Source organism: Cupressus sempervirens, chromosome 1 (assembly GCF_028749045.1).
Source record: "Cupressus sempervirens isolate cs-2001-9-10 chromosome 1, ASM2874904v1, whole genome shotgun sequence".
NCBI classification, from domain to species: domain Eukaryota; kingdom Viridiplantae; phylum Streptophyta; class Pinopsida; order Cupressales; family Cupressaceae; genus Cupressus; species Cupressus sempervirens.
In genome coordinates, this window is record NC_143118.1 from 718,083,374 (window position 1) to 718,371,731 (window position 288,358).

The 288,358-nt window shown below is 35.8% G+C and overlaps 1 protein-coding gene across 7 annotated transcripts; it reads left to right on the top strand.

Moving 5' to 3' along the window:
- Positions 1 to 22,096: 22,096 nt before the first annotated feature.
- Positions 22,097 to 210,620, top strand: LOC149579962 (uncharacterized). Of its 7 annotated transcripts, XR_016352935.1 has the most exons (15): positions 22,097 to 22,712; positions 45,382 to 45,458; positions 69,846 to 73,304; positions 73,422 to 73,965; positions 77,319 to 77,427; positions 77,568 to 77,680; positions 77,779 to 77,966; positions 78,068 to 78,554; positions 78,670 to 79,150; positions 79,554 to 79,616; positions 79,802 to 79,916; positions 80,095 to 80,143; positions 118,272 to 118,337; positions 190,883 to 191,056; positions 210,116 to 210,620. XR_016352935.1 is itself a non-coding variant. In XM_089788001.1 (12 exons), the coding sequence occupies exons 1-11, from the start codon at positions 22,578 to 22,580 to the stop codon at positions 79,873 to 79,875; spliced, it is 5,730 nt and encodes a 1,909-aa protein (XP_089644127.1). In that variant the 5' UTR covers positions 22,097 to 22,577; the 3' UTR covers positions 79,876 to 79,916; positions 80,048 to 80,488. The 7 variants fall into 7 exon arrangements, 2 of the variants coding, with proteins under 2 accessions (XP_089644127.1, XP_089644148.1); XR_016352932.1 differs by lacking the exon at positions 190,883 to 191,056 and having other exon boundaries at positions 80,048 to 80,143; positions 210,116 to 210,451; XR_016352936.1 differs by lacking the exon at positions 190,883 to 191,056 and having other exon boundaries at positions 210,116 to 210,316.
- The last annotated feature ends 77,738 nt before the right edge of the window (positions 210,621 to 288,358 follow it).

The window sequence follows — 288,358 nt, forward strand, 5'->3', positions numbered from 1 at the left end:
AAAGCCCTTATTGTTACTCTCTAGCAATTGTAACAGTTAGTATAAATCCTATGGACTTAGGTTGGTTTAATAGCCATGTTGTAAATCCTTTAACAGGGTGACATTCCAAGTGAATGTTCCAAAGTCCTTTGACCAGGCCCATTCCTAACAGTGTGGTGAAATCCTCTAACAAGGTCACATTTAACATGTGTTGTAAGCATTTAACAAGGTAGGCCTTTAATAGGGCATCACTTCAGAAGAGTGAAAATTGAGTAGCATGTTATTAGTGGTTTTTCCCAAATTGAGTTTCCACGTAAATCACTGTGTCATGTGTTGATCTTACATGTTTTGTTCCTGCATGTTGATTTGTTGTAACTTGCTAAGATGGTTGTTTTAAGCTTGGATGCATGAATAGTTTAATGGGCTCACTATAATTAGTAAAAAAGTATTATTAGGGAATTTAGACCTTGGATAACTGATTCAACCCCCCCCCCCCCCCCCCCTCAGTTATTCTAAAACATTTCCAACAATTGGTATCAAAGCTTTGCTGTTGATTCAGTTTAAAGGAACTAGAAGCAAAAAAGATCAAAATGCCTAAGAGAGAAGTTCCCAAGCTCAATAAAGACAACTTTGTTGAATGGAAAAGTTTGATGAAGCTACATCTTGGATCCATAGGTGATTATGCCCAAAATTCAATTGTTACTGAGCATGTTGATCCAACTAGTACTCTTACTATAGAAGATTTGAAGAACAAACAGGAACACAATCAAACAATGCTGGAGATTGCTTATGCACTCAACTACGCTAAATTCGATGATATCAAAGGATGTAACACTGCATTCAAGATGTGGAAAGCCCTATCCGACATTTATGGAGGAGATCAGAATGTCCAAAGAGCAAAAAGAGAAAGCCTCAAGGGAAAGTTTGATGACATGAAAATTGAGGAAAGTGAGAATGTTCCTTAGTATGCCTCTAGAATAAAGGAAGTGGTAAGTTCAATAAGATGTTTGAATGGTCAATTAGATGATAATATTGTTAATAGTAAGTTCTTAAGAACCTTGCTCCCTATCTATCCTATTAGAGTATTAACTATACAAGAGCTAAGATGTGTACCAGGAAACAATCTAAGTTTTGAAGGTATAGTGGGTAGACTTACTGCATTTGAGTTATCTAACTTTGACAACTACGGACTTGAGAATATTGAATCTGCTTTCAAGGCCAAGTTATCATTGAAAGATACTAAACAGGTGAAATCAAAGAAGGGAAGAAAGATGAAATATGTATCCAGTGACAGTAGCACTGGTGAGGAAGATGTGGAACAATTGGAAGCATTACTGGCTAGAAGATTTCATAGAGGCAAAGGAAAATTCAAGAGTAAGCTGCCTATCATTTGTGTCAATTACAATGAAGTGGGACATATTGCTACAAGGTGTACACAGAAAAAGGATTACAAGGAAGGCAACAAGAACAAAAATAGAAGAGAAGATGATAAGAGAGATTACAAAGACAAAGGCAAGAAGTGTTGTATTGCTGAAGAGGATTCTGATGATAATGATGATGAAGTTTTTTTATGTGGCCATAAAGGACCAGTCTAATGAAGAAGAGCCTATAGCATTGGTAACATGTATGAGCAAGAATGACAAATGGCTCATAGACAGTGGGTGCTCACATCACATGACATGAGACAAAAGTAAGTTTGTTAACTTTACTCAGTATGATGGAAATAGTGTTAGATTTGGAAATGATGCTTCATGTCAAATCAAAGGAAAAGGCTCCATTAAGCTTACAGAGCAAATTTCATGTGATAATGCATACTATGTTGAAGGACTAAACTATAATTTGCCAAGTGTCTCACAGTTAGGCAATGTAGGGTGCAAAGTAGAATTTGGAAACAAAATTGCAAAAATCTATGATATTGATAGTAAATTGATAGGAAAAGGAGATCAAACAAGAAGTAATCTATTTTATCTTGATATGGAAAATGCTTCTTGTTTTGTTGCAAAATTTGATGATGTGTGGTTATGGCATAGAAGGCTATGCCATGTCAACTTTGATAATCTAGTCAATATCAACAAAATGAAGAAAGTCAGATTTTTACCTAAACTAAAGAAGCCTGACAACATCATGTGCAAACAATGTCAACTAGGAAAGATGACCAAGTCAAGTTTCAAGAGTAAACACTATACATCTAAAGAAGTACTTGAGTTAGTCTATACTGATTTATGTGGTCAAATAGAAGTACAAAGCTACAAAGGAGATAAATATATAATGTTGTTTGTTGATGACTATTCCAAGATGATGATTGTTATGTTCTTAAAGCAAAAATCTGATGCTTTTCAAATGTTTAAGTGGTATGTGGCTAGAGTTGAAAAGGAAACAAGAAAGAGTTTGAAATGCCTGAGATCAGACAGATGTGGAGAATTCACATCAAATGAATTTGAGATATTTTGCAATGACAAAGGAATCAAGAGACAAACATTAGCTCCTAAAACTCCCCCACAGAATGGAATTGCTGAGAGAAGAAATAGATCTGTGATTGACTGTGCTAGAACATTGATAATGGAAAAGATTGTTGCTCTGAAATATTGGAGAGAAGTTGTAAGTGTAGCTTTTCACACACTGAACCGAGTACAAGTCAAGAAAGGTACAAATGCAACACCTTTTGAATTATGGTATGGTCACTCACCCAATGTAAAACATTTCAAAGTATTTGGTTGCAAATGCTTTATCCTTAAAGATACTAGAAATGGAAAATTTGATGCAAAAAGTGATGAAAGCATATTCCTTGGTTACTCCACTAGAAGCAAAGCATATAAGTGTTTAAATACTAACACTAACAAAATTGTGGAAAGTGCAAATGTAAACTTTGATGAGCATACAAGAGTCCAAGTTGAAGAACCAAAGAGATTAGATGAATACAGAACCTTTGTGTATTCTTATGAAGGAATGCCTGTTGACGAAGATGATATCAATCAAATTGGGATTCAAAAGCAAATTTCAGTTTTAGCCGAGTCACAACCAGTGAATGTTGAGCTGCATTCAGAAGTTGAGTTGTAGAATAAAGAAAATGCACATTCTGACTCTGAAATCAGTACACATGAAAGAGATGTAGAACTACCTAACAACGATGTGCATAGTGACCCTAAATGTGAAAGGTCAAACATGGAAACAAGGACAGAACCAAGATTATCCAAATATGTGAAGAGACATCACCCTGCTAAATAGATAATTGGTGACAAAGATGCAAGACCAATGATAAGGAATAGACTAAGAAATGAATCATGTCTGTTAAGCAAATTTGAACCTAAGACAATGTATGATGCATTACAAGATGGTGGCTAGTGTAAAGCTATGGAAGAAGAGATTGATCAAATAAAGAAGAACAAAACTTGGAGTTTAGTTCCCAGACCAATTGACAAGAATGTGATTGGCACCAAGTGGGTATTCAGAAACAAGTTAGATGAGAATAGTGAGATTACTAGAAACAAAGCCAGACTAGTATGTAAGGGTTATGCTCAAGAAGAAGGATTAGACTATGGGGAAACATTTGCCCCTGTTGCTAGAATGGAAGGAGTAAGAACTTTACTTGCATATGCTACATATAAAGGTTTCAAAGTCTATCAAATGGATGTAAAGTCTGCTTTTCTGAATGGTATATTTGAAGAGGAAGTCTATATTGAACAACCAGAGGGATTTGTTGATGAGAACAATAGGGATATGGTTTGTAAACTACATAAAGCACTCTATGGTTTGAAACAAGCACCTAGAGCATGGTATGATAGACTTCACAAATATCTTGTCAAGATAGGATTTGAGAAAACAGTTCACAACATCAATCTGTATATCAAGGAAGAGAAAGGTAAAGATGTTTTGATATCTAAGATCTTTGTTGATGATATAATATTTGGAGGAAAAGATGCTCTATGCAAAGATTTTGTTGATCAGATGAAACATGAATTTGAGATGTCAATGTTTGTCGAGATCAAATTTTTTGTTGGATTGCAAGTACATCAATTAAAACATGGTATATTTGTAACCCAATCAAAATATATCAAGGAAATACTCAAAACATTTGGTTTAGATGAATCAAAACCAATGAGTACACCAATGGCGATAGGACATAAGTTATCTAAGAATGATGTTTCAGCTAAAGTAAACCAGACAGTGTACAGATCCATTATTGGAAAGCTACAATATGTTGTACACAGTAGACCAGATATTGCTTTATCTATTGGAATAGTGGCAAGAGTTTTTGCAAACCCAAGAGAAAATCATCTTATGGCTGCCAAGAGAATAATGAGGTATCTAAAAGGTACAAATGATTTTGGTTTGTACTACAAGAGGACTGAAAATTTTGATCTGAAGGCCTACACTGATGCAGAGTGGGGAGGTAACATAGATGATAGAAAAAGCACCAAAGGAGGAGCACTTTTCTTAGGAAAAAGATTAGTCACTTGGACTCATAAAAAGCAAATTTGTACATCACAGTCCACAACAGAAGCTGAGTATGTTGCTGCTACTATAAATTGTACCAATATTGTGTGGATCAAGCATCTGTTGAAAGGAATAAAGGAAGAAATAACTAAACCTGTGATACTTTATTGTGATAACACAAGTGCTATCAACATATCAAAGAACCCTATGATGCATGCCAAAACAAAGCATATTGCAATCAAGTATCACTATGTAAGAGAATTGGTGGAAGACAAGCAAGTGAAGATGAAATATATCAATACAAAAGAACAAACTACTGACATCTTCACAAAACCATTACCTAAAGATGCATTTGAATATCTTAAAGGTAAGTTAGGGGTGATACCCCTAACCAAGGCTGCTTAAGTAACAGCAAGACTGCCCTACATCAAATGAGTTGATTGTTCAGATAATATAAGTTGATGCAGAGGGTACTTACTTTAGGTTTAGCCTGAAGTAATCAAAGTACTAACATTCTAAACAAGTCACAAGCAAGGTGGCAGAGGGAGATATTGGAAGTTCTTGTAAATGCTACACTTGCATGATAAGATGCTGAAATAATGTGTCTTTGGCATTGTTGGCAAAGAGGGAGAAATAGTAGAAACTGATCAAATCTAGAAAAGAGGGAGAAATAGCGAGAAATAGAAGAAATTGATCAAATCTAGAAAAGAGGGAGAAATAGCTACAATTGGTCAAATCCCTAAAATAGAGAAATAGTAGAAACTAATCAGATCATGAAGTGAAAAGGACAGGAGATATGAAAGGGAGGAGCAGAAGCAAAGAAAAAAATTAAGATGAAAAATCTCAGAAGGAGCAGCTCAGGAGATTCAATAAAAAGATAGATCATAAGGAATAAGATCAGAGGGAGATACAAAAGTCAACAAGTTTTCTTTTTGGCATTTGACTTACTGTTTTAGCCTAGTTAGAATTTTGTTAACTTGGTTGATCAATCAGTTTTGGTTTGGTTGATCAGTTTGGTTTGCCATCAATGCCAAAGAGGGAGATTGTTGTAATCTGATTGAAAAAGATCATTGTATGAAAGATATTGTTGCTACAGAATGTGTTCAATCATTATTTTGTCACTGATGTCAAACCTGCTATTTTCTAGAATGGCAATTGCTTATAAGATCCAAACACTATCACTTAGTTGATTGATGAAGAATCAATAAGATGTAACAAAAGAACCTAAGGGAAAGGTTGAGTTGTGGTTTTGTAATGAAGTGCAAAGATTAGTTAAGACAATGATAAAGTGATGTATTGACAATCTACTTGAAGATGAAGAGATTGGCTACACTTAGAAACTGTAGAAGAAGAAGTCGTAATATGACTGTCTGCAAAGCTTGATTAAATTCATTAGAGGGAGCTGAGCAAGCTAGTTCAAGCCGAGAAAATTTTCAATAGGAGCCGAGTGAAGATCAAGTGCCAAGTGAAGATCAAGTGTCGAGTGAAGATCAAGTGCTGAGTAAAGATCAAGTGCCGAGTTATGTTCATGTGTTGAGCATTAGAAAGTCAATAAGTGTTGAGCTGCTACATTATTTGAGAAGTCAAAGATTCACCAGATCTAAGCCGACATGGTTATTATCTAGAATTTTGTAAACTAGATAGAAGATAAGAATGATGAGCTGGTGGCATAGAACTCTATGTAAAACGTTTTTGGGCGAATACAACTAGATTCTATATGAAGTTTCTAGATAAAATTGAGATATGGGAAAGATACATTCTATCCTACCTAATCTATTGAAACCCTAAAGTTGGAGAGGGAGAATCGAGTGGGAAAATTATTCCAAATTTCTATTTAAGGAGTCAAGGAGACGAAGCTTGAGAGGGTTTGGTCAAGTATGAAAGCATGAAGTGCTGAAGAAGGTGCTAAGGAGGAAGAGAGCACAGAAACTCTGTTTCAATAGGTGACCATAGAGATGATTGCATTTGTATGATGAGCAAGAAGACTCAAGGAGACAAAGCTTGAGAGGAAGACAAGCTGTCAGAGCCGTAGTGATTGCCAAGCAAAAGATTGAACTGAAGTATGATTTGAAATCTACAAGATATGTTGTGATTTATATCAGATCAAAAGCCCTTATTGTTACTATCTAGCAATTGTAACAGTTAGTATAAATCGTATGGACTTAGGTTGGTTTAATAGCCATGTTGTAAATCCTTTAACAGGGTGACATTCCAAGTGAATGTTCCAAAGTCCTTTGACTAGGCCCATTCCTAATAGTGTGGTGAAATCCTCTAACAAGGTCACATTTAACAGTGTGTTGTAAGCCTTTAACACGACATCACTTCAGAAGAGTGAAAATTGAGTAGCATGTGACTGGTGGTTTTTCCCAAATTGGGTTTCCACCTAAATCATTGTGCCATGTGTTGATCTTGCATGTTTTATTCCTGCATGTTGATTTGTTGTAACTTGCTAAGATGGTTGTTTTAATCTTGGATGCATGAATAGTTTAATGGGCTCACTATAATTAGTGAAAAAGTATTATTAGGGCATTTAGACCTTGCTTTGACCAAAGCTCAACATCTAAAAAAAATACAACTATGACTCCCAAAAGTTTAAGTCTTCATTGTTTATTAAGAAATCTAAAAGCAACAATACATAATAAAGAAAAGTGTTCAACAAACATGGCCAATGATCAACACATTCATACTAACAATATGCAAAAGAAGCCAAAAAGATGGTCAAAATCGAGGACAAGATCCGTATTTCGCAAATCATGGACATGTAAGTGTACTAAACAATTTAAATGAGAAGCCTATTACATAATATCTATATGAAATCACTGATACACCTACTCAAGCATGCACCATATGTGAAATGTAATGCTTCCAAAAAGACATCTACAAAATCAACAATGCATTTGCTTATGCCTTCTCTTTGCTCTCTACTGAAACAAATAAAAAAAAAATTATGACGGGCCAGTTGATTTGCAAGAAATGTATACATGTCATTATGCTTGGAAAAGTTCCTGTCTTTGCTACACCATGGAACATAAGATGCAATTAAAGAATAAATATTGTCCATAGATTGACTAGCCTTGAAGAAATGCTTGTGTCATTGTGTATTGCTTTTGCACAAATTAGGCAAATGGGATAAAAAAGAGCATAATATTGATTGAATGGTACAATAATCAATGTCCTAGTTGACTTTGATAGAGTGCAACAAGCATTGCCTAGACACATAGATGAGACACAAACAATTGCAGTCAAAATAAAATGTAAGCTATAGTATGAAAATGCATATGCTCAAGGAAATGTAAGACCTACCCATTTAATGAATGTATTAACAATATTGTCAAAAACATCATTGTATATGAAAGAAAAAAATTCAATAAATAAGGATTGGGAAGCTCTTTTTACAATGAAACAACAACAAATTTGCACAAACAGTGACACAGACACAGACATAGCTATGTATGATGTTATATCTAATCATGAGCAAGAGCCTATAACCAAATCACTTATACATTGGTACAATGAATCACATCCAATCAAAGATCTTGATACAATGATAATTGAAATTGCACCTTCAAAAAGTTTTAAACCACTAGGTATTTTTCAAGACACTTATTGTGAAGAAATAAATTTTCCAACACTTTTTTATGGATTTACACAACAAAAAAAAAACAAAATATTTTACCTAACCAAAAATAGTGAAGTGGGAGATCATGCATAGAGAAAATGACTTTTCAACACATATAATAAATATTTCTTTCAAAGCTATAAAGACAATTATCCATCAAATATCCTCACTGGCATGGGTTTGTATAAGAAAAGATGAATTGAAAGGTGATAAATTATGTGCAAAGGACGTTCACAACATTACCAACCTAGAAAAAATATTGAAGTCCCTAATAGGATACAAATCACTAAAAAGTATATGAACATCTCCAGATTACTTAAAAAATACAAGAAAAAATACTTTTGCAATGATATGACAACTAGGGCCTCCAACTTTTTTGTAACACTAATAAGTGTTGAGCATTTGTGGGAGCTACTATGTAAATCATTGCAGCATATATCAAACACACAACAACATAGAGAAAATGAATCTTTAGAAGATAGAGACTTGGACTTTGAAACTAGGAAAAATCCAATACTTTGTAGTCATTATTTCAATCATAAATACATTTAGAAAAATGATTGTAAAAAGCGAAGAATTTTTTGGCAAAGTCTGCGACTATTTATTTATTACAAAATTCCAAAAGCAAGGAAATGAACATGTACACTTCATGCTATGGATAAATGATGCACTTTTATTTGGACAATGCAAAAACATTGACATTGAAGACTTTATTGATAAATACATCTCATTTGACTCTACATTATTAGATGAAAATCTTGTCAAAATGCAAACACACCACCATACAAAGGCATACAAAAAATACAAAACATCTAGTTGTCGATTTAGCTTTCCATTGCCTCCCATGAGAAAAACAACAATATTAGAATCTTTATTAAATGTTGATCCTACGATGAAGGATAAAGCTATTTTTATTTTCAAACAATTATAAAATAAACACTATATAAAGGATGTTACATTTGACGAATTCCTACATGAATTCCATCTTGAAGAGGCAAACTACATTGACATGTTGCAAGCAACATTGACATGAAGAGTTGTATTGCTAAAATGGAAGCCAACTGATATATGGATAAATGCATTTGCTAGAAAAGTGTCAACATTATGGTTTGCAAATACAAACACACAATTTATATTAGATGGGTATGTCACTGCATCGTATTGTAGTTCATACATGACAAAACAAGATTGAACATTAACACTTGCATTTTGCCAAATACAAAAATAATGTACTTATTCTTACAATGAAAAGATTCACTTCATATGCAAACTAGAAAATATATTGCTAAACTATCAACAAATGTCTAGTCGACAATTAGTTCATATTGCACTTTCATTGCCCTTACACAAGAGCTCAAGAAAAACAATTTTCATCAACACTTCACCACCAAAAAATAGAATTCTCATGTTTAAAAGTCCAAAGCTTTTGGCAAAAGAAAAATATGATTCCGAGAACATCATGTATGCCTCTGTAGAAGATAAGTACATACAATGGTCAAAAGATTTAGATAGACTATCATTAGCTAAATATACAACTTTTTACACAAGCAACCCATCGAAGACTGAAAAAAGAGAAAAGTCATATATCATACATTATGTAAGATACAATCAACACATTGATCATGAGAATTATTGTAGAGAAAAACTTATGCTTTATGTCCCTTTCAAAAACAATGAAAAATCATTGTTACTAGGCCATCAAACATGGAGTGCGACATTTGGTGAAAAAAAAACATATAAAGAAAAAATGTTTACCTCAGAAGTACATAACAGATGGGGTGACATTGACCTTTTTGCAAGAGAAACCATCAATGATAACAACCCAATAATTGACCTTGAAAATGAACATGCACAAACCACCAAACAAAATGAAACTGAGAAATATGACATCATAACTGACATTAAACATGCAAACAACAAAAAATACATGCATACTACTACCTTCTCACTATTCAATGAAAAAACACATCCATTCTTGCTTACAAATGACAAATATTTCAGTTTACAAAGACAATTGAATGAAGAACAACAATCAATAGTAAAACATGTTTTGATGACAAAGAGACTTGCACTAGACAAACCACTATATTTGTTCTTGACGAGAGGTTTTGGCATAGGAAAAACCTTCATAGCAAAGGTTCTCTTTCAAGCAATGATTCAAATCTATAATAAACTACTAGATAGTGACCCATTCAAGCCTAAAGGTATTATTGTTTCCTCCATAGGGAAAGCTGCTTATAGTGCAAGTGGCATCACTGCACTATTTTCCACCTCCCATGTACCTTTTCAAAGATGTTACCTTTGGACTCGAACACACTTGACAATCTAATCAAGAAATTAGATAAGCTCCAAGTATTGTTCATTGATGAAGTCTCCCTAATTGGTTCTAGAATGATATACAATATTGACAAAAGGCTTCACCAAATCAAACACATACCAACATGATTGTTTGGAAATGTTAACATCATATTTTGTGGTGACTTTTACCAAGCACAACATGTGTGTGATAACTGGATATTTGAAGAGCCAACAATTACTGGTGACAAAATACCATCCACATTTTGGCTTGAAAATGTACTATTCTTTGAATTACATACTGTCGTCAGACAAACAAATCAACATTTCATATCTATTCTAAACCATACAAGAATTGGAAAATAAAATGATCAAGACCTTTCAACTTTGAACATGACATGCTACAAGATTCCTACTAACAATCCAAAATTTCCATACTTGTTCCACATAAATTCAGTTGTTGATGAACACAACAAAAGAATGTTAAAGTTCTTACTTACTCAACTTTATGTCTTTGAAGCTATTGATCAAAAAGACTTTCAAACGGAAAATAACCACTACCAAGTTGATAAATCATTGCTACCTACTATACTTTACTTAAAGCTAGGAATTTTAGTTGAGCTAATTGCTGGCAACCTAGATACACATGATGGACTAGTCAATGGTGCTGACATAATCCTTCAAATGCATATGACTAAACATGAAGATATTATTTGGATTCAATTTAACGACTCTGAAATTGATATCTCACGTTTTTAAAACAATGCAAAGATTTTACATAAGTTTACTTCTTCCTTCTTGGACACCAATAATGAAAATAACTATAAGAGTAAAAACATCTACAAAAATTGTTACTCGAAACAATTCCCTATTCTAGTAGCATCTGCATGCACTATACATAGAGTGTCAGGCTTAACAATGAATATACTTACTTTTGATCCTAGCAAAGTCTATCAGCATGGCCTAACCTACAGTGCTTTGTCTCATGTAATAAATATTGAAACATTGTATTTGTTACACAAACTACAACATCAAAACTTTAAAGTATCACACAAAGTGGAAAATGAAATGCATCATCTACAAAATCTCACACAATAAAAACTTCAATATAGTCTCTCCCTTATACCAATCGATCATATCATTGTATGCTCTTTGAATACTCGAAGCTTTGCATTGCATGCACGAGAAATTATCCATGACCATGACTTGCTAAAAGGAACTATTCTTTGCTTTCAAGAAACTAGAAACAAGACACATGAACACCTCCACTTGCTTGATGGAATCTATAATTGCTATTCTTTTGTAGCTATTCATGGCCTATTGACTTGTTTTACCAAAACCACCACTATCTTAAATACCAACATTTTTTCAACAAAATTTATAGAATCCTTAACAATTGATATTTTGCATATGACTAATAAAATACAAATCACAAATGTTTACATTACACTAGGTACACCCATTAATGACACATTCAATCTTATAGAAAACATTTTTACGAACTTACCACTAAATTACAAAGTCATAATCACTGGAGACTTCAACATTGACATGTTGCAATTCATAAAAAAATAAGAAATGTTTGCTGCACTTACGCAACAATACAACTTGTCTTTACTTACTGACAAGCCAACAACATATGCAAGTACTTTAATTGATCAATTATGGATTTACAATATCAATCAACAATCTACAAAATTCATTGTCCTAGATACATATTGGTAAGACCGTTTTGCAATATCTTTATGCCTCCACTTCTAACTTGGAAAACATCCATCTGTTTTACTCATAACAACCCAACATGCTTAATCATTTCATAATGTTGTACAAAATTGTTATCTAGAGACAATTTATTGAAAACATATTAGATGCATACATATTTTTATCTACATTCCTCAGGTATTTTTACATGCATAATTCATTTCAGTTTGATAAAATGAATTAAATCATTAATTCATGTACTGACAACTATTTAAGCATAACAATATACCAATTATATTGTTGATAATGGAGGCTTCAAAAAAGAAAATGTTGAATACAAATACCTTAGCCAACAAACTGTCAACTGCAACAAAAAGGTACTGACATAATTCTTTTCCAATTACATATTTTACCGCACTTACGTATGATTTTTACAATATTCACTTCCTTTGCTTACTTTTTTTCAACAAATTGCATAGATCTCTATTCACATTGTCAAATGAACAAGAAAACCCTCTGGATGACAACAACTGCAGTGGTAGACAACTAGAAAGAAGGTAAGGATTATTATAGAGTTCTTAAATTCTTGACACAAGTTTATATATTAATGCATTATATAAAATAAATAATCCCATCTTGTTACAGGCTGAAGATCGAAGAAAAAAAGATATCCACTGTTATGGACATCTATACACTACAATCTGCAAGATGTTTTGAAGGTGATGTCCTTGTGACTTATGGTCCTTCCTATGCAAAAAATCCAACAAGCCCAACAAAAGTACCAATAGTACATGTTGACCTCATGGACAACGAAGACCAAATGACAATAACAACAAGCAATTACCAATCAGTTGATTGATAAGTTTATCACCCACCTTTTGCCTAGAGCAAGTGTTTGTATAAACGGTTTTGCGCTAAAACAAAAAACATAGTGTGAAGGAGGTGATGTTGATTATTGCCTTCAATTCAATACACAAACATCAATTGAACCAATAGATCGAGTCTGCAAGCAACAAAAACTTATGCCTGACACAATAATAAGTAAACTTATAGACTCACAAACTAACTACTCAATTGGTACATTAGGCATTTTAGTTATGGCACACAATCATATGCCAAAAGAGTATCAACTAAATGTAAAAGATGGAAACTCTACATCAGACACAACAATTATAAGCAATGCAACTGATTCATCAAATAATTAATTATGTTTTTTGTTATATTACAATTCCTTTCTACACAAACTAGCAAAATTCTTACATTTGCAGGTTACAGTTCCTGAATTCCATGCTTATGCTTATGAAAAAGTATAAGAAATTGTTACATCCACCCAAACACCATTCCTCCTATCGAAGAATGTTTTATGAAGTGGACTAAAAGGAACAAATAACATTAAAACAACACAATCCACTTTCATTGACACTCTCAATGATGCATCCACAAGAATTGCTTTATAGAAAATTATCTCCTCAAATACACAGGTAAGAAACAAAACCATGTCATCTTTCAAAGACAATTACAATTACATTAAAAGTAAATAGTGAAATTGACACTTAAATTTTGATTCAAATTTTAGGTCACTAGCAATTGAAAACCAAAAAATTCATACTTACCACTGTATCAGTTGTTCTGCACCCAATGTAAATAGGAATCATCATTGCCACCATCCTCAACAACCAAAAATGCCCATTGCATTGTATGTGACAAAATTATAACCTTTGCTTATGACCATTCTTTGCAATGCGTGATACAAAATGAAGATGGCATTGTCGACTGCACCATGCATGGATAATTCCTTCATCAACACTTACCATAACTTACAAAAATACCATTTAAAAACTACAAAAAAAAACATGTCAATAGTTTTATACATGTTGCGAACATTTCAAATTAAAGGTAGTTTTAAAATTGCAATGAACAACAATATCACTTTCATTCTACCAGAAGATGACTATGTAAGATTAAAATATCTTCTCTTTTTTATCTTGTCTTCTTTGTTACTTACGATTTTACAAAATTTTGACTTTACAAAATTGTATTTGAACTAATTTCATTAACACAATCATTTTTTGCAAATTGTAGTTTAATTGAGTATTGCAAATTTGGATGCAATCAACTTTTCTCATTTTTGTACATAATAGTTTATTTTTCTTTTTAAAAAATACACTTGAAACTTTTATAGTCAAGTCTAAATTGTTTCAATCAATTTTGTAATGATTCATATGTTGAAGACAATACAACTCTATTGCATAGAAGAACATTATGCCAAATTTGTAATGGTACAAATTATATAAATTTTGTATTTTGCAAATAATTATACTTTCAATATCCTCGTACATAGTACAACAATAATGCTAACAAATTTCAAAAGTATCTTGTTTGTACATAGTCTCTATATATATAACCATCATATTCAGATTTTTTTTTTTGTTATTCTTTACTTTATGTTAATAAAGACAATCAATGCCTTTATCACCTATGCTTCACTTCAGTTTTCAAAGTCCTAAGATATTGAACTCAAATCTATTTAGGTTTTTCAACAAAACTTCAACAAAGGTATTTGAAATTTTGGGAAATGGAACTCATAACATATTGAGTTTGTGCAATAACTAGTTCTTTCCATCTCTACACTAGGCATCTACTTTTTCCATTTTTTTACAGTGGTTGCAACTACCAATTACTTTATTTAATATTTTAACCCAGTTAAGTGCCATTGGAATTATGTGCCCACAATTATCACATTTCCAGCTGGTCTCACATTTTTATTCCTCTTTGCATTGGCTACTTAAACCCAACCATTCAAATAATAAATTGCATCCAAATCTGTTTAAATCTTGTAGATCTTGTTGAAATACATTTGATTTTCTTCAATCTATAGCTGCAAAGTTGGTTCTCTTCACTGTGTAGCTGCAAGATTGGTATTAGTCATTTAGGGTAGTTGATTTCTTCACCAAAGATATCATTGGTGAATACCAATTTATACTTTGTCTCATTCTTGTTTCTTCAAGTTACAAAGAATGAGTTATTACAATCAGAATGAGGCCCCTGTTGGAGCTCCTCCTCCACAAGTTATTCCTCATTCTCACTTCCTACGACTTTTGTAATGTTCAATCTTTTCCATTGTTATTTGTATTTTTTGAAACATTCTATTTATCATATAACATTATTTCTTTTGATTGATTGGAAAACAATCTTATCAATTTTATAAAAAATTTCCCTCTTTTCAAATGTAAACAGGGTATCGATAGGTTTATCCTCCATTGCCACAAGCTTATCCTTCGCCTAGGTATCCTCAGGAAGGTTTATATGCTCCTTAGGGAGGATCCCCTTTAGAGAAAAAATCTAGAGGTGATGGAAATGATGTTTAATTTTCTGCTTTGTTCTCTTGGGCTAAATGGGTTTATCTTTTTTATATCTAACTTTTAATTCAAAACCTTGAGGAATTCAATCTCATTCTTTTAAGTGGGTACTTTCAATCCATCCTTATCCGAAAATCCACAATTTAAAATTTGTGACAAATAGATCATTAAAGGAATGATTAGATTGAGAAATGCCTTGTTCTTTTTGTATTTCATGTAGATCTAACAAATCATTTTCTCTATTTTCTTTTGATGCAACTTTGTTGCCCTCTGTTGTTATGTGTTGGAAGAATGCTACTTTTGAGTTGGAACACAAATTTGGCAACATGGAATGATTATTAGTGTTTAAACTTGGATCACTCAGCCCAAATCCATTGTTTTCATAGATTTGCTTTTGGCTCTTTTGTAACCATGTTCATTTTATTCTATTGAATTTACTTCAGTTGGTCTCTAACTCTCTAATGGAGTATGAATGTAATATATTTTTTAATAAATGAAAATCAAATTGAAGACATTTTTTGTCAGTAGTAAATTTTGATATGGATGCCATACCTACTTTGCACGTTTTGGATTGATGGTAGATCTAAATTGATTTTTATGATAAAGATTTTGATGGAAATAGATCAACATACACATATCATAAAGATCTGTAACTGTGATCTAAAAATTTCTAGCAAGTGTCATATAGGGATCACTCTTGAAAACTTAGCAATGTGTTTGTTTTTGGTGCTACTAAATTCGGCAAAACTAAACTATTAGTTAACTTGGGAAAGATGAAAGATGCAGTTTTTTTTTTTGTTTTGTTTTGTTTTGTTTTTTAATTAATTGTTATTGTTATTGTTAGTGAGAGCTCTCTATAGTTTAAACATAACATATTAATGATTAATTCCAAAGAGGAGGGGAAAACAAGTGCATATTGTGAAGCATTTGCTATACTCATGCCATTGATTTAAGGTGAGATTTTTATCATTCTCTCTCTTCACCACACTAGGGTAGACTAGGGGCCTCTACAGGTGATGCTACTCAGATTCTACACTACAAATAACTTAATTGTTTAGATAAGATCATTTTGATCCAACTCTACCTGTTTGTTGCAGACACTATGAAACTTCTTAAGTTTATTTCTTTATATACTACAATGAAACAGGGCGTTTGGCTTACAGTTAAAAGAAACTGAAATAAATATGCAGAGCAATCAATTGCTGATTACTGACAAACCCCCTCATTTGGCTAAAATGACTACAAGGGTTGAGACGTGTGCTAATCGTTTTTGATGACATAGATAATATAGTGCAAGTAAAAAATGTGTTATTTTTGAATTGGAAATGGTAGTATGATTTTGGAGACATCCACCAGTGTTTCTTTATCAATTCTAATATAGAATTATGCAATATCAAAGTATCTTCTTTTATATTAGCTGCATAGATTGTCTATCTCTGATCAAGGGGTATGCTCGATGGCCCACAAAGGGTCATATGGAGATTTTTATATGCCATGCATGGTATAGAGATGGGGTCTAGGTAGGTAGAGGGGGGCAAATTAGGGCTCCCTAAGGAAACTACATGGCTACCAACAACTATATTCAGCTATAAATCAAATTTACATAATATTGATTAGATTGTATAGTGGACAAAAGCTAAACAAATTGATAGCTTGATAAAAGGGGGCATACTTTCATCCATATGAAGTGAATGGGGTAAACATTTTACCTTAAATACCTGGAATGGCTATTGATAGCCAAGCTTATTTTTATTGACCTCATTTCCATTCAATCATCATCAAACAGTTGATCTACATCTGTGTTTGCATGTCCCTTACTAGAAAATTCATCTAACAAATTTGTATCTTCTCTTGGAAAATAATAATTTTGGATGCCTAACTTCTTGAATTGAGACAATAGCACCTAGTATTCTAACCAAGCTACAAAGGAATATGCTCTTCTTCTCATGAAAAAATGATAGAAATGTTTCTAATTCATCAAGCCTTTTCACAGGTCTATGTACAAGCACTATCTAAAAGCATAAATCATACTAATTGATAATTAGATGAATATATAGGATATTGCTTGAATTAATTTACTGAGAATCAAATCGAACATTCTTACCATAGTTCACACGAGCTTGAGAATCCACCAACGCTAATACTATAGCATTATGGAGCACACCTCTCTCCTACTATAGAAGCCAAGATTTCCAAATTTTGGCAAATTGTGGGTCTTCTAGTGCATGCAACTCTTCTTCTTCAGGAATTCACTTTGCACAAAAGACTCTACACATATACATGATTCACAACATATTAATGATATATGTATCTATTATGTATGCCTGTTCTCAAATTATTTCTCTACAAATTCTAATGTATTTTGTGCTCAGATCTGCTTGTAGAGATCTGCACTTTTATTGCAAGACAATTATTATTTTTCTTCTTAAGGTTAGTTTGGCTAGTTGAAAGTTTAGCAACAGTGTTAAAGAGTTTCATGTCAATTGGTTCTAACCTTTTTCTAGCTTTAATTGAGTGTTGAGATGAAAGTTCTAAACACCAAATCTTGCTGACTGCTTTTAAATTGAATAGAAAAACACTTTATTCAGTGAGAAACAATTTTATGGTTTACAAAGTTGTTTGCAGATGTAGTGTTGTTTGTACTAATTCTACAATCTCAACATTGACTTTGATAAATTCATTTATTGTCATTCGTAGTGGATGCTCTATGTTGATTGAGTTTGAAAATCTCTACTTTTACTCTTGGACAACTATCAATATTATGTTCCAAATCTCCCATTTGGGCACAAGCAACTAGGGTAGACTTTGATTCTATAGATGGTAGTTGCATTTGCTTAAAATTTTGTGAGACTTTTGAGAAGTGGATTTTTTGGATATTTTGCAGGACATGACAACATTCCAGGTCACATCTCTTTCAGAAATACTATTAAATAGTTCATTGCAACTAATATATGAAACACACACATACTTCATTTTGTATAGATGTTAAACTAATAAAAGATAAGAATATTGTTAGCGATGTTGGTTGGGGATGTATTCTTTCAAGTGGGCAGATGCTAGTAGCTCAGGTGTGTTTCAGTTATGTCTGAAATACATTGCTCTTCAATTTTTAAAGCTCGATCACACAACTAGTTAAGGCTATGGAATTGATGACTTTCGCTGCATTTGAGAAATTTCAAAGCATTGCAAACTCTGTAACATTATAGATATTTCTGTTTTATTTTGAAGTTGATAGTTTTTGAAAGTTTTTTTAATATATTTACAAGGCTTGAAAAAAAATTGTTATGACATTTTAGAGATAAAAGTTGCCGTTTGGTCTCTAAGTTGGCTCCAAAAATTGGCCCAACTTGTTTGGACATGAATCAACAATGCTCACTTCCCTTTGTTTTCAAATTTATCAATTTGTGTGGGGGCAATGAGGATGGCAATGCAATCTACTGTAAATTATGAAAATATTTCATGGTTATGATTTCAATGCTTAGTACTTTATTCTTGATGATTTTCACAAATTAATTTTCTAATTGTGTGCTTTCTATTCCAAATTTCTTATGGAAAAAAATGTTGTAGTTGTCACTATAGATTTTCCTTCTAACAATTGACTTAGTGATTAACAATTAAAAGTGTACTTCTAAACTAAGAATTTAAGAGATTTAAAATTGCTTTATTTCTAGCTATTCAAATGAATTCTTAAAATGTTTTCCCCTTATTCAAATCAACTAAAATAGTTCTCATGTTTACAACCTTGAGAAATATTATGAGATTACAACATATGATAATTATCTAATGTAGAACCACTCTTCAAAATATGGGTTAAATTTTTTACAACATTAACAATAATAACTTGTATGTAAATATTGAGTTCATACCAACAACAAAACATCATTACCACCAGTCACTAAAGGCAGGGACTAATGACTCATTGCTCTCCTTAACTTTGTTGGCACCTAAGGGAAATAAAAATAGCTATAGATATAGATCACTGAAGTATGAAATTAGAGTAACATTAAAGTAATTTAGTTACCAACCTACATTCTAGTGGCTACACATTTCAAATTTTCTTTTCTTCATTTTTTATTATAAATTCAATAAAATTAAAAAAATGATAACTAAAAGTTTCATAAATATGTCATATGTAATAATGGATATTTTTGAATGACTATTCACTTCTGTTAATTATTTTTTAACTATGGGGAGTTTTGAACAAAACTATTGCCAGTTATTGTAGTACATGGTTAATTGGATGTCTTTAAGTAGATATCATATCACACTTTCAAATAACCACTTTTTAAACCCTTGGACATATAACAAATTCAAGCTAAAGAAATAACTATAAGCAATTAAGAGAATATTGCTGATGGTAGGCAGGCAACTATTCTGGATTTTACCCCTAAAAAATAGATGTGAAAATCATTACTTGGTATATTAGGGGGCTGAATAGTATTCATAATCTGGATATTATTAGGATTTTGTTAGATAACAAAAGCCTAAGTTTCTCTTGCTTCAAGAATAAGCGTTGGAGAAAGAATGTTTCTAAGGAAGTTGTGACTAGAAGAACAAATTTGATTAGCAATCCTAGGTGATTTTCCTGGTCTAGGAGGCTTCTTTGGTTGCCTCGCTTTCCAGTCTGTTTTTCCAGGTTCCAGTGTCCTTGCTGGTTTGTCTTTCTGAACACTTCTGTTGGTTTCAGGTCCTTGCTTGACCTGGTTTAATTGTACTGCTGGTTTCAGGTCCGTCTAAAACCTAGTAGAGCTTCATGGCATATCTTTCTTTTTGATGTAAAGGGTTTTGGGGCCCCTTCAAAACCTGCTTTTACCTTAATCTAAAACTATGAGCAATTAAGTTGCAAACAAATACGAGAAAATTAAATTGTCAATATACAATTTCCTATTTAAGGTAATGGGTGTTTGAAGTTGACTATAATGACTGCTGAAATGCTTCCCCTATAACATCATAAAACAACTCTCAATCACATCTCCTAAAAATGGTGAACACAATGAATAAGATATATCAAATAATGTTTATTTTTATGAACCAACATAATACTTACTAGGTTTGAGCTATTAAAGTATGATGAGTTATTTGAGGGCACTATTTAACAAGAATATATTCATACCAACAACTGGACAAATTCAAGAAGGTCATGTGCACCTACCTTCTCCTAACTACAATAAATTTCAATTAAAAATTATAGACTAATTTGATGGTTCAAGATGGCTATATGATTAGATAAGAGTGATATTGAATAACCTAGCCTCCAAGATTCATAAAATTCATAAAAAAGAATACAATCTTCAGTCTACGCATGACATATTACAATTATAACTACAAAATACAAATTTTGGTAAATGTAATTATACTAAATTGGAACAAAATTTAATATTATTTTCTTCTATCTACAGGAACTTAATGGTTCATATGTTGACCATTTTGTACTTCTTACCAAAGCTTAAATAGAACACTAATTGCATGACTCAAAAATTCAAAGTTTTTTTGACAATCAATTTACTGATACAATGAACTTAGGATGTTTCTATGTTAATAAATATTCACTATTACTTAATACAATGAACATTTTTACAACGAGCACTTGCACGTTAAAAAAAACATTTACTTCTTCATGAATTAGTTCAAATCAATGGCTTACTATTTCATTATCAAACCAAGAGACAATGACTCTAGCTCCAACAGAGCCCTTGTTAAAAAATTTCACAGAAATATTTATAAGTGAGTTTGGACTTTCTATATGACTTTGAAGTGATTTCATTACATCTTGTCTTCCAAATATATTATTTCGATTTTGGAAGTCATCATTACGATGTTTATGTTTAAATACACACAGTGGCTCCAATAGTCATCTGAGTGTCATACAAATGCACTAGTTAACCTATTTGAATCTAGCATGACAAATATCGAAAAATATAGCTCAAAAATTACCATAGATTTGAATGTGTTTGATTTCCCTCTTCCCATGATTTTTCCAAAAACATATTGTAGCACTATAACTTTAATTCATTTAAATTAGATTCGACTATATACAAGACTTATAATACATGTTTTAGATCATTATTTTCATTTTAAATTTTTTTATCTAAAACTTTAATTAGATTCTCCAATCAAACACCTATCAGCACGCCCCTTGCACATCCTATAGATAGGAGTGCTAGTAAATATTAAAGAAAGAGGCATTGAATACAAATAAAATTTTTAAAAATGGAATTGAATGATTATTCCAAATAAAAAATCTTATAACCGCTATGGATCCCTCCTTTAAAGGACGACAGATAATTTCTATATTTTTGCATTTTTAACAACTCTTATCAAAGGTTTTAATAAACCTTATAGATTTGGCAAACGAGAAAATAAGGTGTTAGAAATAAGGGAACCGACCTAGTAGCCGCCCTGGCTAACTTCATGCACCTACAGTTCCTAATTCGTATGTCAAAATTTGCCGTTTTTTTTGATGAACCTCTTTAGGTGAGTGAAGAGCTTAAAGCTAACATTTTGGCTTTCGTGCATTTATGAAGCTCTTTGTACAAGGTGGAATAAAAGTGTTATTTTAAAACATTTCTTCAATACCCGCCACTAAAATCCCCTAATAGCTGTTATGGTACTTTTTGTAGAAATGGACCAATCAGCAACCAAGAAAACTTAAAATGAAAAAACAAGGAACGACTATTAGTATTCATGGTGATTTGTTTTCGCATTCTTTAGACGGCAACTCGCTCGTTTCCCTATCCGAAGTGAAAAGTCCACAGCGCTGATGGGCTTGAGAGCAACCATTGCCACTTTGAACTAGCAACACACGATAATAAATAAATGTTGACCATTCCAGCCTGTATATTTTCCGGTCCGAGAAGGAAGAAAAAGAGTAAATTCTGAGCTAGCTCAACCGGATCCAGCATTTCATAGTCTGCATTTTAACTCCCATGAATCGATCGCGGGACCTACGTAAAACAACAAAAATACCAAATTCTCGCAATTTCGCACCGTAATTTAAACTGTTCGCCATAAACTACGCGGCAGCGTAGGTCTGAGAATTCTCACTGTGCGGCAGTTTTGCATGGGTGTTCAAAGCTATGAACATTTTCTGGGGTTTAGCAGGGCGGGGGCTTTTGTAAAGTCTGGAGTTTCAATTGTGTCACTATACCGGGGTTTGTCATAATCTTTTGTGTTAGGGTTTTGTTGGGGTTATGGCACCCAGCCGCAAGCGAGGGGGAGGCGGCGGCGGCGGTGGCGTTGGAAAATTAGCTGCTGCGCGGCGCGAGTGGAAGATTGGAGATCTTGTACTCGCTAAAATTAAGGGATTTCCTGCATGGCCTGCCCAGGTACATTCTTTTAATTTTTAAAACCTTTCAAGTGAGTTTACGACTTTAAGTTTTATCATCGATTGATTTTGAAGAGCTGGGTACGAGTTTTCTCGAACTGAATTGGCGTCATTTTTCCAAGATTTTTAACTATGATGAGGTTTAGTTGGGAAAATGCTTTTGCACCTATGGGCTTGCATTTTAACATTTTAATGTTCTAGGTACAGAGCTCGATATGTTGACTAATTTTTGGCATAGAACCTGGATTTATATTTTTCGCTGAAAGAGCTAGGTGCTATTATTGTCGGCAATAACTGGCTATTCCATACACGTTTGCGAGATTTCGTGCTTCTTGCGGGCTTATGCAGCTATTGATTTTTTCACCTTGTGTTTGGCTTAAATCTGTAGCTATTGTTTTTTTACCTTGTGTTTGCTTAAATGTTTTCTTTACTAGAAGTTGGTCAACCAAAGTAACCACAACAGGCCGAATTTCAAATCTTTTCGTGGTGTTACACGGTAAATATTCGTTGGAACTTTGTTTTACTCAAATATTTTCTGTATTAGAGCTTGGTCTATAATTGTAGACAATAATTAGCCAATTCTGTGGATTCTTTTCAAGAAATAGAGCATCTTCCGGTCTTTCTACCAGTAAATGTATTCGCCCAGTATTTTGCTTACGGATGCCACTTCGATGCTTCCTTGACAATATTTTGAGGGATATTAATTTGCCAATTCTGTTTGTTCTTTCCTAAAGTTTAGAGAATTCGTAAAGTTTACTGCAAAACTTTATAAGCTATCAGATGCCGACCTCTGTTGTCGTCATAATTTATACACAACCTTCTCATGGTTTTTTTGTATATGGCTAAAAAGTGTTTTGTAGATGCTAAATGATTCGTATAAATGTGCAAATTTCTGCCGTGCATTTCATTGCTCCCATTAATGAAATGAGTAGGATTACTGACTGTAAACACTCTGGGTTTCATAGTGTGTTGTTTTCAAGATACAGAGCAGATCATGCAGGGTTGTTTTCTTAATAAGTTTATATTGCAAATCCTTTAATTGCTTGCCATTGACAATAAGATCTGTGTGGTGCTGTCTATTTGATATGCGCATATTTGAGAATTCTTTTCACAATTAACAGTCAATCTCAATTTTTTCCTTTGAAGTTTATTATGACCTGGATATTTTCCATGAAAAGCTTCGTAACATTATTCCAACCAGCAATAGTATTTGTTTTGTGTTAGTGCCTTTCTGTAGAAAATGTTTCTGTGCAGTGCAGTTTTGCCCCATTAGAGCTTTGGAGTAAAACTCTAGATAAGAAGTGGCCAGTGTTGTGTGTTGTTTTGAAGAGTTGGTGCCTTCTGAATGGTTTATGTGACTAAATTGTATTTTACCATGAGCTTCAATTTGATTGTCTTTTGTGTTAATCTTTTTACGAGTTTTAAGGGTTTTTTCAGTAACTATATTCTATTCTATGCTTTGTTCAGAGATGGGATTTCATTGTCTCATCTGCTAGCGGCAGAGCTCAGTAGTATTATTGTAGACAATAATTGAGTCACCCTAAAGGTTTCTTAAGAAATGTTCCTGTGTTACTGTTAATGCTGCTTAAGGACAGCTAATACCTGTAGAAAACAATAATTGGTCCTTACTGTGTATAGTTCTAAGCTTGAGAGACACCATTGGGTTTAAATTTCATTGTAGTAAAAGCTGGGAAAAATGTGCAGGTACTTGTCACCCTTCACCTTTCCCATGCCATTTAGAACCATTTTGCTTGGGTTGTTCAATAAATTGTTTAACACTAGTCAAAACCAAGTGAAACTGGGTTAAACCATCAGAAACTGGCAAAAAAAGGGAAAAAATTGAAAAACACACATGTAACACATGCTTTATTGAAACACTGCCACAATTTAAAACTGGCTGAAAAGAACTTGAAGCCTGAATGGTTCTAGTCTTTACTTATTTGTTACTACTACTGAAGTATGCTCTAAAATAGACTGATTGTGAATTGAAAACTCTGAAACAAATGTTAGCAACTTTAGATTATTAATATATTATCGGATCAGTCAACAATCGATGTATAGTTCCAGAATATTGTTCAGCATAGTGCTCTATGAATTACAAAACCAGGGAATGATTCTCTCACAATAATCTGACCTCACATGAATGTTTTTCAGATATTGATAGACATTAAGTGACCAGGAATATGGTGGATTACAGCTGCTGATGGGTTTGATATTGATTGTGTGCCTTAGAGGGGCGCCATTCATCCTTATGCTTATCTCTCCTTGTCGTGACCAGCCTTAGATGAGAAATGCGAGCAGATGACTGTAGATTGCTGTGGACAAATCCTACGCGCTGATGATGTGCTTAGTGACTTTTGTTTATAACACAGTCTGCCCAGGCTTTCCTTGGATTGATTGTGTTCCCATTTTTGTGAATATGCAATCCTCCAATCTTTATTTCTTCAATCCTGCAGGTAGTGGAGAGATTTATTTGGCGAGGTATGGGTTTTATCCTAGGAGAGAGACTAGGATTCCGGAATTCAATTGGAAAGAAGTAGAACCAACACCCCCTTCACAGAATAACTTGCATCATCTCCCATCTTTTCTTTCAAACTAAAGAGATGCTCTTGGTAAACAGGTAATATTACAAGATACTCCACTATCAATCAGCCATGTATCACTGTTTGTAGGAACATTAGAGAGTGCAGAAACAAATAAGAATCATTCAAAATTTCACTAGAGTCTTTGAGGAGAAGAGCTCTCAACTTTTGCAGCAGCTACCTGAGGCTTTGATATTGAGGTACAATCTTTAGCGAAGTGTCCAAATATTTCACATTTAAAGCATTGAATCTTAGAGAAGTTCTTTTTTTGGAATCAGAGGCTGACTCAAAATTCTTCTCTCTGAACAGTTTGAAATTACCTTTTTTCCCTTTTCCTTTTGAAGTGCAGGCTTGCGATTTTTACGTCCTTTAAGTCTGTATTCTTCCTGAATGCAAATAGCTTTCAGTCTATCAAATTTTGGGAGATGATTTCTCCAACTGACACCTTGAATGAATGATTCCCAAGAGTGGGGAACTCCATTCATGGCAAGCATGACCAAATCTTTATCTGCAAATGATTCTCCAATTGCACTAAGCTGATCTTTTAATTCAGTAATCTTCATAAAGTATGAAACTACGGATTCCCCTATAGCCATTTTAACATGCAGAAGTTGACGTTTCAGGGCTAGAGCCCTGCTGTTGTTATTGAATTCATATAGGTCCTTCTGAGTTTTAAACATCTCTCATGCTGAACTCAACTTTGAAATTATAGGAACCAGATGATCCTTATCCGAAACAATCAGAATTTCCTTAGCCATGATCTTGTTCTTTTTCCATTGAACTTTCTCAGCATCCTTAGAGTGTTCATCTGTATCAGAATTCATATAGTCAAGAAGGTTGTTCTCATCAAGTCCAATCAAAATTCTAGGAAGAGAATTTTGAAGAACCATCTAATATATCGTCAACTTTCAAACCGTTCACCACGTTGAAAGCTGCAAACAACTAACTGAAAATCGAGGAAATAGAAAAGCAGTATAACAATACTCCTGGTTCTGGATTGTTTCCTTAGACCTGCTCTGCTACCATGTTAAATTTTGTAACCATAGGTATATAATTGCAGTAAAATTGAAATGCAATAATTCAAAACAAATGAATAACATAAGAAGTTATCCTGGAAAAATCCTCCTCACTGAGGGAAACAACCCAACCCACCAAAGTTAGATCCTTTATTAGAATCACAAAACTGATTTCAATATCTATGTCTTCTTTTGAAGTCTTCTAAATTAAAATGACTACACAATGATCCAAGATGAAAAATGCAACAAAGTGTCAGTCTATAAATTTACAATACCTAACTAGGAAAGGCACTCAAATAGAATATGTGAATATGCAACTCATATGTTGAGCATTATACACATATCCGAGAAGATAGAATATAATAATATCTCTTTCAGAACTGAGTTACACCAACTAGCAAAACCAGAGAACCATCAATGATTTACGAATATCACCCAGCAGAGATATCCGGCGATCATACATGAACAGTATTTCAGAAGATGCACGATAATAGTAATAATACTCATGCGATTACCATCAGGATTTTCCTCTAATTGCCACCCAGTACAAAGACCATCTTCCAATCCTAAAATTCCAACTCATGAGAGATGACATGACCGTGAGTTGAAGTGATGCTATCAATTCATTGGACTGCTGCTACAGATATTCACCACTCAACAATAATATAAAACAAATACACTCATAAAGAGTGTCGAACGATAACGCACTAACACCTGTTGCCATCAAGAGCACAACCGGGAACACTGGGAATTAAAAATGACTCAATAGGAATCTGTAAACAAATGAGAGACAACAGAGAACCTCTTTGGATGATTCCAAGTCATCAAGAGGATACACATGGAAACACTGAATAAGCACTAACATAGTCAAAGAGATACTTCCACCACGAAAGAACAAAGGAACCAAAACATGGAATGAAGAGCTACAACAGAATAGAAAATGAGCTGCATTAGAGGTAAAACATCTCTATTGCTGCTACAGAATTCATCACAATTCATTCTCACTACTACCATCCTCACTGCTGCTCATTTTGATTTTCTTTGAGATTGAACAATGAATATGAGGGTTCTGGTAGGGAAGAATTCGCTCTGCTAGGGTTTTCTTTCTTCATGCGAACTTTCAGTTTTTTGCGTACAACCCTTCGCTTGCACTTCCCTTCTGTCGGCACTTGTCATACCGCATTTATTGCGGGAGCTTTAGGTTAGGATATAATGGCTCCGGCCAGCGGTGAACCAATTGTTTCTGGTATTCACGCTGCTGCTTCGGACTGCCATGGCGCCGCCACCGAACAAATGCCCGCGCAAGTTTGTCCCGAAGGTCTTCCACGAGGTAATCCTGATATTGTCCTTCCTTTGCAAGAATTTGATGCTGCATGTGACTGGTTAGAACAACATACTTTGATAGGGTATTTTGTTGGTAGGACTCCCCCTGAAGCTATGCTTAGAGAATGGGTCAACAAAAGCTGGACTCCTCATGGAGTCCGCCTTGACGTTGTGCAAAACCTTACTAAAGGTTTTTTTTTATTTCGCTTTGCGAACCCGTCGCAAGCAGACGCGGTTTTTACCAACGGCCCTTGGTCTGTGTGTTCCTCTCTGCTTGTTTTTCAGAAATGGTCCCGAGACTTCTCTGTCTCGGATGATAAAAAGCTTAGGGTTCCTGTTTGGGTCGAATTCCCAGGTCTACCCTTGCCCTGCTAGCCTTTTATTGAGTCTATTGCCCAAGCCTTTGGCAAAGTTGTTACCAAGGAGCCAGAGAAATTTTTTAATGCTCGCCCTCAGCGGCGTGTTTGCATTGAAGTTGATCTTTCTAAAGATCTCAAAGATTCTGTGGAAATCCAGATTGGCGCTCAAACCTTCTCACAGAAGGTGCTTTACTTGAACCTACCTAACACCTGTTATAGGTGCCAGTCTGCGGAACACAAGATCAGAGATTGCCCTTTGGCTACGCCTACGGTCAAACCCCAGCCTAAAGCGAAGCCTGTCAAATAGGTCGAAGGAAAAAAAGAAGAATGGGTTACTGTTGGGCGCAAGGGCAAGCCTGCCTTGAATCCTTTGGCCCCCAAGCCATCCTATGCGGCAGTTACCGCGATTCCTCTTGTTTCCACCGAAGTGTCAGCGCCTGCTAGCGTGGAGACGCCAGCGGCTTCCATTACACTTGTTTCGGTTTTGCAGGTTTCAAACCCTGCTGGTTCGCAGGGGATTAAGGCGGTCGCTAGGGCCTCGTCCTTGGTTGGGGCTCGTTCTCCTCTTGCAGTCTCTTCCATAGTACCACCAGCAACAAGGCGTTCTTGCAGTCCTCCTGGATGTGCGGAGATATTAGGGGTAAAACGGCACACTGTAAGTTCAGAGGATTTCCCGTCTAACTTCCACCCGGTTTTACTCCTCTCTGGAGGACGAGGATGGTATGGAAGAGTTCTCATGAACTTCCTCTCTTGGAATGTTCGAGGTCTTATAGACCTCCCCAGAAAGTACTATGTTCGGGATACCCGTCATAGACTTGGGAATTTAGATTTTCTTTGCTTGCAAGAAGTTAAGATTTCTGGTTTCATGCTTTCTGCTGTATGCCGCGTCATTTGGCAGGATAGCGTCATGTTTTCTTCTCAGCATGAAGTTGGCCGAGGTGGTGTAGTTACTCTCCTGTCACCTCGCTTTCATTCTGCTATTATCTCGCACGGTTCTGACCCCACTCACCGTATTATTTGGCTTTTGCTTTCCATTAACAATCATTCTTTTGGAGTCATTAGTGTTTATGCTTCCAATGATGCTGTGGAAAGGGCACAAATGTGGGTTTGGCTTGCTGACAACTTGCCGCCAGCTACTTGGGTCCTGTGTGGGGACTTCAATATGGTTGAAGTGGCCTCTGACAAAGATGGCATTTTGCCTTTCCGTTGGATAGCTGGGGAAAGAGAAGCCTGGTTTTACATGCGTCATAAATTGGGCCTTTTTGATCCCAATACTAGCCGCCGTCATGATAGTGGGGCCTTGCACACTTGGTCCAATTTTTGAGCCGGTCCTGACCGCATATTGAAACGTCTTGATCGTGCTATGATCTCGGCACAATCTTTTTTTCCTTTTCTGAAGATCGTGATCTACCTGTCATTCCCCTGACAGATGTGACGTTATCAGACCACTATCCCATTTATTTTGGCATTTTTTGGCAAACAGCTGTCCCCAAAGTGGCCAAGTCTCAATTCTTCCTCAACATGTCTGTGTGCTGTTGCATGCTTCCACCATCTCCCACATACAACGTGTCTGGAATTTAGAACCACGTCCACATTCCCATCGAGGTTGGATTCAATGGTGGAATGACGCCATTACCAGAACGGCTCGATTTTTGCGCATCTACGGGCGTCAGCTGGCAATTTTTAGAAAACGGTCTTATGAAGCCAACACCCTTGCCCTCAAAAAAGCCTCTGAAGCTCTCACCTTCAACCCCTTTGATGTGGATCTTCAAATTTAGCTTGCCAAGCTTCACCATGAAAAACAAATTGCTGATAACTATGCTGCCCGAGGAGCTCAAATCAAAGCCCGTCTCCACTGGTTGGAGGTTGGCGACAAAGCCTCGAAGGAGTTCTTCCAGGCTCTCCGAGCCCGTCATACCAATGTTGGGATTAAAAAGATAAAACAGGGAACTGATGTTCTTTTCAGTTTGCCTGACATCTTGCAAGCTTTTGTTCTTCACTATGAGAAGGTCTTTGCTTCGCAGGGCCATTCGGTTGCTCAGGAGGAGGCTCTCAAAAAGTGTATTACTGTTACTCCAAACCGCCTCGCGGTTGAGCAACGCGCTTTCTGTGAGCAACTTCTTTCCCTCCGAGACCTTAAAGAGGCAGTTTACTCCATGGCGGATGACAAATCCCCTGGGTGTGATGGATTTCCTTGTGAGTTTTACAAACATCTTTGGGAGCAAATTGGTCTTGATCTGCACAAAGTCTATCTTGAAGCATACCATTCTAAAAGCTTAGGAGTGATCATAAATAAAGGCAATATTAAATTCATACCTAAAGCTGGTGATCCTGAGGACATCTGCAACTGGAGGCCCATCACCCTCCTGAATGTGTCTTATAAGATCATTGCTAAGGCGCTCTCTTTCAAAATCCGCCATATGCTTCCGCTAACTGTGCGGCCTGAACAAACTGGCTTCATCAAATCCAAGTATATTCTTGACAACATCATTGCTCTCTGGGAAGGTATGGAATGGGCTCGTAAGTCCAAGCAGCAGGCTATCTTTTTAAAGATAGATTTTGCTAAAGCCTATGATCGCATTGAATGGCCTTTCATTTTGGCTATGCTTCAGGCTCTGGGTTTTGGTCCCAATTTTCTTCAGTCCGTGGAGATGCTCTTTGGTGACGCTAATGCTTGCATCACCATCAATAATTCACAATCTAAAGCTTTTGGACTTTTTCGTTCCATCAGACAAGGTTGTTCGCTAGCTCCAGCGCTTTATGTCCTTGTTGCTGAAGGTTTTGTTTATTTACTTGCTCACTCTGTGTCTTCAGGACTAGTTCGTGGCATTTCCTTGCCTGATTCTTCCTCCCAGTTAGTCAATGGGCATTTTGCTGATGATTCTTTTCTTACTCTTCTTGAAGATGAAGAAAACATCAAAAATGCTTTAATTTGTTTGGACACTTTTTGTCAAGCCTCTGGCTCTGCCATTCAATGGCATAAAACGCTCTGCTACCGACAGTCTTTTTTGCCAGCTCCACCTTGGTTCAGACAATTCCAATGGAAATGGGTTACTCATGGAGAAATCTTCCGCTTTCTTGGCATTCCCTTTGCTTTCCAGGCTTCCCCTGTGGAACTTTGGAATGCTGTGCTTACAAAGATTAACAAAAAGCTTGATTATTGGATCACTAAGCCACTTTCTCTTGCTGGTAAATTCCAGATTTGTTCTAAGATTTTGGCTGCGACCCATATGTATTATTCTTCTTGTTGGGCTCCCTCCAAAGCTTCCTATCTCAAATTAGAACGTTTGCTCAGAGATTTTCTTTGGGCCTCTGGTTTTGACCATCATGGTTTTCACAGAGTTGCTTGGGATTTCTGTTGTGTCCCAAGGGAATCTGGGGGTCTCGGCCTGCTTTGCACTCGGAAGCAGGGCCTTGCCCTCTGTGCTAAATGGATTATCAGAGCTATTTCTAGAGATGAAGCCTGAAAAATTCTTGTTAGGCATTGCATCTCTTCAGGCTTCCTTGCTAACAGACCGGCGTGGAAGGGGATTGGTTTTCAGACCCTTTTCACTATGCGTGAACTAGTGGTCATACAAGGCTCTTTTGTTATTAAGAGCATTTGGAAAGCCTGGGAAGCTGTTAAACCTTGGCTTCGTTGGGCTGGTGATGAGTTTCGCAATGGGCTGTCCTTAAATCAACAGAACATTTGGTGGTCTCCCCTGTTTGCCTTCCAAGGTACTCCTCTTGCCAAGACTCAAGGTGCCAGTGCTCTGCGTTTCTTTAAACGTGGCATCCGCACTACCAAGGACATTTTTTCAAGAGTCACCATGAATTTTAGGTCATGGGAGGATATGCAAGTTCAATACCGCCTTGTTCGTGCCGATCGCCAAACTTATGACCTTTTGTTGTCTTCCATCCCTGTGCACTTACTTCATAAAGTGGGGATTCAGTCTGTTCGTCCTTGGTGGTATGATTGGAAGTGGTTTCTTGCCACTCCATTTACCAATTATAAGCCCAATATGGGATACAGATGGCTTTCGCCCCACCTTCTGATGGTGGACACGCTTAATGAACGGTGGCATTTGCATTCTTCGCTTTCTCAATGGAGAAAACGGTTCGACACCATTTGGAGTGCCATTACAGAACCTAAGATTGCACACTTTGCTTGGTGCCTTGCCTTCCAAGGTCTTCCCCTGGGGCCTCGGCTCAAGCACATTGGGGTTCCTGATCCCAGATGCCCCTTCTGTGGCCAACCTGAGTCCTTTTTGCATATTTTTTGGTTTTGCAAGCGTGCTCAGAATTATTGGCACTAGATTCATGATTTTTTCAAGCCTTTTAGGCCTGAACCTTTTTCATGGCACATGATCCTGCTGGGTGATTCCCCCAGATTTCCTCAGAAGTTCTCCCAGATTTGGCATACTTTCAGGATGGAAATTTTGATTTCTCTATGGAAAGATAGGAATGCAGTTTTATTCACTCACAGTTTTTTGGATGTTAACATTGCAATGTACACTAAGGCATGCATTTGTAACAATGTCATTATGCAGATACAGGTGCAAACTAATAAAGTTGCCCTGGAGGTTGCACACTTACAGGAATTGTTAAATCATTGGGGCAATGCTCCTTGCACCATTACCAGAGTGCCTCCGGATGCCTCCTCGTCTCGTGGTCGCCGTTCTCGACGCCAGTCTTCTGGCTACCATTCACACACGCTGCGCTCCTAGGGTCCCCGCCACCACTCTCCTAGTGGTGGTCATGGTAGTTGGAGGCGCTGCTCCGCTTCCCCACCACGTGGTGGTTCTGGCTGGTCCCCGACTCCCCCCCTGGGGCGGGCTTCTGGCCGGTCTTCGACTCCTCCCCTTGGACGGGTGCACTCTGGCAAGTTTCCTCGGCTGGCCTTGGCAATTTCTCCTCCGCGGCCAAACAAGAAGGATGCGGAGATTGCGACTACCCCAGACCCTGCTGATGCTGCTGACGGCTGGACTGTTCCCAGTCCGCCTCACAATCCCACTGATGCGTGGGGATTTCCTGATAAAGATGTTCCTCCTCCCTCTGTTGGTACTGCCTTGGCAGCGTAAAAGTGTTTTTTTTTGATGAATAGTTTTTAGTTTCTGGCTGAGGCCATGTTGTTTATTCCGGCTTCGGCCGTTTGATCTCATTCACGGGGTGATCCTATATCCCCCGGCCCCTTTTTTGTGAATTGTAATCTTAGTAAATTTTATTAATTGAAAAGGACTATTCATCAAAAAAAAAAAAAACAATGAATACTGAAACAATTAAAAAAATTGAAAAAATCAATATTTTTAACCTTGACCCTTTGGGAAAAAGGAAAAAGAAAAGAATGAAAGGATGTAACTTACCTCTTATGAGTGTTAAGTAAGAGATTTGTCCATTCCTCCTATCACTTGCTGTTACTTCTCTTCTATCAATGGCTTCTTTAAACTGTCTTTGTTATTGCTATACTTTTTGCTATGAGAGAAATACAATGTTTGAGTTAAAAATAAAACAAAATGCATTAGAGCAAATTTGGGAGGAGGGGCCCACATAAGAATAACAACATTTCAGAAGAATTTTAAATTTTTTAAAGTGGTTGGTGCACATTTTTGTCAGGGGTGGTTGTTTGTCTTGGGGACAATTGAGGGACAACTTAGGTGTGCTTGGCCCCTCCCTTGGCTAGGAATTTTTTTTTTAACATATGTTTGCGGGATGTTTCCTTCAATTTTTAAAAAAATGGGGATATGGTGGGGTCGTCCTGTAGTTGTACCCTCGTCCCAAAATTTTTTTGGTATGGGGACAGGGGCTCTAGGCAAGGGATACATCCTTGGGTAACGAATATTTCATAATGATAAGGTTTCCTTTAAAGCTTTCATCCAACCTACCGTCCCATTATACAGGGGAGAATGTGCATACAAGGGATGCAAGTAGTAGAAGGTGCTATTCAAATAGAGCAATTCTGAATGGGGTTGTGAGGCTGAATGACGAGTGTCATTCCATGCTTTTGGGCTTGATGGATAGGCTTTAGTCACTTTCTATGCTCTCCCATGGTGCTCCATAATGTGGATGGACTCTAGGGAAAAGTCTTAATGGAATTCTACATATACATTATGTAAATTGTAATGATTGTTAGAATTCCTTTTTATAACATTGTGGGATTGTATGTTTTCATCTTTCATAGTGGTAACTCATTTGGTTGCAGACACTAAATCAAGATATAAAGTAGAACATTCCTAAATAGAATTAGTAACTTATTTTGGAAATCTAAGGCAAATTAGGTTAAAGTCCCAATAAGGGGCATTACAATTCATATTAGAGCAATAATCATGCCAACATGTGGGACACATTTTCTTTAACTGCCCTCTAAGTAGGATTAACTAGTCAGCCTTTTCTTTTAGTAGGACAAAAATAAAATCAAATAGGCTATGCATTTCGATATGTATGTGCCTATCTACTTCTTATCTAATATAAGCATGCCTACAGCCCACTCCATGCATATTTTATATGCATGCCCTTCACATTTATTCCTTGCATTTGCTTCATGACTAATGCACTTCAACATGGTTACTTTATGACATTGTATATAAATAAATTGACATTAGACATAACCATTTCCCACTCTCTACGATCTTACCTTGCAACAAATTTATTGTCATATACATTTTAATTAATACATAGTTAATTGTTCATCTATGGCTACTATATTTTTTGTAGAGGAGAGCTTGGTAAATGTCGGGCAAAACACCAATATCGGCAATGTTTATGCTGCCCAAAATTTTCCCTAGCATTATTGCACATTACCTTTCTCCCAAGGTTCATCAAATTTTCGGCCTCAACTTAAAATTTAGGAAGCTCATGATTTTGTTTTTTGGATTTGTGAAATTCCAATCTATATTTGTATGAAAAAGGCAATTTTCTTGACATATGGTTGTGGAGGGCAAAATTTATTCCGCTAACAGCTAGGGCATGACAAAGTTTTGAAGATGTGGTGGATGACAAATTGAATCAATTTTCATGAGAAACAGTTGTGAGAAAGAAAGGGTTTTTGTGATGGACCGAGCCACCTTAAATATTTTACTTGGTGCAACAACAAAAACTTGAGGATATCATTTTTAGTTCGATTCTTTTTATCTTGTTTTTCAAATTTTTAAATATTTATAAGATATTAAACAATGATGTTAGAATAATGTATTGATAAAAAAAACATTATTTTATTTATTTTAAACACACACACCCACACACACATATATATTAAAAGGAGGGGTAAACACTTTGATGCAGAGCTATGAACCGGTGAGGCCACAAATTGGGGACCTCATCCCCTATGAGATTTGAACCTTGATGGACAACAACACAACTACTTAATCATCACAACATGCCAGTATTGGCTAATATTTAATATATTTAAGTTTACTATATAGTATTAATTTTTTTGTTCTTATTAATCATCCACTTTTCAAATATTAAGTAATTTATTATTCCTTGTTTTATATTTCTAGCAGTAATTCTTTTAAAGGTAAAAAATAAAACTTGCTATTTAATAAAATCTTTTATTTTATATTTTATATTTGAAGGTAAATATAAAAATAAAATATGGTATTTTTTTGATCGTTAATATTTCGCTTTTGACTGGAGCTACGAACCAGTGCGACCACAATTTTGGGGGACCTCATCACCGAATCCAACACCTAAGACTTGCGAGCACGAAAGCTCAGCAAGGACGCCAAGCCCGAGGGGCACAACCAACACGATTGACGTGCATTTGACACGGTGTCCGCGAGCACTCATAGCCCAATGATGATCTTGAGAGTTGACCAACATTATCTCTATCTCCATCGGTGTTTGGCCTAAACACCATAATCTCCATTGTTAGTATGCCATATACATGCACCTATCCACCACCACACACGACAACCAAGATGGGTCCAACCAGTAGTAACATTGTTTTAGGTCAAGCAAGGATTTGAACCTTGGTTGCACCATTAACAGTGCAACCTCAACAACACTACACCACAAGGCAATCCCCATAAAATATAATATTTTTTAAGTTTAAAAAGATAACATATTTTTATGATCATGTCAATTCTATTTAGCAATTGTTTATTATTTTGACAGTGTTTTAGATATATTATATTAATTTATTTCAAATTAAATTTATATAAGATTAATTTAATTTCATTTTTGCTGGAATTTTTTCCCCTTTCCAAACTTCACGTTTTTTATTAGTTTTGAACTTGAACTTGATTTCGGACCTTGTGACTTAGCAAATAGATTTATTATGAAATAAATAAGTTTTGCCCCAAAATTTGTCCCAAGCAAATTGTTGGTGAGGTATTTTTTTCAGCACATAAAATACGAAATAATTAGTGTAACACAAGCACATGTCACTACCCCTAAACCTTCGTTACTTTGGGATTGGAGCATTTACAAGATGGGGGGAATGAGGCTTGGGCATCCTCCCACCATTCTGCCACACTTGGCTGTTGGGATGGCTCAAAGTCCTGGGAATGGCGTGGGGATTCCCATGTGTCCCTCAACCATCTTGGGAATGTCTGTGTCCCTCATTAGCGGAGCCCATAAAAGTGAACTATTTTTTTTTGGATGTTTTTAAATTGTGTTCAAACATGTCAATTTGGGGAGAGACATGCTTCAAAAATGAAGAATCCAAAGGTCATCGAAGAGGGAAAATATGCTTGGACCCCACAAGGGGTGCCCCTTGAACCCACTAGCGGTTGTTGCTCCTAGACCCTCGCTTTCAAATTTAAAATTAAAAGAAGAAATTGATGAGGAATGCACGTCAAATCAAGTTGATATCATTATACCCACTTCAGTGAGTTCCAACTATGTGGAGTTTTTCTTAAGGGACTTTTGCCATCTGTACTTGTTTTGATGTCATGCTACTCATTGTAATCATCTTTATGATATTAGATATAATAGAAATCTTCTATTTGCCGATTTGACCATTTAATTTATTATTCTAATTTCTAATTGTAATTAGTAACTTAATATTTGATGTTCAAAACTTCAATGTTCAAGTATTTAGTATATGGAATCAGCAATTTTGCTATTCTATTTCTTACTGTTATACATCTTTTGATAACTAGCATTTCACGTACTATTTGTATGGTATATAGTATATACAGCACTGGCCCCTTGCCAGAGCGCCCTGCCACAGTCCCCTGGTGTCCCCAAATTGAAGCCCTTTTCCCCTTGTACGACCTGTCCTGCTGTCCTCTTGTCTTCCTGTCCCCCAGGGCCTGTGCTACACTGGAAATAATTCATTTTACAAACAAGTGTCATTTATCACAAAATATGAAAAGTGCATTCAAGAGTCCACTGATGTTAATTGTGCTTGATTCTGTGGGCGATTCCAAACAATACTTGATTCTGGCATGATTCATACCTAGAAATGCAGCTATACCTAGTCGATTTGGTAAGGTATCAAATTGGACTCCAATATAATAAAAGTTAAAAAAATAGCTGGAAACTGATCTGGGTGGTTGGGATTATTCAATAAATGGAACAACTACAATGGTGCATGTTTATTTCCAGCATTGGATTGTCCTTCACATATGCAACAAGCTCATGCCGCTGGGCATGCATCTCATCTTCTGAAAACTGATTGGTAATCTGGCTGTTGGAAATGGTAAAGAGTTTCTATGACTTGTGTACCATGCTTCCATATGTCATAGTTGCATTGGTATAGATGCTTTGCAGAGGTGGCTATGTCAACTTTGAAGTTATCAAAGTCGGCAGTTGTTTTCTGACATTGGGAGTCAAGAACAGAATCCTTCTCATTATCTCCACTTTTTGAAAACACAGATTTAATTTGAACATTTTTTTTGTTTGAGATGCACAATTTCTTTACTCAAAAGCAAACTTTCTGTAGCATCTTGAGATGCGTTAAAATTATCTATATTGACACTTTTGGGACCAATGGGGAAGTTTTTTTAAAAAATGATTTTTGATTTGGTAGTCCATGCAGCGTGGGTGGGGTAGTTCGATGAAAGACTGTCTAAACCTGGCAGCCCACTATGCCAAATGATCCCACAAGTGAGTTGGAGCAATGTTCTATTTGCATCAGCTCTTTCTTAAAAACTTGTAAACATGCTGGAAGAATGAGATAAATATTGACATGCTTGGAGTTTATTCTTAATGATTGTTCTGTTAGATAGCTGGGGTGGGGGCGTGAATCAGTCATCCCTAGGTCCTTTCATGCACTCATTACTTCCATAACAATTCACAATACTTTCAACAACTTAAATTTATCAGCAAATTGATTCGGTATAAGGATTAAACTATTCAACCGACCCACAACAGTAAATAACAGTTTGTAACAGTTTTCACATACAAACATGAAATAACATGTAAAGCATTCATGCACACATTAACACCATTATTTTTAACGCAGAAACCCAATATGGGTAAAAACCACCTAGGACTTGTCACTCAAAAATAATTCACTCTTTTTAAGTGAGTTCGGTTAAGAGCCAACCTTGTTAAAGGTTGCATACACATTTGCTAGATGTGACCTTGTTAGGGGATTCTCACCAAAGATCATTTAGACCTTATCACCCTTCAATGAGTGGCCTATCTAAAGGACTTTGAAACAACCTTGACCATAGAAAGATAGATCCTTTATTTAGTTTTTCCAATTTGTCTTTACAGAAATATCAAATATCTGCTCATAATGATGTTTTCGACATTGCATGACCACTCAGTGATCAATATCAAAATAGCCAACAGAGTATTGCCACTAAGAAGTCATGATACACAAATATGCTACTCCCAGAATATGACTCTACTGCTCATACACAGAGCATAGAAATAGCATGATCTAGCTGCTCATACACAGAAAAGAATTGGCACGATATACAAAGAAAAGAATTGGCACGATACAATGTTCTCCATAACTTCAGAATTGCCTACTCTTCATATACATCACCATAACACCCAGGATGAAAGAATGCATACCATATTTCCAGTTATTGCCAATAAACTGTTGTGAGATTTTCACATCATTGCCCCAAAATTTTGGGGAAACCCTTTTTTTGATTGTCCTGGCAATAATTTTTTGAAGTTGTCCAAAAATTTCCGATTTTAGAAAATTTTATGCCTTGGACGCCTTCGGGTCAAGAGGGAGAAGGTTAGATTTGTTTTTCACCTGGCTTTAACTTGGTTTTTTGGAACTGGTAATTTTATCCTTAGGCCGAACAAATTTCAAAGAACAACATTTGGCAAGATAAATTACAAAAATTTGGACTTAGACGGTTTTATTTTGAAAATTGGATGTAGTTATAGGATTTTTAGCATTTTCAAAATGATTTTTTTAAAGATTTATTGGATTCAGAATTTTTTTTTTTTTTGATGTAAAAATTGATTTTGTAAATGGTGAAATTGAATTAGAAAAATCGATTTTAGATTTTAGAGAAATGATTTATTTTTATTAAAAAATTAAAATTGCATTGAAAAATTGATTTTGGATTAAATTGCAAAAATTGGCATTAAATAGGTTAAGTTTGCTTTGAAGATTTTAAAATCTTTTAAGAGATTGGTAAATTAAAATTGTAAAAATCGATTTTGGCTTGCCAAATCTGATTCTAAATGATATTTTAATTACTAAAACGTTATTAAATGAAAATGTTTAGCATCTCCAAGGCTTTATTAATTTTATTTTTGCAATCTTCTTAACCGACAATTAAAAATGCAAAATTCACTATGGCAAATTAATTTTTTTGCTTGCAATTTAATCTGGGCCAGAATTGTGCACTAATTAAATTTTCTCTCTCCTAGGGCTAGTTGGCCAGCTAGGAGGAGTGTGTAGAGTTGGGTATAAGAAGACTTCTCCCCTTTCCCATTTCTCAGTCCACCACAAGCAGGTCTCTTCTACTTGGCGCTTTTCTTAGGCAGCTTTCTACTTAGCAAATTTTGGGAGCAGATTTGTGTGCTTGAAGCAGATTTCAAGGCCTTGGCGATTTTTTTAGGGGCAGAATTTCCTTTTGTTTGGCAATTTTTTTTTTGGAAGAGTAGCTCTAGTTGGCGATTTTTCCCTTGAAAATAATTTTCAGACTTGGTGACTTCTTTTTGGGAGTAGACTTGGCATTACTTTGGCCTGATTTCTTTCTCACAAAGAAGCTACAATTTCAATCTAGGCAATTTGGGGCAGATCTGATTTTCCTTGCCCTAGGCGATTTCTTCTTGAAATCTGATTTCCTCTAGAGGCTGCAATTCTTTTTCCTAGGAGTTGGACAATTTTTGTTGGTGAAGAAGTACATGATCAAGGACTTGATTTTTGGCACATGCATGGGCATTTTCAGGAGGACAAATTTCTGATTTCTTCAGCTAGGGCATCATTATTTGCAAAAGACTTGAAATTCTTAGGTTTGATCCGAACTTCAAAGAAGACTTGGCTATTGGTAAAGGTGAATTCAATTCGTTCTAGAGTTGAAAGGTGGTCCTTAAGTGGATTTCGCTCCTTGTTCTTGTCTGGTTTTGTTTCTCTTGGTTTTCTTGCATTCATCACTTCATCATCCCATCTATAGGTTGAAGATTGGAGAGATAAGTGTAGAATCCATGATAGGACACTTGGTGAGGCAGAAATAAGCTAGACCACCCTAGGAATGAAGTTGGAAGATATAAGTGTAGTCCATCCTAAGGCAATAAAGAGGCAGAAATAAGTGGTAGTCCCACCCCTAGGTTGAAGATTGAAGATTGATAAGTGTAGTGATAGGACTTGGAGAGGCAGAAATAAGTTAGAATCCATCGGTAGAAAGAAGGTTGGAAATCGATAAGGGTAGTGCATATCATTTAGAACAAAGGGGCAGAAATAAGTGTTTAGGATGGTAGATGTTAGTGCAAACAAGAACTCTAAGGGAACAAATACTAATAAAGACAAGGACATGATACCCAAAACCACCTTCTAAAAAATGAGGCGAATTACCGATACCAATATCGAAACAGTAAAGATGATACAATTGGGAGACAAACGATGGATCAGGCTGCCAAGTTCCATCAGGATAATCAAGATACCTACTTCACTCTCCTAAAACAGAACCGGGTACATGAAGGTAGGCGTCAAGGTTCACCCGATTAGACTCCAAATTATAGTATAGCGACCTCATTCTGTTGCTCAACCGAGTCATGGGCGTCTCACAAGGTATGCAATTTGAGAATTGGATGTATTACTTTATTGATGAAATTGCAAATGGAAAGGGGAAATTTGATTGGGCTAGAATTATAAGTGAAAATCTAGAATTACAACTTAGGGCAGTGCAAAACTAGATGCAATTCCACATGGGGTCCTAGCCCTTGTATTTGATTGGAAGCCGAGAAAGGTTGAAGTGCGACCTTTGGTGAAGAATGAAATCGAGTGAAGGGCAAATTTGATTGAAGATTGAGATTCAAGAAGCCTCACAATTTCAAGAAAGAGCAGATTACTAGAAGAGATTTGAAAATATTTGAGGCTGGGCAAGGCTTGGCTATTCGTGCAAGCTAGCTTGGTTGGATTCGAATGGGAAGGTTAAGGCAAGGATAATGGGTGAGGTTAAGTTCGATTTCAAGGTAGTGGCCAAAGTGGCCAAGAGCAAGGCTCTCAAGTTGCAAAGAAGTTCACATCTAGGGAAGCCATTGAGGCCAAGGCAAGATTACCCCAAGTGCATGAAGGCCTCGTCCTTTCAGGGTTAGGACATCAAGTACGAGCAAGTTTGAGTGGTGATGAGAAAGTTTCTAAGGACAAGCTCAAGCATCCAAGGCTTCACCTTATCTCAAGGATTGAATAAATTTATAAGATAAGGTTGATGAGGTGGCACTTTCATGTGCATGCAATCAAAACATGCCAAGTGTCCTATGTTTTTATTGGTTGACAAATTAATGTAATTCTCTCATTGGCCCACAAAGTTGGTGCCCTCATGTGATTGGTTGAATAATGTTAACCCTAATTTTTGTAAGATATAATATCGGCCCTTGATTTTGCCTCTTAATCTCGACCATTCATTGTAATTTGGAGCCTCTATATAAGGCCATTTTGTTCTCATTTCTGAGAGAGTTATGTTGGAGGATTGTTGCCAAAATACTATCAAAATTGTTCTTTATTCATTGTTGTGGCTTTGGTGTATTGCATGGTTCTTCTCATCTCTCAAATTAAAGTAGGATTTCATTTCATGTTGTTAGAGTAGAAGTAGATGGCTAATTGTATGGTGATGTTAGTGAATGTTTGATAGGGACCTATAATACTAGGCCACTAGCAACCTAGCGGCTTGTTAGGAAGCCTTGTGTGGTAATCTAGTCCAATTGCTCGTAAGTTCTACTTGCATATCATCTTTCCGCTTGTACTTCAAGTTGGGTTGGAAGATAGGTGTCAGTGTGAAAATCCTAAGAGTATCCCTAAGAATCATTGCACCAATGGAGGTAGCGCCACTGGCAAGCTTTCATTTGGTTAGATCCCCGTCCATTTCCTAATTTCTCCATCCATAGGAGTAGTGGTAGAGCAATAAGCATTTAGTGGTGGGAGTAGTTGAAAGTGAAAGTGATCAAGGAGAAAAGAAGAAGTCAAGCAAGCGACGTACCACCAAGTTATCTTTGAATGAATAATGTAAGCCCGCCTACGTGATCACCAGCAAATCAAATCGGTATATTGAGTTACTATCTACAGGTGTAAGGAACATTGGAGTTTTGCTTATGTCCGCATGAGTATTAACTTTTTAAGAGAGGAATTGAAGATTTGATATTCTATATCAAGTGTTCGATTGCTATATGTTATGTAGTGGTACAAAACTGACATCAACATACACATAAGAGATGACACACGGATTATACAAAGATATCCGTTACATAGACAAATGCTCTCACAAATAAATGAAGCAACACATGCAAAACATTCGAGCTGATGAACAAGAAATGAAGCAACAAAGGAGTAAAACCGATGGTTTCATCAAAGTCTTACAAATAAATGAAGCAACACATAGAAAACATTCAAGCTGATGAAGAAAAAATGAAGCAATGAAGGAGTAAAACCGATGGTTTCATCAAAGAGAAATAATAATTAGAATGCTGTGATGCCAAACATGGTAATCAATGGCACACTACACAACAAAATGGCATATTTTGATGCCAAATCATCATAGCAACATGAGTCACAATTCCAACTCATCCAGATCCTGATTTGCAAAGGAATATGAAGGCACAAACATAACTGATTATAAACATAGGCTATTCTGCTTCTTAAGGAATGAGAGATATTTCACACAGCTATTAAAACATTAGCATGTACTCCAGGTACATGCAACAGTCTCCAATATACTCGTAACACATAATAGAGAAATCGCAAGGACTAAATAACATCCAAAGAAGTCTGGAAGGAATCTGTAGCTAGCCATTTTGCACATGTAGAAGCCGACTGCATGCCTTTTGCAAGTTGCAGTATCCCTCTGAGTATGCATTTTTAAGGGAACTTGTACAGATAAACCAACCAAAGCTAAGAAAGTTGGTTGTGCATTAAACGTATCTTACCATTGTTTATGGTGACAGAATTGGCTGTAGACACAGCTACTCCTGCATCAGTAGTGTTCAAGGGGGCTCAGAACTAGCAGATTTTGTTTTTATAGAAGCTTTAGATTATATAAATGCCCACAATGGAGATGCAGATACACACAAAAAGAGTAATTGAAGGGATGATTTATTGACAAAGAGGAGATCTCACCACCTGTTTAAAATCTATAGAAACACAGGAAAGCTGATAACTGGGCTGAATGACAGATGAGCAAAAGTAAAGAAGTACAGAGAGGAAATCCCAGAACCATATTAATCAGACCGAAACTCAGGAAGGAAGATAGTCAACCTGAAATATAGGTGGATGAATAAAAACAAACAGAATTTGACTGACATAAACTTCATACCTTTCTTTTTTCTTTGGTCTATGTAGGTTTGTTATCCCTGATGAGAAACCAGTGCAGAAAATGTATATCTGGTGGGGAAATGCCATCTCCAAATGATTCCTGATGGATAAATAGATATATATAAAAGTTTTAAGCTGCAAGGGTAATTAAAGGCAATGTTTTTTATATCTTTTTTCTGTTCCATTTCAGGTTTTAAATGTCTAGGGCTCTTTTCTATGGGATAAAAGCAACTGTTTACAAAAGCAGGGCAATGTGCATTTTGCTTTTGGTAGTGAGTCAGAAGTAATTAATTACTGATGGTATATAGAAATGCCATGGGATAAAAATTTCAAAGACAAAATAAAGAGTCTTAAATGTTCACAATGAACAGTTAAGGAGCTGTTACACAATATCCTTATTTCTATTACCAACATGATTTAACAGGAAGCTTGATCTAATCCTGAAGTTGGCAACATGATTTATCTGCTCTTCCATTCCCAAATTACATCAACAGGGGTGACCGCTCTGTTATCATCCCAATTAACATATTGCAATTTCTAAACAAGGCAAGTAATTTTACAAATGAACTGAGTTGCTTTAGAGACCTCCATACTCTTGTTTGGGGGAAGCAAGGTGGTTAAAATCTGAGAATTCATTTCTATGCTCATATTTGAGAGATTATGAATACAAGATCAGAGGTAACATCAATGCTTCTTTTGACTCAAAAGCCTGAAGATGGTTCTATTTCAACACCTAAATCTTGGCTGCAGGCCATTCATGTTTTGATAAATTTCTGTAGTCGGAAAATGACAATGATGGGCATAAAGAACCTGGATGCTGTAATGAATAATTTACTGGATTAGATGGTAAGGAAACTTTAGCTAGTAAAGGCTGGTCATATTATAGAATCTACAGTAATATTGGCCAATATTTATACGAGAATTCTCTGAGGCATAAGATAATTTAAAGGGGTTTGATTGTTTGGAAGATGTACTATTCACAGGGTTATTAGTTATTATTAAGTAATTTATTTCTTTGTATTAGGACAACCACCAATATTTTTTGTGCTATGTATCCAGGAAGAGGAACAAAGTGCTTTGGTGAGATAAGATATAATTTTACATAGGAAGTTAGATTGTATGAGGAATTAATTTAAATAGTACCAAATTTAGAAAGTAATATGATATATTTGTGGTGCTATTAACTGGTTTTTAAATATTTTTCATCTGCTGTATGATTGGAAATCGATGTTTGCTTGTGTATGAAGTGGGCTTTCACTTCTTATATTTACTCAAGTACTTTGAATTTGTTTGTGATACATTTGCTTTTTCAGATTAAGAACTGACATTTCTCACATGCTGGAATTCTGTCATTGATATTTAGCATTGATTCACAACATATATAATTAGAGGGAATTAGTATTTTATACTATTTAATTGTTTTCATGTTTGTTTCACTGTGGTTGAATTAATGTTTGGATGGATTTGTTTCTTCAATTTTTCACTTCAGTATGTTCTGATGAAAGGTTAGTGTGCACTGCAGATAAGTAAACCTGAGAAGTGGGGCCACTCACATGACCCAAGAAAAGTATTTGTCTACTTCTTTGGCACAGATCAGATGTAAGTATCTGGGAAAAATATGCTTAATGTTTCTACACCCCCCTTATTATCTAGAATGTTGGCTTTGAATGCCATTGACCCAAGAAAAGTTCGTCTACCTTTTAGAAAAATGAACTGGCTTAAAGTGTCCATTTCTTTTTAGCTATGCACAGGGTGGCTATAATTAATGTTAGCAGAATCACTGTATTGTTATTCATTGCAGAATAATGCCCTTTTCAAAAACATTAGGATATGAACTGTTGTTATACAATTAACTTTGATTAAACATGTTAAAGAATATATGGCAAGAGGAGTTCTTTAAAGCCAAAACTTTGAGATTGTGTCTATGCTATATTTTATAAGTTCACTAACACTTGCTGCTGCTGCTGCTGCTCTCTCTCTCTTTCACCCTCTCTCTCTCTCTCTGACGATTTTTTAAAAAAATTTGTCCTTCAAATGTTGGTAAGTTTGAGCTTGCTTCATCATATGCAAGTTTCATATACTTTTCTAATTTTTGGAGTTTATTGTACTTTTCATTGCGACCGACTGCCTAACAGCCCCAAATCTTTTGCATTTCTTCCAATACACAAAACATACCACAAAATGCAATATAGTATCCCGTACATTTATGCCAAAATTTCAACCATGATCAGGCACCTTAGGGCTTCACAGAAGTTGCTCAGCTTAGCAGCTAGACTGAATAGTGACATCTTCTTTCCACAATATGAACTGGACTCTTTCCAGAATATCTTCAAAATGGAACTGTGAAAAGTAGGTACATGATTATAAATAGCTTGTAGAATTTTGTAAATTTATTCTTCAAATGTTGGTAAATTTTAAAAATTTGAGCTTGCTCTATCATATGCAAGTTTCATATGCTTTTCTGATTTTGAAGTTTAGTGTACTTTTCATTGCAACTGACTAATTGAAAGCCCCAAATCTTTTGCAATCCTTCCAATACATGAAACATACCACAAATCCCAATATAGTGTCCTTTACATTTATCTTTACATTTGTGCCAACATTTCAACCTTGATCCAGGCACCTTACGGCTTCACATAAGTTTCCCAGCTTAGCAGTTAGATGAATAGTGACATCATCTTTCCACAATATGAACTGGACTCTATTCAGAATATTTTGAAACTCGAACTGTTAAGCCTGGAGTAGCACAGATGAAGAAAAGGGAAGCTCAGAACAGCAGGGGATGCAACAATAGCAGGAGGAACTGTTTGAGGACTGAGTTTTTAGAAGGTTTTAACTTTGCATGCAAGAATTAACCCATGTAGAAATGTAGAACTATCTGTTGTGAGGTTTTCACACCGCCTCCCCATTGCAAAAGGGGACTACCTCTTTTTTGCTTTAGTGGTTGGTTTGTGGTCTTAGGGAATCTAGATAGCTACAACTTTCAAGTCTTTAGGCCTTAGTAGATTGTTGAGCTTGAAGTCAAGTGGGGCTTGGGATTGGATAAGGAAGTAGGAAGCCAGTAATAGGTGTAAAGCAAGGGTTTTGAGAGGATGAAAAGAGACTCAGTATGGCATCAAACTTTGGAAGATGCCCATGAAAGTGTGCATTCCGCCCTCTTTTGGGAATTCAATGTTAAACACCCTCTCATTTCCACGCCTCCAATCAAGCCTTCAAGGTGTAACATGATGAAGAAAGAATGTAGAATGGGAAAATTCACAAGTTTTCCCAAAAAAGGGTGGATTCGTCCCTCTCGGGAAATAATTCCCAACATGTTGAAAATTCGGCTCCCACTTTTTAGCAAAATCTTTGGTGTCAACCCAAATTTGTTGAAGGCTTGGCAAACATCTGGAGAAGAAATGGCCAAACACAGTCTAGTTTGTTAGAGGAAAGGATATTTGCAAATGTAATAACATTGCCATTATTTTTATGTGTTCCAAGTTCAGATTTGAATGTATCTAAATATGAGTAGAGAAGACATGTCTCATGAAGAGACATGTCTCTATGGTAATTTATTAGTTAATAACCAATTAGACAATAATATATATGTGTGTGTATGTATATATTAAGTTTGTCTAATTAATGATTAACCAATAACCATGAAAGGATTATCTCTAGGTCAATTCAATCTGATTGAAGCTGCAACATTAACACTTCCTCTTAGCTAGGGAGGATTATTATCGAACACATTATGCTCTCAAGCATATAGAGAGATATCATCTCAATATAATATTTTTAGAATGATATATTTAATAATATCAACATATATGTTAATTTCTTAAACCTAGTATCTAGGTAAATAGATCAGATCTAGATTTACACTAGTAGATTTATTTAACGAAATAAAACAGCGGAAAACTTAGACAAATAAAACACATTCATACACAGTTCATATGCACTTCCATTAGTTATCATTCAAAATAACTTTAGAACTTACAAGAGCTCCCAGTACATGGGAAAATGGCTATGAAACAAGTAACACACAAAACAGCAAACTTGGAATATACCTGGTATTGCTACATTCTTGTTTGCTTTTAATTGTTGTAAACTTTCTTCTTTCCGCCCTGTTGAAAATCAGAAATCTCTTCTTTGACTCTCTCTCTCTCTCTCTCTCAATGTCCTCCTTGAGAAAGATTATTGAATTCTATTTAACCCTTAGCTTCCTTTTATAATAGCAGTTGGGAAAAGTAGAGTCATACTTGAAGTCTACTTCCATAAAGTAGAGTTCTAATTGGAGTATACTTCTATAAAGTAGAGACCTACTTGAAGTATACTTCCATAAAGTACAGTCCTATTTGAAGTCAAATTCCATAGAGTAGAGTCCTACTTGAATTCTTCTTCTTAGGTGACTACTTTAATTAGTTAGGTGGATAAAGTAGAGTTCTCCATGAACTCTACTTCCTCAAAGTAGAGTCCTAGTTGAACTCTACTTCTAACTTACCTTTAGAGCTACAATGATTAACAATATATTCATCAAAATAGATGTTATTTTTTGATATCATATGAAGTATGATTCAACAAGGAATATCAACCATATGATATTCATCATACTTATAATCTCTTGGTATGTGCATTGGCATCAAGTTCATGATGCCTACCAAGAGAATATGTTATATCCTAGAAGGATATGTGCTATATGATCTCCGACATACTCTAGGACAACAACTGAATGTATTCAATTAGATAACAATCATGATCTCAAGGACATCAACTTAATGTAGTTCATTATGACAAGTATCATAATCTTCGACACATTTTGGGACAACAACTTAATGTAGTTTATCATGATACATTTGTTATCATGATTTCCAACACATTACAAGGCAACAACTTAATGTAATCCATCATGATAACAGGTCAAGCCATTGTTATGATCATCACCTTCCAATAATGACCTCACAAATACATTAATGAAAGATAGTCACCTTTCCATCACATAATCCACATATGCAAAATAGTAACTCTCATGACATCCACCATGAACCAAGTTAGAGGGTGGATCCATAGCTGCTCCTAGAGGGTGCAACAAGGACTTTCATCTAAAACTTCTTTCTCACAAAGAAGAATGTATTACAAGGAATTTCACCTTGAACTTCTCCCTCTCAATCTGTTGACTTTTTCTATTCAAGGTTGCTTTTGATGGAATGCTAGTCTCCCTTTGAATTTGACACTTTATCAAAGGCTACCTTGTACAAGGAGTTTAGAAGGTACCTTTGATAATAATATAGAAGGATACTCATAATTTGAATCATTAGGGATATTTGCTCGAAGAGCTGCACTTTATCTAGCCCAATCATCAGATGACGAATGAATTCTAGGTCATAGCTTCTTTGGAGCTACTATCATAAGATTGAGTCTGCACCATATTTGGTAGCATGTGTAAACTACCAACCTTCTTTTTTTGCATGAACATCGTCAGACATAAAGGAAAAAGATCAAGGCAAATAACTCTTATATCGTGTTTAGAATTACAAATAGGAGAGAGACTACAATGACTAGATAAATGTAAAAGATGATAATATTTATCTGTACATGAGGGTCCATAGACATTTGAGAATGGAACATCTCCTTTCTAAAGATGGTTCAAGTGGGAATGAAACATTGTTTATTACTCCCCCCCCCCCATAATGTGAAATTCCCACTTCTACATAGTGAACAATTTTGCATCAAATTTTAAGTATGGCAAACTTCTTTTCTACGGTATCTTTCAATACCTTAGAAGTTTCCAAAAAGTTTATTCTACTTTTCAATAATTTTTCTTGTAGAAATTTATTTTATTTCAAATGGGAACATCCACCTCCAAATTATTTTCTTCTATATTTATTCTAAACTTAGAATAATTAATTTCATTTTTCCACAATCTTTTAATTATATCTTTTCCTCTTCTAGACAAAAAATAAGTATTTTTCGTTTCATATTTCTTATGTACTTTTAGCTCCTCTATTATTTCATAATATTTCTTTAGAGAACCATTTTCCCACATTAAAACAACTTCCATATTGTCTTTACTTCTTAATGCAATCCATTGCTTTTTGACCCCATTTATGGAAAGTGGAAAATTTATCTCCGATCTCCTTTGTCTTTAATGAGATCCATTATTCTTCAATCTTGCGTAACTAAGAAAAATACCCATTGGTAAAGCATTAGTTGTTCGATAGCCATTTTCTTCGGTACAACATTAACTTAGAGTAGCTATTCTTTTATAAATTTATTCCAAAATACTCTTATAGCCAAAATATGCTATCTCTTTTTGATTATCAGATGTAATTTCGTGGACTTCAAAGATGATAGTTTTGTACCCATTGTAATAGATATCACATCAAGAATTAATTCAGAAATATTGTGCCCCTCGAGGTTATAATGATTATATGGCAACTAGTCCATAAATTTAATAGATCGAAACCTTTAGCAATGCGTCGATGGCAATATGAATCATATCTCAAACACATATTTTCCAAGTACATATCACATGTCATTCCCTTACCATTTTCCAATGAATGCATAACAAGATCCACTAGACAAATGTCTCCACTCAAATAAATATTTCTTGGAATACTTATCTTTGCTTTTTCTCAACATCCAAAATAGCATGTTTTCGTTATATTCTAAGGCACCATTTATGCAGGGGTATTCCTAATGGCGCGTGAATCTTCATGAATTGTCTACTGCCTGAAGACCCTTCTTGTTCATCCGCTTATATAAACTGGTGCCCAATTGTATTTGAATCCAATGCCACTCTCCATGTAGGATGAACTCCTTGCCTTTTTCTGCTATACATATGCATGAACAGTTGTTGCCAAAATAACAATACATTCAATTGAGTATTAATGTTATGTGACTAAAAGGCCATTGTTTGCAACCTGAGGTCTTCAAAAAGTTTGATGGGCCAACATAGATCCACTGGAATGAATTAATAACATCAGTGGCAATACAAAGTGTTTCCAAACTGACTCTAAGCTCTGTATTTCTCAGCCACACTTACTAATGTAACTCCCAACAATTAAGGTCATTTGTTCAATCATTTCATACCAGTCGTATTTGTTGTTTTAGGATGCTTGTATATTTTCAGCAAATGTGAACTCTGCTAATAGAGGAATGATGTAATATTTCGGTGCTTTTATATTACAGGAGTTGCCTACAACCACGTTCACAATCAAAACTACCCGTTAGAGAACTCTGAAGAAGTCACTGGTCAATTGTACGTATAGATGACAAAACCTGATAGCAAACTCCATATAGAAGAGGCCTAGCCTGATATTGGGGATAAACATGTTTGATAGATATAGGGCGTAGTTGATAGTAAAAGTTACACCACTGTGCTTTTCCTTTTCGTGTATCGTCTTCTAGTTTTAGAAAGGACAAAATAGAATCTCTATGGCACTCAGAAATGATAAATAATTGTTGATATATTGGAAGTTTCCACATAGCGACTACCTTCGTGCCATATGCTGAAGCTTTGACTTTGATACTACTAGTGTTTGGGGATTATGTAATAAGCTAAACTTAAATCTTATAATCAAAATGCTGAATGTATAGCTGAGAGGAATTTTGTCAAACAGTTCTCAGATAACCTGGATATGCTCTGATACCACTGGAATAACACTTCTTAACTTGGCAAGGAAAAAATCAGAATGTGACTAAAGGAATTTTGTCAAACAGTATGCATTCATCCCAAACTAGAAAGTCATACTTTCTTAGTACCACATGCTAACAGAAAGAGATACTAGATATTTACGCAATGGTTATGTTAATATTCTGATAATGTTAAGGCTGTTTGGACACTGCTTATTCAATGACAGAATACGGTGAAGGAAAAACAATACACTTCAGATATTAGAGTCAACGTTTTGTAGAAAAGGGAGAGTTTGCATTAATGCACCTTCAATATACTTCGATGGTCTTGTGTCTTTTGTTGATGCCTAACAACGTTATGAAGTAATGAAGATGGGCGGCTTACTATATGATCACACACTGCTGAGAACTCCAATGTACAATGACTACTGGCCTGCCGTATTACTCTGCCGGTTATTGTATGTAGCAAAACCGTGGCATATAAATTGTACTGAAAATGTCTTCTCACCAACCTGTCTGCCTGCCAACCCGAGTCTGGTTTTGTTGTAACACTTGCACTGCCGTCTACCTTAGTTGGACTGTTGTAACGTTCAGACCAATCTTATAACCTCCCACGCAAACACCATCCGTGAATCCCCTTGCCACAGGCTGGAGGCTTCTTGTTATCGCTGATAATTAGGAAACTTAGTCTCACGTTAGAATTTGATATGACAATCCCGTGGCTGGTATAACCTGCGACTAAATTTCCATCCAACTTGTCCCCACCTGGCAATGACTAAGCTTCAAATAATCCGAACTTAGAAATTATGCAGCTAGTTATTCGTACTTCCAGGAACTGAGATGATTTACATCAAATCCTCCATTCAAACCATCCATAAAATGAAGTGATCAAAAGAGAAGCTGGGGTTACATCCAACGTCTCACATTTGCTTCAAGGGTTTTCGTCCTCAAAGCGACCAGTCACATGTAAGCAACTAGAAATGCCAATATGCTGAGTTCATAAATTTCTTGTGTGTGAACCCCAATCCAAGGTCCCCTCTTCTATAACCTCAAAGTGAGGGAAAAACATTGAAATAAGGGTGTGGGATAAAACAACATTTTCGTTCTGTAGTCACTAAAGTCACTTTATAAGGTAAATGACTTTATAACATAAAGTAACTTTATCTACACACTTTAATATAATAACTGGAGTACTTAAGAATTTTTTTTCCAACGTGACTAGTAGGCATCCTGATAGTTAATGTTGTTAATCTATCCAGAGGTGTAGATAGATTAACGGTTAACCTGGCACCATAACACTAGTGTAGAGAAGGGGACATGGTAGTCTTCCCTTTTCGAGATTGCTTGCCCTCAAGCAATCTCAATGCTGGGTGCTGCAGAATAGACTCACCTTCCTAGGTGGTGTTCTCATATGGTAAGTCTTTCCAATGAACTAGATATTCTTTGATAGTCCTATTACATAGCTTCCTTTCCCTGGTTTCAATCACCTCTTCTAGCACCAAAATAAGTTTACCCACCTCATCAAGCGGGGGCAAACTCTCTGAAGGCACAATCTGTTGGCCAATGACCTTCTTAAGGCATGAGACATGAAATACGTTGTGGATTCGACTGTCTCCTGGCAAATCCAACTCATAAGCAACCTCTCCCACCCTCTTGGTGATGCAGTAAGGTTCGTAAAATCTGGGCATAAGTTTCTTTGATCCACTTTTCTTCAAGGAGATTTGTCTATATGGTTGTAGATGAAGAAAAACCGTGTCACCCAGCTCAAAACTCCGCTTAGTATGATGACGATCAACATATAACTTCATCTGGTTCTGTGCTTGCTGAATATTATCCCTGAGAGCTTTGAGGATGTCCTGCTAATCCAAAATCCAATATTTGGCTAATGGCGCCCTGTTGTCCTGTAAGGCTAAATCAATAAAAGAGAGAGGCTCGTAACCATAAAGGACGCGAAAAGGAGTCATCCGAATAGACATATGATAAGTGGAGTTATAGCAATACTCCCCCAAATATAGCCACTTAACCCATGCTCTCTGCTGACCTGCAATGTAATTCAGTATTTCAGTGTGACCATCTGTTTGTGGGTGATAGCTAGTGTTGGGAGTTAACTCTGTACCTATCAATCTAAGTCTGCTGGTGATAGCTAGTGCTGGGAGTTAACTCTGTACCTATCAATCTAAAAATTTCTTGCCAAAAGGTGCTGAGAAACCTACTGCCCCTATCACTCACAATAGTCCTGGGTAATCCATGGAGATGAAAAACCTCTCGAAAGAACAACTCAGCTTCTTGAGAGGCTAACCAATCCGCGGCAGTTGTGAAGAAGTGTGCGAACTTAGTCTGTCTACCACCACAAAAATGCAATCTCTGCCCTGGACCCTAGGCAGCCTTGTGATAAAATCCATGGAGATACTCTCCCACTGTTGAGCTGGAATAGGGAGAGGCTGAAGTAAACCTGTAAGAAAGCCCTGTTCAGACTTGTTCTACTGACAAGTCTGGCACTCTCTAACATGCTGCAATATATCGTCCTTTACCCCCTTCCAAGAGAATCTCTCCCTAATTTGCCTCTAGGTTTTGAAAAAACTTGGGTGCCCTAGTGATGGTGCATCGTGTAGAGTGTGCATAGTCTCCCCTTTTAGTTTAGATTCGGGTACTATGTAGATTCTATTTTTGTAATATATAACATCATTCATTACCTTGTACCGCTCATCCTGAAGTATACCATCCATAATTTGACATGCGTGAGCATTTTTAGAGTACTCCACTAATAGCTAGGACCTCCAATCTGTCGAAATCTCAGAAATGGTGTAGCACTCTAGCACTGGGGGTCTTTAGGAAAGAGCATCAACAACTATATTATTTTTCCCCTTGACATACTCAATTTCAAAATTATAAGCTTTGGGTCTTGCTGGCCCATTTCTGCCGTCTTTCATTCAATTCCTTCTGTTCTAGGAAGTAGCGTAAGTTGTTATGATCGGTCTTCACTGTAAATTTACTTCCCACCAAGTATTGCCTAAATTTGGCTAAGGCATGCATTATGGCTAGCATCTCCTTATCATAAGTAGAATATAGTAATTCGCTGCCCCCAAGTTTCCTTCTCTCAAAAGCTATGGGATGACGATCCTGCATCAATACTGCCCCAATTCCGCTTCCCGAAGCATCATACTCCAAAACAAAGGGTCTAGAAAAATCAGGAAGTGCAAGCATTGGACATGTACTCATCATCTATTTCAGTTTATCAAAGGCTGCCTTTGAATCCTCTGTCCACCTAAATGCCCCTTTCCGTGTCAGATCGGTAAGGGTTGTTGCTACCTGGAAAAAACCTTTGGCGAATCGTTGATAATAGGAACAAAGACCAAGGAAACCCCACAACTCGGATACATCTCTTGTTGGTGGCCAACCTAGGATTGCCTGTATCTTTTCCTGATGCACCTTAACCCCCTCGACGCCAATCACATGACCTAAGTAGAGAATCTCGGTTAACCCAAATTCGCACTTAGACTCTTTTGCGAATAAAAAATGTTCCTCCATGAGACTAAGGATCTCATCCAAGTGGTGCAAATGTTCTTCCCAAGTCTTGGTAAAGATTAATATGTCATCAAAGAAAACCAACACACTTTTCCTTAGCTGTTTTTTGAAAATATGGTTCATGCATGACTAGAAAGTGGCTGGTGCGTTAGTGAGCCCAAATGGCATCACCAAGAACTCGTAGTGTCTATAGTGGCATTTGAAAGTTGTCTTATGCACATCCTCCTTTTGGACTCGTATTTGGTGGTATCTTGATTGAAGATCTATCTTTGAGAAATAAACAGCCCCATGAAGCTCATCCATTAACTCATCAATGCGGGGAATCAGATACTTGTTTTTAATGGTCCTCTTGTTTAGGGCATGGTAATCTATACACATCCGAAGGTTGTCGTCCTTAACCAACACCATTGAAGAGGCGAACGGGCTAGAACTGGGTCTAATATGTTCCATATCTAGAAGTTCCTTGATTGTCTTCTTTATTTCCTCCTTGTAGTGCTTGGGGTGACGATAAGGATTGGTAATGACGGGTTTGGCACCCTCCTCTAGCTCAATGATATGCGCAAACTCTCTATCTGGTGGAATTCTCGGAGGTATATCCACAAACACCCTCCTGTGCTTGTCTAGGACTGTCTGAATGTCACAATGGTACTTCTGTCCTGTATCTTGTGTCTCCTTGGAAGAGATGTAGCATTGTGTCGCCCATTTTATATCATCATGCCTCAAAATGGCTTCCATCTTGTGAGCTGTTATCAATCTGGGCCCACTATCTGTTATGGCCTTTAGGATTACTAATTGATCACCCTGTGAGAATTCCAACTACATGGTCTCATGATCAAAAGTGTACCTGCGGAGAGTCCTCAACCATTGTCTCCCCAAAATGGCATCCAACTCATCCAAATCAACAACATAGAAATTAGTCTCTAAAAGATAATCGTCAAACTGTATCTGAAAGTTGGCTACTTTCTCTGTGCATCTCAAAACCTCATTGCTAGCTACCTTCACCTCAAACTCGGGTATGTCAACTGTTTGCAAACCTCTCTTAGATACCATCTGTGTGCTAATGAAATTATGGGATGCTCCTGCATCCAAAATACATACAATGCCTTGTCCCCTAACCACACCCTTCACTCTGAAAGGATGACATGTTGGATCACTAGAAAGAGTGGCTATAATAGGAGCCTGTTCTGTAGTGACCTTTTTGTCTTTAAGGGGCTGCTCCTCGAGTTCTTCCTCCTCTCTGTCCTCAACATCATCATCTTCTTGTTGCTCTCCCTCATCCTCGGGAAGAACTTCAACATAGTGAATCTTGCCTTTACCAAGGCATCTGTGATTGGGGGTCCAAGGTTCCCTATAGGTGAAGTACAATTTCTTCCTCTTGAGTTCATTATGAGTCTCAAAATCCAATCTGGGCGGATTTGGCTTTTGCTGGCTTTTGTTTCCTTGACTCAATGTAGACCCTCTATAGGGTTTCTTTAGAGGCTGTAATAGTGATGAAGGTGAATCCAAATCATGAACAATCTTAATCGCGTCATCCAGGGTGTTTGGTTTAAGTACTTTAATCAAACCCCTAAATTTGTCCTGTAACCCCTCTGTGAATAACATCACCTTGCGCTGTTTCGACATATTTGGCACCATAACTGATATACACTGAAACTCATCAATGAACTTATCCAAAGACCCACTCTGACGTAACTGAGCCAAATCCCTGTAATAGACTTCAATATCTTTTCTGTCGAAGCGAGTAATCAGCTTGGAGCTAAAAATCTCATATGAAGTTATGAGACCGTGATCCTGGGTGACTAATCTACGATGCCACCAATCATACGCAGCTCCCTCAAGGTGCATTGTTGCAAATCTGATGGCTTTTGCTTCAGCCATAGGTTTAAGTGTCAAATAGGTATCAAGCTTGTGAATCCAAGCTCTAGCTGATGTCTAACCGTTGCCATTGAAGGTGGGGAGAGTTAATTTGTTCATAGCATGTTTTAGGTCCCTGTTAGGTGCCCTTGGTCTCCGATCTTGTTGTTGTCTATCAGTGCCTCTTTTCTGATTTAAATACTAGACAAAGGTCAGATTTTGTTTAATTGGGTCTACAAACAAATCCCACTCATCAAACATTGCCATAACATTGTCCAGTAATAAATTTGGAGTTGTTGATGGTACTGCTTCTTCTTCTACATTAAAAATTGGCATTAAGGGCTTGTTAGTGTTATGTGTGGGAGCTCTAGTTGCTCGGGGAGATCCAACTATACTACCACCTCCACTATGATGGCTTGAAGCTCTTCTATGGACCGGAGCCAACTGCTGCATAGTCCCTGCTAGTTGTTGAAGAGCATTGGCAATGTTGTTTTGTCCATCTCTGATAGCCCGCAATGTTTCTCTTACTTCACGTTCTTGTTCTGTCTCATTATGTGCCATTTGAACGTTGTTTTCCGGTTCAGCCTATCCCAAATGATCAACCTGTTGAGTAATATCAGCTTGCTCATCTGTTCCAAATGTTATTTCCTCATCCACTATAAAACTATCTTCAATATCAATATGATCTGAAGAATCTGCTTGTTCCGGCTTTAGGTAACTGAATTTATGTTGTCTTTTACTCATTCCTGGCTGTCATTTTGGATAAAATTTGGTGTTCAAAAAATTCTGTTATTTCCCACAAGATGCCAGGTCTTGTGGCTTTGATACCACTATAATAATCTGAACTTAAATCTTATAATCAAAATGTTGAATGTATAGCTGAGAGGAATTTTGTCAAACAGTTCTTAGACAACTTGGATATGCTCTGATACCATTGGAATAACGCATCTTAACTTGGCAAGGAAAAAATCAGAATGTGACTAAAGGAATTTCGTCAAACAGTATGCATTCATCCCAAACTAGAAAGTCATATTTTCTCAGTACCACATGCTAACAGAAAGAGATACCAAATATTTACACAATGGTTATGCTAATAATTTGATAATGTTAAGGCTGTTTGGACATTGCTTATTCAATGACAGAATACGTTGAAGGAAAGAAGGAAAAACAATACACTTCAGATATTAGAGTCAACGTTTTGTAGAAAAGGGAGAGTTTGCATTAATGCACCTTCAATATACTTCGATGGTCTTGTGTCTTGTGTTGACGCTTGGCAATGTTATGAAGTAATGAAGATGGGCAGCTCACTATACGACCACACACAATTGAGAACTCCAACGTACGATAACTACTGGCGTACCGTATTACTTTGCCGGTTATTGTATATAGCAAAACCGTGGCATATAAATTGTACTCAAAACGTCTTCTCACCAACTCGTCTGCCTGCCAACACGAGTAGTTTGGTTCTGTTGTAACACTCTCGCAATGTCGGCTACCTCCGTTGGACTATTGTAACATTCAGGCCGACCTTGCAACCTCCCACGCAAACACCATTCGTGAATCCCCTAGCTACCAGCTGGAGGCTTCTTGTTATCGCTAATAACTAGGAAACTTAGTCTCATGTTAGAATTTGATATGACAATCCCGTGGCTGGTATAACCTGCGACTAAACTTCCATCCAACTTGTCCCCACCTAGCAATGACTAAGCTTCAAATAATCTGAGCTTAGAAATTATACAACTAGTTATTCGTACTTACTTCTAGGAACTGAGATGATTTACATCAAATCCTCCATTCAATCTATCTATAAAATGAAGTGATCAAAAGAGAAGCTAGGGCTACGTCCAACATCTCACATTTGCTTCAAGGGTTTTCGTCCTCAAAGCGACCAGTCACATGTAAGCAACTAGAAATGCCAATATGCTGAGTTCATAAATTTCTTGTGTGTGAATCCCAATGCAAGGTCCCCTCTTTTATAACCTCAAAGTGAGGGAAAAACATTGAAATAAGGGATGCAGGATAAAACAACTTTTTCGTCTAGTAGTCACTTAAGTCACTTTATAGGGTAAATGACTTTATAACATAAAGTAACTTTATCCACACACTTTAATATAATAACTAGAGTACTTAAGAAAAAATTTTCTGACATGACTTGTAGGCATCCTGATAGTTAATGCCGTTAATCTATCCGAATGTGGAGATAGATTAACTTGGCGCCGTAACACTAGTGCGGAGAAGGGGACATGACAGATTAGTATGATACGGGTCAATGTATCATTGCTCAAATATATATTCAGGGATTTATGCGCTAAAATCTCCGTAAACTTGTTTCACTACAATTTCAAAAGCTATTCTTACATTTGCAGTTTGGCTTTAATACCATGTTGGGGGAAAGGATCTCTGCAAATGTAATAACATTGCCATTATTTCTGTGTGTTCCAAGTGTAGATTTGAATGTATCTAACTATGAGTAGAGGAGACATGTCTCTATGGTAATTTATTAGTTAATAGCCAATTAGACAATAGTATAAACATATATGAAAGTTTGTCTAATTAATGGTTAACCAATAACCATGAAATGATTATCTCTAGGTCAATTCAATCTAATTGAAGCTACAACATTGACATATTTTTACTAGAAAATGATGATGTTTTGAGAAAATTCCCTCTACAACATTGACGTAGTTTTACTAGATAAGGATGATGTTTTGAGAAAATTCCCAAATGTTGGGGAATCCGATCTTCTGTGGGAATTAATTTCCAACTTTACCTAATCTCTGCTCCCTCTCTAAATAAATAATTCCCATAAAATGATGGAATCAGCTCCTCTTTGGGAAAAGAATTTCCATAAACAGTGATTTTCTGCCATGAAATTTTACTAAGAAGGCATAAATCATCATCAGAATCGGATAAGGATGTGTGGAGTTTGTTTGAGATTTGGTCAAGGGGTGATTAGTTGTGAGCAAGTCAACATACATTCCCAAGAAAGAATGGCTTCCCCTCCTCCTTGGGAAATAATTGCCAACTTAATCTCATTTCTGCCCTTTGAACAAACCGAGTTTCCTAACAGCTAACTCATTGCTCATTGCTATGCAAGATTTGGAGGGAGATGAAATTTGTTTAAAATTTGATCAAGAAGGAGCTGCGAGTTTGAATTTTAGCACATGAAGTTATTTGCAAAGAGAGGGTGGATTTCATCCTCTCCTTCAAATTTTGTTCACATAGATCTTGAATTCCATCCCAGCATTTGGGCAGCAATCGCGTATTGAGTTTGAAACTGTAGAAAAAAAAATGTCGGTGAAGGTGTAAATGAATTTAATTTAATTAAATTCTCATTGGATAAGAGGTGAGCTCGGTCTCCTAAAACATCAAGCTTGTTCATATCCCAAATCAGATATAAAAGGAGGCTCTAAATAATTTTATTTGCACCACAAATTAAAGCAAGTTGCTAAATTAGCTCTGCCATTTACTTGCAAATTGCATCCTTGTTCAACAGCGAGTTACATCTAATTCTGGTCGCCTATATAAGGAAATTCAATTCCAGTCATCCTCACACAATTGAAAAATTATTTGCCTCTGCTATGTGCAGCAATATCTTTCCAATGCAACATCAAACTAACATCAATCGGGCAGATAAACATAAAGATAAGTTTGGATGAATTTGGTCAAGACGCCCTTAAAATCTGAGATGCAAGGAGTAGTGAGATAAAAAACTAGAACTTGACCAAATGGAAAGACTTAATCATTTCAGATTTTGAAGTTACAAGATTATGCTTCAAAGCCGATACCATTGAATGATTTTTTTTGTGAAAAATTTGAAGTCTATTTCAAGTTTTCTTATATCTTCTTGGACTGAAGGAATTTTTTCTTATTTTCCAAAGTTGATTTTGAAGAAAGAGAAGCTTGAAGGGATGGAGATAATGGCAAGGTGGTGATTGAAGCCTCAAAACTTCAAATGGGGAGAATACTTAAATGAGAAGAATCCAAAAGCAAGTTGCCAAAGACAAATTTAAGATGAAAACCAATTGACAAATCCAAGATGCAAGATCAAATTGGCAGGATAAGTCCAATCACATGAACATTTTCAAATGCATTCATGTCCAAATCAAGTTGTGATACAGTTCAATTTTGCAAATTCAAAATAAATCATGAGGGTAACTTTCAAAGGATGGAGGAGATTGAAGAAGATGGAGAAAACTTGAGAGATGAAACAATTCAGGAATATGAGCCATCAAATTTATCCTAAAGGAGTTACTAGTTTTAGAAGAGTTAATCAAAGTTACCTTCTAATGAGTGAGCAAGAAATATTTGCAATTTTAATAGATATATTCCTGAAAACAGGATCCATTGTACATGTCCTTTAATGGATCTACAAGATCAGGTTGATGAGGTGGCACCTAGCTATCTTCTCCAATCAAAAAAATTGGCAAGTACAATCGGTCAAATCATGCCAAGTGTCCAATTTTCTCATTGGCTGTCAAATACTTCACAACTTTTGTATTGGCCCATGAATTGGTGCCTCATGTAATTAATTGGTTATAAATTTGGAAACCCTAATTAAACCAAGGCCTTCATTGTATTTGCATATCTATAGAAGACCAAGGCTTTCTCATTTATAAATTCATTAGATTAGATTAGAGAAATTAGAGAGCTAGAAGATTAGTTTAGGTTAGCAAAGGGAGAGACTTGATCAAATTGTTTGTATAATGCTTATCAAAGTAACGGATAGTTCATTTTTGGTTCATCATGGTGAATTACTTAATATAACTTTGTGGTGTTGCATGGTTTCCTTAATTTTCTACTCGGAGTAGATTTCTTCTCATGTTGAAGTAGTTTAGTGGAATGGAAGTAATTGTGGATGTTTGCTTGCTTGACTCGAGCAAATCTGAGCCATTAGCCTCTTGCTATTATAGGATTGCCTTATGTGGTTAGCCGATGATTGAAAGCACTTAATTCAAATTGATTTCTAATTTTTGGTTTGCATCCATTTGATGGGATTAAAGAGGAGATATTGATTTGACAACCATTCGGGTGTTCTTAGAAGCTTGCACTAGGTGGGTGTAGTCGTTGATTAAGTTGCATCAAGTAGAGTTCAAGTCAATCCATGATTCCTTGCATTCATAGTTAGAAGTAGAAGTAATTTTAGAGGTAGAAGTAATTTTTAGTTTAAGTTGAAGTGGAAGCTGGAAAGCCAAAGCTATATTTCCATTGCACATTGTGAAGCTAAACCTTTAGAAGTGCAAGCAATTGATATCCATTGAATGAATAGTGTAATTCCCCTAAGTGATTACCAACATATCATATTATTTCATTGAGCAAGTATCCACAACTAATGGAACCTTGAAGTCATTTCACGATCTTACTTTGTAAGCTTAGCATGAAAGATGGCCTTATAGCAAGAGAGGATTGAATATTTGATGTTTCACTCCAAAATATTGAGTGTTTGATTATGCATGTTGTACTGGATACAATTAGTAGATGAGAATTCTACTGAAAATTAGTAGAAGAGATTTAGTTAAACAATAGAACTAATAGATGAGAATTCTACTTGAAATTTACATTGCAAGACCTTCCCAACAATATATGATAGTGCTAAAATTAGGAAAATAAGCAGATAAAGCATATTGCACATAAAAGCCTGAGTAGAAAAACTGGCATGGTCATGTCCGAGAGGGTAAGTGGAAATTACCAAATGAATATAAACCATTTTCATAACTAGTTCAACAATAGCTCCTCCCTTGACATGTTTTACACATTTTCCCTTGACATGTTTTACACATTCCTTAGAAAATGCAGAATTGCACTTCATGTTTTCTCAGAATAAAAAATCAGCCACAATTTTGCCATCTATACACATTTCACCATTTCCATGATATTGTTAGCATGAATGCTAATGATACTACTTTGGGGGAGTATTCTAAGCATTGGAGAGTATTGACATGTTGTATTCATGACTGTGTTTGTCATTGATGTCAACATAGCATGGTTTTTGTAAAGACTGGTTGAGTAGCAGACAAAGATCTTAATGGTACGAACAATGGTTTGTTTGTCTGGTGATGTGCAATTATGGACATGTTTGACATAGTGTCTTGATGACGTAGTCAAGTGTTCAAAGTCTAAGTCGAAGATGTACATAAGTTGTACCTAATTTACAAAGAGTAGTTCAGAGATAGAGTATTGGGAATACAGTTCGTGATGTTTGTTCACCACATTACATGTGAGATGTAGTTCGCCACATTACATTTGAGATGTAGTAAGAAGATGTGCAATCAGATAGTGACAGAGGACAGTCTATTGATGACATCAGGGAGTGCGCAAGCCGTAGTGTCGCACGTGTGAAGTTTTGTATTAGACTGTTAGTCGACAGTACTATTGTAATTGTAGTTAATTAATTGTCTTATTATAATTAATTGGGAAAGCCTCAAGGCTGACTCAAGGAATTATTATGAAGATATGGTATAAAGGAAAGATGTTTTCCTTGTTTGTAATGTGAGTATGAGTGTTGTGATTGTTGTCTGAAGTGCGAAGTGTGAAAAGGAGCAGAGTGCTTATTGAATGCATGTAAGTGATCTAATGGATTATTGGATGCGAGATTTGTGATCTAGTTACAAGATCAAAAGGAGTAGAGGTCCGGTTGATAGGATAGAAGAAGAGGAAGGAAGTACATTTCATTTCTATTATTCTGCAAGGAATATTAAAGAGATCATTTGGATAGTGGGTTCATTGGTCTTGCCCCTAAAGCTGTTTGGGTAGTAGGTACAACTGTCTTCCACAACTCCTGACAAGGTTGGAATCTCCTAACAAGGATTCAAAGTCTCCTAATAGGGACTCATATGTACTGAATGAATTCATAGACTCCTAACAGGGTCCATCCTCTAACAAGGAATATTTATATTAGTACATCATCTTGTGGGTACCATCCCCACCAGGGTTTTCGCTTTGATCAAGGGTTTCCCTAGTTAACATATCTGGTGTTATTGTGTATGAGTATCTTGTTGTGGTTTCAGTTTATATTGCTCATATGGTTAAGTTTGTTTAAGGTTGATATTGTGATAATAGTTGGATAACTGATTCACCCTTTCTTCTCAGTTATATCAGTGGACTATATATTCTAACAGATATAATACAACATCATAACAAAATTTATTTCTGCATCATTTAATGTATATGACTGGTTGTCGCTTGAACATTTGGGGGAGGTCATAGATGTTCCTTAGCTGTCTCCTCCAGTCTCCTTAGCTGTCCTTGAAATTCGCAAATGTGGACATGTCTCCAAGGTTCCTTGTAAAATGTCCATTTTAGAAGCCACCAATTGCTTTATGCTTCTGTAATGAGCTGCTCGTCCTAACTTTGAGGTAGGTATGGGTATGGTGTTTGTAACTTACTTTAAAATATTACAATTTGTATTTGTAATTGCTAATAAATAAAATATTTAGTTTTTAAATACTTCATAATTTGCAGGTCCTTTAAGTCTCACAAATTCATAATTTAGTGCTTATCAAATGTGTGCATGATGAAAATTACAATATTGCTCTTGAAAATTACAATGATAATTTTCTTTTGAAAATTATTATTTGGTTAAATATTGATTTGCCTATTTGGAGTCGGGTTAGAGATTCGGGTTTGAAATTCATTACAATTTTTTTGGGTTGGGTTTGAATTCACCTTGGGTTTGTATGTACAAATAAGTGCATACACCACTATGCTAATATTAAAGCAACATTGGAAAATACAACACCATATATATTAACATTTTAGTTGAAATGACATAACAAAATGCCAAAATACACCACCATATCAATTTTTGAAGTAAAGAATAATAATGTCAACATTAACAGTCTACCACCACTAATAGAAAGTCATCAAACATATCATCATTATTTGGCTGTGGCAAATTAGAAGCACAAATAGTGCCACTCGCATCGGTACTAGCAATGTCAACCTTAGAAGCAACCTAAATATCTCTAGGTAGCTTGTTATCATCATCATCAACTGCAAGTGCATGAAGGCAAACAATCAAAATTTCCAACTCACTCTCTTTTGTTCAACATTCCAAGGATTTGCCTCCTCTTTTTTTATGTATTCTTTGTGTGTTATGATCCTCATGTTTTAATGCACAATGACCAAGTCTTCCACCTTTTTGGAATGTAGTCTATTGCGTTTTATTGAATGAATGGAGTATGTGTTCAAGTTCTTCTTGAATGATGATGAATTAGCAACATATCAAGATTTTGAATTTTGAAAATATAGTGTTTAGAGTTTTGAATAAAACAATTTAAAATACAGATTCAATATTCATAGACAAAAATTTAGAAATTAGAATCTTAAGAGTTAAGAACGAACTTGCTTAAAATTTTGATGGCAATGGGTTGTAGGTTCTTGTACATTTCTCCATGGCAATACCAGCATTATTGAGCATCAACAGTGCTCTTGTCTCGAAGAGCCTCATGATCACAATCATCAGTGCTAGGGCTCACCCTGGCCTTGGACCTTATCCTTCGGTGCTGGACTTTCTCCAGCCGAGGAAGGACCTTTATTCTTCCTTTGTGGGTCCTTTGCTTTCTTGTTTGTTTCTTTTTTGGTCACCATTTGGTGTTCCTGCTGTTGTCTGTTGCCTTTGTTGTATGCTTTCAGTCTCTTAGACCCTTTTGTGGTCTCTTGTTGGACATTGATAATTTTATCTTATCTTATCTCTCTTACAATTGTGTATTCATAGGTAATCCATTGGTGAAAAGTACTACAGCTGTATTTTGCTACAATGGGTAAACCTTCTTAGTTGCAAAAAGCTGCTGTGAATGCCTTTGCCTTTTTGGAAAAATAAATTGACTTTTTTTTGAACCAAAAGATTTAAAAAGGGTACATGTCCCTGATTTCTATAGAGTACATGTACGGCAATGAGAAAGAGGATGTGGAGCTGGAAATAAAGACACATCCTTGTGTATCTTTACTGATAAAATGATTCATAAATTCAAAGTTTTTTAATGAAGACTTCCTTTCAGAATTGATAATCATTTCTAGGGATGTATGTGTTCTTGAAACTTGATCTTGGATATTATTTAATTTGATGTTAATTAGTCCCAATGTCTCATTATGCTGTGTATCTTAGTGTTTTGAAGCTTTTGAAAACAGAGTAATTGATTAACAAATGAGACAAATAAATAGAGTTCTACAAATGCTAAAAATAATGTGAACTAAAAAGCAGATTGTCAAAATACGGAAGTCTAAAAATACTAAATTATGAAAACTAAAAATAGTCCTAAATGGCTATTAGCCAAGGTTGTAGAATAATAAGCTAAATATAGCAAGAACCTAGGATACTAAAAATATTCTAATGCCCTCTCTTAATGGTTATTCTATCAACTACCCTACGGATGACTGTATATGTTGTGTGTTCGTAATTTCTTCAAAATAATCTGCTGCTGCCGAGGCCCTTCTGAGATCTGCAGAATATCAATGACCCAGATTAGCCAAAATAAAACAGAGAAGGATGCCACATTCTTCAAAATGGTTTGCAAGTAGAGACAAGGGCTTGCCACTGACTCTGCCATGGAGATGAGTCTGCCACTAGCCTCCTAGAATTTGCAAGACCTCTGACCAAAAATCATTTAGAAAATGTCTGATGTTGGATAACAAAACTATCCTTGTATGCAGAGACACATACTGAGAACAACTGACACAATTTTAAGGAAAATTCAGCAAACCTCCAAACTGTTGCATATGAGCAAGATTCTCCAAAACGGAATGCAAGATAACATGATTTGAAGTTTAGAAAGCATCTTTTTGAAAAAAAGGTAAATACCCTAAACCAAAAATCCTTGACATAATATCCCACATGAATTTCGTGAATTACAATCTCAAAATCAATTAAAACCAAATATGACTTTTGAGGTGAAAAATTAATCAAAATTAAAGGGATAGCTGGTACAAAATCCAGGAAAAGGATTAGGGAATAGAAAAACCTCGTTTTTGAGGGAAATATTGGTAAAAAGTTAAAACACAGCAGGATTTTTTGAAGGGAAAAATGTTTAAAATCCCAACATAAATTTTGGAAGAGAAAAAATAATGAAAGTCCATTAGAAATTTTTTAAGTGAAAAAATTATGAAAACCCATCATAAATTTTGCGACAGACAATTATGAAAACCCATTAGAGAAACCATCATGTGGCTAAAAATGAGATTTTGCAACTCACAAACAACACATGCAAGCAACATGCAATGCACAAAGAGCACATGCAAGCAATATGCAAGTACATGCGACCCTAAAAAATGAGAGACTTTTGTTTAAACCAGGAAATCATGTGATCACAACCATTGACCAAGTTCATGATTTTCAGCCGAAATCTTCGAAGATGAACCATTTAATTTTATATTGAAATGCCTCCAATAATTTTTTGTTTAAAAAAAACAAAATAACAAATTTCTGAAAAAAAAGTTCAGATCGAAAGAGGCTCGAATTTATCTCATCGCCAAAAGTCATGAAATCCTATCGATACCATTAACTTTTTGAAAAAATGGAATAATTGTATTAGCAAATGCTAAAAATGATGAGAACTAAAAAGCGAGTTATCTAAATAAAGACAATGTCTGAAAATAGACCAAATTAAGAGAACAAAAAAAAGCCTAAATGGCCATTAACTAAGGTTCTAAAATAATGAACTAAATATAGCAAGAACTTAGGATTTTAAAAATATTCTAATATATTTGACATGTTGAAGGTACACAAGGTAATGCTTCAATGGTTAGGAATTTTTTGAGTGTGACAATAGATATAGACGTGTCTATGAATGCTAATAATGACAAAGATAGTCTTTACCTAGGAATCTAGGACACATTTGTATGAATGCTAATATTGACAAAGTTAGTATTTACTTAGGATATTTTTCCATTATGAATGTAGACATCATGCTTTGATTAGTGTATTTGTCTTCTATGCAGTTCTCTTTTGGTTTTTGGTGTGCTTCTTGTTTTGAAGCTATAAAGTCTTGCACAATAAAATAAATGAAAACAACCTGATGACATTAGTAATGAATCTAGATTAGGAAGGGAACACTGTAATAAAAAATGTGCATAAGCTAGTCATCAAAGCAGTTTGAATTCAAAGCTGCACCAAATTTAGTTGCTTGATTTTGTGTACTGCATATTTATTAACATTTATTGCTTTTTTGAAAAGGGGCCATTTATAAATTATTACATTATAAATGTTGGTAGCCAGTTAAATCACGAATGCAATGCTTAGTCACAGGGTTTGCTGAATTTCCGGCTTTAGTTTCGAAACTCGGCAAACCCATTAAAAACGATTTTTTTTTGCTGAAGTTCGGCTTAAAATTCGTATGACAGCAGTTTGGTCATCGTTTTTCAGAAATATTTGGGGTTTCAGCTTCTGGTGGTTGCAGCCTGTCGTCTTTGCTCTGAAATTATTTGCCGTGGCTGTAGCCAAGTCTATACGGTGTTTGGTGGCAAAAGAACAATAAGAATTTTAATTTCTTTATCAATAGTAAAACATTTTAGTATATATTTTATTTATGTTTTTTTATTAGTAAAATGTTTATATATTATTATTTAATTATTTATTTATTATTACATTTCTTTTTTGAATATATATATATATTTGAAATAATAAGGTGAATTTTATGTCAATTTTTTTGGTTTTTTTGGACCTTGACAAGCTTCATGGTTGTTTAATTCAAACTCAATCTCGAACCTTGTGACTTAGATGCAATATAGAGACTTTACAACATTTGATACTTGATGATTTTTCCACAATCTACATAGTATATTTATTCTTCAGCATGAGCAAAGCGGTGCTAATCGAAGGGGATTTAAACGCTTATCTGTCTTTTCTGGTGCATGGTTGATTGATTCTGATGCATAATATTCAATAGAATATCAAATAAGGAAGACAGAAACCACTTGTAGGAAATGTAATTTTTTTTATTGAAAATGAAGCAGCATGGAACTGTTTGCATCTCTCGAGCCTTGGACATGATTGAATTCATATATATATTATATTGGTTATAACTTATGAATGAAGTTGTTAACAAAACAGTTCTAAGCCATGACACAGACATTTCTTTAGATTATCTTTTTCTGGGTTCAAATCTCATGCTTATGCTTATTAAGTGTTATCAATCACTAAATTCAGAAATAATAGCCTATATAAAGGGATAAATTCATGAATGACCATCTTGTCTATATGGTGTGGATAGCAGAAGATGCTTTGGATAATGTGTAGATTAGTCAGAAAGTTTCCTAGTCCTTGGAAGTACCTAATGTTGGCGATTTGTGAACTGCTTAATGTACAGTATCACTAGCTTGAGTAATAGTAACTCGTACGAAGGGATAGTTACATGAAGCATTACCTTGAGTCAAAGAGTTCGACTTGAAAATTATGCAGTTGAATCCTGATAACTTATCACGATTTCACTTGCTGTGGTAGACTATCCCCTACTTATCAATCATTATCTTTATTAGAAAGTGAATCATAGAGAATGCTATTATCAATTATGTCTAAAATAGTCAGAAGAAATGAGGTCCTTAGAGATGGTGAATGTTTGTTCTTCTGGAACTGCTTAATGTACATAGTTTGATCCTTTGGTATGCTAAATCTTCTCGAGTCTGTTGTTGGCAAAGTCTAAACACAGCCGACGGGATTAGTTAGTATCCGAAAGGTTGCATGATGGTTGAGTCACCCCTTCGGGATATATATGTATATCATCTTTGAACTATGAAGGATCATCATTGTACTCGTGATTGTATACTCTGCTTATATGAATAAAGTACTATCTTGTTCTGTGTCATATTCTAGTCTTGTAATATCTGTAAAGCTTGTTTGTGATGGGGAGCAATGGATATTATCTGATGTGTAGACCAGTAGTATAAGCTAAGAAACAGTTGCTGTTTGATTTATCTGTTACTGCCGTGGTGTTAATAATATTTCATGTGTAGTTTGTTTAATATAAAGTTCTGAGGGCAGATATAATTTTCATTTGTTTTCAGTGGGTTTTGCAGTGCTGATGCAATCCAGCCATTTACCCAGGAGACGAAAAAACAGCTATCCTCAAAGTGTCAGGGAAAAGGTTCAGACTTTGGACGTGCAGTGGAACAAATAGTTAATGTCTATGAGAAACAAAAGGTTGGGAAGCAAGAAGTGCGAAATAGTGACCAAGAAGTTAAGATCAATGGCCGAAAAGGTTCTATCAGAAAATCAAAAGGGAAGAAAAATGATCAGAGTCAAGCATCAACACATGATGTTCCTGTTGTAATTCCTAACGTTGAAGATGATTGCATTATCCAGACAAATCAAGCAATTCTTATGGATGATAAAGGTCTTAAAAATGAGAATGAAGGTTTGGAAAATGTGGGAGGGCTTTCTGAAGAAGGAACTGTAAGAACAGCTAGTAGTGACCAGAGGGAGGAAAAATGGCCATTAAAATGTTATTTGAAGAAACAGGTAAAAGTTGTGTGTGAGGATTTCGATCATCAGGAAGAGATGGCAGCAATAAAAAGTCCTCATTCTGAGCCTCTAGGATCAATGCCAAAGCTAGAAAACCCTAAGGATGGTAACAACAGTGCAGGGTTGACAGAAGTCAAGCAATATGTTGGGAGAAAAAGGAGGTGTGACAAAAGATCATCTCTGGAGGTTGAAGACAAGGGTGCTGTAATTTCAGCAGCTCCTGATTTAAAGGTATGCAAAAGTGAAGCTGATGTCAATGAGAAGGTTTATAGAAAAGGTGGCACACAGAAACAAGGGGAATCCTTGCCAGAAAATGATGTGTCCAAAGATTCAAACTCATTAGATGACAGCCGAACAGAAGATTTAGAAGTCCTCAGCAGCCAGAAAGTAGAAGTATCAAATATTGTTGAGGATTGTTTGTTGTTGCAAAATGAAAAAAGTGTTGCTTGCCCGTTTGAGGATGACAAAAATAGGGTGATCTTAGATGAAAGCTTGCAGTGCAACCCTGTTCTAAGGAAGAAAAGGAAGCACCTTAAGAAGAGTGACTTGGGAACATCCGGTCTGACCTGGAAATTTTTAGATATGGAAGACAAAATTGTTTCGACAGATATTCAGATTCATAGTAGTTTAGCAAAACCTTCTGATAATGAGGTTGATGGTAACAGAAGTAGGCATAGGGTTGATGCAGATGAACATCTGCCATTGGTAAAAAGGTTAAGAGCTCGTATGGGTAAGGAATCTAGTAAATCAGAAGAAAATATTATAGAAGATGCGATGGCAAAATCAGAGGAAAGTATGAAGGAAGAGGGGCCAATAAGGCCTGTGGAGAGCACTGCAAATCAAAACGCTCAACAGGATGCAACTACAACAGATGATTTTCAATGCAAATCTAGTCTTCCAGTGCCTTTAAATCCTGCCTATATTGAGAAAACGTCTGCATACTCTCAGGCTTCTACAATCTCACTACAAAAAGATATTTGTTTACCACATAAAGCTGATAAGTATCGTTTGAGGGGAGCTTTAGGAGATGATGAAACTGCATTGCCACCTTCTAAAAGACTTCATCGTGCTTTGAAGGCAATGTCTGCATGTGCTGCTGAAGCTGGTATTAGTTCTGATGAGATAGATATGGGAAATGGGGAAATATGTGATGAGGGAAAATCCAGTTGCATCAGTGCAGAGAATGACAAGGGTGATGTTTTAGAGATGGAAAATAATGTCAAAGGAGTTGAGGCATCCATATCAAAAGATCAAATGCAGGAGACTAATAGTTCTGATATGTGTGTTGAATCTTTCAATTTGGTTTCTGGGGTATCTTCAGAACTTGCTTTTTATGCGGCAGACAATGCAGGGAATTCAATGGAGACAGATCCAAGATCTATTGTGCATAGTAATGAAAAGAAAATGGACAACCAAAATGAGAGAGTAATCTGCACTGGTAGTGCTGAAGAGTCAGATAGTCCACCGAAAACTGAACCAAAGCAACATGGAAAGTCATTTCTACTTCCCCTAAAAAAACACGATTCTTTGAAATTTTTCTTAGAGTGTTCTAGTCAGACAGAAAAGGCTTGTCATGTTATGGACACAGATATAATGTCTCATAATCATGACAGTCAAAATAAAAATACTGGTCAGGAAAACATCAAGCCATGTGCTAAAGATACTGAAGGATTGGCTTCTTCTTCTCAAAATCAACAACAATTAAATGAAAATGGTAAGTGCATATTTGTTCCCCTCAAGAAAAATGAAGCTTCAAGTATTGCATTAGAATGCTTTGATGAGGAAGAAAAGGTGGGAGATATTAGAGATACAGAAGTGAGTCTTTCTTTGTGTGATGAACAAGAGAAAATGGATATGTCTTCAAAGCAGGAAGAAGAGATGGTGGTGAATATTAGAGATCTAAATAGGAATTCACCAACAGTTGATGACCCAAAAAAAAATAATGATTGTTCAGATTGTTCTAAAGAGAAGTGTGGGAAATTTACAGATGCAGACGTTAATCCAAATATAAATATAGAGCAAAGGAAAGTAAATGAATGGAGTAATCAAAATTTACTTTTGAAGTTTGGCAAACAGTCGGTTGATAGCTCAAAGAGAATTGTTGAGTCACAGCAACATGGAATGCCTCGACTAGTGCTCAGTGGGCAACATGAGGGCTTGAAGTTCAGTTCAGAATGCCACAGATCCAGAGATGAGAATTCAGCCATTTCTGCAGATGTAAATCTTAAGTCTCCCGTGCTTGACAATACAAAGAGGACTGTTGAATCAACAGGTCATGCTGACAAGAGCCAGGTATCTGTTATTATGTCTCAGAAAAGTGACGAATTCAAGCAAGATACGAAGTTTGTGTCAATGCTTCCTAGCAAGCATATAGGCCTTAAGGTTCCTGAAGACCATCGTTACCCAGAAAAATCAAATCTGGATAGTGCAATCAATGCAGATTTGAAGTCCTATGTGCATGGGAGTTATAAGAGAACAGGTAATCATGAGGATGTGATATCTGCCAAGGGAGTGGGAGAAGCAGTTATTTCCTCTCACAAAACTGATGATTCAAAGAAGCATGACAATCCAATGCAAGCTTCTCTTAAGAACACAATTTTAGGGCAAGGTTTTAGCAGTCATTCATCTCCTGCTAAAGTCATTAAGGCTCTAGAACATGTAAAGGCTGAAGGTGATCAATTGGAACACAAGTCTATGCCAATCAAAGCTAAAAGATCTAATGTAACCCTACAAAAGAAAGATCCTATAGTTGTGTCCAAGAAGGATGAGGGGCATTTTGTAGAAAAAATGAACCAAGAGCATCATCCAAAGCTTTCTGCAGTCAACATGCTAGAGAAGGTGTCTGTTTCCCATATGAAATCTGGAAGTGATGCTTCAACTCCAAGATCAAAAGGGACGTCAAAATATAATGCAAATATGAATGACACTCCTATGGTTACTAGGTTGGATAGTGCTACATGTTCAAAGATACATTCAGATGAAGGCAACAGAATTAGGGAAGCGTAAGTATTAGTCCGATCAACTATTTATTTATTTTTTTGTATATTTTACGTCAACAGAAAGTATTTGTTCATAGTTCCACTCATATTAATCTTGTTTTCTTATGCTCTCATTGTTAGTTATGAAGCAGCAAAAGAAGTAAAGCTCAAAATATCATCACAACATTCAGGGTTTGCTGCATCTTCTACATCGATGAAGTTACTGATTGCAGCTGCTCAAGCTAAACAACAGGCACGCTCTGCTGCTATGCATTCTATAACATCCATGGAATTTAACAAGTATGCACCTCCATTAGTTCTTAGCCCTTCTCCAGTTGAGAGGGGAAGTTCACATCATCGCAGTTCACCTTCACAGCCAATTTTCTCTGGGAACTCGGTAGATGATGATACACATGATGTGTTGTTTCATGCTGAATCTAGAAGTCCTGAAACAAATACGCATCAATGGCCTCCAATGCATTTAGCAGACCGTGAAATGAGTGAAGAACGCAAATCCAGTTCAGGAAGAAAATCTGTTAGTGGGATGCTTAATATTGATGCAGAAGCTGCCATTGCAAGGGATTCTTTTGAAGGGATGCTTGAAACACTTTCAAGGGGAAAGGACAGTATTGGAAGAGCGACAAGACTTGCCATTGAGTGTGCAAAATATGGCCTTGCAGGCGAGGTAAACATGATTTTTTTTTTTCAGTGGTCAATAGCACTTGATTTCTGATGTAAAGGCAATATAAATCCAAGACCAAATTCATCCTGCAATTATTTTCTATTGGTGTCGATTGTTATTCAATGTGCGGGTTGCTTACTTTTATGTAGTTTCATTCTTCATCACTTTCATGTTCTTAGTTTGTCGGTTAAATAATAAGTATCATAATCCTGTTCATTCTCATTATGATATTCACAAATCACAATACTACTTACCAACTCAAATGAAGCTTTATCATGGGAACAGTGAAACAACTTCATGGAGTAGAAGTGAGGGAAGAAGAGATCAATGATCGGTCTAATACTGAGGGATTGATAGGAGTTACTACTGAATGCCCATATTATGATTTGAGTTACTTGAATAGTGTGTGCAAGAATACATGTGATTCAGACTGCAGGGATTAACTCTAGGAAATTAGTGCTGATTGGTACAGTTTGTCAAATGTATGTTCGTATTTAGTTGATTTCAGTTGGAAGTTTACATACCACATTTATATGGCATACCAAAAATGGCAATCATCTGATTTTCTTTTTTATTTTAAGGTATGTTTGAAAAATATGGCCAGCTGAATCTGACAGCCAATAGACAAGACCCTTCTTGAGTTTTAGTTGCAAAAATTTGAGTTATAATTCAGTTTTTTATTTTAGTATGCAATATGATGGTTTCTTATACAAATGCATAAAGCTATGCTGCTACAGTCAAAGTGCATTCTGTTTCTTAAAGAACCCTTTCAATTGTGCTTGAGCAAAGTTTAAGAAAGCCATTAAGAAATACTGTCACAGTCCAAATGCAATATGCTTGGCAAAGAACACTACTAATCATCCATGGAAAAGCCTTATTGATGTGCAGTGTCATGTTGTTGGAGACATGGTTGAGGACAACATGGTATTGTTGGGGAAGGCTGATACTTTGGGAATCATTGTTGAATTACTCTCAAAATCTAATTTGTGCTCAAAAGTTTTCTTAGTTCAGGCAATCAACGGCCATAACTTTCTTATTGACCGATTGTATTTATCTTGTCCCCCTATAAGCAATGTATTCAAAAGTGGGAATTTTGTTGCATATGTAGTGTATTGCTGCATGTTTATTGCACCATTTTGTACACGTTTTATTGCTATACCATTGGTGCGCCTACAATATTGACACATGGATTAGTGTTATGTGCAAGAGTGAAATATCTTCTCATAGTATTGTCAATGGTTGAGTTATCATAGTTAGTGAATGCTACTTTTGAGCTCTCTTTTCCTTGAAAAGTCTTCAACTGTAAATGTAGTTGTTATATTGTAAATAGTAGAATATCATTATATTGTTTAATGGTATTTAAGACCTCTTTAGCATTACTTCTCCTGCATATCGAAAGGACAGATTTGTGATCATACAAATGAACACAGATATAAAAGACACCTGCACTGTGAGATAAAATATCTCCCTATTCACTTGCCCTAACATTTGGAAAAGAACAGCAATTTGTTTGGCAACAGACTTGCTCAGTAATCACAAAAACTTGGCCAGCAAAAAATGCGACTCACCACAGGTGCGTCAGGATTCAAAATGCTTCACATGGCTTCTGCGGCATTTCCCTTTGTCTGCGACTGGAAATAAGCTTGCAATTGCTGGTCACTGTAAATGCTGAATGCCCTCCTGGACATCCACATGATTTGTACTATAACTGGTAAAAATGTAACTTGTTAAAATCATGACTGCTAGAAAAGCATTAGTATGTATTTGTAATTTGTGATCATACAGCACTATTGTGTGTATGGGAACTTGTGGTTTTTGGGCAGATGATACTGCAATAGATCAATTCTCAACTTATGTTTATGAAGCTGTCCACAGGCCATGTTATTGTTATTCTGATGCATTTCCCACCAGAAAGGGAAAAGAGAAGGTAGAGTTTTATAGGGAATTTCCACTGTTAAGACATCTCCTTTCTTAACTGTAATAGTCCTCTTGGATCTATGCAAATAGAAAGTTATTGCTTCAACTAGCAGTCCAAAAAGCTTCATTGGACATCTGGCTAATAGTTTGACTAATGAATCATTTCGAGCTTAATGTGACAATGATTTTGGCTGGTAACGACCGTGGACTTGGCATACACTACTGATTATCAACATGTTGACAAAAAGTTTATACGTTGGAAGGCTACAAAAAATGGCGAGATTTTTTTTTTACAATATCACAATTTTGTAAAGTTTTAACTTTTAAGAATGAAGAGCTTACGAAATCACTTTTCAATTCTTTTGATGTGATAATGTTATTATAAACAGACTGCAGTATTTCATGTTGCTTTAAAGTCACTTTCTGATGTCAAACTGCAGCACTTTGGGCTAATATTATGCTTTTATGGTTAAATTTGCAATACTTGGCAATGCATTGTAAAGAGAGTTTCTGATGCATAAGAAGTTAATAAAATTTGTAGCAAATAAGTAACATGTTAATGTCTCAAGATATCTGGATTGTTTTGGCTAACAAAGAAAGACTGTCACTCTTGTAGGCAATAAAAATGGTGTGGTTTGAGGAACTTTTATTTTGGATTTTGCTGGTCAGGTCCAAATAATCTGTTGTATTCGGACAAACTTTTCAATAGCTCTTCAAGGGTACCAGTAATATGCTGGAGATCTATAAAATCGAATTTTTGGAATGGCCCTATCATACTTTTAGAATGCTCAGCAGACACAATTTTGACTTATTGTCACCGACTGGGCAAAACCTTGTCAAAAAGTGGGCAAATTAAGAAGTGCTCAGAGACATTAAAAAAGTACGAAAAATTAACATATCTGATTTTTTTTTCAAAATCCTTTTATAATAAGAGCTCTAAGGAAAATGATCCGTGTATGAGAGTACAAAGGGTGTGGAGGATTTAAAAAGGAAAGAAACTCATGCTTCATCTTTTCCAGAAGTAAGTTCGAATGACATGAGGGCAAACATTCTTTTTTGATCTGGTGATAATTGGTTATTTTTGTTTTCTTTTTGAAGCTTCTGACTTTTTATTGCTCTGCTTTGGTTTAGATAGAGTGTTGTTAAAGAGAAAAATAGAAAAGAATAATATCACATTTTCCAGCAATATCATCTTTTTAGAGTTGTTTTTTAATTTTTAATTTTTTTAATGAGTAATATGACATACCCTTGAATTTGGAAACTTAAACATCGAGTGTTAACATATAAAAAAGGAATGAACAGAATCATCATCATACTTTTACGCCAACAATCAATTTTCATGTTCAATCTTTCTGTTCCATGTAATGCTTAAACATTCTTTTTGTCATTTGACTTACTAACAATAAGTTTACTTGCTCATGATTTTAATTTTGTTGCAGGTTGTGGACATTATTGTTCACAAGTTGGAACATGAGCCAAGTTTATATAAACGAGTAGACCTGTTCTTTCTGGTTGATTCTATCACGCAATGTTCGCGTGGGCACAGAGGTACTTTCATAGATATACTGACTAGAGTTTTGTGTTGATACCATTCTTATTTTCATTTAAATTCAATTTGATTCTTTCTCTGTGAAATAGAAAACTCTGTTCAATCTCTCTAAGATCATTTGAATTCTTTTTGTTTGAAGGTGTTGCTGGAGATATGTATAGATCTGCTGTCCAATCTGCACTCCCACGAATGTTAAGTGTTGCTGCCCCCCCAGGAAATGTAGCACGTGAAAATCGACGTCAATGTTTAAAGGTTAGTTGCATCAGCATACAGGGATCAGCCACCAATTAGATTTGCAGTTTGAACTTTGTATTAAATTATTATTCATCACTATAATCTGTACTCATCAGGTATTGAGGATTTGGCTTGAGCGCAAAATTCTTCCTGAGCCTGTTATAAGGAGGCACATTAGTGAAATTGAGTCTCTAGTTGATGATAGGACAGCTATTGCTTTACCTAGACGTATGCCTCGAGCAGAGCGGGCCCTTGATGATCCAGCTAGAGAAATGGAAGGCTTGCTTGATAATGAGTATGGCAGGTGAGGAGATTATTCGTTTTTTCAGATTGTTTTCAAATCAAAACTTTTAATTTTCAGTAATAGTTCTGAATTTCTAACTGCTCCTTTCTCTTTTCTAACAGTAATGTGAGTTTTCAACTTCCTGGGTTCCTTATGTCCCAAATGTACGAAGATGAAGAAGATTCATTTGCAAGTGATGGGCTGAAAATTGAAGATAGTTCTTCTTTAGGGAATTCTGAAACAATACTGGAACCAACCAACAACTCACCTTGTATCCTAGAAAGGCATCGGCACATTCTTGAGGATGTTGAAGGGGAGCTTGAAATGGAAGATGTATCACCATCCTCTGAATATGATGGAATTTCTTTTAAGAATGGTACAATTGGAGCAGACTCAAGAGCAGTGAGCTCTGGCAGTTCTGCAATGCTGAATGGGGTCAGCCAGGATCCACCATTATCACTGGTTCCTCCACTACCAGAGGATATGCCCCCATCTCCTCCACCTTTGCCTGATTCACCACCTCCTCCTTCACCACCTCCACCTCCACCTCCTCTCTCTCCACCCTTTGTCTCACAGCCTGTATTGTCTATGCCATATTTATCTTATAATGTGAGTCCCTTTATTGGTTGTGACATTTTATAATTTATTGCAGATACTTAAGCTCATCATTCAGAAATGCTTTTATTGGTAAAATTTAAATAACATGAGACTTGTATGCTAGCAGGAAGTCCAAGGTCAAAGTTTACCAGAAACAGTACATCAACGTCAACAAGGGATCAACCATGCAGGAGATTTAGATTCAATTTCATACAAAATTCCAGCATATCTTATGCCCTGCACAAGTGCAGCTCCTTGTAATTCTTCAGCTACATATGGAATTTTACAGAGTAATGCAGCTGGGATTACTAATTCTGCACCTATTTCCCAACAAATACATGGCAGTAATATGTCTTTTCCTCAGCATTCATACCGTCCACTTCCACCTGCTTTTGTGCCTTCCAGCCAATTCTCATTTGTAGGGGCAGAAGGTCAGCACCATTTGCAACAAACTTGGCAATTTTCATCCTTATCATCTGCTCCGGATGTTAAACAGTCACTACAAGACGAAAATGGAAGGTGTATATATAGTAACATAGGTAGCATGCAACCAGAGGAACAACATTCTTCACAAGCAAGAAATGAGAACATGTTGACCTTATGCACAGGTTTGGCAAGGACACCATATTTTTTAGTATCTCTATTGGTTTTTGGCAATTTCACTCAGAATGATTGCAACATGCTTCCAATAGAAATGCACATGATTTCATAGGGCATATATTTTTTGTGGAAAAAACCAAGTTTAAAAAGAAGCTAATATTCAGATTTTTCATGTAACTAGATGTGTTTTTATATATATAAGAATTCTGTGTGACATGACCGAGACTCATTACAACAGATTTCCATTTGGAATGACATGTGATCATTAGAAAATCTGTACATTTCTAAGCATATATTCTTTCTGACAAGAACTGAAGTCTGAAATAGTTAATATTTGGAATTATTATTTGTGTATTTAATTATTGAATACGAGAGTTAAATCAGCGATGCTTTTGTCTTCAACGGGAACAGATAAACCTTTGCAAATGGCAGGACAGATACCAGTGCCAGGAGCTTCTAGGAGTTCACTAGCAGGTCTCTATTCTTGGAAAGGCAATGAGTCAAAGTTGTATCTGGGTTGTAGATGTCTTTGTTTTTCTAGTTCATGTTTCATGCAAATTAAATGGTTTAAATATATTCATACAACTTTCTTGCAATTCATTTTGTGTGATTGTGTAGTAGAATTGCACAGCTAACTTGGCATTATAAAATCATGACAGTAACTAGTTTGGTAACATCGACCTTACCATGCAAGTCTGCAATCCCGACACAAAATTGTTGGAGGTCCAACTGAGATCCATTTCGTAATTAGAGGAGAGATCAGAATCAAAGAAGGTATCTTGTCATATTCCTGTGGTTTGCTTCAAGAATTTTTTTTTCCATCTTGTTTTATAGTCTTACATTATGATACATGTTCCATCAGTGAGCTCAGAAATATATTGATGTTTTCCTCTCTTAATATATAGGTTGGAGCATGTGAACCATGCTTATGATATTTTTTTTCTTGAAAAAGGCTCAAAGGAACGTGAAATGCTGTGGAGCAAGCTGAAGAATGACTGCAAGTAAGTTATTAAGGAGCTGGACACAGTTGGTGGAGAGAAAGAGATTGTTGTTAACTGTACATATTGTACTTTTTGCTGTATCTGCATTTGCAGATTCTCAAAACACATGATTTGTCTGTGAGACATTATGACTTACTGGAAGAATCTACATGATTGGATCATTGGTTACAGCAGGCTTTTGTTGTGTCCTGATAATTGTAATTTTTTCTATTGAATTGCCATAAACAGGGCATAATGTCCAGAGGCTTTGAGAATGGGTGCTGTATACAATTATTTTGTTCTTCAAAATTTGCTGTAATCCTAACGGGATGAATGAATGTACTTTGTAACATTACCCAAGTTCTATATTTGCCTTAAAATTACATTTACAGTCTTAGAATGTCCTTTGAATTTCTAATGTATGAGGTACGTGGATGCCATGATCCATCTGTCCTTCCAAACTAAGTTTCCATGTTGGAGAGCAGTATTTCCTTGGCTTCAGTTCCCTTCATATGATTCTCAAAATTTTGAATTACGAATTTCATATGATTATATCCTTTTTTGTTCATTGAATTTAAATTTTCACTGAATATTTTGGCAATATTTTTGTGACAATATTTTTGGTGAAGTGCATATGGTGTAATTCACTTGAGATGCATTTTAACATTTTGTAAACACACACTTGTATGCAGTTCTTGTCTTACAGAGGCATATCTATCCCCACTTCTGTTGGTTAAATTTATGGTATCATGTTGAAGCTTATTTTAATTGAACATTATTCTTGGAGGGGAACTAGAGGCATATCTAACCCCACTTCTGTTAGTCAAATTTATGGTATCATGTTAAAGGTTATTTTAATTGAACATTATTCTTGGAGGGGAACTGGATTCTGTGAAGGTTTTGAACAATCATTATTCTAATGGAATGGTTCTTAGTTGTTTTCCTCTTTGTAAGCCACAACCTTCTTTCTACATCATTTTCTTTAATAGTGCATACAAAATTGTTTACTAGTACCGTCATTGGTTTGTTGTTAATCTCTTTTGTTTAGTTGGCTTGTTTAACAGCAGAGTATGTTGATAATGAGGTTTTAAAACTTTTTTGGGACTAGGCTTCTTATGGTCCTCAAGTTCCTCTACCTGTCATCTTACTATTATCTGTCAGTGTGCAGGTTATGCTTCTGACATGCAGTATGTAAATTATAGACACATATATATTGATCTGTGAGGAGCAAACTACACTGTTTTCAAACAGATGACAAGTGGATGGAGGAGCAGTTTTGGGAATGGGGGAGAAAGGACTCTGGATCAAAATTTGGCGATGGTGGCTGTTGACACAAACATAAATGGAAACTCACAAAATATTTATGAAAGCTTAATTACATCCAACACTCCCCTCCTGCAGTGCTTCCTCCACTCTCTACTAACCATAAACTGTCCGTGACATAGAAATTAGAAAATATTCGATCACTAACCAAATAAACATCTCTTCTTTCAGTTAAGGATTACTATTTGTACATGCCATCATCTTGTCTCTCTGTTCAGAGCTTTTACACATTTCAAAGTTGTTGTCATGACAGAGAAACTTTGTTCATTGTGGGAACTCCCTCCCATCCTGAGGAATATCAAGGGAAGCCCAGAGCTGGTCATTTCTTGGCCATCACAGGGATTTGAGGGAGTACCCCAAACATCCTTTGCAGGTGCTGGAGTGTTGTATGATCCTATTTGCAAGTCCAGGGGATTTCCCTGTTCTGAAACAACTCTGCTTTGGGGGCAATGGGTCCCTGTAAAATGTTGAAAAAACATATTGTAAAAAATGTTGGGAAGATGATCGCTCCGTAATGGAATAACAAGAACTACACCGTTATGATACCAACAAAAACAGAAAAAATTAAAATAAGGAAAGGTTGATAAAATCAAGGTTACTGATTATTGTGATTTGTGGAGTCCTACACAATTTGGAGATGAAGTTGGATTTTCTTCTTATGTTCAGACATTTGACTTGCAAAACTTATGGTCATCTATCAGGCCTTCCAAAAATAGTGGAAAGATTTTGAATGGTACTGAGAATTCTGGAGCATTTTATTTTTATAGGTTGAGCATCTCCTCTCAAATCATTTTGTTTTGCATTATCAGGTCTTGAATTTTTCCTCTAAAATAAATATTGGTTGCATTTATACTTAGGACGGGCTTTTTGGTTATTATAGATTGCTGTTAATCACTCTTTTACTTTTTTTCTATTTTTAAATGCAACCCAATTGTATTTCAGTTTTGAATGACATGAAATGTTACAATTCTCTCATATACCGTGGTAGCAAGTCTCTAGGAATCTCAGCAGTGTTGTAATTTTTTTTATGTTACTAATGCGACAAGCAGTTTTGAATGATATTTGCTTATTTATGTATCTGTGTTAGGTATGTTGTTGTTTGGGATCCTTCCGTGTCCTCCATGTTTAGTTGTTTAGAATATGTCACTCAGACAATTTTTTGTTTTTTTTTCATTTTGTTGTGTTCAATGGTGGGTTTATAATGTAAGATGACCCATATTGTTTATTTTACAATTTTAAATTTGTTGCAATTTTCCTTCTGAGGTAAGATAGTATTATTCCTAAGAGGGACACTTCCTAGTCCGATGTTATGCATTATGTTTTGATAAGAGAACATATCAACCAGTCTGTGTGCCAGTACCAACCATATTTTAAATCAACTGTCCTTCTGATTAAAAATTTCATTAATATATTGTCGGAGTTTTTATGTAGGTTTTGTTTGTTGTTTTTTCAGTTGTGTTGTCCAAGATGTCAAAGCCCATAGTCACAGACACAACATGAATGCTAAAATGATCAACAGCCATAATCATTGTGGACAACCATTGGGGTGTCACTGACACTGCTAGGCTTGAGCTTTTACGTCTCAATTCCTGGGTCTGTTTTAAAAGGGGTCAGCTGATCTCCCTAAACCTGTGCTGTTTACGAGGATAAATTCAAATAAGCAATCCTCACATTTTTCATGCCATTTGTTTGAGATGCCCAATTTTGTATTGACAATGATCCAAGTTCTTGCCCTATATATGTACAACAGTATCAAGTTTAAGGATGAGTTCTCAAATTTCTCCTGTAAAAACTCAGAACATTTTAGCTAAAACCCAAAGGGTTGTTTAACTGCATGATCAGGGAACAAAATGTTTGGATTCAAGACTTTCTTTGCAAGCTTGACCTCATAGATTGTGATGTGTTTAATAATGCCTCTATAACTCCCACTTTGATTGTAGGGACCTGTGTATCTTTGTCACCAGAACTAAGAGGCTTTCGCCCACATATTGATTGAAGCCATGATCAAGGACATGGAGTACTGGAGAAATTCATTCTTGGTATGCAGCTTTGGAAGTCCATAGGTGAAGAACTTTGAGGCAAAAAATAGAATAGGGAGCCAAGGTAATGACCGAAAGGTTAGTATTTTAATTAGGTAATATTCCTTTAATCCAAATTGTTCTTCATAAAAGATTCATGATATCAAGGTTGTGCATGCAGTAGTCATTTGTGATGATTTATTGCAACTTCAAAACCTACTATTTTCATTCATTCTTCCTAGAATACTATGCAAGGCACCAGGCAAGACAATGCACAGACCCAGCACTAAAGTGATTTCATCTTCTGAGCTGTATGAAGTCTCAACAAAGTTCCATTATATCATAATCACACTACAGAGGGAACCTCTGTTACCACAGAAGATTCTACCTGCCCCGGTTTTCCCTGGGCTTTCATTGGTTTCCTAGTCCATTTCGGAGAGCAGTCTACCTTGTAGAGGCTAACACCACTCTAAAATTGTTGGCTGTATTGAACACCTATAGTTGGGGTGGCCATGTGTCTTCTTTCAGTCTGTCCATAGCCCCCTATGCCACGTGGCCTCCAAATTTGAAATGTAGCATTCTTTCAAGCTATTATGATCCATGGCGTTTCAGGGACAGGGACAGGGGGACTGCAGGGGGTGTTGTGTTTCCTGGATGATTTTTAGTGGGTCATTTTTTATGGGAAGAGAGAGAGAGAGATGTCAATAACTGATAACAGCAATACTAGTATGTAAATAAATCGCGAGAGCAGTGGTATTTTAGCATAATAAATTTCAATAGAGCATTATAAAGACAGTCTCAAACATAAAAGTCCATGGTCTATTAATGTCCAAAACTTTCAAACACATCTCTAGAAGTTGTAAACATCAACATAAAACAGTCTATGAAACTAAGCCTCATTTTGGCTATCAATATCCAAAGATTTGGAACCATTTGAGTCACTATCCCCCTCTGGCAGAAGTGGATCATCTAATGGTAGCCGCTATGATTAGTGCCAAATAGTTAACATTTTCAAAGCAAACAAAGTACAATCATACAAAGAAATGAAATAGTACATCTTTTAAATTTCCAAACTCAAGCTTGAAACATTTCAAGCATGGTATCGAGACTCAAGACTTGTTAATCTAAGTTGTCATTGATGTCAAGAAATTTTACAGTGTAGTTCTGTGTGTTTTGTAGTTTGTAGACAAAGGCAAGGGTTACTTTGCCCACGTACAGAATGTATTTGGACTTGGATATGTACAGAACATATTTGGACTGGGTATTTACAAAATACATATGTTGAACTTAATTTATTTGTATGCAGTGATGATGATGTTTGAACTTGATGCAGGGATGACTATCTTGTTACTTGTATTCAATCTGAGACAGCGGTCTTTGATTATTCCCAGCGATGATGTCACAAGTTTGCGGGCAGAGTCATGGTTGATTTTTTAATTTCAAAGAATACTGAAATTTGATTACAACCTTTCAAACTGTGTATCGGTTGTGGGAAGATATGTTTTGGTTGAGAGATAATAACAAGCTGCACCCTTATTACTCTAAGAGATAAAAAGCTTGGCACCTACTTAATGTGTAACTGATGCTTACAGTTATTGACAGGTGTATGACAGTGGAAACTTCCCAACCAATTCTAACTTCTTAGTCACTGAAATACTTCTTCCTTATGTTAATGATAAAGGGATGTCTATATCAATTGAAAAAGGTGTGTGATTGAATGTGGAGAATTATAAATATTTTTCTGAGATGTTTGATGACATGAATAGGTGTGTGAGAGTTTGCTATGAAGATTGAATGTTGAATATTATGAATACTATATACAGTCAAGGCAACACAAGTTCTGAGGTAGACCTATGCTGTTACTGGTAATAATTCTTATTAAGATTCAGATCAGGTATAACAGTGCAGTGATCTTTCTTTTGAGTCTGCTCTAAAGCTGTGTAAACAAGTTTTCAGAGCTGGGTAATAGAAGTTTATAATAGTGAAGTATTCAATTTACACTTGCAGATTTCTATTGATTAAACATATTCAATTTGAAGAGATTTTATTGCAGATCATTATCGTTAAGAGGATTAAAACTTTACAAGATATCTGAAGTCTGTTTATTTTCAGATTGTAGTTGCTTATTTACATATTCCAAATGTTGTAAAGTGAAAAACTTAAGAGATTGAAACTAGTTGGTGTTGAGGTTGTTAACTGGGGCTTTCAAAGAGTTGGTGCTCAAATAAGGAATTTGGTGATTCCTTGGGGTTGGTTTCCTAAAACTTTGTAAAAATGAGGCTGGATTAAGACACAAGATCTTAGCAGTGTTTCTGTGGTTTTCCCCATAATGGGTTCCCACATATCTTTTGTGCATTGGCTACATTGTGTGGTTGTGTTTGATTTCAGTTTCAATTCCTTTTAGTTTTCAGATTGATGTTTGATAAACTTTATCAAAAGATCAAATTGATTAAGGACCAAAAGATTATATCTTCTGCTGATTCACCCCCCTTAGAAGAATTGTGTTTTACAAGACTTGGCATGACTCAGAAAATTAAATAGATGCAACTTTTAATGTGGTATTTCATTAACTATATTTGATTCTCATACATTTGAAATTAAAATAGCTGGTCTGATTCTCATACATTTGAAATTTAATATATTGTTTTGATTCTCATATGGAGGTATAGAAGCAAACAAAACTATATGAAATTTCAACCCATGCCTAGTAATACTTTAGCAATATGTGCAGTCATCACCCAAATGGCTGGGTATGTTTCTTGGTATTTTGGAGGGTTGAGCAGATATTGTGGACAGCAAGGGGGTGTCCTCTAAGCATCGCCCTGTCCTGAAATGGCTAGGGGATAGAAATGCCGGGTTTTGGGGCGGGGGATGCATGCCCATGTAATGAAGCTATTTTTATGATGTGAAGGTTTATCTCTTTTATCAATGTCAGAATCTTCCTCCATTGGAGAAAAAAATAATTTGTATTGAGTATATTACCAGATATCACTTCAACTCACTGAAATTCTGTTCTTGTGGAAAATGAATGTATTCTTTTTTATTTCTCATTACAATGGGGCTGCTGAGTTTTAGTTGCGGCACACTTATACTGGTAGCATCTATACGAATTGAAAAGCTTCTGGATGAAAACAATGCTAAGCTTTTTCCGTAAAATATGCTTAAATAAATATAGTCCAGAAGCTTTCAAATTCACTATTATGGATCATGGAAGTATATTTGATCTTTAAGCATGGACTAGCCTTAGTAAATTAATCAGCTGCTGTTAGTCTACTGATTAGATGCTGTCTTTTCTGCTGGTTGTTCATCTTATTTTGTTCTTCTTCAAGAGTATTATAATGTCCCCTTTTTCTGGGATATTAGAAACTGATAGGCCAATCCAATATATGACCTTTGAGGACTTAATACAGAATTATTAAGTCAATTTTAATCAAAGGAGACTGAATAAGAGATGAGTTGGCAAAGAGGGACAGGGACAAGAATACAGAAGGTGAAGAGTCACAAGTTGGGTCTTTAAAAAGGTGGAGGAGAAGCTCATTTCTTTATGCTTGGATTATTGTTTTGTTTTGGAGAACTCGAGTTTCTCTTGTAGAAACATTGGGAGAGTTTACGTCTTCCATTTCAGACCTGTGGACGCAAACCTTCAGGCCATTGTTGGTGGATTGGATGTAGCCCCGGTCCATCATTGCAATGGGTTCCAGACAGAGTTCACGTTGGGTTTTACAGGTTCTAACATGTTTCCAATTTGACTATTACTGTTATGTTTATGATTGGGTGTTGATAACTAGTTATTGTATTGCTGATTTATCGATTTATTTGCTGGTTTATATTATTGGTTTGGTTTGCATGAGTTATCTATTGGTGTTTAAATCTGTTTGTGAGAAAAATTAGAAGAATATTCATTAGGGATATTACAGTGGTATCAGAGCTGGTTTTCCTACCAGCATGTGAAGTTAGAATAGAGACAAATTTTTATAAGGATTTATTAGAAACATTTTAAGTTGAGAGGAAATATTTGGAGTTTACGAGATTGAATTCTAGACATACATTTGTTGGGGTCCGTCTACTCGGAATACTGGAGAACCATTACAAATGGAGATTTGGTAAATGGTTTTTGGATTGAATTTTACCAAGCCTTAATGATTGTGGAAAATAATAGATTTATATTGTGGTGATATACCAAATCAAGACCACAATCAAGAAATAATTCTTTGAAAACAAGTTTTTTTATTGTTGGGGATTTGTGTGCTGTCATCAAGCTTGAAGGGATAGAATTTTAGTGAAGTTGATTATTGCCAGATGTCTAGGATCCATCAATAATATGTAGGTAGAGAGTATCAAAAACCAATAATAGCATGAACCATCTCCAAATTATCATATTCAGCCGACTTAGCAAAATGGGCTAACAGTGACGGTTATGACAGAAAGAAACTAGAAATAGCCATCGTAGAATCTTGGAGTGACTTGAATGAGTTTTCGAAACATTAGAAACCAAGACTGAACTTCCTTTAGATTGTGGATGAGCAACTACATGTCTTTTTCTTTGCGCGAGCAGTTCTAGGCGGGTGTTTCAATTTTCTGTCAACCACAATCATTCCTTGAGTAGACATGCTTGCCATTACCTTGCAATGGTGTATGGTGTCGCGATAGAATTTTTTGGCGGGGTTTCCATTGTGCTCATTATTTAAGTGTTTAGCCTTCATCGCAATGCATATACCAGAAGAAGATTACCTTGGATTTATCATGAAATTCAATTGACGGTTTGAAAGGTCCATAGAATTGTAACCAGCCACGTTCTCACCGTTGCACCAAAAGATCAACTTGCTAATGCTTGATACAACCACTAGACTTATAGAACACAGGAGGTGGTTAAACCATGTCATGAATCCCATAGGGGAAGGTTGGCGGTTAGTCCAACAATTCCCCCCTCAGCGTTACCCAAGGAGATTCGAACCTGTGATCAAGCTCTAATACCACTTGTTATAGGCTAGAGTTGCCGTTGCACCAAAAGATCGACCTGTTAATGCTCGATACAACCACTAGACTTATAGAACACAGGAGGTGGTTAAACCATGTTAGGCTAGAGTTGCCGTTGCACCAAAAGATCGACCTGTTAATGCTCGATACAACCACTAGACTTATAGAACACAGGAGGTTGTTAAACCATGTTATGAATCTTGAAGGGGAAGGCAGGTGGTTAGTCCAACAATGCTTCATTTTGGCTAAGAGGTTACATATTCCTTTTGAGAAGATTGGTGAAAGGATCTCTTAGTGTTTGTCAAGTTGCATTTCTTTCAAAACATATATCTCTATCGTGAGCCTATGAAATGAGCCCTATTGATGTCGTGATTGTTCTAGGTAACGCTAAGAATAAGCTTAAGAGATTTCGCAGCAAGGGAGCTTTTGATGTGTGTGTCCACCTAGAGTCACGCTAAGGAATTTTGACCCGTGCAAACAATTGTTATTGCCTGAAGATGATAGAGGAATCGAGAGTGGTAATGAGGAGGTCGTCAGTAAAGCGGAGTGACAAGTCTTGCAGTTACGAATGCAGAAATTGTAGACGTTTTGCAACATTGAATTTGACAAAGATGCTTTATAAAAAAATTGTAACCAAAGCTGTACAAGTGTCATAACGAGAAGTTTTGGGTGCAGTGTTGTGAGAGTTCCATTTCTATTATGGATTTTGCTCTTCTAAGACATTATTTCCATGAATGTTAGTCCTTTGTCATGAGAAAGAAAAATACAGTTTGCCATGAATGATACTGGACTGCTTGTTGTTGAGAATAAGTTCTGGAACGTTCAAACATGTTCTCATTTGTGGAGCTTTGAAGATGTGATTTGGAGAAACAAGGTGTTTGGACAATACAATTTATTTCACATTGGCATGATTGCTATGGGTGAAGCTTACTATCGTGTGTAGATATATGTGGAGTTTTCAGAAAATGTGTAGTCTCTTGGTTAAAGTGCAAGAGAAGAAAGCAAATTACAATTTATGTGGACTATAGAGGCATAGAGGATATTGGCGGACTATAGATGAGGGCAAAAATATGTGTGAGCCCCTCCTATTAGCTAAAGTTGTCGAAGCAATACTATACACAATATAATGCACAAAAAAAAAGAAGAATGGGTGTATTGCAGGCTATATTTAGGTGAGGGAAATAAAATTGTAATGTAGCATCATTTGTTGGACTTCTCAGCGGGAGCATTATAGATTGGTTCATGATCTGCTCCAAAATTGTCATTACTAACACAATAGTCCATTAGAGATACAATTGGGAAATTGGACAACACCTTACAAATTTATTTAATAAGACTTGTTCGTTCCATTAGATGGAATATCAAGCATGGAAAATCAAACGTTCTACAAGAGATGCAGAGACGTTGATGGAATGGTTGAAGCTTGTGTTATTGTTCGTCACCATAACAAATATGAAGAGAGGAAGTGAACTTTGACGACACCTTATTATTTGTAATTTTCCACCGCAAGGCTCATTAGTCGAAGATTCTAGAAGAGGCTTAGTTGATAGCTCTAAGCAAGTCAATGGTTGTGGGGCATTCATGAGCAGCCATTCAATCAGTACAGAGAAGAAGTGAAGTCTATGTTCAGGCCATAAAGGCATTGAGTAACTGTTCTATAGGTGCAATTGGGTGACGTGGTTTGGAGCATTTACAACATTCCTTTTCTATCTTGCAAGGTATTTGACTATGCTTACAATCTTCTAAAATTTTGAGCACTTCAGATTTGGTGATAATAAAACTAGCTAAAAAGCATGGAAGATCTGAAAAGTAGTGTTTTTTTGAAGGAATTTAACAATACATTCAATGGCCCTCAACTAAGAAACTTGCAGAAAGAAAAACAATTGGGTTGGTTGTACGTACTTGGGTTCCAACTAGAACACACAGAATCCTCAAATGATGTTCTCACCAAATTGGAAGAGATAGAAACATATTTGATCAATGTAGAGCAGGCAAATTGTAGGCTCGTGAATTGGGCTTTACAATCTTCAATGGTTACCTTGGTCCAACCCAAGTTTATGGAACATCCACATAAAGATGTGAGGCTTGTAGTTCCCTATCTCAATGAGATTATGCAAATAACATCTCCTACAACAGCCTACAATGATGTGGTGTTGGAGAAAGTTTTGCAACTGATAGTGAAGAACTTGGAGGAATTACATGATGACAAAGACCTTGCTTTTGACAAGAGGGTTCGAATTTTGGATATTATGATAGAGATGAGACTATTTTATATTATGATTGACTTTGAATGCAATGATTTAATTCTTCAGATGATAGAATGCTTCTTGTTCAAAATTAGGAGCTACTATTCAGGAAGTATAAAGACATGCATGCACACTATTATATCTTCAATTCTTGATGTAGATGTTGAAATTTGCAAGAGGTTGCAGTCAACCTTGTTAGCTTTTTGGAGGAGGGAATATGGATATTGCAAAGGCTTGTTTAAGTTGATGATCTCATTTGCAACCTTCGAGCTCGTGGACGAAGTAATTAAGCATACAATTGACATATTTCAAGATCGCATGATGGATAGTGAGTTGATCTCCATGGGTTTACAAGTTAAAGGAACCTCTATGAAGCAAGAACAAAATTTGCTTGACATGTGAGGACACTAGTACACCCAACCATGTTTGTGGGAATTGTAATAATGAAGAGGAGGCTAAACAAATTCAGACCAGCACTAGGAAAAATGTAGATAAGATGATTTCAGCTGTCGATAAGGAATATACAAGTTTCTACACTGGTGATTTGGAGGTTAGCCTTGACAAACATGTTGATGAGGTCGGTTGTACTTGAAGTATTAGCATGTTGGAGTCTTTTTATGATGAGCCTTTGCGTGAAAATGATAACATAGCAACACTTTTGCCTTTGCATGCAATCAAAGAAACAAGGAAATTGAGGCCTATGATTATATTTTTGAGAGGTGTGATGAACCATGCGTTCTTATACGCATGATATTAGGTTCGAGGAACAGTCCAAGATGATACTACAAGACAATGAGTTGTATCAACATGACAATAATGAGATGCATGCTTTAAAAAATCAGGTAAAGGTTAGTGAAGACATGGTTGTGTCATCTTTGGTATGTTATGAGAGCACTCACAGGATGGTTGAGGATGTCCATGGGAAGTCTCAAAAGGGAGTGGAAGGAGATTTGCTTGTTGTTGGTTTCGAGGTAGTCAAAACAACTCTTGAATCTATGAAATTAGATTATTTATGTTTGCTTTCCAACAGGGATTATATTCTTAAGGTTGCTGGAATATATGTTGATCAGTTGAGTAAAGGAAAGACTGAGATTATGGAGCTCAATAGGGAGCTTAAGTATGGTCATGAGGCATTGGATGATGCACAACTTGCTCTTCATGAAGTAGAAAATCAGGTTAGGGTCACAAATTAGACTAGGGAGCATGAGAGGAAAAAGAGAGTTTTTACAAGAAGTAATTAATGAACTTGATAGCATTTAGCTGACTTATGACTTGGATAGTTTTCCCAAAAGCCCAAGTACCAAAATTTCAGATCTCATTCAGCGTGTAGACAACCCCTTGTTTCAAGTAGATGCTGATTGGACTTCCGATAATCCCCATTTTGAGATAAATGAGGAAGTTCTTAGAATTTTGGATCTAGACACAGTTCCTAGCGGTGAATCTTGTTCACAGGATTGGTGCGGTGAATTGACTATGGTCGCTCATCCTTTGATCAGCCCATATATGGTTCTAGATTCCAACCTATATATGAGTTGGATGGATTTCATACAGCAGCCACTGAATAGATCTTGGTGGAGGATTGATGAGAGTTATGTTTTGATCATAGGGGATTGTTTTTCAGCTTCATTCTTACTCATAGCACCTATGTACTTAAGGGTTCTCCAGATTGATAACGACAGTATGGTATTTTATGTGCCCACAGTGTTGATTTCAGCTATTGAGCAGCTTGTTTCTTACATCAATAGTTTAGGTTGTGTCATCACCATCTACTGTGATATACAGAGCTCCTTGATACATTTCTATTTCATCATATCTAATAGTCATGACAATAGGGCTTGGGATCCTAGCATTAGCACATTTGATGTATTGTTATTATGGGAAGTCAGTGAATGGCTTTGCAGTCCGCAGTCCTTCGTTCATATCACAGTAGCGCAACAGATTGTCAGAGCATTGTTCATGAGGTTGATATGGGACCTAGGTATTGTGATCGCATGCTTGCAGTTGTTTGAGGGCAAACAATCTTGAGGGGGGAGGACTGTAATGTCCCCTTTTTCAGGGACATTAGAAATTGATAGGCCAATCCAATTTATGACCTTTGAGGACTTAATACAGAATTATTAAGTCAATTTTAATTAAAGGGGAATAAATAAGAGATGAGTTGGAATGAGAGACAGGGACAAGAATACAAAAGGTGAAGAGTCACAGGTTGGGTCTTTAAAAAGGCGGAGGAGAAGCTCATTTCTTTATGCTTGGATTATTGCTTTGTTTTGGAGAACTTGAGTTTCTCTTGGAGAAACATTGGGAGAGTTTACATCTTCCATTTCAGACCTGAGGACGCAAACCTTCAGGCCATTGTTGGTGGATTGGACATAGCCCCGGTTCATCATTGCAGCGGATTCTAGATAGAGTTCACATTGGGTTTTACAGGTTCTAATATGTTCCAATCTGACTATTATTGCTGTGTTTATGATTGGGTGTTGATATCTAGTTATTGTATTGCTGATGTATAATGCAATAACATTGGAGGCATTTTAATGAGCATTTATTGATTTATTTGCTGGTTTATATTACTGGTTTGTTTGCATGAGTTATCTATTGGTGTTGAAATCTGTTTGTGAGAAAAATTAGAAAAATATTCATTAGTGATATTACAAGTATGTTCTTTTGTTGCCAGTCAGAATTTCAATTCTACCTCTGAGGACAAGAAACATTCTTACATTTAAAGCAAGTCCTCAATCTGCTGAGTTGTGTTTCATGGCTTGTTTGTTTTTAGTGGACTTCCTTGGTTCATAAATGCTGGAACAAGTTTTTACTTGTTTCCCAAGCTGGTGATGGTACTAATGTCAATTTTATTGTAACTAATAAGCAGTTACAATAAAGTTTTCTTATTTCATGATTTTTCTCATTCTCCCATGTCACTCTCTATCCTTTTCGACTCACTTCTTCTTATTGGACTCTGTACCTATCAAAGTTGTTGGCATTCTTCTATATCATTCTCTATCCTCTTCAAATTGCCTTGTCTTTCCATGCTATGCTACTTCCTACGCACCATGTGTTACTACTGTTATCATCAACTAGATTATTTATGACATATATACACGTTAAGAATGTGTGACCAAGATTTCTGATATCATGTGGTTCAGCAATCTCATGTCAAGTTTAAATGCTTGTATATGAACTACATGTCAACTGCATTAGTGCTTTGTCTTCCACATCCACACACCTCTGAGTCTGTCTACAAATGTTAACCTCACGATTCTTAGTTTAGCGATGAATGCATATGATTTATAGATTTATTTTGAGCTGGCAGAATTAATGTTATCCAGAGAGTCGATTGTTTCATTCTTGAAAAAATGGAAAAGAAAGATGGGTTCCTTTCTTGAACATGGCTAAAAGTAGTAAACATGACCATGTACTATTATGCAAACCTGTGTTTTCAAGTATTCCTGTCGTGCCATACTTGTTTATATGTGCCCCCTTTGTTTGTGATGTCTCTAGCTAATTCCTTGCCATAATTGCCTTGTCTTTCCATGCTATGCTACTTCCTACGCACCATGTGTTACTACTGTTATCATCAACTAGATTATTTATGACATATATACATGTTAAGAATGTGTGACCAAGATTTCTGATATCATGTGGTTCAGCAATCTCATGTCAAGTTTAAATGCTTGTATATGAACTACATGTCAACTGCATTAGTGCTTTGTCTTCCACATCCACACACCTCTGAGTCTGTCTACAAATGTTAACCTCACGATTCTTAGTTTAGCGATGAATGCATATGATTTATAGATTTATTTTGAGCTGGCAGAATTAATGTTATCCAGAGAGTCGATTGTTTCATTCTTGAAAAAATGGAAAAGAAAGATGGGTTCCTTTCTTGAACATGGCTAAAAGTAGTAAACATGACCATGTACTATTATGCAAACCTGTGTTTTCAAGTATTCCTGTCGTGCCATACTTGTTTATATGTGCCCCCTTTGTTTGTGATGTCTCTAGCTAATTCCTTGCCATAATTGCAATTGAATCACTTGTTGGCTCTCAAAATTGCAGCTCCAATCTTTCAGAAAAGACTCTCATTACCAGTGCAAGGGAAGCAAAACCACATTGACAGAGAGGCTGGGTTAATCAACAAAGAATGGACAGCTTTGGGCCAATAGATAAAGGGGGTAAATCCTTTTTTATTTTAGGCTCTACTGAACCTAGGTGGGTAATCCTTAGATCCCATTGAACAAAACAACTAAAGAGAACTACTAACAAAAGGTCCCGACAACCACACAGAATAATAATGGATCTACACTATACTAGTTGCACACGAATGAGCTTATTGACTTCTAGAGTGAAACAAGCTTGTGCAACTGAAAATATAGCAAGAACACTTCTCCATTTATGTATCCTCATAATGTTAACAATGCACATGTGCATCTTGTATCCAAGGTACAGAATTCTTTGAATGCATTTCCAATGTGATTTCTAAGAGACGAGGCAAGGTTTTTTCTGAGTTTGAGCACATTGCAGCTCTGAAGTTCACAAAAAGTCCAACAAAAGATGAATTTTGAATGATTCAAGGGTTACATAGGAGGAAGGGATTATATAGGATGAAGGGAGACCATTGCAGACTGGTGCATTTATCCATTAAGCAATTGAAAGATACTTGTCTCAACACCTAGATAACTGTATGAATAAACTGAAAACTAGGTATACATATTGACATTCAAAATCTGGGCTTTTGTATCAGCAAATGAAGACCTATTAGTAGCCAGAAATATTTGTGGGTGAGTAATCACTGAATAATGAATGACCAAGCAAGAGAAATCTGCATGACATGTTCAAATGAGAAATCCAAATACACTTTAGAGTAATTTTACAATCTCTGCACAGGCTAACTAATCAGCATATCTTCAACTTAACACGTTTAAGTCCAGATGACATCGGATGCCATCTCTTCAACTTGTCCAATAAACTATGGAGACACTCATAACACAACAGAGTTTCTGTTAAGGAAATTCAAATCGTTATAGAGAAAAATCAGTATTCTTATATATCAGATTTGGATGACTTATATATTATATATCAGATTTGGATGACTTATATATATATATATATATATATATATATATATATATATATATATATATATTACTTCAGAGACTGAATATATATGTAATGACTGAATTTGTGTGAACTGTATTGAAGTTGATATAACTTGAATCAGGTGACTGCTGGTAATCGAAATGCCTTGATATTGATGTTTCTCACACAGCAGTCACCGAAGGCATTCATTATATATATGATGTAAAGTCAAGCCCACGGAGGGCCATGACTCTCTGTGGCATATTACCATGTTTACCAATATTAATTCGATTCATATTTATATATATGTATTTTGTGAAGATCAATATATATATATATAGTCTGAACCTTCAATCCAAATGAGACTATAATCTTAACAGTTTCTGTATTTTGCAACAACTAACAAAAATGAAGATACAAAAGATAGTGTGACGAATCCTTTTGAACTACCCAACCACTTAAGGTTGGGTAGTTCAACCAGTTTCTGTATTTTGCAACAACTAACAAAAATGAAGATACAAAAGATAGTGTGACGAATCCTTTTGAACCTTCAATCCAAATGAGACTATAATCTTAACAGTTTCTGTATTTTGCAACAACTAACAAAAATGAAGATAAAAAAGATAGTGTGACGAATCCTTTTGAACTACCCAACCACTTAAGGTTGAAATATGTTGCATTAAAATTCACTAGTCAATCTCAGGCATGCAAAATCTGTGACATACAGTTTAGGTCAACATTAAATCTGTCATAGTTCTCATGCTACTGCAGGCTTAAGATTTACTATTGCAAGGATGAAGAAATCAGCCTTGGATCTGCTTTAAGTTACTTAGGACCAAGGACAATCTTCTATGTAATGCAGTGACAGCTAATATTCAAATTCAATGGTCTACAACATCATGGGAGTATAGTGCCAACTAGTTTCTGATGGGGGAAAAGGTTTCAGGAATCGGGCAATCAAGGGCCTAAATTTGGGGACAGCAACAGGATGAAAAGGGAGTGGTGGTTTTGGTCTTGGTGGAGGCTGCTGATCAATTGAGGTCAATTGAAATCTTGAAAGCAAATTCTGCCAATATAACATCTGTATATGTGCCTCATGAAAGGAAAACTAGTATTCTCAAATTTAAAGGTTGCAGTCACTATGTAATGGCACATACCATATAGTCGGTGACCCGTTGAAGTCTTTGGTGGAGGTGGTGGTGTTGTGGGCACATGTTTCCCCAGTCCCAAATCCAAGAAACCAGCGGACATGATTTTTAGGGGAGACATGTCCTCGTGTAGCAGTGCTGATGTGATGCATGCATATAATGCAAATGGATTTCGACTGTAGATAGAAAATTTTGTGAATACTTGCTGAGTTGTTATGTGTGGATTTTTCAGTCGGGTAAGTACTCTCAAGTTTAATTAGCGAGTCTTTGTACACAAGTTGCAAGGAACAAATTGCTGGATTTAAGACGAAAACTTAATGGTTTTCATGGGATTCCATTGCTAAAATTCACGATATGGGATTGTAGTGTAGGTTTAAAATGTGTATTTTATAAGGATTTATTCTTTGAAGTTTAAAGCCATCCATTCATCCCTCCAATAAAACTAGGCCTTTGCTGAATTTTTGTCAAGCAAAAAACTTTGGGCTTGTTGAGTATAAATCAAGTATGAGTCTGCAAAATATGATTTCAATCCATGCCTAGTCATACTTAGCAATATGTGCAGTCATCACCGAAAAGAGTTGTAATGCATAGTGTAGAATTTTCAATTTTGTCTGTGCACATAGCTCAATAATACTTGAAACATTGTTTATATCCTTATAGATTAAGATGTTGCTATATCCTTATAGATTAAGATGTTGCCAAGGAGTTGAGAAGGGTGCTTTTGAAAGTATTAAAAATTGAGGGAATGATTGCACACTAATAAAGACATCTAAAAATAGATTAAATTAAGACAATTAAGAAATAAGCCTAAATGACCATTAATTAAGATTCTAGAACACTAGCTAAAAATAGAAAGAGCTTGGGAGACTAATTATATTGGAGCTAGCAAGTCATATTCTTTCTATTATTGGTTTTAATTCTAAATTTAGGGCACTTAGGGCATAGTCTAAATGGCAACAACAAAGCCATTCAACACTAATAAAAACTATGGAATGAGAGAAGCCCACCAAGTGTTAACATGACAATTATAGACTCAACTACCTATGTGTACCACTACATCGAAATGAGAACGTTAGATGCTTGCTAGGTAGATGATGAAATTTACTTGGACAATAAAGCCTCAAGGTGAAGAAGTAGGAGTGTGGTAGAAGCTTGATATAACTGCAATTTGCAAATATGGGAAGGGGTGGAAAGTCTATGGGGAAAATGCATAACGCAATAGTGGGGGTAGAATGCAGTTGATCAATTTTGTAAAAGGTTCAATAAAGGTTACCAAAGACAGGAGGAACCACACAGAATACAATTTACAATAGTTGTGAAATTATGCATAAGGTTTGAGATTGAGTAGTGCAAGGAGGGTCAATGTTAAAAATGGAAATGGGACAGGCAAATGTATAGGGAGGAGGAAAGCCTCCAAAGAAAACATGATGGTGTTGTGGTAAAATATTGCAAAGTTTTCAATATTGCACAAAGGCTCTAGATCTCTGCAAAGAAAATAAGCCAGGTAGCTATTGCATGAAGCTTGAGAAAAATTCAATGCGAAGTGGGAGGTGGAGTGTATACGATCTGCAAAAATATTTTATGTGGAGGGGTTGAAACTACAGACTGTAATGGAGGTATACTTCATTGGCATTCCTGCACCAACAATAAAAAAGATTTGCTTTGTGTTAATTATTTTTTTGTGGACAAGCTTTTGCAAGCATGGCATTCAAGTACACTTTACACACTTAAAAACACACTAAAGGTTGAATTGTAAACTTGAGAAGTTCAATTATTTAACATTTTAAAAATTTTGGACAAAATTATTTCAAATGTTTTTTATAGTGTTTTATATGCTTTATTTCAAATTCCTCAATGTCCCTATTTCGGTCAACATTGCCCTAGGCACTTGGAAAAAGGAGTGGAGTGGAGTAGAAATTGGTAATTTTTGGGAGGAGTTACAGAGGAATCTCTTAGTTACTGATTCAGATGCAGATTTTGAAGCGGATTCCAGAAGTGGATACGGGATGCAGGGAGTTTTTGTTGGATGTGGATGCGGAAGGAAACGTGTGTGTGTGTGTGTGTGTGTGTGTGTGTATGCAAAGAAATGCAAAAAATATTCAAAAAGAAATCATTTGATAGTATGACTATGAATCTATGATACTTAAAAAAATTATTTTCTCTCACATTCGAGGCTTCTCCATAATATTTTGTTTTGTTTTTTAATGGTTGGGTGTGAATTTGATATGTGGTTTATATGAATTCAACCGAATGGTTCATTTTTCTTGAAAATCTATGGTCATCACACACAAAGTTGTGTTTAGTTTTTATATGTACATCCTCTTGTTTTTGCATGCTTTATTGTATGAAGTTTTGTTGAGAAAAAAGGGTATGCTCAATATGCTTAATTGGGTTTGTTTTTCCTTAAGCTGGTAAGAGATGGGAAAAGCTGAAAATTCTCCTTTATTATCATTTCTTCTGTCCGCGATCCTATTTATAAGTGGATGTAATCTAGTAATGTTTGATCTTTCTAGTGGTCATGTACCTGGCATGATACTATTTTGCGTATTAATTTTTTAATGTTGTTTTTGCCTTTTCTGGCCACTGGGCCCATGGGTGCTCTTGGATGCGAAGCCCTGTGGATGCTGGCCAGAAGCCAACCACAGGCTCCCATATGCGTTTGGAAGCCAGTTGCAGGTTCTCGGGAGCCTGCGACTGCAAGACCGGCTTCCAAACGCATCCGGGAGCTTGCTGCTGGCTTCCGGCCAGCATTCGCAGGGCTTCTGGACACATCCGGCATCCGTTCGCATAAGATGTGGAAGCCTGGGCTAGTCCACACGAATCGATATCCTAGAGGAATCTTGTTGGCCACTTGCAAGACGGGCTACTTGGAGAATTCTGACACCATAATCATGAGTAAAAAGGAAAATGCCAGATTTTGAAACATATTCAAGTTCGAGGAAAGAGGATTGAAAAAGATGGTTGGAAGTGGAAAAGTTGCGGAAGATGAATGGAAGAGTGTGAGTGCAATACCTTGGTTCCTAGATGGAGAGATTTTAGACTTTTTTTTTTCGATTTTAGATGTGAAAAGTTAATTTTTATTGTTCTTGGATCATATTCGTTAGGAATGACTTGTAGCCAATGATTGAATGTGGGGAGTTTATTAGAATTTCAATTAAGTAGTTTCCAACAAGTTTGCTTGCAAGTTTTTTTTCCACCTTAATCCTTTTATGTATTAAACCTGTCCTAAGTATATTTTCAAGGTTGAGAGATTGCTTCTCTGCAACTATTGTCACCCATTAAGTGTCCTCAATTGTTTTTGTACCAAATAAGTATTATAGTTGAAGGTTTCATTGGGTTGTATTGAAATGGGATATATGTTTAGAGTTTGTTGCTTGGATATGAATGAGATGAAGTTGTTTGCGTTAATGTGTGAAGAATGTTGAGAGGAACTTTGAGACAGATGGAAGTGTAGCCTTGGCAATTTCATTGTTCATTAAGAGGCCCTAGGGGAATTTGTTGCAGGTGAGAGGAGATCCCTGTAAGTGCAAGTGGTTGGCTAAGTCACAAGGTTTGAATAAGAATTCAAGTTAAGTAGTCATAAAATTCGGATGAAATGAGGCAAGATTAAAAATTCAGAAAAAAAATCGGATTAAATTGGCCTTGTATATTTATAATAATTTTTGAATATGAGTAAAACTGCCAATAAATGATCAAAATAGTTAACATATAACTTATTAAATATAACATTTTAATTTTTTTACTATATCAGAATTTTTAAATAATTAGATTTTGATTTATAAATTTAATAAAATGAATTTATAAATAAAACTACGAAATATAAATAAGAAACATAAACTATAGGGAAAAATGTGAACTATAATCTGACTTTTAGTTTAAATTTTTTCGAAGTATATTAATAAATAAAAACTACAGTATAAATAGAAAATATCAATTAAAGTATTAAGTAAAAACTAGATTATAAACTACACTTTTGGACTATATCAAAAGTTTTAAACACCCCTAAAAATAAAGCATACACGAATGGGAGAAAAGAAATTAAAATGCAGGCCTCTACAAAACAATATGGTAGCAGCAGCAAGAGAAGGGATGCTTGAAGTCTTCACTCAATGGAGCAGGGTCATGGGCCTCAATCCGCATTAGCTAGTCGCTAATATGCCCAGCCGCAGTTTCCACTGATATAATTTTTTTCAAACCCAAAATACTTTTTTGCGGATTGAGTTGGAAGTGTGCATTCACAGGCCAGAGAGCCACATTTTATAAAATGAGTGCCAAAAAACACTAAAATTTATCTGAAACCCTAAAAAAGCGCTCTTAAAATTTCTATTTTAAACAAAAATGTGAAATATTATTTTGTACGAATAATATGTCAAATTTCAACGAATTTGAAATAAATATTTGACATTCGGCAAAATTTGAATTTCATAGATGAAATTCGCTGAATGTTGTGACTTAGATGGTTGGTGAAGTGAGAGGTTGTTGCAAGGAAAACTTGTAACTATAGAGGGACTTGTGAGTCTTTTAAAGATGTCTTTGATGAAGAGGATGCAGGGTCATCAGAAGACCTTTGAGAATTATATTTTGCGAAAATGGCAAGATGAGGTTTGAAAATTTATTAAAGAATTAAAAAAGATGAGACTAGTTGGATGTGATAGATATGGAGCAGAGCAAAGAAATTGAAGTGTGTAAAAGAAATGTTAAATTGGTATGATGGTCAATGAAAGGTGTAATACTGAAGGGATACGAGAAGATGAATTATTACAACCCTATGATGGGAAGCAAAAACATGTAGGAGTATGCCACACAATTGTATTTGAAAGAAAGCAAGAAAAGAAGGAAAACACGAAGAAAGACTAGAGAGGATAAAATAGTCACAGCGGATCATAAAATTAATGGTAATTGTAAAGATTTTGTTTATCTAAAGATGTTTGTAGGTGAGATGTTGAAAAGGAGGATTTAATAGTGGCAAAAGAGGTATAATTTAATGATATTCTACATAGAAGAGAAACAGATGAAATTGTTGAATGACATGCAGTGAATACCATGCATATAGCATTGAAGAAGAGATCCTAAAGTAAAGGATGAAGGATAGAATGTTGTTAGGAAATAGCTTATGGCTTGGTGTAGCAACATAGAAACAAGAGATTACCCAGGTAATGAATCTTTTTTTTGAGATACGTGAAAGTGAATTTGATGTTAAAAATAAAATTACATTTGTGGATGTGGAAATAGATGTAAACAATAGTATTTCTGGTGAAGTTGCGAAGGTGATAGATAAGATAAGATATTAGTGTCCAACAAGAGACCAACAAAAGGTCCAAGGAACTGGAAGATACAATAGTATAACATAATAACCAGCAGGAGCACCAAATGAGAAGAGCGAACAAGAAAGCAAAGGAAGTGAACAACAACATACAAGAGAAGGATTAAATATCCTTTCTCAATAAAAAGAAATCCAACACTGAAGGATAGGGCCTAGGGAAACCAAGGGCTCGGGCTTGTCTTTGGGTACTGCCGGATATAGGGTGTCGTTTTTTAGTGAAACCACGACGAGGCCTAACAAATCTAGTATGGCCGGAGATTGGTGTAGCTAGCGGCCGATTCATGCCCTTGGAGGTGGACATGGGTGAGAAAAAAGCGGTGATGAGCAGATCCAAGTCTTGGCTTTGAGGGAACATAAGCTATAGAGTCTGGTAGCGGAGTTGCAAAATCTCTTGGAGGTAAAGCGCTAAACACCGCTGGTTGGAGTAACTGGAAAAGGTCAAAAGGGATCTACAGTCTCTAAATAAACAGTGGAACCTTTCTTTGATCTCATAGTATATGGGGCCCCAGAAGATGGAATGGATCTCTGTATTAGTCTTTGACAAGGTACAAAGGTAGCAAATCTGGTCGTCTCTGGTTAAATGGTGATCTGTTTGGCACCAAAGCCGGTGAGAGTCGACTCTAAAAGACCCTAGAGAGATATGGATGGCATGACTCTAGTGGTTGCTCAAGTAGTAGGGACGAACAATAACCTTGTCACAGATCTCCAGAAAGTGCTCAGAATAGAAGGTCATTCATGGGCCTAGACCCCTAAGAGGGTTAATCCAGGTCGTGGTGATGTACAGTCTAAATATATCGAGTCTGACATGCCCATTCAAGTCCTGTTGTGAAGGGAGGAGATGGGTCGGGGTGTCCAGAGAGAATTGGTAAAGCGGGAGACAATCAATATCAATCTTGATCGAGCTCAAAAGGGTAGTGGCTTGGGTATACAATCAATGAGCCTTGGTCGACAAATCAGAGCTGGCAATATCAACGAAGGAGCAATATGTGAGGTAGGAGCATTTGTGGCAACCATTGATGGAGTCTACAAAGGCCTTGAGGCAGTGAAGGAACCAAATCAAATCAAAGATGACACCAAGTCCAAAAGGGTGAGCGTCGAACTTATTAGCTAAAATGGTGCTATGCGGGGTATACCAGTGACATCTGATAACTTGACGGAGAAGGGTTTGAACCTGCTCGACCGAAGCCCAATTTGAATCCATAAGAGAGCCCCCCCAAACCATAGAGCCATATAAAATTGTCGGTCTGACCAATAAGTCCAAGAGAGATAACTTGGACTCAGTGTCCTGAAAGTGATGCCAGAAGCACTGTCTCTCTGGAAGGGCAAGGGAACCGATCTCCTTAGCAACCTTGGGAAGGTGAACGGGCCTCATATTGAAGTGGGGACTAGAGAACTTGACTATGAGAAGTGTATGAAGAAAAAATCTCAATTGCTTGACACTGGAAGCTTAAGTGAAGGTGTGAGGCCTTCAGATAGTTGAAGACCATAACTGGAGTCTTGCTCAGGTTCACAACGAGTTGCCACTGGTCATAGTAGGAGGCCAACACATCAATGAGCCTTTGGAGCCCCTTAGGAGAGGAGGCTAAAGGAACCACATCATCAACATAGAGAGGAATGGAGATCAAAACCTAGTGTAAGTAGCAACCATCACCAGGGAGTGAAGCCTCCCTAAGAAAGGACTCGAGCTCGTCAATGTAGATACTGAATAGGGTGGGGGAGAAGGGCAACCCTCCTTCACCCCAATGGTGCTCTAAATTGGATCGGAAAAGCCCTCTGGAGTCTTGAATCTGCCCACTAGAGTCATAAATTTTCATAATTGCTGTCAAAAGAATATCTGAAATGCTAATGTCTTTGAGCCTCTGGAAAAGGGCCCCCTGAGGAACAAAGTCAAAGGCCTTACAAAAGACTATGAAACAACAATAAACTTTTGTAGTGTGATGTCGAGCTTCCTCAATGATAGGCCACAGTGCCAAAATGTGATCCATGGTCTAAAGTCTATACGAAACCAAGCCTGTCCTCTAGCACGACACTGTCTACTATGAAGCTGTCCCAAAAGAATGGTATTCAGGATTGTGGCATAAAGCTTGGCAAAGGTATGCCCAATCATAATGGCCCTATAGTTGCGGTCCGAAACCAACCTGGACTTATAGATTAGATAAATCACGTCTTGACCATGAATTAGGGAATCCAGTGCAAACCACTATGTTGAAGAGTACCGAAAGAAAGGAGCTTGGGATCAGGATGCCGAGCTTAAAAAGCAGTGCTTGAAATCCCTCTTCATCGACAACTCTACTGCATCTCATGAATCTAATGGCCTCACGAATAGTGGAGGGAGAGAAAAGATGGCAGTGGGGGAGGGGGGTAGGGTGGACAGGCAACTAGCCAGGAATATTGTAGAGAGTGGAGATAGGGGACACTAGATTGTGCCAGTAAAGGGTGGAGGGTGGGGGAGGTTGGTGGGGGAATAGGGTACGCCAGAAGGTTTTTGGGACACGAGCGAGCACGTCACAGAGGGATCTACATTACGAAGCCACAGACGACCGCTTCTTGTAATGAAGAAGAGGATGGTAGACACACATAGGGAGTGGTGGAGAGACCTACAGTCGTCATACCATTGGTTCATGGGGCCAGATTTTTGGCTAGTGGGGTTGAGGGGGGAGGGAGAAGTGCGATGGGGGATGGAGAGGAGGGTGGACTCTCAAATACAAGTAGATAGAAGGTCAAACAAGGATGAAGCGTGGGAGGAATCCGAAAAGTGATGAGGGGGCAAGAAGCTGTTTGAGGTGGAGGGTGAAGAGCTAGTAGTCGCACTCCAAGAAGTGGGAAGTGGTATGGGGCCCAGAGAGTATGGGCAAGGGATGGAGCGGGGAGGGTGAGGGCGGGATGAAGGGGAAGATAACATGATTGAGGATGGAATGGTCGGCCAAAGGGGGGCGGATGATGTAGAAGCGACAACTTGAGGGGATAAAGGAGGCCGATGCTAGAGCATAGTCAACAACACTTGCACCACAACGCTGGGGCCAACAAGTGAAGAGCTCAAAACCTAGGAAGCAGGGGAGGCTGTTGAGGATCAACAAATTAGAAGACTTGCAGAGCTGGATGAGATGACAACCATAGCATGAAAGAGGTCCAAGGCTATCTTGAGAGTGGTGTTGAAAACCCAAATTGGCAGGATCGGTCTCCCAAGTACAGGTTGAGTCTAAAGTGCTATCATGGAGAGGGGTTTGAAGATCTCTAGTCTGTGCATTGAAGTCACCCAGAATGATGATGTCACCCAAACTTGGAAGCTTGGAGATGCACTTGTACAAATCAGAGAAGGGGTTGCCATCAACCAAACTATGAATGACATAAGGAGAAGTGGCCGGTGGAAAATAACATACAACTATAAAGATGTCCCTAAGACGGTGACCAGTATGGCTGATTTGAATCCACATAAATCTAGGTGAGGTGTTAGAGTGAACCACAGATGTAGCACTGATGAGGTTGTCTTTGACCAAACAACCCACATCACCAGAGTTGCGGACACTACCCGAAGAACAAACGTCCTCTCTGCAAACAAATAGCCATTGATAACCAAAAAAATTTGGGAGAGGGTAGATTGTGTAAAGTTTAATAGATCTTTATTGGTGGAGACTAAGCAACTATATTTTCTGTCTTGATATTTTAATTCTGGAGATCTTTAAGTTCTTTATGTGATTGCTTGACTTCTTATGTGTACTTTAATATATATTCAGTATATTTATTGAAGTAGTATTCTGATATAATTTGAGATCGATATGCCAGTGTTATTGATATGATTTGCAGATAGGAATTGGAACAAGTATAGATATGTTGAAACATAACCATGTAGGGGCATACCCTACGTGGTCATGCCTCAACATATATATATAATTACACCTATTCATAATTTATCTTAATTAATCATAACTCACCCGATCGCTAATCGATGATGATGAGATAAGTCTTAAAATCAATAACCAAGTGGTGTGAAGGACACTTGATGGAGACTCCTGATATTATCAATCGATACGAGCAAGATGACTCCCAATAAGAATCAATGTGTAGAACATTGACACCCGATTGCTTATCGGTGGAGAAGTAAATCATCTCAGACATAATCTTCAATAAGAATGATCAATGCCTTTTATCACGTGTGAGAGTGACGAATCAAGACTCTCGAAACTGGTATTTTGTATTGTAAATCTAATGACAGATTTGTGTATATATATATATATATATATATATATATATATAAAATGTTAATTACTAAGATTAAACAACAAATGTTTCAATACACTAAATGCTAACATTCTTAACACTCCGTCTTTAGTAATGAGGGTTTGAAACAATTATATATAGAAGTTTAAATACCACTCAATTGTGGCTTAACAATTATCATGTCGAGCAAAATCCGGCCTGAAGAACCATAACAATAGTTCTCATGGTGTCCGGCAAAATTTGGCCCGAAGAACCATGATGGTTATCAATGTGTCTGGCAAAATCCAGCTCGAAGAAAAATGATAACACTTTCCTTCAACACTTTTGGTGTCAGAAGGTCGGTGAACTATTGATAAGATCGTCACCTTACAATAGTGACCTTAAACACATATGAAAGATTGTCACCTTTCATTTTACAAGTTTGCAATCAATCTCATTTTCAATATTCATGAATATATATAAATTTGCAAATGTATTTACAATTATGTCATACCAAGTTTACCATTGAAGTACTCTATTTTCATCCTTGCAAGCGGCTTGGTGAAAATATCAGCATTTTGATCATTAGTGCTGATGTAGATGAGTTTGATCACATTCTTGTCAACCATGTCTTTGATATAATGGTATGGAGTTTCGATGTGCTTTGAGTGATTGTGAAACACTAGATTAGCGGAAAACTTGATGCAGCTCTGGTTATCACAATGAATCACTGTGGGATCTAATTTCTTTCCAAATAATCCAAATAATAGCTTTCTTAGCCATATTGCTTCGTGTGCTCGCATTGAAGCTGCCATGTATTCAGCATCTGTAGAGCTCAAGGCAACTGTAGTTTGTTTTCTATTGAACCATGATATCATCGCTGACCCAAGACTGAAGCAACATCCTATTGTACTCTTGCAGTTTATGGAACAACTAGCCCAATAAGAATCAACATAACCTTCAAGTTTGATTTCAACATTTTTGTACTTTAATCCAAGACCAATAGTGCCACGTAGATATCTCAAGATATGTTTTGCAGCCATTAAATGGATCTTCTTTGATTCACACATAAAGTGACTTAAGACATTTGTGGCATAGTAGGTATCAGGCCTAGTATTTACCAAATACATGAGTGATCCAATGATTTGTCTATAGAGGGTAGGATCAATAGATTCTGAATGTACTGCTTCTCCTTTTAGTTTGTGTAAATTGTTTCCATAGGAGTTGCAAGTGGTTTGCTGTCCATTATTCTAAATCTAGTCAAGATGTCTTGAGTGTATTTTCCTTGATTTAGAAAGATATGATCTTTCTTTTCACATATTTCTAGACCCAAAAAATAGTTGTAGCAGGCCTAGATCCTTCATCTCAAATTCATATAGAAGATCTTGTTTGTATCTTTCAATTAGGTGATCATTTCCTGTAATCAGTAGATAATCAATATATAAAACATGTATTAACATATCATCATTAGAGATTTTGAAATATATGTTAGGATCAGCTTTGTTCTTTGAGTATCCTAATTTGGTGAGATAGTTATCTATCCTTTCATACCAAGCTCAAGGTGTTTGTTTGAGGCCATAAAGAGCTTTCTTGAGTTTACACGCATAGATTCTTATCTTTTATAACAAAAACTTCAGGTTGTTCAATATATACTTCTTCATTAATGACCCCATTTAGGAATGTGGTCTTGACATCCATTTGATGTATCTTCCATCCTTTGGCTGTTGCAATCGTAATAACTATTCTTAATTAAGTGTATCGAGCAATAGGGGCAAAAGTTTCTTCATAGTCAATACCTGCCTTCTGAGAAAAAGCAAAGTCTCGATCAGAAAACTTTGCTTTATGTTTTTCAATACTGCCATCAGAAGCATATTTGATTTTATATAACCACTTTGAAGAAACAATTGATTTGGCTTTAGGTCTAGGTACAATATCCCAAACATCATTTTGCGGTATGGATTGATATTCTTCAACCATAGAATCTTTCGAAGTTTGATAAGTTAGGGCTTCTTCAATAGTTGATGGTTCAGATTTAGTAAGCTCAGTTACTAACACAGTATAACAAGATTTGTTTATGGTTTTCTTACTTTCCCTAGAAATTTCATCGAGCTCGACATTATTTTCTTCAATCATTTTTCTTGCCCATAATGGTCTTTTCTTGATGTTGAGGATGTTTCTATCTTCTGTATTTGGTAATAATTCATTCTTTTCTAATATGTTCTCCCTCTAAATTTCAGTTTGTAGATTTTCATCTAAGTTTGTAATGGGCTCATCTTCTGTATTTGTTGATAGTTTTAACGCAGTATTTTCCTCGAATATGACATCTTTGCTTATTTCAATTGACTTTTGTCTAGGTACATAGACTCTATACCCTTCAGAGTTTTCACTGTACCCAACAAATATCCCTTTCTTGACAAATGGTTCTAACTTAGTTGGTTTTTCTTTAGTTATGTGAATATAAACAGGGCAGCAAAAAATTCTAAGATGACTTAAGTCAAGTTTAGTTTCTTGAAGACTTCTTTAGGTGTTGTGTTTTCTAGTATTGAGTGTGGGCATCTGTTTTGTGTTTACCGCATAGATTAATTAAGAGATGCACATAGATAATGAACATGAACAGCAATAATAGTACTCCTTATTTGCATATGCCAATAGATTACATCCCTAGCATAAGATAAGATGCGATAAGATAAGATAGGATAAGATGATTTACAATGTACCCAAACAGGTTATAAATACTTTCCACCGAACCTTCCCGAAGGGGTTCGTCGGCTACAAAACAATCCTAATCTACTTGTCGGCTACAAAATCTTTACTGACGACAACACCCTGTCGGCTACAGTTTTTACCGACGACATCATCCCCCCTAAAAGAAAAAGTCGTCTCCGGACGACAATTACAAAATACAATTACAATATATCCAGGACAAATTAACAAAACATAATACACTAACTGGTCTCCAAAATGTGTTGCATCTGTAGCCTTTATGAACACAATATTGTCTCCTTAATCAAGCTGACCTTGATAGCCACCCGTGCCGCTTTCTCTGCTTCCAACTATTGGGTACCTTGAGTCAAGCGTCACTGAACTGCGTTCAATTGGATGATCAACTCCTCCCAAGCTCTCTATGCATCCACCAAGATAGCCTCACGTCTAACACCCACTGCAAGTGTCTCTGGTACATAGACACTCCATGCTTGCAGCAGCTCCAAGTCCCATGAACTGGTCATACTTCCCATGATTGATTAACTGCAACGACTGGGGGTCTAGGGGGCAGCGCCCCTCGCCGTCAAGACCAAATTAACACTGCAAAACCCACACAACACTGCATGAAACACACTGTTTCTGCAATTTCTTCTAATCCCACACTCTTTCTAGCAATTGCTGATATTTCCCCTTCCCTTTGGCATTGTGCATTACTCATTCCAAACTGCTTCAATCTTTTGTTTTTTTTTTTTTTTTTTAATATTAAGAATCTCCTGCTTCCTGAAAAGTACGAATCCTTCCTCCTGGTACATACGCAACCCAGTTACATGCTGCTCACGGGTTGTAAGGCACACGAACTGTGAATGCCGTTAATGCCAACTCCAAACCAGAATCCTCCGAGGCTAATATGGTGTTAACTACTCTAGTGAATAAAGTAATTCCTACGTTAAGAAAAATTATCCATTGCCTGCATCAATGCAAATCTAAATGATTTGTCTCTGCAAGGTTGAAAACTCGGCTCAACTGAAATTAGGGTCATTCTTCCATTTGGCTGCTCTCGATTCGCGCTCTTCCTGGTTAAAAACAAACCCCATATGTTTAGATGTTGGGTTTTCTACCTCCCCCGCGTGGTTAAGGCATTGGGCGGAATGGTATATACTCCACGTGAAGGTAATCTTTGGCAAGAAGGTGACGCCCGCTAAAGACGAGCAAGGCACCTTGTGGAAGACGATACACCACGCGCGGAAAAGCTTAGGGAGAACTAGCAAAGGCGCCCAGAGCAGAGAAAAAGCCTGTGGAAATCATAGCTGTGATTGGCGGATGAGGCTCTAATGACTGCACTAACACCTTCTGATAAATCAAAGTGTTTGAACAACATCTGCAAGTGAACCAAAAAAAAAAAAAAAAAATTCCGGTGAAGGTAAGGTAAGTCCGTGGAAAAATTAGAGAAGACGTGCGGGATAATAAAGAACATGCGCGAGAGAAAAAAAAGGCACGCAAAATTTGATGAAGTCCGCGGAGTGTGACAAACCACCGTGGGACCTAAATAGTCCACGGAAATAAGGGCATCCACGGGGCTGAGTAGCACAAGGGAATCTGTCTGCGGCTCACAGCAACATTGCCTGCGGATAGGTGTTCGTGGGACACTTTGCCCGTGGGGTGAGTCTGCGGGCAGGCTTCTGTCCCAATTTTTTTTTCTTTTTTTTCCTTTTTTTTTTTTTTTTTGTTTTTACCATTTTTTTTTTCAAATAAAAAAATACAACTCAATTTTCCCTCCACACTTCGCCATTCCACGACGATGAGGGAGTCAAAAGATACATAACAACGCCACCTGATGAACTAAGGAGCCATCCGCAGATAGAGAAGTAAGTGTGCAAGAAATAAAGGAAATTGCGGAAGAACGAACACCACCAGGGGTGGAAGAATATGCCATCGAGGAAGAATGAAGACAACTTGCAATCACAATGCACCTTGTAGAAGAATTCGTGGAAGACAGGAAAAAGCCGCACTATGCCATGGTTAAAAAAATGAAGTCACCAATGAACAAGATGAGCTCGCGAACACCAAGATGCAATCCGCTGAAAATAGAAAGCCATCCGCACAACAAAAGTCCGTGGGAGATAAAGGCAGGCCACGGGGAACAAAAGACTTCTTGCGGAGACACAGTCCGTGAAAAAGGTGTCCCTGGAACAGTCTGCGGGATCCCTGTCCAGGTAGACTCCGCTCACTCTTCGATCATCCTCTGGTTTCTTCTCTACTTTTCCATCAACCTTCGTTGTCTTCGGCTGTCCTTCTCCCTGTGTGATTTTCTTTACTTCTCCCTCATCCTCTGTGATTTTCTTCATATGTCCTTTCACTGTGGTTTTCTTCTTTACTTTCGGTGGTATTTTCTTCCCTTCTCCATCTTCCTCTCTGATTTTCTTCACTTCTCCTTTTACTTTGTTCGCTCGCTTTCTTTTCTTACTCTTTTATGCTTGCCCTCGGTTTCTTCATTCTCAATTTTTTTCTCCACCATTTCATTGATCTTCATTTTCTCCGAGAGCTCTTGCTTTGTCACTGTTTTCACAGTAACCTCGATCTCCTTTGATTCATTCTGTGGCAGTTCCACTTTTTTCGAAGTTGACTCATCGACCTCGTCTCCCAAATTTATGGTTTGTAGTGTGGCTTCATTATACTTGATTGTTTCCCCCTCACTAAATGTATGGGCAGGTGTGACATCCGACGGGGCATCCCCCTCTATCTCGGTGAATTCTCTTGGAAATTTATCTTCCCTCGGACCTTCCTCAATTGTTAGTACGTTGCAGCTCTGGAAAAGTTCGTAGTCCTCTATTTGCTAGTGGTAGAGACCATTGACCGAATCCAAATCGTCATCTGTTGATCCCCCTTCCAACCGCAGGACTCCCTCCTGATTCGGTTCCATACGCTGCCTCCCTTCATTTTCCTCTTCAAAAGCTGATGACAAAGCTTCTTCTCCCACCATCGGAGTGTGCAAATCAATGACAAATCGCCGGCCTTTACTTTCTAGTGACAAGGTGTTCTTGTTCCAGTCATGTCTGACTCTGGTTTGAATAAGCCATCCGCGGCCAAGGATGGCGTCGTATCCTTTTCTCTTCAATGGGATCATGATAGTCCAGTAGGAACGACTGTGTGCCAATTGTTACCGGCTGTGCCATCAGAACGCCCATAGGTTTAATGTGGTGCTGATTTGCTGTGAGCAACTGAAATGTAGGGGGCCACAACGTTGGCTGCCCTGGCTTTTTCCAGGTCTCCTCCGATAAGACATTTACGCTGGACCCTCCGTCGACTATTGTGTCTGTGAGAACATGTCCGAGGATCCCCATCTCGACGATCGCCGGATGCAGTCCGGATGTGAGGGCTAGCAACATTGGATCTTCTCCGCCTGCAGCAATTTCCTTCCCTCTTCCTGGTTCTCTCGGTACCTTAGGAACTGGCACAATATTTGTAAGAGCAGATTGGAGCTGAGGCATCGTAAGAAGCAAATCATTTATCTTAATCGGTACCTTCGTTTGTAAAATCTGTCGCACGATGTTTTGTTCTGCGACATTCCTTGCCGAAGTGTCGGTGGTGTCCTTCAACTGGGATGTTTTTGCCTGTGATGCCCTTTCAATCTCCGCCTGCACTTCCCCAAATTTCCTCTTTTCTTCTACTGGCTCTGGGTACTCTTTTGCTTGCCTCCGCGTAATTGCCAAAACCTCTTCTTCATCCGTCTTGACAATGATCAAGTTTACTCCAGATTTTGAACACTTGGCATCATCATGGTCGTCGGGTCCGCACCATTTGCATAATAGTTTCAGTGTATTTGCCGTTGTACAATCCCGCGCAAAATGACCCCACAAATTACATGCTTGGCATTGAACAATTGGTCGTCCGTTTGCATCATACTGGATTCGACTTCGGTTGCTATTGTTATTGTTATTGTTGTTTTGCCCTCTGCTATTATTCCTGTACCCACCCGAAGTGGCACCATCAATGTTTGCATTTCCGTTCCCTCTTGACGTGGAAGTTGCCTGTGCTAGAAACACCTGTTGAGGTCCTCTGGTTTTCATGTTGAAGGGACATTCCTTTGTGGAATGTCCCATGATCTGACAAATATCGCAGAACTGGTTTTTTGGACAGGAGCCCTTTGTGTGACCTTCGGCGTTACATTCCGTGCACCATAATTCGCTTCCCTTTGTTTCTTTTTGCATGTTCTTGAATTCCTTCATCATCTGGATCATGTCCTTCTGGAGGGCTCGGACCTTTTTGCTATTGTTTTCCTCATCGCTACTTTCTTCTTCCGAGGACGCATCATCGTCTGACTCAGAGGAGCTACTTTTCTTTTTCTTCTTTTTCGTCTTTTGCTCACTCTCCAAGTTCAGTGCTCGGTTGTACGCTTTAGTGTATGATGATGGTGGCACGATCTTCATTTTCTTTCGCAATTTCGGTTTGTAGGCCTTCAATGAACCACCTCTTCTGTAATCCATCAGCTAGCTTATTCTCCATTTTGTTGATCAAATCCTTCAACTTCCTCGCATAGACTCGGACTATTTCATTTTTTCCTTGTCTTGTATTGTATATTTCTGCTACAATTTCGTTGTCGTTGCGGAGTAGTTGAAATTCTGCCGTAAACTCCTTAAGGTCATCCCAAGTGGTTAGGTTATGGGGATCTGCATAGGCAAACCAGTCGATTGCAACACCCCATAGGGTTGCCAGAAACTATTGGACCCATTCGTTTGTATCCATTATGCCATTTGCTCTCCAAATCGTTTCACATGTTTTACAGTGTCGGATCGGATCGGCCGTACCATCACCATCAAATTTTGGCAACTTTTCTTTTGCACCTGCCATCACTACTGGATTTTGTACACGGGTGTTGTTCGGTCCTGCAACACTGGCGCTGTTCACTCCCACAATGTGGCTTTGCACTCCCACACTGACGATTTGCAATCCTAGACCGGCGGACTATTCCCCCACACCGGTGGTCTGTACTCCCACACCAGCGGATTGTTCTCCCACACTGGCGGACTGTTCTCCCACACCGGCGGTCTGCACTCCCACATCGGCGGACTGCACTCCCACACTGGCAGATTGTTCTCTCACACCGACGGTTTTCTCTCCGACACCGGCGGTCTGCTCCCCCACACTAGCAGTCTCAATAGTTGCGAACCTTGGTGAAAAAGGATCTTCTGAAGTTGTCCCTTTTGGAAGTGTATCTCGGACGAAGAGTTCACTCCACGCTCTTGCTCCCTTGGCACTCCGAGCTGTGCGAGTCGATTATCTTCCGTCTGGATTCTCTTCCCTTGGCGAATACAAATTCAAAAACTCCTTCCTTGCTTCTTCCACCAACTCCACCCGCTGTCGAGTCTCCTGCAACAATTCTTCCGTGCTTCTATCCATCGGCAATCTTCTGAAACCTCCTTCTGCGTTCGGCTTGCTGTGCTAGAATTAAATTTTCTTGCGCAATACGGATTCCATCTTTTCCCTTGACCTTATTTCGATCCTTGTTAAGCTGATTTGGCATTAATCTTCATTCCTCCCACCTTCCAGGTTCATGGGGCTGTTGTCAATCAGGATTGCACCTATAGCAAGATGTAAAATCTAGCTATCCTGCTGAAACAATGGAAACTCTCTTGGGTGGTGGGTTGTCCTAAAACGAGAGAAGAATCTCCGGAAGCTAGGCCAGTTCCTAAATTGTGATCACCTAATCCTAAATTGTACTCGAGATAAGGGTAAGAAATGAACGAACGAATAATGAAAAACTAATCCAAATGAGGTGATACACCAATGGTTTTGAATGTAACTTTGACCACTTCAGCACGAACTATGAAAGACAATTGATTCACAATACTCAGACAAACACGTAATCACAAAAGTGTTTCTATGTAAGGACTGGGATCTCCTGCTTTGAAAGGGATACCTAATTTTCACCAATTTTCTGCAAGAAAACAATAATCACAAACATAGACCTGCAATCACATGTATCACGATTCAAGTATGCAACTAGGAACGTAACTAAAATGAAGGCGAACACAACATTAAAGTAAGAAATTCACAAAATTGCACAAGAATCTATGAGGAGGAGCCGCTGAATCTCTATAATCAATGTTGGAAAAATAATCTCTGCTACAAATGCCCTTACAATCAACTCAAAATCTGCAATGTGCCAAAAATCTGAATCCGAAAGGTCCCTCATAATGAGGTGAAAGTACAATATATAGAGAAATAACCCTAACTCGGATTCCAAAATCATGCCTCAGAAAAATCACCAAAAAATGATGAAAACAATGAAGGAGCCTCTGAAAACTGCACTCAACCACCTGCCCAACTGATGGATAACTCAAAACTGCCTCCAGCTCTCCAAAATCATGCACAAAAAGATCAAACTCGGATGCATTAAGTAACCCACAAAAATAGCATGTGAAACTGCTCGTAATTAAACAATATATGCATAAAATAAGCCCTCAATCTAGATTGCATGCATAACTGATCATCACTGCTCCATGAATTGCTAAAAATATCATCAAATAACTCACAAATCTGCATGTGGAACTGGAACTAAAACTTGGCCTTAATGAGTACACCTTGTTAACTGAATGTCCCCCTTTTTCCAAAAATAACTTTCCCATTTTCTCTCCTTGCATTTAGGCAAAAAATGCAAACTCAACTTAATCCCCTTTTATGTAATTAATAAAATTAAAGGCCTTATAATGATAGCCATTTGATTTATTAATTTTACAATTATAATTTTTTTTTTCTTATATTTAATATATTAACGTGTTTCATATTATTTTTTATTTATAACACATTAGTATACTAAATCTATGAAAAAGGGAGGAATATAAGTTTTATATATTAATTTTATATATATTAAATGATTTCAAGGTATATAAATCATTTAATATACATAAGATCAATATTTCCTTTATATTTTATAACATTCATATTAAATCACATGCACACACACACACATCAATATTTCCTTTTATATTTTATATCATTCATATTAAATCCCATGCACGCGCACACACACACACACACACACACATTTTTAAGAATTTAAACATTATGCGCATGGAACTTAATATTAGTGAGACTCATGCATTCTTAAAAGCATGGACTTGAAATGCAATTCTAATTTTGCAAAGGGCAACAAAAATATGAAATACATTAAGGCATGGTAAAAGGCATTTTTGTCTTTGTTTGCTCTCACGCATCAAGGAAGAGATGAAGGTTTTCAGAAACCCTAGCCGCAGCTATGGGGTTTTCTTGCTGCAATTTTCTTCCTTCTGCTGGGTCGTTTTTGCTGTTCCTTCAAATGACGACGTCTTTCTTGATGAAGAGTATGAGCCTTCTTCCCTTCGTGGCTTCATTCTTGATGTTGAACACGATTTTTTCTTGTTTTTTTTTAATGTAAAAAGGCTCCATTCTTGTGAGCTATGGCTGCGGGTTTCTTACATCTATATGAGCTTTACCTTGGACTCATTTGCTGAGCGCTATATATGCGCGAATGGCTTCGTTATATTGTTGTGAGCTCAGATCCGAGCTTTAGATGCTATCCTTTCCTTTCAATGGGCTCGATTCGGCTCTTCCAAGGCTATGAGCAGCATGGGTTAAGCTTTTCTTGAGCTTCTAGCTTTGATTCATAAATCTGGGCACTACTTCCTCAATATTTGCAAAGGGTTTCTTATTCAAGCGCTGGCTGTGAGTATGTAACAAACTTCCCATAATTTGTTTATGCATTTGATAACCCATAAAATAATGCCATTAAATCTGTATATGAAACTGGTAATAGAAATCATACTGCTGTTGTCTTTCTTCATCTGATGTATAACCATAAACTACTGCTGAATCTGATGACAAATACTGGGTTTTATTTCTTTTGAACAAGGGTCTTATTTTCTTCTTAATACTGTAATAAATGACAAACAGAACTTCTTTGTTGATAGATGCCTTCCATGATTTGTATGTAAGATATGTAAGATCATATAACCTCTTTTCATAAATATAGGAAACAAAGATGCTGAATGTTATGAGTGCTGAATGTTTATCAGTTAAGAGAAATTCTGAACTTATCCATTTGCTGAATCTGAATGGCACACTCCATGTTACGTATTCATCCTTGCTAATGGTTTTAACTATATATTCTCCATCACATTGTTTATTTGCTGACTGTAATATTCATTTGGTAATAGTAGCCGTTACCTTTGTCTTTCTTCCTTCTTGATATAAATATGACTAGCTGTTGGTTAGCTGAGATGTCACTGTTTTCCTGTCGTGGATGGTTATAGAAATAGTAAAAATAAAAGAGTTTCTCCTTTATGTTCAGCATTCTATCTATGATCCTGATATTTGACCCATAGCCATTTTCTTGCTATCCTGTTCATCATGTTTTAGCCTTTGTATGCTGATACACATTCCAGCATGTAGCATTTGTTTCACTTTATCACCACGTATGTCTTGAAAGTTGTAATGGCTGATAAGGTTCCTGTTATGCTGCAACTAAAAATCTTTTTCAATTACTATTGTTGCTGATACACATTCCAGCATACTATTTCGTTCTTTCATAGATTAGAGCATCATTTGATGAACATGAAGCACATGAATAAGAACAATCATGGATCCTTGCATCTGTCTTACTTTTATATGCTGAAATATATTTGCAAAAATACTTGAAGTTCCTTTAGCTTCAGACTTGAAACTTTACACATCCTCCATGATTTGACCGGAAGGTCCCATACCTGAAACTTATGTATGCCCCCTCAACAATCTCCTCTCGTCCTTTGCCTTTGCCGCTACATGATTCAACCAAAAGGTTCCACGCTTGCAGTGTATGCGTGTCCCTTCAATGATCTCCTCAAATCTTTGGTCTTCGCTCGAACAAACTCAGCCAAAAGGCTTCATGCATGTAACTTACGCATGATCCTTCTATAGCCTCAAGTCTTCATACCTGTATCTGCACATGGAACAAACTCGTTAGTAAAACATGTTTTATCTTCTTCAGATTGTTCTTGCCTTCTTGCCTTTTAGCATAGTTATTTGGATAACCATGCTGTATAAACAGTAGAGTATAGATGATAGGAAAGTTCTCCATTGCTCAGTTCATATGAATTGACCCATTTCTTTATTCATTTTTTGCAGGTTCACTCCCAGATGGAGATGTGGGATCAGCCCTTCAGCGTTCAGCACAACAACCTTTCCATTCAGGCAATGGATGCCTTTCCTTTTATCTCCTTTTCAGTACTTTTCTGTTTGTACAATGTGTTTAATTCAGATATTTATGTTAGGAGTTGAGAGCACTAGTAATATCTGAATGCATTATATTCAAGTACTGTGTAAACATGAACACTTTGTAAAATATTTTTGAATACTTGAATAAAAAGTATTATTTTTGGTACTTGTATCCTGAAAAAGTGATCAATTCTCTTCTTTATGATTCCTGTACTTTGCTTAATGCATTCTTTTCATTCTATACTGTATATTCTCAGCAGCTAAACACACTTAGTCGGTAGATAGAACATATTTAGTTTAGCGTAAAACATTACAATTTAAGAGGCATGTTAAATTGGTAACAGGGGCAACAGCACCAAATGTTTACTGCATAGATTAATTAAGAGATGCACACAGATAATGAACATGAACAACAATAATAGTACTCCTTATTCGCATATGCCAACAGACATCCCCAGCATAAGATAAGATCCGATAAGATAAGATAGGATAAGATGATTTACAATGTACCCAGATGGGGTATAAATACTTTTTGCCGAACCTTCTTGAAGGGGTCCGTCGGCTACAAAACAATCTTAATCTACTTGTTGGCTACAAAATCTTTACTGACGACAACACCCTATCAACTACAGTTTTTATCGACGACATTTTGAATTTATACAACAGTATTGGTGGCTTCTGCCCAAAATGAGAAGTGTAGGTTTTGATCATGAAGCATGGCCTTTGCTGCTTCAACAATGGTTTTATTTTTCCTTCTGCTACCCCATTCTATTGAGGATTATAAGGAATTGTATACTCCCTCTTAATCCCAATAGAGGTACAAAAAACTTTGAAATTTTTAGAAGTATATTCTCCCCCATTGTTAGATCTTAGGGTTTTAATTCTTTTTGACGTTTGATTTTTCACATTTCTTTGAGTTCTTTAAATTTTGACAAAACCTTATTTGATTCTTTGGCTTCTAGAAAATAAATCCAAGTTTTCCTAGAGTAATCATCAATGAATATTATGTAGTAAGAGTAACCTCCTAGAGAGAGTGTTGGCATAGGCCCACATAAGTCAGAGTGAACTAGTTCCAGAGCTGGTTTAGACTTGTCTTCACTAGGAGGAAAAGGTCTTTTAATGTTCCTTCCTAGAACACATCCTTTACAGGTGCCTATATGTTTTTAATTTAGGCTAGGTGTTCTAGTGGTGATTTTCTCTACATTTGGAAGTGAACTAAATCCAATATGTCCGAGTCTTCTATGCCATACTACATTAGAATTTGTCACTTCGTGGTTAAGAGTTTTCTTTTGAATGTTGCATAGTTTATATAGGGTCCCATCTCTAGTCCCTATGGTGTTAACATATTTTAGATTTGAGTTTTTAGGCCAGTATAAAACTTTGTCTTCATTGAAGGTGACTTGAAACCCTTCATCAACTAGTCTAGAAATTGATATTAGATTTCTTTTTATGCCTGGTACAAAGAGAACATCTTTTAATTTTAGTGTGACTCCAAGTCTTAGTTGTATAGAGGAGGTCCCAATTCTTTTAACTGGATAGGTGGAGTTGTCTCCAATGGTGACTCCTTTAGTGAGATAATTTCCAAAAGTTTCGAACTTATCTCTGAATCCTGTAATATGTCGGGAAGCACCTCTATCTATTATCCACATATTTTCATTTGAATTCATCTCACTTGATAAGGCCGAGTAGAATAATAGATTTTCGTCTTTCTGTGTTTCGGCTAAGGAAGCTAAGATTTTTTCCCTTTCTGGTCAATTTCTAAAAGTATGTCCGAATTTTTCACACTTATAACATTTAACTTTGGATAAGTCATTTCTTTTGTAATTATTATGCTCTTTTCTTTTGTCATATTTCTTTCCTTTGAATTTCCTTTTTTTTCCTTTGTTGTTAGAGATTGAGAAGAGAGCTTGATTTTCTCCCTCTTGATTTGAGATGGTCCCTCTAGAGATTAGTCTTGATTCTTCTTATGTGCAATCATTCTTTAGTTGATCAAAAATTGGTATTGAAGGTCTGTTGACGACTTGGATGAATGCTTCCCAAGATAAGGGCAATCCTCTGTGCTATTATTGATAGTTCTTGGTCTTCTACTTTGCTTCCAATAGAAGATAGATGATTTTTAATTTCAGAAATCTTTCCAAAGTAGGATGACATTGTTTCACCTTTATTCATTTTAGTATTCATTAGTTGATTTTTTAATGTAATCAATCTACTTGAGTTGTTGATTACAAATGTATCCTAATTGTCTTGAATACTTCAAATACCTTTTTTAGATTTGAGATGGATGGAAGAATATGATCTTTTACTAAATCCACAATGATTTTTCTGGCTTTATTATTTTGTCTTTTCCAAGTGGCTTTTTCTACCTCATTTTCAAATATAGAAATATTTGATTTAGTAAAAGATTCTAGTTCTAATTCTTCAAGAATTGTAGTAATCCGAATTTTCCAAGAATTTTTTTTTTGGTTCCTTGAAGTCTATCATCTACTTTGACATTATTTGACATATTGTCACTTTTGATTTAAGATTTAAATTTGAGAGTCTCTCTACCAATTTGGCTCTGATACCATGTAAAGTTTAATAGATCTTTATTGGTGGAGACTAAGCAACTATATTTTCAGTCTTAATATTTTAATTTTGGAGATCTTTGAGTTGTTTATGTGATTGCTTGCTTTCTTCTTATGTGTACTTAAATATACATTCAATATATTCATTGAAGTAGTATTCTGATATAAATTGAGACAAGTATATATATATATATATATATATATATATAGAAACATAACCATGTACGGTCATGATCCTGTGGTCATGCCTCAACATAAAAAAATATATATATAAAATTGTACTTGTTCATAATTTATCATATAATTAAGCGTAACTCACTCAATTGCTAATCGGTGATGATGAGAAAAGTCTTAAAACCAATAACCAAGCGGTGTGAAGGACACTCAATGGAGACTCCCGATATTATCAATCGATATTAGCAAGATGACACCCGATTGCTTACTGGTGGAGAAGTAAATCATCTCAAACGTAATCTTCAATAAGAACGATCGATGCCTTTTATCATGTGTTAGGGTGACGAATCAAGACTCTCGAAACTAGTATTCTATAGTGTAAATCTAATGACAGATTTGTGTATATTGTAAAGTTTCTTACTAGATTTTAATTTATTTGTAGACTAATGCACAGTGGTGTAGCAGGTATGATCACTAATGCTAATGGACTGAATTGCTTCTAGTATTTGTAGAAGTTAGTGTAGTAATAACAGAGATAAAACAATATTATTGAACTCAAAATTTCCTTCGATCCTTTGAAGTGCTTGCATTAATAGATTTCGATGCCTTGTTCACTTCGGGCAGATTGGATATATATCAAGTGGAAGGGGTGTGGGGATGAATGGCCATGTCTCTGAATGGAGACATGGACATTCATTCTCACATCCATTCAGAGGTAACTAATCTTCACGATTTATTACTGACTTAACGAAAGTAATTAAAGGTATTATCAATGATAAAATATGTAGCCTGATATAAAGGATAGATCAATCATGATCTAAATATCAAAGGAATCAAAAGTAGTTACGATCATGCCTTAATGATCTCTGAAAATATGTGTCATCGGTTTCAAACTGTGAATGATTGCAAACAACACGTACGTATACATATATGTATAATAGTGTGTGCATCATACTATATTACATATATACATACGTATATGCTGATCATAATAATGTCAGACCGAATCTACATGCATTAACACTCCCTCTTAGCTAGGGAAGACAAAGTGCATATATATAAGTTCTCCTTATTTGAAAAGTAATATCCTCAAGATATATTTAAGAAAATCAAATCTCACGATATTCTTTCCAGTTATGGTGTGTACATAGATATCAAGTCACATGATATCCACCATAAAAGATCATGGTATATCCATAGATATTAAGTCACATAATATCCACCATGAGTTTGAATATATTGATCTTCAACATATATCAAGTCACATCATATTCATCAACATGCTCTTTTAACTATCATGATTTTTCCATGAATATCAAGTCACACGATATTCATCATGATAGTAATCTAATAATTATAAAGTCGTCACCTTATCTTATTAAGATCAACATTTCATTATAAAAGATTGCCACCTTTAAATAATGAACATAGGGTAGGCCCATGAGTCATAGACTCACACATACGACAAAAGAGTTTACACTTTAAACATCTTTATTAAAATAATACAAATTTACAAAGTTGAGACTCAATCTCATAAACTTATATTTCAACCAAGCCAAGTTTCTTTCTGAAATGATCAACCTTCACTTTAGGAAGAGTCTTGGTGAGAATATCAGCTGTTTGATCACCTGTATTAATCTATTCTAACTGAATAGCTCTTTTTTTCACCATGTCTCTTACAGTGGTAAGGAATTTCTATATGCTTGGATCTGTCATGAAATACCGGATTCACAGATAACTTGATACAACTTTGGTTATCACAGTGAATAGTGGTAGGTTTCATAGGCTCACAAAAGAAAGCAATTTTCGAAGCCACACTGCTTTTCTAGCTCCCATTGCTGCTGTAATATACTTTGCCTCAGTAGAACTCTGAGCAACTGAAGCTTGCTTTCTGCAAATCCAAGAAATCATAGCCGATCCTAAGCTAAAACAGCATCCTGATGTGCTTTTCCGGTCTTTTACACTTTTTGCCCAATCAAAATTAGTATATCCATGTAACTCCAAGTTGGTATTCTCATATTTAAGTTCATACCCAATAGTACCTTGGAGATACCTTAATATATGCTTCAAAGCAACCAGATGAATCTCATGAGGTTCACACATGAACTGACTTAATGCATTCACATCATAATAGATATTAGGTCGAGTATTTACAAGATACATTAGGGACTCAATTATCTGTCTGTATAAAGTGGGGTCAACTAGCCTGGATTCAACACTTGCTTCCTTTAGCTTGTGTAAGTTGGTTTCCATAGGTGTAGACATAGGTCGATAGTCCCACATTCCAAAACTTTTCAAAATATTAATAGTACTTCTATTGATGTAGAAAGATAATCCTAGACTTTTGACGTACTTCCAAACCAAGAAAGTAATGAAGAATTCCTAAGTGCTTTATTTCAAATTCAAAAGCCAAATCTTTCTTACACTAATTAATGCGATGTTCTACCCCTGTAATCAGAAGGTCATCAACATAAAGAATTAGAATTAACATATCACCTTTAGTTACTTTAAAGTAGAGATTTGGACCAGCCACATTCTTGGTGAATCCAAGAGGTAAAAGGTATTTGTCAATCCTTTCATACCAGGCTCGGGAAGCCTATCTGAGTCCATATAGAGCCCTCATCAATTTACATCCATAAGAAGCAGCATCATGAGTCACAAATCCTTCTGGTTGTTCCAAGTATATTTCTTCCTCAATTTTTCCATTAAGAAAAGCAGTTTTTACATCCATTTGATGGATTTTCCAACCTTTGGCTGCTGCAATGGCTATTACAACTCTAACTGAGGTATACTTGGCAATTGGTGCAAAAGTCTCTTCAAAGTCGATTCCTTCCTTTTGAGAAAACCCTCTAGCCGCAAAACGAGCTTTATGTTTTTCAATGCTGCCATATGCAACATACTTAACTTTGAAGAGCTATTTTGAAGACACAACAAACTTTCCCTTAGGTCTAGAAATTACATCTCAAACATCATTTTTTAGTATCGATTGATACTCTTCCACCATTGCATCTTTCCAAGCTTGATGTTTAAGTGCTTTTGAAGTACTTGAAGGTTCAGGGTTTGGACTCTCACACATGAAAGCGTTGTATGTCAATTTTCTAGGTCTCTTGCTTTCTTGAAAAGTCCCTGAAGGTGCTACAAATCCATCTCCTTCCTGTATAATTTTCCTTGCCCAAAGTGGCCTTTTAGAATGATCAAGAAGGATCTTGCTTTCATTTGAAGTCTCTTCAGGGTACTCCCTCTGAATCTTAGGAGCAAGAGCCTCTTCTTGGGATACATCAATTGTATCTAGTTCATTAGAAGTTTTGGCTCTTCTGAAGGCAATGTTTTCTTCAAAAATGACATCTCTGCTTAGTTCTATTTGTTTCTGTCTAGGTATGTAGACTCTGTATCTTTTTACTATTTCACTAAAACCAATAAGAATTCCTTTTCTTTGAGAAGGTTATAACTTTATCCTTTTCTCCTTAGATACATGGACATACACAGGACATCCAAATATCCTTAAGGGACTAATGTCAGGTTTCTTTCCTGAAAATGCTTCTTCAGGGGTCTTATTGTCCAAGTATGAGTGAGGACATCTATTCTGAATATAGACTATTGTATTAGATGCTTCAACCTAGAATGACATACTCAAGTTTTGATAAAAAATCATAGCCCTAGCAACTTCTACAATAGCTCTGTTTTTCCTTTTAGCAACCTCATTTTGTTGAGGATTGTAGGGGACTCTGAACTCCCTCTTAATCCCAACAAGTTTGCAAAATTCTTTAAATATTTTAGAAGTGTACTCTTTCCCATTATCTGTCCTCAGAGCTTTAATTTTCTTTCCTAAGGAGTTTTTAGTGATTTTTTTGAGTTCTTTAAACTTAGAAAGAATCTCTTCAGATTCTTTGCACTTAAGGAAGTATATCCATGTCTTTCTTGAAAAATCATCAACATATATCACATAGTATAGGAACCCTCCTATAGATGGTAAAGACACGGGTCCACATAGATCAAAGTGCACTAGTTCCAACACATCTTTAGTTTTGCTCAAACTATGAGGGAATGACTTTTTAATATTTTTCCCTTAGACACAACCTTTGTAGGATTCATTGTGAATAAGGCTTAATTTGGGCATTCCAGTTACTAACTTCTCCATGGATGTTAGGGCACCAAAGTTGATATGACCTAATCTTCTATGCCATATTTCATTTGAAACTGAAGTCTCATGCATAAGTGCAAAGTTTGTCTTAGTGCATAGCTCATATAAGAGTCTTTGTCGTACTCCTATTGTTAGAGCCTTCTTTAAGGTTTAATTCTTAGGCCAAGCTAGTACCTTACCTTCCACAAATGCAATTCTATAACCATCATCTTCCACTGTAGATATTGATATTAAATTCCTTTTAATACTTGGTACATAAAGAACTCCAAAAAGCTCAATAGAATTTCCAAATTTCAATTTGATGATGCAGATCCTGATTCCTTTTACGGAATGTGCAGAATCTTCACCAGTTGTAACTTCTTCATCCGTTTCTATTTTCATGCTTTCTAGGTTATCCTAATATCTAGTGATGTTCTTGAAGATCCGTTGTCATCTATCCAAGTGTTAGTTTTGGTTGAAATTTCATTGGACAATGTTGAATAGAAGACATATTTCTCAGATTCATGTCCTTCATTTGATTTTTCAGATTTGGCAAATGATGCTTGAGGTTTAGATCGATCGGGACAATTTATTGCATAATGTCCATATAGATCACATCTGAAACATTGAACTTTGGACAAGTCTTTCTTCTATTTAGACTGTCCTTTTCCATGAAAGTTTCTTTTCCTCCTGTTGTTGTTCTTCTTTCCCTTCTTATGAGAGTTTGTGATAAGAACTTGAACATCTTCATCTAAGGTTTTGTGTTTTCCCTTAATCATTAATCTCGATTCTTCTTGAAGACAATCAGATCTTAGTCGATCTAGTTTTGGGATTTTAGATCTAGCACTTATACCTTGAACAAAAGATTTCCAAGAATTTGGAAGTCCTCCTAACGCTGTTAGGGATAATTCTTGGTTGTCAATCTCATAATTGACTGCAAATAATTGATCTCTCAAATTTGTGATTCTCATGAAGAAGGCATTTATAGTTTCCCCTTTATTCATGATGATATTATTCATTTGTCTTTTAAGAGCAAGTATTCAGCTAGTGTTATTTGTTATGAATGCATTTTCAAGAGCTTGAAACATGCCATATGTTGTTGAATGTTTTGCTATAAGAGGCACATTGTGATCTCTAACACCATCCACCATTATCTTCGTGGCCTTCTCATTATTCTGGATCCATAATGTTTTCTTTGGATCATCTTAAGGTTCTTCCTTATCTTCTCTTATAAAAGATTCCAATTTGTTTTCTTTTAATAACACCATTATACAAAGTTTCCAGGATTCGAAGTTATTAGCACTTGCAAGGTGGTGTTGAAATCTTAATGTGTTTGTCATCTTGAAGAGAAAAGATACAATGCAATTTAATGTGAAATTTGATCTCTTAAACTTAATGAGATCTCTCTTTAACAAGGCTCTGATACCATGTAAAGTTTCTTACCAGATTTTAATTTATTGGCAGATTGATGCATAGTGGTGTTGCAGGTATGATCACTAATGCCAATGAATAACAAAGATAAAACAATATTATTGAACTTAGAATTTTCTTCGATCCTTTGAAGTGCTTGCATTAATAGATTTTGATGCCTTGTTTACTTCGGGCAGATTGGATATATATCAAGTGAAAGGGGTGTGGGGATGAATGGCCATGTCTCTGAATGGAGACATGGACATTCATTCTCACATCCATTTGGAGGTAACTAATCCTCATGATTTGTTACTGACTTAACCAAAGTAATTAAAGATATTATCAATGATTAAATCTGCGGCCCAATATAAAGGATAGATTGATCATGATCTAAATATCAAAGGAATCAAAAGTAGTTTCGATCATGCCTTAGTGATCTCTGAAAATATATGTGTCATCGGTTTCAAACTGTGAATGATTACAAACAACACGTACGTATGCATATATGTATAACAATGTGTGCATCATATTGTTGTACATATATACATATGTATATACTGATCATAGTAATGTCAGACCGATGCTACATGCATTAACATATATATATATATATATATATATATATATATATATATATATATATATATATATATAATGTTAACTACTAAGATTAAACAGCAGATGTTTCAATATACTAAATGCTAACATTTTTAATAGATTGGACTCTCATGAGTCTCCCCAACAACCAAAATATCCGTAGAACCAACCGCATTGGAAAATAGACCAGGTAATGATCAAAGAGTGCCATTACCATTCCAGCAGTTGATATGAAGAGAACTAGAGGAGGCTTCTTTTCCATGCAACTACTGGTGAGACCGTCATTTGGCTAGTGGAGCCAGTCTCTGTTCCCATATGTTAGGAGGGTAATCTTGAATAATAGCTCTGAGGTTTTGAATCACTGCGCATTTCCCGACTTGTCTCGTCTTCGCCACCAATCCCCTAGAATGTCTCAACTCAGCAGCCTGTGCTCTAGTAAGGTCCTCATCCAAAAAGATCTTTGAGGGAAGAGGGAATATCTTCCTCTTCGATCTAAGAGCCCGTAACTTGTCAGAAAGTGAGAGGAATCGTAGAAAAAGGGTACCATCTAGTCCCACCCAACACTATCGTAGAGTGATATCTGAGATGCCTAGCTGGTCTAGTAGAAAGGTCTTGGTGAAGAACAATAGAGTTTTAGCAGAGAATGATGAGGTAAAATCTGATTTTTGCAAGCTTTTTGATAATATTTATTCTCATGCAAATGATTTGGCTGTAATGTGATTATATGAAGTGATTGGAAGAGATGTTTCAGCTGTATGGAAAGAGGAAATTTTCTGAGGTAATTGCCAAATTTACAAATTTTGTCAATATTAATTTTGATACTAATTTTTATGTGGATGAAATGACAGTAGAATGTAGGAAAGAAGAGTTTAACTGCAGCTATAAGGTGCTATGCATGTCAATTTGATGGCATGAAGGGACTGACAATCGAAGTTGTAATAGAAATAGAGGAAGAAATTGACAATATAAAAAGTTGTACAAATAAACTTCAGACAAGAAACAAGATATTACACAGCGAATAGATCATTTTTTTGAGATATATAGAAGTGATTTTGATGTTAAGGATAATATTAGAGTCTTGAATGTGGAAAAAAATGTTATGCATAGTTTTTTCAATAGAAGATAATGGTGAATTTGCAAAGGTAAAGAACAATAAAGTTGCAGCAGAGAATGATGAGGTAGAATTTGATTTTTGCAAAATTTATGATAATGTTTATTCACATGCAAATGGTTTGGCTGTAAAAGGATTTTATGAAAAGATTAGAAATGTTTCACAAATATGCAAAAAGGAAATTTCTGAGGTCATCGTGAAATTTTCAAATTTTCTTAGTACGGATATTGAGACTGATTTTTGTGTGGATGAGAGAAGAGGAGGTTATCTACACCAGTAAGGTGCTACAAGTTGAAGTTTAGCAAGGTTGACTGGCAACTAAAAATGCAAGGAAAGAGGAAACCATAAATTTGAACTTCCATTTATTTGCTAGTATTGATTTGTATGCAGATGTTGAAGTTGAAGAAGTAGAGAGGGAAGATGAACCCTGGTGGTTTCCATATTATAGTGAGTTGAGTTTTATGAGAGGGAGAAAAGGGGGAGAAATGAAAGAAGAGACAGAAGAATTCAGAGCAGAGTGAAGAAGAACATAGAGAAGAAAGACTGATGAAAGGGAAGCGTATGATTTTCAAATGTTTGCGAGTTTATTAGACATTTCTTCTTACTTGGGGTGTTTGATGTAGGACTATCCAAGTTCATTGTCAATCCTGCATCAAAATGTCATGTCCCCAAAACAGAGTTGCAGCCCTCATAAATGATAATAGTGATTTCCCAAGTAATGAAAGCCGACCTAGGTTGAAACGAGGTTAAGGGATTTCTAGAGAGGAAGATAAATAAATAAATAATAATACCTTTATTACAGACCCCTATCAAGGTGGCATTTACATTAAATCAAATAATTAGTTTGTGGGTCTGACCCCACTGAGGCACCACTTCTATAATTTTTTATATGGCTGAGCCATTCCTTGATTAGCACCACCCTTGGGAAATTGGATAAATTAAACTAGCTTCATAGGGCTGATCCTTGTCAAGGAAGGAGATAAATATGATAAGAGGGTCCAAGAGACTGCCAAAAACAAAATAAGAAAAGCCAACCAACAACGGAAACACCAAACGGTGTCTGAGGAAAAGCAAAACCAACAACAAACAAAAGAGAACCAAAGGCAACCTTTAACCACCAGTTAGGCATACCTCACAGGAGAGAAGAAGTCCAAGATTGTAGGATGCAACCAAGGCTAAGAACCCTTGGAAATGGAGAGTTGTTGTAGCAAGTAACTCTTGCGAGGTCTCATAGATTTGCTGCACCGAGGGGTGGGAGACCAAGCGCGAGCCAAAGAGACCATCTAGAAGGAGGTAATGAGTTGATTTGCAGTTTGGCTTGAAGGAGATTGAATTTGGGGAGTGTGGTCCTAAAGCCATATTCTTGAAGGTAAAGGGCCAAACAACGCCAATCAATATACTCGAAGGAGGAGAGAGATCTACACCATTTAAAAAGGTAGTAGAACCTCCTTCTGATCTCATAGTAATGGGGCAACAAAAGATATAGTGCGTCTCTGTCTTGGGCTCCCCCATTTCAGAAAGCTAACAAATCCAATCCTCCTTGTTAATTTGATGATTGATTTGAATGCAAAACTGGTGAGAGTGCACCTTGAAAGACCTTAAGGAGATAAAGAGTGTGTGTGCCCAACGTTGGGAAAGGTAAGAAGGCCACACAATAACCCCATCCTGTAAGTCAAGAAACTGCTTTGCATAGAAGGCCATCCTCGGTTGTATCCCCCCAAGGGTTCGACCCAAGCCATATATATATACTGCTTGTCAATGTCCATCCTAACATTTCCATTCAACTCCCAACGAGAAGGGAGGAGATGAGCAGACATATCTAAGGAATTCTGGAAAAGGAGGAAGGGTGTTCATCTTGATCCCCGCCAACCTCAAAAGAACAAACACTTGAGCAAATCAACACCGGGCCCAACTAGTGGAGTTGACATTTGCAATAGCCTTTGAGGAGTGATAGGCCAAGTAAGAGTATCTACTTATATTTGTCCTTTGAGTACCGAAGACGATGGAGGAACTAGACTAGGTGGAGAGAAATAATGAAAAATGCCATTAGATCTAGGAAAATATACGCAAATAAACCTCAAGAACAAGTTCACGGACAATAGGAATGACAATAAATTAGATAGTGGTTCCATTTCTAGAAGAAGTCATGAATAAAATGAACAACGATTAAGTTATGCTAACAACAAATACACTAACTGTGATTAGGGCACTCAAATGCAACAATGAGCTTGGATTATAAAAAGACATGGGTAGGTATCTATAGAAGTCAATAAATGAAGTGAGTTTCAAGAAGAGTTCCATGACTTGCCACAAGTTGTGTGGGTAGTCTAGGTCACCTAGCCGAGCAAACCTTGCTGAGTTTTTGTGGCTTGACTCAACTCATGGAATGTGATATATAATCTCATATATATATGATTATAAAAGTTAATAATTTCAAGGGGTTTTTTTTTCCATTTTTCTGATTCATTGCCAAGTCGTAGCCGAGTTACAGCCAAGTCATGAGTTGAGACGATTGAGCTGAGTCTGAGTCTAGGAATTCTGGTTTCAAGTATACACAGTGACTAAGTCAGATCAAAGAAATAGAATGCTAAAGCACTCAATCTAACAAGTGTTTGCAGACCCAAGAATATACATATTGAACAAGTTATATACTTATCAAATGTTGTGGTTTGAACTATAATTTATAGTGATATGACTTCGCTGATTTGGTATTGGTCTTTCAATTAATAGGAAGTAGGGATGTATGCAGATTTTCTATTGCTTCCAATGTATGTATTATTAATAATGAAGTAGGAATGCATGGTTGTGAAGAAGATTACTTCAAAACCTACAATCAATATGCCAGGCCAACCCATTATGGAGGGAGATGGTAGGTACAAGGAATGCAAGCAGCACATGGGTCCATTCCAATAGAGAACCCCTAGTGGGATTGGGAGGCCGAATGACAGGTGTCATGCTGTAATGTCCCCATTTTCTTAATAGAATTTAAAAATAATCTAATTAGATTAATAAAATTTAAAATACTACAATATAAATTAATAATTATAATATAATATAATATTAGGTCATACATTTTAAAATTAAATAATACTAATTATAAATAATAAATATTAATTTATCATGTGAATAAACTAACGATTATAAGCAGGACATAAAGAAATCTAATAATATTATTTTGGACTCACCAAAGAGAGACTACTATTTCTAAGTTAAACTAATATGTCGAATATAAAACGCCAACACAATAATGGTGGCTAATATGTATCTGGTTCAATAGACATGTAATAAGTACTGAATAAGCACTTAACCAATCAAGGATCGGATATAATTATTAATGTTAACAGTATATATCATGAACAAATGAATAAGGTGACAAGGGCAGATATTGATCTATGGAAGATTTATCAAATGAGAAATATTACTCTCCTCAAAGCATCACTAAGAAAAAGAATATTGATAGAAATAATTGCAATATCAATATTTTCAGAAATATGGACTTCTGAATGTAGAAATACAAGAGGCGGTGAACAATTATAGTAATCATTAGAAGATGTAATAAGCATGGACCAACATAGGAAATGCATTACTGTTTTTCTCCAAAATATAGACAGGAAAAGTGTAGTCAATCTTAATTGATTATATATATAAATAATAGGATGATTAGTAGAAGGGATGTAACTCTTAAAAGGTGCGAACAAATCCTATGATAAAGACTATGTAAGGAAATATAAACTACATGTTGAAGGGGAGTCTAGGAGGATCAGGAAAAAATCACAGGCATCACAATAGGAGGGAATTACAATAAACAAGCTAAAGAATCAATACTGTAAACTGGAGAAAGGTCTTCTGCATATAGAACCCAGTGAACAGAACGATAAGACAAAGCAAGAATAATAAAGAATTGGCCCTGAGGAAAGGGAGTTGTATCATCTACGCAGACACTAAATATTTCAGCAAATGCACAGATAAATAACTGTCAACGAATAAAAGCCAGAGACAATCAGGGAATATTTCAAGAAGGAAGACTTAGTCAACACCCAAGTAAAGAAGGTCATAAAGACAATCAAAGGTTTTAGACAGTGATCATTAAAATTAATATACCAATCAGACATAGCAGGCCATTAGAGATTGGATCCAAATATTGATCCAGCAATAGAGAAGAACCCCCATATATAATAGCGTATAAGTCTTACTTCATAATAAATTCTGAATCTATCATACCCAGTATTATCATTGAGCTTGGGCTGTGGCAAAGATATTTATACTTGCATCCATATTTGAAACATTCCCCGTATAAGAATATTATAACCACTCTTATCATATTGATATTGTATTAGATCTTCTGCTAATATCATTATTAATGTATTTAATTGAATCCAACTTAGATCAGATTGAAGACCAATTGAATAGTCATCACTACAACTTGGACATGAATATTTTAACGAACTGATATGTATCTTGGTATATGTCCTATTTAAACAAAACACCATTTGTATCAGATTAAAAGGGAGTTGGTTATATTCTAAATCACAATAATATATTTACAAGACCCTGACCAATCTCTTAAGGAGGCATTACAACATCATCAAAACTTTGAAAATTGATAGCTATCCTATATAGTTCCAATAAGAGACATTACGCTTGAGGCGTCTTGTATGATCTCCCATGATGCTTCATAATATGGATGGGTAGTCGGGAAAAGCCTTACGGGAATCCCACTTGAATAGTCATCACTACAACTTGGACATGAATATTTTAACAAACTGATATATATCTTGGTATATGTCCTATTTAAACAAAACACTATTCATATCAGATTAAAAGGGAGTTGGTTATATTCTAAATCACAATAATATATTTACAAGACCCTGACCAATCTCTTAAGGAGGCATTACAACAGTATCAAAACTTTGAAAATTGATAGCTATTCTATATAGTTCCAATAAGGGACATTATGCTTGAGGCGCCTTGTATGATCTCCCATGATGCTTCAAAATATGGATGGGTAGTCAGGAAAAGCCTTAAGGGAATCCCACTTGTACATTATGTAAACTATGATGTTTATAACTTTAGGATGATATGCTTATGCATCTCTCTTAAAGTTAACTAACTTGACTGCAGGCACTAAATTGAGATAAAAAGTTGACAATTTGCATTGCTCAATATAGTCCATACTCATGCCTAATTTGGGATTCTAGGGCAAGCTAGAGTAAGTCCCAATAGGGGATGGTACACAAAAAAGAGGATTTTGTTTGTGGCATCTTTGCAAGTTTGGCATCCAAATGCACATAGCAAACTTTTGGCACGTTGAAGATTGAATTTTAAACTTGAACTGTAATGGTTTAAATATTTTGTAAGACATTTTTATAAATGTTGCTTTTAAAAAGTTTCACCGTTAGGGGAGGTAATAGTTAATGGTTCATTTAATGCTTCATGTGATCCATTTTGAAGTCCTCAATGCCAATATTTTGAGCCATCCTCGACATCTCTGTTTTGAGCCATTCATTGTCCCAGTTATGCAGGGGCATCAGGAGTCTCATCACAAGCATTGTTGTTTTGGATGTGTTTGGATGTAATAAGGTCATTTAAGACCATTTGAGAATATTTTGAGACAAGATATAAAATGTTGCAAAGCTTGTCATGTAAAAATAGTCAATGTTGTCATTAGTGTTAACAAAGGAGTTCCTTGCAAGATTGAAAGTTGGAAGTGTTTGTAATATGAGAAATGTGCAAAATCACTCAAATTCGGGGGATGGAGAGGGCTAGAGATTGTGAAGAACAAGAAACCCTTGTTTTCGTGTATTATCTTCTGAATTCTTCTCATGCAGGCAAGTGTTATTTTGATTTTGACAGATTGTCTCTTTCATGTAAAGATCTGAAACTGTTTTTATAAGTTAGTGACAGTATTATCCTTTCATTTGCAATTGGTCTCATTAATTCTCATTGAGATTTGTAAAAGTTATGGCATTTTTGTCTTAGGTTGTCTTCAATGACTGTTTTTTCCTGTAACAGTCCGAAAGAAACACATGGTATGGATTGGTACGTTGCAATAATTCTCTGGAACCAATGGGAAAAAAAATGGAGAAATGAGTCTAGTTTCATTTCCTTTTGTTCAATCCAAATTCATCAAGTTTTGAATGAGTTATGACATTTTTGGTTAGAGCAGTACCGTGATAAAACTAGGGTTTCCAGTAAGCATTAAGAAAACTATATCTTTGTATTTTGCCATCCAAAAGGCTCCAACTTGGTGAGAGTCTTCTTTACATTACTGCAAAAGGTTCCTACAAAGGAATTTGCATTATTTGATCATTTGGGAAAGATATATGGAGGTTTTTGTGTGTCTTTTCATAGTAAATATTGTCATAACCCTTGGTGAAATGAGGGCTTGACAAAATAATGCATTGTTGAGTTGTCTGATGTAATGATCATTTGTTTGCCATCAATATCCATTGTGATCAGGCCAATATTGTATGTTTTTGGTGAATTTGTATAACACATATCTATGGGCCAAAGTAGTAATGAGTCTAAGTGGTGTAAAATGGAATGCACCTTGAGTGCATATATCTAGAAGTTGTATTTTCATTGATGTTAGTCCTTTTTCTGTATCACCCAGGTCCTTGGGAGTTGAAGGAGTGGAGTAGAATAGAGATTGACAATTTTTGGGAGGAATTACAAAGGTATCTTGCTGCCCACTTGCAAGTGGGGTTACTTGGAGAATTGCAACACTCAGAAGTGGGGAAAAATGAAAATGATAGATGGAACACATGAAATGCCTAGGAAAGATGATTGAAAAAGATGGGTTGAAAGTGGAAAAGTTGAGGAAGATGAATACAAGAATGTGGAGGGAGTACCTTGACAAGTTGGCATCTAGACAGAGAAAGTCTAGATTAGACAGTGTTTGATTTCAGATTTGAGAAGTTGATTTTACTGTTCTTCGATTAGATTTTTAAGGAATGGCCTGTTTTCCTAAGACAATTGCAAAGCTTGAGAAAGTCAGTTTTGATTATTCCTGCAGCTAGTTGCTGAATGTGGGAATTCGTTTTGAGTTTCAATTAAGTGTTTTCTTGTAAGTTTGCCTGTAAGAAATTGTTTCTAAATGTAGTTTTAATTATTCTGTGTTATATCTCATTAAGAATATTTCAGGGTTGGGAAATTGCTTGGCTGCTGCAACATTTGACACTCATTGAGGGTCCACAGTTGTTGATCTGCTTCACAAAATTGACTGCATATTGACTTAAAAACCCTCAAACATGAATATTATCAACATTTAGGTACCTGTACAATCCAACATTTGGAGGGGCACACAAAAGTTCAAAACAAAGCACGAATATTACCAATATGTCCATTGAAGGAAATATCTAAACATTTCTTACTAATGGGCAAAAGAGGACTAGGAGCTATAAGGAAGACAAGACCAAGCTTTTTTGGGCAGGTGCTAACACCATTGACATGCCATTTCTTTACTACTCACATTAAACTTATTGGAGATACAAATTCAATCTAAAAAGTAGCTAAAATTGGAAATTTAAATAGTGGCAGTTTGATTGGAACCCCATGTTTTAGCTACTTACTTTGTTGGCCTCTCCAACATTTGAATTTTGTTTGGTTTTCCTTGTACTTCTTTTCATGGATATTTTTTAGCTACTTACCATGGTGGACGCTGTCTGAAAGGATGGAGATGGAGTCTGGCAAGCCCAGGAACTTTGCCACAAAACATGTGGAGGATAGTAACCTGTTCTTGAAGCTCTGTTCAACGTAATATGAAATTTGAATGCTGAATAGGGGTATAAGCTGCGCCTTCTCTCTGCGAACCCAAGAATTTTTCTGCTTCACCCTTCAGGTCTGCATTGAAAGCAGACTTAGGGAGGAAAAATTATGGAAGCTACAACTGACTGGACACATCTGGAAGATAATATGGGAACATTGGTTACGGAAATTCTATTATTAATGACCCCTGGAGCAATGGTCTGCTTGCTTGCCTACTAATCCTGATGAACACAGGTACGGTGGGTATTATTTAGATATTTAGACATGTAGATATTTTAGATATTTAGACTTTTAGGAAAATTTCTAGTTTTAGTTAGTTTTAAAATTATATGGAAACTTTCCTGTTGTCAGCCTTTTAAAAAGTTTCCATTTCTTTTGAGTTATTCCCTATATAAGGAGACTTTGTCTCCTAATTGTAATTAATCTTTTATGAATATACATTTTTGTAAACAATAATGTCACTTTAAATAAATTTATAAAGTAATGAACGCACCACATGTCCTAGTGAGAAGTTTTTTTTTACAAAGAGGGACATTGAGGGATATTAATACATGAATAAAAAGCAAGATCACCGAGAGACGGGGAGACTTGGAGGTCTTCGGTACTGGTACTGGTACGACAATTTTTCAAAAATAGGAGATGGGGGTACTGGGAGACGGCAATTTTTTTTAATAGTTTAAAGAGTAATACTAAATACAAAATTTGAAAATAGTAATATTGTAAAACTAAAAGACTAAAGTAAATAATAATAGTAATGTCACATTAATATAGAGTCAAATATTTTAAAACTCACATAATCACAATATTGTATCTCATTGGTCTTAATTTTTGCATTTAAAAAATTAAAATGAGGACTAAAATATATAAAATTATTTATTATTATATTTTACATTTATATTTTATTAGGAGACATCGGGGATATTTCACTTTTTGGATTAGGAGATTGGGAGACTTCAGGAGAGTGTCATGAAGTCTCCAACCTTTTTTGAGGCCTTTGGAGACGCGAAAAGTCTTTGAGATGCGACTTTTAGGGGGGGAGACAGGTCTCCCTGTAACCATGATAAAAATTGAATTATTAAATTTATCATGAGCCCAATTTCCATCAACCATCTTGAGGAGACATTTGTTAAGATTGTAGCTTCAGTCGGATTGAATTGACTCGAAGATAATTCTTTTATGGTTATTGGGAAATCATCATTTAGACAAATATATCTACTTATAAATTATATTATATATAATGTAATGTCCTCTTTTTCCGAGTCTTAGCTAACAACTAGCATAACATCGAGATACAAATACTACTTCACATTTATGAGAAGGTAGTTACAATAGTTATGTTCATGTGAAAGAGATTAACGGTTACAATCCATTTAATTGAAATATCATAACTAACAATTGAAGGCATCATCAATAAATATAGAATAGAGGATTTAAGTTTTTCATACTCTAAATTCCAAAACCGGAATCCGCCTAGGGCAACATCTGCAAAACCTAGGTTAGTCCACATATACCACTTAGGGCATAAATAGTAAATGATCAATACCATTTAGGGCATCAAATACCATTGTATCAAAATGACCAGTACTGTTTAGGGTATCAAATACCAGCGCATCATCCCTTTTCCTATTGCTAATTATGGCAATAACATATAGTTAAAAGATACATTCATTTTTCATTATTCACATAAAAGAAGGATAGTTATAACATCCATCAAGTAGGCCTATCTCAAACATACAGATATATTTCATGTTCAATTTGGAAGATCAATTGATCTAACTGTTTACCAATTACATTGAAGAGGAAAAGCTGATTTAATTGAAGGGAATAACTGTTTCAATGATATTAATCAATCTAATATATTTTCAACTTGTAATTTCAAATATCATAAGAGTAAAATACCCATTACTAGAAGATATTGAATGCAGATTGTATCTTTGTCTTGTGCAAGCCTTAGCATTTGGTGGAGAGGAGAAGCATTGTCAGGGGCTTAACCTCCCATCCGTAGACCCTTAAAATATCCCCACACAATCTTAATTGAAAAAGGCCCTCCCTACTCGGAAATAGAGACAGAACACCCTATCTAGCCACTGAGCATCCTAGTACTTAGAGTATCAACCCACCTGCTCGACTAGACAACAAGATCTAAACAATGGACCGCCATGAGCTGACTCAGTATATACAGCTTTATCATTTAGTTACTTCCTTTTCTGACATCCGTTTGTTCTTGCAGGGATACTTCTCTCCACCCATTTATGCTTGACTCTTCTAGTCTTGGGTGTATCCTGGGAGATTCTGAGCCACGTATAATGTAAATGTCATTTTATCAATTCAGGTTTATTTCATTTGATCTGTTCTTATCTCAGGGGTATATGATCCATACCGCTGTATAAGTCAGATCGATGTCTCATGTTATACATTGGTGCCTGCTTCAGATATTCATGCACAGAATATGCCATTACAAGTGTAATCGTTGAACATTCATAGTGATGACAAACTATTTCATTACAATTGCGGGTCTGTATTATTGTTACCACCTGATAAACATGGTAACAAGAGAGATTTGGAAGTTTCTATTACTTAAACAACATTCTATAGCCTTTATTTATGACCATTGTTGCTTAATTCATGATCAAGGATTAACAATGATACTACAACAATTCATTTACGTCACTGATTTCAACATTTGACTCAAACATGAATAGAGAATATATGGCAATAAAATATGAGCAATGGTTGCATGGCCTGCAGTTGGTTTGATGCTCTGCCTATTGTGGGTCGAGAACTATGAGCTCCAATGCGGTGAACGCAATCTGGAAACTGATGGCAACTGTGTTGATTTAATTTGCAGCTTTTGATGTTCACTCTATGATGCAGAGGTTTGTGATACACTAACAATAGAAGTTGCAATCAGCTTGAGGCTGTGAGAGAGTTCTTGCTAAAAATATAATGCCAGGAACAATTGTGAGGAGAGAAAAAGAATGCCTCCCAGGCAGTGGAGAGAGTAATAAATAAATTACCCGCACATTATTTCAGTTACAAGACGAGGGTAGTGGTGAGAGTTACAATGCAAGCAAGAAGTCATCGGCACAAATATTGTAATTAACCCTGGTCGGTTATGTCCTTGTCAACTTCAAATTTTCTCACTATTTAAAAGTCTGAAATTCCATCAAACACTTGGCAACCAAAATTAAATACCACAGCAAAGAATCTGCCCATCTCTCTTGCCTAAACTGGATGTTTGAATAACCAACTTTATGTTTGTTTTGTCTTTCCAATTATCTTGTAATTCTGTGTATGTTGAATATATCTGTTGTTTGTAATTTTTTAGAGAAATATGTTTACATCTAATGCTGGTAATAACAGATAATGCAACTTCAACAATAATATTGGATGCCAAATTCAGAATCTTCCTTGCATTTGAAAAACAGAATAATTCTTAAGCATTCAAATATCAACAATGTTTATTAAAAACCTGGTAATGTCCATCAAACCATGACTTGTAGCAGAATTTTCAGACTTTCCTTGGTAATGCAGTTCTCTATCAATAACTTCTGCTCCCAAACACTTAAATCGCAGTTCCAGGGATTAATTCACAGGGCTTTCTGGGCAGATCATAGGGCAGTAAGTAGGTCGCAGGCCTTGTTTTTGCAGACGGAGGCCCTAAACTTGCAGGGGCAGGTCCTGTAAATAAAATGCAGGCTCTGAGAAATCAGACACACCACTGGGAATGGGCGCCACAGTCACAAATATGGTCTCTGGTGTCAATAAATTCAGGAAATGCTGCCCTTGTGTATTTTGGCAGCCTGCAATGATCTCTCCAAGCACTGAATATGCCGTCCCTAAAATTCAGAAACCCTGGCGTCTAAGACAGTTGATGGAATTGTTAATTTGGTGAGAAATAGCAACGCCCAGCAATATTAACAATTACCCTTAGTACTGTAGAGTGTATTCCCCAGACTTGTCAGAATATTGGTAATTAAAATCCAACCAAGAAGGATCTCCAGCAGCAGATGAATTACCCAAATTTTCCCAGCAATATTAACAATTACCCTTAGTACTGTAGATTGTATTCCCCAGACTTGTCAGAATATTGGTAATTAAAATCCAACCAAGAAGGATCTCCAGCAGCAGATGAATTACCCAAAATTTCCAGAACAATTCTTCCAAGTAACAGTAATAGCAGTAATGGAAGAGTAACAATTAATTTTTTCAATATTAATTTCTTAACGCCAATACATCTCAGCCACAGTTTGTACAGTTCGGGAGAGCACCTATATTCAGAATAAAAACAATTCAGGGCGACCACTTTACCTCATCAGTGGTGGAAATCCTCAGCCTTCAAACCCTTATACCTCAGCAAGGGGATGAAAATTCAGAACTTCAAGAATGTCACAAAGACAATAAGCAAAAAATGATAATCAAATAATCGGATGATTATCCCTTCACAATGAGCCCATATTTATAATCTCCAAGAACCGCTTTTTTCCCAAATGAAACTCCACTTAAGAAGCTTCACCAACTCAACATTAATTAGAAGCTTCCAATTCCTTGCACTTTTGTATTTAATCTTGATTTGACTTATAACTAATTAAATAACTGGCCCCGTCGAATGATGACTCGATCCTCAACTTAAGTGATATTATAAAGTTTAATTATAACTTTATAATAAGCCATTTAATGATTTAATAATAATTTGGCCACTAAAAATATAATAACTCCCAAAATACTTATCATTTAAATATGTCTGAAATAGGATTTACACCTATTATTTCTTCATGTGAATGAATGCAGTTTCCAAAAATAGAAAGGGTCCATCTCAATCAACACCCGACTTACCACAAATAGTAAGTACACAAAACTAAGCCCAAACAATGTCCAATCTATGTCAAACGAAGACCAATGTGTAACTTACTGAATTGTGGAGAAGATAAGACCCTCCCAAGCCAAGCCACTACTTTAGAAGACCCTCTATCCACAATAATTAGCCTAGGAGTATCACAATAATAGGTTAATCTCTCAAACTCTGATGTTGGCAAAAATAGGGACATTACAAATTTTTAAAATGGCTGTCTCAAATTATAAGGCCTAATGGAAAATAATATAGAAATATGAAAGGTAGCCACACATGAAGTAATATTAAACCATAGTGGTGAAAGAAATAATAATGTGTCTCAAATTATAAGGCCTAATGGAAAATAATATAGAAATATGAAAGGTAGCCACACATGAAGTAATATTAAACCATAGTGGTGAAAGAAATAATAATGTTGTTTTAGTATATAACATCATGGTATTTATAGATACCTATATATGTATGTATGTATATGCATGTACATGTGTAAATCCCAACCGTATATTTTTTACGTATACGCCAAATATCAAGTATGCATATACATCCTTATATATATAAATGGTTTACTTATGTACACATATACATGTATAGATATTTAGGTATCATGATGTTGATATGATAAGAACACCAAGAGGCTCCAATTAAAACACAATTACAAAGGTACAAACTTGTTCAAATTTCAATTCATGCTTAGTGATTTCTTTTATTATTAAATGATATATAATTTAACAGGTTAGCTCATGGTTGTCCAACATACACTCTTGCTTGCCTAGCCATTTACTCTTAGCCATGGTGGTTCAGGGCTTGTACCTATTTGCTCAGTGATGGTGGTGCCCCCCCATGCACAATTCTTTTTTGGTAATGCTTCCCCCTTTCGACGTGCTCCTGCAAGGAAATTCTCTACAATTATATCATATTCCTCAATATAATAACAATTTACCATAACAAATTATTCATAAACCATCATAACGACTAACCACCATTCCATTTCCATGATGAATAACCAACTTTCCAAGATTTCAAGATAACAATATAATAGCATCATAACGATTAATTAACATGTCATCCAACCATCTTACCATTTCACATGATCATAATTAATTTTACCTGTCAACTGACTTCACATGAAACCTCAACGACTATATGAAAATTTTAAAATTAAGTGAAAAATTGGGATGTACATATATTATACTATATACAATATATATAGATATGGTTATATACATATTGTTAATATATTATCTAATGATGATTAACCATAGAGACATGTCTCCTCTCCTCTCATATTTATAAGTCAAATCTGCAATTTGGATCACACCAATAATAATGGCAGTGTTATTACATTTGCAAAAAACGGTCCATGTTACTCAACATGGTATCAGAGCCAAACTGCAAGTGTACTAGGAATGAAAGCCAAAATTTCCTTTTATCTTAACATGGTATCCGAATAGAGCCTCCTTGACTTTTGTGAGGTTTTAGAATTATTATGATCTTTATTTGAGTTGAGGGACAAAATCTTTAAAATGGCCCACAAATTTTGCTTATTCATTTCCTTGAGATTTGGAGGATCTTTATGCACAGAGATTAATAGAAGAGATTGACCTCAAAAACTAATTGCAAACTACTAGAGAAAGCATTGATTTCACCTTTGGGAGCAATGGCAAAAATATTTCTTGCAGAGGTGCATGCCATTGAAGTAAATGAAGGCATACATATGGAGTAAGATAATAGATGTATGATTATTAATAAAGAAATGTGGATAAAAGTCAAATTAATGGGTATACAGCCCAAATAAGGATAACAAGAAGTGATGCATTGTTGCCTTGTCAGAGAATCGATGTAAAAGGAATAGTCTTCTTTCACATTGACACCATCGATATTCTAAAGCTAAGAATTCCATCCATCAACATGGAGTTCATCAGTCATCCCCATCATTTACCAATTGGTATTGCAGTGTACATAAGCACAACAAGATTACATATATGTAAAGAATCTATGGTCTCAAAGACAACTACTGGGAATGATTGTCTCCAAAGAATCTAGCATTATTGTATGGATTCAATTATAACATTATATCTCTTAGACGTCAATTATAACATTCAAGGGCTGGATTCAAGATCACTGACAAAATCACCTGATGGAATCATCCACCGTTTCCTTGTTCATATGGCTTGTTTGGCATATGAATCATTTACTTGAGGTACACAGAAAAGATGAAGAATGTAAGATGAATTGGAGGTAAGGCATCGATAGAGAGCAAGAGGAACATGTAAATCCAAATTACTTTTTGAGATTTGAGAACAAAATCCCATATACATGTGAATTTGATGGGCATCATTTCTACGACAATAATAGAGGAAACAATTCTAAAAGGAAGAATTAAATATTGTTTCTAGAATGTCCTAATGACTGCAGTAATACATAATATAAACTAACGAAAAAAGGCATTAAACTATAATTTGCCAGCGAAGGGATGACCAAAGATATATGTAAAGGATCAAAACCATGCTGATTCAAACCCCACACTTGACATAGTAGATATTTCAGAATGAGATATAATCATATTATGAGACATCAGTAACAGACAAATAGGGGCATATCTATATTATGTGGCATACTGGAAGAAACAAATTATGTTGGTCGGCAGATGGATTATCTTAAGTTTGGAAAATGAAGACTATTGGTCATCATGACCAAGAGATACAGTACCTTGACGCGACAATGGGATGTCCATGCTATCAGAAATAAACATTTGGTGCCATTACAAGTATCATGTTATATCGTAGACATCAAGAAAATTAATTTCCCAGAAGGGAACATTACAATATTATTATATACATAATGTGCGGAGCTTCAAAGTATTATCCTCGATAGTTGCAGCTAGATGGTGTGAATGTATCCAAAATTGTATTATGGGAATGTGATGCAATGAGGGCATGTCTAGATTTAGATGTACCAAATGCTTTAAAGACACTAGAATTTTTCTTATCATCAGTAGCAGCTTCAGTGCCCAAAAAGATTAGACTCATTTGACAGACTATCTTCAGCTATAGAATATGTAGTGGCTGAAGGAGCTTTCGAGTTTCACACATTTATTAAATCTTAATGTGCTCAAACTTGGAGAATGTGATAGAAGGGACTCACTGGTTCTCACATGTTGATGGTTATTGGAGGAAGTTTATTTCTTTAAACTAATATCTTTAGAGAAGTTTTCGAACCTCTTAGACTGAGGAAGTTAAAGAGGTTAAGTTTATATGATTACTGGAGTGTTCGAGATTGTCCACATGTTAGTGGTTGCATTCAATTACAAGATTTTCAAAATTGTCTAGAGTGTTCTAAATGCCAAACCTTCTTGAACTTAAACGAGGAAAGCTGAAGAAAATATTGGTGAAAAGCTATGACCATGGATTGAAGACCTATATTTCTCTCATTGTTCACTATGAGTGATACAAGAGAAACTAGTTATGACAAAAGTCATGCTAAAATCTATTTGAACGACAAGATCAAAGAAGATTGGGACCATAAACATTGGGTCCGTTAACAAGTACAACTCTTTGTTATGAGACATTAGTTCCCTAATAGTTATCAAGTTATGTCCCCATTGATGAAGAAATATCAGTAAAGTGTGAATATGAAAGAAAAGTACTTAAGGATTGTTGATCATGCTTTTACAACTATGCAACTGACATGACTTAAGCACGATATATCCTTAACTTAATATCATGAGTTCTTCTAGGGCCATGCCATTTAATGGTATTGGTGATCTCATTTCTATTTGAATTGTGACAACTTATACTTCATTCATTCAATGATGGTAATACGAGGATAGCAACGATCGTGTCTACACAAATATACACCGAGATCATAGAAAAATTATAAGCTCACTCCCAAAGTAAATTGGAAGAAATGGTTCAACTATATGAAATGGAATGAGTGGGATTTTCACATTGTGGAAGGTGTGAATAATTACTTTAATCCAATGTTTCATTCCCATTGAAGGCATTTTCTAATTTGATACATATGAACTTTCATTGGAGAAATTAATATCAAGGATGTTGATGTACAGATAAGTATTTATTATTCTTAAGTATGACATTTATCTACTCATTATAGTCTCTCTCTTATTTGTAATTTTATACATACTAGAAGAGTTATTGGCCTTGATCTTTTCCTTTATGTCTAAGGATGTTCTTGTAAGAAAAGAAGGTTGGTACTTTACCAAATATTGTGTAGACTCAATCTTATGGCAGCAGCTTTATAGAAATTGTGATCTACAATTCATTAGTCATCTACAAGGATTATTCTTGATGATTGAGATTATGAGTAATCTTCCATCAAGAGGGAGTCTGACACTTCTTCAAAGGCAATGTGGGAGTTCAAAATATTGATATTTAGAGGGAGTCTAAAAATACATGTGTGTGACTGCATGATTTTGATGGGCCTACCCTTGTGTACATCATGAGGAAATAATGACTTATCACTAGAAAGTCAAAAGATTGATATCAAATTCAGAGGGAGTTCGACAAGCATCCTTGTGCGAAGAGAGCTTCTAATGTAGTAACTAGAGGACTTGACTTCCTAGGATCATTGTTAAAAGGGAGAATTTTGAGGTGCGATCCCTTGTTAATAATCTCTTCTCTATAAGGGAGAAGTTCGAATTGGATGTTTTTGTAATGTACTCTCCTTTGTGAGAAAGAAGTCTGAGGTGAAAACCCTTGTTTCACCCTTTAGGAGCAGCTGTGGTGTGTCTGAAGAGCACACGATTATACTGAGAGGGGGGGGTGAATCAGTATAATAAGGATTTGACCAATTTAAAACTTTAATCCAAACAATTAACTTCAAATGCTGAAATGAACAATTATGCACATGAACACAGTAACACAAGATTTATGTGGAAACCCAATGCGGTAGAAAACCACGACAAAATAATTGCTTTCTATAAACTTTGTTCTTTTACAATGGTTTTTAGGCTCCAACCTACTAGAGGCTACGACCTTTATGTTTATGATCATTGACTCATTGGAAACTTCAACTCCCATGCTTCACAGGCTTCGACCTATTGGAAGCAGCGACTCCCTTTGCTTGTCTTTGTGAGTACCAACCTACTGCACACAAACTATTTTTTGACCTTGATAATTTTACTTGCTCAACTGATGATGGGCAATTAAATCATTGCCTTTTATTCCTCTCTTTATGCCTTTTCTTTAAGACTACATATATATTCTTCTATGTCTGCATATACATTTCATATTTGCCCCAGTCTGCATGGCATTACTTGCACACATAACATACTTCTTTCATCTCATACATCCAATATATATATCAAACGAATAATATAATATATATATTCTGCACTTTTTACTCAACTCGTATATACTTCATCCTCACTTCTATTTGCAACAAATATACACATTAGATTTAAAAATCTGAATATATATATATATATATATATATATATATATATATATATATATATATATATATATATATATATATATATATATATCCTTCTTATCTGTTCACTTCCTCCAGTATCCTTGAGGCCATTAGATCTATGAAATGTAATAGAGCTACGGATGAGGATGGTTTCCAGGAAAAACTTTTCAAGCTTGGTGCTTCTGTTCTTAGTTCATATCTTCCTACACTCTTCAATAGAGTGGTTTGCATCGGGTTTCCTGAGATCCGGTCATGGCACGTGATTTATCCTATTCATAAGTTTGGATTGACTTCAGACCCCAGTAATTATAGGACTATCATGATTGGGCATACATTTGCCAAACTTTATGCCACGGCTCTGAATACCATGTTATCTAGAGAGATGGATAGGAAAGATTGTAGAGCTATAGGACAGGCTGGTTTTCGGGCTGACTATCAGACTATGGATCATATCTTCACGATGAGGGCTATTATTGAGGAGGCTAGGCATTGCTTTGAGAAAGTCTACTGTTGTTTTGTTGATTTTCGTAAGGCTTTTGATTCTGTCCCTAGGATGGCCTTATTTCAGAGACTTAGGGAGATTGGGATCTCAAATATGTTATTGACTGCTATTATGAGACTGTATGAGAAGGTGACTGGTAGACTCAGGACTCCTCCCATCTCCTCCCATCTTGGCAGATGTTGAATGAGTATGTTAGACAGGATATTTATAGGCAGTATATTATCACTACTTGGTGTAACCCTCCTGGTGGATTACGCCCTAAGATGGCATTTTATGTAGAGCATTTTCTTGAGATTCAAAATAGTATTATTGTGCATCCTGGGTATCTCTATCGGCGTTGGTGTCATGCTCTTCGATTCTTCTTGGGCTCCTTCAGAGTTGGTTCTCATCATCTTTGGGTCCGGACTGATCACCATTTGGATAGAGAGGATTGTGTTTGTAGACTGTGTACGTTGGCTCAGGTTGAGACAGAGATTGATTTCTTATTTCGTTGCCCTATCTACTAGGAGATTAGGGGGAGATGCTATTATCTTTTCAGAGATTGTTTCTCTCTCTTCGAGTTCTTTAGCTATGAGGATCAGTGGTGTCTTGCTCTTTATCTTTGGGAGGCTACCTAGCTTCGTGAGCATACGCTTCAGTCAGCCACATCTCAGAACCACACCTCAGATCAGCTCATCACTGCCTTTTTCTCCCCCTTATCTTAGTCATAGGGCGTGAAAAGGCCTTCTAGCATTACTCCTTCCAGATTGGTCAGACATTGCACCAGTCTTTCTAGACAGCGACACTCCTTTAGCAAATCTTAGCGACGATCCATCACGTTGTATCATCCACGGTTATATTCTTTTGTGACTGATTACTTTGTACCTAGGAAGGATTCTTAGACCTTACCTGGTGTTTGGTCCTGTTTCTTCTCTTTTTGTTTCTTTTCTGTCATCGTTTGGTGATCCTGTTGCTGTTAGCTCTTCTGTTTGTATGCTTAGTCCCATAAACCTCTTTGGTTTTTTGTTGGACATTAATATTATTATCTTATCTTTGATCTGCTAGACTCTTCAACAGCCGACTTCATACTCTTCTCCATACACTTCTTTTATTTAAATAATATATTTCTCTTTTATATATCCTATTCATATATTGGTGTCTTTTCAAAACATCATTTCCTATAAGTCACATCTCCTCAAACTTGTTAACACCGCTTCACTACTAGTTTTAGTCTCATATTTTAATCACACCTCTTTTAATTATAATTATACTTTAAGTTGGCTAATCAATATTGGTCTTGTAATACCGTAATCCTTTATCTTCAATTGCAAACTCTCTATGAAATTTTTGCTATCACTATTATTCTTGCCATGGACTTTTCAAAACACAGAAAATATTTTGTCTATTTGGCAACTGTCAAGTTATTGCTATTACATATTAATATTTTTAAATAGTGTTATCGAGCATCTTCATTTATGCCTTCTAGATCAAAACTATTGCCCTGTCTTCAAAAATATTGTCGCCGATGGCTGTAAGTTGGACTGACGACATCTTTTAGGATGTTCAAACTGTGTTGTTCATGCTGCATATCCTTGTTATATTCATTGTGACTTCCAACACCATCATATGTATTATGACCACTGTCTTTGTCTTGAGGCTGACATGTTTCCGTTTAACACAGACGTGTGCTTAATGCTTTTCCACACTTTGCTTATTAGATGTCGATTAATTAACACGGTGTATAGTTTAGTTGCTATGTATATACTGCCACTTTTCCATCCACCCGTAATAATAATCCCGATGGCTGATGTTATGTTTACTATTTAAAACATTCAAATCACTCAATGATTTCCATTTGTCATCGTCAGTCTCATATTACCTTCAGCCCTGCATATGATGTCAAAAAATTGTTTTATTTATTGGACCTTCAAAAATGTTATCGTTGGCTCATGAACTTGCTTTATCAATCGCTGAGAGATATCTTTTATTTTATTATCAATCTTTCTAATATATTTATATAGTTACTGTTGAATACTGATTGCAGCTTCATTGAATATTGTATTTCAGACCATTTACTTTGCAGTTTGTATCATGATTCATTTCTGCCTGGCTCCTTCCAATTTGCTAACTCATCTCAAAGTTCCTATGACTAGGCAGGTTTCTCATATGCATACACTTGTTTGTCCCTAGTGCTCAATCTTCTTTATTGCTGCTATCAGGTTTTGATGAAGTGTCTTTTTATCATTTCTCTGCAATATGTTCATGACATTACCTTCAATGTTTATTGGTCCTGGTATAAGTTCCATTTCTCTGCTCGTTAACATCTGGTCACAGTATAACCCTTTCTATTAGTTATTTTCTTCTAAAGTTTGGATTATTGAATGTATTATTATGGTGCACTTTTTGTTCCACATCATTATTTTATTGCTGCTTAACTTCTGTGCATATTCTCATACAAAATGTTGACTTTTTCATTTGGACCCTTATGTAGTTGTGTACGTTTCCATCAGAAAGACCATGCTTTACTTTATATTAAACACCTTGAGTACATGCATTTGATGGAGCCGTTGTATTATTAACATTGTCTTGATAAATATTGCTTAGTCATCAAGTATATATTTTCTGCCATATAAACTGCTGTCTATTGTGACTTTTCAAATTCTAATTCAAATTATCACTGTGTTAAGTTTGATGGTTCTATTGTGCACCATACTGAGTTTCAGCCATTAAATTTTATATTATCCACATAAGCTTCATTCTCAACTGTTGTTGCATTCATTGCATATTTGTTAATATAAGCCTTTATAAATTTAGATAAACTTCTCTTTATTCTTCTTGGCCCTTATATTGGCAACATCTTTATTATACAGACCTTCAATTATAAACTTACATGTTTGTCTCCAACTTTGATGATGCTTGGAATTAGTTTGCCAATCTTGTATGTTTGTTCAGGCTTATGAGCTCCTTTGACATGAATGACATTTCTTTCATCAGGGCTCGCCCTCTTACTTGGTTCATGGTGGATATCATGTGAGTTACTACATGATGCTGTTGTGTTATATGTCATGAAAGGTGACGATCTTTCATTTGATATATGTGTGAGGTCGCTATTGTAAGGTGACGATCTTAGCAATAGCTTGACCATGTTATCATGATAGATTTCATTGAGTTGTCTTGGAATGTGCCAGTAATCATGTTAATAAAATGTATTGCGATCGACTAAATTAAATTGCTGTCCTGGAATGAGTCGGAAATCATGATACCGTTGTTTTTGTGCTATATTCTTGATCCGTTCTCATGATAGACTACATTAAATTGCTGTCCTGGACTGCGCCATAAGTCGTGACAATAAGTAAATCATGATGAACTTGGATTGAGCCGGAAATCATGAGATCAAGATTGACTATTTGATCAACTATGTTCATTTCCCAGAATGTGCTAGAAATAAGATAGTATATATTCTTAAAGGGATATATTTGTGGATAAGCATTTTTGATGCAAACTTGAATATGAGATTATTGAGATTAAGAAATTGATCATATCCTCCCTCGCTAAGAGGGAGTGTTAAAATAATAGCTTCGGTTGGATCTGATATCAATATATGGAACATACATATATGTATGTATATGTATATACATGCATATGTAAATACATATACATACATTATGTATATGTTTGATTTACTTCACATATTGATATCTCATGCTATTTGATACTTTATGATCATGCCGTAACAGGGCTGTATATATTAATATATATACTGTGATAGTTCCTCTCATGCATCAAGCATCCATTCATGACATTAATAATACTATATTTGTTGTGTTCTTGTTTTGATATTAGATAGACTACATTTAGTTGTTGTCCCAGAGTGCTGAAGATCAGATAACGCACATCTTATTAAGATATAACGTATTCTTTTGGTAGGCATCAAGGATTTTGTCATGTTTCCATTTTGGCTGACATCGTTTAGCGTGTCGGATCAGTCTATCACAGGCTCTTGTAGATTGGTGGTGATGTGGAGAGAGTTGACCAGCGACTATTTGGCAGTATTTTGCCCTTACAGTTGATTAGTGATTTGGGCCTACGTTTGTTATAAGTAAAGTTACTTTATTCGGGCCTAGTTTTATAATTTGGTGTTGAGATGCACTTTTTATTATAAAGTAATATTTTATAAAAGTGCACTTTATTTCATAAGAATATTTGGATGCTTCTAGAATGTTTAAGTGACTTCTAGAGAAAGCTACTAAAAAGTGAATAAATAGATCCTATGGGTCTTGCATTTGATCATCCAGTTGTTTATCTCTTATCTTGACATCAGATTGTGATTCAGTTACATAGTCTATTGTGGAGCCAAGTTGGTCTTTAGATAGTCAATTGATTTTTGGGAACGGAGACTCCTAAGGATTTTGCATAACTGAGGAGGTGAAATATCCTTTGAAGGGTTGCACATTTGGAGGTGATACTTAAGTCACTTCAGCTAGGGCATCATTGGGCCTAAGGCCATTTTTAACACTTTTGCATTTCAGGAGGCATTTTTAGCAGGGCCGAAATTATAGGAGGCTATTTTTAGCAGGTCCGAAATTATAGGAAGCCATTTTTAGCAGATCCGAAATTTTAGGAGGCTTCTTTTAGCAAACTCGAAATTATAGGAGGGCATTTTTTGAGGACTATTCATTTGCAGTCATGGATTGATTGCAGGACATCTTTAGAAGGCTTAATTTGTGGTGGAGGAAAGATTTATAGCCGCTAGTTCGTTTTTGCTGCAAGTCTGATCCAATTTTTAGAATTTCATGATAGGGCTTTGGAACCACATTTTTGCTCATATCTTCCTCATTACTCAGCATATCATTCTGGGTATTTTTGCATCGGATTTCTATCGTCGAGGAGATAAAGATAGCTGCATTTTGGAGTTCCAAAATGCCATGATTTATTTTTAAAGAATTTTTCAAAACTCCTAGACATTTTCGAAAATTTGCAAGGAAGTACATTTTCAGGTTTGGGGTGACTTTGGCTTGGGTGTTGGCATCTTCAGCATTGGTAAAAATTATTACAGCCATCTACAATCAAGTTCCTTTGGATATTTCATGCATTTTTCTTATCATTTAGATGCATATTAGAAGGTATGGCTGTAGGTGAAAGTTTGTATCAGATTTAAGCATTATTCTTGCAGATGTAAGCCAAGAGTCTTGGCCATTTCATACTAGCATTGTAGTTGACATTATATGTGCAATAAAGGAGACATAAGTCGCTGGTTTGATATAGTTGTAATTGAATATGTATTAATCATTTATGATCAACTTATTTGTTTGCATGCCAATTGTTTGACAAAATGTCAATTGGTTGTAGGTTTTCTTTTTGGCATAAATAATGTTATAATTTTGCATACCAAGTGTTTGTATTAATGCCACTTGACTATAAGTGCATTAATGCCATCATAGGTTGCATCCAAAGTGTTTTTCATAATTACTATTTGCTGTAGCTGCATATTGCAAGTAGTTTTAGTCACATATATGCATTGAATATTGTCAAAATAAGTTGCACATTCATGTTAGGTCATTGTTTAGTCAATTTTGAGTCTTCGTGCAAAAATTCTCATTGATGCTAATTGAAGAAAAGAGTTATTAAAGCAAACTGAAATGCTATATCAGTCATATGACCCTTGCATGTAAGTTGTTTGATGAAATTCCTTGAGCCTCCAATCAGCATTTTGAGGTCAGATTTGAGCAGGGTCACTTCAAATTTGATGCTAGTGCACATACCAAAAGAATATAAGTATGATGAATATCATATGATTGATAATTCTTGTTGAATCATACTTCGGATTATATTGAAAGATAACATCTAAGTTGATGGATATATTTTTATTGAGATGATATCTCTCCATATGCTTGAGAGCATTATGTGTTCTATAATAAGCCCCCTTAGCTAAGAGGGAGTGTTAAGATTGTAGCTTCAGTCGAAATGAATTGACTTGAAGATAATTCTTTTATGGTTATTGGGAAATCATCATTTAAACAAATATATTTACTTATATATTATATTATATATATATTATTGTTAATATATTATCTAATGATGATTAACCATAAAGACATGTCTCTTCACGATACATGTCTTCTCTCATATTTATAAGTCAAATTTGCAATTTGGAACACACCAATAATAATGGCAGTGTTATTACATTTGCAAAAAACGATCTATGGTACAGAATAATATTATTAACTAATACTTGGATAAATAAACTTTATGAAAATAAGAAAGTGCAACCCTAAAATTGAATTAGGGTTTGAGACAATAAAAGAACATTGGAGGTAGCCATTTGATCATCCATTCATTCATTTTTATAGCTAAGAATTGAATTTGAGCTTTGAGGAGGAGTTTGAGCAGCAAATTGAAGCTTCAGAGAATTAAAGCTCTTGAAGATTTGAAGGTTGGACAGAACCTCAACTTAATATAGGAGTGAATTCTCATAGAATTCATCACATTTAGAAAATAAATCGTATTGGATTGCTATAGGGACATAGCTTGGTGAATCTATGCCCGAAATCGCAACCTATTTGAAGCCTCCAGATTTACAAAATATAAGTTCTTTGACTTTTGTTTTTATCATTACATTTTACAAGAAAAATGATGTGGGATTGCTACAAGGCTTTGGATTTTTAGAAATCATTTGTTGAATATCATGATAATGACTCCTGTTTTTGAAGGTAATGATCACTTGTTGGTTTGCATGTTGTCTTTTCTTAACGCCTTTGATTGGATTCATAGTCTATAATCTATCTCATTTCTCCTCTCTTCTTTTGCATTGACTTCTTGATGATGGATCACGTAGTATGATCTGAAATGTTGATGATAAAAATTGTTTACACAAGCAAATCCATTAAATAGAATAATAATGCCTATGTAGCCAAGCAAAGCTAGAGGACATATTCCAAGCAATGAGGAAGTCACCAAAGAATTGGGAAGATCCCTTTAGCTAAGAGAACAAAATGAGACACAAAGATAATTGAAAAGGATTTGCCGAAGTGGAAAATGAAGGGCTATTGAGGGAAATCCTAAGTTTGCTGAGAGGGAAAAGTGGGAGTGTAAGTCAAAAGTAGTAATCAAGAGGATAGGAATAACTTCATTGATGATGAGTAGATGAAGAGCAAGTGGGTAGAACTTCCAAGACCCCTACCACTATCGGATAGAATACAAAGACCTTGTCAATAAAAAATGCAAATTTTTTGCATAGTTAATATTGGATGAAGATGAAAACCTTGAGATCTAGTTGATGGAGATACGAACAAGTAATGTACATTACATAGAACAACTGTCAATATTAGACGAATTGATAATTTAGAAATTGAGTTGAAGAAACTTGGGAGAAGAGAGTCCAAAAACAAAGAAGAAAGGTAACCGGAATGCAGGGATGCTAAGGGTACATGTAGGGAACTTGGGTGTGGATGAGACTACAAGTGAAACATCAGAATGTTGAGAGAAAAATACTCTAATCAGGTCCAAGGCAACATACCAATTTGAACAGATGGTCGCTTTCCTTGCAAGCCCACATATTGATAGTATAAAACACTCCCAAGTTCACACAAAATGGATCTGGGGACTCCATAAAGGATTCCACAATGTGCTAAACTATTAGGATAACAAGTAGTAAGGAGGACAAGTATTAATGGTTGAGAGCATTTCCCTCAACATTGTGGGGAATAGGCATTGATTTGTTCATAGAGTTGATATGTTATTTTATGTCGATGCTTATGATTGTGTAATGCCTCCTTTTCAGATCACCATGGTTTGTGTTTTGAATTAACCTATCAATGACCCTCCTAGGCTAAGTCAATTTGTTAGAAGGTCTCAATTGCAAGAACCATTGGTCAACTCCCATTTTAGAGTACAAGAGAGTTTAGGATTGCTCTTTGTTTGGTTAAGTTTGGCAAACTTGCTATTCATAGTTTCTTTTCTATTTAAGGAATGTCAGAATTTCTATCTTCAGTTGGGTGCTTGAACATGATGGTGGTAGTGTTGAGATTTGACACCATTGATGGGAGCAATTATTCAGGGACTTACTATCTATAGTAAGTTCAGTTGAGGAGTTATTATATCTGGTAGGGCACTTGGACTTATGGTCTACTTAGTGATTGACTCATTTCAAAGGACAAGAGTGTTCAAGATTGCTCTTCATTTGATTAAGTTTGGCACACTTACCATGTACAGTAAGTGTCTATTTCAAGAAAGTCAAGATTTCTATCTTTAGTAGGGTGTTTGAATAAGATGTTGGCAATGTTGAGATCTGGCACCATTGATAAGAGCAATTATTCAGCAACTTACTATCAATAGTTTGTTAAGTTGAAGAGTTACTATATTTGATAGGGCACCTAGACTCATAGTGTACTTAGTAGTTGTGTAATGTCCTCACTAGTGAGGACAATATTTCCTACAATACTGTAATGTCCCCTCTTTAGTTCGACATGGCATTGATCATGGATTTGCCTATTCCAGATTCTCGTAGGCAAATGGTGTGGAAAGAGAGTCAATTCTGCGGATCAGATAGTCATATCTTGCTCTTGAAGAAGTGTTAAGAGGTTATATTTTATCATTATGTGATATTGGGGCCCACATGTTATAATTTTAATTTGAGTTGCACTTTTTATTTTATAAAATTACTTTATTATAAAAAAGTGCATTATAATGAGAAATTATAAAGGATGTTTCTAGAAGTTCTAGCAACTTCTTAGAAAAGTGAATAAATAGAGGGCTGGGCCTCTCATTTGGACATGCTTGGATTGGAGAACTCTTCTACTTCTTCATTGTGAAGACATTTGTGGACTTTGGATCTGCAAATTATTCGATCTTTGGGAACGAATCACTCCCTTGGATTGGCGACTTTGAGGGTGTGAAATATCACCTGAATTGTTGCATAATTGGAGTTGGTGTTCAGCCATCTCATTGGAGCTTATTGAGAATTCGTTGTTAGGGTTTGTTTTTGGTTGGAATAAGGATTTCAGATTTGCCCTATCATTGGAGAAGCATTTGACAAGAGTTTGAAGACAGAATAAGTGCATTTTCAGAATTGGCAAAGCAGGGTTCGGAACCACATAATTGCTCATATCTCCTCAACCCCTTGGAGTTATTTTTTATGGTTTTACAGGGTTGCTACCTAACCCTAGGCGCCCATTTTCCTTGCATTTGGGGGTCCCAAAACCCTACTATTTTTTTTATTTCAGCAGCCGTACAGGTACAGCCTGGTACGGCCCTGCTAGTTTGGGCAGCAGCAGCAAATTAAGGACAGTTTGGGGGTGCGGTTGGAGGTCTTCATCAACGATCTGCAGCAAAACGTGGTGTCCTCCCATAGTTCTTCAAACCAGGTTCTTGCATTCTGAAATATATGTCAATTTTGGGTAAATTTGCTGTCATACAGACATTGTAATAATCAGTCCAGAATTGGTAATAAAATAATTTCAGAATTTATTGCATTGTAATTGAAATATAGTTCAATGGCTTTATATATATTGTAATTCTGTGATTATATTCTGAAAGTATCAAATCTGAAATTACCATATTCTGAATATTGTTACTGTTACACGCCAAGTGTTTGACAAAATTCCTAAGTTCAGTTTGAGGTTTTTTGTGGCCTTTATAGAGAGGGTCATTACAAATACCAACGTTAGAACTTATACAATAATCAAATATATTTTACTATTCTACCCTCTATCCTAACCCAACCTTAAAGGCGTCTCTAGATTGGGTTTCCTAACCCTTAGTTATTCAACCATCTTTTCTAGAGTGCACCCCTTAAGGCTCACATATGCATATGTTGACACCATCAAAATATTCTTACCATTATATTTCCTCAAACATATTGGTCAGATGGAGATAAAATTTCTCACATACCAACATTATAGAGGCCATATCCTTTTAGGTAGTGTTTGACCATATGGGCATTTCACTCATCTCTGATACCAACACTATATGCCCATCTCTATTATGTCAGCGAAATGGGTAGTTATACCCATCTCTGATATTGGCACTGAGATTTTTTGATCTACTTCATCGTGCCAGTGAAATGGGAGGTTATGCTCGTCTCTGATACTACCACTACATAAATTATGATCAAATCTTCTCCCCATAAGACTTTTCATTGATCAAGTAACCTTTAATGAACAGTAAGATTATTTATTAGTCTAAAAAGGGACTATCTTGATCTTAAACCATTAACCATTAAGTCATGTGTGTTATCCATTTTGAATTCCACCTTTACATAAATCATCCACAAGTATGATTCATTAATATAAATAAATTAATAAACACAATTAAACAAACATAATCCATAGACATACCTTTCTTACCTTCCTCTTTGCTTGGTTCATGTGGCTCTATTCTTAGTCGGCCCTTAAATGAATTATTCCTTCTAGATTATCTCAACTCTATATTTACTTTCTAAAATTCTTCTTTTTCTAATTATAAGGAAAGGATAAAATGTACTTTTTTTTGTTTCTTTTTTTCCAAGAGTCACAACCTTTCGTAATACAAATCCTTTGAAAAGTCACAACACTTCATGGTTATAATCCTTTTGAAAAGTCACAACACTTCATAACTGAAATCATTTGGAAAAGTCTTTATACTTTATAATCACAATATTTTTGAAGAGTCACAACTATTCATAACTATGACCCTTTCGAAGGTTCATATCCTTTCAATATCATTGATACTTTTTTAGAAAGTCACTTCCTTATTTTCTTTATATTACTTTCCTCTTCCATTTTTCCTTTTTGAACTCCTATCTTCTCCTCTTATTTTTCCCTCTCTCTAAAATAAACTCTCCTCCCTCTTATATCTTAATTTTAAGGAGTCATGTCTATTTGTTAAACATCTCTTGACTTTTCATTAGATTTAGTTTATTTATATTATTCCATGTTATATTATTTACTTACTTGTTTATGTTTATTATTATTTGTTATTAAATTCTATTTAGAAAGTTAACATGCTTTCTACAACATTGTCTCTTGTATTTAATTTTATTTCTTTATTTATTTATTTTTTGATCGGTAAGCAGCCGAAGCCTAGATTAATTATTGTTATTTGTTGTAATTAATTATTTTTATGTGTTAAGGGAATTCGAACCCAAGACCTCCCACATGAGAGGCTCACAAGTTACCATTGTGTTGTAGGCTCTTGCCTAATTTTATTTCTTTATTTACTCATTGAAATTTTATTATTAGTTAAAATATCATACTAAATATTATTTCATTGATAATACAGATTAAATAATAATAATTTCTTATATTTATATTTTAGTATTAGTTTTAATATAACTTTATTATCATTATTTATTTAATAACAATGTATTATCTAATTATTATTAAAATTCTATCTTAAAATGGGGATATGACAAGCTGAGTCATTCGTCAACTGGCTTAGTGAAATGACTTTATTGAGTGCATTGGTATTATTTATCATTAATAAAGTCACTTTATTAATGATAAAGTCCTTATAAAGTTATATTATGGAGCAACTGACTTTAAAAGTGCAATAAATGGTTATATTATTAAAGGAGGCCAATAATTTAATGTTACTCTTTACCTGTTGTTCTATAATGATCTTAAGCCATCCCTCATTGATAGAAAATGTTGAATAAAGACTTCCATGGTTCAATAATCACCTCATCCAAGAACATAGTTATCATCACCATCTACTTAATTTCTTTTATATTTCATTTACCCTTGTCATTGTTGATATCAAGAGTCGTTGTTGCTAGTCACTACTTACCAAGGCTTGAAGTGTATGTTCCATAAACTTTTCATTAAACATATGTGTCAACCAACATCATGAATAATTCAATGTGTATAGCAGCCATTGCTTTTATTTCATGCCATCAATTTGTTTTGAAAACTTTGCCAATTTGGGGACCTTTCTATGACTCGCTATGACTCACTTCCTTATCAAAAGAGTATGAATCATTTTCTCATTATGTTGCACCCTCAAAACTATGATTGGTGTAGCTTCTCATACATCTTGAAATAGCTTGCCATTGTAATTGCAAATGTTGAGGTTCAGGGATCAACGGAGTATAGTGTCCACGCCCAATGAGTCTCAAGAAGGATGAATCTATGTAGAAGAAGAGTCTTGGATTCACAAAAGATGATGATCAATGCTTTAGTTACTTCAGAATTATCATGGACTTAGATCTCTCTCTCTCTCTCATTTGTCAATCATCTTTTACTCCCCATTTATTATTGACCCCTATGCATTGGACACCTCCAATGAAGCATTAATGTACACCATCCACATTGCAGGTCACCTCATCGATTCACAAGGTCAAACCCCACGCGGGTCATCCTCACAGAGATTTCATTGTGGAACTATGAATGATCTACCTAGTGTATTGGCAGACCAAGGTAGTCTATCCCTAACTCGACTTGCATGCCACACTCCTATCACAGATCTACACACGAGCATCGACTGTCGATAGGTCTCAACTTGATTTTTGCAAGAGCTTGAGTTATGATCAGATTAGAGAGCAACGCGGGTACCTCCATCATTGGTAGAGCATCACACAGATCCAATGCACTCAAACTTCATTCAGGATCAACCTACATTTTGGCATTAACGTTGAGTTTTCGACATCTGATCTAAGAAACATCGACGACTTTAGATCTTTGCACATTCTAAACTACAGAGCGAATCACGTGATCTGGCAAGTTTATAAACACCAATGACAACTCTGCCACCATGGAACTTCGTCATTTCAATAGAATTTGGCTTTGTGCATATTTAATGTGTTGACTCCAAATGTTTAGGGCTCATAATAGCATTGTGGACAATTTCACGATTTCCATACAATCATTTTTCTTAAAGCCTTATTTGCTCCATATATTGTGAGATGTGAGTTGGGACAATATTATATTATCAAGCCTTTGTTGTCTTTTAAATAAATCGTTCTTTGATAGAAACTACTTCCAATAATCATCCATGGAATTGTCTCAAAATATCCTACATGTCTTTAATCACACTTTGTAATTTTGATCTTTGAAAATGGTTATCACTGCAAGGACTTCCATCAGAGCATTTTCTATGTTAGCTCCATTCTTTCATTGCCATTAAATTGTGACTTAAATTATATTGTGTTTAGATAGTTCATGCGATCCTTTTCTCTTTATATGGAATTTATGAGACGTGCCATTCTACAATAGTCAAACTATGTAGCATATATCACATATCATGGTTTAACCAAATCACCTTGAACTTCCTCTTACTAATTGCTACATCAGAGTATCCCATCTTATGTTTCCATCGCTTTTATATGGTCAATCGTGTGAGACCAGGGTAGATTAGTCTTTATATCATGGACAAGATATATTCTTTGAAACCTCCTTTGTTTTCTTGCTAATGACTATAACATCATCATAGATTGTCTTCATCTCGCACAGAATAGGGTGTAAGGGCTTTCACAAATCTGTATATGTTTTTAGACATTCTCCACAAGATTATGCTTTTTGTTCTTTGGCCAATCATTAGGAAATATGAATTGCATGACAACTCATATCACTATTTATTGGTCAATCTGAAGAACTGCTTGAAATATCATGAATACAGATTTCTGATCTCTACTATCAAATTTCTCTCCCAAGATTGAAACGTGCTTTGATACCATGTTAGTGAAATAGGATCTGTAACTTGTCATAGCACTTGTGGATATATATGTGTTTTCCAAGTTACTATATGAATGAATATATATGGGATATAAAGAGGCATGTCTTTTGAAGAGACATGTCTCTTTAATATATTAACTTACATTAGTTATAGATATAACATAATTAATATACCCTCAATATATAATGATTATATATATATATATATATATATATATATATCACTCTTAATATAAGTTAATTATTCCATATATAATATTTGTCATATATTATATATCTCATATATATAATATAATTTATCCGACAGAATTATAACATTAAAAATGTAGGACACTTTCATCAGATTGTACCTTGTTGACTTCAGTCATGAATAATAGTAGTTATTGTTTACTTCAATCCTTCCTAATTCAAGGAGTTCATTTTATGAAGGTATTTGTTGTAAACTCGGGTAATATTCTCTTAATGATGGTTTTGGATAACAAACTTCCATATGTTTTAGTTTATCTTTTAGGGACTCTTCGAGCTGGAACAATGAAATATTCCCCATATCTTCATGATTGTGACAATGTAGTACAATGGAGGCATAATAAATCTTTGTGGTCCAGTGATAATGGTCTTGTTGAACTCTTGCAAAGGATTGCTTTCCTTTTGGCAACAGTATTGGAGGATTTTGCATTTGTTACGACTTTGTGTAATTTTGACAAGGTATATTGAGGATTTGAGTTGTAGGAAAAATCTCAGACCTAGTATTGTTGTAGGCTTTCCGATCAGCATACACATGATCTCAGTTCTTGGACCACAATTGAGTTGGATGTGTTAAAGATGTAGTTTCAGTCAAGTTGAAACATATATTAAATCAAATTAAAATGGTATATACATTAAATATATGTATATATATGCTTGCATATATATATATATATATAGATATTCAAATTGGATAATCAAATTATAATATGATTTACTATATTAATGTCTGTCACAGCAGATTGATTTGCATCTTGTTCATATCGTGGATGCATCTGATTTTATATTAGCACCAATCAGGCTTTGATTGAGCCTTTGTAATATTCTTATTGAGGCTTTATGTGATCAGGGCCACTACCATATTATGAGCCGTCTCTAACTAATGATCGTGGATAATTATCAGTCATGTCCATGTAGGGACATGACCCTACATGGCACAAGGCATGTAAAGTCATGTCCCTACGTGGGCATGACTACTCCCTTTCATATATATGGACTATCATGTTGCTGTAGAGAACATATCTATTAATGGCATATTACAATCTACAGAAACAGTATTATATTCTGTATCACAAGCGAATCGTTATGTCTTGAAGTTATACTTTGTCTTAAATCTCAATAATACCTTAAGTTCAACTAATATATTCTGAGTAGTAGTAATATCATTATCAGTTACAATAACAACAGATCAGTGTAAAGGTTAAAGGCTATAATCACAGGTCAGCACATACAAGTTTGAATCCATTATACCAACAGTTGATAAATTAGAATTGGAATTATTTATTATCAAACTATATCTGTGACCCTCAATTCCTTTATTGTACCAGAGCCTAAATGATAGAGTTTAAACAAGTTTTTGAAATTTCCACTCAAATTTCAGACTTAAAACAAAAATATATTCTAAATTGCAACCATGGTGAACGGTGTTAGACTTGACGACAAACTCGAAGGTGCATCAAACTTTGTATAATGGAGAATTCAAATAATGATCATTTTTTGAGAACTTGAATTGGAATCGTATGTGGAAGAAAACAAAACCATGCTTGACAATGAACTGGATAAAACAATATGGAAAAGGCAGAACAATAAAGCCTTGGAAATTATTATAGATGCTGTAAAGGATCATGTTCTTCCAACTATATGAAAATTAAAAATCCCCTATGACATGTTCATGACTATTCAAAACACATATGAAATCAATAATACAAGCATATTGCTTACTTTGAAGCAACTACTTCTTTATATCAAAATGAATAAAGGAGAAACAATTACATCATATTTTACAAGAATTTCAGAATTTAAAGATCAACTTTCAACTATTGGAAATAATGTAGATGACAAGGAATTATCCTTGATAGCCGTTAAAGGGTTACCAACTTTTTGGGAATCCTTTATTCAAGGGATCAGTGCATGAACTGAACTTCCAAAATTTGATTAGCTTAAGAATGACTGCACTTAAGAAGAATCAAGATTAATTACAAGAGGGAGTAGTCCAAATAAAGAGGGAGAATTACAGGCCCTACATGCAAACAGAAACAATAAATGAAAGAAAAGACATTTCAAATGAAAAAGGGTGAAGAATAATCGAACCTAGAAGAAGAGAGATATGTCTAAAATAGAATGCTACAAGTGTGATAAATTTGGACACACTCAGATGTACTGCTTGGAAAGAAAGAAAACTCATGCCTCTATAGTTGAAGTCAAGGAAGCTGAAAATTCACTATTCTTTATAGCCTTACCAAGTGAACTGAACACTAACAAGGATACTTGGATAATTGATAGTTGGGTGTGATGACCCTAGCTATCAAAGTCACTTAAAGAACCAATGCTTAAACTGAGATAATTCATAAATCAACCTGTCTTGTAATCTAAAACAGCCTTATGAATAAATAGTGTACTATAAAGTTTATCAGACTGGGCATACAACTGTTAAATAATTAAGAGAATGATGTCGCAATCAATTCACCAAATGGACATTAGCAGTACCAACAGTTTTCAGTAAAATTTATTTGAGTACAGATCTGTGGCTAAACTGATGGTAATAACAATTCCCTAATAGTGACTAAATTTCCTTGGCTTTGAAATAATTAAAAACAACATTAGGAACCTGAGATGCTGCTGATGGATTCGGTCTGCCCTTTACTTCCGCATGGGTTTTTGTCAAGATGAACTCATATTGCCTGAGCGGAGTTGCCACGAATCAGGGTTATTTTCTTGATCTCAACCTGGCTACCGCTGTATCATATGCGATTTGTTAAATATACTTCGACTCCTTTCAAGTGGCGCCCGAAATTACCTCATTCGAATTTCACAATGTGTGTACTCGCTGAGACAAATGTTATTACTGATGTGTGTGGCCGTGACTGCAAAGATGTATAACCCGTGTGCAATGCCGGTAGAGATAACTTCAGAATTCGTGAGTCTTAACTCCTCCGCCATCTACACCTTGGACATCCGCTGCGACTGGATCCTCAGTCGAAGTCGGAAAGGGTCCTTGCTAGCCCGACCAAACAAATCGCCCGATTTTCTGATGAAATCGTGTGACAATCCGTCCTAGCCCTAGCCCAAGCCCAAATTTCTCATGCTAAATCTCTGAACCCGATAACTCGAATTTGCTTGCTTGTGTAAGAGTCACTGCTTGGAGTCACCCTTCCGTTGGCAAAATTTAAACCGACTGTTTTGAGGTGTGAATCCAATTGGGGACTGATACTAAACAATTTCCCTCTTGATGCAAGAAACTCCAACTTGGCCTTAGGCCACAAATTGTCGCCCTGATGAAATGACTATAACGTCACCTCCAATTTGCAATAATTCGGATGATATTCCACACCCTCAAAATTGCTTACCTAAGGGAGTTTTTGTTCCCAAAGATAAATTGAGAATTTGCAGACCAAATGACTACAAATTGCTCCAACTGAAATAGAAGTAGAATCCTCAAAACCGCTCGTCTCCAAATGGGTGCCCCTTGCCCTCTATTTATTTACTTTTTGAGAAGTCGCTGGAAGCTTCCAGAACAACTTATTATAATAATTTATTATAATGTATTTTATTATTAATTAACTTTATAAAATTAAATAAATAACTTTATAAAGTTAAAGTACAATCTCAGTTCGACATTAAAACAAGTAGGCCCCACTTACTGGATAATAACCTTCTGAGAGCAAGAATGTAATCATCTGTCAACAGAATGACTCTCTCTCCAAAATCATTTGCCTACGAGAGTCAATGATAGGCAAATCCCTGGTAAAAGTTATGTCATTAGAAAGGGGACATGACAGTCCGCCCTTCTTGAAATTGCTTGTCCTCAAGCAATCTCAAAGCTGGATGCTGCAAAACTGTTTCATTTTCCCAAGTGGCATCTTCAACTGGTAGATCTTTCCATTTAACCAAATATTCTCTGATTACCCTTCTGCGGAGCTGTTTTTCCCTACTTTCCAAAATGAATTCCGGCACTAAGATCAATTTCCCTTCATCATCCAAAGGAGGTAATACTGTAGAAGGTACCACATTCTGTCCCAGTGCCTTCTTGAGGCGCGACACATGGAACACATTATACACTTTACTATTTGCTGGAAGCTCAAGCTCATAAGCCAATTCCCCTATTCGTCTGGTGATCTTGAAAGGCCCATAATATCTAGGCTTAAGCTTTTCTGACCCACTTCTTTTAAGAGTAGATTGCCGAAAGGGCTGAAGCATGAGGTAATCCATGTCACCAACCTCAAAGCTTCTCTCAGTTCTCTTCTGATCTGCATACTGCTTATATTGATTCTGTGCCTGAGCAATGTTATCCCGAAGGGTGCTAATAATGTCTTTACTCTCTTGAATCAAATCCTTGGCACGTGGAACCCGGACATCCCCCATCAGCAAATCAATAAAGCTCGGTGCATCATACCCATATAATGCTCGGAAAGGTGTCATCTGAATTGACATGTGAAAAGTGGTATTGTAACAATATTCACACAAATAAATCCATCTTACCCATGCCTTCTGCTGATCAGCCACGTAGTTCCTCAAGTAGCCTTCCACCCACTTGTTTACTATCTCCGTCTGTCCATCAGTTTGCAGGTGATAACTAGTACTGGGTGTGAGCTCAGTGCCGCATAATCGGAACACCTCCTTCCAAAAATGACTCAAGAATCTACTATCCCTGTCACTGACAATACTATGGGGTATCCCATGTAACCTGAAAAATTCTCTGAAGAAAACTTCAGCTACCTGTACTGCTGTATAAGTAGTGGTGATGGGAAAGAAGTGAGCATATTTCATTAGTTTGTCCACCACCACATAAATGCAATCGCGTCCCTGAGCCTTGGGCAACCTTGTAATGAAATCCATGGATATGCATTCCCACTTTTGATTTGGGATGGGAAGTGGCTGTAGGAGTCCTGCTGGGAAGATGTGCTCTTGTTTATTCTGTTGACAAACCAGACACTGACGAACATACTGCAATACATCCTTCTTGAGTCCTTTCCATGTAAACCGTTCCCGCACCTGTCTATATGTTTTAAAGTACCCGGGATGACCAGCTATGGGTGAATCATGAAGAGTCCGCATAATAGACCGTTTCACCTTCGATCCTGGGACTAAAAAGATCTTGCTCTTGTAAATGATCAAGTCATCCACAAGTGAATACCTGGTATCAACAATTGTTCCATCAACTATCCCAGAAGCCCAAGAGTCTCTAGCATACTCTGCAACAATCAAATGCTTCCAATCCTCAGAGATCTCAATCATCGCACTAAGATGCGGCCTGCGTGACAAGGCGTTTTCTACCACATTCTGAGTGCCCTTAACATATGATATATCAAAGCCGTATGCTTGTAGCTTACTCACCCATTTCTGTTGTCTATCATTGAGATCTCTCTGCCCAAGGAAATGTCTCAAACTGTTGTGGTCAGTTTTTATACAAAACTTACCACCTACTAAATACTGCTTGAACTTAGCTAATGCATGCATGATAGCTAACATCTCCTTGTCGTAAATGCTGAATGTTCTCTCTGGCCCATGGAGTTTCCTGCTCATATGCAATAGGGTGTTTGTCCTGCATCAAAACAACCCCAATACCATCTCTTGAGGCATCACACTGAAGTTCAAATGGCTTCGAGAAATCGAGCAATGCTAATACCGGGCATGAAGTCATGATCTCCTTAAATTTGTCAAAACAAGCCTGTGCCTTTGCTGTCCAAACAAAAGCTCCCTTTTTGAGCAAATCTGTCATAGGAGCTGCATGTCGCGAATATCCACAAACAAATCTGCGATAGAAGCCACATAAACGAAGGAATCCTCTCAGCTGGGTCAGGTTCTCAGGAATAGGCCACTCCACAATAGCACGAATCTTATCAGGATCCATCCGTATTCCTTCTCTGCTGATAATATGACCTAAGTATAATAACTCGGTCATACCCAAATCACATTTGGACTCTTTGGCATACAAAGACTCCGCCTGCAAGGTCTTCAATACTGTCTCTAAATGCTCCATATGCTCATGCCATGTCCGACTGTATACCAAGATATCATCAAAGAAAACCAACACAAATTTCCTCAGCTGATGATGGAAGACCTTATTCATGGTGGACTGGAAAGTAGCTGGTGCATTGGTCAACCCGAATGGCATCACTACAAACTCAAAGTGTCCACAATGACATCTGAAGGCAGTCTTCTCTATGTCCTGTTCTCTGACTCTAATCTGGTGGTAACCGAATCTCAGGTCTATCTTACTAAAGTAGCATGCCCCATGTAGTTCATCTATCAACTCATCAATTCGTGGAATAGGATATCTATTCTTAATAGTCTTCTTATTCAGCATTCTGTAATCAATGCACATCCGAAGAGAACCATCTTTCTTTTTTACCAAAACTACTGAAGAAGCAAAAGGAGACTTACTAGGTCTAATGTGTCCCATTGCGAGAAGCTCCTTGATGGTTTTTTCTATTTCATCTTTGAGCCTCTTTGGATGCCTGTATGGAGTGATCATAACTGGTTTAGCACCCTCTTCTAATTCGATGATGTGCTCAATCCCTCTATCAGGTGGTGTACCAGGTGGAATATCGCTGAATACCTTACTATACTTTTCCCTCAATATCTGGATGTCTGGATGATATTCTGTCTTTTGTTGTTCCTCCTTTGTAGGCATGAGAGTACACACGGCTGCCCATTCAATATCGTTATGCCTCACCAATCTTTCCAATCTTCTAAGAGAAATAGTTCGGATATCACTATTCTTGATAGCTCTCAACACATGCTGCTTCCCATCTACCTCAAACTTGATCTCCATGTCCTTGAGACAGAAAGTGACTTCGCCCAATAAACGTAACCATGCCATACCCAAAACGATATCCAAGTCGCCCATATTGACCACATGGTAATCTGCTTTAAACTCATAATTATTCAGACGTAAAGGCATGTCTCTGACCATTCTATTGCACTTAAGAGTGTATCCATCGGCAACTTGTACTCGGAGACCCTCAAACTCCTCTGTCTTGATTTCGCGGCGCTCAACCAGGCGTGCATCAATGAAGTTGTGTGTGGCACCTGTATCAACCAAAGTGATCACCTTCTGTCCTGCTAGAACACCACGTAACCTAAAAGATCCCTCCTGCTGAATACTAGACAAACGCCCTTGCTGTAAATTTAACTCAATTTCTTTCTTTTGTTCTGAATTTCCTGTTTCTCCTTCAGGTTCTGAACTACTGTGATCATCCTCATTTGTCGTACTGTCAGAATCTGATCCTTCGTAATATGCCCACATAATTCTATTGGCTTTTCCCTTAGGTCTCAAAGGACAATCATGGTCCTTGTCATATGGACCTTTGCAATAAAAGCATAATTTCTTCCTGCGCAAGTCGTTTAATGCTTCTGCATCCAGGGGTGTAGTAGATTTTCTTTTGGTATCAATACTCTTCCCTTAATTCTTATCAAACTTCTTATTGTCTCTGAAAGAAGTAGTACTCTTGGCAGTGAACTTGCTAGAAGGTGCTGTAAGCTCCATACTCCGTGCTTTCCTCATAGCTTCCTGCAGTGTTGGTGGGTCAAATGCCTTAATCCACCCCTTGAGGGGTTCAGACAACCCTTCTGTAAATAATATAACCAATCGTCTCTCAGAGACGTCTTGTACCATAACTGACAACCTCTGGAATTCACTGATATAAACCTCCAAATTGCCTGATTGTCTCAACTGTGCGAGGTCGCGGAAATAAATCTCTGGATCCTTCTTATCAAAACGCTCAACCAATCTATCCATAAAGTCTTGGTAGGATGTCACTTGATTGTGCTGCAAAGTAACCATCCCATGTGACCACCAATCATGGGCTGCGCCTTCCAAATGCAAGGTGGTGTACCTGATGGCATCTATCTCAAACATAGGTCTTAATGCTAGCAAGGTATCCAACTTATGAACCCAAGCCTGTGCTGTCATCTGACCACTACCATCGAAAGATGGTAAAGTGAGTTTGCTAACAGCTCGCTGCAACTCACTTTCATGGCCTCCTCTAGACCTCCTATTCTGACGGTTGCTCCTCAAGTACTCTCTCCTTCGGTTCAAATAGCAATCAAAATTCAATAGTTCACGCACATGTGGGGGTAATGCCTGCCATTCTGCAGTAGTAGTTCTGAGATCATCCTGAAAATCATCTGGCAAATCGTCTTCTCCTATCTCCCGAGCCTCCTCCCTTAGGAAAGTAGGACGAGTAGGCCTATTTGCTGTCCATGATCTGCGCCTAGGAGCACCCTGTGAGCTTGCCACACTTCTATTATCATGATCAGGTGTACCTCTACCTTGTTCCTGAATCTTGGGCTGAACAACTCTCTCCATTATGGTAGTCAAAGCTTGTAGTGACTGAGCTATTTCTTGCTGTCCGGTAGTCATGATTCTGTAAAACTCTTTGGTTTCATTGTCATCAACTCTGGGAAATCTAGGGGGACTCTGTGACTGTCTCTCACCCATATCTCTGCTCTTAAATATTGTTCTCCTGCGAATATAATATCTGGAATATGGTTGCATAAAATATTCTACCCAACATGATGGCAGGAATACTGCTCTGATACCACTGTGATGACCCTAACTATCAAAGTCACTTAAAGAACCAATGCTTAAACTGAGATAATTCATAAATCAACCTGTCTTGTAATCTAAAACAGCCTTATGAATAAATAGTGTACTATAAAGTTTATCAGACTGGGCATACAACTGTTAAATAATTAAGAGAATGATGTCGCAGTCAATTCACCAAATGGACATTAGCAGTACCAACAGTTTTCAGTAAAATTTATTTGAGTACAGATCTGTGGCTAAACTGATGGTAATAACAAGTCCCTAATAGTGACTAAATTTCCTTGGCTTTGAAATAATTAAAAACAACATCAGGAACCTGAGATGCTGCTGATGGATTCAGTCCGCCCTTTACTTCCGCATGGGTTTTTGTCAAGATGAACTCATATTGCCTGAGCGGAGTTGCCACAAATCAGGGTTATTTTCTTGATCTCAACCTGGCTACCGCTGTATCATATGCGATTTGTTAAATATACTTCGACTCCTTTCAAGTGGCGCCCGAAATTACCTCATTCGAATTTCACAATGTGTGTACTCGCTGAGACAAATGTTATTACTGATGTGCGTGGCTGTGACTGCGAAGATGTATAACCCGTGTGCAATGCCGGTAGAGATAACTTCAGAATTCGTGAGTCTTAACTCCTCCACCGTCTACACCTTGGACATCCGCCGCGACTGGATCCTCAGTCGGAGTCGAAAAGGGTCCCTGCCAGCCCGACCAAACAAATTGCCCGATTTTCTGATGAAATCGTGTGACAATCCGTCCTAGCCCTGGCCCGAATTTCTCATGCTAAATCTCTGAACCCGATAACTCGAATTTGCTTGCTTGTGTAAGAGTCGCTGCTTGGAGTCACCCTTCCATTGGCAAAATTTAAACCGACTGTTTTGAGGTGTGAATCCAATTCGGGACTAATACTAAACAATTTCCCTCTTGATGCAAGAAACTCCAACTTGGCCTTAGGCCACAGATTGTCGCCCTGATGAAATGACTGTAATGTCACCTCCAATTTGCAATAATTCAGATGATATTCCACACCCTCAAAATTGCTTACCTAAGGGAGTTTTCGTTCCCAAAGATAAATTGAGAATTTGCAGACCAAATGACTACAAATTGCTCCAACTGAAATAGAAGTAGAATCCTCAAAAATCGTTCGTCTCCAAATGGGTGCCCCCTGCCCTCTATTTATTTACTTTTTGAGAAGTCGTTGGAAGCTTCCAGAACAACTTATTATAATGTATTTTATTATTAATTAACTTTATAAAATTAAATAAATAACTTTATAAAGTTAAAGTACAATCTCAGTTCGACATTAAAAACAAGTAGGCCCCACTTACTGGATAATAACCTTCTGAGAGCAAGAATGTAATCATCTGTCAACATAATGACTCTCTCTCCAAAATCATTTGCCTACGAGAGTCAATGATAGGCAAATCCCCGATAAAAGTTATGTCACTAGAAAGGGGACATGACATTGAGCATCTCGACACATAACTAGATTCTGAGACTAGTTCAAAACTTTTGAAGGACACTCAACTGAAGAAGTCACAATAGGGGATAACTCCACCTATCCAGTGAAAGGAATTGGGACATGTTCAATACAATTGAAAATCATAGTTACCTTGCAACTACAAGATATACTATTTGTATCTGGCATCAAGAGGAATTTGGTCTCCATTTCTGGCCTAGTAGACCAAAGATATCGTGTCACCTTTCAAGAAGATAAAGTTCTGTTTTAGCCTAAGAATTCTAACATCAAGAATGCAATCTCTATAGGATTTAAAGATGGAAGTTTATATAAACTTTGTAATGCTTCTCAAAACTAAGCATTAAATCATGAAGTTTCCAAAAATAAAAAATTGACACAAAAGGTTAGGATACCTCCATTTTTGTGCCCTACCTTCTATAGAAAAAATTGTGACATGCTTACTAACCTAAAATTTGAACATATTGGAATCTATAAGTATGTGCCTTAGGAAAGAACTCACATAGTGAACATAAATAAAAAATTGCACTTGGACTTATTCATATTGATTTGTGTGGCCCAACGTCAATACCCTCATTAGGGGGATTCTTGGATTACATAATTTTTGTTGATGACTACTCCAAAAAAACTTGGATTTATTTTTTAAAGCTTAAAGAATCAAATGAAATATTATTGAATTGTAAAAAGTTTAAAGCATTAGTTGAAAATCAAATTAGAAAGAAAATTAGAACTCTAAGATCAGACAATGGGGGTGAATACATTTATGAAAACTTTAAATATTTTTGCACTTCTGTTGGGATTAAGATGGAGTATACAGTACCTTATAATCCGCAACAAAATGGAGTGTCAGAAAGGAAAAACAGAACTATTATTGAAGCCGTAAAAACTATGATGCATGATCAAAATCTTCACACAACTTTCTAGGTTGAAGCGTCAAATGCAACAATATACATTGAAAATAGATGCCATCATTCAATCTTTAGAGAATATAACGCCTGAAGAATATAGGAAACAAACTAGACCTGTGTCACTTAAGAATATTTGGTTGTCTTGTATATATTCATGTTCCTAAAGAAAAGAGTTCCAAACTAGAACCTTCAAGGAATCAAGGCATAGTTGTTGGCTATAGTGAGTCCTCTAAAGCCTACAAAGTATATATTCCAAGACAAAACTATTGAAATCAGTGAACATGTTAAATTCGTATAAAATTTCTAAAAATATTGCAGAATCAAATTATGAATGAACTACAAAATCAGATGAAAACCCCCATGTAATCCTGAAAATGCTGAAATCTTAAACCGTAGGAAAATACTGCTATGGGAAAGGAAGATGATTGAAGAAAATAATGCAGCCCCTGAAGAAATCTTTAGAGAAAGTAAGAAAAAAAGAAGTCATTCATGCTATGTTGCACTTATAAGTGAACTCACCAAATAAGAACCATCAAATGTTAAGAAACTTTAACATCCCAAGTTTGGAAAGATGGAAGTATTGAGAAACATAAGGCTAAATTTGTTGCTAGAGGGTTTTCTCAGAAGGCCGGAATAACATTTTCTCTTTTTGCACGATATACCTCTGTAAGAACCATATTTGCCATTGCAACATATGAAGGATGGAAGATACATCAAATGGACATAAAAATTCACATTGTTAAATGGTGTTATTGATGAAGTATATCTAGAACAACCGAAAGGTTTTGTCATCTATGATAAGATCTCCCATGTGTGTAAATTAAAGAAAGCTCTTTATGGCCCTAAACAAGCCCCTAGGGCATGGTACAAAAGGATAGACAATCACCTTACCAAACTAGGGTACTCCAAAAATGAAGTAGATTCAAATATATAATTAAAAGTATTAGATGGTAACATGTTAATTCTTGTGCTCTATGTTGATGATTTACTAATAGCAAGGGAACATCATCTCATTACAAAATGGAAATAGGACCTTGCGCCCGAATTTGAGATGAAAGATCTGGCTTGCCTGCACTATTTTTGGGACTAGAAGTATGACAAAAAGAGAACTATATTTTCTTAAATCAAGGAAAATATACTATTGATGCACTGCAAACCATTATCTACACCGATGGAGACAAATTTTCACAAGCTTAGAAGTGATGCATCTGAATTTGAATCTATAGATCCTACATACTACAGACAGATAATTGGATCATTAATGTATTTGGTGAACACTCGTCCAAACATCTTTTATGCAACAAATGCATTGAGTTAATTCATGTGTGAACCTAATAAAATTCACCTCATGGATGCCAAACACATCTTGAGATACTTGCGTGGAACTATTGGATTCGGTCTAAAGTATGACAATGTTGAAATACGACTTCATTCAGATTCCGTTTGGGCCGATAGTTCTGTTGATCATAAAAGCACCGCAAGATGTTGTTTCAGCCTAGGATTTGCAATGATATCTTGGTTCAGCAGAAAGGAATCCATAGTTGCACAGAGTTCTACTAAAGCAGAATACATAGCAGCCTCTATGAGAGCTTGAGAAGTAGTTTGGTTCAGAAAGTTATTGGTTGGATTATTTGGGAAGTCTCTAAACCCTATAGTCATACATTGTGACAATTAGAGTTGCATAAAGCTATTAGTAAATCCATTTTTTCACAATAGGTCAAAGTACATTGAGATTCCCTATCACTACATCAGGGATATGGAGGATAGAAATGTCATCAACTAGGTATACATCAGCACTGATGAGCAAATTGCAGATATATTTACCAAAACTCTTTCAAAACTAAAAGTGGAGCACTTTAGAGGTAAACTTGGAATGATTAAAATGTGATTGTAATTTCTGAGATTGGGTCTCAATTATGTTTGGATTTAATATATATTCATTTATATTTTAAATGTTAAAAGAGTTAGTATTTTTGCATATGTGGATTATGTCATGTAAGGTGACAATTTTTCATTGATTTATTTGTGAGGTCGCCATTGTAAGGTGATGATCTTAACAATAGTTTGACATATTATCATGATGGACTACATTAAGTTGTTGTTTTGGAATGTGCCGGAAATCATGATAATGAATGTATCATGATAGACTACATTAAGTTGTGCCGAAATGTGTTGGAGATCATGACACCTTGATTACTTGTTATCTGGTAGACTACATTAAGTTGCTGTCCTAGAGTGTGTCGGAAATCAGATAACCCATATCCTTCTAGGATATAATATATTCTCTTGGTAGGCATCACAAACTTGATGTCAATGCTGATGAGATAATCGTAATGATTCAATCCTCCCTCGCTAAGAGGGAATGTTAAAGATGTAGCTTCAGTCAAATTGAAACATATAGTAAATCAAATCAAAATGGTATATATATTAAATATATGTATATGTATGCTTGCATATATATATATATATATTCAAATTGGACAGTCAAATCATAATATGATTTACTATATTAATGTCTGTCATGGCAGATTGATTTGCATCTTGTTCATATCGTGGATGCGTTTGATTTTATATTAGCACCAATTAGGCTTTGATCGAGCCTTTGTAATATTCTTATTAGGCCTTTATGTGATCAGGGCCACTACCATATTATGAGCCGTCTCCTAACTAATGATCATGGATAATGAACAGTCATGTCCACGTAGGGACATGACCCTACATGGCACAAGGCACGTAGAGTCATGTCCCTATGTGGGCATGACTACTCCCTTTCATATATATTGACTATTGTGTTGCTGTAGAGAACATATCTATTAACGGCATATTACTATCTACAACAACAATATTCTATTCTCTATCACAAGCGAATCATCCTGTCTTGAAATTATATTTTGTATTAAATCTCAATAATACCTTAATTTCAACTAATATATTTTGAGTAATAGTAATATCATTTATCAGTTACAATAACAATAGACCAGTGTAAAGGTTAAATGATATAATCATAGGTATGCACATACAAATTTGAATCCATTATACTAACAGTTGATAAATTAGAATTGGAATTATTTATCATCACACTCTATTTCTGATCCTCAATTCCTTTACATGATGATTTATCTAGACCAATGTTGTTCTTTATGGTTGTGGTTGGTTGTTAGAAATGATTTGATTATAGGAGACAATTCTTCAATTATTTCCATATTCACATCTATGTTTTTAGTAGGTTTTCAAATTGATTGTCACTGGTCTTACATTTTCATGCTGGTTGTGGAGACATCTTTTCATGAGAAAATGTTCTTTGAACCTTTGCAAGCTATAGGGTAGTTGGTTGTGAGTGTACTTCCAAACACAGTTTATTTATTTGTTGCTTCCACTTTAGAAAGTAGTGGTTACTATAGATACCACAGTTTATTTATTTGTTGCTTCCACTTTAGAAAGTAGTGGTTACTATAGATACCACATGAAGATGGTATGCATTCTTTCAAATGATGTCCCATTGATTGTAGTAGTTTAGGTGTGTTGGTGTGTTCAAAAACCTTCCTTTGACACTTGGAGGTTAACGGTTAATGTTATGATTACAAGTGGGAACCACAGCGGCATTCCTTGGTTGGTAGATTATAGAATTGTGACAATGTTGATTTGCTTTAGTTTTGAGATGTCATGAAGGAATATCTTGAATTAGGTTGTTTATGGCAGCGCAAGTAGTTGTTTTTCAGTTGCCCAAGGTCGTGATTGGCAATGGGATTGTTGATACGATCTTTTCTAAGCTTCCTTCACAGTTTATATCTCGTGGGAATGATTTCAGCTCTCTCACGGAGTTCAAGTTTGGTTTTGAGGATGTTCTTTTTTTGGGGTTACAAGAGAAGAGAGAGAGTGCACCTTGAGTATGATGGTTTATTAGTTATGATCACAGTAGAATAGTGTTGGCGTGGTGGTTATGTTCCGAGTTTGTTTTGGAAATTTGAGATCACCTTGATTAGCTGCTCAATAGATGATAGGAATGTGATAACCTATGTTGACATTCACTCCTATGGGTTTTTAAGTTTGGTTGTTTGAGGAGCATCTTCCTAAGGAGATGGCTGAGTTTATGTAGTGCTTAATTGCTCTTGTTGTTGGAGATTGGTGAGATGTCTTTGGTTTGGGCACCTTGCAGGAAACTGTTTGTAGTAGATGGTGTTGCAGTTTCCCTAGGTTGACTTTGGACCTTGGGATTATTCTTGGTTTTAGTATGGATCAAGTAGGTGATTCTAGATTGCATTGGCATTGCTTGAAGACAAGCAATATTTGGGAAGGGCAGATTGTAATGTCCCCTTTTTAGCACAAGTTGTACGAGTTTCTCATTAACCTATGTCTCTATGGTCCCATAGGATAACCAAGACATTTAAGGGACTTTGAGTGTAACAAACAGTTTTTCATAACAAAAACAAAGATAGTTTATAAAGAGATTTTCCCAACATTCATTGAATAGATAACTGAATTCCTTTTCATATGACATTAACTGTTTTAACTATCAACGATTAACTGAAATAACTATGCTCAACTGAGATAACCATATCGATGATCAACTGAAGAACCTATATTAATGATTAATTAAAAATAACTGTAACTATAATCAACTGAAATAACTAGATTAACGATTAACTAAAAATAACTGGATCCATGATCAATTGAAATAACTAGATTAAGAATTTGTAATAACCCCAACAGGTTATAACTTCTTCAAACACCAAAAATCTTTATACTTCAGTGGTTTGACATTTCGTCAAACACTTTGCAAGCAAGCTCTGATACCACTGTAATAACCCCGCTCAAATCTGACCTTAAAATGCTGATTGAAGGCTCGAAGAATTTGTCAAACACTTTGCATACAAGGGATCATATGACTGATATAACTTTTTAGATTGCTGCAATGACTCTTGTTTCAATTTGCCTCAAAGAGAATGCTTACAAAAAAGACTCCAGATTGTCTAAACAATGACCTAACATGAATGTGCAACTAATTTTGACAATATCCAATACAAATATGTGATTGAACTACTTGCAATATGCAGCTACAGCAACTAGTAATTATGACAAATACTTTGGATGCAACCTAAGATGGCATTAATGCACTTACAACCAAGTGTCATTAATATAAACACTTAGCATGCAAAATTATAATATTAATAATGCCAAAAAGAGCACTTACAGCCAATTGATATTTTGTCAAACACTTGAAATGCAAACTAATAAGCTGATCATCAACTCTAGGTTTGCAATATAGATAGTCTAAAAATTACAACGCTCTTTCAATTGCAAAATCCTAGCCTTCCTTTGATACCAATAATGCCAAATGGCAAACAAAGACAAGTATAATGTGAAATAGTGAAGTGCTAAAGCTATATTTTGTATTCAGCTGAAAACTTACATTTCTCAGAAAATATGCCAAATGAGAAGTGAAGACCCTGATTGTAGATGGTTGTAAATAATTTTGTTCAATGCTGCCCCTTCTGCTTTGCTTTTTTTGATTTGCTTTATCTACTTGCTTTTGCCGGATTTGCTTTTTTCGTTTGCTTTTTCGAACTGCCTTTTCGGATTGCTTTTTTCGGAGCTGCTTTTTCGGATTACTTTTTCGGTTCTGCTTTTTCGGCCTGCTTTTTCGGATCGTTTTTTCGGTTCTGCTTTAAAATGACTTCTTATAATTTCAAACCTGCTAGAAATGACCTCCAATAAATTCGGCCCTGCTAAAAATGCCTTTTGAAATGCTGAAATGTTGAAAATTGCCTTAGGCCCAATGATGCCCTAGCTGAAGTGACTGAAGTATCACTTCCAAATGTGCAACCTGCTTTTTCGGATTGCTTTTTCGGTTCTGCTTTAAAATGGCTTCCTATAATTTCAGACCTGCTACAAATGACCTCCAATAATTTCGGCCCTGCTAAAAATGCCTTTTGAAATGTTGAAATGCTGAAAATGGCCTTAGGCCCAATGATGCCCTAGCTGAAGTGACTGAAGTATCACCTCCAAATGTGCAACCCTTCAGAAGATATTTCACTTCCTCAATTATGCTAATCCAAGGGAGTTTTCGTTCCCAAAGATCAACTGACTATCTGAAACCACTTGGTTCCACAATAGACTATGTGACTGAATCACAATTTGATGTCAAAAGAGAAATAAACAATTGGATGATTAGAATGAAGCCCGGGGTGCTTATTTATTCTTTTTTCTCCACTTTCTCCAGAAGCTTCTAGAACATTATTTTATTTTATCTATTAAGTGACTTTATAAAATATTTTATAATTCAAGTCACTTTACTAAATTAATTAAATATAAAGTTAACTTTTAATATTTATTTATTTGATAACTTCATAAATAATTAACTTAATACCACTTATTTATGTAACTAAAATAATTAATTAGTCATCCTCATAAAATATTCATTATTTTGGATAATCTAATTAATTAAATTAATTAAATCAAATTGCCTCCAAAATGGGGACATGACAGAATTAACTAAAAATAACTGTATTTAACAATAACTATAATAGCGATTAGCTATCCTTTTATGCATATAAATAAAGTAAATGCATAACATGAAAAAGAAAGAACATACGAGAAGTATCTGGTGGGTCTTTGGTTGGTTGTGCAAGCCTCAGCTTTCGGTAAGAGAAGCATTGACTTAGGCTTAACCTCCCAACCTTAGACCATACTTGTCCCCACACAGTCTATTAAATTAGAAAGGCCCTCCCTACCTCAGTATCGGGCTTAGGATATTCTTAGTCCAGCCACCTGAGCATTCTAGTGTTTAGAATGTCCGCACAATTATGGACAGACATGTTTGCATAACTGACACCACTGACATCAAGTTATCAACAGATGACAAACATGCCTTTAAACTATCTTGGCCAAGGTTTTTTGATGGGTTCAACGACCCGGTCAACACCGCTCGACAATAGTAAACATTATTAGGGACGAGCATGAGCTGTTAAGTATGGTTATTTAATTTATTTAATCATATTTGATTCCACTTCCTTGTTCTTGCAGATTTCATCTCACCTCTTCACCTTTACATGGCTATACAACCGATGAGTCCTAAGTGTTCAGATTCTTAGAGCAATCGGCTTTGTTCTATTAATTCATGACAATTAGATGCTTCCAGCATTTCACATTCTATGATTTTGAGAGATTATATTCTTAAGACTTGCAGAAATAAAATCATTGGATTCTAATTTACAAAGGCAAAATAAAATAAAATTTAATTTATGATTCCATGTCTTGGATACTTTGCTATGATTTATAGTAACAACTTCTTAAGGTTATTCAAGTATGAATGAGTATATTCTGCAATTTACTACTATGGAAATTGAAATGCATTAATAGTTGTAAAAGGGTTTATAGCAATAATTGGAGAATGATCAACCATATGACATGGTATAAATTTTGGAAATGCCTGAGTCTTGCTAGACACTTGAGTTTCAACTCTTCTTCAAATTGATTATGTTACAATTTTGGTGGGTGGCCTTCATTAGCACCTCGGGGTTTTGGTGTAATGGTTCTTACCATGTGGTATTAGAGCCTCTACCCAGGTTCGAGTCTTAGAGCGGGTGGCAATACCGACATTGTAGTGTTTGTCTGTGGCTCATACGGCCAAGGGAGGGCCCATTATATGGGTGCACATCCAGCCCAGAGTTGGACTGCGGAGCGTGGTGTAATGTCCCCATTTCCAAAATCAATTTTAATAATAGAGCTAATATAAGGAATAAATAAATAAATAAAATATAATATAATTGCACTTGATAAAGTTAAATAAATAATAATATCACATTTATAAGATTAAATTTAATAAATAACATTAATAAAATAATAAAAGTATTATATAGCATAACTTAATATTATTAAATATATTATTTTTATCAGATTGATATGGTATAATATTATATCAATAAAATAGTATAATGTATCTAACTCTGTTGATGAAATAACGTAGATAAATTCTTTAATAAATATATTAAAGAGATTAGTAACATATAATATAAATAAAATAGAAAATTGATAACATATAATTTATATGGATTGATATAATCATAGAGTTTTAAATATGATTAATATGATGATAAAAGAATATATTATAATAATTTAGTGTTACCAATAAATAAGATATTAGTTAACCAAATTAAATAAAATTAATTATATTCTATAGTTGATAAACAACTATTATAGGTAGAATATAATAAATAAATAATCAAATATATTGAATCATATATTCCAAGGTATAAATATTTTAATTTGAATATATAAAATACATGTATCAAGTAGGATAATATGAAATAACAAATACATATTTAATAAGCTAAAGTCACCACACAGGGTTAGTCATGACTCTTCCCAAATATATATAAGGAAGCTCACTTTTAGCCATTGGGGGGGGAAAAAAAGATATTAGGAGGATAAGAATCAATACTAGGGAAACCATGGAAGGATTGGGAAGATACAAAAGAGAAGAATATATTAAGGGAAATATGCAGCCTTTATCGTCACTCGTCACCTTTACATCAAGATGCATGAAGTGAAATATAAATTAAATTTAAAAATCACAACCCTAAACCTAAAAATTTACTCGGCACATGAAGGTGCCGAGTGTCAGTTTTGCTCGACACTTGAAGTTGCCGAATCACAGATTGCTCGGCACACAAAGAAAAATGCAGTAGGTGCCGAGTTAGCTTGACACTCAAAGAAAATGTTTGGCAATAATGGATGCCGAGTAAGCTCGGCTCCAACTGAGAAAAATTTATAACTTAGAAAATTTTTAACGTGAATGCTTTCACCATTAAAACCAGAGAGCCAAGCTTTAACCTTTCAAACAAGTTTCTCAAAAAACAATAAATAGAAGAGGAAGAACAATAGATTCAAGTATGCTTGCTTGCTTTTCTATTCAACTGAGATTTAAACTATTATAAAATCTGGGAGCATTCGGCTTCAACCAGAAAATCCTAAAAATTCAAACTGATGAAACTTCAACCTTTAAACTTTAAACTTGCAGCTCTAATGGCTGCATACAATAGCACCTAGAGCAATCACTACTTCACAGGTCGAACCACACAATAAACTACAAACTTACAAAATGACCAGAGAAGAAACACGTGCATTTGCAGGCACGAAATGAACTTCCTTCTGTCTCTGCACTCAGATGCTTGGATCTGCTGATCACTTCTCTCTTCTTCCTCCTCTGCAACTTCTTATCTACTCTTCCTCTAACTTGTCTCTGTTTGGTCGAATGAATCTGAGACATTCCTTTTGTTTTTCTACCACAAAATTTCCCCCTCTTTTCCAAATTTGAAAACTCACCTACCCGTATTAATTTTTTTGGCTGTTCTGCAATTCGTCAGGGGTGGTAGGTGGGCATTTGGCTCTAGGGGCAAGACAACCACCACATTAAATTCCAACACTCTCTCTTTGTCCCGAGCCAAACAAAACAAGGATCGTTGCTGATCCACATCAACTACACCAAGACACTCTCTTAGATGTACAAAAGTTCCAATGCCTAATGGCTTTGTGAAAATGTCTGCTAGCTGCTGCTTAGAGTTACAAAATTCCATCTTGATATCCCCATTCTCCACCAACTCTCTAATGAAGTGATATCTGATCTCAATATGCTTGCTTTTACCATGAAAGACTGGATTCTTGGACAATGCAATTGATGAGATGTTGTCACAATAAATTGTGGTTCCATCCTCTTGCCTTTCATTCAAATCTATCAAGATCCTCCTTAGCCAAATTGCTTGACATGCTGCTGCATTTGTTGCTATGTATTTAGCCTCTGCTATAGATTGAGCAACAATAGGTTGCTTTTTGGACGCCCATGAAATTGCACCCAATCCCATATGAAACATGTATCCGGAAGTGCTCTTTCTATCATCTAAACTTCTAGTCCAATCACTATCTGTATAACCAACCAACTTGAAATCATCATTTGCAGTATACAAAATCCCAAATCCCTTGGTACCTTTCACATACCTTAGGATCCTTTTTCCCGCTTGCCAATGAGAATCCTTTGGTGTTTCCATAAATCTGGAAATCAAACTTATTGCATGCATTAGGTCTGGCCGAGTTGCAGTCAAATACATTAAACTTCCAACCATACTCTTGTATAGTGTTGGATCCACTCTCTTGCTAGAGTCTTCCTTGCTCAACTTCAGACCTATTGCTGTTGGTGTGGGGGTTGGCTTACTGTTTTGCATTTTAAATCTCTCCAAGATCTGCCCTGCATACTTTTCTTGAGAGATGAAGATGCCGTTATGACCTAGATCTGTCATCTCAAATTCATTTTTCATGGCCTCTTTGAACTCACCAATTAGAGTTTTGTCATTAACAGTAAAAATCAAATCATCTACATAGAAGACAACAATCAACACATTTTTATTTGTTGCCTTGATGTAGAGAGTAGGCTCACCATTGCTTTTGCTAAAGCCATTGCTCATCAAACATGAGTCAATCCTACTGTACCATGCCTTTGGAGCTTGCTTGAGCCCATAAAGAGCTCTCTTCAGTCTATATACTTTGTTCTCTTCACCTGCAACTTCATAACCAGGTGGCTACTCCACATATACTTCTTCTTTCAATACACCATTTAGGAAGGCAGACTTCACATCCATTTGGAATACCTTCCACTTATGCTGAGCTGCAATTGCTATGATAGCACGCACAGTTTTCATTTTTGCAACAGGGACATATGTCTCATCATAGTCTCTTCTATACTCCTGTTTGTAGTCCTTGACTACCAGCCTTGCCTTATGCCTATCAATCTTGCCTTCAGCATTGCATTTGGTCTTATAGACCCATTTCACCCCAATCACTTGTTTCTTGGGAGGCAATTCAGTTAGCTCCCATGTCTCATTTCTTTCTATAGCATCTATTTCCTCATCCATGGCATTACACCATTTCTTCTCCTTAATAGCTTCTTCAAAATATACTAGATCAGTATGAGAAAATAATGCAAAATTAACACTCTCATCATAAACTTCATACCTTTCATCTTGGTATATCTCCCTAAGACTCTTGGTCTTTCTTGGTAATAGGGAGGAGAGTGTGGCATCAGAATCTTTACCGCTGCTGCTTTGCCGACTGGTTCGGTCTTCACTGGTACTCGGCACTGACACTCAGTCATGCCTAGAGGAGCTTGGCAAGAACTGAAGCTGCTTTCCTTTTCTTCTATCTGTTCCTTCTTGCTGTTCATCAGCATCCTCTTCATTCATAATTGGCACTTTACTTGAAGTTCTCGGTGACTCATCAGTTGGACCATACTAAGACTGATTTTCAAAAAATTCCACATCTCTTGAAAGAGTCATCTTGTTGTTCAATGGGTCATACAATCTGTATGCCTTTGATTCTGAGCTGTACCCTGTGAAGATGCACTTCACACCTTTGTCATCCAATTTCTGCCTTTGCTCTTTAGGGACGTGTGCATATGCAACACATCCAAACACCCTTAGGTGTTCAACTGTCCATCTTCCTCGTGACCATGCTTCCATTGGAATTTTATCACAGACTGCCTTTGTAGGACACCTATTAATTAGGTAAACTGTTGTTGCCACAGCCTTTCCCCAAAATTCAGTTGGGAGACCTTTCTCTTTCATCATGCTTCTTGCCATTTCAACAATGGTCCTATTCTTTCTTTCAGCCACTCCATTCTGCTATGGTGTATAGCTGGCTATGAGTACTTTCTTTATGCCATGTTTCCTGCAAAAGTTTACAAAGGAATTGGAGGTATACTCCCCTCCTCTATCGGATCTGAGGACCTTCATATAATGTCCACATTCTCTTTTAGCCTGGGCTTTAAATTCTACAAATTTATCAAATTTATCAAATGCTTCAAATTTATTCTTTAAGAAATACACCCATGTCCTACAACTGAAATCATCTATGAATGTCATAAAATAAGTGCTCCCCCCAATGGAAGTAACTTGCGTAGGACCAACTAGGTCAGTATGCACTAACTCTAATGGATATCTAGCCCTCCTAGAATTTCCAGAATTAAAGCGAAGCTTATGTTGCTTACCCAAAATACAAGCCTCACACTTGTCACATGAATTTCCTATACATGGCAAACCTTCTACCATTCTTTTATTTGACAATAAATTTAAATCAGCATAGCCAAGATGACCATACTTGAGGTGCTATAGTCGTGAGGGGTCTTCAATCACACTCCTTAGAGCTGATTGTGTGGGAGGTGCAACACTAACTTGAGATGAGAAACATGTCTCTATCTTCAAGAGAAACATTCTGTTCTTTGTCATTTGAATTGCTGCAAGTAAATTTTTGCTCTCATCCTTTTCTTGGATGACACACCTGTCATTCTCCATCAACACTTTGTATCCATTTTGAATGCGCTGACCAATGCTCATCAAATTGTGCTTCATACCAAGGGCGAAATACACATTTTGTATTTCCTTCTTCTCACCTTTCTTGGTGCAGACCATAATTGATCCTTTGCCCACTACTGGTAGGGTTCCATTGTTACCAATTTTAATCTTAGATTTGAAACTCTTGTCAATGAATGAAAACAAGGTTTCATTACCACTCATGTGGTTGCTACATCCACTGTCGAGGTACCAAACCTCAGGGTTTCTTTCTTCACCAACATTACACATGATGAAGGCAGTAACATTGTTTCCACTTCTCATGTTCACATCAGCCGCATTTGCTTGTCCTGATTGATCATTTTGCTTCTTCCAGCATTCACTTGCATAATGCCCATATTTATGACAGTAGTAGCATTTTACAGTATTCTTATTTGAGTTGTAGTTTTTTTTACCTCCTCTTGAAGTATTTTGTGAGCTACTTGCTCCATCTGCTCTTCCTGAGTTTTCTGCTGCAGCATTTCTTTGTCTTCCATTTCCTCGGCCTCTACCTCTAGAGTTTTTGCTTGAGCCATTTCTTCCTCTCCCCCTTCCTCTTGGATTTGATTGAGCTTTGAATGCTTGCTCTTGGGAAGAAGAAGATGTAGATCTATTGATCCTATGCTCATGGGTTTGAAGCTATGTTCTCCCAAGTTTCCGGTACGGGGACGGCAGGGGACGGCGGGATGGCAAATTTTTTTGGCAATTTTGGGGATGGGGGGGACGGCTATATATATATAGGGAAATTTTAAAATATATATTGAAATTTGCAAATATACATGTTATTCATATGAGCATGTCATTTAAACATTATAGAACTATAAAATACAACATTTGAATGCCATCTAGGAAATAATATCCGGTTTTAGTACCCAATTGTCAAAATGCATATCAATATCAATGAATACTGAACAATAAACATTAACAATTGTCAATATCATAATGTCATAATAACAAATATGATAAATCTGAAAATCAAAATCAAAATATGCCCAAAGCTATAGGCCCAAAGGGTAGAGGGCTGCCATAAAGTCATAAGTATCAATGTATCATAATCATGTTCATGTTCAATATTAAAAAAAAAAATAGAAAAATGAAGCAGCCTGCTGCTCCTATTTTGCCTCTACTGCTTTTTAGGGCATTTGGAGGGGTGGGGACAACTTGGCCGACCAAGTTGGAGGCTTTAAAAAAAAAATTTATGTTAAACTTTTTAAATTTTATGCAAACAAAAAAGGGGGAAGGCCATAAGTACTTGGTACAGAAAGGGGATGTCCATACGTCCCCTTTCCGTACATCCCCTTTCCATACCGGGTACTTCTGGCAGTCTCCCTTTTTCCCCTCAGCCGTCCCCAGGTTTTCGAGACATCCCTTGCATTTCTTCACTTTTTGGGGATGGTTGGGGGACGTCCCATACCCGTCCCCCCGTCCTCGGGACATCCCGTCTCCAAAATGTCGGGTTTTAGGCCAGGTACGCATCCTCGGGGAACATAGGTTTGAAGAGTACCCATCAACTCATCCATTATCAAAACAGTGAGGTCTTTTGCCTCTGCTATGGTCATAACCAAATTGTCATATTTATGAGGTAAGCTCCTCAATATATTTTCCACTATCCTCTGCTCTTGATAGTCTTCTCCATTTGATTTTAGTTGATTAATCACATTGGAGGTCCTTGAACTAAAATCTGCAGCTGATTCATTTTCTTTCATCTGAAGGTTCTCAAACTCCCTTATTATATTCTGTAGCTTTACAGTACAGACTTTATCAGTCCTCTTGAAGTTTGTCTCAAGAATATCCCAAGCTTCCTTTGCATAATTTGCTGCTGCAATCTTTGGGAATACTATCTCTGTCATTGCTGCTTCAATAAGACTTAATGCCTTTGCATCTTTCCTCCTTGACTCTTTCAAATGAGTCTTTTGTGCATTTGTAAGGGCAACATATTGACTTGGATCAGTCACATCATTGAATCCATTAACCACAAACTCCTATAAATCATTTGCAACCATTATGGTCTTCATCTTCTTTGCCCATGTATCATAGTTTTGCCCATTGAATGGTGGTGGCTGTTGCGATATCTTTTTTGTATCTACTACCATGTCAAATATCCCAAGAAAACAAATGCCCTAACTCACTGTGGATGTGGGGCCTCAAAGCTCTGATACCATGTGAGAAATATAAATTAAATTTAAAACTCACAACCCTAAACCTAAAAATCTGCTCGGCACATGAAGGTGTCGAGTGCCAGTTTTGCTCGGCACTTGAAGGTGCTGAGTCATAGATTGCTTGACACACAAAGAAAAATGCAGTAGGTGCCGAGTTAGCTCGACATCAAAGAAAATGGTCGGCAACAATGGATGCTGAGTAAGCTCGGCTCCAACTGAGAAAAAATTATAACTTAGAAAAATTCTAACGCGAATGCTTTCACCATTAAAACTAGAGAGCCAAGCTTTAACCTTTCAAACAAGTTTCTCAAAAAACAATGAATAGAAGAGGAAGAACAATAGATTCAAGTATGCCTACTTGCTTTTCTATTCAACTGAGATTTAAACTATTACACAATCTGGGAGCATTCGGCTTCAACCAGAAAATCCTAAAAATTCAAACTGATGAAACTTCAATCTTTAAACTTTAAACTTACAGCTCTAATGGCTGTATACAATAGCACCTGGAGCAATCATTGCTTCACAGGTCAAACCACACAATAAACTACGAACTTACAGAATGACCAAAGAAGAAACACATGCATCTGCAGGCACGAAATGAACTTCCTTTTGTCTCTGCACTCTGACGACTGGATCTGTTGATCACTTGTCTCTTCTTCCTTCTCTGCAACTTCTTACTGCTCTTTCTCTAACTTCTCTCTATTTGGTCGAATGAATCTGAGACATTCTTTTTGTTTTTCTACAACACAAAATTTCTCCCTTTTCTAAATTTGAAAACTCACCTACCCGTATTAATTTTTCTAGCTATTCTACAATCCGTTAGGGGTGGTAGGTGGGCGTTTGGCTCTAGGGGCAAGACAACCACCACATTAAATTCCAATAGCATTCACATGGTGGACATTCAGCGAACAATATAGATAGCTGGCACGTTCAGTTAGTTCTGTCATTCCTTACAACAAAGGCATGGAAAAAGCTCGATATGTAGAGAAGACAACCTGCGATAAATATTGGACAAGAAAAGGAGGAACCATCCAGTTTAGACGTCAGATATATGAGAACCCACCTAGAGCATCCATTAGAGGTGGGGCGGAATGGAAGATTCACATACACAGAATCAGAAGAAGAGTCTAGTAAGCCATAAAATATTGGAGGGAGGGCATACAGAAGAGATAGTAATTCTAAAGCACCTATATCGTCGACAACAGGAAGTAATAGGTAGGGAACAGGGATAAGATGGAGTAGATTGTATAACAAGAGTTAACGAGAATCAGATCTTAGTCAGAGAACTATTTCTATAAAAAATATATATCTAGTGATACTCTCTATGGGCGATTTTGAGGATAAGGAATTCACAACAGAATTGAATGGATAAGCACATGAGACAGAACCGGAACAATCATCTAGAAGCTTATAAACATTATGAAGTAGCAATTAATATCACCTTAGGAAAAGGAGATTACTAGTCAGCGAAGATTCTGGAACAATCAAAAGAGTTATAATAAACACTTAGCATTCTATAAATAAATTTCTATGGATTTATGTATACAACAGGGATGATACCATATCTCTATATTGGGATCTCAGAACACGGACATGATATATCTGATATAAATCTGTACCAGCAACAAGATGATGTTGGGAGCAATAGAGTCATATGATCAAATCATTATCGTGGGGTTGGGGACAAGCATAATCCAATATCTCTGAGAACAGGGCCAACTTTTTAGTATAACCCGTTATTTACTGGAGGCTGAGTTTATTTGATGTGATTGAATATACAGAATAGAGATGGCAACATACAGGACAATCCATGAATGTAAAGTCAAGGGGAAAAGAATTCAGTAATAATAAACTCTAGAAGCCTCACAAGTAACATGACTAGTTTTCCAGTAATTAATTCTTATGAACTGCACTATAACCAAGAAGGATAGATCAGTCAGGGATTATCTATTAAGTGATTACATAGAGAATATTTATGTTCATATAACATTCCAAAGTAGAAGAGAAGACGAAGATCGTCCTTGTCAATTGAATTGGAAACAAGCAGAAATAAACAATGTTTTTAAAAGCTATGAGGATTAGAAATACGGAAAGGTTATAATATTAGTAGCCAGACCTATACAAATCAAGTACTATGAGCCAGCTAATTGTTGCATCAAGGTGTTTTTTTTGTCAATAAAGAATTTAAATGGGAAGAAGTATCTTGTAATTGAAACTCGGGAAAAAATGTCCTTATATTTCAAGCTAATTATGGAAGGGGCATTACACGTGGGGGGATGTTATGATCCTAGTGGGCGGCTTTCACTAGCACCTCGGGGTTTTGGTGCAATGGTTCGTACCAGATTACTTGGTGTAACGGCAGTATGTAAATGCAACCTCAACTTCAGCAAGGAAGAACAATATACGACAGCCTGTAACAAGATTGGCAACGCTATAATCTATAGAGATCTTGGTTGGAGTTTGCAGAGAATCGAATGGTGAGTGAAGCCGAAACTATGAGCAAAGGAAAGACAGAAATAATGGAGAAGTCAGAAATGATAAAGGGAGCCAATCTTGAGAAAGGTAGTCGGGTGCTTGGAAAAAGATATCCGCCTCTCATTCATGACTTCTATTAAAAGGGAAAAATATGACTCCTTGGCTTCTGTAACATAAAGAATATCTTGGCTCTTTGAATGCCAATTAAAAATGCCAAGTGTTAAATCGGTTTTTTTAAAAAGAAAAAGAAAAATAAAGGTTGGAAGAAGATTTGAAGAAAAAATATTATGGTTTATATTTATCTATTTATATGTAGATATATTGGAGATGTGGTATCATTTTATTATAAAAAAATAATATTATGGTCACTTCATTTTTATAACTGTGTACGTACATAGGTATATATTATAATAATATGGTGAAAGATCATTTAAAAATCTTTTGAAGTATGTGTTATATTTTAATTAAATTATTTTATATTTCTTAAATTATTTATTTAATAGCTCATGTAGGTCCTTCAATTGTATTTTGAAGTTCAAGTTGCTAGGTCCTAGCCAAGGCAATTTAAGATCATACCTGTCAATCCTGATGACTGGACTAAGCTAATATCCCATTCTATTGATCTGATTTAGCAATGCTTCCCCCCTTCATCTTCTCCTACAATCACCCGTGAAACACTTCCGCCATAATAACAAGTTCCTAATTTTCATATAAACATTTAAAAGACTTTAATTATTAACCATAATTCCAAAATCAAGCAATTGCTAAACATCATATAACAAGCAATGGTTAACGACCATCTTTATTAACAATTAATACATCGGATATAAATAACTACCTACTTCACATGATTATGAAAGAAAAAACCCATTAAAGCCAACGGCTATGAGCAAATTTAAAATTAGGTCAAAATTTGGGATGTAACATTGAGGCCATTTGGCTTAGGTAGTTTCAGTTGCAAGACGATCCGAGGTGGCTGTATACAGTTTTGGGCATACTTACTATTTATTATAAGTCATTATGAGCGTGTTAGGCTTCCAGTTTCAATGGCATTGTCGATGGGAATTGGAAATATCAACATAATTTATGTATCATTGATATAATTTATTGTGTCAATAAAGTTATTTATTTAAGTTAAATTTAATAATTTAACATTATTAATGCACAGTCTATATTTTGTGGGAAATACTTCATTAAATAGCCCCCTTTATTCTATAATACATTGGAAGCATAAATAAAAGTTAGTGGAGACTTAGATGAAGGAAAATCATGTTTTATGGCATGAAAATATTAAAGAAAAAGCAATCGTGATAAAATATGGGCCAAAAAAGCAACTGTGAGAAAATAGGGATGGAAAAGCCAACACCCTGAAATTATAGGAAATGCCAAAAAGTGATCTGTTTATCCCACGTCAAAATGAGTGAAAAAACTCTTCGAAAACACTAGTGGAGACTTAAGAGAAGGAAAATCATGTTATATGACATGAAAATATTAAAGAATAAGAAATCGTGATAAAATAGGGGCCAGAAAAGCAACTGTGAGAAAATAGGACGGAAAAGGCAACACCCCAAAATTATAGGAAATGCCAAAAAGGTGATATGGTTATCCCACATTGTCAAGATGAGTGAAAAAGCTCTTCCAGAACACTATAAAAGAGATGGAAATGTCCTCATTCAGCAGGCTTGGATACTAACGAAATTGGCAAATTTGTGGAGATTTCTCTCTAAGGCTGGGAGGACACAAACCTTCTATGCTATCAATCTTGACACCATTGGAAGACATGGTCTTGAGATCCCTTTTCAGAGCTCAAGGTAAGTCTGAAGTCTATTTGTGTTGCCAGGCAGATTTGTATTCGGAGAATATTATGTATCTGTGAAAAAGTTCCAGATTTCCGGGATTCCGATTTCTTGCTGCTGTTGACAATATTATCAAGGAGATTGAATTAATTTTGAGTGTTGTTAATGTTCTTCAAACTTTACATTACCTCCTTGATGGCTGTATTAGGCAATGTGTTTCAGAAGCTGCAATTTTATCTTTTGCTAGCTGTGTTGATTCTATACTAGGTTACAGTTCTTTCTGAGTTGTGTCTTAGACTTTCCAGGGCCATGTGTTAATTTTTATGGACTGGGTAGGCGTGTGGAAGACAGCCCATGATGTACTTATTCACTGCAGGCAACTGTCTTCATTCTGGAAGTAGTAATCTGCATACAAGAGGATTCAAAGATACGTATATGCAGTTAGGACATTGAGATTGCATTGCTGTAAGAACTGGGACAGAACGTGGGTGGCGGGGTGATTAATTTCAGCTGTCGAACAAGAAGATCAGATTATTAATGTTGTAGCCAGGTCTGTTTTTAACTCTGTCATGATTTGTAATGAATTACTTGAGCAATAAATCTGATGTATTTATGATTGATAATATTGTAGTTGTAATTACATTAAATTCATTATCGTATGCAAAGATTTAGTATTTTGGTTGATTAAACAAATGGAAATCTGAAAGCTACTGATAAATAGCTCTTACATTGCATTGAGAAACCAAACAAGCAACAGTTATCCATTTGCGTGCAAAGTGTTTGTGTCAAAATTCCTACGAGCACAAAAGGACAATTTTTTTTAACAAAACAAGGCAGCCTATTATAGAAGGGGTGTGTAACGTCCCCTTTTAAGGCATTTTCTTTTCTACAAGTTAGCCTAGACTTTGTTCCTTATAGGCTAACATGGTGATTAGGGAACCCTTTTGAAGATATTCCATGACTCTTCAATTGACCTTTTGATGCTTATTTCAGCACTTTCCATCTTAGTGCATTGGTTTATTTCTTAGTTACCGATGCAGATGTGGGAATTCTTAGTGTAGTTTTTTATTTTTTAGTAGGTTATTTATTTTTCCCTATATTGCTAGGTTTTTCCTACACTTTTAATAATCTCGCTTAGGTTAATAAAGCATGTATTATTAAGTGAATGGTTGCGAGGTGTCACCTTCCTACATGTGAGCATCCATTAGCTATCTTGGGAAGATGCTTTGCTATCTTTAGTCCGATAGATGGTTGTTCCTCATTGGTCAGTGTTGCCACCTCCTCCCTCTTCTTAGTCTATATAAGCATGCTACCTGGCTTGTATTTGCATCTCTTGTTTTTGTATCCTCTTAATGCTATTTTGCTTCTAGCATTTGCATTCCTCTCTTGAAGACTAACTCTGTGTTGCTATTTTGATTTTGTATAATTTGCATTCATAGTTTAGATACCTATTCTTTGCACTAGTTTTCTGGGTTATTAATCTTTTCAGATTCTAACATGGTATCAGAGCCATTCTATGTGCAAGAATAGATTTTAGTTTCTTTATTTAAGAGATTGGGGGTGGGCGGGGGGGTGGGGGGCGGGGTGGTGGCTAATAAATCTTATTGTAGGTTTTTGAAAAACCCATTATGCTCTTCTCTCGCATCTTCAGATGATCTTGAGAATCAGAAAAGTTTGACAAAAATGTTTTAAATTTTTGGGGTTTACATGTGTTTTATGAAATCTGGGTGATTGCAACATTTCTAGTTATACTGGCAACATTTCTGGTTGTTCCAACGCATCGAGGAGGCTTGATAAAGTCATAATTTGGCTTTTATTTCACCGAGATTGGAGATCCTCATACAAGTTGTGAAACTGGGGTTTCAATCTCAAATTTGACGACCAACTTGCATATTTGGTGTTTTCAATCAATATTGTAGGTTCCAACATGCCATTGATTGACTTAGTTAGTTGATTGAACCTTTTTATGACGTCTTTTGGTTGCTGGGGTCATTTTATGGTTTTTGGGGCCTTTTTTGTTGTTAAAGGCGTCTAGTTTACACTAAAACTACATTTTCTGTACATTAGCAAGAAAAACGCTTTTTGGGTTTTGTTCGCAGCCCCGAAAAACCATCTGGCTATCTTTTAGTTTTTGCATGCAATCTGTATATATTGCAGAATCGAGCACGGAAAGCTACAGCTGTACCGCTCTCCGTTGGCAGTTGCAAATTTGAATGTAGTTTTGAAATGCCTTGTTCTTGCTCATACGGACTCCAATTTTGACGATTCTTGTTATGATCTTGGCTATTTTTTTGTGCTCTATCCACTAGTGCAGTCGTTTTTTGATTTTTATGCATAAATTTTTCAGAAATTGCAAATTCTCGGGCGTGACTTTGCATAGTTCTCGTTTTGGAAGCTTCAGAGGATCATAACTTTCTCATACAACCTCGTATCGAGGTGATTCTTTTTTTGAAAGTGCATGATTTTTTGAGTAGATCGCAGTGGTGCTATTTGTTTCCTTGAGTATTGTGCCCAAGTTTCACTTTCAGCATATGCTCTTAGTGAGGGTTTTTGTAATGCATTGAAATCAAGACCACTTAGTATTTCTTGCTAGTGGTAGTTGTAAATGCACTAAAATAAAGTGCCAAATCATATTTCTTTGCAGGGTTCTTTGATTGAGTAAAAAGGGGAGGAAGGCATTGTCGTGGCTAGGTTCTCTTCTTTTTAGCATTTCTTCATCATGGATCAAACAAATATGCCCATCCTAACTCCATACAATTACTTTGAGTGGAAATCACGCATGACAATTCACTTAAAGAAAGCTGAATTAAATAGGATAACTATGAGACTTGAAACTGAATTTGATAAAGATGAAGATAAGCCTAAATGGTTTAACAAATGTGATGAGGCATATGGAACATTGTGTTTGTCTGTTTCTCCTGACTTGCTATTTCACATTGAGTCTTTGGATACACCAAATGAAATGTGGACAGAGCTAGAAACACAATTTGACACACAAGATTCAGTGAGGGGTCATATGTTGGAAAATGAACTAATTAGTTTAAGTCCAGGCAATTTCAACACAATCCAAGATTTCTTCACCAAATTAAATTCACTAAGGCTGTAGTTAAAACAATGTGGAATTGAAAAGAAAGATGAACAACTGATTCTTAGTATTCTCTCTAAGCTAAGTTCAAAATATTCTGTGTTTGTCTCTACCTTCTATGCTACTAAGGGTGCACTTGGTGCTCAATTTAGCATGCCATCTTTGGATGATTTTGCTGTCAATTTCATTCGAGAACAAGACAAGCTAATTTAGATGGGCACTCTTAAGTCCTCTAAGTCACATGCCTTGGCTGCCAACCAAGGCACAAAAGAAAAAAAAGGACAAAGTAGTAACAACAATAGTAAGGATGAGAAACAAAATAATTGCGAAAAAAAGAAGGATCAGATACCGGTTGCTTCAAAAGCAACTATTGATACCCCATCTTCCAAGGGCGATAAACCTAAGAAAGAAAAGGTCAAATATGCCTATTGTAAAAGACCCAGGCATGATGAACATAAATGTTTGAAGAAACAAATTGATCACTTGACATACATTCTTGAGAAGAATAATATCAGTGTTCATGAGTCTATCAAACAAAGTTCTACTGAAGGGTCTAACAAGGCAAAAGAAAATAGCAAGGGGAAAGGAAAGGGCAAGGCCCTTGTTGCAGTTGCTTCCTCACCATCCGCTTGGGTTCTTGATTCGGGTGCTTTGCACTACATGGCTTCATCTAAGGAAGAACTTGCATCCTTGGAATTGTGTACTATGCCTTATATTTTGATGGGTGATGACACTCCTGTTGAGGTGTGTGGGAGAGGGTCTGTTGATGTGGGGGATAGCACATTCCATGATGTTCTTTGTGTACCCTCATTATCAACTAATTTCCTATTAGTATACTAGATCACTCACACAGGTTCAGGCAAGCGGGTTGAGTTCATTCCTGATTCAGTGGAGATACATGAGTTGCACAGTGATTCTACAGTGGCAGTTGGGAGAGCAGATCATCAGTCACGACTCTATCTATTTTCTCACTTTGTTCCTAATCCTCCTTCGACTGTTTTGCTCACTCACTCTAATGATGGGAGCAAATTATGGCATGAGTGGTTTGGCCATCTTAACTTCCGCTATTTGCATCAGCTCAACCAACAAAGCATGGTCACAGTGTTGCCTTCAGTTCAATTCTCAGGTGGTGTTTGCCAAGGTTGCATTCTTAGTAAGCATCCTAAGGAAAAGTTTGACAAAAGTAAGGCATGGAGAGCTTCACAGATACTAGAGTTAGTTCACAGTGATTTGGCTGGTCCATTTCAGCATCCTTCTTTCAGTAGGGCTCGATATGTCCTCACATTCATTGATGACTTTTCTCGATATACTTGGGTGTACTTTCTCAAATAGAAGTTAGAGGTATTTGATCATTTTTAGGACTTCAAAATTTTTGTAGAAAAGCAATCTGGGAAAGCCATCAAAGTTTTGCACACAGACAATGGTGGTGAGTATATCAACCATCGGTTTGAAAGATTTTGCACTTCAGAGGGGATTGATTTACAACATTCAGTTCCATACAATCCTTAGCAGGACGGTATTGCAAAATGGAAGAATAGATCTTTGAAGGAAATGACAAACTGTATGATTCACTCTAGATCTCTTGCACCACAGTATTGGGTAGAGGCCATTAACTGTGCTTGTTATATCCAGAACCGTGTTCCTCACTGAGCCTTGAAGGGAGTTACTCCTTTTGAAGCTTGGAGCGGTTGGAAACCATCAGTTAAGCACTTTCGAGTTTTTGGCTCTCCTGCATGGGCCCACATTCCTGTAGAGAAATGCAAGGCCTTGGATCTGCACAATAGACCTTGCATATTTGTAGGTTATCTTGATGGTGTGAAGGGTTATTGGTTGCTCCACCCTACTACACATGAGTTGTTCATTGAGAGGAGTGTTCAGTTTGAGGAGGGATCTTCAAGCTCACTTTCTATCACTTCTCCAACTCCTACTTTGACATTGGAGTCACTTGGAATACATGACGGATCTTTTGATGAGTCAGATTCACCTGAACAGTCTTCTACCTACACTTCCGATGTAGAGAGTGATTTAGAGAACTCACCTCCTTCCTCTCTTAGTCATCATTCAGAGGTTAATGATTCCCCTCCAGATTCTCCATCTTCCGGTCCACTTTGGGCTAGACAAACCTTGTAGTCTGCAGGTGATTGGGTTGGAGATCCATCAAACACTAGGTAGACTCGTTCACAATTCCAGGATGCTCCACATGTCTTCATTGCTATTGCCTCAGATCCATAGTCCTTTCATGAGGCTTCTGGTATTTCTGAGTGGGATACAACTATGCAGGAAGAGTATAGTTCCTTGATGAGGAATCACACTTGGGATCTTGTCCCTCTTCCTAAGGGAAGAAAACTTGTTCGATGTAAGTGGATCTATCGGACAAAATTTGCAATAGATGGGTCAGTTGACAAACACAAGGCTTGCTTGGTCGCCAAACGATTCTTCTAGGTTCCTGGGATTGACTACTCTGAGACTTTTGCGCCAGTTGCCCGAATGAATTCCATTCGACTTGTTCTTGCCATTGCTATAGCTAATCATTGGGAAGTACATCAGATGGATGTGAAGAGTGCTTTTCTTCACGGTGACCTTCATGAGGAGATCTACATGGAGCAACCATAGGGTTTCCTTTAGGATTCTTCACTTGTGTGCCATCTTTTGGAGTCTCTTTATGGCCTCAAACAGGCTCCTTGGGCCTGGTATGCCAAGATGGACTCCTTCCTTGTATCAGTTGGGTTCACTTGATACCATTTTGATCCTAATGTCTACATTCTGCAACAGGGTGATCACCTCTATTTTTGGTTTTGTATGTTGATGACTTGTTGATCACAAGAAGTTCTTCACCCACCATTATGGCTGTCAAAGTGGCCCTTCAGGACAATTTTTTGATGACTGACTTGGGCTTGTTGCATTACTTTCTTGGAATTGAGATCTTTTAGTCTCCTTCCGAGATCACCATCATACAGTCCAAGTATGCTCTAGATTTACTCTCAAAGTTTCATATGGCTGACTGTAAGCCTGCTCCAACTCCCTTCCTTTCTGGAGTCAAACTTGAGGCTCAATGTTCTTCTCCACTTGTTGATGGTACTTTGTACCACCAACTTGTTGGGAGTCTCATTTATCTGACTCATAGGAGACCTGACATCTCATATGTTGTAGGCATGGTCTCTCGATTCATGCAGGAGCCTCATGAGCTGCACTGGAAAGAAGCCAAGCGGATCCTTCACTACATTCAGGGTTCTCACAGTTGTGGGATTCACTATGCAGGAGGTATTGAGCTTGATTTGGTGGGCTACACAGATTCAAATTAGGCGGATGATTCTTAGGATTACAAGTCTACTTCAGGTTATAGCTTCTTACTTGGTTCAGGTCCTATTTGTTGGTCGAGCAAAAGGCAGTCTGCTATTGCTCTATCTTCTATTGAGGCTAAGTATCGAGGGGCTGTAAATGTCGCCACTAAGGCCATTTGGCTTCAACATCTTCTCACTGAGTTTGGTATCTAGATTAGACGACCATCGGTCATATTTTGTGACAACCATAGTGCCATTTAGATCTCACAGAATCCGGTTCATCATCAGCGGACCAAACACATAGAGGTCCACATGCCCATATCTGGGAGCTCATCCATGGTCACATCATCGACCTTCGCTATTGTCCGACTTCCGAGCAGGTTGCTGATATCTTCACCAAACCCTTCACTGAGAGCAAGTTCTTTCATTTGCGAGCTTTGCTGGGGGTGCGATATGCTTCATCTTTTGGAGGGGCCTCTTCCTCTCACTCGGAGTCCTGACTTTTTTGGGGGGTCTCTTTTCTCTCTCTTTTGGGGGAATTTTATGTACATGGGTACCTCATCAAGCTTGACTTGTTGGGACCCATTTCTACATCCACCTAAGCTTCGCTTATGGGGGGGGGTAATTAGTGTAGTTTTTAATTTCCTAGTAGGTTATTTATTTTTCCCTATATTGCTAGGTTTTTTCTATACTTTTAATAATCTCGCTTAGGTTAATAAAGCATGTTTTATTAGTTGAATGGTTGCGAGGTGTCACCTTCCTACATTTGAGCATCCATTAGCTATTTTGAGAAGATACTTTGCTATCTTTAGTCCGATAGATGGTTGCTCCTCATTGGTCGGTGTTGCCACCTCCTCCCTCTTCCTAGCCTATATAAGCATGCTAACTGGCTTGTATTTGCATCCTCTTAATGCTACTTTGCTTCTAACATTTGCATTGCTCTCTTGGAGGCTAACTTTGTGTTGCTATTTTGATTTTGTATCATTTGCATTCATAGTTTAGATATCTATTCTTTGCACTAGTTTTTTGGGTTATTAATCTTTTCAAATTCTAACAGGAAGTGCTTGCAGGAATGTGTGAAATGATTTTCAGGGGGTGGGGATGCATATATATATATATTTCCAAAAAAATGTATATATGTATATAGCTATATTATGCATATGCAAAGAAATGAAGAAATATACAAAATTAAAATATTGATAGCTTGTAACTTCACCAATACATATTCAAATATTCAATAAGATTATAAAACATATCATGTACGTATATGTTCATGATTCCAATGCAAATCAGAAAATCATCACAATTACAAAATCAAAATATAGTTCATTCAATGTTTATTAATCCAAATCCAAATCATATGTATTCGCAAAAAAAATCTTCATCTCCAACTCCTCCAACTATTGCAAGTTCAAAATCAGTCGAACCAAAAACAGTTCCACTTGCGCTAGATACACCATGTGTCATGGACTCATGATGTTATCAACATCATCATCCATGATTGTAATAAGATCTTGAATTGTTGTATCCAAGTTTGCACTCTCGGGTTCTACATCTCAAAGCTTGGCTGTCCCTTTCTTGTAGTGATCCTCCTTACATGACAAAAGACAAAAGTTGGTATGAATGTAAACTAAGTTATCTTTTTTAGAGCCTAACCAGTTATGCTTCATTGAGTGGAGAAGAGTATGTAATCTAATTTTGTTCAGCATCCGAAGAACTTGCAACCTAGACAACGTTCACAATTACAAAATTAGTTATTAAAGTAAAATATAAAAATGAAAAGCAATTTAAAGAATTGTAGAATACATGTGGTAAATAAGAAACAAATAAAACTTACTTATTAGAGGATTTTGATTGCAAGAGGTTTTAGATGCTTAAATGGTTGACCATGGTACCACCATGTGATCACTCCCATGTCACATTGGTCCTTTATTGTAAGAGGAATAAGCTTTGCGAATAACGTAAATTCTGTCCTAACTTTTTTGTGTGTGTCATCATCTAGGAAGAGTCTTGCAAAAGCCTTGTAGTACCCACTAGCAATTTTTTCATCTGCATATGATACTACTCTATTTGGCATACCAAGTACTTCCTTGCTATATTACCTTGGAGATAAGGCATATGCAAGGAGGTGCAATAGGGTAGTCATCTTTTCCTAACAATGATGAATGATTGATTCAAGTTGATTGCATAAGGTTTCATATTTTGTGAGGTCATCCTTATGTGTTTGTATAGAAAGTTTTACCTTCTCTACCATTGTATGCATGCCATCATAGACATCCCCCAAACAAGGTGTAAGAAATGATAAGATTGAGCAAGGAACGAAAAACAATCCAAGTAAGTTAAGTGTGAAACAATGTTACTATAAGATAAGCAAAATCCAATAGCATACACCAAGATGGTTCAACAATGGAGACAAGGATTTATAAGGGGAAAGCAAAGAAAACCCCTTGTGAGTATTATGAATGAAGGCAAATGCCTAGAGAAAAGAGAGAGAGTGTATTGGAGCAAAATAGCTCAATACAATAACATCAAGTGCTAAGAGTGAAGAAGAAAGAAGGAGGAGCATCTCTTATATAGAGATGAGAAAGGAGTTGCATTTGTAACTCCCATTTCTATGAATGCCACATTCATAATAGGTGTGTGCAAAGTGTCACAATCCTCTTAAAGAGGATAAACTAAATAAAGGAATAAAAAAGAGTTGTCCTTACATGTGGAATAAAGGACAAACAATGACATGTCCTCCACGTGTACAATAGGACAAACTACATTTAGGTATCCTTGGAATATCCCAATTAATACATCCAAGGAAAGATTAACCTTTTTAACACCCCCCTGTAATCTTTACTTGGGGAGTTTACATCAACGGGTTGTAAACCCAAATTTTTACAATGGAACTGAAATCTCTCTTTAGAAAGTGGTTTGGTTAAAATATCAGCCACTTGATCTTCTCCTTTACAATAAAGAAGAGTAATTTGCTTGTCTTCAACTTGTTCTCGAATGAAGTGATGTTGAAGTGAAATATGTTTGGTTCGTGCATGAAAAATTGGATTCTTTGCCAAGGCAATAGCACTTTGATTGTCACAATGTATAGGGGTAGGTGATGGTTGAGGTAGATCCAAATCGTCAAGAAGTCTTCTAATCCATAAAGCTTCCTTAGCTGCATTGGTACAACCTTTGTATTCAGCTTCAGTTGAGCAAAGGGAAATAGAGTGTTCTTTTTTGCTTTTCCAAGAAATTGCACCTGAACCAACAAAGAAACAATAACCACAAGTGGATTTCCCATCATTGGGATCTCCACCTAGATCAGAATCAGTATAGCCATGTAAAATAAATTTAGAATTTGCATCATAAAATAATCCCATATTAATAGTTCCTTTAATGTACCTTAAGATTCGTTTAGCAACTTTAAAATGAATTTGTTGAGGTTTAGACATAAATCGAAAAACTAAACCAACACTATAAGCAATATCAGGTCTAGTAAGAGTTAAATAATTTAAACTTCCAACCAATTGTCTATACAAAGTTTCATCAACAAAAGGAGTATTCATATCAGCCAGTAATTTAGTTCCTAGTTCACATGGAATTGAAACATGGTTAGAGTCATTCATCTTAAATTTTTCTAAAAGATCATAAGCATACTTGCTTTGAGAAAGAAAGATACCCTTAGGAGATTTTTCTAAAAGATCATAAGCATACTTGCTTTGAGAAAGAAAGATACCCTTAGGAGTTTGGCAAATTTGCATACCTAAGAAGTAATGTAAGATACCTAAATCAGTCATCTGAAATTTCTGTTTAAGTTGGAACTTGATATTAGAAATCAAAGCGTTTGAACTAGAAGTGAGAATTAGATCATCTACATAAACAATAACAATGATAATATCATCGTTAGTATGTTTAATATACAAATTAGGATCATTCTTACTTCTAGCAAAACCTTGAGAAATAAAGAAAGAATTAATTTTAGAATACCATTCTCTAGGTGATTGTTTAAGACCATAAATAGATTTGTTCAATTTGCAAACTAGATTTTCACTACCTTTCTTAACAAATCCAGGAGGTTGAGCTATATAGATTTTTCATGTAAATCACCATTTAAGAAGGCACTTTTAACATCCATTTGATGAATGGGCCAATTCATTTTAGATGCTAAAGCAATAACTAATTTGATAGTAGGCATTTTAGCAACAGGAGCAAAAGTTTCATTATAGTCTAATCCTTCAATTTGTGAAAAACCTCTAGCAACTAGTCTAGCCTTAAATTTACTAATTTCATTATTAGTATTCAATTTTGTTTTGTATAACCATTTACATGAAACTATATTCTTGCCACGAGGTAACTTGACTAAGTCCCAAGTTTGATTAGCAATTAAAGAATCATATTCCTCTTGCATGGCTTTCTGCCAATGAGGTTGAGAGTTAGCTTGATCAAAAGACTTAGGATCGTTATAATTCATAATAGTAGTCATCAAAGCATAATTACAATAATTAATCCTTCTATGTTTAATTCCACCAAATCTAGAAATGTAGTCATCACCTTCATTGATTAAGTTTTGAGCCCATTTAGGTTTACGTTTAGTTGCAATGGAATTATCACTAAAGGAAGAATCATTAGCAATAAAAGCATCATTAGTAGCTACTTGATTATCATGACTTGTAGGAGCAGAAATAATAGGTGGTACTTGAATTCAAGGGTTAAGAGGAGGAGTAGGGTTAAGAGGAGGAGGTTGGTCCTCCACCAGCACAATTTTAGTGCCACTGAATTCGGCATCATGTGTAGTAGAACAGTCATGGACTCCATTTTTTGCAATACAAACATCTCTAGCAATTTGAATTTTGTTAGTAGTGGAATCATAAACACAATAACCTTTAGTGTTTTCATCATAACCAACAAACAGATAAGGAGATGACTTAGCATCTAATTTATGCCTTTTCTGTTTAGGAGTATGAACATAAGCAATAGATCCAAAAATCCGCAAATGATGTAAAACAGATAAGGAGATGACTTAGCATCTAATTTATGCCTTTTCTGTTTAGGAGTATGAACATAAGCAATAGATCCAAAAATCCGCAAATGATGTAAATTAGGTTTCCTACCAGACCAAGCCTCTTCTGGAGTAATAACTTTGAGAGCTTTGGTAGGAGTCCTATTAAGAATATAAGTTGCACAAAACATGGCGTCAGCCCAAAATTTATAATGCAGATTCTTAGCATGCAACATGCTTCTAGCCATTTCAACAATGGTCCGATGCTTTCTTTCCGCCACACCATTTTGTTGTGGTGTATAAGGAATAGTAAGCTCGTGTTTAATTCCACATGATTTCAAATAAGAATGAAAAGCATTATTCACATATTCCTTTCCATTATCAGTTCTAAGAATTTTAAGTTTAAAACCAGATTGCCTCTCAACATATGACTGAAATTCAATGAATATATCAAGAACTTGATCCTTGCTATGCTCTATCCTCCTGCTGTATATTACTCTGTTCTGAAATGCTAACGCTGTTGGACTTAGAGGGAATCAGAAATGAAGCGGATTAAGAGCTAGGAATTGTTATGAAGCGGATTTAACTGCACGGATTGCGAACCATGCGCAAAGTGGGAAAACTGAACACAAACCCCAAAGATGAAATAATAAGGAGCAGACTGTGCAGTTTTCTGCAAGCTTTCGGATCCGATCCAGACACAGGTCGACAATCTCCTTGCCAATGGTGTAGTGGCCACGGGCGAAGTTGTTTGCGGCGTCTTTGAAAGGCGTTCAAAGGAAAATAAACTCATGCAAGAATATCGAGCGTTGCATGCATTTGAAGACTTTTTAAAAAAACCTTGGTTGCGTGCAGACGGGGCAAAGAAAGCAGATAATACGCCTCAAAAAAGAGCGTTCTTATTGCATGCAAGCCTGTGAACAACAGGAAAAAGGAAAGTTTCTAAAAGATCTGAGCGATCTTTAAGAGTTAAAAAAGGTAAAAAAAAACAATGAAAAGTTTATGGATAAGAGAGTTTTAATTAAAAACTCATAAATTTTTAAAAAAAAATTGCCAAATAGATATAGATTATAGTATATAAAAAAATGTATTAGATTTTTTTAAACTTTATAACTCAAAATAGATATATATATATATATATATATATTTTAAAAATATGCATATGAATATCTCAAATGAGATATAAAATTTGAATGACTTAAATATTTTAAAAGCACACTTTAAATAATGATATCCTTCAATAATAATAAATAAATGATATGAAGTAATATTTTTTTTTTGTTTTGGCGGCTCGCCTTCCAAAACAAAAAAATTGAAAATTTTATAGGAAAACCCTTTGGCGGCAAGCCTTCCAAAGAGGGTTAGTAAGCAATGATAAAAAAATGATACACTAAAAACCTGCACACAAAAGATGTTAGAATGAGCAGAAAATTGCAACACAAACTTCTTCTCTCAATGACGTCTCCAAATAAGGTGTGCTCCAATGAATGGCAACCTTCAACACAAAACTTAAAACAAAGATTAGATATCCAAGCTCTGATACCATGTAAGAAATGATAAGATTGAGCAAGGAACGAAAAACAATCCAAGTAAGTTAAGTGTGAAACAATGTTACCATAAGATAAGCAAAATCCAAGAGCATACACCAAGATGGTTCAACAATGGAGACAAGGATTCATAAGGGGAAAGCAAAGAAAACCCCTTGTGAGTATTATGAATGAAGGCAAATGTCTAGAGAAGAGAGAGAGAGTGTTGGAGCAAAATAGCTCAATACAATAACATCAAGTGCTAAGAGTGAAGAAGAAAGAAGGAGGAGCATCTCTTATATAGAGATGAGAAAGGAGTTGCATTTGTAACTCCCATTTCTATGAATGCCACATTCATAATAGGTGTGTGCAAAGTGTCACAATCCTCTTAAGGAGGATAAACTAAATAAAGGAATAAAAAAGAGTTGTCCTTACATGTGGAATAAAGGACAAACAATGACATGTCCTCCACATGTGTACAATAGGACAGACTACATTTAGGGATCCTTGGAATATCCCAATTAATACATCCAAGGAAAGATTAACCTTTCTAACACAAGGCTGATCTGAATCAACAAAGCGGAGCATAGACATGATAGGGTCTGTGAAATCTAAACAAATTACACACAAGTCCACCAACTATCATCCAAAATCAATGCCTTGACCTTTTGTGCCTTTTTTGAATTTGAAGCCTTCCATATACCCTACTAACTAGAAATAACCATTTGGCTTAATGCCCTTGCACCTTGACAATAGTATGAGATGCAAATTGAGTTTCAGCCACTTACTAAGTAAATTAATCAAAACAATACGTCTATAAATAATAAGCAAAGTTATATACAATTTGATAATTGAACATGACATAAAATATATTCAAATTAAGTAAATAAATAAAATTTACTAATTACAATTTACCTTCAGCAACTCCAAAATGGAGAATGATCTCAATACGGATTGTGACATGTGGTGGTTTGTCACAAACCTTTTTATCTCCTCTCCCTTTTGGTATATTTGCTTCACCTAATCTATTTGGGTGCCAATTTGTTGCATGACCAAGTTTAGGGAGTGTACAGTGTATAGCGTCCAAAAAATATGATCATACTGACCCTCAACCAAAGCACCTGCACCCCTTCAATCTTTCGCATTATCTGTAATCACTTGAACTACATTCTCACTACCCACCATCTCTATGGCCTCAATGAGAATTTTGGAAAATGCATTGTGAATCTTTCACTTCCCCTTCATAGTCATCTACCTTAAAAAACGTTGCTCCTTTGGGTGACATTGCAATCACATTAATCAATGGTCTTCTGGTATCTTTCCATCCATCGAAAACAATATAAACATCCAAAGTTTTCCATGAATTTCTAATTGGTTGAATAGCTCTCTCTATAGAAGCCTTCTTTGTTTGCAATTAAGTAGTACAAAACTTTTCATACTAGGGACGTGTAATCAGCTAGTTCTTTATTTATGGCTGCCATCATTTCCTTTTAATATGGTGATCTCACCGAATTGAAAGGAAGATCGTTGGCATAGAGGCAACATGCAATGGCTTGATCAACAAGCTCTCTTGCCTCCATTTTAGATGCAATGTCCAATGGACCTCTTTTGCGGACAATAATATTTACTTCCTCTTCCACTCTTGGTATATGTACTTGCAAGAATGGGTGTTTGGAGGATGCAATTGGTTCTGTGGGTCATTTTACTATTTCTTTGAGGATGGAGGCTGGTAAAAACTTTATTTAAATCTTTTTATTAGTTTATCAACAACTTCTTGTTCTTCTACAAATGAAGCTATATGTGCATTAGACAAGCCCTTCCCATCTATACCTTTGCACATTGAAAATCCTTTACCAGCAAGGTCTATAAAATGAAGTTTGACCTGAGAATATGAGCTATTGAATGGTTTGCCTTTGTTACTTTGATGATAGTGACATTTCCAAATATATGAGCCACCTCTAGAAACCCGTACATTCTTGTGGTATGTCTTCATAAAGGAGATCCTATGCCAATTTTAAAGCTATTTACTCCTTGCCCTCCCCCTTAGCTTTGATTACCGGTGGTGGCCATTCTTACACAATACAATATAATTTCTTGATATGCCTATATTAAGAAATTAAATAAATTTAAGTTAGAAAGAATCTATGAACATCAAGCATACAAATGCAAAAAATTGATACAAAACTACAAGAATAGATAGCTAAACTTGTTTATTTATTTCTTATTTTCAAAAAATTTTTTTGTCCCCATTTTGAGCAGGCTCCTATAGTTGGCTTATTCAGTTCATCATAGTGACCCTCATGAGTTGGCAATATGTTTTGAGGGCCTCTGTGGTAGACTTGCTATTTTTAGTAAGTCTATTTCGAGGTAGTTTCTATTTTTAGCAATGCAATGGAGGCACTGACGTTTGATCTTCATCAGAAGTGGATTGAGCATATTCAGGGAGTGTTGTTTTTAAGAAGATAGTTGCAAATGTAATAGCACTACCATTTAATTTTGGTATGTGATTTTCAAATGCATTATCTCTTTGAATTTGTATGAATAAACCGAGAAGAGACATGTCCCTTCAGGGGACATGTCTAATCATTAATATAATTAATATAATGACAAACTTAATTATATATATATATATATATATATATATATATATATATATATATATCATTGTAATCATATTAATTTCTCTTTGATCTCACAGGTTTATCCTACTAAAGCTACCAAAACATCAACACTCCCTCTTAGTTGGGGTGATAAACAAATGACACATATTACACCAGTGGTAATATTAGGTATGGCAAATTTTAAAGATATCTTTGATCATAAGATATCCACCATTTTGATATCACATTTGATATCACGAGTATTGGTCTTTCAGAATTTCAACACATGATATTCAACAAATACTCAAAAAGTTTTGATATCATATCTGATATCACGAGTATTGGTCTCCTAGAATATTGACATTTGAATTCACCAAGTACTCATTTTTTTTTTATATTACATTTGATATCATGAGTATTGGTCTCCTAGAATATTGACACATGATATTCACTAAATACCTTAGTTACTGGATTCGTGCCCTAGAGGTTGGATCTAGATTTAGATCTGGATCCGTGGCTGGATTTGTCCGAATTTTTTCAGATTTTTGTTTTTGTTTTTTTCAATTGTTTTCTTATAATCATAGTGGATTTGATCCATAGATTCATACTAGAATCATAGATTCATACTATGTAATGATTTAGAATCATAGATTCATACTTCAAAATGATTTAGTTTTAGAATTATGTATATTTCTCTCATTTTTTAGTATATATAATGCATATTATATATATATATATATATATATATATATATATATGTACACAAATCCTCCACGAATCATAATTGGGAAAAAAATTTACAAATCCACCGATCCGATTCACGTGCTTGAATCAGATTCGTTTCATGAATGGGTAACTAAACTAAATACTCTGAGTAACGACCTTCCAAAATGTTTAGATGCAAGATGTTTATCAAGTACTGTGAGTAATGGTCTTCTAGAACATTAAGTCACATTATATTCGCCAAGTACTCTATGTAATGGCCCTACAGAACATCAACTTGCATAACATTCACCATATACTCAAAAAAATGTTCGTAATGTATGTGCACATGCATCCTCATTATGCTTACCATATAAACATTGACCGTGCAAAGTATAATCTATCATGATTTGCATAGACATCGTAAGATATCCATCATAGTAGAAAATTAAGTTATTGTAAGATTGTCAACTTTCAATAATTTCTACAAATACAAGTAATGATCATTTGGAAGTTGTCACTTCCTCATGATGTACATAGGGTGTAGGCCCATTAAGGTCATATAGTCACGAGGTATATTTATAAATCGCAGTTCTCTTGACTCCTAAAATTTATTGATAACTGGAGAATCCATCTCGACATGGTTTACTCCCTTTGAATCAATATGACCGAGATCACTGAAGGTTGGTTCAATCATATCCTCTATCTGCTCCCTCTCTTTCAAGGTTGCTTGTAATGAAATGTCACACTCCCTTTGAATCTCAATCTCCCTCTTCCTATAGTAACATTTTCGGAGGAAAAGATCAAGGCACATAACTCTTATAATACATAAAGAAATACAAATAAGTATGTTAATTTGGATATTAGTAATTTATCTCATGCCTGTTACTAATGACAACATAACTCTTCATTTTATATTTTCAATAATAAAAATGGAATGACATAATACTTTAAATAACTAAGATATAATATCAAATATTAATTTTAAATATAGTCATACCTTGATTTTACCATTTTATATTCCATGATGGATCACCTCATATCAAATCTACTACATTTAGTCACTGCTCAATTTGGAGTGAGTCCCGTTGTGTATGGTGGAATATACTTGAACATATGTCATTAACAATAATATTCATAAGTTTGTTGAGTAGACACTAACCCATCACAAAAGAATAAGTGATGGGACCACCCAAATATATGAGCAGCATAGTAGCTCCTCCCTATCAACCTTACTGAATCATGTAGGTAACCGTTTTCTTTCCCTAAATATTTCTCTGCCACATTGTTCCTTTTCTAAGATTAAAGGTTGATGTCATTATGTATAAGACCCATTGGGTTGTCATACTTGGCACTCCTTTTCTTGGTACATGAGTTTTGTGGAATACTTGTTATTTTTATTTGGGATGGATTTGTAATTTGTTGGCCACCCTCTATATTTGGTGCCCGAGACCTCTACCTCTTATATTTCTATACCTCGTCCACATTCAATATATACCAATGGCCCATGTAATAAATGACATTCTTAATCTTAACTTTGCCTATTTATGTCCTTATTCGTCAATAATAATTCACCTTCATTTCATGCCCAAATCATCGAGCAAAGGAGGGGCCTTTTTCGGTCAACATCGATCACCATCGAACATACTAAACAAGGGTTGGTGAGAGAATCAGGTCTGCAAAATACCCTCATCCGCTTGAGGATGTTCTTTTCCTTAGGATGATTTGGGCCCCATTGAATCTTTAATCGTCCCTCCTTATACCTTCTTTGTACGATTTTCTACATTGACTATCTCCATGGTGGTCGATAATGAGATTGACTAGAATAGTAGTCGATGATTAAGACAACGCCTTCATGTATTTTACCATAACAATATATGATGAAACACATACACATTGTAGACTCACCAAAATATGTAATTTGGGCACAAATTTTAGCATTCAATATTTCCATGCCCACCTATAGCATTCAACTACCATATAGTAGTTTACTTGATCATGTGTCATTGAAGCAGTTCACATCCTTCATTAAAGTGTTAATAGAAATACTATATGTGGTATGGTACAAAAATTATTTAGTGCCATTCTTATTGGATGTGTGGGAAGCTAGCCCATTTTGAAATTCCTATTTTCCCTCACTCAAGAGGCTTTTTATTATTTATAGACTTATTTTTTCTTGTTTTTTTAATCAGTAAACGGCTTCTACCAATATTTTATTTATTTTTATTAAATTTACAATGTTGTTTTTTACCCTGTTCTAAGTGCAGGCATTGGGGGAAAAAGAATGGGGAAGAAAATCCCTAGTCTAGCCCGGGACACAAGCGTCCTATCTACTTCATAATACATTTGCCTCTGTTTCTTAGCAGAGGGCTTTGAGAAGGCATACCTTCTCTTACATATGTGACAAAACTTAGTACATCAATTTATATCATATCTATGAATTATATTGAAATTCCATATCCTTTCTTATATTAAAGATAATTTCTAGAATGCATCTTTGTGATTTGTATATCTTCTTTCATTTTCATTTTGGTTGCTTTCTGATTTGCCAGCTTTGTCATATCCTCGTAGTTGATGAGACTGATTTTCAGGTCTTTGAATATTTTCCTGTATTTTACTTTTGGCTAAGATCCTTGTTGGTAGATCTTTCTAAATTAAATTGAAATAAAATAAATCTGTTTGTCTTTCTAATTATCAGAAATGTATCTTCTTTCGTTTACCATTTATTTGTATAAGAATTGATTTCTTTCCTATTTTTGATAGATTAACCCCTTATTTGAATCCCTTGGGCTTGATAATGAACTATTTTAGTCTTATCCTATGTTTTAGAAAATTTCTGGTATATTTCGATTTTATTTCTTAACTTACTTTGGTTATTGAATAAAGTTATTCCTTTTTAACTTCAGATTAATGAAATGAATTCGGCATTATTGGATAGCACACTAAATCTGCCATTCTTTGTTTAAAGGGAATGACTTTAAAATAGGGGAGAAGTTATAATGTTGACTACAGAGTGCTCATCAGGCATGGAGATTTTACACAATACTAGTTTAAATAGAACATCTAAGATTTTTCCACCATATTTATTTGACCTCTTATTCAATTCTTCTTATTAATATTACTAAGATATTGGAATAAGGAGTTAAATTCCTTAGATCTTCAAAATTGAATTACCAATGCGAATCCTGTGGTTTATTTATTAGTGCTGACTAAGATCAATGCATCAAGTGTGATATGCCTCAAGATATATGAAAGTTTGATTAGTAATGGTGAGTAAGTTGATTAGGGAGTAATGTCTGTCGGGTTTGAAGATTCCTTCTATTTCCCAAGTCTATTGACATGCTTACCTTTATTAGTGTAATGTCATTATCAATTCATGACTTACTTCAAAATTATTTTTGCACTGACTGTTTCTTTGATTTCTCTGATTGCAGCTATTGTCATCTCATTTCTAGGGGGATTAATTAAAGAAGCTTAGCTTTTTATGAGCTACCAATGATTCCTTAACTGAGTTCCTGTTATCTATTTCGTGATTTTGATTGGGAATAGGCTCAGAAGGTCAATGTTTTGTCGTGTTTCGAGCTGACTCATTGTTTCCTGTTAGTTTATATATATTGATAATATTACTTATGAAACTGGGCTTTGATGAAATGATTCTGTCATGAAATAATTTTATAGAAAAGCCCATAAAATTGACTTAATAGATACAGAAAAATAAAGAGACTTTATCTTATTCTATGTTATAAAATTAAAGCGTAATTGTTGAGCCACTTAAGTGAAAAGTGTCTACATGAAGCTATGTGCTTAAAAGTTATTTATTTAAAGGAATTGGTTGGAAGCTTCTAATTGAATGGTGTGTTGACAAAACAACCTTAATGAAAGGTGTATGGGAGAAGCCAAGTGATTTATAAAAGAGGATTCATGAAGTAATTAGAATCATCTATTTTCTATTGCTTTTATTTATCTCCTGTGAGGGTTTTGAGTTTGTGAAATTCTCGAGGACTGATTCCTCTTTAATTGTGCATCAATTTGTTGTTGTTGTATAGAAAATGGAATGTTTATTCTGAAATTGGATTATGCACTCAATTCTCTGCTGCTGTATACTGAATTGAGCATTGGTCTCTTTCTGATTTTGATATTCAATCTGAGGTTTTATGGTGATTGGTTCAATATTTCTGATCTGAATTGGGCGTCTATGTTTGCAACCTTCTAGACTGTGGTCACTGTGATTTGGAAGGCGAATTGTGCTGCTACAATTGGTGACATTTTATCTCTGTAATCTCCAATGCTTGGGGCAGCAATTTGGCTGTGTTTGTTATATGATTGGGCATTCACATTACTGGTATCTACTGATCTATTAGACTGTGAAGAGAGCTTGTTACAAGCTGCTATCTAGTGGAGGCTGTGATTATCATTGTAAAGACTGCATTTTTGTTGAGGGATTAACATTGCAGCCTGAGTGTTGTTTCCCGGGCCTTTCCAATGCCATAGATTGGCATCAATACTTTGGCCATTCTCACATCCTAGCAGGTGCATTATAGCAGATCCACGCGGACTTCCCAGTCAAGCAGCGTTGTGCTTTTCCTGAAGAATTCAAATCCTAGGAGCTACATCAACTCCTTACTAGGCTGCACATTTGTTGAGGGATGATTCTCTGCTGCAAATGGGTTGTCTTCAGTGAGCACTCACAGGTTCCCATCTAGTTATTCTAATTTCTTAATTTTTAATAAATAGTTTGGCAATATCAAAATTGCAAACCATAATTGGGATTTAATCTTGACCATATTAGAGGCAAGCTATTTGTTGTTTATTTCAGTATTTGATATATATGGAAAACACCAAAAATGATTGAAGCCAAAAACTTTGAAAATGCATGCATGTCTGGTAGTATTGCTAGTGTGAGCAAGCAGGTTCATTACAAAAAAAAAGAAAAGAACCTGAAAATTTTCTTCACAAACTTGAAAAAAAATCCAAATCTTAAAAAAAGTCATTAAAGAACTCAAAAATGGGATCAAATACTTACCTTAGATGTTTAAAACTCGTTTGTGGAATCTATCTCTTGCTCTATGAATGATCCTCTCCGAAAATAATCACCTTGCCTTTAAAATGCCAAAATGGAGAGCAAATGAGAAAATAGTCTAGCTGCAAACAAATGTGATGAAGATTGGTTGAATGGCCTCTTTTAGGGTTTAGAAGCAAAAATAAGGTAAAAAATTGCAATTCTCCATGTGCTTCAAAGATATTTTAGGTGGCAAAAGAGGAAAAACAATGACTTTTTCTGCCATCTACGGGAAGTGGCTTCCATGCGCATCTGACTAGCTGGGAGTGGCTTTTGGACGCATCTGTGCTAGAGGCACAAATCATATCTAAGATTTATTTGTGACGTGGCTTCTAGAGATCTTTCAAATGCTTTCTATACACACTATTTTGAGTGAGTCACTTGGATGTTTGGCTACGTACTTTTTATTTGTGGTAATCCATGTAGATGGTTAGAGCATAGTTCAAATTCTCAGCAAGAAGTGGCAGATATACCAACTTCTTGTGAGATTTTCAGCGTGACAAGAAAACTCAAGGTTTTCATGCTAGATTCTCGGCCGAGAAATTTCAAAGTTCTCGTTGTGAAAATAGTGATATATTGCCAAGAAGTCATCAACTTAGTGTGATAACCAACTATTTTTTCGTGCGTGGCGATTGTCAAAACATGATGCTCAACAACATACCTCATTTCATTTTTTCATTCTCTAGCACTAAATAGTCTTTGGAAACCTTGTAGATTTGTTGTAAGTGAATTTGAAGAGGATTCAAAGCTCTTTTCAAGCAAATCTGAATTCACAAGTTTTCTAAATTCTTTTTCTTTCGAGTTAAAAATCATTTTGTCTTGCCTTAGCTGCATGTAATTGTATTGGATCTCTAGAATACCATTTGCAATGTTCTCTAACACGTTTCAGAGTGTAATGACTAAGATATGATACTATAGTTTTGCAATTTTTCCAAAAAAAATCAGAGTTTTTTCAATAATTTTATAACCTAACACATTCATGGTTTTTTTCTTTCAAGTTTCAGCACGAGTTAAAACTTATTTAAAGTAATAATCTAATATAGTTTGTTCGTAAATATGTTTATTAAATTTCTAAATTTGTGGCTTCAATTTATTCTTTGTATGTTTAGGTTGATCTTACATCAAATGGAAAATATGGATTCTTCTACAATTGGCTTAAGTGCAGTATCTACCAATGGCTCCATAGGTGCATGTCCATTTGGATTTGTAGGCACACATCCTAAAGGGACTAGAGACAAGGCATAGAAATATGGCTTTGAAGGAATCAAGTATAATAGGGTGATATGCATAAATGTGGAAAACAAATTCGTGGATGCATATCTTGTTTGAAGTACCATCTTGTTGGTATAAAAAAGTGTAACACAAGGATTTGTGATGCGACCATTGAGGAAATAAAAAGAGAGATGCTTGCCTTACTTGGTGCCCAAGAAGAGAAAAAGTGGAGAAGGGAAAGGATGTTATTAGCCATTAGGTTAGCCATTTTCGAATCACAAGGAATGTCTCCAGTAAGAATCATTTATTATTTTCTAATCACCATTATTATATTGGACTTTGGATTGTGCTACACTAAATATCATAATGAAATGATGTAGGTTGTGATCAAGTATCCCAGTCAACCTTGATGAAGAGGAAACAACAATTGAGAGCATAGTGGGCTCTCTTCATGGCCCATGGATCCACACACCTACCATCCATTCATCTTCCACTTCCGCTGGTTCTAGTAGACCACATAAATCTTCTCTTCATGCTTTTTTTTTGCATAGAAACAAACTTGGAGCACAACCATCACTCGAGGGTATTGGATGGAATAGTGGTTTGCATCGACGAGATTTCATTCAATGTGCCAATTTTTTGGATTTTTAACATTGCCTTCAATATTGCAGCAAGTCCATATTTTCTGAATTTTGTGATTGGTTGTACGATAGTGGGAAAGGGCTATAAGCCACCTACTCCAGTAGATTTGAGTGGGAGGTTAGTTTACTTGTTTCAGATTTTAATACTTCTACAATTTTACAATCTAGTTTTTTTTGTTGAATGTAATTTATTTAATCAAAGTTGTGTACTTGATGTCATTTTTTATTTTGTGCTTGTAGATTGCTCAAAGATCTTGTTTCTAGGGCTATAGATGTGGTTGAAGAACAAAAATTATAATGGAAATAGTATGGTTTCACCATACTTTCAGATGGATGGATGGATGGATGGAAGAAACCATACCATCATTAGTTTTTTGGTTTCTTACAAGGATCAAATAGTCTTTCTTAAATCCTTGGATGCCTCGAACAAGGTAAAGATTGTTGAAATTTTGGCTCTAATACTAGAGAATGTTATGATGGAGGTAGGGGCTAAAAATGTGGTGCAAACAATAATCGACAATGCAATGGCATATGTGGTAGTGGGTAGGATCTTATAAGAAAATCATAACACACTCTTTTGGTCTCCTTATGCGACGCATGTTATTGATCTTCTTTTGGAGGATATGGGGAAATTGGATTGGGTGAGACCGATTGTAGAGGATGCAAGGAATATAACAAATATATCTACAATTAACCTTAGGTCTTTTGCTTGATGAGAGACTTCACCCATGGGAATAAGTTGATTATACCCATGGTCAGAAGGTTTGCAATGATTTTCTTAATGTTGCAAAGCATTTCTTTTTTATGAATCCTTTGAGACAAATGTTTGTGAGTCCAACATGGCTGGAGTCAAGTTATTTAAAGAAACCCAATGGAGACAGTGTTGCACGCATTGCCTTTGACAATCACTTTTTTGATCTAGCCGTAGAAATTGTGGAGGTAACTTGGAAACTTCAAAATTTGAATATTTAATTTTTTTGTTTTCAACAATCAAGTCTTTCATTATTAGTTTAAAACCCTACTCTTTGATTAATGATAATTGTTTTCTATGTTTCAATTGTAGGTAGCGAAGCCCTTGGTTAAAGTTCTCTGCTTGGTAGATGGCGAACAAACACCAATAGGGCCCTTTTATGAGGCCATGGATAGGGTCAAAGATGCTGTAAGAAATCAATACAGAGAAAACAACCTAAAATTTGAGCACATATGGGAAACTATTGATAGGAGGTGGAGCAATCAACTCCACCAACCCATTCATGTGGTGGAGTATTTCCTCAACCCTTGTTTCTGCTTCACTCCATTGTATGGGGGTCTCAAATGAGAGGTCATAGAGGGCTTTAGTGAATGCATGTAGAGGATGGCACCTGCAATTGAGGTGAGAGACCTAATTGTGGATGGGATGGAAGTGTATCAAAATGCAATGGGCAAGCTATTCTCCTCAGACATGGCTAAGAGAGGCAAAAACACTCAAACCCTAGGTACAATAATTGGAATTTGGAGTTTTTCACATGCATGATAAGAAGATAAATACTAAGCTACAAGACTTGTTTTCACCTTGCTTTCTAGATCTTTAATATTTAGTGCCTACCTCGTACATGTAGTTGCAAATTGCATAACTATTTAGTGGCCTCATAAAAATTTTCCAAGGGAAAATCATACGCTTCCAACTTCTTTTACAACGACCAAGAAGGAAAATTGTATAACCACTTTTAGTTGTACCCTATCATATTGTTTGCATAATATGACCTCTCAATAGTCCCATAGAACCTCTCTCGTAATTCAACAATTTTTGGTGAATTGGTAGGGCATTGAATTGTCCAACTTGTGTAGCACTGAAACATTCAATTGGTATGATGATTTCACCCTAGTGAGACATAGTTTGATTGTTCTAGAGAGAGATCTTATCCTTGCATATAATCTTCGAAGGATTCATCATATGTCCCTTAGTGAGAGTCACCATATAACATCTAGGCATATTGCAGTTAGGAACAACAAACCCCAAAGTACATAAGTATTCTAGTCTATAGTCATAGTCCGTACAACTTTGTTGAGTTCCTTGTAGGAATGATATAAGTGCACGGATTTCAAAGTACAAATTCACTTCTAGCTTCTATTTCATTTTTGGAGGACAGCCTTAGTCTCACAACAATTACCATAATTGCTTTCATAGATTTGTTTTCTTCAAGGTTGGTCATATTTTGCTAAGAGCGCAAATATTATTCATGGAAAGAAGCGACAAAGGGAAGACATTTAGACCCTGCATTGCATCAAGGAAGGCAAGGGGTAATAAATGCAAATATTGTTACCGGGAAGAGCCGATGTGGCAATGAGTGACACACTTGGTGGTAGGACACAAATGATAATCATCCACTGAGGATGACACTGAACCATGCGTAGGTAGAAAAGGTTGCACAATTACCCTTCTTTAATGCTTGGGATTTTGAGCTTTATTTGAGAGCTTGAGAGCTTTATTTGTATCTAAATCATTTTGGCCTAAAGTGTTCACAAGGTTGCTTGAGATACTCTCAAGTAAAGTTTTTCTCACCAAGCCATATGGAAAGATGAGGTGGTAGCATAAGGAGGTCCTTTTGAAGGGATTGTCTTGATCAAACCTTACAAAGGATGAACAAGACAACATTTGGAGCATTGATAATAGTAGGGGACAAGAGAATTTTATTGCCATGGTAGAATGGCAATATAACAGGGTATTTGACATAGCTATTTGCATGACACATAATTGTGCGACTAAGCATTGGAAAGGTGTATAATATGGAAGACATTCTCTCAAAGGGTTGAAAAGTTCTTGTTCTTGAAGCGCAATGCCTTCTATATGACTCAACATGCTATTGGTCGTGGGGTAGATTGTAGCTAATTGGACAACTCAACGCTTCTTGGTCAACCACATTCTATTTAGCAGATCTTGGGAAGAAATCAAGGGATATAAAGGCAACATAACCGACCATGAAGAAGAGGAAGCAAAGGCAAGATTCAAGGAATGGTGATAATGGTGGGGTAATATAATTATCTTCTTCGAGTGAGTATGCTTAGTGGAGGTTGTCATTTTGGTTGCGTGTATGAATCTAGCACCCTTTTTAGCAGTTACTATGCCAACAATAGCCATACCACCCCTAGTTGTCCCATCATTGGTAGCCCCACCACTAATAGTTGCAAAAACATCAGTGCCAACTATACTACTCCAGTTGCACCTACTCTTCTTGTAGATGGTACATTTGTAATAGATGTTACACTTATCATAGGTGGCACTACAAGGCTAGAGGACACCATTGGCAATTGGTTAGCTAGGGGTACCTTCAAATGCCCCTCTAGTAGCGTTGCTAGTGTTACTTTCAAAGAATATTGAGATAGAGGAGATAGTGATGGCTAAAATAGTTTAATCCACTTAGGGTGAACATTCACACTCACAACTAGTGTAGGATGAGCATTTACACCCATAGCAAATTCCCCCTTAGTTACCGATTCAGGCACATGAATCGGATCCATAGATTCACGATTTTTTTTCCTAATTAGGATTCGTGGAGGATTCACATATATATATTTCTCTCAGTTTTTAGTATATATAATGCATAAAAGGGTTATTTTAGCACTAGAAAGCAATTTTTTTAAAAAAAAGTCATTAAATAACTTAGACTCACTTAAACCCATCAATCCTCGAGGATTTGTGCTTGGATTCATGTAGATCCAAGCAGGATCCTTGTTTTACACAGTGGGTGTAAAACATGGATCCTGCTCGGATCTACACGAATCCAAGCATGAATCCGAATCCGAATCGGAATCCAACCTCTAGGGCATGAATCCGGTAATTAAGAATTCCCCCACTTCTAGAGCCAACATTCACTAGATAAATATTCAGTTGACCAAAGAGACAATTGCCACTATAGCTCAATGGGAGTTATCACCCAATGCGATGAACAAGATTGTTCTCGAGTTGGGTTGACCAAATTCTTGTGTTTCTATTAATTCAATTCAATAATACATTAGAGAAACATAGTTTATGAAAAAGTTTGTGGATAGAAGGGGGGTCATCGCTTGAGACTTGGATATTGGCTATGATCCATTAGTATCATATGTGGCTGTTCAAATTCTTTCTTTTATGCAAGTGGAGTGCCATGGAGAATTCTTCACACATTTCACTTCTTGAGGGTGATTGCATGTAGATACACCTAAGATGCTAGTTGTTTTGCATCCACTATGGGCAACAACCGGAGGTAGACATGGCTGAGTGTTGAGAGAACTCTATCACATTTAGCTATGCTTTCGAGGCCTTTTCTACTCCTACTGCAAGCATGTGGCCTCAATGGATGATGCATCTGATTCACATGATATGGCCCTTTGTTAGGTTGAGAATGCTCGGAAGGACTTGGCTATTGAAGTTTAGAAGTTTCAAGAGCAAGTGCCTGAAGAGCACTACCAGGTTACAACATTAGAGAAGATAGCAGTTTAGAGAGAGATTCAAGTTTGGAGAAGGATAGATAATTAACAAAGATGACCACCTAGCTTGATGAACAAGAACAACAACTAATAGAGAGGGATAACAAGTTATTAGAGAAGGAACAAGAGCTCAAGAAGACCAAAAAGCATTTGATGTAGGTTGCCTATATGGTGATAAGATAAGACAAGATAAGATAATAATATTAATGTCCATGAAAAACCAAAAAGGTTTATGGGACTGAGTATACAAACGGAAGAGCCGGCCAAAGCAGAAGCACCAAATGGTGGCTAAGAAGAAACGAAAGCAAAAAACAAAAACAAGAAAGAATACAAGGTAAGGACTAAGGATCCTTCCTTGTCACAAAGAAATCAATAATAGAGGGGTAAACCTGTGAATGATCCATAGTCTTAGAATGCTGTGTAGAGCCGCTATAGGACTGTCGCTACCCGGAGAGACTGGTACAGTGTCTAATTGATTTGGAATGAGAAGTACTGGAAGGCCTTTTCAAACCTCGTGGAGGAGACAAGGGAGAGAAAAAGGTAGTAATGAGCTGGTCTGAAGTATGCCCCTGAGGTATAAAAGATTGTAGGGTAATCTCTTGAAGATGGGTGGCCTCCTGAAGATAAAGCGCCACACACCTCTGATCAATATAGTTGAAGAACATCGAAAGAGAAGAACAGTCTCTAAAAAGGCAATAAAATCTCCCTCTGATCTCATAGTAAAGAGGACATCAAAATATGAAGTGGATCTCAGTTGTAATGTCCCCCACTTAGCCAGTTTGGAGGTATGTTGTCGTTAGCCCATTCTTGTATGGTCTCGAGGGCTAAACAGGACTTCAAAAGGGATCCTGAGGTCATTTGGCCTAGTCAAATTTAATTACAGGCCAAACGGAGTTCGTTTGTTGGGTTGTCAGGAAGACTTACTATTTTTAGTAAGCCAATAGGGGGATGCAGTGCCTTCAATTTTTAGTGACAGGATGTGATGCGTTTTGTTGGGCTCTTTCTAATGAGCTATTATATGTGGAATTTCGAGTTTATTTGGTATATTATTTTAATGTTTGAAGTTACAACGGTAAAGTGACTATTTAAATTAAATATTATAATGTTTCATAAAGTCACTTTATAAAAATCAAGAGTCCCCCTTTTGAGTACATACATGGACTTTGTAAAAAGAAAAAAAAGAAGTAATATTAAAAGTCATGTATTATCCCACATTGGCAAGACAGAAGCGTGGAGCAAGTGAGGAAGGGATTAAAAGGAAGAGGATAGCTCTCATTTATTCAGGCTTGGAAATATCAAAGAAATTGGAGAATTTTTTGGAGATTATATCTCAATAGTTTGAAGGACGAAATCCCTTCAAGTTGGAAACCTTGACGCCATTGAAAGATATGGTCTTGAGATTCAACATGGTAGTAGTCTGAAAAAAGAAGATACGAAAAAGTAGCCCGAAAAAAGCGGAACCGAAAAAGCAGGCGAAAAAAGAAATCCGTAAAAGCAGTTCAAAAAGCTGAACCAAAAAAGCAGGCTGAAAAAGCGGGTACGAAAAAGCAGGCCGAAAAAGTAGTTCGAAAAAAGAAAAGCAGAAGGGGCAGCATAGAAGGAAATTATTTCAGCCATCTACAACCAGGTTCTTTTGTTAGTATTGTTTTTAGGGTGTTATAAGCTTTTAGCTGTAAGTGTGCAATATACCAACATTATCATTTTGTAATCCATGTAAATCTCAAAGTCTTGGCCATATTTCATGAGCATTGTAATTTTCATTGCAATTAAGAAGATAATAGTTGCTGGTGTCATTTAAGCAATTTAATATCATTATTTATCAGCTAGTTAGTTTGCATACCAACTATTTGTAAAAATGCCAGTTGGCTGTAGGTGTTCATTTCTCATGCTTAGATCATATATATGCACTGAATATTGTCAAAATTAAGTAGCACACTCATGTTAGGTCATTTGTGTAGTCCATTGTAGTCTTTTAGCACAAGATTTTCATTGATGCAAATTGTAAAAAGGTCATTTGAAGCTAGCTGAAATACTATATCAGTCATACGTCCCTTGCATGTGAATTGTTTGATGAAATTCCTTGAGCTTTCATCAGCATTTTTGAGGGCAGATTTGAGGAGGGTTATTACAGTGGTATCAGAGCTATAAGTCCTGCCATCCTGTGGAGGTCATATAGGGAATTTGGAACAACCAGATAGAGGGGAAAGTGTGACGAAATGTCAAAACACTAAAATCAGAGCATTTATGTTTGAGCATGCGATAGGGGCCTTATAATTTCCGCAATAATAGAGCAAGACAACATAGGATTTCAGACTTGTAGAGCAAACAGTCTAGTTCATCCGTGCAGGTGGACATAGAATCCAGTCATACAAACACAGAGGAGATATTCTTTGATCAAGGCGGCAATATGGGAGACAGGAATGCTCGGGATCCTGCAGAGGAAAGATTCTTATAGTTATTAGAGACCTTGGCACAGGGACAGCGATTAGCAGAACAGAGGGCACAGGAACAAAATCAGAGAATGGAGCTTATGATGCAGATGATGGCTCGTCAAATGGGGTTGAATGCTAACATGGGTGGAGGAAATAATCAGAATGGTAATAATCAAAATGGTAACAATCAGAATGGGAACAATTAGGATGGGACACATAATGGAGGTGAACAAGTTGGGAACAATTTCGGTCATGCACCCCAGCAAGCTAGGACCGTGAGTTCAAGGCCCATGATTCCCACATTTCCTCCTAGAGCCCCAGAGTAGCCCGTACAGGAGCCCCAGATCACTGATATAAAGGACCAGTTGAGAAGAGATTGGGAAGCCAGAGGTCCAGATTTTACTGCTGCAATTACCTTTAGGGAGTATATGGATGTGCGGATGAAACATATGCCACGTGGACATGATAGGAACCAGAGCTATGAGCTACGGAAGAAAGTAGGGAAATTTCAGTTACCATATTATGATGGCTCGAGGAAGTCTACAGCAAGAGCTTGGGTTCAAAAGCTTGATACATACTTTCAATTGAACCCTATGCCTGAGGAAGAAGCTATTAAGTATGCAGCAATTCATCTGGATGGGTTAGCACACGAGTGGTGGCATCATGGTATGGTCACTATGGGTCATGCACACATTACCTCATATGTGGAGTTTACGGAGAGGCTAATTGAACGTTTTGATAGGAAGGATCTAGAACTACATTTCAAGGAGTTAGCTCAACTTAAACAATGGGGATCATTGGAAACATACATTTCAGAATTTCAAAAACTTGCAGTGTTAGTAACAGATGTATCTGAACGGAGGATACTGGTTCTATTTATGGATGGGTTAGCTGATCCATTGAGAGGGTGGATTAAGGCTCTCAACCCTCCCACTTTGCAGGAAGCCATTAAGAAAGCTCGTGACATGGATTCCTCTTCAGCTTCTAAAACTAAATTCCAGGCAAAGAGTTTCCCTTCGAGGAAAGATAAGGACAATAAACCTTTCCGTAGAGAGGGTCAACCACCTAAGGAGGAAAGTAAGAGGTTTGACAATGAGACTCTTAATGATCTCAGGAAGAAGAAGCTTTGTTTTCATTGTAGGGAGCCTTGGGATTTGTCACATAAGTGTCCATTGAAAGCAAAAGCCAAGCAGATGGAGTACTTTTCAGCCGAAGAGTCAGTGGATGGAGATTCAGAGCAGTCATTAGAATCAGATGGAGATGATAATTCTTCACATGAGGAAGCACACAGTGATAGCACGATAGCTCAGTTGTCCAGTATACAGGAGGGCGTCACTTTCAGAGTTAGGGGAACTTTGGATGGACAAAGATTTGCGGCACTCATTGATACAGGGGCAACACATAACTTCATTGATGAGAAGTTTGTGACACGTAGAGGGCTACATACAGAAGAGCATAGGGGATTTAAGGTGATGGTTGCCGACGGCTTCAAAATTGACTGTACCAGGAAAATCTCCAACTTGCAGCTTCGTTTGGGAGATTATGACATGGTGGGAGATTTCTTTGTTGTCAACATTGGTGATCAGGATATGGTGCTTGGGATGAATCGGATGAAATCTCTGGAAGAGTTTACATTTAACCTCAAGAAAATGGAAATGAGGTTTGAGGCAAATGGTAAGAAGATAGTACTCAGAGGTTTGTCAAATGGGAGACTACGAGTGGTGTCACTCAAGTGGATGTAGAGTTTCTTCAGACTCGACCAGGTGCAGTGGACAACAAAGTTCAGAGTAATGCCTAAGGTGACAGAGCAACATAAACAAGAGTATCCCCCTGATGTACAAAAAATAATAACCAAACATACTAAGGTGTTTGGTGAGATACCTCCAGGGAGACCCCGGATAGGGGAATTGAGCATGTTATTGAGTTAGAGGAAGGGGCTAAGCCAATCATCATCACACCCTATTGCCATCCAAAGAGATATAAAGATGAATTAGAAAAGGCAATCAAGGAGTTGATTGATATGGGGCACATACGACCAAGCAAGATTCCTTTCGCTTCTTCAGTAGTATTGGTGAAGATTAAGAAGGATGGTACAATGAGGATGTGCATTGATTATAGGGAACTAAACAAGAAGACAATCAAGAACTGATACCCTATTCCGCGCATTGATGAGCTTATTGATGAATTGCATGGTGCCTGCTACTTCTCTAAGATTGATTTGAGATCCGACTATCACCAAATACGGGTTAGAGAGGTGGATGTGGAGAAGACAGCTTTTTGATGCCACTATGGACATTTTGAGTTCTTAGTCATGCCCTTTGGGTTGAGTAATGCCCCTACCACTTTCCAGTCCTGTATGAATAGAGTATTCAGAGATCAGTTGAGGAAGTTTGTGTTGATTTTTTTTGATGATATACTGATATACAACCGTATTTGGGAGGAACATTTGAAGCATATTGATGCAGTGCTCAACATTCTAAAGAGGGAGTCATTATATGCCAAGATGAGTAAATGCGAGTTTGGGATGACAGAGTTGCTCTATCTAGGGCATATTATTAGTGCAGGAAGTGTTCGGGTTGACCCAGACAAGATCAGGGCCATTCTAGATTGGCCACCGCCAAGGAACATTTTGCAACTCAAGGGATTTCTTGGGCTTTGCGGGTTCTACCGTAGATTTGTGAAGGGATTTTCACAGATAGCAGTACCACTTACAGATTTGACACAGAGAGACAGCTTCAAGTGGTCAGAGAAGGCTCAAGATTGTTTTGACAGGTTCAAGGAGCTGATGAGTACATGACCTATTTTAGCCATTCCAAATTTCACCAGGCCTTTTGAGCTGCAGTGTGATGCCTCAGGAGAGGGCGTAGGAGCTGTCCTCATGCAGGACAAACATCCCATCGCATATGAGAGCAAGAAATTACGAGGTGTTGAGAGAACTTACAGCATCTATGACAAAGAAATGCTAGCAATCATGCACGCGCTAGCTAAGTTCAGGCAATACTTAGCAGGTAGCCGATTCACAGTAAAAACAGATCATCATAGCTTGAAACATTTCCTTGGACAGAAGGATCTCAATGACAGGCAACAGAAATGGGTGAGTAAGTTACAGGCTTATGATTTTGACATAGTCTATGTCAAAGGGAAGAAAAATATCGTCGCAGATGCTTTATTCAGAAGGCCTCATTTTCTTGCTGTTGGGATAGTCATGGACAATTGGAGAGAGTTGATCTTGGTAGAGTATGCCAAGGATAGTTGGGCATCTAGTGTTATTGAAGGAACTATTCAGGATAGTCGATACACTGTTGTAAATGATTTGATCATCTACAAGGAAAGGATTTATTTAGTACCCGGGTCTGCTATGAAGCAGAAAATTTTGAGGGCATTTCATGATTCACCATTGGCAGGACATCCCGGACTCTTTAAGACATATCAGCAGGTGAGAGAGCGCTTCACTTGGAAAGGACTCAAAACAGAGGTGCTTCAGTTTGTTAGGGAGTGCCTAGTATGTCAGCAAAAAAAACAGGAACATTCCTTTCCAGGTGGTTTACTACAGCCCCTACCCATACCAGAGAAGAAGTGGGATAGCATTTCCATGGATTTCATTACAGGCCTCCCCAAGGTACAAGGTCGAGATTGTATTTTTGTTATGGTAGACAGATTGACAAAATTTTCACATTTCTTTGTGATTTCGTCCACATATTCAGCAGTACAGACAGCAGAGCTATTCTTTCGAGAGGTATTTAGATTACATGGGATGCCACGGAACATAGTCAGCGATAGGGGTAGTAGGTTTATGAGCCACTTTTGGCAGGAGTTGTTCAGGTTGTGTGGAACAGAGCTAACTCCGAGTACCAGTTACCACCCCCAAACTGATGGGCAGACAGAGATAGTGAATAAATGGGTTGAGGGGTACCTTCGAAACTACATTGCAGGAGAGCAGAAGGCTTGGGTGAAGTGGCTGCATCTAGGGGAGTACTGCTATAATACCTCTTTCCATATGTTTATTCAAATGTCCCCTTTCATGGCACTGTACGGGTATGATGCTCCTAATTTTCTAGATTTTTTATTTGGGGAAAGTAGGGTGCCTAAGGCCAGGGATATATTGCAGGAGTGTCAGGACATTATGCGATCCTTGAAGGAAAATTTGCAAAGGGCACAAAATCAGCAGAAGCAATATGCTGATTAACACAGGGTTGAGAGATCTTTCGAGGTAGTAGACATGGTGTACCTCATGTTACAGCCGTATAGACAGTCCTCTCTCAAAAGGAGTGGAGTAGAGAAATTGAAACCATGCTACTATGGACCATTCAAAGTAATCAGGAGAGTGGGTGAGGTAGCTTATGAGTTGAAGCTGCCTGTAGACAGTAAAGTACATAATGTGTTCCATGTGTCACGACTTAAGAAGGCATTGGGGCATAATGTGGTGCCTTCAGTAGTATTGCCACCTCTCGATGATGAGGGAAAACTTATCTTAATTCCTGAGGCCATACTTGACTCTAGGGAGAGGGTGCTTCGTAGGCGGACTATCAGGGAGTACCTAGTAAAGTGGAGAAACCTACCAGTTGAGGATGCGACATGGGAGACAAAGGAGATTATTCAACATCCTAAGTTGAGATTGCTTGGGGACAAGCAATTTCAAGAGGGGCAGACTGTAATGTCCCCCACTTAGCCAGTTTGGAGGTATGTTGTCGTTAGCCCATTCTTGTATGGTCCCGAGGGCTAACTAGGACTTCAAAAGGGATCCTGAGGTTATTTGGCCTAGTCAAATTTAATTACAGGCCAAACAGAGTTCGTTTGTTGGGTTGTCAGGAAGACTTACTATTTTTAGTAAGCCAATAGGGGGATGCAGTGCCTTCAATTTTCAGTGACAGGATGAGATGCGTTTTGTTGGGCTCTTTCTAATGAGCTATTATATGTGAAATTTTGAGTTTATTTGGTATATTATTTTAATGTTTGAAGTTACAACGGTAAAGTGACTATTTAAATTAAATATTATAATGTTTCATAAAGTCACTTTATAAAAATCAAGAGTCCCCCTTTTGAGTTCATACATGGACTTTGTAAAAAGAAAAAAAGAAGTAATATTAAAAGTCATGTATTATCCCACATTGGCAAGATGGAAGCGTGGAGCAAGTGAGGAAGGGATTAAAAGGAAGAGGATAGCTCTCATTTATTCAGGCTTGGAAATATCAAAGAAATTGGAAAATTTTCTGGAGATTATATCTCAATAGTTTGAAGGACAAAATCCCTTCAAGTTGGAAATCTTGATGCCATTGAAAGATATGGTCTTGAGATTCAACATGGTAGCAGTTTGAAAAAAGCAGATACGAAAAAATAGCCCAAAAAAAGAGGAACCAAAAAAGCAGGCGAAAAAAGCAATCCGTAAAAGTAGTTCAAAAAGCGAAACCAAAAAATCAGGCTGAAAAAGCGGGTACAAAAAAGCAGGCCGAAAAAGTAGTTCGAAAAAAGCAAAGTAGAAGGGGCAGCATAGAAGGAAATTATTTCAGCCATCTACAACCAGGTTCTTTTGTTAGTATTGTTTTTAGGGTGTTATAAGCTTTCAGCTGTAAGTGTGCAATATACCAACATTATCATTTTGTAATCCATGTAAATGCCAAAGTCTTGGCCATATTTCATGAGCATTGTAATTTTTATTGCAATTAAGAAGATAATAGTTGCTGGTGTCATTTAAGCAATTTAATATCATTATTTATCAGCTAGTTAGTTTGCATACCAACTATTTGTAAAAATGCCAGTTGGCTGTAGGTGTTCATTTCTCATGGTTAGATCATATATATGCATTGAATATAGTCAAAATTAAGTAGCACACTCATGTTAGGTCATTTGTGTAGTCCATTGTAGTCTTCTAGCACAAGATTTTCATTGATGCAAATTGTAAAAAGGTCATTTGAAGCTAGCTGAAATACTATATCAGTCATACGTCCCTTGCATGTGAATTGTTTGATGAAATTCCTTGAGCTTTCATCAGCATTTTTTAGGGCAGATTTGAAGAGGGTTATTACATCAGTGTCAACCTCTGCCAAAGTACACAACTGACATATTCGATCATCCCAATCCATATGGTGATTAGTTCAAGCCTTGAGACGGTGAGAACCAACTCTGAAAGAACTTAAAGAAAATTGTAAGGCATGATTCTAGTGTTAATAGAGATAAGCGGGGTGAACAATAATACCATCCCAAATCTCAAGAAAATTCTTAGCATTGAAGGCCATCTTAGGTCGCAGACCTCTCGAGAGATTACTCTAGGTAGTGGTAATGTACTGTTTGTAAATATCATGTTTGACATGCTTGTTAAACTCTTGATGTGAGGGGAGAAGATAAGCAAGAGCATCAAGTGAAAACTGGTAAGGAGGAAGACGATCTATATCAACACCAATCAAACCCAACAAAGAGGTGGCCTAGGCGTACCAACAACAAGACCTATTAGAGGTGTTAGATCTCAAAATCTCAATAGAAGAACAATACACCAGATGAGAGTATCTGTGCTGGTCAACACCTGAATCCATAAAACCACAAAGCCAATGAAGGAACCAAATCAAGTCAAAAATGGCAACAAATTTGAAAGGATTAGCTTCAAACTCAGCTAAAATAATACTGTGAGGTGTGAGTCTGTGACATCTTATGATACGCCGTAACATTGTTTGAACCCTCTCTATAGAAGCCCAATCATAAGCAATAAGAGTAGGCCCCCAAACCACTGAGCCATAGAGAACTATTGGACGAACCAAAGAATCCAAAAAGGACAACTTGGATGAAATATCTTGAAAATTATACTTGAAACATTGTCTTTCTAGCAAAGCTAGAGAACCCATGCCCTTATTAACTCTGGATTGAATAGCTGGTCTCAAGCTAAAGCGCGGCCCCGAAAACTTCACATTGAGATACATATAGGAGGAAGTAATCTCAACCTCTTGACCTTGAAAGAAGAAATGAAGATGAGAGTTCCTTAAATAGTTAAAGACCATAACCTGAGTCTTAGACAAATTGACCAGAAGCTGTCACTGGTCACAAAAAGAAGCCAGACCATCAAAGAGTCTCTGTAAGCTATTAGGAGAAGAGGCCAAGAGAACCACCTCATCAGTAAAAAAGAGAATGGAGATCAAAACCTAATGCAAATAGCATCCATCTCTTGGTTGAGAGGAGTTCACAAGGAAAACCTCCAACTCATCAATATATAGACCAAATAGAGTAGGAGAAAGAAGAAAACCTTGTTTCACCCCAATGGTGCTCTGAATCTGAACAAAAAAAGCCCTCCAAACTCCTGAGCCTACCGGTTACCCTCTCATAAAGCCTCATTATAGCAGTCTGCAACATATCTGAGATCCCAATCTCCTGAAGTCTTTGAAATAAGGCCAAGCTAGGAACATAATCAAAAGCCTTATGAAAGTCCACAAAACAACAATAGACCTTTTGAGATGATGCCTAGCCTCCTCAATGGTAGCCTGCAGCATGAAAACATGATCCATATTCTAATAGTTTGCTCGAAAATTAGCCTGCCCTTTAGCTCTGCAGTCTCTTCTATCAAGCTCACTAGATAACATGGTATTCAGAGAAGCGTCATAAAGTTTGGCAAAAGTATGTTCGATCATAATAGTTCTATAGCTACCCAGATCAAAAGCAGGCCCAAACTTATGAATAGGGTAAACCACATGTCTAGATTAGGACTTGGGAAACCCAGTGCAAACCACTCTATTAAAGAGTATAGGAAGGTAAGATCCAAGAACTGAAGTACCAAGTTTGAAAAGTTCTGCCTAGAAACCTTCTTTGTTTGCTACTCTGTTGCATCTCAAAGATCTGATGGCCTCCATAATATTGTAGTAGGAGAATAAATGACAGTGAGGAGGTGGGGTGGAGTGAAGAGGTGCCTGCCCAGGAATGTCATAAAGCGTAATGATATGGGAGGTCAGAGAGTGGTATTCGAGAATGGAGGACAGGGGGGAGCAACGAGGGAAAAGGGTACGCCAAAAGATTTGGGGATTCTAAATAAGTGAGGAGCAAAGGGTTCTACACTAAAAAGAGGCAAAAGAATGCTTCTTGTGGCAAAGTAAATGGAGGTACGAAAGGCGCAGATGGGTAGCAGACTGAGTCTAAAAAGCGACATGAATAGAGCGATGGAAAGCTTTGCAATCAATACCAAACCTATTATTCATAGGACAAGTATTCCAACGCTTAGCTTTGAGAGAGGTATGGGAATAGTGAGGAATATAAAGGAGAGGAGAATCCCAAACGGCAGAGGCAAGTCAATTAAACATGTCAAAGGCAACAAGTGACTCACTAAAACTAGCAGGTGTTAGAAGTCTCCTAAGCTGGTAAATAAAAAGCTCACCAACACTCTCGAGGTAAAGAAAGTGAGTTTGAAAGGAGACGACATCATCCAGGTAGTAAGAAGACTAGGAGTGTGATGGGTGCGGTGAAACACAAATAGAAATGCTAAGAAGAGCATGATCAGCTAAGGGAAGATGCGAAATGGTGAAATTGAGAATGGAAGAAATGAAGGAATGAGAGGAAATGACATAGTCAACAACACTCACACCACCACAGTGCGGCCAGTAGGTAAAGAGGTTCAATCCAGGAAGGATGGATAAACCGTTTAGAATCATCAACCCAGAAGACTCACAAAGCTGGAGGTGACGGCCATAACCTGAGAGTAGTCCAAGAACATCCTCCGAGGTACGCTGAAGTCCCATACTAGTCGGGTCTAACTTAGAAGTGTAGTTCGAATTAGAATCATGATCATGTAAAGGAGTCTGAAGATCCTTGGTTCGAGCGTTGAAGTCTCCAAGAATAATAATATCTCCCAAACCTCAAACTGTGAAATACTCTCCTGAAAGTCACAAAAAGGATCTCCATTCTCCGAGTCATGAATGGCATAAGGAGGAAGACAACCTAAGAGTGCAAGTTGGTGGTCAACCAATGGCTACAACATTTTCAATAACATTCTCAAGTGTCTAATCTTGCATCCATCTTAGTAAATTTATCTTCAGTTTTGTGTGTCTAACCCATTGTTTTGCCTCTATCGTTTAATGATGTAGTTAGCAAAAGTGCATAATTTTAGTCAGCTAAATAAATAATTTCTCTATTTTGTAATTAAGATGATTATTTTTTACTACCTGTGAGTTGGCAATTGGCAGTTGCTGGTGGTTGGTACTCTTTACTAACCTACACATTGTTCGTATGTAGTTGTTTGTAGTTGGGACATCTCTCTTGTAAGTTATGTTTTGCTTCACACGTATTATATGACAATGAAAGACACATCTTTTGAATATGCATAGTGAGTTATAATATTATATTCCTATGTTTTGTTAATGTACGTTACCATTAAGTTTTGTAACTAGTATATTTAGGTAGTAAATAAAAGTTATAGCTTTCACTCGTGATGTTGAATTTCTCAACTTCTAAGAGTTGCTGACAAGCTCTCTCTAATCACTACATAATAGTACATGTTTGGTTACTAGATGTTGTAATGATAAGTTTTATTGCCATGAAGTTACATCATTGCTCTTTAACATGGTTTTGGTCATAATGTTCATTTTCAGAATCTGGTTTTCAGTTTTGAATAGTCAATTGAGAGCATTTGTAGCGTACTACATAGTGTGACAATAGTTTTTTCTTGAACAAGTAGAGAGTGTTTGATACTTGTTGGTATTTGAGATTTGGGGTACAATGCTGGGAGCATATAGATAAGAGGCAAAAAGTTGAGGAAATGTATTTTTTTTTATATATAGGATAAAGCAAATGGTTTCTAGACTTTGTGCTTCTTGATATAGGTTTACAAATGTTTTTAAGAGTTTGGGCTTTGATGGAAAGAGTTACACAAATTGTCTTCTAGCTTGAAGACATAAATTGACATATGTGGAGGATTGGTGGTTTTAGTTTGGCAAGAGTTGAGTAGAAGTACAATATTGGTGATGATTATGGTATCATGCATGTTCATGTGCATTTGAGAATTTGTATGACATGATCATTTGTATAGTTGACAAGTGGTGTGGTTCAATTTGAGGATGTTATTGTCTTCGTGATGCTTGTTTGGTTCCTTAACTTTGATGCTTGGTTGTGGATTGTCTTAGTAAATCAGATATGCGTTGATTTGGTATTTTTGAAGTTTGAGATCTATAGGTTATTTTCTTGGTTATTGTTATTTGTAGGTTGCTGATGTGATGACAATTTTTCATGTTTTATTGGTTTTGGATATTCAAGCCATGCAGATTGTGGATTAGCTACCCATTTTCTTGCGCGGGATGACCAATATGCAGACTGTCTGTAACCACAAATCTCTTCAGGGTTGAGGCTTGTTTAATTAGTTGGCCTTGTTTTTTGGCCATTTGTTCATTGATATGCAGTGAGATTAAAGGATGAATGATGGTTATAATAGTTGGTTATGAGAACATGTAGCACATATTTATCTTTATGATAGCTTGATTACACATTTCATGAAATCTTTTGAGAGATGGTTTTATATTGTTGGATAGGTTCTAGTTGTTTTTTTCTATGGTGGTTGTATCTCTATGGTTTGGAGATCTTGGTTCCACTTCTTTGGAGTCAATGGTATTGCAATTGATGTTAATGAATTGTAGCTTCAATTGGATTATTCCTATCAATGTAATCAAATGCATAAGTGGCTATTCTGTGATGATTATTGATTATCATAATACATGATTAATAAATATTATGATCAAAATCATGTCTATATTGAGATTGATATAACTATTATTAATTATGTTCATGATATTAATAATGTTGTTAATACCATTAATGTTAATTGTTACATCCCAAATTTTTGCTACATTGAATAATATTCCAGCCGTTCGAAAAATTCATGTGAAGTTTCATGTGAAATTGGTTTTAATTATAAAAGTTGAGATATTTTGATTCATGTGAAATGGAAATTTGGTTATTAGTTAATGCATCATGTACTATGTCAGTTAGCCATTAAGATGAATTTGAAGAAAATGAATATCCTAGAAATTAGAATGATTATGTGATATTTTTTATTATTTGAAATTATTGGAATATGTTATTACCTGTAAACATTTCCATTTTGCAGGAGCATGACGACAAGGGGAAATGTTGCCAAAATGAGAGTTAGGAAGGGGATACCCAAATCCACCGTCAGACCAATAAGTATGAACTTAACCACCTAGACCAAGCACTAAAACGGTTAGGCAAGCAAGAAAGTACAAGGTTTACCATCAGCTATTCAGATAACAAATAAAACATTATAAAGAACTTAACTAATAATATTACCTTGATTGTGTATGATTTCTATGTATTATGCAAGCAACCATGTCTTGGTATAGTAATATCACACCTATACTTGTACTTGGGTGGCTATGAAATATGTACGTATGTTTACGCATATATGTATGCAAAATTTATCATTAACTTATACATATATATGTATGTATATATCATACTACATAGGTGAGCATGAATATATGGGAAGTGACATTATTATACCAAGACATGTGTTAGATGTATTTTTGCCACCCTTGCATTTATATTTACCTAGACGTGGGCATGGTCATTAATTAATTGCTTGATCAACCTTATTGTATTTTGTGTCCACCACCTTATAGCATCGAGATATCGTATTCGTCTGGATATTTCTTTTTGAAATTTTTAATAGTCTTTCAATGTTCTTGCCACCTCAATCTTGGTCTAACAACATGGGAGGTCATTTTCCTTCTTGGTTGATACTTCGTTCTTTACTTATGCTCCTTGATCATGTTGCGTAGGCACATTTCTTCTATCTCTCTATACATTTATTCTTAGCATTACAGATTTCTTTCAACACTACAGTATAGTGTTGCACAATTGAGCTCCCACAAAAGTGATTCACAGTGATATATTGCTAGAGCCAAAGCTCGTGGGCTAAGTCTAAGATTAATAATCAGATTGTTCTGAGGTCTTGGTGCTAGTCATATTATGAATTCCCATATACATTAGACTACTCGTGTGGATCAGGTCATGCTTTGTGAATCCCATTGTATATAACATGTCTTTCCTTTCCTGTAAATGCCAATTTTATCAACTTTGATTCTTGCTTTATTTCTTGTCTGCAAATATATAGCCAAATTTGTTTAACTCCATAAAGATTTTGTTTGTTCACCAATATGCTTTGCAAGTGTAATATTGTGTTGCATATTTATATGATCTAAATACAGGAGTGCCATATAGGGACATAGCCGACATTTCTCTAAGATGGAGAGCTCTCTTGATGTAACTTAAAAAAAACTAAAAGAAAATTGTCTTATGATGCCATAGGCCGATAAAGGCATGGTGTATGGAAAAGGAATAAGGGATCATGAAATCGAGAGATTAATTTAAATTTCCCTCAAGTATTGAGGACCATCATGGTAAAGCTAAAGGGAAGAAAGAGTGGGAAGAATCCTGCATGAGAGAAGGAAATAAAATCACCATTAATACTTAAAAAACAAATATAAAAACAACTCATGGTAATACATTTGTATTTTCTTGTTGTCAAGTCGAGTGAGGGGTGATCGGGCACATAAGATGCCCATTTGAAATCCTTGGCCAAGGTAGTTAATGACGTTTTCCACCATGATCACCAGAGGTCAAGGTGCTAACAATTGTAAGATAGGCTAGTTGGAATGTGTTCATAGTCTCGACAATTGACTAGTTGACACTTTAACACCAGGATGCTCAATGGCTAGATAAGGGTGTCCCAAGCCAACTCCTAGGGTAGGGAGGGCCTTTCTCGTTGGAGATTGTGAGGGGATACTGGGCATTTGCGGTTGGGAAGTTAAACCCATAGCAATGCTTCTCCTTTATTCTAGATGCCAAGGCTTGCACAACTTTGTGTCATCAATTGCTTTTATTCTGATAACCCTTTTTATGATTTTGTTTGTAATTCCTTGTTAAAATATGCTGCTATCCTTGAAATATTTCATAATTGAAATGGTAGTTAATAACTGAATGTCATGTGAGCAAGTAGTTAGATGATTGTTCATTTCTATTTATATGCAAACCAAGAAAATAGTTAACTCGTATTTCCTTTTCATGTGAAGTAGTTGAGTACCTATTTTAATTGTATCTCTAATCATATAGTTAAGAATAAGATCTAGTTTTTTTATTTGAGAGTCATTTAGTTTCTAAATTTTGAGTATGTTATATTAATTATGCTATTAATACAAATTACATTGTTGATATTGATTTATACATTCATCGATAATGAGTATCCATATAATCAATGCTGTTATCGACTATATTGTGCTATCAAAGATAGCACATTATGATACCAAAACATTATCTTAACATTGCATAATATCAACTAGTTTGATAATGAGTATCAAACATGCTTTATATTACCAAATGAATCGATATTAGTATTGATGTTATTAACATGAAAACTAATGTGTATTAACTTGTGTTTGGGATTAATGAGGATATGTTCCTAGGTAGACATGTCTCCTCCCATTAGTATATAATGTTGGTCCATATGACATGGGAAGAACATAAATCAATAAATGCCTAACAAGTGCCAACAATACTCATTAATAGTTGTAATTATGAATTCAAGCATATATCGGCAACAAAACACACACACACACACACAGATCTAATCTGTATTAAAATCACTTCATAGTACATATATATTATCATTGATATTGATACTGAGAATTCTAAGGATTATCTATATATTCATATTTCATTAATATTAATTTATATACATTCAAGAAACAATTATAGAGATATTGTGATCAACATATATATAGAAAAATAAAAAATACTATAAACCTCTAAATTTGATCAAAACTTTAACAATTGAGAGTGTGTGGACTATGGGTGATCTTCATTTAGGAGATGGTTATCATGATGCCATGGAAAGTTGGGTTCACAGTTCAACAAGATCTTGGGAAGTGATGTGGATTTATCATTTGATAAGGGACGATCTTTTGCAGGAGTTGATGGTTTCATGGAGGAGCTCTCAGATTTTGTTTTCTATGCAATGAGAGTTCATTTACATCTTCAGTTTAATTCACCAGTGCTGGTTGTATTCATGTGTTCTAGAGACGTTCAAATCTTGGTACCATGGAGGATTCTTGGAGTCTTTGGTTGATGTGTTGGTTATCACACTAAGAGTCTTTGATTGAGGTATTGATTGTAACTTTTCTCTTTTATGAGTTATCCCTAGTTTAGAGTATGTGTCATTGTATGTAATGTCCCCGTTTTTGGCAAGTCTGTGTAGTTGATGGAGTTAGCTCATCATAGCGACCCTCGTGAGTTGATAGGGTGTTTGTGGACTTACTATTTTTAGTAAGTCTATTTTTGGCAATTGCTATTTTTGGTAGTATAGTGGGTGGCTTTGGCAGTTTGTCGTCACTTGCAGTAAATAAGGTTAATAATTGCATAAGCTCTTATTTATTCAATAATTATTAAGTTTCATTATTATAATGATATTTATATTATTATAATAATGTCATTAAGAGATATTTCTAAAAAAATATGTTGGAAAGTTTCAAGTGTTGAGTTCTTTTGGGAAACATCCACAATTTCTGAAGTAGAGTTTTTAGAAAACTTTGGCCGAAAAAGTATTATAAGAGGAGCTTATTTCATTGAGAAAAACATGTTTGAATATATATTTGCTTTTGTTGCCTTTGTGGCTTTTCTTGAGTTCTGAATTGTGAGCCCTTGCTGAAGTATAAGGGTATCTGAGTTTTCGAAGATTGTCTCAAGTCATTGCTGATGTATAGTGATTTCATTGGTTAAATCTCCTATCTATGATTATATATGTCTGGGAGATTGACATTATCATTTTGAGAATTTTGAAGTTGGTGTTTACAAATTATGCTGAGGTATATAATTTGCATTGCTCTCCTACTGTAAATCTGTGTCTATGGAGAAGTGGTTATTGATTTTAGCATTCAAAGTTGATGAAAGGAATTAATTGCATTTATTCTACAAAGTTTGAATATATTTAGGAAGGTGTGATTTATGCCATCATTATTCTAGTGGCCACGTTGAATAGTTGTAAGAGATTTGGTGTTCTGATTTGGAGTTGTGGGTTGACATCTTGGGTCTTTGAGGTGGCATTCTTCAGTTGCACTTCATTTCAACATAATTCAAGACATTATTAGGGGTAGACGACTTGCTGATTATTAGTGCATTCAATACCAACCTTGTCGTCAACATAAGGAGGACTTGCATTAATCTTAGAGGGGCTGTGATTGGTATATCAGGCCCAATGTGATTAGTTGTGGATTGCTATTTTTCAGTTTAGGCATGAGCCTTGTTTGCTTGGATGAATCCTTTTTTGGGCATAATCATGGCCTTCAGATGTCATGTGGGCTGTAGTTGGAGTTGTTGGCTGGTGTGAGTCTGGGAACTAGATTTGAGCAAAGGTATTTCCTAGGTGCATTGTTCATTTCAACGTAACCGCAAACCTTTTCCTTTTTAATAATACAAGCTAGGATTTGTTGGACATTTCTTGTATTTTGTATTGATTTCACTATTTTATATTGGTATTTATAAACTTTAAAAATAAAACACACAAATGATATGAGTAATGCATTAATTCTCTAGTTAGAAGCCAGTTGGGGTTTTTATAGTGGTATTAGAGCGGTTTACTGCTAGCCTGCAAGAATTGGACTTCAAATCAAATGATAATGGTTAGTGCTTGGTTAGAATTGCAGTAAGTATTTGATCTATGATTTTCTATTCAGTATCATGGCAGATGATAGGAGATTTGTGCCAGGTATGCACTATACTCGAAGAGGATGTACCACTCCACCTAGGGAATGTGAACCTGAGATACAGTTTGGTTATGTTGGTAGTCTAGGTGGTTTAGGGAGGTCCAAAGTTAGAGATGCCAATGTTGATAGAGGCTATGCAAATATTTAGGAACTTGGCAACCATACAACAATAGATGATAGGTGTACTGCAACAGTTGTCTAATATTCTGCAACAGATAGCACTTCCTTGAGGAAAGAGTAGGGAGATAGCTTGAGATGTTCATATTGGTTCTCATTGATCTCAAGTCAAGGGTAGAACCCGAGATGGTGATAGGTACAAAGATGCAAATTAGGTTCGAGTTGAGTATCCTAGTGGATTAGCTAACAGAGCTGACATACACACTGGCACTCATGATAGGTCGCAGAGGCCCATGTTTCTAAGACTTGAGGTGGATGCGGTCAATAATGAGTCTAAGGCTACTCCTTTTGCTAATGACGTGCTAGCACACTTTATGGAGTGGGATGCTTTACCACAGGCTATTAAATATTAATTGAATTTTGATAGGTTGCTGACTAAAAAATAGAACCATTCTAGAGTGAGGTCGACACCTAAGAGAAAATGACCTCAACAGATTGAGTTGCAACAAGTTTCCAGTAAGATGATGTTGGAGCACTTTGATGGTACTGGGAGAGTTACAACTCGAGCTTGGATTCATAAGATCAACACATATTTGGCTTTGCATCCTATGTCAAAGGTGGATGCTATTAGATTTGGAGTGCTGCATCTAGATGGAGTTGCCTATGACTGGTGGTACCATGGGTAGTCTCTTTGCAACATGATCAGATCACTTCCTATTAGGAGTTTGTGGATTGCTTGATCAAGAGATTTGATAGGAAGGATCCAGAGGTGTACTTCCATGAGTTGGCTCCGTTGAAGCAGTTTGGTGGATTGGAGAGTTACATCAATGAGTTCTAGAGGCTTTCAATCATGGTTTATGATATTTTGGAGTGCAGATGATTGATGTTATTGATGGAGGGATTGACTGAGCCACTCCGTGGATGGGTGAAGTCATTGGACCCATCTTCTCTATAGGTAGTGATGAGGAAGGCACGTTCTCGAAGCAAGGTTACTTCAAAATCTTTTGCTCGTCCGCCCAATCATGAGCCCCCACTAGTTGTCGAGGGAAAGGGTAAGTTAGTAGGGAGGTCTAATGATATTTCTAGAGAGGATTTGAGAAAGCATCAACTTTTCTATTGGTGCAAGGGGCCTTTCTCTAAAGGTCATACCTGTGCATTGAGGCTAAAGGGAGAAACATATTGTGGTATGTGGGTTTACACTAATGTTATTGAGGATGAGTCATCACAACATGAGGATGTCAATGAAGATGATCATATTGATGATAGAATTTACACTATGATGAGTATTTATAGTTTGGTATTTGACTCACATGTTTAGGATTTGCATTGAGTATAGAGTTGGTTTGAGCCTAAGCTAGATTGTCTGCAGGATGATTGGGTAGGTATAATGAAGGAGAGTGTGTTGAGATCTCCTATAGATTTTTCTGTTAGTGATGTTTTGAATTTTACATCACCAACACAGGTATTTGGCGCTATATTGCAGGTTATGTTATTGGTTTTGATGATGGTATTGGCATTCAGTTGGTTTAGTGAGGATAGGGACATCACTTGCTTCTTATGGGATCCCAGAGGAGGTTTTTGTATGATGTTGGATTGCTTGAGGACAAGCAATTTTAGAGAGGGAGGACTGTAATGTCCCCATTTTTGGCATGTCTATGTAGTTGATGGAGTTAGCTCATCATAGCGACCCTCATGAGCTGACAGGGTGTTTTGGGGGTACCAATTATGGACTTACTATTTTTAGTAAGTCTATTTTTGGCAGTTGTAATATTTGGCAGTGCAGTGGGTGGCTTTGGAAATTGGTCGTCACCTGTAGGCAATAAGGTTAATAATTGCATGAGCTCTTATTTATTCAATAATTATTAAGTTGCATTATTATAATAATATTTATATTATTATAATAATGACATTAAGAGATATTTCTAAAAAGTATGTTGGAAAGTTTGAAGTGTTGAGTTCTTTTGGGAAACTTCCACAATTTTTGAAGTGGAGTTTTAAGGAAATTTTGGCCAATGAAGGATTATAAATGGGAGATCATTTCATTGGAAAAAGCATGCTTTAATATATATTTTCTTTTGTCACCTTTGTGGCTTTTCCTGAGTCCTAAATTGTGAACCTTTGCTGAAGTATAAGGGTTTTTGAGTTTCTGAAGATTGTTTGGAGTCACTATTGATGTATCTCCTATCTGTGATTATCTGTGTTTGGGAGATTGACATTATCATTCTAAGAATTTTGAATTTGGTGTTTGCAAATCATGCTGAGGTATATAATTTACATTTCTCTCCTACTGTAAATGTGTGTCTACAGAGAAGTGGTTATTGAGTTTTGCATTCGAAGTTGGTGAAAGGAATTAATTGCATTTATTTTGCAAAGTCTGAATATATTTGGGAAGGTGTGATTTATGCCATCATTATTCCAGTGGCTAGGTTGAACAACTATAAGGAATTTGGTGTTTTGATTTAGTGCCGTGGGCTGACGTCTTGGGTCTTTGAGCTGGCATTCTTCATTTGCACTTCATTTCAACATAATTCAAGACATTATTGGGGGTAGATAGCTTGCTGATTGTTGGTACATTCAATACCAACCTTTCCGTCAACATAAGGAGGACCTGTGTTAATGTCAGAGGGGTTGCGATTGGTATATTAGGCCCAACGCGATCAACTATGGAGTGCTATTTCATTTAGTTTAGGCATGAGCCTTGTTTGCTTGGATGACTCCCTTTTTGGGCAGAATCGTGGCCTTTGGATGTCACATGGGCTATAGTTGGAGTTGTCGATTGGTGTGAGTCTGGGAACCAGATTTGAGCAAAGGTATTTCCCAGGTGCATAGTTCATTTCAATGTAACTGAAAACCTTCTCCCTTTTAATAATACAAGCTATGGTTGTTGGCCATTTCTTTTATTTTGTATTTCTTTCACTATTTGATATTGGTATTTATAAACTTTAAAAATAAAACACACAAACAATATCAATAATGAATCAATTCTCTAGTTAGAAGCCATTTGGGGTTATTACATTATACCATGATGTACTCTTGATTCTAGATTAGACTTTTGGCATGATAGAGTTTGTCATGAGACTATGATATGTTTGTTGAAGGATTTGACCTCTTGAGATGTTAGATAGTGATATCATAATATGTTCTTGATTCGTGATTGGAGTGTTGACGACAACCTTGTTTGGTTCTCTTGCAATTTAGTACATTGGTTTTTATTTGGTAGCTTCATGATAGTGTTGTGTTACACTAAAATATTAGCATGGATTGATCAGTTGGAGGTACTCATGGATACTTGGAGACTAGGGTGAGGATAAAGCTCTTGTGGATTTAAAACATGTGTTAAGATGGTTACTCTTTGATGAGGTTTCAATAGGAAGTTTGAATAGGATGTGGTTCAACATGGACCTATAGAGGTTATGGTTCTTGGAGTGATCCATGATGACTTAGTTATCCTACAGGAACATTCTTATTCTCCATTCTTGACTACTAGGGGGATAGTCATTTGAGAGGTATTTGTCCTCCTTGTTTTTAGATGCATTATGTTTAATGCTTTGTTTTCTAGTGGATATGAATCTTGAGCTATGTATGCTAGTTATGGAGGGTTTTTTCAATTTAGGGATTTTTGGCATCATCTCCGTGACTATATGAGCTCATTTATGATACCATTCATTAGTAAGACATAAGGAGATGTTGTTGGGCTGATTTCTTATTTGGGAGTAAATTTGAGTTTGGTTTTCTTTAGTTAGAGAGGCTTAAATCCATGTTGATTTATGAGATACGAATATCTGTTTGATCATGAAGATGGAACGATTGGGTGTTGTTGAAGCTTTTCATTTGGGGTGTTGTGAAGATCGTACTTGTCACAACTTGAGCATTTAGAGGTGTGTGTAGGACACACTACATGGTTTGATTTGCAAGTTCTTTCCTTGGACTTGTTTTTTTTCTAAGATGATTTTATTTGCATGAAACTAAATCTGAGTTCATTATGGATCTATGGTGATCATTATGCTTATGGCCACGTGTTATTTCTAGCATTAAGACTCTTCGTGTCTCCAATGCTGAAGAATTGAGGAATCTTTGATTAATACAATTGATTCCTATCTTACTATCCCAAATGGTGAATTGGGTCCCTTTTGGAACATGCGAGGTGGTTTAGCTATAATGATTTTCACAATGGCTACTTCAACTTCATTTAGAAATGCTTCACTGCCCATCTTATTTTGGAAGTTCCTCCTATTAAGCTCTTTCTATAATTTTGACATTCACATAAAGGGGTTTGTTATCCAAAGACCATTGAAGAGGCCTAATTTATACATGCTCGACCATCCTCTGAATAAGATCATGATATCATTTGGGAGGGCCAAGATCCAACCTATTTGGAAAAGAGCCACCTCTAGCATGCTTGGGGAGGGGGGCAACCTGATAGGGTATGGTCCATAACCTCTTCAACCCTTTCACAAAGAATGCATTTTGATGGACCTTTGAATCCAATTTTCTTGAAACATTCAACGGTAAGGAATATCCCTTGTGCTACCCAAGAAAATACACCTGCTTTGGGCAAGGATAGTCTTCTCCAACAGAGATGAAATGGGATCTCTATCTTTTAGATCTACATTTTCTTCTATAATATTATTTTATCCATCTTTTGCATTAAACTATTTGGTTTTGAGCCAACCCAGACTAACTTTTCCTTCCCATGTTGGAAAACCAACATTTTTCTTTTTAATATTTGCTTGACTTGAGCAATGTCTTCACCTGGCAATAGCAGGTCTTTAAAAATCTTCCATTTTCATCCAATGGATGGGTTATTGCCTTCTATTTCCAGTCTCTAACTTTGTGGCCCAAAGTTGTCTGAGATGCTCCTTATTTTGATTTGTGTTCATTATTCTATCCATGGTTGGTAGCATCAACATGGGTCTTGGAAAAATAGGGCTCTGCTCCCAATGAGGATGTCCTAAGAAAGAGGAGATGTGATAACTTCTTTGTGATTAAAAATGAAGTTCCAGACTAGAGATTGTTGGGGTGGGTTAAGAGATATGAATACTCTTGTTGGCTCTTCACTTTATAGGTATTTGTTTTAGAGGATTTTGACCCATTTTAAATGGAGCTCTTTATACATTCTCCATAGGAACATAGAACCCAAAGCCTTATTTTGCCATAATTGATTCCTCAAACCTCACCACCCATCTCCTCAGGTTTTCAAATTTTGTCCCAACATTGCATTACCATCTTTTTCTTCTCTACCAAGCCTTGCCAATAGAAGTTTCTCATATTTTTGTATTAGTTTAGAATTTTCTTCTGCTGAAAGGGGAAGGCAAGAGAGTATATATATGTGTAGTGTAGATATGACTGTCTTTAGCATGACCATTCTTCCTACCATGAAAGTCATTAGCTTTTTTGTAATGAAAGTTTTTTCTCCATTTTCTCTCCCAAAGGATCCCACAACTTTGAGATTCTTATTGGATCAACCATATATATTAGATTTATGGGGATGGTTAAGGGACATCTAGGATGTCTTTTTCCATCCCCACAAATTTTCCCTTCTACCCTCTAGTACTTGAAATGTATAGTAGTTTTTTATGATGTGGGGATGGCTGAAAAATGTTTGCTAGCCATCCCTTGTCCTAGAGATGTCCTTGATGGGGGATTTGATGCTTTTTTTTTTGGATTGGTACATTTTTTTCTCTTGGCTTGTGTTTTTTGGATTAGTTCATGTTGGAGATTTATGTGGTTTCATGTATGCCTATGATGATGTATTTCATTGTTTGACTTATGCAATGCATACAAATGGGAGAATGTTAGGATTAGGTGTTGTAAATCTTGCATAAAATTGAATTTCTTTGAATTATGTAAATTAACTATTTGTTTTGGTACATTCTAGGTGATGGGTTTAGCTACACAATATTTTTTTTGGGGTCACTTGTGATGTTGTTTTTTTATGTGCATTGGACATCAGAAAAATATTTAATGTAAACTCTAATTTGCTGGCTAGAAATCCCAATTTTCATAATTCAATTGTGCTCTATATTACTTTTTGAGTTAGCCAAACCCAACTCAATTAATAAATCATGATTTGTCTGATAAAAATCCCTTTTCTTGGGTGATTTCTTGACAATATTTTTAACTATGCATCATCATTTTACTTAGCTTTAACTATTCTTGGAAGTTTTTCTTGGATCATTACCAAGTAAACTAGGAGCTTTTATCAATATTTCATTGATATTTCTATAAATCTATTTGCTTGTTTCATGTTTACATTGTGATTTTCATATAGTAAGTACAATTTAACAATGTTCAACTTGCTTTTAGAAGCCTTCTCTTAGGTATACCTTATGATTTTGGTATGAGAATAGTTTGGTCTCACTTTGAGTGTCTGTGAGATCTTTGGTGAACATTTCAAGCATATGAGGACTAGGTGTCCAATAAAGGACAAGCAATTCTTGTGGCCAAAATGTAACAATGATTGAAAAATGTATTATGCAAGAAACAACTTAGCAATCTTTATCAATGGCCAAATGCAACTTTGTATTTCACAATCCTCTGTCTTACATTTCCCACCCCAACACACATCTCATAGAATCCTTTACATTAACCTCTAGATATGATATCACATGGACTACAGATTGAGGTTTGATTTCACTAATGTCAAGTCACACTGATGTTGAGATTCTGCACTGCTGAAAGTTTTCTGAAAACAAAATTCATTGCTAAAATCCTAGACATGCTAAACAACATGCTACTAGAAGTGATGACTTAGAAAATTACATTTTAGACATCAAACTATAATTGAACTTACATGTTTTCTGCCTATCTATAAGCATCTATGCCCCACCTAAAGGTTTTTCCTTACAACCATTCACGCTGGATGTCAATGTCTTAACACAATTATTTGCACCGTAGGAAATTAGTTTCTCAGATCTACTTTGTGACCCCTACTTCCCCCTCTAGTTCCTACACAGGTCTATCTCCCTTATGGAGAAAGATAAAAATTGAAGTTTGAGGTAGCCAGGAGGTAGTGGATGCTAGTCAAGAGCTGTTGCTAGACATGATATGGGCACTGCCACCAATAACTAGATAGGCTAGTCAAGATCTGTTGCTAGACATAATATGGGCACTGCCTCTGGGAATTGTCTAATAGTTAGATGATTCCTAGTCGATAGAAAAGTGAGAGTAACCACCTCCTCTACATAGAAATCACCATCCATGCACATGAAATAACTTATTGTTGTAGCTTCGTAACATAGATCTCGCTAGTCTTAAAGATAGCACCTAATTTGAAAATTCTTTTAAAGATGTTAACTATTCTCACAACTATGTACTTTATTATGCCACCTCTACAAGGAAATTAGAATGAACCCCTAGATTTTGAAACTATGTGGGTCCTAAGGGGAACTTTAGTAGGATTTGTCCATCCTAATAGAAGAAAGCATGTGGGCCCTGCAGAAAATAGCAGGGGTAATTGTCAAGATGGTAGTGCTAGAAATGGGTGTCCCAGAGAGGATTAAAATTAAGATAGTCCATCATCACACCCAGCAGTAGTTAACCCAACAAAAGAGAAAAAAATTGATTCCTAATACATAGAGAGTTTAGGATCTTTTATACACTGGTGCTTTCACATACAACATAAGACAAATTGCATACTAAAATTTGGCTAAGGACTTGGAAACAGAAGCAGAAATACCAAAAAACTCCAAAATTCAGAACAAGATAAAATTTGTAGTAGGATAGCTGGTAAGGCTAAATGGTTTTGCATAAAAAGACAAGGCATTACAATTGACTATGCTTCCAACTTGCTTTATTGACTCATCTACCTTGTAGTCAGTTGTCCTCATTTTGTAGATGACTATAATGGGGTCTTCTTTGTCAATCATATTTAGCTCATGGCATGATCTACTTGACCCCATTTAGTGATTGCTTCAAATAGGTCTTCTTTCTTATGGCTTTTGGGAAGTGGGAATTGGTGGCTACTATTAGAAGGGTGTGAATGTCAGGGAGATTTAGGAAGGTCAAGAATGTCCAAGTCATCAGCTGTGGAAACATATGGGATGCCATCAACTATGACCTAAATAATGTGAGAGTTAAGTGTGAACTTCAATGAGTTTCAATGACTACACTAAAATGATAACACAATCACATGGACTGGGTAGTTGAGGGCCCAATTGCTAGTTCCTTGGCAGAAATCTCGCAGATTTAGGTATGGTTTGCTCTTGCTTTAGATCCTAGTGTGATTTAACAAGGGATACAGGCATGATTCAGTCTTGGTTTAGATCAAATCCCTATTTGACAAAGAAAATATTTCAAGGATCATGAGGAATGAGACCCCCCTCCACCAATCCATAATAAACTTGTGGTAGAGAGCCACTCATTTCGAGTTGTACTTGAATAATTTGTGACCATTACACTTAAGAGACCAAGGGACCATTGGAAATATCTTTTTAGATTTAGTCTCTAGAGATTTCTAGTCAACACATTATGAGATGAATCCATGCAAATAGACCATCTTTCAATATTGTTTGCTTACTATGTTTAGAACAAATGGCAAGAAATATTAATGAGGCTCTAAAAGGGTACAAGGGCTTAAGTGTTGAGAAGGTGCATAACACCTAATTATAAAAGGAGGTGAATTTTGTAAAGAATTCGTTGAAGCCTATTAAGGATCCATGGGTTGAGATGGGCTTGTCTTATCATTTTCGATGACTAGAAGGATGAAAAAATTGGTTGTTACTCAATAACATTCTAGTGTTTTAAAAAAGGGCAATATTTTTACGAGCATTAGATTGTTAGTGGGGAGGTGAAGGATGGTGCATTTATTGCTAACAATCTTATGATGACTATGTTGAGGAGGTGGGCCTCAAATTTAGTAGTTGAATCCCTCAAAAGTAGTAGTTTGATGAGACCTTCATAATATCTTGGTACTGATCAATTTTTTGTAAAGGATTGATTTTGAATAGTTTTATTCGAGACTTTGTTGGGTCTCTTAGATCGCAAACTATAGATTTGATGCTAATGAGACAACATTAGTCTTGGTGATGTATAGTTGTCAGTGTAGCTATGGTGATTTGTGAAACATCTTAAGTGTCTTGTCAAAGTGATGACCCACATCAATAAAGTTGACATTGATATAACAATTGTTCAGTCTTGTCTTGATGAGCATTTGTTGATACAATTTTGGTGTAACTTGGGTGGTCTATGAAAGTTATTAAGGGTTTTGCCAAAATTACTACCTTAATTGATAAAGTGATATTGATATGATGGTTGGTTAGTCATGGCAATGAGGAGAGTTCAGTGTAATCTCAGAGTTTGTGGAAGTTCCTATGAGTCTTGTTAAGTGCTTTCCTACTTCAACGAAGACATCAATTATATACAGTGCAATCTTGGCAACAATGATATCAGAGTGACATCAACTTTTGGTCGTGTATATGAAATGTCATGGTGAAATGAGGACCTTCATTGATGAGCCATCAAGTGGATTGTAAGGACCACAGTTTGTACTTAGGTTGATTTTGTTGATACGTCTGATGATGATTGTCTAAGTTGTATGATTGTGCCAAGATGGAGTAAACTTGGGAATTCAAAGAGAGTTCAAATAGTCTCTTTGATGCTTAGTAAGATTGACCATGTAATCAATCAAAAAATAGAATCAAACTTTTATGAACTAAAATGAATCATTTCGATTGACAAATTTAAAAGTTTGAGAAAAAAATCTTTTTGGGTGTGTTCTCTACATGTGAGGATGGGGATACATTGAGGTTGAATCTAGTGAAGTTGTAGATAATTGAAAGATTGTTATCTAGGGAGACTTGTTCAGGTATTCTATGTTATTAAGAACAAAGATTGAGAATGTAAACCTTTTAAAGCATTTGTGTAAACTTGTATTTAAACACTATTTACTATAATACAAGAAACTTGGCTTTGGCATGTGGGTTTTTACTCGTAATAGATTTCCCACATTATCTTTTTTGTTAGGCCTTTAAATGTTCTTGGAGTCTACAAAAATACAATTTAGTCAATTAAATAAATATTGTTATGTTTTGCAATTGGGATAACTACTTCCCTACTACTTGTTGGTTGGTAGTTGGCAATTATTAGTGTTTTTTATTATTGTGGCCTTTCGACACCATCAACCCATTGCAAATGAGGACACCCTCTTTCACTCACAGTTGTAGGGTTTTCGTAATTGCATTAATACTTTGGCTAGTCAAACAATCCAGATTATACTATAAAGACATATTTTGGGCATAAGGGATTTAAAAATCTTGTAAAATCTTTATAAAATATAAAATTTTCCTTAGAAAATTGCAGTTTACCTCTATGTAAATATAATTTCCAAATCCAAAAATGCACATTATTTTGATGGAAATATAATTTCCATTTGACAAATTATGAAACTTCCTAAACATATCATTTATCCACTCATGAGAGGAACTTCCAAGAAAAAAACTAAGTGTTGTGCCAACTAGTCCCTATGGAGGCCTTTTTTACCCTCTTGGACATTAAGAACAAGGACAAAGGGTAAGAGTCCCTATGCACATTGTTTTTCGCTAGACTTTAAATTTTGAGAAAATTGTGAAGTCCTTAGGGTCTATTTTGTTACAAGCATATGAATAGGAAATTAGAATGGAAAATGAGAATGGGATTGGGAATGGTGAATGTGAATAGAAAATGGCAATCCCATTCTTGTTTGGTTCACCTCAAAATTCTCCTGACAACATGTAATTTTCCTTTTACCTTTGTTTTTAGATACACAATCCAAAACTAAAACTCTCCCTTGATATTGAATTTCTAAAAACTAAGATATTTCAATGGAGATTGAAGAAAGAGTTGTGGCAATGACAAAGCATATTGTAAGATCTCTTTGCAACTCCAAAAATGGGGATAAAGATATGGAAAGAGTTCTATCCGATTTTGATAGTCGATTATCTATGACGAACCCAAGCAAGAAAGGAAGAATAAATTTGTATTCAGACAACTTATATGTGATAGAGAATCTTATTTCTAGATGGGACATTAATGCCACAAAGGAAATCCTATTCTAGAGCGGAGCAAAAGAAGAGCAAGTGTACATGGAAACAATCAAAAATTTGCAAAGCTAAAATTTATTTTGATTCATTTCATCTTGAAATTGTGGAGGATTCAATGGCAAGGGAATTGACATTAAATAGGTGGGATGGACTAAGCTGTGCATCATTGGCACCTACGAGAACACCAGGGGAGACATAGTACTCAAATATTTCAAGACGACGGTGACATATTCCTATTCTCCATTCCAATAAAAAATATTTTTGGGAATGGACTTATGCTCATTTTGGGCTAAAATGGGAATACATATTTCTATTCCCCATTCCTATTCCATGTACCAAATGAAGAATTAAAAAATATATTCTAATTCTGAATGACCATTCCAGTCATATTCCAACAACCAAATAGGCCCTTATGGATGAGGATTTACCCTTTGTCCCTACGAATATGGTTTTTCTGCTGGTTCAATACTTGGAATAGTTTTCAATTGTGAAACAAGAAAGTCCTTATGGAAAAAGAATCTCTCATTGTACTCATGCATATGAAATTTCATTGATGAAAGTTATTTTTTCTTTGGAGGCCATGAAAATCCTATGTTTTGGGGATATGTTTGTTCCTATGGGGATCGATTTTTCCATTTGGGACAAGGAAAATAAGTAAGATGGAGTCTGCATGAAGACTGGATTTTCCAATATTGTTGATTTTCCATTATTGGTTGGATTTCCCAATATTTAATCCAATGAGCTATACTGATTTTGATCTTTATACCATGAATCATTTCCAAATCAAAGGTGGGCATCGATGTAAGGAAGTGAGAAAAATGAGTTGGTGGACAAGTTCAAGCTCAATACTAATTAAGGATAGCAATGAAAGAAGATTAGTCTAAAGTGATCAAGTTTAAAGGACACCACTTCAAGCTAATGCAGGGAAGTAGATGAGGAAAGAAGAGGAATTTAACAATGTAAGTGCAACAAAGATAATTCCTCAACAACGAAAAATGAATTTGATGCATTCAAGAAGAGGACTTAGAGTATTCAAGATCAAGCCTTCATCAAGCAAGGACACAGATGAACACAAATTTAAAAAACAAGAAGCACATGGACAAGTTCAAGTTCATATTCATGTGTCCCTATGCAAGGCAAATTTCCACTTGATCAAACACTTGAAGAATAAGGGCTGTCCTATGGGAGATCAACTTGCAGCTATATTTTACATCAAATTTCCATAAGGATCAAACATGATTTGATTTAGGGACAAAATGTCAAGGAATCCAATTTGTCCCTATGAGGGTTTAAGGCTAAAGGATTCTAAACCAAGGAGGTAAAGAATAAATGTATCAATGATATCATAAACAATGGGAGAAAGAACTTTCATCACACTAGGATTATCAAATTAAGTAAGGAGCACTAGTACAAAAACAACATGTGACTAAAAAAATCACTAAAATTTGTATATATATGACTAAACTTAGTCACATGACTAATAGTAGTTAATATCTAATAATATATAACAGTTCTAAATTTACTACTAAGCAATTTTAGTCATTTATTTGATTCCTAATTTTGATCATTGATTTAGTGGTATATTTAGTAATCGCTTTAGTAGTTTATTTAATCATGTGGCCAGTCACATATTTACTAGTATATTGAATCACATATTTAGTTGTATATTTGATAGTTGATTTTGTGACATATTTAGCAGCATATTTAATTATATATTTGGTCACATATTTAGTATATTTAGTCACATGTTTAGTGGTATATTTAGCAACATATCTAGTAGTATATTTTATCAAATATTTAGTAGCATATTTAATAGTGTATTTTCTCATAATAGGGCATGATGGAATCAAACCACCATCCATCTACTTGTAAAGCAGGTGCTCTTCCATTGAGCTAACACCCTTTAAAGAATGATCATATAACGTATAACTTTTTACATTGTCTTATTTTTTATCTTTTGAGTTAATCCCAATCATTTCTTTAGTGATTTATACCTAGTTTCTATATATAATTAGAGTACCCTTATCTTTATATTATCTTAGATGGAAGTATAATTTGATTATTTTACTTAGAAATAGCTAAATTTCCTCTATCTTCATGATGTATATTTCTCCTTAAGTTCTACATCATACAGTTAGAAATATCAATCAACATATCAATTAAACATCACCATTGTCAAAAATTGTTTAAACACCTAATAATGACTCACAATTAGTATTAATCAATGCTTGATTATAACACTGTTCATTTTTCTCTAAAGTTCAACATTTAGACCTAATTAGACCTACCAATGATGACTCCATCTTTTGTTGAAAATTTCATATTCCTTTAACACAAACTCATTAACCTTGTGTTATTCAAAAACCTCATTCTCTTATCACATTGAAGATTTACAATCACATACTATATATGAAAACATTCAAATGGTACAATACAAGAACTTGCCCATACATATCACATCACAATGCTTGATCTTACACAACCTCCTTAGCCATCTTACACCATGTCATCAAATGTTTGTATAATTACACTAATTCCCTTTCAGGTCTTTGGAACTTTTCTTCCTAAATAGACCTTGTCAAAACTATAGCTCTTGATCTTTAATCCAAAATGTATATAAAATTTTGCATTTAGAGGTTTTCCTTAGCCCCTTGCTAAAGATTGAAGATGACATATTCTACATAGGATATATTTTTATGGCATCTAAATTTATTTATATTATATGTATCTCACATAGTTATTCAGCCTTATGTGCTCTTAATTCTAACAAATCTTCACAAGTTTGGTGTCTAGATGTGCCCAAACCCCAAAATAATTTACCCTACAGGCATCCCCAAATTCCCATGCCTAGATTGAAAATTTAATTCTAGTTTTTTACTAGTGACTTCCATGGCATTCTTTTGAATATGAATTTTCTATAATATTTGTGCTCCCAACACATAGTTTGTGTGTTTTGAAAACATTGTATCTGTAAGGTTCCTCTTCGCATTTTTTTTTTAATTTTTTTTTTTTAAAAATGATTTTCTTTGTTAAGTCTGTTGTAGGAGATTGGAACGAATATGAAGTAATGTTTTATATTGTGAATGTCCTAATAAAATTTAGAGTAGTTGATACATCCATGTTTAATACTCAGCGTTTTAAGAACTTCTACATTATCTCAGCTATTTAAACATTGAAATTTCACTAACGATGATAGGGGGCATTTTCACTTGATGATAAGGGTGTTGATTTTAGTATTTTGATGATTAATTTTTATGCTTTAGATAGTTCAATATTCTTTAATTGGTGTTGTATGATGATTAGGTGTATGCATGCCTAACGATGATTATTCTAGTACTTTAATCTGAATTAACAAATAAGTTATGTTATATAGATTATGTGATTCAGATGATTAAATATGGGTAGAAATGAATTAAATAGTTGATTTTATGAAAGATTCATGTTCTGATTTATGTAACTATCCAGATAGGTTTTTAATATATATATGCATGTGATTTTCTTGAGCTACTGATGTGTGCAATGAGTGTGTAGGATATTTTAGCCAAAAAATTTAATGGAGAAACGAAACTGAACCCTATGTATCAATTGTGGAAATCAAGGTTAAATCTGATGAAAGATGCAAACACCATTGTTCATATTTTATTTGTGTTGTAGATTGGGTGAATGTATCATTTTGTAATCAGTAAATGTTAATGCTTCATAATAGTGTTTTTATAGTGTCGCTTGACACTTGTGAATTGTGTATGCATTCCAACATGATAGTTAGAGGGAACCGAGTAACCTAAAGGTCTAAGTTGGATTTGGTTAGTAACTTTTTGTTATCAGTTAGTATTAAGATTAATTACCCCTAATTAGGATTAGTGAGTTATCTACATTTTGAGGGTTGTTAGTAAATCTTAAAATATTTCTAGCTTTTGATAGGTCTCAAATTCATCCTAAAGTCTAAAATCATTAAATCTAAGTAACTAAGGGGTATGGGTATGGGTTGGGGACATTTTCCACCCCCTTATTGACTTTTATGGTCACTCAAAAAGTCCATTTTTTCTTTAGTGCAAAAATTGATTGCTTCCTTCTTGTGTTGGTAACCTTGACTCCACCTTGAGGTTTACCTAATGTCTAGTTGAGTTAGGATCTTATTTAGTGGCTTTTTTGAGAGGTTTTGGTTGTTACCCAATCTCTAGTTTTAGGGAGGAATTTTGAAGGTTGAAGGAAGGAAGGAAAAACTAATCTCAAACTGATTCATTTGGCCATAACCTTGTTGTGGAGGTAGGATTCTTTGCCTCTTTTGTTCATGTTGTTCTTATTGTTCATGCTTGATCCATGCATAGGTCATTGTGTTGTTCATTGTATGCTTGTATGTGTGTTGAGTTGCTTGGGAGGGATTGAATCATGTTTCTTGGATGTTTTTTTGTGTGTCTTGCTTGAAGTTTGAGAGGATTGTATGGGGTTGTGTTGGCATTACTCACCCTTGGATAGGGAAGAAGTGGCCATGTATAGGAGAAGGGCCTTAGTTGGACCTCAATAGTGTAGAGTCTCTTCTCATGAAGAGAAGAGGGAAAGAGGGTAGGGTGTTATAGGCCCCTACTTGTCATCACATACCATGGTTTAAAAATTTGAATTCTTGAAGAAGAGAAGGAATGAAAATCCTTGTTGTATTGGCCTCAAAAGGGCATTTGTAGAAGAATAAAAGTTCTTGAGTTTTAGCCTCGAAAGGGTTATGTTATGGTATAGTGATCGACATCTCCTATTGGGAAAATCCACCTTCTCCCTAGTCTGGTTCAATGTTGAACCTATTGTGCAAAACTGAGATGGGGATGCATGCTTGAATTATTCTTCATATTATGTTGTTTTACCTCCGGGTTAGTTCTCGTCTTCTCCATGATTCCATTGATGCATTGAAGATAATGGAAAGGATCTCTTGTGAAGGACCTAGAAGAGAATTCATTTGAATTGTAACATTAAATTGTAACATTATGTAAAAAAGGTATTTCAATTTTGTTGTAGTGGCAAGGATGTCAGGTTTTCTTACTGGTTCTTTCCCGATGGAGCCTTGAACTAGGTTGATTAATAGAAGAGAAAAGTTTGAGAAATTTTCTTGCATTGTATTTTATGCTATTCTAGTTTATGGATATGTGAAATGAGGAATGGATAACATGGCAATATTTTCAATTATGCAATTTCCAAGTTTTAATCACATCGAGGAAGGAATTGGTTATGTTGAATTTTCAATCTAAATTTTTTATATATTAGGAGATTTTATAAACCTCTCATTGTTGATTAAACAAATTGTTCAACCATCTTGTTAAGTTATGCAAATGTTAAAGGTTAAAGCTAAATTGATAAGAAAACATACACCCTTGTTAAAAATTTTTACAAAGCATAAATTTACAAAGAAAAAATATATACACCCCCCCCTTGTATTAAATGTATGACAAAAATATATTCCTCTTGGGAGATTGTTCATGTTGGAAAGCTTTCTCACAAAAAAAAAAAAAATGCCGTAGGAGAAAATTAAGTCCTCTAGAATTTGTATGGACAAAGGGATTTTGTTTCAAATGGTAGTAGAGAATATTCTCTATAAGATTCTTATTTTAAATCTTAAATTTTTACAAAAACAAAAGAAAGAAAAAAAGAAAAAGTAATAATAATAATAACCAATATAGATCTATATGCATAGACATAATTTTCAAATTCCTAAGTATCTTTTTATCCTTAAAAAAAAATCCTACCTAGAAAACTTTTTGTATTACCTACCCTACATGCTCCTAGGCAGATTTATTAACTACGCAGGTGTAAGGTCAACAAGAAATCTCTATGACAGTCTGCCATCCTTGGATCTAGTGAATTGGAATCATCATGGAGAGGGGCTACTTTATGATGGGAAAATTTGTGTTTAAGAAAATAGTTTTGATATATTTTGTTTATTTTTTCTTTCACCCACTCCCTTGCTAGTCATTCCATCCCCATGCATGTCTTTGGACTACACTTTTTTTAATTTGACATGAGTCTGCGTGAGTGGGATTGAAGAATGTCTTGTCTTGACAGATAAGCTAGGATTTCATTGGATTACTTAACAGTTGTCCCCCTATCACATTTATCTCTTACCCCCTCATCAAGTGTACTTCTTAGAAAGTTCCTTGGGCTGCGCTCTCTTCCTTCCTTGCATTTTTTCCAGACATTGGTCTGCATGGGAGAGCATGGGGAAGTGGCCAAGGCTTTGGTAAGGTTGGGTTTGTCTTGGGCCATGTGGCCTAAGTGGTATAGGGGTAGTCAGATTAGTATAGGGGTGAGTTAGTTTGCCTTATTTTAAACTTAAATGAATTTTAAATTAGTTTAGGATTTTCTTGAGGTTTGAGCCCACGTAGGGTGGGATTTAGGGGAGTTTTTTTTTTGTTGTATGGTGTAGTTAGGGATTAAGTTGTAAAGGAGTTAAGTGTCAAGATGTAGGGATAGTAAGTTGTTAAATGTTTGTTAGTTAATATTTTATGTGTGTGTGTATAGATGTGGTTTATTTAATTGTTAGTTTAAATAATTTAATTTGGTTGTTATTTTAAATATTAGTATTATGTTATTTAGTTAGAATCAGGAGAATAGTAGCATTAGATTTTAGCAATGTTAATATTTAGATTCTTTTTAGTTATAGTAAAAGATATTTAAATTAGTCTAAATTTTAATATTGTGTTAAATGTTAGTTTTGTTATCCATTTTGTTTAGTTAGTGTAATTGGCTATATGTGTTGTTAGTTTAGTTTGTTTTCAAATATTTTGATATGAATATAGTTAAGTGTTCCAATTAATCTATAAAATTTAATACGTTAAGTTAGTAGATAATGAGAGATCAGTGAATGATTAAAAAGTGATGTAGTTAGTATATGTCATCTTTTTTTAAAAAAAAATGTTAATTAAAGGTAGTTAGATTTTTAATTCTAATTATTAAGAAATTGTTATGTAGTATTTAGTTTTAGGATATTAATTAGATTTAATTTCAAATATTTAAATTTAAATTTAGTATAGTAAGTATTTAGATTTTGTTAGATCAGTTATCTTTTAAATGTTCTAAATTAGCATTGTTAATATTACACGATATAGTTTCGTCTTAATATTTAAACTTGAAGTGGGTATAATTTAGTTAATGTCAAATATTAGTTAGTTGTTTTAATTGACTTATTATTTAGCTTTAGGGTGATGGTGACATTATTAGGTTAGTTTGAAATCAAGTCGAGTAATTGGATACTATTTCACTCAGCGGGTTCGTTTTATATCAAATGTTCGAATAATTAGAGTTAGTGCTATGATTGTAATCCTTTGAAATAATTAGATATATTTTGTTTATTATTTAATTGATTCCCATATAATTTAAATGTATTGTTCATTCTTACTTTAAAAGAGAATAAATGTGATAATGTGTTAAACTATTTGATTAATTGAAACTAGAATGTTTAATTTAAATCAATTGATTTAATAATGAAAGTTTAAATTTAACAATCTATTCCTACTCACGACTATTAACTTAATTAGGATGTCAAGATATTGTTGGGAGATCCTATATCTGTTTCTCATTAAACCTATACTTTAACACATGCAATTAAACATATCAAACTTAGTGGTGTTATTAATCTTAAAAAAAAATAAAAATTGTTGGTGTGCTTTTGTCCTAAATTTTGGGCATGACAGTATCAATAAAAAGTAAAAGAAAAACCACATAACTAAAAAAGAAAATATCACAATTCATGCAAACAAAAATTTCCTGACATATTGAGAAATAGACTTTAAAATCATATTTATATCATATTGCATTCGACCAAGCAGGCTTACCTTCTCAATATTGTCCATCATAAGACCCTTCACTTTAGAAACCTAGGCATTCACTTTTGCAGGCTTGTTGCCCTCTTATGGATGATCTACACAATATTGCATATGTTCCTAAAATTTTGAAGTACAGAATTTGATACAATGTTAGTCATAATTGATGACATAGTTAAAAGGGAAAATTCTCTTTTACTTATATTATATATGCATTTAATATTTAATATTTATATATTTAATAGTATATGCGTGAAGTTTTGTTTCCCTAAAACTCGCAAATTGTCATATAAATTTTTTATCTATAAAATAATAAAGAAAAGAAAAAGAAAATTCTCCATCAAAATATTTGTGTCTCTTAACCAAAGAACACAAATTTTTTTGTCACATTCGAAGCAAGCAATAAAAATAGGTTTGCTTGAATAAATGAACCACCTCATTAGTTGTCAATAAATGTTCCTTAATGATGGATGGGCATGTTGGATCCTCAAATAAAATGAAAGTAACTAAGCCAAGAACTTGCAAAAGTTTGTTTGATAGCACAAAATGTGAAGCAAGGCTAGTCTTTCATGTTGTTGAAATTCCTTTATATTCTTCACAAAGCCTTGTAAAGAACTTGTATACCCTACCCCACAAGTTGTAGATGAAATTTAAATCCACTATCAATTCTATCCATATTTTCCTTGATGGTAACTCCTAAATTGTCCTAGAATGACAATAAAATCAAGAGAGTGTAATATCTTAAACACCAAAGGTACTCACATATAATAAATAACATATTTTCTACAACATGTCAAATTATGACATTGCTACTAGGATTTAACTATGTAGTTTTGAGTCAAACTACATGATAACAATATCACATTGTTTATTATGTTTAGTTGACTACATGATTTTATTTACCATCCTATGAGAAATAAACCAAGCAAGATGCATGCTACCTGAATCTACAGTTGCCATGTATTCAAAATATTTATAAATAATCTTTGAAGCATCAATTTATTTTGTTCTGATACACAATTGAAAAAGTGAAACTCTTAACATAAAACTCTAAGGTGGCAACATGATCTTGATAATTTGAACCAAAACTAGAAGCCAAATATTCATTTAGAAAATTGAACATAAAAGATGTCTTTACCTACAAAGCATAGGCAACCATTTTTTAAAAAGTTGTGATTGTCACATCCTTCCCTTCTTTCTCAATCTGCAAAAAAATGATAACTAGATAAGACATTGATGCCAAAAATTGAACTTGTATAAGAGATTAAACAACAAATATGTACCTTTTCTTTACCAATTGGAAGATAGAATCAAGAGCTTCTGTTGAGACTGGAAAAGACTCACCATACTTGTCATGATACAACTTACTATAAAAGATTCCATCTTTGACCCCTTAAGATTTCATACCATCAAGAAAAGTCAACACAAGATTATATGAAGAAATTGTAAGCATTATTATTATGCTTACATCAATTCATTTTCAAGAAATACAACAAGATCTTGGTCACGGATGGAAAATTTCAGCAATCTACGAACTAATGATCAAAGCTAATATGCCAAGTCATTGATTTTCATGGTATTAGATAATAAAAATGAAAGACTAAAGGGAAGCAACTTTCATAAGGATGTTGTCAATGCTAAGAGCACATAAATAATAGATATATTATTGCTAAAAGGAACATAGATCATAGCACTATTATGAACATGCAAAAGGTGACATTGCCATAATACTAGTGATTAAAAGTTTGTAGAATGTTACTACTTATAATAGTGCATAACATGTGTTTGAAGGTGCAAATCAGGCTGGTGATGAAGTAAAGAGCATTAAAGAAGTCCTTAATACAAGAGACCAAGAAACATTCTAAGATGAGTAGCATTGGTATTTGTTAAGATTCGTCACAAAGAGATCATCTCGATAGTTTGTTGAAGTGATTCAAAATAAGTTTAAAATGATATAGGAATATTTGTGTTCAAATTGATCCACAAGGAAACTTATATAGCTCTTTGTTACTACTTTCTTTGAGTCCATTTTTGCTACTATTAAGGATTATAATGCCCTACATCTTCCATTTGTACCATATCCTTCTGGATAAGGACTAAAGTTTAATCAAAGACCATAGTAAGAAAGCAATACAAATGGCTATAGACCTAGACGAAAATGAAGGTTGTGAATTGACAGTCTCATAACAAGCACAAATGAATCATGGTGATTATATAAAAAGAATGGATGGTGATCTAGAAGACACCAATCTAGTGGTATAGAAGTGCCTGAGATCAACCAATGATTTTAAAGGTGTTAAGATAGTAAAGCATGGTTGATACCTCAAATTCAACATATATGGTAGAATTTGATGGGCCAATCAAGATGCATGACATAGTTTGGAAAAAAACCAACACATTTTTGAGCTTCTTAACATTGATAGCAGGAGGCAAGTCTTTGGTCATAATTATATATCTAGATTTTTTTTAGCTTAGGTAGAGGCACACCAACATTCTTTGCCACTCTGGGACCATAATTTTGACAAAGATTTTGATTACATGAAAATGCCATTCTTACTAGCCATTCCCTGCTATAGACAAGAAGATGTTTGTTTGTTAATGCTTTTTGAAAAGCCTCTTCCATTTGTAAAAGGGAAGCCGGTTAGAGATGAATCAATATGCCTCACAGAACTTCAAAAAATAACCAAAAATATTTCATATTCACAACAAAAGTTCTAAACAAAATGTAAACCGTATGCAATTATACAAGTATAGTATTTTAAATATATTTATTATCTTAGGATCCACATATGCTAGAAATTCTAATAGATAAAGATTTTAGCAACTACTCTCATACTATAAGAAAAAAAAACTTTATAATAGTGACAAAACATACCTCAAAAATTGTTGTAATGGTTACCTAATAGTTTCTAATAAATTGAAATGACTTACAAGACTCAGATTTCAAAAACTTATGCTAGAGATGATAGAAACATAATTAAATATATTTTATTCTTTCTTTGATGGAATGGTTTTGACTTCATCAAATTTTTCACAGTGACCAAAAGCTTTGACTAGATCATTTGTAGTGGCTTCCCTTGGTAAGAACATTACTAGAAGACACTTTAGATTTTTAGGTTCCAAAAACTCTAGCATAGCTAGTCCATTATTTTTCTAAGGAATCATGATTTGAAGTCCTCTATTAGGTTTGGGATAATCAAATGTTTCATAATAAAAATTATCTTCCCCTTTACCCATCACTATCTTCGTGATCAAGCAATGCATCTACAGAAGGAAAATTTTTGCTCCATTTATTTTGCCTAAATTGCTTTGTTTGCTACCATATCTTGGTCTAAGTGTTAATATTTGTTCCTAGTGAACTCGTAGTTTTAGATAAATCGCTTCCCCTTCAATTTTTGTTGTTGTTTACATTAGGGGAGAGAGTGACACCTTAAACATGTTGAGTGTATCCTACTTCTATGGAATTTTCAGACACAATTTTTTTTGTAGTGTTTGAACCACATAAATTTTTGCTATCCGATGTAATGGAAAAGGATTTTTTATTTACTTATTTTCTTGTGACATTTTCAATCATCCAAGTTTGTAGATTTAAAAACATTAACTCCCAACTTGTCCTATTCCAGATTCTTTAAAGTTTTTTTTTTTTTTTTTTTCCTAAAAATTTGGTGGCGAGGCTGGAGCCAAGATTAATTATTATTATTTTTTGCAATTAATTATTTTCATTATTAGTTATGGTTGAGTAGATTTGAATCCAAGACCTCCCAATTAAGAGGTTCACAATTTACCATTGTGTTGTAGGCTATTGATTTAAAGTTAAGTTAGGGCAATTTTCTTTTTTATTTGAATTGTTTTCAACTACTACTTCATGTACATGTATAGATTCTAAATAGGAATGCCTTCTCTCATTTTTTCCACCAGAAGATTTTTTTTAATAAAAAAAATGTTCATAGAATGTAACCCCTCTGAATGAACAGAGGAATCTTCTTCATTACGTTTATAATTTTCAATCTTTTCTGATGGTATTTCAGGTTCACATTTATTGTTTAAAGACCGGAATGAAGTTTTTCCTTGATTGCCAAGAAGATTTGTCCCCGATGACCCCTCAGGGGATGCTGGAGCAATAGAACTATTTTTTTCATATTTATATTTTTCTATATTTTCTCCCAATAGTTTTTTCAAAAATGTTGGAAGCAAACTTTGGTCTGAAATCAATTCCTCTTTTCTTGTTGACAGGGATAAAATTTATTTTTTAATCTTTAGGGATCTCATTTCCTGATACATTGCCAAAACTTAAAGGAGCCTTTCATTTCAAACTGTCAATTTCCAAGGCATCAACATCATTTGATTTTGTCTTGGTTGCCAAATTTTTAGGTGCTATAGATTTTGCTACCTCTTGCACATCATCATTGACATCTGAATACAACTCCACAATTGGTTCCCTTTTCTCTATAGAATGGAATAAAGTTCTATTTTGACTTTTAATAAGATTATTTTGTGTGATTCTATTTGAGGTGAACTGCATAGTTTTGTATGTTTTTCTTTAGTGATACAAGGGAGTGGTGATATGTAGACATAGAAGATGTAATAAATTAAGCTCTCATACTACAAGCCTCGAATGTATCAAATGCTCACATCAATGGAAATCTTAGGCCTCTCTTCAATTGTGCCACTAAAGGCCTCTCTTCAATTGTAGATTTCCTATATCCTTTTGATTGACACCAATTTTTTCTGAATTTTGGCTTGGCTAATTGAATTCAAGACTATTATTTTTGGATGACTTCTTGGATGTTGGACACAAAGTAGCATAGGTAGAGAGATGACCGCACAATATTTAAAAAAAAGGAGTAGCTTGGAGTAGAAGAAAAGATTGGTAGAAGACCAAATAAGGGAGAATGTAAATAGGAAAAGAAGTTTGGAATTCAATGGGTTTTAGAACTGAAAACTTTTCTAAATGATTTGTTAATGATAAAAATTTATATTGTAAAATAAACTAAATATAAGGAGAAGTTTGTTGTAATATCATTACATTCATATTTGATTTTCTAAGCATCAATATGCCTATCGTGTGAATGAATGTTTCTAAAATTTGAGAAGCAACTTACATCACACTTTTTTCATAGGCCAATCTAAATTACAAACAGATTAAGATAGAAAAGTTAGCTATAAATAGGGTAATAAGCATTAGAATGGGGCATATAATCACATGTATATTAAAACCATGTATTGGCTAAATATAGGAAATATGCTATGCTTCAAAACTCAACATGGATTGCTACACAAACTTTCTCAACAAAGTCCTAGACTTCTTGAACTTATATTTCAATAAAAATACATTTCCATTCACTATCAAACAATTGGAGTACTATTTGAATTTTTCAAAAATAAGTAGATCTTTCATTAAAATAAAAATATTGTTTCTCCAATCTGTAAAGAAAAATTATAAAATACATATTAAGTTGTAGATTTTATTACAATAACAACATATCTGAGTCATTCTATTAAACAATTAATGAACCTTGCCTATATTTCCACATTTAAGAGAATATTGTAACACCACTACATGTAGAGAACAATAGTCCTTTTGATACCAAATCAAAATCAACATGCTAAAAGGGTTCTTTTTTTCATGTGTGCTTCTTGTTCTTATATTAGATAAAAATAAGAAATTAGATATTTACACATCAGATAAAGGAGCATGTAACAAAAAATAAGTGCAACACAAATATTAAATTACAAGGGAATAAAAAGGTTGTGTTCATGTATCGCAATAATACTCAACCTCTAAAAATTGATTTTTCAAGGAAAAACTCAAATAGGAGTAGAATAATTAAAAATAAAATCTTTTAGATTAATCTCCACCTTGTATATGTTGAAATCAAGAGCCATAAAAAACCAAACCCTAGTAATATTATGATGAAACTTGTAGTGTGCAAAAACAAGAAGAATATACAAAATAGGCACTATAGAAGAGTCCAAGAGATTGTAGGACTTTTTAGGACTTGGGTTTGAACATGATGAAGACACTTCAATTTAATTTAACCAAGAATTCTAATGCACAATGAATCCCATTGAAAATTGGTATTTAACATTTATTAAGGTTAAAAATCATACATTGAATCACTCAATATCGAAAGAGAATGAATCCTTCTGATAGAACTAAATCAATCTCTAGCCCTCCTAAGACCGAAGGACATGTAAGAGAAAATAGTTGAGGACAAGCAAACATTTCAAATTCAGTAGCACTTAAATTTATGTTTCAACTATATTGGAAAGGTAGTCAAAAAGACCTTGAACTAGTGCTCATGTTAAGAGATCACCATGAAGAAGAAATCTGACCAAGATATGGTGTGAATGCTACCTGGTATATGTTTTAATAAGAATCAAAGTGGTCTAAGCATACCAATACAATCCCCATATTTTAAATGGAAATATATGTGAGATTGTGGTTGTGGAGATGCTAACCATACATATATGGTTACCTAGAATATGTAGGATAACCACATTAAATAGTATTCAGATCCTTCAAGGCCATCTGTAGAATATGAAATCCCAATCTTAAATATTAGTACTCGTATTTGTTCAAGAGGAAAATTTTTGTTAGGAGGGTGTTACAATGATCTAAAGCATGACAATGCAATGATATATTGCATTTTTATAGCATTAGCCAATGATTGAGTTGTAAATAATTGTAAAGCTATTGTGTTGAACTAATTTTTGGCTAGGAAGGCTAGAGCAGCAAACATGCACTCACCACATGGAGTAGTGAATCTGCTAAGCTGAGAGAGGCTCATGTAGGTAAAATGGTCATGTGTAGTTGGGGATTTTGTTGGGAACTATGTACACTTTTCCTTGAAAAAATAGGCTTGTAATTATCTATTGTTGGATTAGTGTCATAGAAAAGTATTGATACTAGAGGATGAGATGCATGTGTTAAAATGTCAATTTGGTTTCCTATGTGTTAATGACCATAGGCATATAAGGATATTCAACCATCATCCTAGCCAATGAATGAAAAATGTGTCACCCAAAAGTTTTGTTTCACCATCTAGATTTGTTCTTGCTTCTAAAATTTGCATCCTATGCAAGTAGGTGGTTGGGTCATGTATATTATGCAAATCACAGAGTATTAATTGGTGTAGTTCATGTTGTAAGCATCTTAGAGCAATAACACAACCATCATTAAGGGAGTCCAAGAAATACTTTACAAGTCCATTGCGAAGCTCATTGGGTGTGTATGGCCAATGAAGCAACACATGTATTGTGTCAAATAAGCAATCACATACAGTATAGTTTAATGAATCAATGCAAAAGAAATGTTGATTTTCTAGAGCTTTTTTGATTGATAGTGTCTGTGGTTAATGAGCTAATCCAGATAGTTTATGTCTCTACTATGATAGGATTTTGTAGATTCTATTTTTTTGACATGATCTCTTTGGTGTCATATTGTTTCTTAAACATGAGGAGGTCTTATAAAAATCAAGTTTAAGAAAATAGGAGGTTGTTGCAAAGAAAGCATTCACAATTACAAAGAAGATGTTTCAATACTTATGTTTTCAGTTGTATTTACAAGTGAAGTTAACTATGAATAGTATGCATGTACAAATAAGACTATAGGGGAATTTTCTAAAAGCATATATAGATACATTATTTTGGAGAAATTACAAGGTTATGGTAATGGATGACTTACCTAGAATGTTGCAGATAAATAGGTTGAATAAATGATATAAGCACAAACAACCTACAAAAAACCAAAACATGTGAGATCCTTAGTAGTTTTACTAGATAACACATGATTTAGGGAGGCTTAAGTTAAATGCACACTTAATCAAATAATTCTAAACCCATGCAATGAAATAATTTCAAAATCCTCTATGCATTAATATCAAAATCTTAGTAGCATCACATGTATAAATAAAATAAAGAGTCTCCCATGGATAAAACTAGCCCAAAGCATTCACCAAAATAGTAAGTATAGTTTGAGACAACTAAGGTTATTGGTCAATAAAGCTACCAAAACTTTAATCTTTGATGTCCTCACTCATCATCATCAAAACCCTAAACAATAGTAATCAATGAGAAGTCTCCCTTGTATAAGATCAAACTATTTAAATGTCTTAGGCCCTGCTCATTGTTTCTCTAGAACTATAATTGAGATTTATCATGATTTCCTTTTTATTATTAAAAACAATGTATGAGATGTAGTAAATAATCACTTTGAGATACAAAAATATTAGCATTTTTTGGTCTTGGTTTGTGGAATAGTGGAACTATTGTTCTTTAAAAAAGATTAAAAAATGTAATGTATGTGATAAAGTATTTGAAAAATCTGAGAAGACATCTGTCAACATCTATGGCAGTTAGGGAGAACAAAAACCCTCTAATAATGGCATGAAAAAACCCCAAATGTCTGATTGTCAATGATCATACCCTCCAAAAAAGATAAAAAAAATAAAAGGCCATTAGAATAGTGGTCCCTTAAGAGTCATTATCAAATAAGAAATAAAAAATCAAGTTATAGACATAACTGTTGCAAAATCTTGAAGAAATCAAAGTTTTCATAAAAATCTAGGATGCCTTACTTTAGTAAGTTTGACCATAATTGTCTTCATCCAATGTTAGGATTATTCTATTCAAGTCATACCCAACAATTCGATTCATGGAATCCCAAAACAACATGAAGCATTTGGACGTGTATTAATAAAAATAATGTCGTGATAAAATGTTGTTTGTTCTAGATTAGTTATCATTGGAGATAAAGATAATGGGTGTTAGAAAATTGATGAGAAGTTAGAGATTGAAAGGAAGGATATAGGAGGTTTCTTGGTAGATTTCAAATGTTAATTATGCATTATTATCGAAGTTTTAAAATATGTTTAGGTCAATTAAATGTAAATCACATAAAAATGTAGTGATCAACATATTCTAACCACGAGATATTTGTGAAGAGACCCTTCAATAAAGGCAAAACTAGAATATCGAGAATATAATAGAAATGCAATGGTTGTGTAGAATGTCATGCCTCTCTACAACACTAATTGGAGTAAAGGGTGGATGTGGATGATTTGCAGGGCAACAATTCAAGTTCTCTATTTACATCAGCTATGAGTTTTGATGTTTCCTTTTATTTCCTAATGTCTTTATGTAGTTTTTGTCCTTCCAATCTATACATCCAATCGAAATTATCGATTATAATAAAAGCCAAAGACTAATACAAGTATAGAACCATCATGACCATGGAAGTGATTTGGTACAACTACAAGATAACACATGAATATTAGGGCAGCGATAATGCAACCATGAAAAGTGACATATTTCCCTAGGAGCATTTAACACACTTAATTTTTTTATAACTCCCCCCTTGATGGTATCTCTATTTCTATGGCTGCATAGCCCTTCTTGAATATTAGAGGCTAGCTCTAATACAAGACATCAAGGGGATGCAAAGTCAATTAGTTTTGCAAGCACAACAACAATAACAAGAGGACATCATTAATGAACAAAGGAAGCCATATTCAAGGTTACTATGAAAGGGATACCCAAAAAGAAGCAACTTGTTTGACATAAAGTTGGTTAAGTGATCATAGTATAGAGAAAATCATGATAAGTGCACACAAAACATCATTTGAAGGCATTATTTTCAATAACAAAGGTATCTCAGGAGAAGTTCTAAGGGACACATCAAAGGTATTGATTCACTATTATTTTAGAGGTTTTATAACAATACTCATATATTATTAAGCATTCATTAGCAAGACACTCATGGAATTCATTTAGAGTAGTGAAAGCATGGAAAAGAGAAAAAAATGGAAATCTTGATGGAAAGATGAAGACATAACAATACAACAATACTATCCTAAGAGCTAGTAATAGTCACATGCCATTGAGGTAGTATTAGATTTCATCATAGAGACATTAGGCCATTATATTAGAAATAAAGATGTCAATGAATTCAATTAGTTTGGATGCTATTATCATGGTCAATGAATGTAAAATTAGTGTCTAATGTGTTTGAAAGAAAAATCATTAGTTACAACATTATAAGGGGGCAATGATCACAACAATTAGGAACATTGATGTCAATGCATAAAAAAATGGTGAACGAGAGCTTATCACTATCATAAGATAGTCATTTATAACAAATGAGCAACCATTATACTAAATGAGACTATGAAGAGTGAAAGATGTAGTGTGCAATAGGATTCAATGGATATAAAATCCATACTACTTGAGAGTGATAACATAATAATTAGAGGTTGTAGTAGCAATGAACTAGGGCATGAAAAAAGTCACTTTTCTTTTCAAATAATAAAAGTTTCATCAAGAACACAAATATATTCCCTACCAACTACTAAATCATAGAGATCACTAAATGATAGAAGTGAGTTTCATAATGAACAAGAAGTACTGTGAAAAGAAAAAAAATCTTATCTAGAAAGGAAGAGCCCACACAAGCTATAGTACACTCTTCAGAAAGCACAAATGAGTTCATTGATATGTTCCACACAATGAAAAAAGATAATATACACAGTGACAAAAATATCATAAGCTAGAAATTTAGCACTACTCTCATTTCTAAGAATCACAGAGGAAAACTAATGCAATGTCATGGCATACACATTATTGAAGTCAAAATAATGTTTCCTTTTACCATCATGGGTGATCAGGAACATTGTTGCAATATTATAGTTCCAAAATATAAAGCACTTGAGAGTAACGAGTATGAGGATATCTTGTGAGTAGAGCAACATGGAAATAAAGAAATAAAGGAATATTTAAAGACCGTAGAACTAAAACATTTCAAAGGATGAAATTGATGTAGGAGCATCTTGCATCACAAAAAGGGGGTGTGATAAAAATTAAAAAATTGTGTATGGAGAGAGAAAGTGATGAAAAATAATAAAAAAATAAAAAAGGGAAAAAGAAGAGAGGAATTCTATTTTCAAGGTACATAGATGGTGTATATATATATATATATATATATATATATATATATATATATATATATATATATATATATATATATATATATATATATATATATATATATATATATATATATATATATATATATATATATATATATATAGAGTTGTCATTCCATTTATCGAGGTGTGTAAGTGGCATCTTAGAAGTTTGTGGAAAGTTCCTTAAATCATGCATTTAATATTTGTTGTGATCCACAAAGAAAATATATTTTTCTAATTGGTCCACATGGTGATGCTTAGTTGTATTTGGGTGGGAATTAAATATTTGTTGATAGGTAGTTGCATTTATCTTTTATCCCACATTAGTTGCGCTTGTACTATCTTAGGTGGTAAGTGCCTATTTAAGCAAGACATATGAGCATTTCTAATGAAGCTTGAAGGTGTGATCTCTTCCTAGTAGAAAGAAGGAGGAACCAGAGGAGCATTTTTTCTTGAGTCTATAGATAGAGTGTTGAATGTGAGGTAGTTTAGAATAGGGTTGTGGTGGAGTTGTGAGTTTGTGAGAAGAGCTAGTGGCTGCAGTTTAGAAAGAAGGAGATTGCTTGGTGGGCTTACGAGTATCAATTGGATCTTCCTTGGAGGTTTCTACTAGAGTGTGGATTCTAGACTACCTAGTGTTTGGGTTGGATCTTGAGGGATCTTGTAGAATTGTTATTGTAATTGCTATTGTATTTGGCTATAACTGGAAAGGCCTTATAACTTGACACATTGCATGTAAATAGTTATTTTATGAATAAAGAGTTGTGATTTAGTATCAAATTTTACATTGTTATTGTCTTTCTGCTATGTGGTTATTCGTTGGGGGCTAGGACATCTCCTTAGGGGATTCTCCTACCTTGAACTGCACCAAGTGGTGTCAAAGAGGGAGTTCCTAAGCATGTGGATAGATTGCCAAATGTGAGGCAATTTGCACCAAGACCTTGGGTTGTATGAAGTTTTTCAAGAAGAAGTTCTTGAGTGTGTAGATAAATTGCTGACTGTGAGGTAGTTTGCATGAGGATCATGATTTTAGTTAAGTGTGTAGATAGATCACCAATTGAGAGGTAGTTTTCACGAGGTACTTGTGTTGGTTGATATTTGTCTTATGAAGACTTGATTATGGAGAAGAGAATGAAGAAGATGACTTTTGTGATTAGATAGATTTTGAGGATTCGCAGGCTTGAGAAGATTAAAGAAAGAAATCAAGAGGCATTGCAAGTTGATTTGTAGAAGCAAGTGAATGAATTAGAAGCTAAATTATGGAAGAGAAGAGTACATTACCAAAAAAGAGATGTTGATAATTATTTGGATGCAAAAAAGAAAGAAGATCTAATGGACTATCACACATGCAATACAAAAGAAGAGCAAGAGGATGAAGATACATATATTTGTGAAGCTGAAGTTGAAGAAGATGAAGAGTATGGAAATGATTTGAAGATTGTAGCAATGGAGGAAGAGTATAGTGGCTTAGTTGGAGATCAAACAAGTGAAGCAGTTACATGCATTGTTGATGATATGAAAGAGGCAAGTGAAGATGAATGTAATGTCCCCATTTTAGCAGTTGACCAAGTGTGTGTACGTTAGCCTTGTTCTACATGGTCTCGAGGGCTAATGAAGGGTTTAATAGGATCTTGGAGTGTTTTGGCCCAGTCATTTCCAGTTTGGGCCAAAATGAAGTTGATTTACTCAGTTTCAGGCATACTTACTATTTTTAGTAAGTCGATAGGACACAGTGTAGGTCAATTTTGGTGATTGGATTCGATACTCCTCGGTGAGAGCTTTCCGATGAGCTATCACTCGCATTTTTCGGAGTCCGATTGCTAATACATTTTAATGCCTAAAGTTTTATTAAAGTAACGTCTAATTTAATTGTAAAATATTAAAGTGTTACTTTAATATTTATTTTATGGTGATGTGTACCCAAGGGAGACATAAGGGGTATTTTAATATATGTTTTATATTACACATCTTTATCCCACATTGCCCATATGAGTTGAGCGGACCCGTGGGAATAGAATAAAAGGAAGCATTTGTAGCTTCATTAGACAGGTTGAATATGAGAAGAAATTGGTGTGTGAGTTGCAGCTTTGTTCTTGGTATTTGAGGATGTCTATCCTCTCTTGTAACATTCTAGACGTCATTCCCTTGGGGTTTGGCCTTTGGAATTCTTTCTTATTGGCTTCATTATCAGGCAGTTTAGTTGCATTTCTGGCTACAGGAAGATTTGATATTTTGCTCATATCTTCTTCAGTACTTGTCCGACGCTTATGCCGCTTGGAGGGAATGGTATTATGAAGGTAGTGGACTGATTGGAGGACAAAGTATTGTAGCAAAAAGTTCGTAAGCATGGGCTGGAGTATTATGACAATATTGCTGAAGTAATTAGTGAGTTGATAAATCTGCCATGTATTTGGTTTTATTAATTCTGAAAATAACATTTTATTAGCAGCAGTTCAATTCCACTTTGCATATTATTGTAGTTTCTTTCTTGTTTATGTTGTATGATACCAATTCCATGCATGAAACACAAAAAACAAATAAACGTTTGATTTCTAGAGTTATAAGGGGTTTTAAGAAGTTGAATGCAAACTGTTTGACATAATTCCTTTCAGCAATTTGGTTTAGTTTTTTGGGACATCCAAGGGTGTCCATTACAGTGGTATCAGAGCTATAAGTCCTGCCATCCTGTGGAGATCATATTGATAGCCGGATAAAGATGTATATTAGTCTAGATCAAGATGTGATGTTCAGACAGTTATTGGGTACATTAGAGAAGAGGCAACGTATGCAACAGGAGCAGAATAGGCGAATGGATATGATGTTGCAGCTTATGGCTAGACAGATGGGCATCAACATTGATGATTTGTATGTTGCTCCAGAGCAGAAGGTAGTCAATTTCTCAGGTGGGATTGAGACATGTATAGAGCCAGCCAGCTATGATGTTGGTGATGTGGGCATTTTGGTAGAGTCAGTAGAGACATGCGTGCAAAGTCAGGAGACCACATATGAAGCCTTGTCAGGGATGATGACGTAGCAATAGTGGAATTAGGAGAATGCAAAGATACTATCATATCAGCAGCCACTTCTATGTCAGTTGAAGCATCCAATGAGGAGTTTAATGGTATAAATGCAGTGGTTGATGTATTTTCTAATGAAGCCACAAAAGTTGTTGATTATGAGTTTTCATCAACTACAAATTCGGTTTAGTTTTCTGTTGCAGCAGTTAATGTTGTTCCTATGTCCATATATTTCGATGCGGCAACACCTATTGTTGATACAGTTTGCATGAGTACATATGGTTCACCTATAGCTACATCTTTTTCAATGCATGATAGTGATAATATGCATTCCAATCCAATATATACTATGTGGATGGATATGAGGAAGAAGACATTTCATAGATCTTCTATGGAGCCGCCTTCTGGCGACATTCAGACTTATACTTCATCAGCACAAGTTTTGGGAGCTAATTTGCAGGACATGTGGTTGATCTTAATGATGTTCATTTGTAGTTTGTTTAATGTCCATATGGATATCACACATTACTTCAATTGGGATCCAGGTGGAGGTTGGAGTTCATTATGTTACTTAATTGCTTGAGGACAAGCAATTTCAAGGAGGGCAGATTTGTAATGATCCCATGTTTTAGCTTTCACGTTCTCCAAAGTCTAAGTGGAGGATAAGAAGAAATTAAATTAATTTCTTATAAAGTCATTCAATTTAAAGGTGACTATATTTAATTAATTTAATTATTAATTACAAGGGAGTAGCTTCTAGGGTATGTATTAATTATTGGAAGGACGGAAGCCTCTCGTCATTTAATTAATTATTGCTAGGGAGGGATTTCTAGAGAATGCATTAATTATTGGAAGGAGGAAGCTTCTAGCACTTGCAATTAATTAATGTTTTAGTTCTTTCTAGAAGGGTGAAGGAATAGGATAAATAGGGGTGAGAGTCTCATTGTTTAGCAGGGGATTATTGTATCGGATGATTATAACTTGCATTTGATAAGAGCTTGGATGTGTGAATCACACTCCCTTCTTTTGGCAATAGAGGACGTTCATTCTCTGTTGTAATATTCTAGACGTCATTCCCTTATGGTTTGGCCTTTGGAATACATCTCTTTGTACTTGATTACAACATTTTTAGAATTAATATAATTTCAGCAGTTGGTTCAACTTTTGGGCATTCCTGGGTGTCCATTATAGTGGTATCAGAGCTATAAGTCCTGCCATCCAAGGGTGTCCATTACAGTCTAGTACATCCGTGCACGGGGACATTGAATTCAACCATACAGACACAGAGGAGATATTCTGTGATCAGGACAATAATATGGGTGATCGAGATGACAGGAATACAGGATTAGGCAGAGGCAGAAATGCTGGTCCAGATCAGGGGGAGGTACTATTTCGATAGTTACTGGATACATTAGAGCAGGGGCAGCGTATGCAGTAGGAGCAGAATAGGCGAATGGACATGATGTTGCAGCTCATGGCTAGACAGATGGGTGTCAATATTAATCTAGGTGATGCCAACAATAGAAATAATAACAACGAGGGAAACAATAACAACGGGGGAAACAATAACCATGAAGGCCAAGGCAACAACAATGGTCCTGAGAATAACATTAATGGTAATAATGGACACGACAACAATGGGAATGAGGCTGATAACTTTAGACACATTGCACGCCCAACACGGACTGCGAGCTCGAGACCTCTTCTACCCACTTTTCCACCCAGAGATCCGATTCATCCAGTAAACGAACCACAGATTATCGAGTTACAGGATCAGTTCAGGAGGGACTGGGAGGCTAGTGGACCAGAGTTTCAGGCATATATTTCTCTTAGAGATTATATGGACTTAAGGATGAGACACATGCCTAAAGCAGGAGGGAGGAATCAAAACTTTGAGCTGAGGAAGAAAGTTGGAAAACTTTCTTTACCTTATTATGATGCTTCAGGGAAGATGACTGCACGAGCTTGGGTGCAGAAGGTAGATACATACTTGCAGCTAAATCCTATGCCTGAGGAGGAGGCTATCAAGTATGCGGCTATGCACTTGGATGGCATTGCACATGAATGGTGGCATCATGGCATGGTGACTTTGGGGCATAATCAGATTACATCCTATGAAGAATTCACTGAAACATTGATTGGGAGATTTGACACTAAGGATCCCGAGTTACATTTCAAGGAGCTAGCACAGTTAAAACAGTCAGGTTCTGTGGATGCTTACATTGCCGAGTTTCAGCGCTTGTCTGTACTTGTTACTGATATCTCTCCTAGGAGATTGGTGGTGTTATTTTGTGATGGTCTTGCTGATCCATTATGAGGTTGGGTGAAGGGACATGATCCACTCACGTTAGCTGAAGCAACTAAAAAGGCATGAGATTTAGCCCCTTCGGTATACAAAGGAAAAAACCATTCAACAAATTCTTCCTACCACAAGGACAAAGATAAAAAATCATTTTAGAAAGAGTATAGCAAACCCAAAGAAGGATGAAAAGGACTAGACAATGAAACCTTGAATGAACTTTGAAAGAAGAAGCTGTGCTTCCATTGTAGAGAGCCTTGGGACTTATCTCATAAATGTTCTCTCAAGGCTAAGGCAAATCAAATGGAGTATTTTTCAGCAGAAGAGTCAGAGTCAGAAGGGGAGGATCAGCACTCTGATTCAGATGAGGGTAACACTATAGAGGAGAGCAACATTCCTAAGGATGATAAATCGTTGGCACGCTTGACAGGGGCCCAAAAGGCAATCACATTTAAGGTCAGGGGTACTATCCAAGGGCAGAAAGTGATATCTCTTATTGACACTGGGGCTACACATAACTTCATAGATGCACAGTTGGTAGCCAGGAGAGGGTTACAGACAGAGGAGCATGATGGGTTTAGAGTCATGGTGGCTAACGGTGATAAGTTATTATGCACTCGGAAGATATCTAATCTTCGCATCAGGTTTGGAGATGGCTACGAGTTGGAGGATGAGTTCTATGTTGTGGACATGGGAGATTATGATGTCATCCTCAGCATGACATGGATGGCTTCACTAGTTGAGTTCACACTCAATCTAGCAAAATTGGAGATGAGATTCTAGCATGAGGGCAGAACTGTGGTACTTAGAGGGCTTTCAGATGGAAGTTGCAGAGTAGTGTCCTTGAGGAGAATGCAGAGACTTTTTCGTCATGATGACATAGAGTGGGCGGCAGAGTGCCACATTATGCCAACTTCACTAGAGCCACAAGAAAAGAGTCATCCACTAGATGTCCAAAAGATACTTGATAGATACGCTAAAGTATTTAGCGATATTCCTCATGGGGTTCCTCCTGACAGAGGGATGGAACATGTTATTGAGCTCGAGGAGGGAGCCAAACTAGTTATGATTACTCCCTATCATCATCCTAAGAAACACAAGGATGAGATAGAGAAGGCGATTAAGGATTTTTTGGAGATGGGGCATATCAGGCCCAGTAAGAGCCCTTTTGCTTCAGTAGTAGTATTGGTAAAGAATAAGGATGGGATGATGCGCATGTGCATCAATTACAGGGCACTGAATAAGAAAAAAATTAAAAATAGGTATCCCATTCCTAGGATTGATGAGCTGATTGATGAGTTGCATGGGGCATGCTTCTTCACCAAAATTGATTTGAGATCCGGATACCATCAGATCAGGATGAGAGCAAAGGACATTGAGAAAATAGCCTTCCGATGTCACTGTGGCCACTTTGAGTTCATGGTTATGCCATTTGGTCTAACCAATGCACTTGCTACATTTCAAAGTTGTATGAACCAGGTATTCAGGAAGCAGCTGAGGAGATTTGTCTTGATCTTCTTTGATGACATCTTGGTCTTTAGTAAGACCTAGGAGGAGCACTTACATCATCTAGAGGAGGTGTTATCTATTCTAGAGAGAGAGTTATTGTATGCCAAGGAATCTAAATGTGAGTTTGGCATGACTGAGCTCCTTTACCTGGGGCATATCATTAGTGCAGATGGCATTCAGGTTGATCCCGAAAAGATTAGAGCTATTGTAGAATGGCCTACTCCCACAAACCTTACACAGCTTAAGGGATTCTTTGGTTTATGTGGTTTTTATAGGAGGTTTGTTAAGGGATTCTCACAGATTTCTACACCCTTGACAGATCTTACCAGGAAAGGAGCCTTCGTGTGGACAGGGGCAGCACAGAGGTGTTTTGAGCATTTCAAGCAGGTAATGTCTTCATGTCCAGTTCTAGCTCTACCAGATTTCACGAAGCCTTGTGAGCTTCATTGTGATGCATCAGGTGATGGGATTGGAGCAGTATTGATGCAGGAGAAGCATCCCATTGCATTCAAGAGTAGGAAGCTCCGAGGAGTTGAGAAAAGTTATTCTGTCTATGATTGGGAGATGTTGGCCATAATGCATGCATTGGCCAAATTTTGATCATATTTGGTAGGTGGACATTTTGTGATCAAGACTGATCACAACAGTATTAAATACTTCATGAGCTAGCGTGATCTTAATGATCGGCAACAAAAATGGGTGACTAAATTGCAGGCTTATGACTTTGACATAGAGTTTGTCAAAGGTAAGAAAAATGTGGTGGCTGATGCCTTATCTCGGAGACCTCACTTATGTGCTCTGGCAGAGATTTCAGGAGATTGGAGAGATCAGATTATAGAAGAGTATGTTGGAGATGCTTGGGCTTCTGGATTGATTTTAGGTACCATACAGGATGATCTCTATGAGGTGATAGATGGATTGATCAGAGTTCAGGACAGGGTTTATTTGATTCCGTCATCACATTTGAGAGAGGCGATACTGAAGGCATTTCATGATGCACCCACAGCTGGACATCCGAGGGTCTTCAAGACCTACAGGTAGATCCAAGAGTGGTTTTCATGGAAAGGGCTCAAGGATGATGTTCAGAGGTATGTCAGGGAGTGTGTGGTTTGTCAACAGAATAAGGGAGAACACACATTTCCTGCAGGTTTATTATAGCCCTTGCCCATTCCTGATAGGAAATGGAAAAGTATTTTGATGGACTTCATCACTGGTTTACCACGAGTGCAGGGAAGGGATTGCATCTATGTGGTGGTGGACCGCTTGATGAAGTTTTCTCACTTCATTGCTATTCCATCCACTTACACAGTAGCACAGGTGGCAGATCTTTTCTTTAAAGAGATATTCAGGTTACATGGGTTGCCCAGATTCATTGTCAGTGATCGGGATAGTAAGTTTATGAGTGTTTTTGGGCAAGAGTTGTTTAGGTTGTGTGGTACAGATCTTACACCTAGCACTAGTTATCATCCGCAAACAGATGGGCAAACAGAGATTGTGAATAAATGGGTGGAAGGATATTTAAGGAACTATGTAACTACACAACAAAAGGCTTGGATCAGATGGTTGCATATGGGAGAGTATTGTTATAACACCACTTATCATATGTCCATCAAGATGACTCCTTTCATGGCACTCTATGGTTATGAAGCACCTAGCTTCATGGATTTAGTTTTGGGGGACAGTAGAGTGCCCAAAGCCAAAAACTTATTGTAGGATAGTCAGGACATCCTGAAAGTGCTCAAAGAGAATATACAACAGGCCCAGAATCAACAAAAATTGTATGCTGATCAGCACCGAATAGAGCGTAGTTTCGAGGTAGGGGATATGGTTTACTTGAGGCTACAACCATATAGACAGTCATCGCTCAAGAAGAGTGGAGCTGAAAAGTTGAAACCTAGATTTTATGGTCCCTACAGGGTGATTCGCAAAGTGGGCCAAGTCACCTATGAGCTTGAGCTTCCAGAGGGCAATCGAGTGCACAATGTGTTTCATGTGTCTAGGCTTAAGAAAGCCATTGGTCAAAGTGTAGTGCCTTCCACAGATTTACCCCCTTTGGATGAGGAGGGGAAGCTTGTGTTAGTACCTGAGGCTATTTTGGATACCAGAGAGAGGAAGCTTAGAAATAGGATAGTGAAGGAGTATTTGGTCAGATGGAAAGATCTGTCGGAGGAAGATTCTACATGGGAGAGTGAGCAGGTTATTCAGCAGGCTGGACTGAGATTGCTTGAGGACAAGCAATTTCAAGGGGGGCAGACTGTAATGTCCCCATTTTAGTAGTTGACCAAGTGTGTGTGCGTTAGCCTTGTTCTACATGGTCCCGAGGGCTAACGAAGGGTTTAATGGGATCTTGGAGTGTTTTGGCCTAGTCATTTCCAGTTTGGGCCAAAACGAAGTTGATTTACTCAGTTTCAGGCATACTTACTATTTTTAGTAAGTTGATAGGACACAGTGCAGGTCAATTTTGGTGATTGGATTCGATACTCCTCGATGAGAGCTTTTCGATGAGCTATCACTCGCATTATTCGGAGTCCGATTGCTAATACATTTTAATGCCTAAAGTTTTATTAAAGTAACGTCTAATTTAATTGTAAAATATTAAAGTGTTACTTTAATATTTATTTTATGGTGATGTGTACCCAAGGGAGACATAAGGGGTATTTTAATATATGTTTTATATTACACATCTTTATCCCACATTGCCCATATGAGTTGAGCGGACCCATGGGAATAGAATAAAAGGAAGCATTTGTAGCTTCATTAGACAGGTTGAATATGAGAAGAAATTGGTGTGTGAGTTGCAACTTTGTTCTTGGCATTTGAGGACGTCTATCCTCTCTTGTAACATTCTAGACGTCATTCCCTTGGGGTTTGGCTTTTGGAATTCTTTCTTATTGGCTTCATTATCAGGCAGTTTAGTTGCATTTCTGGCTACAGGCAGATTTGATATTTTGCTCATATCTTCTTCACTACTTGTCCGATGCTTATGCTGCTTGGAAGGAATGGTATTATGAAGGTAGTGGACTGATTGGAGGACAAAGTATTGTAGCAGCAAGTTTGTAAGCATGGGCTGGAGTATTATGACAATATTGCTGAAGTAATTAGTGAGTTGATAAATCTGCCATGTATTTGGTTTTATGAATTCTGAAAATAACATTTTATTAGCAGTAGTTCATTTCCACTTTGCATATTATTGTAGTTTCTTTCTTGTTTATGTTGTATGATACCAATTCCATGCACGAAACACAACAAACAAATAAACGTTTGATTTCTAGAGTTATAAGGGGTTTTAAGAAGTTGAATGCAAACTGTTTGACATAATTCCTTTCAGCAATTTGGTTTAGTTTTTTGGGACATCCAAGGGTGTCCATTACAATGAATATGTCAAAGAGGTAAATTTCTATGAATTATGGTATGCTAAATTTGAGATGAACTTGAAAGGTAATGATGATGGTTTATATGAGGATCTTTTTAGTGATGTGTGGTATGGAAAGGATTATTTTTAGCAATAGACACTTGTTCTAGCTATGTGTTGGAAGAAGAGAAAAAAAAAATATCGACAAAGGCTACTACATTTTCTGAATTCATATCCACAAATTTTTTCCTACCATGGGTGTCTCATGCAGGAGCATATTGCATCACAAAAAGGAGGTGTGATCAAAATTACAATTTTAAAAATACAAATAAATTATGGAGGAGAGAGAGTGACAAAAATTAGAGGAAAAATAATAAAAAAATAAAAAAGGAAAAAAGAGGAGAGAAAGAGGAATTTCTATTTTCAAGGTACATAGGTGGCATAAATATAATATATATATGTCATTCCATTTATTGAAGTGTGTAGGTGGCATCTTAGAAGTTTGTGGAAAGTTCCTTAAATCATGCATTTAATATTTGTTGTGATCCAAAAAAGAAATGTAATTTTCTAATTGGTCCACATGATGGTGCTTAGTTGTATTTGGGTGGGCATTAAATATTTGTTGGAAGGTATTTGCATTTACTTTTTATCTCACATTGGTTGTGTTTGTAAGATCTTAGGTGGTAAGTGCCTATTTAAGCAAGGAATATAAGAATTTATAATGAAGCTTGAAGCTGTGATCTCTTCCTAGTAGAAAGAAGGAGGAACCAGAGGAGTGAGTTTTCCTGAGTCTATAGACATAGTGCTAAATGTGAGGTAGTTTACAATATGATTGTGATGGAGTTGCAATTTTGTAAGAAGAGCTAGTGGTTGCGGTTTAGAAATAAGGAGATTTCTTGGTGGGCTTGTAGGTAGCAGTCAGATCTTCCTTAGAGGTTTCCACTAGAGTGTCAACTAGACTAGCTAGTGTTTGGGTTGGATCTTGAGGGATCTTGCAGAACTATTATTGTAATTGCTATTGTATTTGGCTATAACTAAGAAAGCCTTACAACCCAACACATTGCATGTAAACATTTATTTTATGAATAAAGAGTTGTGATTTGGTATTAGATCTTCCATTGTTATTGTGTTTTCATTGTGTGGTTATTTTTTGGGGGCTAGGACATCTCCTTTGGGGATTCTCATGCCTTGCACTACACCAATACTAGAGCAACATGGAAATTAAGAAATAAAGAAATATTTAAAGACCACACAACTACAAAATTCAAAGTATAAAATTGATGCAGGGGTATCTTGCATCACGAAAAGGAGGTTATCAAAATTAAAAATTTAAAAATTTAAAAAAATTGTGGAGGAGAGAGAAAGTAACAAAAATTAGAGGAAAAATAATAAAAAATAAAAAAGAGAAAAAGAGGAGAGAGGGGAATTTTTATTTTCAAGGTACATAGGTGGTTTAAATAGAATATATATATATATATATATATATATATATATATATATATATATATATGTATACATATATATATGTATATGTATACATATATATATATGTATATGTATACATATATCCATCTAACTCTTCAACTATTGATTTAAAAGAAACATAAATAAATAATAATTAAAAGTATGTTAATAAATATATCATAGATTAATAGCCATTTATTTGTATTCTAAGGAGTTAGATCCTAGTTCTAGTTGGGATTAAAATTCAAAAATTGGACAAATCTTTTTTTGGGCATATTCAGTACCATGAGAATAATATAGATGTTTTCAAACTTTATATACATTCATAGATTCATATATGTAGCATGTCAATGGAAGTTCATCATTGGTTTAGAACTTCAATTATATAATAATGATAGATCTATAGATGGGCAGTAGACACCTCAAAGACATGTTAAACAATATGCCTTGAGGTAAAGGGTAGTGTTAAGGAAAAATCAAAGCATACTCTAGTCAATTGACCATGTTGATATTAGAAAAAAATATGACAAATTACTTGATGTTGATTTTTTAAAGATGGCAGAGAACTTGTTATTGATGATAAACAAATTGCAAATGGAAGATACAAGTCAAACACTTTTGATAAACAAGAAAATGGAAGCCACAAGTCAAACCTTAACAGAGTTTAAAAAGCTCAAGAAAATAAGTTAAAGATAGAAAATAGATGAAAACCTCCAACTATTAATAATGATTTACATGCATAGAATATCAAATTATTCAAAAAGGATGCAAACAATTTCTATTCCTAAGAATAAGATTACTTTCTAAAGAAAATGAATTTGAATATTAAAAAAATAAATACCAAGGTTTTTGCCAAGATGGAAATAAAATCTAGTGCCAAAGCACAAGTTGAAAAAGTTGCAAGAAAAAAAATTGTAACTATAGATAACATATGAAAATGATTTGTCCAATCAATATAAAGTGTCAAATGGAAAAGTTGTAGCTCTTGTTGAATCTTAAATAAAGGCAAAAGCCATATTTATTTGGTCTTGGACTCCCATGGATTCCTCTTAGATTCCCTATGGATTTTGAAGAATCTATAGAGAATCTAGATTCCCATCTAAAATCTTGCTAGAATCTAAGCAACATTACATCTAGGATTTCATCAAAATTAGGATCTAGTCCTAAATAGAGGGATCTAGTAACTTAGTTTGCAAAAACAATTATTTTTTAGCGACTTGAGGTGTTCTATTTTTTAACAAAATCAGCTTATGATTTTACAACTAGAATGTTTGGTTCACCCCCACACTAGACATGGTTTGAGATGGGCCATGGTCTTGGTCTGGTCCATCTATGGGTTTAGACAAGGTTAGATCCACAATGAACCAATTTGAACTAGGCCCATAGGCCATCAGAATCTAGGTGGATTAGTCATTAAACCATTGAGTCATAATCAAACTAGGGTTTGTAGACATCCACAACCCTAAAAAGTGGATTTGGAAGGCTTACGTTGACTTCTTATTGTCAATTGTGTTGTGCAAATAGGCTATTTCATCTTGAGAAAGAGCAAATAGGGGGTTGAGCAAGAGTTTGGTTATTCAAGGAGGAACTAAATGCTTGATTTGTGTACATTCTTCAAGTGTTTGTGCCTCACCTTTGCAAGCTTACAATGAGTTGCAAATGTATGTTCTTGCTCCATTTTATTTTATTTTTTGTTTAAAATTTTGTCTTTTCATCTCTTTGATTGTCTATAAGATCTACCAATTTTTTCCCATTAATTTTCATTTTCTTGCTTTTATATTGAACATGTGTACAATTTCTTGCCATGGGAAAAAGGAACTACAATGGAATATAGCTCTCCTCAATAGGAAATACGAAACAAAGAATAGAACATTGTTTTGATTCTCCTTTGCGTTAGTATGTTGATACTATAAGACCCCTTCAACGAGGTGTTGCATTCCATTGGAAATTTTAGGGATGTGATGTAGCAAGGACTAGTTCATATTTTTATGTGGAAAACCATTTGTATGGATACCTTGGAAGATGAGTTGAGAAATGCCCTAGCAAAAAAGGTGCACATGTACCACTTACAACAATATTAAAATATACTACAAAGAATGAGGTAGCAAAATAGAGAGAATGTAGGAAAAATACAACCATTTCCAATAAACGTAAAAAAAAAAGGAATGAGAATTCAACCCCACCCTATAGATGTTGTAATAGAAGATCACCCCTTTTATACTACCGAAACTAGCTTTGATACTGAAAATGAAGCACCCCTTACACATAAAAGAAAGGGAGCACTAGAAATTGCATTTCCACACTAGAGTCAGGAAATTATTGACATTGATGTCGCAAGATGCATGTATGCAAATAGGCTACCTTTTAGTATTGTTCACTCTTTGAATGAAAGAAGATGTTGAAAAGTGCCAATGAAGCTCTAAGAGGGTATAAAGGCTTTAGTTATGAGAGAGTACGAACCATGTTGTTGGATCAAGAGGTCACAATGATTTATGATCAATTAAAGTCCATAAAGGATTCACAGATTGAAATAGGGATATCATTTTTTTAGATGGGTAGAAAGATGCAAGAAATCATCTCTTGATCAATATCTTGGTGGTGTCTCCTAAAGGGACAATATTTTTGAAATCCATGGATTGTGAGGGGCATATAAAAGATGGGCCACTTATTTATTCTCTTGGTAACAATTTTTTGTTTTATCAATAATTTAAGCATAAGTACATAGAAATTTGATAAAAATATTAACCCTAAACTCACCCAACTTCACCATTTTGCACAAAAAATCAGTAGTTCACCTTAAAAATCACTACCAACCCTACCTTCTACAATCCCATCCTCAACACTTATAGTTTCATTTTCAATTCATCTAAAAAAGAAACAAGGCATTCAACCATTCCATTAACCCTATAAACCCTCACATGAATTACGTAGTTAGACTAGACCCATTTTGAACAAAAAAAGATACCACATTGTTCTCATCCATTTCACCTCTATGCATACAGTGTTTTGAAAAATATCTCCTCATCTTTCTTAGTCCACCCAATAGCATGATTAATTTCTTTGATTTTTTCATCCAACTTTCAAATTATCACAACCAATTTTAAAGCCTTCAACCTACAATGAGCTTCATTGAGCATTTTCCCTTGCTACTTTTCATCAAAAATCCACACTAATGAGGTATAATCAATGCCTTCTTTTTTTCCAAGCCATCATGTTGTTCAAACAAATTAATTCCAAGCCTTGGGATTGACCATTCAATAATGTTAGCCATATCACCAAGAAATTCTTATGGGACAGTGGTTTCTATTACCATTTTGACTACCTCCCTTGACTCTCCTAACTACAAACCCCACACCATGATAATTGAAAACACATATGTGTTTGTTCTATGAAAATTTTCTACCTCATTAAACATCTACCCCAAAATTATCATAACAGTATGTGACAACTTTTCAGCTTCAAATACAAACATTTTATCTAACCTTTTCTTTTTTATCTAGCCAAAAATGGGTTTTGTTTCTTGGGTGAGGTGAAAGTGGAAGCTATCTCCATCCTCATGCAACCAAGCCAAAACACTCTTTCCAAATGAATTTAATGCTTGCAAAAATGAACGCCAAATGCCATGTTTTGAAGATATATTTTCGACTTCCCCCACTATTAATGTGGCATCCTGCAATGTACTTCATGTCATATTGAACACCTCACCAAAATAGCTCCACCTCACCTATATGTCATCTCCAAAGCATGCAAAATCTCTTGGAACATTTCTAATTAAATGTTAGGTAATGGTATTTTAATTCAAATTGCATAATCTAAAATCTTCAACTTTTATATCATCTTTATTTTCAAATTCTAATTGGACAAAGAATCTACAAATGCCAAGACTCTGGAATATACATTGCGTTGTGATTTTTGTTATATATATTTTTCATTGGCTTTCCAAATTGGTTAGCCAACTATGGGGATACACCTCTTAGGCTTTGGACACCTATATATGAAAGGTAAAAACCCTCCATTCAAACACCAAACTCAAACAAGCTAGGCACTTAAGAGGAAAAAGCATAGTAGACTTCTAAAGGCAATAATTTTCATAAATTTGGGAGAAAATTTTAGAGATTCTTGGAGCTTTTCTTAACATCATCAAAACTTCATTAAATTGGAAGAAATAATTATACTTGAGAGTTTAAAAACTCAAGTTCTTTTAGACAAAAGTCAGACATTCCTTCACAAAGTTCAGGGAGTACAACTTAGAATATTAGTAGCAACAAGTAGTGAGTAAATTTTGATAAAGATATCAGACTTGGATTTATCTTAATGAGTTCAATAAGTTTAGATTTCATGTAGCACCATAATTGTGTCTTAGAAGTAAAATCAAATCAAAAGATGATGAAGTTTAATTATTTGCAATATTACTTAAAGTTTTTTCCCCCCAGTCTAACTAGTTCTCTTGAATGGATATAAACTAAAAATAATGATTTTCCTTAATTATTTTGTAGGTGAAGGATGGAAGAAATTTGAGGAAAGATATGCCATCATTTATGCAACCTCATACATAATAGTCAGATTAGCCATCTTTTATGCAACATCATTTATAATACAAACATTGAAAATGCCATTGAAATAAATACTTATAAATGGAAATGCATTTACCTTGTTGAAACTTGTTTAGAAGAACTAAAACAATGTTCATTTAGAACACATAGCATTTAAACAAGTAGTTACCTATTTCCACACTCGATGACACCTTGCCCCCTAAGTATGCCTCCATCTAATGAGATAGCACCATGTTCTATATGAGACATAGCTTGCATCATTGATCTCTTGTAAGATCTATGAATTTCCCATGGTGTTTGTTGTTATCCAATCTAGGCTTATCAACCTTAATTGTATATTGGTCTTAATTTTTTAACTTTGGTTTACATTTTTCAGTCATATTTTTATAGATTTTTTAAAACTAATTAAAATGTCAATTTCATTTATATGATTGAAAATATCTATTCAACTTAAAAGGGCCATGTTCTTATGTCATCACAAGGCTAGCTTCAATGATATATTGTACCACAATATTCCACTTAATTTAGCCGGCTATTAAATACATAATAAGTTATGAGAATCCAAAGTGCATTCTAAAATATAACTAGGCAAAAAATTAGGTCCAATATGAAATAGGGTAACAAAATTAAGTGTCTAGTATAGTTGATCATATTTTTAATTTAAAAAATAGTAAATACAAAAACTAAGATGATTGTCGATAGGTTACATGGAGTATTTAACAATCACCACTACAAAAGAATGGAAATTAAAAAGAAAAGCTTTTTAGATGAAAGAGATAAATTCTATTGGAATTAACACTACAATATTAGTGCACATAACTACATAAGTCATCACAATGTCCTATGAGCTAGGTATTTTCCTGGGGATCATTTTCATTTTTTGCACAAAAAAATTCAGCTAAAATTCCTAAAAGCAGTGGTTTACATGCTAATCTTTTGCATTCTCTCATCTACATTTTTTTTAGAAAATAGGACTATACAAATGGACTTGTAAGAGGAAAAAAATATGTGTCATTCACTGGAGTTTTCTTGTGGAATTCTGCATGTAAGCTTGGTCTATAGTTTATTTTTCCATATCATTCTATTGTAATAAGCTCTACATTCCCTTAGCTAGCTCATGAAGTTTTTCTCTAGTTAGAGAGAGGTATCAGATCTAGTTTGATAGGAGAATAAGACCAAGGACAAGGAAAAAGAAAAAGCCCTAGAAATGAAAGAAAATCTAGTGAAGTTTAACAATGATTAAAGCCACAACAATACGATAGCCTAATGCCTCAGACAACACATGAAGTGGAAATATGAAAATCATGCCTATTGAAAAAAGCTTCTTAATTTTCCACACACAAGTAGTATAAGGTAAGACAAATTTATCTACCCTCTAATATGGAGAACAAAGCAAAAAACAAAATGGATTAAAATCATAGAAAAAAATGAGAAACCCTAACAAAACATTGCCAATGCATATTATCATGAGTGAATCACTACTGCTCTAGCAAAATTTTGGCTTTCTCTATGATGCTCAGATTTGCAATAACAATATATTACATAACTTGATTTTAGCAGTATAAAAAAAAGTGGGAAAAGGGGATTCTTTAGGGTTGCATATTTTCTTGGAAAATCAAGTTAATCAGAGGTTTATGTAGTGTTGAGGGTTTTTGACAAGCTTTAAAACTATAGAATAGCATAGTTCAGGTGTGCCTCTAACATTATCACCATTACAAGGCACCTTCATTACAAATGCTAAATACTCTTAAAAACCATATATATTTTTTTATAATTAATGAGGACCAAGTAGCATACCTTCAAATTAGATATAGAGTTGAGGTGAACAACACAATGTGAATAGTGGAGATAGTGTGAAGCCATATTCCTTTGCGATATTTAGTAAAAGGTAGTTGATGCATTGCAGGTAAAGGAACTTTGTATAGTGGTGAAGCCATAATAAGGGAAACTTTTTATAGAACCTCATTAGGAAAATGTATTTTGAGGAAACATAGGGAAGCCACGATAAAAAGAGGTCCTAGCAATGTCAGTGATGCATGTAGAAAGTACATTTTGTATGCTATGAAAATAACATATGGAATGCATGCCATTTTTATGTTGATTTATAAGAGAAAAAAGGAAAAAGACTACATGGAAATTTGTCTATAGCCAATAGGAATGAGAACAAATTTAAGGCAAAAAAAGTAAAAATGGAAATGTAGTTGTAGAAGTGATTTTAATGGAATTGTTATAATGTTTTCCCAACTTTCAAGGTGGCAACTAATTAAAGAGTCCCACCAAAAAATTATTCCCCACCTATGGGCAGTAGGGACTAATAATATGCATTTATTCATTCAAAGGCAATTTATCAGTTCATTTGTGTTGCCTAATTTAAACACAAAAATGTACCAAAACTTGTAAATGAACTATAGAGATTTTGAATCAAATGTGACTGAATCTTACTGAAAGTTTCACATTACTTAATCAGTATACGTAGCAAAATATTTAGGATGCAGAAGGAAAAAGAGACTAGGTAGACACAATGTGATTAGTATGCTTATTTTGGATACTTGTATTAATCCATATTGTTGATTATCCATGGATTCAATAGACTATTTAGCCTCATTAATAAAAAAAAACTTTCAATCATAGGCATTTCATCAATTTATCTATGTTATCTATTATAAACACAAATTGTACCAATACAAGTAAAAACTACAAACTACAAAATTACTAAATCATCTATTGAAAACATGAAGACTGAAATGAAATAGAAACATAGAGATTGAAAAGTTTTGGGTGTGGATTTTTGGGGTTTAGATAATTCTTGGCTGAAATGTGAATGAGATAAATGCATCCCCTCCCAAGAAATGCAATGGGTGTAACTATGGCTCTTTGCCATTATAGTCTATTTACTTTTACTTGATATAGGCTATGCTTAGTCTCGTGCACTACCCATAAGCTAAGTTTATTCTTGTGAATATTAATTTTATTCTTCTATTATGACAACCATTTCCTAGATTTTATTTTCAAGGAAACTAGCAATCCAATCAACTTTGAATTATTGGACATGTCAATGATTTCAAGATTAGGGAAATAAAATTTTGCTAGAGAATTTTTGACTCTAGAATTGTTGCTACATCCTATGAACAAATTTGTTAAACAACTTATCCAATTGTGATGAACAACTTTCATGGCCAATTCCCCAAAGCCATCTAGTTACATATTTTCCAAATTGACTCCTATCAACAATTGATTGGATTCATGTGGATACCCTTGAACATCTACAAACTTAATATTCATCCATGTCATTCCTTATGGTAATGCCTTCACATTGTTACTATAAATTGTAAAGCATTCCAAATGTAGCAACTACTCAAAGAATTTATCGATAATAAATAAATAGTTATATCCAATTAGAGTGAATTTTGTTAAACTACCCAAATTACATAAGGAAGAAGAATATTTTGTTAATCTTGACTTCCCAATATGCATCACTTTCATATTTTCAAGCTGTTCTAGATGTTTGGGCAATTTCTCAAGTTGAGTGTGGAGTATATTTAAATACTTCAAGGAGTTTTGTAGTCCTATTCCTCTTGGCAAATTTATTAATGAACTGTAACCTTCAAATTTGAGGAACTTGAGCTTGAGGATTTCTCCCAAATCAAGAAGAATGACCTACCTATAACCTTACAATACTAAATATTGAAGATGTAAAAATTGAGTAAAGGAATATGGCAATGTTTCCAAATAGTTGTTGCCAAATAGATTTGTCTCAGGTTTCTCAATTTCTCAAACTCAATTGAGAGTGATAAGAATAATTTAACTAATTTATCTAAACCCTAACAAAACTTGTTTCCCAAATATGGAGGTTGTAAATTTTCATTTGAATTTTAAAATGTGGTTAGAGGAAGTTTTAAAATTAGAGTTTGGGTTGTTGTTTCATACTTTCATGTGCAATTGCTCATTAATTTATGAAACTCTCAATGGTACTATAATCATCATTCATATTAATCCATTTATAATTGCAAAAGGGGGAACATTAGCTCTACCAAAAGTGATTTGTTGTGAAACGAATGCACATACCTCACAATTATCAAGAAAATATTGTAAATCTTGGGGGTTTACACCACTGAGTTCCAATACCCTTAAATTTATTAGTGAGAGGATAGAAAAAAATACATTATAGTTTTTGATTAGATAAATAGGTTTTATAGGGACCCTGAAACCCAAGAGTTAAAACATAAACAAGGCTGATAATAAGTGTTAAAAGCTCAGCAAAAAAAGAACAAGTCTAAAGGATAATATAGGCACTTGGCCCAACCAAACAACAAAGGCCAAAGGAAAGGCAACATTGTTATATTAAAAATGAAGCAGGCAAAAGCCAGGACAAAAAGCTAGACAAAAAAGGAATAACAAGAAATAAAAGGATAGAAAATCACTAATCCTTGTTCTTTCTTTCCAGCTCCTACATGACTTGGGCAGCCATGTAGGCCATCTAGTCCTCCTCTACCTCCTACTGATGAGTCTTGTGTACATCCTGGTCCAAACTAGTATAAGTGATACCCATGGTAGTTTCATCATCAGATCTAGCTTTTCCCCTATCTTTTCATTCCTCATCCCCTTATATACCTCTATCTTTAAGTAAATCAATTAATGAGAGGATATTGTCATTTATCGAGTTGAGTAGTGAGATCATCTGGCTCGACAGATTGTGGTTGTAATTTTCTAGGTTGAGAATCCTCCTTTTTGCTAGGCTAATTCTATCATCTTGGTCTATCCCTTTCTCAAGACTTGTCAGATTCTTGGCTCCTTCCATTTGATCCACCTTCTCCTTAACCTCCTCTAGCTCATGAAAAAGCCAAATGATTGACCTAAAATTCTCAATCATGCTATTGTGGGTGTTTTTCAAAAGGTTCATCCTAGTTTCCCTAGCATTATTAGAGATTGCCACAATTACAAGGTTAATTAGCTCTTCAAGCTGTGACTCCTCCTAGTTCTCCACCAGAATCTGGGGATTCATCACTTATCTAAAAATACCCATTTTCATTATCCTCACATTAAAATTCCTCCAGGCTTTCCTCCTATCTTTGGCCAACACTCCCCCCCCTCATCTCCAATACTATCTTTTTTCTGCTCATCTGGATGGGCTTGAGGATGGACAGGGGAGAGAGGCAGCAAAGCCATGTCCAGTTCTCGCTATGACCTCTCATCCTCTAATCCCACCCACTTGCATTTCTTCCCACCTTGGTCTTTCTTTTTTTCCTCCTACTTCTCCTTATCATCATCTTTAGTCTCCATGTCCTCCTCTTCATCACTATAGTCCTTCTCCTCATTCTCAAGCATCTTCTGACCATGACCCCTAGGGCTTTTTCTACTAGGGGTAATGGGAGAGGGCGACTTCTTATCATGTGGCGTAACTTTTTCACTAGAGAAAGTTAACCCCCCCTTCCTCAAAGCCAATACTTTGAATATCATTCAAGTCAGAGGAGTAGCTTGAGCTACCATTTTCCTCTTTCCTAGCCTATGATGGGATGTTGCTTATCATCTTAGCCTTAAAGTGCTCATAGATAAGCAATAACAATCCCTCATACAAAGCGGGGTTAACAGTGGGCTTCTTTTTGAAGTTGGACACTACCTTGCTCATGGAAGTCAACAAATAGAAAGGAAAAGAAACTTTACTATCATGCCAAAAATGATTCAAAAGAACGAAATGGTGGGTGCAAACATGATCAAACCTAGGGTCAAGAGTAATGTACTTGATGACAACACACAAAAGATACCTCCATAGTTTCATTATGGAATTCAGATCATAGGACATATCACTCCTTTTCAGGGCATTCAACTCCTTAGTGTTCTCAACGAAGTCCTTCACTGCATTGGCTGAGAGCTTTTTGTCCCTAAAGAACTTAAAACCCTCCATCAAAATCTCAAAAAAAATCAAAATCACCTCCTCCGTTATCAAAAATGAAACCCCATTCACCTTGACTCTACCATCCTTCCATGAGCTGACCATGTCATCGATCACATTTTGATCAAAACCATGTAGTTTTATGATTTATCTTGCAATCCCGCTCTG

Excerpts from the sequence above, each read along its gene's own strand:
- LOC149579962 (XM_089788001.1), top strand. The coding sequence starts at position 22,578 with ATGGCACCCAGCCGCAAGCGAGGGGGAGGCGGCGGCGGCGGTGGCGTT. Across the intron at positions 45,459-69,845 it reads TTCTTTGGCACAGATCAGAT|TGGGTTTTGCAGTGCTGATG; the intron begins GTAAGTATCTGG and ends ATTTGTTTTCAG. Across the intron at positions 77,428-77,567 it reads ATGTTCGCGTGGGCACAGAG|GTGTTGCTGGAGATATGTAT; the intron begins GTACTTTCATAG and ends TTTTGTTTGAAG.